We start from the raw sequence: 288,358 nt of genomic DNA, 5'->3' as shown, positions 1-288,358 counted from the left end.
GCCAACATCTCTTCTGGCGTTTTTGGAAATCTTCCATCATGTAATAAATAGTGCTGTATAATCCAAATTTGTAAATGCCATATTTCATGTAGCCCCTGTAGAGACAGCTGAAGTTAACCCAGGCTGCTAGGGATCATTGAGATCCTGGAGGTTAAGTTACTGCCTGCATCCAATGTCCTACCACTAATGAACGATGGTGGGGGGCTTTGACCAAAGCTAGGAGAGGGTGCGAGGTTAGCCTTAGTGTAAGAAGCACCCACCAACCGACACTTAGACTTGTCCTTTCTCCTTGAAAACTCTTTCAATTAAGCAAACCTTCTCAGAGGAAATTTACTCAACTCAAGGTAGAATGAGATTTATGTTGCTTTACCAGCTGAGTACCCCAGCCTGCCAAATACTCAGCCCACCCAGGTCCATTGCTATAGTGACAAAACCCACTATAGTAACTATGGTTGAAGTAGAAAGTCTATTAAAACCCATTTCTATATTGGCCAGCTCCTCTGCCCTCGTTGCAGTGCAGTCTTCTGGATACACACACACACACACACACACACACACACACACACAACATTCTTTTAATCTAATAATAGTAAACTGATTTAGACCATGTTATAGTTTCACGAGAGGCATTTGTACTTGTTTTTTTTTTTGTCTTTTATCTCAGTGATAAGTAAATAGTATGGTATTCTTCTGAAGAAACTCATAACTTGTTAACTGTAATTGATGTTTCCAACTCTGTTATTTACATGCTTGAATAATCTACGTTCCTTCATTAGGATCTGAAAAAGACCTAGATAGCATGGCATTTTGTTTTGCTTTAAAATATCTCTGCCTTGATATAGAGACACAGATGTAGAGAACAAACGTATGGACGCCAAGGGGGGAAAGCGGGGAAGGGAGGGTGGTGATGGGATGAAATGGGAGGTTGGGATTGACATAGATACACTAATATGTATAAAATAGATAACTAATTTTAAAAAAGACCTAAAAATAAATAAATAAAATATCTCTGCCAAACCATTTCAGGAACTTTTAGATTTTATGTAAGAAGACTCCTTAGTGCTCTAGTGTTGAAATACTTGTTATAATGTGTGTCAAAAGGAGACAGCATTTTAAATTCTTCCGTGACTATGTAATTAATAAGTATGTTCAGTGCTTGAAGTATGTGCATGTTACATAATTTTTAGAAAGAGATAAAGTTAGCTCTGAAGTGCATTAGAGAATCACAGATGTTTCTTGTAAGAAAATTCATATGCTTCGTAGGAATTTTGAACTCCTTTCTGATGCTTAGCTTTGTTCCTTGCAAGGATCATATGAATAATTTCATTGCGTTGCTTCAGTTCTTATTTACACAAGCCTTGGGAAGGGAGCTGAAGTGATAAATAACTTGCCCCCTCACCTAGTTCTGAAATGCTTTAGCCTTTTATGTTTTTGTGAATGTGAAGGGAGGGAATAAAATATACAGAAAAGATGTTTGTGTTTAACTAACTTAATCATATAAGTTCCCTTTGTGGGTCTTCTATAAGCTTAAACAGCTTGTCAGGCTAATAGCCAAAAACATGTCCTCAAATACTGCCAAACGTGCTAAAAGCAGACCAGGCTTTCTTCATATTGAGGTATTGGAAACATATTTTTTTTTAACCTTCTGAATTTTAGGAATAAACCAGAAAAAATCACTCTCTTCTTCTCCTTACCCACAAAAGCCAAAATTATTATTCAATGCAGTGCTGAAATGAGAAACTGATAGGAATAATGATATTTGTGTGGGAGAGTTTTAAACTGGCTTGACTTGGCAGTTTAAGCAGGAAGCAACCAGGTTACAATGGTACATGATGGGTCTTTGTTTTTTATGTGTTCATGTTGCCTGTACACACTAGCTTTTTTTTACTTTGGTTCAGTAACTTTTGGTCAAGTACTTGTCCATTTATCCTGTTTCTTCTTGAGCAGAGATTCAAGAACAGACAGTGGTGATGCAATATAATAGTACAGAAAAAGACAGTTTTTCTACCATCATTTTCTGAAAGTCAGAAAATTTGGACTGTAGTCTCATAGCTGTGTGATTTCTAGTCAGCCACTCAGCCTTTCTGGGCCTCAGTTCCTCACATATAAAGTAAGGGAATTAGGCCAGGTCAGTGCATGTTAACCAAAGGTTTGAACCATAAACACCTATGGAGCTTTTTCAAAATGCAAACACACAGAGATTGTTAAGGCAGCAGGTTTGGGGTGGGGTCTTGCACATTTAACTTGAAAAAGCTCTTCAAGTAATTTGATACACATCTGTGGTTCAGAGCCACTAAATTAGATGATCTCTAAGATTTCCTTCCAGTTCTAAAATTTTATGTTTCTAATCCTACTAGACTGAACATTTTTCTTTCCTTCCTTCCTTTCTGTTTTGTTCATTTGTTCATTCATTCTTAACAGCTACATTCATTCCTAATGTTGCTGTCGAAATATAGACATCATTTTAACTCAGTTCTGGGAAGATCTATGTTCTGCTCCTGTGAGTAGATGGTAATTGATATAAGGGAGGAACCACGTTCGTTCACCATTTCATACCCAACGCCTAACACAGTGCCTGGTACATAATGGACACTCAACAACAGAGAGCCCCAAAACTCAGGAATCTTTGAAAATGTGATGTTAGTTATTTTAAAATAAGATGGTCAACATTCTGTAGTGTACACAGAAGTATAAATATAATGCTGTACACATGAGACTTATATAATGTTATAAGCCAATATTACCTCAATAAAAGATAAATTAAAAATGAAATAAAGTAAAATAATATGCTCAATATGTTTTTTGTCAGCCTCCAGTTACCTTTCAGGTAAAGTGCCTCCAAATTTAAAGCAATGGATGTAATTGTTCATCTGAAAAATAGCATAATAAATACATTATTTCCCTTATGTTTTCAGACTTTTGGGATACTCTATAGTACACTGATTGTAGTTTTTCCCAGATTAACAATTGGTCTCATTGCTTTAAATGTGGAGTTACATCACCTGAAAAGGTATCTGGAGGTTGACAAAAAAGATACTAAGCATATTACTTGAAAGTGTAATTAATGTACTATGAAAAACAGATTATCCTATGAAAACCATAACGTGTCTTATGTTTCCTTATCTCTTGGGCTCCTGCATTTGTTGAATGAATGATTGTTCAATTTTCTGCCATGACCTATGTGTGTCAGTTTAAGAAGTATAACCCAGCCAAATCACTATAAAGGTTTCAGAGCTTATCTGACAAATTTACAACTTTATTACAATTTTAAGTCTTATTTTAAAATATTTTAAATTACAAAGGTCAAAATTTTTAAATCGATTGCTAATTATAATTGTTTTTTATAGCCAGCAATTATGTTGGATCCTTTTACAGACATGATTCCACATCATATATTTCATAACATATAAAGTGCTTTTAAAGTGTCCATATCCACAGTGCATGTGTGTATACATAGATATATGTGTATGTACACACATATATATATTGTTCTAGATACGATAAGTCAGAAAATCTCAATAAAACATGAGAAGCACACTCTGTTTTTCTCATAACTATGATGCATCTGAAAGTTTTATTATCAAGGGTAGGAAAATTCTTGGTTGCATAGTTTTGTGCAAATTGATTAAAAGAGTTTGTTGCCCATTTTGTTTCTTCGCTCTTTTCTTCAGTCTTTGAAAAATTGGGTTATTTCCTATCATTATCCATTATTACCATTACTGTAGAACATAGACTAAATAAGAAGAACTGAAACCAATCAGTGTAACTGCTGGCTGTGTCTGCATAATAGGAACAAAAGGAGACATTTGATACTTAACCTAGTTTACTTGATTTTTTTGTTGTTATTGTATGTTGCCGTTCTTGAGGGGAGGAAGGGTGCTTTGTTTTTTATTAAAAGAACTTTAAAAATTCACCTCTTTAAAACCTGGATAACTGTCCAGTTTCCTCTGAACTTTTTCACTGTGAAGGCATGGCCAGTAGCAAAAATCAGCTAGCGTGAGCTCTTTTTTCCTACACCCACTGCCAGATCAACTAATCAGGGCCTCAGAGTGGACACTGACACCTGAGTTATCTGCTTGGGTTGTTTGTACAACGTTAACAGGAAAGCTCTCTCTTAGTCATTATGTGAAGGGATACTACTGTGAGGCACTTTAGTCAGGAAAAAGATTAAGTAGTCGCTAAACAGGGTTTCAGGATCATTGGAGGTAAATTGAGGGCTGGTCCAAAGTATGGTATAAGCCTTATTATTTGTAGGTTTCACTTTCCTGAAGTTTCACAGCTCGTCTTCTTGTTTGTTCTGGACTTCAAGCTAATATAAAAGCACACGTGTTGGTTTTTCCAAGTGGGAAGATGGCTCACTCCATCCCTTCAGGTCTCGGCTCAAAAGGCATCTGATATCCGGGAAGCCGTCCCTGATCACCTTACATGAAACAGCAGCGCCCCTGCCTTCCCAGCCACCAGTTAGCACTCCAAAAACCCCTTAACCTGCTTCACTTTTCTCCATAGCACTTACCACTCCTGGACAGATACCTACTTATTGTAGCTGTTTGTTCCAGGAAGAAATCTCTATGCTGTCTTGTATATGGCTTTATGCCCATTCTTATAGTGCCTGGCACATAGGCACATAGTGCCTGCAGAATGAATGACTGCAAATATTTAGGGAGCTTCGAATTGGAACACCCCTCCCTGATCTAATAATATGTATAATAATGTGTATAAGCTAGTTAGAGGGTTTTACTCTTACATTCTCATTCTCATAATAGAACCATAAAGTTAGCAAATGGCCACCCTCATTCTACAGGGTAGGCATTTGTGGACCATTTTAATGTTATATATAAAGTAAAAACGGAAACCAGGACTTCCCTGGTGGCACAGTGGTTAAGAATCCGCCTGCCAACGCAGGGGACACGGTTGGAGCCCCGGTCCAGGAAGATCCCGCATGTTGTGGAGCAACTAAGCCTGTGCGCCACAACTACTGAGCCTGCGCTCTAGAGCCCGCGAGCCACAACTGCTGAGCCCACATGCCACAACTACTGAAGCCCGCGTGGCTAGAGCCCGTGCTCTGCAACAAGAGAAGCCACCGCAATGAGAAGCCCGCGCACCGCAATGAAGAGTAGACCCCGCTCGCCTCAACTAGAGAAAGCCCGCGCGCAGCAACAAAGACCCAACGCAGCCAAAAATAAATTAAAAAAAAAAAAAGAAAAATCTATATGTCATAAAATAACCTTTAAAAAAACCAAAAAAACAAAACAGAGACCTGACTGCTGTTTTTATCTGAGTGAAAATCTCCAAAACGGAGTCTTTTGGTGTATTTGGCTGGGGGCGGGGGTGGGGGGGGGGTTGCGGCGGTGCGGGTGGCAGCTGCAGTGGAGTTTCTGAGCTGTTTCCTCCCTCATCTGAATAAAGCCAGAGAAATGTTATGGAGTATGAGGAAAGAAACTGATCAAATACCCCTCCTCCCTTCTCTCCACCACAAAGTGCTCAATGATATGTAATCATATAGCGAATGGATGCTATATTAATAGAAGTAAGAGCAAATATTTGTGAGCTATGTGACTTCCCACTTCATAATGCACCCATGCTGCTCTGTAACCTTAAAAAAAAAAAAAGGTAGTATCTTCTGACAGACTTTTATGTTAAAATAAGGATGATGGACTATCTTTCACTCAAGAAATCCTGACTTAAATTCCAGAGGTGAAAAGCTAATCCTCTAAGTGATTTCAGCCAGCTCAGTAAGAAACCTGGTTGCTTGAAATTATTATTTTAATGTCTCAGGTTCCAGGGCTAAATTGGCGGTGAGTCAGCTTTCCTGTTAAGGAGCTGTGCCAATGTATTTGTCCAGAAATGATCATGTTTTAACTCAGGGGTTGTTTATTACTAATACAGCTAATACCTCCGAAGTACACAAAGCAATTTCAGATTCATCTCATTTACCTTCACTGCATCTTTGTGTAGAGGTCTAACCAAGGTTGTCCCCAATTTACTGATGGGGAAGCTGCCTGTTTATTCAAGATGCACCTTCCTAAGGAGCTTTGGTTTGATGATTCCTAAATAAATTAGTAGTTCAATTTTTCTAAAGAAAGAAACAAGCAAAAGAAAGAGGAAAAATAAGCACTTATAATCTATCTAAAATAGTTTGATGATGTTTTATTGTTTTGTAAACATTGCTGTGCTTATATTTGTTCTATATTAAATGCTTTTAGATAATTATAGCCTCTACTACTACTAACTTACATGTAATCTTGGACAAGTCACTTAATTTTTTGGACTCCTTACCCACTTTGTGCCTCAGTTTCCTGAATGATGTGAGAGGCCTGATGACATTTTAAGCTCAGAATTTCCTTGATTCTAAAATACTGGATTTGGAGGCTAAAACTTTAGGGGAATCGTTAATAAATGGGAGCTAATATTGTTATTATTATTAATTTTCATCATTACCTAAGTCCCTGACTAGAATTATTTCACAATCTACTCAAAATTATTCATGTTAACCAGGTGCAACTTTTAAAAATGGTCTCTTTATTCATGATTCAGTGTGGCCAATTCAAAATTCAACAGTAGCTGTGTTTTAAAGACCTAAGAGAATGTACACTTCCCCTTACCAAAAGTCTGGTTTAATAAGTTACATTATAATTTAATATGAGGAGCTAAAAAAATGTAGTAATATTCAGAGCAAATTATTAATCTGATGTAGTTACAACAATGGCATAGTTATATTCATACTAAAAGTTAACAAACGTGAGTACTGTGTTTATACATGGGAAATATGGAAAATTTATAAAGTAAGACTCAAAGTAGTATGTTCACTTACTTATGTAATCAATAGTGATTATAGGGACTTCTCTGGTGGTGTAGCGGTTAAGAATCCGCCTGCCAATGCTGGGGACACGGGTTTGAGCCCTGGTCCGGGAAGATCCCACATGCTGCGGAGCAACTAAGCCCGTGAGCCACAACTACTGAGCCCACGTGCCGCAACTAATGAAGCTTGCATGCCTAGAGCCCATGTTCCACAATAAGAGAAGCCACCACAATGAAGAGCAGCCCCCACTCGCTGCAACTAGAGAAGTCTGCGCACAGCAACGAAGACCCAATGCAGCCAAAAATACATACATACATACATACATAAATAAATTTAAAAAAAAATGGTGATTATAATTTTGTTTAAAATGTGCATGTCCATTGACCAAATTGGAATTAATTGGGGGAGGTTTAGAGAGGGTTTGCTGGAAAATAAGTGTAGCCCAGCATCCATTTTAGTTGCATTCTTAATATTTTTTTAAACCATAATAATATTCTTATCTCCACCCTCTCCCAATAAAAGCTGGTATAAATATGCAGTCAGTGGTGAAACTCTTTCTGTATTAATCTTAAATAATACATGTTGGCCTGTGTCACCATACCTACTGGTCTGGCTGTTCCATTTTTGTAGCAAAAATCATTTTTGTGATTAATTAAATCACTGACTTTTACGCAGATTCTCAGGCCCTTGGATCTTATTCACATTCTAATTAGACTGAGCCTGAAGTTACAGACGGCCCACTGGGAAGTAGGGTACTACTTATATCTCCGAAGATGGAGTTTGTGAGTTGTTCAGATGAACAACTCAATGAGCCATGGCCCCAATCCCAGCAGATGTGCAAGTGACTATAAGTGCTGTTCCAATAGGAAGTCCTATAGAAATGTGACATTAATAATCACCAGTTTGAATCTGGGTCGCTTCAGCCATGACTCAGAGATCAAACGCTATCAGATGGTAATGAGTGTGTGAAAGTGCTGCAAGAAGGCATTCCATCTCTTAATGACACCTTTGTGGGCCTTCTCAGCAGAAGGTTAGAGGGAGGAATAGAAATAAAGTCGCATCTGCTCCTTGGTCTGGAGGCCAGCCCTCCAGGTTACAGTTGGCATACTTTTGCAGAGATGTTTTAGGGACAGCTCACTGTAGTTTCTGTTGTTCTAGCTCCTTAAATGGACATACAGAACCTTTCATCTTCTGCCTCATTTCCTGACCATTTATTCACTTCAAAGTGATGGTAGCTATTTTGCATATTCTCTACCGCCTTTTCTCTCCTCTGAAAGGTAAGAAGAAATTGCACTTACAAACGCATGTTAACCATTTAATGTTAAACTTCCCATTTTTATTTCAGTTTGGGGGCATCATTTTCACTTCAGCACACCCTCATTGAGGCCTGTGGTTTGCCAGGCACTGTGCTAGGCTCTGGAAATACAAACATCAGATAAGAATGGTTCCTGTCTTTAAAAAGCTCACCATTTTGTAGGGAAGGAAGGCATTTAAGCACTTGTGAAATACTGTGGTAGAGGCAGGAATAGAAATGTACTAGATATAGTAGTGGTACAAAGCCAAAAGTGGAAATCATTTGTTCTGTGTGAATTGTTAAGGAAGGCTCCAGAGAGGGGGATATGGTTGAGATGGGTCTTGACGACTGAATAGGAGTTGACCAAGCCATTAGAATTGGACAATGACTCAGGCTGGGGAGAAGGCAAAGTGTGTGCCGAGGCAGGAAACATGAGACAAGCATGATGCTCAGTGAATTGCAGATCTTTATATCTGGCTCTAAGACTAATTATGCTCTTAGTCACGGACTTATTGTCACCTTTATAAAACTTCAGTTTCAATCAAAAGTAAGAGATGAGTTTTGACAACTTTAATTGTGACCCTGTCTTTCTTCTCTGTAATTGACTTTAAGCTTCTGAATAAGGGCTGTCTCTTCTCCTTAAATGTTGCATTAACCTGGCCAACCCACCAGGTATTTATTTACACTTGTGTCTTTTCATTGTTATGTTGGTACAATCTAAATTTATTTACTCTTCAGTTTCACTGCCAGGTTTCAATTTCAGACTCAAGTGTTTAGACAACATTATATAATGTGTTGCACTTTTATGACATCTGCTTTAGTACTGTAAGTGCTTTCCATGAAAGCTAATGGTTGGGACAAAAAAGAGCCTAAATGTCACCAAGTGGCCACCAGATGTGTTTTATTGTGTTGGTATCTCTGTTTTGTTTTCATAAAAACTTTTTTTTAGTCTAAAAAAACCTTACCAAGCAGAAATAGCAGACAGTAGACTTGTAGGAGATGAACTATTTTCTTCATTTCCTGATTGTTATTTCTTTATTTCCTTTTTCAAAAACTATGATTCAGCTGAAAAAAAATCCATAACAATATAATTTAGAATACTGTACTTTTTAAAAGCAAATTACATTATGTTTGTTTTTCAAAGGTAAGTTCACTTCTTAGGCTGGAAGGCCTGCTGTGTTTCAATATGTGGTTCTTCAGTGTGGTGAGATTAAGATTGTGATTTAACATCTTTCAGAATTTCTGCCATCTGATTGTTCACTGAGCAATCAGTACGTTTTCAGGCAGTCTGGCGTGTGATAAATATTTTGTAGCATATGTGGCTGAACATGCCAATCGCAAAGGGCTTTACAAGCTTTAATTAATTTTCACAACAACCAGATGCACTCTGCTTTATTCATGAGAAGTCCACAGACAGTGGAGTTCAGAGTGTTGCCCAGATTCGTCTAGCAGAGTGGTTTACAAACTTTTTTTGGATAGCTGAACACTTTTCTCAAACACAAGATAATCTGGAACTCCAGCACGTCAAGTAGAAACTGCTTTTGTTGGGAGGGAGAAAGGGAGTTAGTGATAGGGCTGCCAGATTTGTCAAGATAAGAAAACCACACAAGATGCCCAGTTGATTTGAATTTCAGGTAAACAATTAAGAATTTTTAGTATAAGTGTGTCTCAAATATTGCATGTCCCTAAAAAAATGATTGATGGTTTGTCTGAAATTCAGACTTAACCGTGCATCCTGTATGTTACCTGGCAACTCATAAAGTTCCTGTTTATAGCCCTGCCCTTTCAGTGCCCTTGTCTCCTCCTCAGCCAGGTGAGGGTCCTGGTTCCTTGCACACAGTTTGAAAACCACAGATAGAAGAAATCTATACAAATGCTGAGAGAGAATTAATAATACATTTTCTTTCTCAGTCCAAATTTAGGAAGTATTATCACTTCCTTGGCTGTGTTAGAGAATCTCCATGACCATGCATCCACTGCTGCACACGATAGTTGTAAAGAATTATTGCCTTTGCTTTGCCTTTCTTGTTTCTTAGGATAAAATACTTTAGTCTCCCAATCTTTGGGAACAATGTTTGTCAAGTCACCTATTCGTATGTCAGCAATTTAAGAGGAAGGAGAACTGATGGTAAGTCAGAATTGCGGGTTGGCCAAATAGAGTCCATCCATAAAGAGAAAAATGGATGGGAGCTTGTGAGCCTGATTCTAATGCAACCCAAGGGAGAGGTGCCTGCATGGGCCCATCCTTGGCTTTTGGTCTAGTTGACATGCACATGTTTTACTGGTCCTGGCTTGAAGATAATACCTGTTAAGGTAATTTGGTTATATTGCTCCAGTATTTTAAAGCAGCCCTCAGATTATTATTTTCATTTCTCAAGCTGACTCCTTTGTGGAATATTCTTATTTATTTGGCCATTACATTTCTCAGTGTAACTGAGTACAGTCTAATTAGCGATCAGAAGCCACTAAATTTCTTTAGGACGAAACAATCCTGCAATGCTCGAGGAACTCCCTGGATTAACTGATGAAAAGTCTTTTAAAAACATACAAGAAACTGAGGACCTTCTCCCGGACCTATGGATCCCCAGGTGCTTTGGGTTTGATGCCCTGTGCGGATGGCCTACTGACTCTCCGTGAAGTTTTTGTATTAGCAAAATGTTAGTAATGGTTTATTTCTTGGTGGGTAGATTAGGAATGGATATGACTTTGTGTCCCTCTTTCATTTTTTCCATAGTTTGTGCTGTAGGTGTGTTACTTTTTAAATAAGGAAATTAAGTATTCGTGATATATTTTAAATGTTTCTTGGCAGGGGGAAAACCCGTAAATATTTCCTTGTTTAAATGTTCTAAAGTATAGATGAAGATCATCTGGAATATAGATAGTTTTCATTTGCAAATGCTTATATAACTTTGAAGGTTAATTGTAATATGAAATCTACCCATATTGTTCACACTTAAAATTTATCTCTCATTCATTCATTTTATTCATTCAACAAATATTTATTGAAGAAACATAGACATATTCCTGTACAGCACAAGAAAGGGGGTGATGAGTGGAAGCAAAAGGAAAGGAAGATCCAAAGATGTGACCCACCCACTCCATCTTTCAGGACGCCACGATGTGGTGGGCTGGGCTGGGGAATGCACTCATGCAAGAGGAAGGATGCTTGGCCTCCATTAGCAAATGAGCCCTCTGATGCTCAATGAATGAAAGTGACTTTCACGAGGCTGTTGGCACATCAGGACCTGAAGACCCAGGTCACCCGAGTCCTGCTGGGGGATCATCATCTTGTACCATAAAAACAAGCGCAAGCTTCCATCCCAGGAGCTGGATTTGAAAAGCCACCAGAATCCCTGCTTGTTTCCAAACCAAAGGCTTGGGACCCCGGAGTTCTTCTGCTTCTCACAACTGGCTTTAACTACAGACTGGGTTTGTGCTGGATGGTTTCACCCTCCGCTAGGCTGGTTTCAGGGATTTTGGTTTTGATCAATATATAATATAAGCTACAGGGACATTTTCTTTTTCCTATTAGCTTCTTTTTGAATTCTCTTGGAGGAGGAAATAACTTCTTCATAAAATCCCCCTTACTGATCTTTTTTGTTGACTCTGAAACTCATACCAAGTCTATAATATGGAGAAACCCAAAATATTTGGTTTTTTTCTTTTCTAATATTAACATGTGCAAAAATTACCTATCCATGACGTTTATACTTACTTTCACAGTTCAAATAGGCTACATTTTACTCTACATTTTTCAGTGGCTAGATGAAGGTAGAATTTGACAGGTGATTTGAGGGGATTTGCATGATAAAGCCTAGGAAATTAAAGGTTTTATATTTGCTAAGCCAGCTTCTGGGGTTAAGGTTACATTCGCACAAACTATTGCATATTAAATTAAACTGGTTATTGTTGACCTTAACACATAAATGCTTGTGAAAATAATTTCCCAAATATACAAAATAGTTGCTTCAAAATAAAGTTAAATATTTTCTTATTTTGACTATATATTTTAAAGTTTATATAATAATTTTCAAGAACTCACTGAATTTGGAATTTTTAACTTGTGATATTAAACTGAAATAAATATGAAAGGACTTTCTTAAAGATTTATTTTACTTATGAGTAAACTAGGTGTTTTCTAGAAAGAGAAATATGGGTGCCATTCAGAGTTGCCTAATCATAATTCTGTGAGCTGTTGAAATCAAATCAGTGTCTTGATAAGTTGAGCTGCCAGATGGAATTTTATCTAAAACCAGTACACTTCGTTTATACTTTAGGACTCCAGTGAATTTTATCACAAAAATCACTTCATACCCCATTTGGAAGGCAGCCACTTAAGCGTGGAATATGACAATTGTTTAACAGTGCACAGTAAAACTTAAATAATCTATGACTCATGGAAGGGAACTGTATGCAATTGAAACTTCCAGGGTAATTCAGGTAGGTGGACATAACCACACAGGTGTCTTGGAACTATTCCAGTTCCAATTGGCTAATGAGCTCATAAGGCTGAAGTCTCCTTTGCTGTGTGTCCCTTACTGGTTTACTTGTCCATTAGCACAGTTCCACCTAACATCATGCTGGGACATTGATTTCACATTGATTCACAAAGGAGTGCCTTGGGTCACACAGTGACTATCTAGCCTGTAGCAGGTGTCTCTGCAGGACTCTGATTTCAGAATCTGTGCTGTTCAGCCGCTGACATAATCTCTCAGCTGTACCGGCCAGAGCAGTTTCCAGTGCCACACTGCTCATCTTAAACATGAACCTTGGTGGGGTTACATGTTTCCATCATCGATCCATCTGTTATAGGGATTACATCACCACAAAGGAGTTAATTTGTCTTGTTTTGAGGGTCATGTCTAATTGCATAGGTCAACAAAGGATAATAAATGACTGCTTTTTACTTTACTTCAAGTCTGTGCCTCACTTTTTCTCCAAGACTGCTGAGCAGGACAATTAATTTCCTTAATCGGCACAGCTGGTACCGTAAGAATGCCATCCAAGCTGAAAAAGATTACTGCTATCTATCTAAAACCTGAGTTAACCAATCCAGAAAGTTAACTATAGACTCTCCTTAAACTGACTTGCTCACAGAAAGCCTCTGCATCCAATAGGGAGAAAGGAGGCACTAGATGGCAGTCTTAAACAAACTTGAAATGACCTTTCCTCTCTTAAAACAAATGCATTACCTAAAAGCAGTCACTTCTGTTCCAAATGAACGTGGACTTGAACTATACTTTATAAAAATTGCAAATATAAGGGCATTATGAAGCTTAATATCACAATAAAAAATTTTGCTTTTGATATGGAAAAGTATTCCATATGCAAATCTTCCTCAGCCCACAGGTTAGGTGTCCCGATAAACCCATTGTAAATTGAAAATACCATAAGTCGAAAATGCATTTAGCACACCTACCTATGTATAACTGAATCACTGTGCTGTACACCTGAAACTAACAGAACATTGTAGATCAACTATACTTCAATTGAAAAAATAGGGACTTCCCTGGCGGTCCAGAGGTTAGGACTATGTGCTTCCACTGCAGGGGGCATGGGTTCAATCCATGATCGGGGAACTTGGATCCTGCATGCCGCTCGGCCAAAAAAAATAAAATTAAAATAAAATAGTAGTAAAAAAAATAATAAAATAAAATAGTAGTAATAATCTCTTTGCCCCTCATATACAGAAATTGGAATAGTAAGGAGTTTGGCTAACCCTTTGGCAAAGATGGCATGCAACCTCTGTTACAGTGCTGAACACATATTATAATTCATCTCTTTATATTTTATCTCCTGCACCCTGAAGTTTGAGGCCCTTAAGGAAAACAGTGTTACTTGTGTTTCTGTTTTTAGAATAAGTGTAAAGTAGGGGGCTCAAAGATGTTTTCCTTGATGAGTAAATAAATGTTTCTCAAGTGGAAAGCCAAGTTTGGGACACCAGATCCTGACGACTGTATCAGCCCCTGTGAGATCACCGTCCACTTCTGTACCTCTGGTTCCTGGCTGAAAATAGTACCAAACGTTTGATGAGTGTAGCGGGGTGTGGAGGCTTTCTTAGGTTCAGACTTTCAATGCTTCAGCGTTGAAAATGCTTTTACACACATTCTCATTTAGTCCTGGTAACACACTGTGGGTCAGTTGTCTCATTTGATAAATGAAGAATCAGGTTCCCCATGGTTGAGAGAATCACTGTGGGTTACACAGTTACTAAATGTTAGCACCAGACTGGAATCCAGACTTCTTACACGAGTCCAGTACGTTCTTGCCCTAGTTTGCTTGAGATCAACACGTAGGGTACCTACGCTGAGACACCACTGTCACCTCCCCGGCCAGCCACTCTGCTTGCCACCGTCCATCCTCAAACCTTTCCCACCATCTGTATATGTCCTAAGTTAGTAACGTCATAAACCACCTAGTGTCCAAGTTAGAAACCTGAATGTTGTCCTCCACTCCTCTTTTTCCCATTCCTTCAACCACAAGTCCCATCTGATTTACCTCCTGGACGTTTCTGGGACCAGCCATCCTCTTCTCTCCAAAGATTCAGTTCTTCATCTTCGTTCACTAAACCACCATCCAGACTGCTGGACTCTAGCCCTGCTGCCTTCACAGTGCAGAGTGATCTAAAGTGAAAATTTGTGCCACTTCTTCATTCAAATTGTGCTTCTCCTATGAGCCCTCCGTGGCCTGGTTCTTGAGCCCACCCCGTCAAGCATCTCACTCGAGGCTCTCCCTTGCCTTTAACCATCTAGCAGCACAGGCCAGACAGAGCGCCCCCATATCTTACTTAGATTGTCTCTTTCCAGGTCAGAACCACATTTTCCCTCCCCCTCCCCCCACCCCCAGATTCTCATTCTGGCCCACTGTAGGTGAGTATAAAAGCCACAGGATCAGGCCTTAAAGCCAGAGGCCTGGAGGAAAGCTCCTCAGAGGGCAGTTGTAGTTCTTCCATCAGTTCCTTTAGCCCAGTCCGTCTCCAGCAACCTCCCCTCAACAGCCTCTGGGATCATGAGGTCAGTGCTGATTTAAAAAGAAAAAAGGAAGCTAGGGGAACTGGCTGTGGGTGAAAAGCAATTAGCAAAAGAAAAAAGCAGATGCAAACAAATACACAGAACAAATGGATAAAACTGCAGGATTGGGGAATTCCCTGGTGGTCCAGTGGTTAGGGCTCGGTGTTCTCACTGCTGTGGCCGGGGTTCAATCCCTGCTCTGGGAATTAAGATCCCATAAGCCACGAGGCCAAAAAAAAAAAAAAAAAAATTGCAGGATTAGCCAGGCTTTACCAGTAAGGAGGAGGTGCTGCTTTGGTCCTTTGGTCATTGTGGAGAGTGAACCCATAAAAAGGGCTCCCTTTTTGTTTAACTCTTCTCTTTCCCTGTGTCCCTCAAGGATCCCATCCTGTATTCCATGCTGCTTTCTTTAATGCCAGTTCATCAGGGTCTTTATGGCCTCTGATAAAGCACCACTTTGGGAATGGGGCATGGGGGGAGGTTGAGGTGGGACAGTTGCTTCCCACACCCCTGCTCTACTCCCCCTGTCTCCAAAACACACCCTCCTAGATGGAGATTCTTCCCAGAGTCTCTGGGCTCTTAAGGCGACCCAACCCACCGTTTTCCTTCCCCACACTGCTCTCCCCTCTCTCCAACTTGCTTGGCTGATGAGAATTTGGAAGAACCCCCTGTTTTAAAACTTTCAGCGCTGATGGCCTCTCCCCTTAGGCGTCACCCACAGCAGTCCTGCTGTGCTGCTTGAATGTTCCTCAGCACAGAGAGAGCTGCTGTCCCCAGAAGGCTAGTGATATCCAGCAGCAACTCAGATGTCCCTGAATCTGGGAACCCTAATTGAGGTATTAATATTTGTATTTGACCTTGACCGTACTGACTCAGATATTTATGAATGATATTTTCAAACATGTGGTATCAGTGTGAACTCCTTTTGAGATTCTTTGTTTACTTTCAGTTTGCTAGTGCTAGTGTCTTGCCCCAGATAAAATGTATTTGTATTTATTTAATGCAAATTAAATGCAAGCTAATCCTTTTTGCAATCATTAAATTATTGTTCTTTATTACCAGTGACACTAAGCTCTACATCTGGATACATTACAGTAAATGTATCCTTTTGCTTTTGTTTACATTCCACTAGGACTTTGGAATCCAAATGATTCTGAAACTGACAAAAATTAAATTAAATCCTTTTACAACTAACCCTTCCGAGGATATTTCTTTGAATTCTTCAGTGAAGTTTGGGAAATGTTATTCCTACATTTTAAAATATGACCTCCAGAAGGATTGTGATAGCATTTTGGAAAGGGACATTTTTCATAGTGGGAGAAGGGTGGGTGGTGAGTCCAATTTTTTTTATGTTATTTCGCTTTAGAATTGTGCTATATTTAAGATGACTATACATCCTGGTTTATGTCTATTGTCCCAACATAGTTATTAATTGCACTCAAAAAATGTCCTGGTTTGCATGATAAATTATATGGTCTCCCAACTGTATTCTATTTAATTATGAAACAACTGATCAGGATTTTTGTTTGTCTGTAATTAAGTCTTGCAAAGAAATGAAAAAATATATATATATACACATATATATGTGTATATATATGTGTGTATATATATATATAGATGGCTTTAAAAAACCCCAATATGTAAGTGTAGTTTGAGAAAAAAGCAGTCAGTATTCTTACTCACCCTGCTTGAACTTGGCTCACCACAGGCAAGTTTCTGTTTGTGGCAGTAACTTAGCTCTTTATCTTCCAGAGCTGTGAAATTGTCCTGATCACAATTTTAAAATTTTAATTAAATCTGCTAAAATTTGAATGCAAGCTATGTCTTTGTTGGTGATCCAGTGTTTCTGGCCAGTGATCTCCATCATCTGTCTTAGCAGCAAAGTTCCTTCCACTGTTATATCATTTATTTTTTTCTCTTTTCCATCTGTGATTTAGGGTACTGAAGCCACTCTTCATATAAGGAAACTGTTCGTGTCTTCACCACAGTATGAAGTTGATATTTAAATTTTATCTGCAGGTCTTTGCCTTGCTTTGGTTCTTTCTCATTTATTTCCTAGTGAATCCTTACACCTTTGGCTTTTCTTACGTATATTCATTCATTTATTCATTTCTCATTTCTTTCATTGCTAGTTCTAATTTTTTTCTTTTTTAAATTTATTTTTAAGATATCTTCCAGAGGCGCTTTATTTCAGAATTCACTTCAGCTTGCAGGAACATTTCAAGTACATTAGCAACTTTTCTTAATTTCCTTTAGCTCTGTTATGTGTATAATATACTTTGAGTCTGTTATCAACATCTTTTACATCTTCAAAATGGGTTTCACTCTTTTAGACAATCTCTAGTGAGGTTTCCCTCCCCCTCCTAATCATTCCCTTTGTAATCTTACCATGTTAGCACATATATTTTAATTTTCTAATACAATAAATGAGATAAGATATCTTTGCCTTTTGATTGATTTGAAAATGGGGGGGTGAGACATTACATTTTCACCTATTTGTCTGGGAGCAACCGTAAGGTGACTTCAGTGACTGACAGATTTCCCACGGTGATTTTGAATTAGCAATGTATCTTGGCCATTCTTAGAGATGACTTTTCATAGTTACTGTACATAAGCATTGAGTCATTTTCATTAAAAATGGACATCTAAAATGGAAAATGAGACGAATTTCATTATACACCCTGATAAAATCTCTAGTGAGGATTTGTAATGTATATAGTTGCCTGCAATTGAAAAACATTTGTGGGCTTCTAAAGTATGACCTTTAAATTTAAACCAAATTAGTTCATTAGTTCTTGGACAGAACAGCATTAACTTTCTACTGTAAATAACGCATGTGAAAACACATATTCACCGAAGGTAGATGCCAGTAGTAAGCTATTCTGTGACTGAGTGTTACAAAACTGTGAGTCGAATGGAGTAGAAAAAAAATACTATTCAGGAGAAAAATTTGGGTGGAGTAACAGGAAAGTTTAGAAAAAAGAAGGTCAGAGAAGTGACTGGGAGTGGTTAGAAAGGGCTTTCATAGTGAAAAATGCCTTTGGTGCTGGAGACTTTTCTATTGTCTTATTTTCTATTGTCTTATTGTGTTATTATCTTTTTAATAGATCTTTCCCGCACAAGCACACAGAAAAGGAAAACAGAATAAAGGTTATTACTAAGTATATGGTTCCCTTCTTGCCTCAGTATCCACCATCTTGCTGTAGCAGACAACAGTATATTATTAGTAGGAGGCATTTGAAGGATGTTGGTTTGATAAAGTATAACCCCTAAGCCACTTCCCCTAACATGATCTTTCTAATATCTTCAAAAAGTGTCTGAGGCTTATCTGGTTCTAATCTTGTCTGGCAATGTGACAAATGCCTCAGGGAAGTGGGAAGGATATAACCTGTCTTCAGAGATTTATAGCATTTCAGGCATCACAAATCCTGGAAGACATTTTCGTTCTTTTGGGGGGTAGGATTCTATTAATATTTTTTATATTATTAACACAAGTTAGCAATATTATTACTGGTTTTCAGAACTGCCAATGGTACATGTGTTTCTTGCATGAAGATGGTGCTAGGGACCTGCCAAGATTAAGGGAAATTTTTTCCAGAATCAGATGCACATCCATTCTTGCCTACCGTTGCTTGTGAACAGTAGTGGCCGTGTGTGAGGTGACTGTCCAGTGTTGGGGCTACTGACTTCAGCCACGGCAAAGCACAGATGTAACTAAATAACTGCCTAGTCCAGAATTAACAAAAGCTTGCCTTTAATGGAAAATTGGATCACTTATTCTCTCTCTCCCACACTCTGTCTCTGGCATTATTTCCACCCTCTTCAACAAATAGTCTCAGACAATAGAAATGGTATAAATAAGTTTGAATACTGAGTTCGAAGACTAAGAATATCTAAATGTTGAATGATTTCCCATTTTATCTGTGATATTTAAAAATTTATATCTCCACTTTGTCTGAAGAACTTGTTACTATTTATTTCTTTTCCAGCGTATATAGAACTAATGGTTAGCACATTAATTTTGTGAAGCAATGTTTAGGGAGCATGGATACAGTTGTTTTGCTTGCCAATGATTTGTGTATCGTGTAACACCTTCAGCACAGGCTCCAGACTTTGCACCTGGAATGTACTTCCCCCGCTGTGAGAACGTGGTAAAAACCTGTTCAATTGTGGTCAATCAAATCAGGTAAAATCAATACTGTTGCCAAGGGCAGGTCGGTAGCCTATATCTAAGGGAAGAGAGATCAGGAAGTTTCCCTTCCCATGGAAAGTCTTAAGTAGGTTTTATTTTGGTACATTTTAATTAGGAAGGAGCATTTAAGCATCTTGACATCAGAATAACTCTTCTAAATAAAAGACCTCTGATGGCTAAATGGATTATATAGGTTAATATTATTTTCTAAAAACCACCAGGAAACAGAGTGGCTGTTGAAATGAGAGATGATATTAGTGACAAAGAAGAAAAAGTGATTTCTTTGAAGGAGTTTCAGTGCACGTCTAGCACTTCACATAGGCCTGAACTCATTGTCCTTTGATTTTCTTTTCTTTCAAACTACTTACTGCTCCCAATTTCTCAGTTTTCTACAGAAATTTACCCTCTACACTGCAACCTAAAAGCTAGGGCATCTCACAAATGAAAAAAGACGTGTAAAATAAATCATTCAATTCAGTACTCCTGGTTAAATTTCAGATTAAAAAAAAAAATCCTGCCTATTTGGTAGCTATTTGACTGCCTAAGAAAATTAACTAATTCAATATACTTGTGCTTCCAACAGTATCTTCTGCCTTCTCAGTTTAGCTTCCCTTGGCTGTGGCTTATACCATATCAACCGTATACATCAGCTCTGGCTCCTATATGGGAAAATGAAGTTCTTTAAAAGAATATAAGGTCGTAAAAGCCAAGAAATAGCACTTTATTACTTTCTGTAAGAAGACTTTTAAAACAGAGCGTTTCTTTGTAGCTTAGTGACCCAAAGGCAAAAGTGGTGCTTGTCCAGTGAGCCTGTGGTCCAGCGCCCACTCCCGGCTGGCATCTGCTGGTCCCGGGAGAGCCGCTGGGGACCCAGACAAGCCGCGTCCTGTCGGAGACCTTCACCGCATTTTCCACAACAGCATCGGAATTTTCCTAAGGCACTTTCACATCTGGAATTTTAAAGAAGGTTTGTCCTTCAATAAAATGGTAGTAAATCTTAGGAAACATTGTGCCGTTTTTGTTTTAATTAACCTGGTATTTCTCTCGTAAACCATTAACAAATTATTGGTTGTTCCCTCCCTTTTTCACCCTTAATGTTAATAATGGACAAAGAGAAGAATTATGAAATGCTCTTTTGTACTTTACTTTTGAATTAAGGTGGCATAAGTGTTTCTCAGAATATCTTTCCATTTCTAACACAAGAATATGTGTGCACTAAAGTGTAAATATTACATTTTATTTATGCAAAATAGTATTACTTTATTATGAAGATGTAGCATTTGTATGATTAAACAAGATTGAAACACATTTCTAATGGGCGGCTCGTGTGTGACATGCCTTTATCCAGTCTTTAGAGACACCGTCTTACTTGGAAGCCTGATTTGGAGGCTGTCATCACAGTATGCCAGTTACGAAGCATGTGAAGTATCTCTCTGAAAGCCAATTTTAATGACTTCAGCTTGCTATTAGAATAGTTTAATCAAATTCTGCAAGTGACAGTTTCTTATTTTAAAATGTCAAAGCTGTTCAGTTTTTGATTGAAAAAATTGTGATGATTTTGGAATAAGTATTTTAATGTGTGTGAGGAACCTTTTTTATACAGAGAGAAAAACTTTGCATGGTTACATAAAGCAGTCATGAAACCTAGAATTTTGATTTGCCAGTTTTATAAAAACAAAATGACTCCCACAGAAAGCTCAGAATTGTAATAACTCATGTATTCCATGTGTCACAGATGACATAAGGAGGGATCGAGCCCTTCCAATCCCTAAAGCATCTTTTAAGTAAACATGGACATCTTTGAAAAGAAAGTATTTGCAGAAAGGAAGAGAGGGTGGTGTGTGAATAGGTGATATAAAATCTGGAGTTCCATTTGCTATTTTGATTATTGATTTACCCCCCATTTTTAAGGGAAGCATATGTGGGGGGCAGGGAGTTGCTAACTGTGGCTCCTCTCCCGCTCTGATGTAATGAGAGACCTGAACTACATGAGCCTGCAAGTTTGGTTAGAACCTGAAATGCATTTTCCAAGGTCATCAAACAAGGTGACCAGTCACAGTTGGCTTGCTTCCTTCATTTGTCCCTTTCTTCATCCATTTAACAAACAGTAATTGAGTGGCTCCTCAGGCCAGGCACTGTCGCAGGCCAGCTCACAAAAGGTTAAAGCAGAATGAATATGTGTTGAATAAACTGGCTTTATTTATAGAGCATTCACTGTTGTCTTGAACCCTCCCCAAGGCTTAGCTCTTTGCAGCTCAGACGAGCTATTCTGTGGCTGAGTGGCATCCAGCAGTCACCACTCCGGTAACAATTAGTGGCCTGTTCTTGGTCTGTGTCCTACACTGGGCCATCAGCTTTTTGGAGGCAGGGCAGTGTCTCCTTCTAGCCTGGGTGCCTGGCACATTGTAGGTGCTCTGCAATATTTGCTGAGCAAATTTCTGCATTATCCATTTAAATCCTCCTTTGAAACTCATAATGGAGTTATGTGTAGAAACTGGGAAGTCAGGATTGACCGTATAGACTTCTTGACTAATTGTAGAAGTCACTTGTTCAGTCATTTAATAAAGATTTATTGAGGTCCTACTTTGTGCCAGACCCTATCTCTGTGTAAGTGTCAAGAAGGGAGAGCTCAGACCTGGAGCCACACTGTCCTTGTTTGAATCCCGGCTGCCACACTTGCTAGCTGGCAGATCGCAAGCAGGTCATTTAATCTCTTCTGTAGGGTGGGGGTAATAATAGTCCCTCCACTAAAGGGTGTTGGTGTAAGGATGAAATTAATTGCTTTATATCCAGTGCTTAGGTCCTGTGTGGGTAGTAGTTATTACTGTTGGTGGTTATTAGAGCAAAGGTGAGCATGCTGTGAGATGAAGCTGGATAGGTCGGAGGACCACATCTCCCAGTTTGGGGCCTCATCCTCTACCCTAGGAAGCCATCAAAACCTTCAAGCTGGGGCACGGTGGTGGTGAGATCTGTAGCGTTTTGCCTCTGCCAAGGCCAGAGAACCTCCTTCAGTGAATTCAACAAGCACTTGCTTAAGGCACCCTTGTAAGTGGCCACTTGAACATAATCAATAGGGCTTTATGTCTGAACCACAGAAAAGAATATGGATTGTATTCAGGCACTAAGTGGGCTGGTACATGTTTGCTTACCTTCCAAGTGGAATTAAGAGATACATAATATTACAGACCTACCTTCAGGCTATTTGTAAAGAAAATCAAATTTGGTGATTAAATGCTGAAAGGTGTAATTCTTTTTACTTTCCCTAGAAATAATGAAAGGTTTATATGCGCTAGGAATAAGAGTAAGGTTGTTGCTAATTCTGAGTAACCATGTAACATACAAAGAAAATACTGTATAGCAATAATGGTTATTCTAGAAGGATCCTAGAGGGACGATTTTAAAAAGCTCTTCTTGAATAAGTAAGCTTTATTTCTTACTGTTAAAATATTTAGACTCTATTATAACTTACAAATACTCATGTGTCACATTTCAAAATTATGTGTTAGACCATAAAAAAACATGAGAAAAAATTTAACCCTGAACTCTTGTGTCATTTGAAACTTGAAAATACATTGAAAATAATTATTTTTGTGCATTCTTATTTTAAAAATTAATTATATGTATGTAGTAATCAGTACATATGTTGTGAAAGATTTTAAATTTTGGAGGTGAGGATAAGAAAAGGAAAGCAAAGAAACATTGCTAAACTGATTTTATAGTCCCACAGAAAGATTATTGTTTTCCACATATTTAAACAAAATAATATTATTTAAACCCCCCCAAAATATTTGGGCTAAGTTTATTCTATTTTCCTTTATAATCTAACAGAATTTGTGTATTCTGAAGGAGTTTGAAAATTTTTTTTAAAGCTGCCCACTCAAAGCAATACTTTTAAGTGGACCTTCCCCTCCAAGTGTCTGTATTGCACTACCTAGTATGGTACTCTTCGTTAAAAAAAAGGTCTAGGTCCATTCTCTGTGATTCAGACTAGAGAAATTTTCATATTAATACCCATTATTGCCCAGTGCCTTAGGGAAAGAGTTGATGAAGGGAACTTGAACCTGGGTTTTAGGGAGAAAGTTCCGTATTTTAAAACCTACACCTCGAATAGGACTTGGATTTGTTGACATTAATAAATGCATTCCCTTTCTTCTCTTGGGTTTGGCTAAAAGTCTTTTTTGAACTTGGAGCTTCCCATTTTAGTAGGCATTTGCCTTGCTTCCTGTGATACTTTTGCTGTCTTACAGGTTTCTATTAATAGTTCCTCCACTAAATAATTTGTGAACTGTTAACGGGTCTAAAAGGGAAATACAGAAGTCATCTCCCACCTTTGGAACGTCTTAGTCCAGACTCCTTTTTAAAGGATTATTAGGGAAATAAATTTCCATAGTTTTCTTGGAAATAGTGTCTTTCTCCAACCACAATTCTGGTCATTTTTATACTATTTAATTCTAAAAGTTTCCATGTAAAAATTGAGTTATTTTACTTTTTTCTGGTTTGTTCATTTTATTTTCTAATTTCTTTACAGTAAGAATGATAGGTACTGTGTAACGAGCACTTAATACATGCAAGGCTTACATGCATTATCTCTTTTAATCTTTACAATGATAAGCAAAATGAATTCAGTTCTAAGACCCATTGTAGTATCAGCTTATTTAATGCTTACATAACTTGATGAGTATTTTTATTATCACCACTTTTCAAAGGAGGAAACTGAGGCAGACATTCAGTGATTTGCCCCAGGTCACCTAGGGTAAGTGGCAGCATGGGGGAGGCACCCTGGTCCCTCTGACTCTAGAACCCATATGCCTTTTGATGACATAATACAATGGACATATTTGTTTGAAACTTTTTTAAAAAAGAAACTGAGGGTGGCATACAAATATTCATATTCTAAAACACCTCTTCGCTCTTTGCCAAAAGATTTGTTGTGTTTACTCAACTTTAAAACAGGGTCTTTGTGTACATTTCTGATAGAATGGCTGCTTGTGGTACTGCACACAGCTACCTCAGCCCAACTCTTTCAACTTCCTCCCTGGATTCCTTTTCAAAAGAAGAGAGAGGGTGCCTTCTTTCTGGCAATGATGCCCTTGGCAGGGGTGATCCCTCAGGAATCTTGATGATTCCTAAGATTTTCCTGCTAGTTTCTACCGTAAGACTGGCCATAATGATAATAAGAATAAAAATGACAAAGATAACTCATATTTGTGGGCACTTTCTCTGCTCCAGGCCCTGGACTAAGCACTTTTCATACATTATCTTCTTTGATTTTCACAGCCCTCTATGGTAGATACTATTATTTTCTCCATTTTACAGAAATAGAAAATAAGGTGTTACGACATTAAGTAACTTTCTTAAATGTATACAGGTAGTGAATGGCTAATGGAGATTTCAGTCAGTGTCTGTCATACTTTGCAAAACCCATCTTCTTAACCCCTCTGCTGTTCTGTAGGTTAAGGACCAAGTAATACCTAGTTAAACATTGTAGAGCCAAAGTGGGTTTTTTTTGGTGGGCTGGAGTGGTGAGGATTAGCTGTTTCTTACCAACTGGTTTTAAAAATTCAAAATCCTTCATTACATTGGTTAAAAATGAACTGGGCTCTAACAGTGGACGCATACAAAAGCAGACAGTCTGCTGGCTTCTTTTCGGAAGGGAAGATGTCCAAATAAACATCTCCTCCGCCCTTGGGCCACACACACACAGAAGAAACTGGCTTGGAGCTCTTGGCCCAACGTGTGTGTTTCTCTTTCCTCTATTCTCCTCCTGCTTTATTTATTTGCCACCATTCAGAGATGGCACCCTTATTCTTTACAGGTGGATCAATATTTACAGCCATTCAGAGGAGACGTTGGCTCTTCCCATTTTCTAGGCTGCCGTGTAACAAAAGCTGCCTGTTTTTCTTCACATCTGCTAGCAGAACTGCAGTTAGAATGAGCAGGAGCTTTGAGAAATGGCCAGTTCAAAGGAATTTTGTTTGGAGCACTCAGCCATTTTCCTGTTTGCTAGGAGAGGGAAATATCCCTCCGCACACAGGCATGAGACCCAGAGGCGGGTATGTGGTTCAGAGTGGACATTTATTTCTCATCTTTATTTTTTTCTCATGATCACCTCAACATTCTGATGTGTGATCACAGCCATCTGTACAATTATAGCTGTTTAACCTACCATAAGTTTAAAATTGAAGGTTGCATAGGTGCATATTAACAAGGGTGGTGCTGATATATTTTAAAAACCCAGCATTTTTAAATTAATGAATGTGATTGGCTTTAATTATAAAAAAAAAATACGTATGTCTAGCAGGCTTCCTCAATAAGACTCCGACTACAGCACATGTTTCCTCAAATAATTGCAGAGCTCAGCTTTATCATTAAGCAGATGGTTTCTATTAATTCCCAAGGAAAGTAAATGATTGCAATTAACCAAATACTCAAAACTTGAGGATTTTAGAGTTCAGTCCTGCGATTTCCAGCATGAGTCTGTGTGTCACCCTTTTCTTCAAGGGATGCAAAGACAATTTCATAACATCTCCCATTTTATAGGGGGGCTTTGAATGTAATTTTGAGAGTTCTCAAAGCTAAGTTGGTGCTAAATCTCTGTTGCCTGGCTGGTTCTAAATTTTTGTGGTATTTTTGCTGTTTTAGTAGTAGAGAAGGGGTTGAAAATATTCTAGTTAAATTTGAGTACCAGCAGGGTGGAAAACAGTTCCAAAACCCTGTAAATTCAGGTAGTACCATAGAGGTCATTTCTTTTAAACAAATGCTCCTTTGCTTCCTTGCCCTGTTGTACAACATGCGTGAGTCTATTTCATTGGCTTGACAATTTCAAAGGAAAGATAAACTGTTGGAGAATATCCCCATGCAAGTCCACCCCACCTCCAATTAAATAGACTAATGTTCCCAGTGGATTTCTTCAAACTTGTTGATTTTAACCAAATAATATCGATTCCTCTCTTTTTCATTTTAAAATTAGTCATTTGCTCAACAAAGTTTTGTTTGGGTGGGCATTGTGTGCAGGATGCTAGAGCTAGAAGGAAAAAGGTTTTTGTTCCTGATTTCAAGGAGCTTACAAAGCAGGTGCAAAGACAGACATTGTAAATTGTCACAGTTCTAGGATATACTTGGATAGGGAGCATCTCAGCACATGGGCAGGTGTCAGGAAAGAATCAGAGCAGAGAAAGGACTTGAGCTAAGGCTAGAAGGATGAGTAGAAATGTTCCAAGTTGTCAGCACAGTAGAGGGAAGAGTGTTTGCAAGGCGGGGAGGCCCCAAAGTAGGGTGGGTTCCGGGACCTCTCAGGTAATTAGATGTTGCCAGGATGCAAATTTCAAGGAAAGAGTGTTGGAAGCTCAGGTCAGACTGGTCGGCTGGGGCCAGATAATGATGCCCTTTTCTGCCTTGCTAAAAAGGAGTTGAGATTTTTATCCTGCAAGTGAGACTCTTTGTGGCAGCAGTCTGGAGAATATATAGATTAGAGGAGGTGAGACCAGACTGGGGAGATAGTGACCCATCCATTAAAGAGTCTAAGGAAGAGACAGAAGTCCATGGGGACTTTCAGGTTTCTGGTTTAGGCCACTGTTGGGAGAAGGCATGCATATCCTATGAGATAGACTGTGGAAGGAGAAAGGAAAGGGTGCCTAGAGTCACCCAAGTGGAGATGGTCAGTAGCAGTGGGGTGGAGGATGGGGGCATTACACCATCCCAGGGCATAAAGGAGACTTTGAGTCACTGGAAGCCCCACTCAGAACTCTGCATGTGACCCCTGCAACTACGTCAAGATAAGCTTAACAACAACAGGTATTTTAACCCGTTTCCCTCTTGTGTTTCTTACACTCTTTATTTTGTATTCTCACAAACCCCCATTTGGTGTGGATTCTGCTGTAGCTTGTTGGATGTATGTTCTTACCTCTGACCAGCTTCAGCAAGACCCCTCGATGCCACAGGGGCTTGGGAACCCTGGCGGATGAGGAACGCTGGGATGGGTGCCAATTGTTCCTTAATGTTACTCCTCATACCTTTATTCTAGCTTCCTGTGGGGAGAGGCGACCTTATCTAGAAACTTGTAAGCTGCACAAGTTCTCTCCCTTCTTCTTACGCCAAATCAGGGAACCTTCTGAGACTTTGGTTTGCAGCTTTATGATTAGTTTAAATTGTAGATGGGGGTTGGTAGGCCAGCACATTCTTTCCATCTGAAATAATGACCTTGCTCTTCCCCACCTCCTCTCTGGAAAACTGACCTTTAGGGCCCAGCTCAAATTCCCCCTCCTCTTTGACCACACCTCCTGAAAGGGAGCCAGCCCTTGCTCCTTGGAACTTACTATTCTGGACCCTTTATTCACCACTTAGCTTATACGGTCTTGTGTGGTTAGTTATTCTGGTGTGCGTGACTGCTGTGTACTCCTGGATGGACTGTCCTCAGGGGAGGACCCTGGATTGTCCTTTTTGTCGCCTATATTACGCTTATGCTTAGAAAGCACGAATGCATGTTTTTCTGTTAATATATTAGGGAGATTTAAAGATAGAGGATATTTTTTCAACTACATATACTGTGAAATTTAACCTTGATTTTCTTCTCTCATAAATTAAAATTGTCTGTTATAAATATCACTGCCTTCATTAGGTACATAATACTGTTAATCTGAGAACCTTGAAAGTAGGTTTATCCAGTTCCCAGTTTTTAATCTGAATTGTTCTAATAATGGTAGCTCATGCTTTCTGAGCCTCACACATTTTATCCCATTTGGTTTTTAAAAATAACATTGTGAATTAGGTGTATTATTTTCTCCATTTGGCAGCTGGGGAAGCTGGGCCTCAGAGAAGAGAAGTAACCTATCCTGAGACACACAGGTGTCTACAAAGCTCCAAATCCACATCCTGGGGTTTTGTCTATTGCATTGTGCGACTGGCTCTTGTGTGTCTATTACATTACATAACTGCCCAAGTACTTCCTGGGTGTCTGTTGTTAGCCTCTGTTAGAAATGGTTAAAACCATCTGGCTCCCAATCCCTTGCTCTTCTGACCACCGTGCACCACTTCCTATTATCAGCACTTGCTAGGAAGATGCCTCAAGTGGAGGTTTGAAAGTAGCTCATTCTTTTTTTTTTTTTCATTATTTATTTATTTATTTATTTTTGGCTGTGTTGGGTCCTCGTTTCTGTGCGAGGGCTTTCTCTAGTTGCCGCGAGCGGGGGCCACTCTTCATCGCGGTGCGCGGGCCTCTCACTATCGCGGCCTCTCTTGTTGCGGAGCGCAGGCTCAGTAGTTGTGGCTCACGGGCCCAGTTGCTCTGCGGCACGTGGGATCCTCCCAGACCAGGGCTCGAACCCGTGTCCCCTGCATTGGCAGGCAGATTCTCAACCACTGCGCCACCAGGGGAGCCCCGAAAGTAGCTCATTCTAACAGCCTCCCCATTCTGAGATTCAATGTTATAAAAGCTAGACATATAAGGGAAATAATATTACAGGGGGTAGAAATTATTCCAGCTACAGAAAATAATTTCAAATCTGCTCCAGATTGCTCCTGTAAGTAATAATACATGAATACTTGGAGCCTGCAGCTAATTACAAAAAAAAAAAAAAACAAAAAACAAAACTCAGGGTCTATTTTGTCAGAACTATTAACAAGTAATCAAAATGGCTGGTTTCAATTTCTTTCTTTCTTTTCTCTTCTTGCAAAATAGTTGAAATGCAATGAAAGTGAAAGGCCCAAAGACACACAACAACAAAACACAGAGAGAGAGTTCTTGGAAAATTCACAAAGCTACATAATTCAGCCAGTAAATTTAAGAGTTTTAGTGCCTTGTTAGAAAATTTGATGCTGGTTGAAGTCAGCTTGAGAAATTCTCAAGTACTAAATGGAAGATTTGCCACTTTAAAGGGTTCCAAGTGAAGAAGAATATTTAATTCTTTCATCAGTTTGCCTCAGATAGTCCCGAAAGCTGGATAATACAAAGAGGCAGCAGCAAGTCAGGTGAAAAATTCCTTCCATTGTATGAATCTGTTTTCATTTAACTTTTATTAATGTCCACAACACCTATTTTGTCTTTGTATAACATAATTTTGTCTGTGATTGATTATCCATCCATTTCAAATTTATGTGTACTGTGATTTAATTAACTTTACCCTTAAGCAATGTGTTTTGAGACATATTAATGAGGTGGGAGTCTTTTCAGAGTACTCATAACTTATACTTTTTTTTTTTGGCTTAGCATCAAACTTTGAAATTCTGTGAGGCAAAGGGCTGAATTCTGAGCCTGCATGACTCCAGGGAAGGTCTCCCATATATTTTCAAGCCTGTTTGCTGATCATTTTTAGAAAAGACTACTTTCTCACATCTAAAGTAAGAAAGTAGAGATTTCTTTCTCTACTGCCAATTAAGAATTTACTTGAAAAAAGATCTTTGGGCTGCAGAGATGTTTTTACTGAGTCCTTTAAATTAGTTTCATGACATTCCTCTTTTAAAAATATTTTAATGTGTTGAATTTTAATGTTTTCTAAGAACATACTAAAACAAAATACAAATAACCAACTTAAATGTATGTGATTTGGGGAGATTAGGTATTTCTCCTACATTCTGCTCAATGCATACTTGCTATGAGAAACTGCAGAATGCATCCTGGCTTTATGCATTTGGATATCTATATCATTCATCCAATGACATTCAACAGTATTTTAAGGCCCACTAACCAAGTGCTAGTTGTTGTCAAAATTCAGTGTGGTCACCTTAGGAGTTCACGTTCACGTCTCCTCCAAAGCCAGTAATAGGAAAAGCAGCTAATCCTCATCTACTATAAGAGAAAGTCAGAGATAATGACTAAAATTTTTAAATTAAGTGTAATAGTTCTACATATTATTTAGAAATATGGAGGTAAGTAGTGGAAGAAATAACTACAAGAGTTAAAAGTGGTTGACTCTGTTGGCCAAGGGCGGCCAGATGACTACTGTTTCTGTTGTGAGCCTTTTAGCACTGTTTTGCTTTTAAAAAGTGTATGTGTGTCTGTGTGTGTATATAAAACTTTGATAAAATAAACATTTTCAAAAGCATAACTAATTTTACCAGATGGTTAGCATTGTTCTTAGAGTTTTGGGTAGAGATTGAATTCTGTCCATATCGTGATGGAACTCCCCTGTCCTGCAAAAGGTAAGGCCCACCATCTTTACTTGGCACGTGGAGAAAAAGGCCTGAACCTGCGGTTGGGTCTATGAATGTGACACTGGGAGGTGGGAGTAGGGCAGATTTGGCTCACCAGATTCCCAACCCAAATAATGAATGTTGCAGGAGGATTTTAATTGGTAAAACATGATAGATTTACAAACATAACATAAAAAATAGCTACAAAAATTGAGAAATTGTTGAGGAATAGCATATCTACATAGTACCAAAAAAATTACGTATACTAACGATTGACAAAAACAAAACAAAGTAAAACGAAACCCACTTTTAAAATGGAGAAATACGGTGCTCACCAACTAAACCAAGTGATCACTCTGAAATTCGGTAACAGCGGAGCAATCTTATATGTTTCTTGATATGAAACAGTAGGAAGCAACGTGAGCAATGTGAAACAATGTGAAACATACCACCACCAGTGAAATCTTCTTTCCAAGAATCCAATCAAACATGACACAGGTTACAGGAAATGGAGGGGCTAGCAGAATATGTTAAAAGACGATATAAGGAAACAACCAAATCCAGAATGTGGCCCTTCTAGAAGACAACAGTTGTGATGCTTCAAAAAGCCAGTGTGATTTAAAGAAATGATGGGGACGCTATTCTAGTCTAAAAGGTCTAAACAGACCTAGTGACCAAACGCAGTGTACCACTTTGTTCGGATCCTGGTTAGGTGAGGAAAAAGCTGCTATTAAAACATTATAGGGAATTCCCTGGTGGTCCAGTGGTTAGGACTCTGCACTGTTACTGCTGAGGGCCCAGGTTCAACCCCTGGTCTGGGAACTAAGATCCCACAAGCCAAGTGGCGCAGCCAAAAAAAAAAAGAACAAATTGAAAAACAAATTGAAAATTTTGAATAGAGATGAAATATTTGATGATATTATGAAAAATTATATAAAAACCCTAGTTTTATAACCTTACTTGCTTTGACAGTGTAGAAAATAAAACCAAAGGCCACAAGGACCACACCTTGGTGAAATCTAGTGCTGCCACAGCCGAGTTCTCAGTGCTTCCCTCCCCACAACCCTTTTCTCGCCCTCTGCCCACAGAATGACATGGATGGAGTTCCTACCTCTGCCACGTTGCTGGTTTTCTTGGGCATGCCATCTTCCCCTCAGACCTTCATTTCTTGACAAGATAAAATAACTGTACCAACCTCATGAGGACCATGGTCAAGTGAGTTCTGTTATTATGACCTTGTAGATGGGACAGTGCTATGCACATGTGCAGTGTCAAGCCTGTTTCTCTTCCTTGATCCAGGCCGCCCCACTGCCCCGTGCCCTATGACTGGAGGGGGCCTGGATTCTGTTACTGACTAGCACTGTCATAAACATCTTAAATGGGAATGTGTCTACCGCCCTCCCTTCAGAGAAAGGTCACCCTGATGCAGGCAGTGTGCACATCAGACCCCTTCTCACCTGACTGTGCTGATACACAAGCCCTTTCTTTGGCTGATGATGGGAGCTTGGCCAGCCTGAGCGATTGTTACTGGGACCACTGTCTCTTGTCCCTGATGAGGAGAATGGTTCTTGTTCTTTCTCAGTCAGTTCTGCGCTCAATAAGAAAAGAGAGGAGTTGACATGATTCTTGTATAGGCAACAACCAGACTAGATACTGAAGGACAAAAACAGTCCTCTTTGTGAACTAAGTCAAATTTTTCCCCTATGCAATATAAATTATGAATTTGTCTACTTCTACTTCGTTCTGAGCTACTTGGACCTCACTTCAGCAACCCCATGACTGAAAGTTTTCTTCTAGAGGAGTGTATCTAATGTTACTGACTCAATCTGGATATTGATACTATATTTATTGAGATTATACTTCAGTGTCTTTGAATCATTTTCTCTCTGAATAGGGGCTATAGAGCATTTCCAGGTGAGCAGATAACATACTTGTTTTGAAAAAACAAATCCCCAAATACATCTTTTATTTCTCTCATAAGTAGATATTTTTTATATCTTAAGGGAAGATTTCTAGATACAAACACAAAGTAAGAGGTCTTAAAGGAGCTTGATGAAAGTGAAGGAAAATATTTCATGGCCACTGAGCTATGATATATCCCTTTCAGACCTAGTAAAAATAATTAAGGTTCATTTAAAGCTTACTGTGTGCTACATGCTTATTTGCTGTGTCAAGTGCCATATGATCAGTATTGCATTAAATGCTCCCAGCAATCCTATTCTCATTCCCATTTTACAGATGAAGAAACTGAGTCTTAAAGACAGTTAATTTTCCTAAGGCTGACATGATGAGGAGGCTGAGTGGAGAATTTGTATGCAGCCAGTAAGTCCAGACTCAAACTGTCAACCATCATACTGCTGCCATCTTGCTGCCGGAGAGCAGTCTACTCTCCTCCTAGGGGAAAAAATGCTCATTTAGTTAACCCTCCCCAAAATGAAGCAGGAGTTTGAGGAATCTTAGCACAAACTTTTATTGGCTTAGGTTGTGTAGCATAAATAAATTTATTGATTTAACTCTTGAAACATTTCCATCTTTTAATGTGTCCAAGAAGGTCTTAAACAAAACCAGGGAGGTTCATGACCTACTCCCAGTGTAATTCCCGATGATCTTGACGAGGTGGGATGACTTTGTGTTGTACTGATCGCAGTTGATTTTCTTACACCGGCTCGAATGCCAACTGGAAGAGATATCAGATAGTCTTCTCTAGGACATTGGATTGTAATTACAGGGCTCTTCTGTTCCACTGCTTCTTTTACTTTCTCTGAAGTCCAAAATCAAAACCAGAACTCTAGCATACTTGACATTTCTTTCAGTCTTGTTCATTAATAAAACTTTTTTTTCCTGTTGCTTTATAAGGAATACATTTAGAAAGGCACAAAGGACTCATTTCTTTAGAAACTTAATGCATAAATATGTGACTTTTAGATACAAAAGTGATTGAACTCTTATACCTAATACAAAGTTGTTAATTAATAACTGACTATATATAGTAATCACTGAAATTTCTAGGAAAATGGAAATTGCTGATGGAAAACTATGATAAGAATTAGAGAAGTGCCTGCTCATACCAAGACAGCTGTCAGCTGTCCCATTAAGAAAGGGTGCTCTGTGTTTCCAGGCTAGGAAATAAGGCCACAGTAATTTAAAGACACAGATAAAATTTCTGATTGTATTATTTTTGTAAATATTTTAATCATTTTCTAATTGTAGAGACAACTTGGATATTCAATTGTACTTTCAGGAGACTATTTAGCATCCATTCAGCTATCAAATATACCTTATATATATTTTCTCAACTATTTAAAAATTATTTTAAATATGTATGCTTTAGTAAAATTCACAATTCATTTTAAAGCCATTAAATACAATTAATTCCTATGTGTTTTCTTGAGGTTGGCATAGTACAGCTACCAGTGTCTCACTTTTGGGAAATCAAAGGCAATGAATGGTTAGATCAAAGACCTGGTGTCTTTTAAAAAGAAAAGGAGGGAATTTCCTGGCTGCCCAGTAGCTAGGACTCCGTGCTCTCACTGTTGAGGGCCTGGGTTCAGTCCCTGGTCAGGGAACTAAGATCCCACAAGCCGTGCGGTGTGGCCAAAAAAACAAAAGGAAAGAAACTGTTTATGTGTATGTGTTTATGTGTAGCATTGCAGTAACTTGCACCAAATGTAATGCACTTATAGATAGGAAAACTTACTCCTGGTCTATCCCTACGCTGTGCAGTCATGATGAGGGATGGGAAGTATAAGATGTGTTGCTCTATCTTTTTTTTTTTTTTTTAATTTATTTATTTATGGCTGTGTTGGGTCTTCGTTTCTGTGCGAGGGCTTTTCTCTAGTTGTGGCAAGCGGGGGCCACTCTTCACCGCGGTGCGCGGGCCTCTCACTATCGCGGCCTCTCTTGTTGCGGAGCACAGGCTCCAGACGCGCAGGCTCAGTAATTGTGGCTCGTGGGCCCAGCTGTTCTGCGGCATGTGGGATCTTCCCAGACCAGGGCTCGAACCTGTGTCCCTTGCACTGGCAGGCAGATTCTCAACCACTGCGCCACCAGGGAAGCCCACGTTGCTCTATCTTAAGCAGCTTAAAATCTCATGGGGCAGACAAAAACATCCTACACATTAAACTGTTAGGACACTAATTCTTTCAGTATTCACTGCAGTATTGAGCCAGAACCTTGACACTCCATACTCCCAAGTGTGGTCCTCAGACCCAGGGCAGTTCTGTGGACGGAAGCTTATGAGGACTGTATAATGTCAGGCCCCATCCCGACCTATACTGTATCAGCATCAGCATTTGTACATGACCCCCACAGATTGAGTACTCTGCCTATTAAAGTTTGAGAAGTGCTGAGCTGGAATAACGCAAGCAGTGTGTTTTAGACCTTACAGCACTGTCCAATGAACTTTCTGCAGTGATGGAAATAGTCTCTTTTCTTCGCTGCCCAATACAAGAGCCACTAGCTTATGTGGCTGTTGAGCACTTGAAATGGAGGTAGTGCAGCTGAGGAACTGAATTTTTAATTCTAAATTTAAACTTAAATAGCCACATGGGGCTAGTGGCTACCGTATTGGATGGTGCAGGAGAAGAAAGCACTGGATGAAAAACCAAGAGATTTAATACTTGTTTCAGCACTAATGATATGGACCACCTTGGAGAAGTACCCTTAACTTACTTTGCCTCAGGTTTGTCATCTGTAGATGATGGGTTGAATTAGATGATCTTAAAGGTTTTTTGTGTTTGTTTTGGGGTTTCTTTTCTTTCTTTTTTTTTTAGTATTACTGTTACAAGATTGCTTTTGTTGAAAGAATGCTTCTTTGAACAACTGAGTCTTGACATGGACATGCCATTTTTAAGAGTATATCCTGGGCAGAGTCAATAAAGTAGGAAGGAAAGATGGATTTATCTCCACGAAGGAGGAGAGCATAGTTTGGTACTCAGTACATACAAGATATTCAGAAAATGTCTTGTTCCCGCTTTACCCCCAAAGCCTAGATCACTGTCTGATACACAGTAAACACTCACTGTAAATTTGTTGCATAAGTGAATCAATGTGATGGTTAAATGACTGCTCAAATCATCAGAGTTGGTATTTAAGTCCTTTTGTCTCGGTCCATTATTACTGGGTTTTGGTTTTTGTTCCTTGGTGCATTTATTCAAGAAGAGTCTCCCCTCAGGTCCCAGTTAACACAAAACAGATAATTCAGGAGGCGTATGTGTGTTGAGTGAGGCGTTTTAATTTAGCAACACCCAAATGGGATCTTTATGTTGAGATCTTGTAAATAGAAGAGTGGAGAAGAATGAAAATAACTCTTTAGGTGGACTACATGTAGTTTTTCCAAACAGTTAATTTAAGAGCATTCACCTCCACTAAATATGAATTACATCTGTGATTTGGGCATGAAACTTAATGAGTCTTCGTAGCAAATAGGGTGAAAACCCTACACATCTGCACAGCGAGTTGGGAAGAGGCCCCGTTTGAAGGCTGGACACACAGGAATGTAGGAACCCAGAAACCAGGTGTTCTTGGTAAGTTCTGGGGGCCTGGATCCTGCGTTTGGCAGAGCAGTTCATGTCCCGCCTCACTGAGGAGGGAGCCGGATGTAGAACTGCTCAGGGAAATATAGTAATTGGTCAGGAGGAGAGATGAGCTACTGAGAGCTATGGTGGTAAAGGCCAGAAAAGTCTTGCAGGGTTCATGTCCTTTTGTAGCAGCTGGAGGCATTTTTCACCTTGGCTCTTTGCGGTGTCCCCCCTGACGTTCTGTTCTCAGTTCCTAGATTGATTTCTTTCTTTAGCAACTTTATTTCTGGAAACAGACCAGAGTCCACTTAGATTCCTGCAGTTCTGGTTCTAAGCCTTTCTGCCCATAGCTGCTGCTGCTACGAGGGCTGGTCTCTCATCTTCCAGGTCTCCCTGTCTTTTGGCCTCTGCACTTTTGAGCCTTTCATTATATAGTTCAGTGGATGATGTTTATGTCTAGACCAGAGAACCAAGACTTTCTTTTTCATCAGGTGCTGTTTTTACTGCACTGTGTTCAGTTTGTAGGTAAATTATGATGTAGGTACGCTCACCTGTGCTTCCTTCCTTTTCCCTCTGGAGTAGCTATGAACTCCAAGGGCGAAAGGGACTGTGTCTTGTTCATCAACATATTCCTGCACCCAGCGCGGAGTCTGGCGCCCCTCAAGCATCCAGTAACTCTTTCCTGACTGCTGGCTGTTTGCACCTGCATCTCAAAGTTGTGCTTTCCACTTGGTTGGCTGCCTGCCGCCAAGAAGGAGGAACAGTTTTACTGCAGCCATCCGAGTGTCTGCTTTCTCAGTGGTCATATAATGGCCACTTTTCTGCCATTTTGGCTAATACTGGCCTTACTCTGGCCCTCATTTCTCTCCAGTCTGCTCTGACTCTAATCCACACTAGGTCTTTTTTGGTTGAAAACTCCAACTCAGAATGGCTTCTCAGAGAAAGAGAGCTTGTTGGTGTATTCAGCTGGAAAGTCGAGGAGTAACTCTTGCTTCTAGTTTGTTTGAACCCCTGTGCGCAGTGATTCATAAGGACTCTTACCTCTTCATCTCCAGGCACGTTTTTCTCCTCACTGGCTTCCTCCTCAGGCAGTGTCGTCCGATATGGAGGCGGTGTGCACACCAGCGTCTGTGACCTTACGTCTTTCTCAGTCATTCAGGAAAGCCCCAGATCGAGCTCATATGCCATCAGTCATGTGCCATCTCTGAGCCTGAAACTGGCCGAGGGAATGAAGTGTTCCAGTTGCCTAGGTGTGAAAAGTCATGTGCTCAGCCCTAAAGCCAGGGGTAGGGTCTGCCCTACCAAAACCACTGTAGACCGAGAGAGGGGGAGGGAGAGCTGCCCAAAGAAAATAGTTTTTACTAGAAAAAAAATGAAAATAACGCGTCAGGAAGACAAAACCTGCAGGTATCTGCTATAGCGTGCTACACATATTTTTCTTTGTCCTTCCTCTGTGGTTTAGACATGAGCGAATGTGGTCTTCCGTGTCCATAAGATAGGATTCTCCTTCTAGGAACAGAAATCTCAGTTTCTTTGTTTTTTTTCCAGTATCCTCTTTCAAAAAACTCTGCCTTTGCCCATAGCTCTGGTGGCAATGGATCAGGGTGCAAAACTTGGAAGGGGAGGCAGTTCCTCCAAGAGGATGCTGTGTCAGCAGACCCCTGCCCTGCCCTCGACGAGTCATGTCACCTCAGACAAGGTTCTAACCTCACAGGTGCTTCACCACCCCTACCTCAAAGGGCTGCTGTGTGGAATTAGTCCATGATTGTGTGCAAAGCTCTTAGCATGTGCCTTAGCTTGTCAAAAATGCTTATATTTTATCTATTGCTCTCGTCGTTAATACTAGTAATGACCATGCTTACACACTGGCCCCTCTGCTAGACTCCCACGGGCTGGAGTGGCTCCAGCCTTCTTCCGCTCCCTAACCCTAACCCAGCCAACCCTGGATTCCTGAATTTACCTGGGCTCCCATCCACCCGGGGCTGGGACATGCACATCTTCAGGAAGGCACTTCTTCCCGCTTTTTCCCTCTCATCCATCAGGCCTCAGCATCAGTGGGTTTGTCCTTTGTCATTGGAGAGGGCTTTCCTGACCACCACCCTGCTCCTGCCCCAAGCCCCAATCTATTATCTTCTTCCATAGCACTCTCTTCATTTCGGTTATTTTCCTTACCACCATTTAAAATTATTTTTGTATATTTATGTTTTTGTGTATTTCTCCTAGCTGATGTAAGCCCCACTTTAATGCAGTAAGTAGGAGCTCAGTAAATATTTATCAGTAAAATAAATTAATGTCAGACGTTTTCTGGACCTCCTTAAGGGTCACAGGAATTTTGTTGAGGATAAAATGAGGAATGCCAGAGAGCTAGACAGTGCAGAGCTAGTGATGGGGAATATTGAGACGAGATGGTTGAAGAGGAAATATAGGCTGGTTTGTCTTAAGAGCCTTTTGTGTGGGGTTTGGGAGGGTGGGCTACAGTGATGAAGAGGGTCAGCAGAGTAAGCTCTCTGATGCTTTAAGGTGGATGCCGAGCTTGCAACAGTCATTTTAGTTTAGTCTCCCTTTTTCAAAGTGGATTTTGTCTGTATTTAGCATCTTTGCCAATTTTATATATTTTCTCTCTCTTTTTTGTGTGTGGTTTGGGGGTACGAGGAGATGTTGGTCACATGGCCTATTTATTATACAATTTCCCGAGTACCTTGAATGGAAACTTTATAAATAATGGCTATTTATGATTTTTGTCTAGACTTAAAATGGTTATTTAACAGGCAATGAAATAATTTACTCACAGTTCTTATACTGTAAATACACACACTACATTTAAGGGGCAAATGTTAGGGCTCATGCTCAAAATATAAATCTTGTACATAGTGGTGAATTATTCTCTAAGGACAATGAAATTTGTACTCACTAGTATGAAATACAAAATAAATACAGTTACTTTTCAGGGATCAAATTCTTAGAAAGAGTTGAATGTCTAGGGTCATCATAAATCTAATCAGTGCTGATTGGAGCATGTTAACAGAATCATTTCTTAAATTCAAAATAATACAGGTTTATTTTCAAACATTTAGAAAATACAGAAGAGAAAAAAGAAAACAAGAAAATAACTATAATCCCGCTTCCTAGAATAATACTGTGAGCATTTCGGCTTATACCCTCCTATGCTTTTTTCTCCTGTTCATGAATTTTTAAAGCATACAATTAGAATCATACTATAGATATGTCATATAATCTGTTTTTAAATTTTCATACATTATTAACTACTTTCTAGATCTAAATATTGTCTGTAACTGCCCTGTTCAGTACTGTCACCACAGCAGCATGGGCTGTTGAGCACTAGAATTGTGGCTAGTTAGAATTAGGATGTGCTGTAACTACAAAAAACACATCAAATTCCAGAGGAAGTACAAAAAAAGGGAAAATGCCTCATTATTAATTTTTATATTGATTACCTGTTGAAATATTGGGTTAAATAGGATATAGTAATAAAATTAATTTCACTTTTTAAAAACATTTTTTCATGCACCTACTGGAAAATTTGAAGTTACAAATATCATTCACACTCTACTTCTGTTGGACAGCACTGGTTCTATAGCATCATTTTTATAGCTGCACAATTTTATACCACTTGAATATAATTATTTAATTCCTAATCAGTCCCATAATGTTGAATCTTCAAGGCACTTCTTATTTTTCAGAATTAAAAATTACTCTTGGAACACCCTGTACATAAACCTTTTTGCACATCTCTGATTACTTCCTTAGGATTTACTGCTAGAAGTAGAAATGCTGGGAGAATGGAAATCCTTTTTTTTTTTTTTTTTTTTTTTTTGGCTTCGTTGGGTCGTCGTTGCTGCGCACAGGCTTCCTCTAGTTGTGGTGAGCGGGGTCTACTCTTAGTTGTGGTGCACAGGCTTCTCATTGCGGTGGCTTCTCTTGTTGCGGAGCACAGGCTCTAGCCACGCGGGCTTCAGTAGCTGTGGCTCGAAGGCTCTAGAGCGCAGGCTCAGTAGTTGTGGCGCACGGGCTTAGTTGCTCCGCGGCATGTGGGATCTTCCTGGACCAGGGCTCGAACCTGCATCCCCCGCATTGGCAGGTGGATTCTTAACCACTGCGCTAACAGGGAAGCCCGAGAACAGAAATTTTTAAATGAGAAATATGTTATAAATAAATGAAGAAGAAAAAAATAATGCTTTTGTTTCTCATTATGTTATCATCCGCCTTGTAGAGAAAGATATGCTTCTGATTATTAACCATTGCTCATTTTACATTGAATCAGAAATATCACGTCAACTATATTCAAAAAAATCAAAATTAGCTCTAAGTTGTCTGTAAAGTTGGCTCTGAATTTTCATGTTTTATGTGAATTGCAAGGGGTTAAGAGTTGGACTCAGCGTTATTCTTCCTCCTGAATTAAAACACATACGCTTTCTCGGTTGTTGCCTGTAGACAATCATGAAATGGAAAAGGTTTTCAGTATATAGTTTTTTAAACCTTTCTGATTTATCTTTGTAAAACTACATGATGTGAAGGGGGAAGGGGTTGTGAGCCTAAAAGATCATTTATCAGAGATCCAGAGTATTTGATCTATCATTGGTGGAAAGGTACCACTGTTTTAACACTATTTATTGTACATTGAAAACAAAGCCTTAGGATGTTTAGCGATAAGGCATATGTTCGATGAACAAGGTTGTGATTTTCTTGTAATATTAACTGGACAAAATACACTTAATTTTTTGTGTCACTTGGCCAGTAGATCCTCTGTGAAACCTTCCTTGCTTATTTAGGGTTTTTGCCTTTTGTACTTTTCTCTAGTGTCTCAGGGACTCTTAGGGGAAAAGTCAGGAAGCTTCAGGAGTTGCTGAACTCTCTTTCGTTTCCCCAGGGGAGTAGTAAAGAAAATGCCGATCCAAAAAGAGAGCTTATGTTTGACTAGGGAAGTTAGCAAGTCACTAAACAGCGACTTCAATATAATTTAGGGGGAATGATTCATGGCATTTCTAAAGTATAAAATAAAGAGTTTCAGGTTCTCTGTCAGTGTTTCATTTAAAGTAATGAATTACATTGTCTACCAATGAAAGAAGCAGAAATAAAAATCCATAATTTAATCCAACTTGACAAATTCTTCCTTTTTCCTAACTTTGGATCTAATGAATTTGATCCAAACCCTACCTCCATGAACAGAAACTCCAAGCTGGATTTTTCCCTTTATGAGTGAGGGGAGAAGAGAAAACTGACTTTCAATGGAATGGTATTCAGAACTACCAAAAAAGAATTTTTACTCCCCGAGGATAATGTTATGTAAGACTCTACTATCTATACATTTTGGATTATCATTTAGTTGCTTTGTCTTCCCTCCAGAGGAGATAACCATCCAAGATAAAAATATTTACATAACTCTTTTATTCCTAACTTGCAGTGAATGTTTCCCATCTTTGCCATCTGATTGCAAAAAACAGGTTCTCCATTTATTCACTTTAGCATGAGTCTTCAGTGAAAGTCATCTTTTACAGACTTCGCCGTCTGCCTCTCAGTTAAACGTACATGAAAGTACACCATGTCGTACTAGCTTGGGATAGTTTTCAATTTTCAATCAGATATAGTAGCAGTAGATCTGAGATGACCTGACTTCTGTAAGAATCACATTTTTATCCTATGGTGGCATTTTAAATAAAAGGCTAGTATTTTATTTCATAAAAACAAGTAGCAAACTACAAGCACTTTATCCTTACTCTGTTTCTAGCTTGACTCTTGTATCTCCCAGGTAAATAGACAAGTATGAGAAACATTTTTTAGAGGTCATTCATTTAGATTTCTTTTAACTTGTATATATAATTAATAGCTTAGTTTAATTCCATATTAAATCTTTGCCATCTGCGGGATTATCATGCAGTGGCGACATGAAAGTCACATAGGAACATGTTTAATTGAGTAATTAAGGCTACAGAAAATGCTTCCAGAGAAATATTTTGATTACAAATAAAATCAAAGCAAAATATCTAGTTTTGAAGGACTAGAAATTTTTCCTAATTAAAAAAAGAACCTGCCATTTTTTAGTGCAATTTTATAAGTGTTTCCGTGTGCAGTGCCACAGAGCAGAAGGTCTAAATCCGACACATCCATTCTTTAAAAAAAAAAGTGCAGAGGAAGAGGGGCTGTTTTCAAGGGAAGCTTCCCTTCGTGGTGGTACTTCAGAGGCAAAGAGCCATCTTTTGGTTTTCACGTGAAGATTTATTTGAGAGGCTACAAGGACTGCTCTCTAACTATGATGCTGGAGGGCTGTGCAGCCCTTAAAAACTTAGCTAGCATAGCTCATTCATATGCTCATCGTACACCTACATATTAGGTATGTGATGATTATTTCTTGATTTTTTCACACTCAACAGATTAAAAGAAAATATTTTTAGTACAGTTTTAGGTTCACAGCAAAACTGAGAGGAAGGTACAGAGATTTCCCACATACCTCCTGCCCCGCCATGCGCACGGCCTCCCCCGCGATCAGCATCCCTCCCCGCAGTGGTACGTTAGTTACAATTGATGAACCTACATTGATGCATCATAATCACCTAAAGCCCATAGTTTATATTACATACAGTTCATTCATAGTGTTGTATATTGTATGGGATATGACGGCCTGTATTCATCATTGTAGTATACAGAGTATTTTCTCTGCCCTAAAGATCGTCTGTGCTCTACCTTCCCCCAACTTCTGGCAACCACTCATCTTTTTACTGTCTCCTTTCCCTGAATGTCTTATTGTTGGAATCATACAGTATGTAGCCTTTTCTGATTGGTTTCTTTCACCTAGGAATATGCATTTAAGTTTCCACCATGTCTTTTCATGGCTTCATACCTTCTTTCTTTTAGAGCTGAATATTCTATTATCTGGATGTACTACAGTTTATTTACCCATTTACCTATTGAAGGACATCTTAGTTGCTTTCAGGTCTTGGCAATTATGAGTAAAGCTGCTATAAACATCCATAGTTCTGTAAACATAAGTTTTCAGTTCCTTTGGGTAAATACCAAGGAGTGTGATTGCTGGATTGTATGGTAAGAGTATGTTTAGTTTTGTAAGAAACCACCAAATTGTCTTCCAAAGTGGCTGTACCATTTTGCATTCCTACCAGCAATGAATGAGAGTTCTTATTTTTTTTTTTTAATTTTATTTATTTATTTTTGGCTGTGTTGGGTCTTCGTTTCTGTGCGAGGGCTTTCTCTAGTTGTGGCAAGCGGGCGCCACTCTTCATCGTGGTGCGCAGGCCTCTCACTATTGTGGCCTCTATTGTTGCGGAGCACAGGCTCCAGACACGCAGGCTCAGTAGTTGTGGCTCACGGGCCTAATTGCTCCACGGCATGTGGGATCTTCCCAGACCAGGGCTCGAACCCATGTCCCCTGCATTAGCAGGCAGATTCTCAACCACTGCGCCACCAGGGAAGCCCCTGAGAGTTCTTATTGCTCCACATCTTCACCAGCATTTGGTGTTGTCAGTGTTCTGAATTTTGGCCATTCTAATGGGTATGTCAGTGGGTATTTTTTGAGCCGCTGTGAGAATATCAAATGGAGTCTCACTGTTATACTCCAAACATTTCTAACTACATCAAATTCTGCCTGATTGATAGAATACAAAAATTTCTGGCAATTTAAATTTAATACATTTAACTTTTTCCTAATACCTAAGATCTTTAAAATAATAATGTTTTATTATGAAATAATGTTTAAAGACAACTGTAAAACCAGGCCATAAGTATTATGTTCTTATCTTTATAAATATGAAGACTTCTTGCAAATATTCATTTTTTCTCAAACTTAAGAAGTTTTTCTCAAAACTTTCCTTAAATATAATTTTTTCCGCAGTAAGACTTCCATACAAATTTAGCTTTCCCATGTAAATTTGAGAAAGCTTGCACTTCATTTTATTTGTTTAATTGCTTTATGGCAAAAAGATACAAAATAAAACTTTAGATAGACATTAAAGAGTATAGAGTATATATAAAATTTTTAATAGATTGCTTATCATTAGATACAGAACTTGGGTAGTTACTCCTTTCCAACATCAATACTTCTTGATCAGGACTTGCTTATTTTAAGAATTTTCTTTCTTTAATTCCTGGCATTTTTATCCCCATTTTATAAATTTATTTATTTATTTATTTTTGGTTGCACTGGGTCTTCGTTGCTGCACGCAGGGTTTATCTAGTTGCGGCGAGCGGGGGCCCCTCTTTGTCACAGTGCACGGGCTTCTCATTGCAGTGGCTTCTCCTGTTGTGGAGCACAGGCTCTAGGCATGTGGGCTTCAGCAGTTGTGGCACGCAGGCTCAGTAGTTGTGGCTCATGGGCTCAGGAGCACAGGCTCAGTAGTTGTGACACATGAGCTTAGTTGCTCCGCAGCATGTGGGATCTTCCTGGACCAGGGCTCGAACCCACGTCGCCTGCATTGGCAGGCGGATTCTTAACCACTGCGCCACCAGGGAAGCCCTCATCTCCACTTTATAAATGAAAAAAATCAAAACACAGGAGTTCAGTAGATTCAGGTAATTTTGAGACCCAGTCCACTGTTTTATTCACTTCCTGCTTATCAAATTCATGACACGCATTTATTAAGTGCCCTCTGCATGCCATGTCTTCATGGGCTCCCAGTAAAGTCTTTTCATGACAAGGTGTCCTGGTCATGAGATGGGGCCTCCAGTAGTGCTTGTTGCCTGCTAAGTGAATCTTGAGTTGCATCTTGGGTTGGAAGGAAGAGAGGAGGAGGCAGTTTTCCTTTAGGAAAACACACCCTTAAATTCTACCCTTTCCCAGTGACCCAATCTGACTTCCTCACTTCTCCTTTCTTAACTGCTTAATCATCTGAATGTGTAGAGATAGTGCTGGTTCACAGTTTGATATTGGACACGTTGTCCTTGACAAGGCCATCATCTCACAACGGCCCCTGTAACATTCAAGCACCATAGACTATTTTGTCTTTCTGGGAACTCACCCTCAAATCTAAGCCTTCCTCTCATTTTCATTGCCACGCTTAAGGCACCGTGATTATTTAACAGCTTCCCAACTGGTCTTTCTGCCTAGGCTTCTTTCTGCATTCCTCTGAACCATTTTCCACACTGCAGCCATGGTCACTGTTCTGAAGGGCAAGCTGATCATGGCCTGGCCCTGCTACAACACGCCAGTGGATCACCCTTCACCGGAGTTCTCATGCAAGGCCCTTGCAAAGAGGTCCCAGCCCACCCTCCAGACCTCTCTGTCCACGATTTTGCACTTGCACTCTCTGTTTCTCAACCACGGAACCTCTCACTACCCTCTAGGCAGGAAAACACATGGATTTCTTGGGAAAAGGCATTCATCCCCTCCTTGCCCATTGTGATGGTCTTTGGTCCATTCGTAATAGTGACATTTAACATCTGTTGAGCACTTACTGTGTAGCAGGCATGGTGCTTTATATGAATTATCATTTTTATTGGTGCTATTGATGTAGGTGCCATTATTGTCCCTGCTTTAGAGAATAGGAAATGGAGGCCCAGGGAGGTGGCACAGCTAGTGAGTGGCAGAGCTGCCATATGAACCAAGTCTTGATGATTCTAGAACCCATGTCCTTAACCACTGTGCCTTACTGTCTTCCAAACAAACATTTCTTCTAAAAAGGATCATTACTAATGAAGAAGAATTTTCAGGTAAATGTAAAAAATTTAAACAGTAATTATTACAACAATTTTTACTCAATAATTTAACTTTGGTTTTTATTTCAGGAAAACTTTAATCTACTGTTGGGTTAGTAGGAAAAAATTAATTTAAAAAGGATTACATGACTAAAATTCAGGTGCTTGCATTTACTGGTTCTTTGTTTTTCTGTTATTTGCAGTGTTTCAGAATAGCCTTGATGTTCATAATCACACATTCTATACAAAACAACACTTTGTAAAGCTGCTGTATTATAGGTGTGCTTGCTGTTTCAAATTACCTGTGTTGCAAAGGCCATTTTAATGGAAATAAAATTAGCTTAAAGATAGGAAGTGCCTTTTATTAGCCCAATGAAGCCATAGTCAATTCAATTAAAGTGTTAAAATATATTTCACAGGAAAGAATGTTTAGGGTCATAAATTAATTCAACATTGTTGAATTGTTGTTCCTAGGCACTTACTATTTACCTGGGAATGAGTATTGTGTTTGGTACTTTGAAGATAAATTTTATTAACAAAATGCCTAGTTAATAAAAACTTGCTTCAGAATACTATGTTTGACATCCAAAATCTTTTTTTTTTTTTTTTTTAATTTTTATTTTGGCTGCGTTGGGTCTTGTTGCTGCGCGTGGGCGTTCTCTAGTTGGGGTGAGCAGGGGCTACTCTTCGTTGTGGTGCGCGGGCCACATTGTGGTGGCTTCTCTTATCGCAGAGCACTGGCTCTAGTCGTGCGGGCTTCAGTAGTTGCAGCACGCGGGCCCTAGAGTGCACGGGCTTCAGTAGTTGTGGCGCATAGGCTTACTTGCTCCGTGGCATGTGGAATCTTCCCAGACCAGGGATCGAAACCGTGTCCCCTGCATTGGCAGGCGGATTCTTAACCACTGCGCCACCAGGGAAGTCCCTGACATCCAAGGTCTTTATCCTGAACTTTGTGGCTGACAAGGTTTAATTTCATTTAAGCATGGGATAAGTTTGGTTAAGTTTGCAGATAGATAAAAGTTGCAGGTTTATACAGATCACCTGTTTTGCCTGTGTTTGTAAGATGTATTTCCACCTGTACTACATAATGTGACCCCCAGATTTTTACCCTTTAATAACACCAAGAGGGTTCGTGTTTATAATTGGGCATTCCTTGAGCCATCTGAAACCCTGAGGATGTGAAAGACATGCATATGAAAATCCATTGCTTCCACCTGTCTTCTTTCTTTCCTTTCTTGGTCGTTTTGAAGACTCAAGAAAGGTGTTTAGTATCAGCCTGTTGTTTCACACAGGTTGGGAACAGATGCACTTGTGTGAAAAAGTTTATTGAAATATTTACCAGGTGACCTTTTTGTAAAGTAGCCATTAAAAGACCTAGTTCCCTGTGTCCTGTTCACAATTCAAGAGGTGCCCCTGCGCGTCAATTGGGCTAGAGGGAAATTCAGAAACTGGGCAACTTGATTAACCTTTAAATGCCTGCTCCAAGTTTAAAAAGAACTTAAAAAAAAAAAAAAAAAAACCTCTTTTAGAATCACCTTTCAACTAACGTGAACTGCTTTGGGACATGGGCAGTCTTTATATTAAAGTGGTTAAGGATAAAACGGGTGGAGTAGCACAAAGCTTGCTTTCTTTATGAGCGGTCACTGAAAATTCCTAGATCCCTTAAGATCAAATTTATGTAACATATCCACTTTAAAAATAACTTTGCCAGTGTCTTGCTTTAAAGAAAGATTCTGTTTGCTAATGGAAAAAAAAGAAAACTTTGGGGCTTCCCTGGTGGCGCAGTGGTTGGGAATCTGCCTGCCAATGCAGGGGACACGGGTTCGAGCCCTGGTCTGGGAAGATCCCACATGCCGCGGAGCAGCTGGGCCCGTGAGCCACAACTACTGAGCCTGTGCGTCTGGAGCCTGTGCTCTGCAACAAGAGAGGCCGCGATGGTGAGAGGCCCGCGCACCGCGATGAAGAGTGGCCCCCGCTTGCCGCAACTAGAGAAAGCCCTCACACAGAAACGAAGACCCAATACAGCCATAAATTAATTAATTAATTAATTTAAAAAAAACATTATAAAAAAAAAAAAGAAAACTTTGCTCAGCCACCAAAGTAATAAAACTCACTTGGTGCAGTGGTGGGTTTCCCACGGCAAAGTGCCACAGGAGGTACAAAGGAAAGGAGCATCAATGTGGCCAAGTCCCAAACCCCGCCAGATGTACATGGCTCTCGTTTTCAAATTTTTAAGGTATTTTTTGACTGTTGGCTACATTTATTAAAACAAGATACATCGTCAGATAAATATATTTTCTCTTGTCACATTAGGTGGTAATTCTATGTACTGTGCTGTGGTATAATTTAGAAACCAGGGTTTACAATACCAAACTTGCAAATTTCAAGGCCAAGATATAGCCTGAATTATCTGAGTAAAACTCAGTAAAACTTGTCTGCTTTGATCTGGTTCTATTGCAAATGGACTGTAGTCATTTAATTCCACATAATTCTAGTTGTACAAGCAAAGTAGAAAATGGCAGTCCTAAAACACCCCTGATTTCATTTGAAGTATTTAGATAATTAAAACCAAATTGGGTTGTTCTGAGGGTAGTTGTCTCACTCTTCACTGTTGGTTTATACAGCTAGTGTCTTCATAGGAGACATTCTCAGTGCTGGGAGAAATGGGACAGATTGCCCCAGACCATTTCTTCTGAATTTTAACTGGTTGGTTAATTTCTACTGTTAATCACTTTTAACTGTATTGCCTTCATAACTATCTTGAAATTGAAATACATTGTGGTTTTAAAAGTATTTCTCTTCATCCATTAACTATGTAATTAGTAAAGAAATATAATGTTCCTCAAAATAAGGTTTTAAAGTTTCTTTGCCATCACTCTTTTGACTTTCAGTTATATAATCAACATTCGTATTAATACAATATAAATTGCCTAGATTAACTCATTTATCCTTGTATCAGTAGATGTAAGCACACACTACCACAACATGACATTACATCTGATTCAAATTGTGCATAGAGTGAAATTTCTTGGACGCTTACATTCTGGTTTGCAATACCTCACTGTATTGCTAACCAACCAAATTCAATCGACAGTTTGAGGCTCTGCCTAAATTAAAGAACTTCTTCTTAAGTTCAAAACCTTTTGAATTAAAAGTGTATCGTTAGGTTATACAGATAACACAAACTACAGTGAAGCCTTAATCAAATTAAAACAACGTAAAGGACTATTTGGCATGGATCTTGTTCACAGAATCTCCCCACTGTGCTAAGCACTTTTCATGCATCATCTCATTTAATCCCCATCACAACTTGGTGAAGGAGATTTTACATTTCCATTGCGTAGTGGAGGAAAATGCGGCTAAGGGAGAATGAAATGACATGCCCCCCATCAGGAAATTACTAAATGGGAGAGCTGGCACTCTAACTCAGGGCTGTCCTTCTAAACAGTCCACTGTCTCTTAATATCCTTCTCATGTATGTTGTCCACCAAGGCCCTGCATCTTTTTTTTTTTTTTTGGCCCTGCAGCTTTCTTTTCCACATGTTAGGTTGGTTATGTCAGAAAAACATGGTGAGAGGTTCGGTTGCCAGGGTGTATTGGGGGAATCATCTGTTCTCCTGTGCAGATTCCATATAACTCTCTTACTTCTAGGACTCCAGATCCACCATAGATCTAGGGACACATAGGTATACAGTGACCTTATCATTTTTTGTCCAAACCTGAACACTTGAGAGGTTGAAAGAGGGTGCCGTCAATAATTCTGTGTGGAAAGGAGGCACAAACTAAGATTTTCCAAATCAAAATGGGGCGTGTGGTTACAGTACATAAAGCAGTGGTTGCTGGGAGGGTGTGCCATATCAGAGCTGCAGGGGAGGGAGTGCTGTGGGTTGAAATACACCATCCTGGGGACTGCTACGGATCCTGATCGGGACAAAGATTGAGAAATTCTGGTTTAGAGCAGTATTTCTCAACTGTTTTTATTTATTTATTTTTTGTTTGTTTGTTTTAATTTTTATTTTTATTTATTTATTTATTTTTTGGCTGTGTTGGGTCTTCGTTTCTGTGAGAGGGCTTTCTCTAGTTGCAGCGAGCGGGGGCCACTCTTCATCGCGGTGCGCGGGCCTCTCACTGTCGCTGCCTCTCTTGTGGCGGAGCACAGGTTCCAGACGCGCATGCTCAGTAATTGTGGCTCACGGGCCCAGTTGCTCCGCGGCACGTGGGATCCTCCCAGACCAGGGCTCGAACCCGTGTCCCCTGCATTGGCAGGCAGATTCTCAACCACTGCGCCACCAGGGAAGCCCTCTCAACTGTTTTTAAAAGCACATGCCTATGCTGCTAAACACATAGGTCTGCCTTTAATGTTATTTGAATTGCTAAGTGAAGTAAACACTGTATTAAAACATTCAAAGCCACGGGAAAGTTCTGCTTTGTTTTCAAACTGCCCAACTTCCCCCCACTCCTTTTAGCTAACCATTTCTACAGGTGTTCCCTCACCTACCCCATCACTGGTCTAGAATTCTGTAAAGCAGTCTTGAGTCAATGTTCTTCCAGCTGTGGATTAATCAAAAGAATAGGCCTTTTTACTAAGCGTCGGAATGCTGTTTTGTTACCATCACCAGCACTGATCAGTATTCACTCACCAAGATCAGCGAAGGGGTTGGAGTTGATCAAGTACATTAAGCCACAGAAGTCTTGAAGTATCCCTTTTCTTTGGTAAAAGTCTAAACCTAGAGCTAAAAATTCAGTAAATGTCTATTAACAACACAGTGGAGGGACTTCCCTGGCAGTCCAGTGGTTAAGACTCTGTGCTTCCACCGCAGGGGTGTGGGTTCGATCCCTGGTCAGGGTACTAAGATCTGCCTGCCACGTGGTGCAGCCAAAAAAAACCAAACAAACAAACAAAAAAACACAGGGGAGGCAATAGTTTAGTTCCCTGAGTGCTATTTAAGAATTGGTCATGTTGAAGATATTTTTCAGTATTAAAGATGACACTGATTACTGTTGAGGGTTATGTACATGAGGGAGATATAAAGTAGCCATTCTTTCAACATTTCAGGTCTGACTTTCCTAAATAAAGCAGAGAATTATCCATTATGAAGCCACAGTGCCTCTCGTGGAAGACCTGCTACTTTATATGAATTATCATTTTTATTGCCCACATCAGCACCGTTATGCTGTAGGTGCTATTATTGCCCCCATTTTAGAGAATAGGAAATAGAGGCACAGGGAGGTGGCACAGCTAGCTAGTGGCAAAGCTGCTGTGTGAACCAAGGCTCCAAGATTATCTTGTCAGTAAGCGTAATTTACAGTTTATTGGAAGGCTGTAGGGATATTGTTGCTAGGTTTGTTTTTTTTTTTTTAGAAATATAAGATGTATTATTCTTGCCTCAATGAGTAGATATTGCCAAATAAATTTCAGGATCAATTTGACTAGATGCTAATATAGAATACAGTTCAGTTTTAAATAAAAATGGGATTAAAATTCATCTCATAACTTTTATATGAGTGAATTCAATAGTGTTTTCATTTTAAAATTGGAAGACAGATGCAAGGACAAATATAGAAAAATTAAGGACCCCTGAGCTATTTTTAACATTTTAAAATTAAGTTGACAGCTGTTGTTGTGTCAGAACTTAAATAACTTTGCTTCGTTAAAAAATAAATCCACAACATATGGATTTCAACATGTCGTATATTTATTGTTTGTGCTTATTAGGGAAAGGCACATCAGTTGAAAAAAATGAGAAATTCTCCAGGGTATAAAAAGTTGTCCTGGTGGCGCAGTGGTTGAGAATTTGCCTGCCAATGCAGGGGACACGGGTTCGAGCCCTGGTCTGGGAAAATCCCACATGCCGCGGAGCAACTAGGCCCGTGAGCCACAGCTACTGAGCCTGCGCTCTGCAACAAGAGGGGCCGCGATAGTGAGAGGCCCGCGCACCGCGGTGAGGAGCGGCCCCCGCTTGCCGCAACTGGAGAAAGCCCTCGCGCAGAGACGAAGACCCAACACAGCCAAGAATGGATAAATAAATAAATTAATTAAAAGGAAAAAAAAAAAGTTGTCCTTGTTAGCAGGCAAGCAGTCATAGTGCTATCAAGATATCTGTCCTTAAAAATTTCTGATGCTTTTAATTTAGCTACCTTTTACAGTAAAATCAGTTTTCTTGCTTATGAAATGAAGGCATTATATTAGGCTGGGTTTTTAATTCTCTTATTTTTAGAATTACAAACTCAAATTTAGAAGAGACATCCTGAGACCTTTTAGTTCCTCCTTCGTGCTCTAGAAATTCATGTCTATCTGATGTGCAGAAAGAAACCCATCTATTATGCAGAGAAACACCTTTCAGACTACTAAAGTCCCCACTCTTCTTGTTAAGTGTCCAGTTAAGTATTTAAGGACACATTTGCCTTTTATCAACAGAAATTCCTTTCCTTTTCCTTCAAACTCGGGACTTAAGAGCTGCAAGGTGACCTTGAGCTGGGAGGAGGCAGTGAGACTGGTATTCGAGGATGGCCTTAAAAATAAGCCCATGGAAAAAATGAAATAGGGACCTCTGGTTAAAGATGGCAGATTGAATATGCACACTTACCTCTGTCCTGTTGCAGAATTTCACTAAGATGACAGTAAATAAATTACTTTTTAAAAGGAGATAACCCACAAAGATGAGAATGGGAAAGAAGAAAATAACGCATCTTGGAGGCTGGAAGCAGGATACCGTCACCCTCTGTACCCATAGGTTCTGCGTTCTCGCATACAGAGGGTGGACTATAAAGGGACTTGAGCATTCTGTGGGGGGGGGGGTCCTGGAACCAATCCCCCATGGATGCTGAGGGATGACTGTAATTGGTAACTGACTCAGAAGACTCAAGGAAGCAGATCCTAATCTAGAACTAGAGAAAGTTGAGTTGCAACCTGAGTTATACCGTAGACGTCCCAAAAGGCTCAAGAAAGTTTACCCTTGGGAGAGTAGAACAAGCCTCTCTAGCCTGTGAGACACCAAGCACAATTGAGGGAGGGGCTGTTGGGTGCCCACAGGCCCACTAGGCCTGCACTTGCCCAGCTTCAAGAGCGAAGAAAGAGCCTGGAGTCAGCAGCAGAGACATCAGTGGTTTAATGGACAGGGGGAGCTTACATGTCTGAAGCAAGGTCCTGGAGTGACACCCACTGTGTGCAGTGGACAGAGGACAGGACGTGGCGGCAGTATTTGCTCCCAGGGGGAAGGGGAGATTACCAGTTATAAGGGGAATTGACAACAGGTTGGCTCATTGGTTACCAGGAAGCTAGCAGAGGGGCACAGCCCTCACCACCCCTTTGATAAGCATAGTGGAGAGTTCTGATCTAAAGCTAGAACAATCATTAGCTTTGGGCCTGGGGTAAGTATGTAGGAAGGTCAGTCATGTGAGTAGCGTGTAGCTAAAGCAGGCACTGGTCAAGCAGGGGCTGTACAGAGAGCAAAAGAACAGGCATCTTGGGTGGCCTGACCATACAGGGATCCCTAACCAAAACCAGAGGAGTCAGGTAACATGCCTCAACTTGCCTTCCACATCATTCAGCTGGGTATCATCCTGTACGCAGGAGATGGGAAGTGTTCTCTGGAGAATCTGGTTAGCCAAAAGTGGGCAAAAGATGAAACAAAACTATAGAGATACCGACTTTGGGGGTTCCTGTATTATCTTAGTCTAGAGTGAAGACAGAGTCAAAAAGCTCCCTTCCCCTGACCCCATTCTCCCAAAAACAGACAGCGTCCAATCAGATTTTTAGTGTCTCACTCTGAAATATGAACAGATAGCCAAGGATCATCAGACATTGGAAGAATGTCTGTAAGACATTGGAAGAAATATCTAATATGAAATGAACAGAGAGAGAGAGTGTACCGATAGAACAGATACTACCCAGGGAGAAGAACACTTAAAAAAAAAAAAGAAAAAGAAAAAAAAATATATATATATATAATTAGCATTGTCTGAGAAAGGAGAAGATAGTGTACCCAGTAAACAAGAACAGAATGCTACAAAAAAGGAACCTTCATGGGCAAACAAAGCAACTCTTGGAAATTAAAAATAAGAAATGAAAAACCATCCCCTAGAAACCTTGGAAGCTACAATAATAGAAAATCTCCTAGAAAGTAAAATTAAAGCACTAAGAAATGCAAAATATGAGATAGAAGATGAGAAAATGGGAAGTCAGGTCCAGGGAACCAAAATCTAAATAGCAGGAGAAAATGGAGGGGAGAATATCATCAAATAAATCATTCCATAAATTTTCCTGAACTGAAGGAAATTAATTTCTGGATTGAAAGGCCCACCAAATACCCTGTCCAGTGTATGAAAATAGACTCACTATGAAGGCACATCATCAGGTAATTTTAGAATGCTAGGAATATAAAAGGTCCTACAACCTTTCAGAAAGGGTAGAAAAACAGGTTTCATGTAAAGGATGAAGAATCAGAATGGCAACGCTGGCAGCTAAAAGACAGCAGAGTGGTGCCTTCAAAATTCTCTGGAGAAATCAGTTTGGGCTTAGAATTCACTAGTCCATCAAAGTATCATTTGAAGTTAAGGGTGTAGGTCATGGTAATATCAGGGATGCGAGGTTTCGACAGGTTTACCTCCCAGGAAAGGTGCGTGAGATAGAGTGTGGGTAGGAGTTAATAGATAATACATTTTAAAAAAAAGAAAAATCAAAGTATTAATATCTCTGCACTATCTAGAGAAGTAGAGATAAATAGTAAAAGGATCAATAAAAAGCAATGAACTTGGCTGCCTTTGGGAAGCAGAAAAGGGGAGAGGGAGGCACAGGAGGGGACTGCTATTTTTCAAAAAAAGCCTTTTAGAATTGTTTGATTTTTAAAGTATGTGCTTGTATAATTTCAATGAAATGAAATTTTAAAAAAGAAACTTGAAAAGTGGAATAGGCCAGGATGGGCAAAGAAACTTTGCTTTCATTTTTGATAATGTGGATCTTTCAATTTGACAACATATAATAGATGAATTGTTCAGATTTAATTTTATCTCATCAGCCAGTGAGTTTCCCAAGGCATTTTTGTTGGTCTGCATGCAGTCATTCCCTTGTAACAAAAATTAAGCCGTATTTGGATATCTATTTCTTATAAGAACACTGGCAAGAAATTCAGAAAAAAAAAAATAGATGATGATCATTCTTCTTCCACTGAATAACCATGAGATAAGAGTTCTATCTGGTGGGGGATTTAATAGTCTCCCAGCACACACAGAGGAAAATATGAAATGCAGAAAATAAAAGGATCTGTAATTCCAGAATGGAAGACATAGTTTCATTTGCTGCAACCTGAAACTAATTGCTTTTATTAGATCATTAATGTTTCATGATTTGGGGATATATTTGTATACCAAACAACTGTTGGACTATTTTATTGCAATGAAGATGCCTCAAAGGATTTTTAAAGACAACAAATATATATTGGAATGGTTATAGTCTTGGGGCTACTGTATATACTAAATTGAATAGCTCACTAATATACAGTGAGATTATATCCATGTTTTATTGTGTAATGATTTTTTAAAAGAGACACACTAAAGCTTTAAGAGAGACATAAAAATGAGGAAAGAATTGACAGTATATATTTAAATAGAGGGAGTAGTGAGTTGCTTCAGGGCAAAAAGCAGCTGTTGTTCCTCTTTATACCGCAGTGTCCAGCACGGTTGCTTATATCCATTTATGTAACGCATATTAATTGAGTACCTACTATGCACCAGGTTCTGGAGCTACATCAGTGAACAAAATTGACAGAAATCCTTGCCTGGTGGAGCTTACATACTAGTGGTGTTGGGGGCAGGGATGGAGGCAGGGGCCAAACAAAACAATAGCCTGTGAGATGGGGCTAGGAGCTATGAAGAAAAATAACTTGGGAGAAAGAGATGAGAAGTGAGGGGCAGAGAGAGGGCTGGGTGCAATTTTAACTAGGGTGGATACATAACGGGCTCACTAAAATGCCTGTTGAAATTATTTCTTGACAAAAACAAATCTGTCCATCTCCCTGAGAACCTTGTCTGAACTCTTTTTTTTCCCCCCTTTGGTTGATTAGTAGGACATGCGCTGTTAGGCATTCAAGCTCCTCATTGGGGTTGAAGCAAAGACAGGAACCTGAAAAGAACTAGGGTGAGGTTGCTTGAATAGCACGACCCCACTGGGGGTAGAGTGATGGCTTAAAGGACTGCCCAGACCTCACAGTCCTGTTGGTCTTCAGCAAGGCCACCAAGCTCTTTGCAAAGTACAAAGGGTTCCCTTTAATAATTGGAGGTTGTTTGCTTGTTTTTAAAACACCCTTGATATCCTAGAATGTACAAAGTACAGGCTTTGAAAAATAAAGAGAACCTTGTAACTTACTGTTTGATGTCGACAAAATCAAGCTGTTCCTTATTTGGCCTCCTGCTTCCAGTATCTAAGTGCCTGGGTTTCTTTGAAATAACACTATCTATACATGTCTCTAATACACATCTCCAAGAAAGGCCTGGGGAACCTCAAAGGTAAGTTTTTCAATCATTTCCATACCTGTTTTCCTGTGGAACTTGATTTGGGAAAGTTGGTATTTGTTTTTGATTTTCAGGGAAGTTAAACAAACAAGGCCAACAGATCAGAGCCCTCATCACAAGGCCAGACCCTCAGAAGGAATACAGCAAATTCTTTTCTTCTGTTATCCTCATACCTGTAGGCTTTCTCTTTGCATCCTGCGAAGCCAGTGTAAACTTTTACTATTTTTATCCACATCTGCAAATTTCATGCGGACACCTGCAGATGATTCTGGGTTATCTGCGGACATACTTCTTTCCCTCCCTCTCTCTGTCTCTTTCTCTCTCTTTCTCTCTCTTTCTCTCTCTCTCTCTCTCTCTCTCTCTCTCTCTCTCGACTTTATTGCTAAAGACAGAGTCCTTGACTGCTCTGCAGGCGTGATGCCCTTGACTGTCCCGCCTGGCCTTTATTGTGAATTGAGCTGTTGGAACGCGTGTGTAAACACCCCAGTGAGGGGCAAACTCAGGGCATCCTCTGTGCGGTGCCCGCTTCTTTTGAAGTGTCTGGTGATTGTACCATTGTCATGCCAGTTGGAGGAATCCTTTGTTTTACAAGGCAGGCCCCTGAAGAGCCAGCTGATAAGACTTGGGACCCTGGTGTGAAACTGACCCTTTGAACTAGGAAGAATCTTTTAAGATAAGCAAGCCTTGGCATTTTTATCACACACTTTTTATTAGAGCTCTGAATGCAGCAGGTTAATGTCCCTGCTAGGCAGGGAAATAAAGGTTTTTCAAGCTCTTCAGTAGTGACACAGGCTAGGACCTGAGCTCCTTTTTGACAAAGATGTAAACCTTCCAGTTGCCCATCTCAATGAAGATTTTTGGGAAATAGTATCAATTTGGGGGATTTGTTTGTTTACTCATAACAAAAAGATGAATTGTACCAGGAATAAAATACAAATGAAACTCAATTAAAGACTTTTTCAAGAAAATGTTATGTTTCTGACTAAAAAATGATCTTGATAATCTTTCAGACCAAATGGCATGACTTATTTCTTAATAAAGGTCATTGGTAGAACAGAAAGTAGAAAAACTGGGTACATGGTAATCATTTTTTAATTGACATTTTAATATCCTGAATGTTCCACATCTTGGATATTCTCATAAAATGAATGGCACTCATCATTCAGCCATTCAGTCACTCAACAAACCTTTGTCAATCCTGACGGCGTGACGGGTGTTAGGCTTGTTTTCGGGGGCAGGGCTGAGCAAGACCATCTCGCTCTCCATCTACATAAGTCCTCCAGCCCAACGGAGACCCCAGACATCACACAAATGATTAAAGGGTGAACAGAATATGGGAGGGAAGTGACACGTGCTGTGGCAACATTATTCTTAAGTCCTTTAGAACTTTATTCGGGAGTGTGCTTTAAAGGAAGAATCTCATTTTCCTTTTTCAACAGTTCTTTGAGAGTTTCTATGTTTTATGTCCGAGTTTGCTTTCCAACTGTTCCTTCCCGTTAGCCTAAATGTATCCCGAGATGGTTTCCCGAAATAGAATTTTCTATTCAGACTAAGGAGCCGCGGATGAGATGGGGAATTTAGGGTACATGCCTGGGAACTTTCATGGGAAGTTTTGTACCGTCTAAACCCCAAAGTGACAAGAAGGGTCCGTGAGGCTGCACAGACGGTCAGGCCCATCACTGTGTGTGGGCTTCTCTCCTGCTGCCCTCGCTGGGAATTCGGGCATTGGGTCCACTTCACCATGCTGGGGTGTGGCAATAAATGCTAAAACCAGCCTTTGGTTAAAGTGGCCCCTGTGCATACAGCTGACCTCCATTCCTAGGTTTTCCAGACTGAAGAATTCAGAGAATTAGAGGATTTCACAGCCAAAAGACCTCAGAGATCATCTACCATTTTGTGGATGAGAAATTGAGGCCCAGAGGGTAAGGGTCTGACAGCCAGTTACTGGCAGAGGCAGGACTACCATGCCAAGCCCTGCCCTCCCCTCCAACCCAGATCCGGAGTGGAGCAGCCCCCGCTCTGGGACCCTGAGAGTGTGCCCACCCACCTCCATCACGCTTCTTCATTCTTGCCGCTTCCGGGACCTCTCTGCCCATCTGTGTTGGAAGCCCGCAGTTGTGAGCGATTTCCCGCGTTTGACCTAATCTAAATGTCTCTCTATATTGTTTTTCCTTTAAACAAACAACTAAATAATAATGCTGTTTATAATAGCTAAGTAATAAGTAAAACTCTAAAGAATGAAGCTGTTTATGCAACAGTTCTTTATCAATGAGTTCCGTTGATGAATTTCTAATTTGGTATATGTTATATACCCATACATAAAACTGTTGAGCCCAGACCAATAAAGGTTATCCTAAAAACTGCAGTAGGGATTTACAGATTTATTACCACTTGCCTTTTTTCCCCCCCAAACAGTAGCTCATTTGTGGGAATTACATTACACATTATGTTCAGGCATACTTCAGTTTTCAGCCAAAAAACTCCGTGGTACAGGATATTCTAACAGGAAAGTATGTTGTGCTAAGATTATTGCCATATAATAAGTTCTTAGTGCCCTTAAGCAGCATGAGTGGGGAGGATCCTTTATAAAAATTCTTAGTCTAGGACAAACATTCCACCCCCTTCCCCTTTTCCTGTTCCCTCCTTCCTTCTCAGAATCACATTCTCCATACTTCTCATTTTCCACTGTAACCATTACAAAAGAAGGATTATTATCTTTTCATGATTTTTATAAATATAAAAACAGTGTTCTCAATTGTCGTTAAAGTATATTTTCACTTTTGCTTATTTATACAGTTAACTTTTGTAAAACCCCATAGTGACAAATTGATGGATTAATTCAAATAAGATTGACGTAATTGCATTTCATATCCTGATAAAAATCACACAGGAACAGGAGGTGTAATCCTATCCTACTCTGTGTCCTCAGATATGTATTTATCTTGTTCTCTGACTAATGAGGAAAAACTAAGCCTGTCAATACTGCGATTCAGCCTGGTGATAAGCTTCTATGTCATCTGTCACATGACTAACCGTAGTCATCTTCTGTTTCCCTGCATTAGATCAACACAGATGCGTTGGCTTTGGAAATGTCCATCAACCTCATTTAGGCTCTGCTTTCTGCTCAGGGCGATGCAGCCTTCATTGATGGTGTGATGGGGATTGGAGGTTAGTTCCTCCAGAAGAATTCTTTCTTATGGTAATATTAATAATATCTGGAGGAAAAAAATCTTCCATGTAGTAAAACAAATTAGAAGACTGAGCATGAAAAAAGCTGGTGCAAGAAGAAAGGGAAAATACTATAGCAGAGAAGAGCAAGAGATAGAGTTGTGGACAGTGAATCGTTTGTTGTTACTTTGGGACAGACAGCAAGTTGTGGGATAGGGGAAGCCTTTTCTATCCTCTGCCAAGACAGTGCTCTCCCAGTGAATTAGTTTGTTTAGTTCAAACACCTTCCCAGCTTATGTCTGTAAGGGTCACGTGATTTATTATTTTTCTGCTTTGTCTACACACCTTGATCTTCTTAGTTATTTTCAGTAAATATCCCGTCTCCCGAAATGACATGTGATCTGCTTGTTATGTGTCCATGTGCTGGGAGGCTAATGAACACTCAGAACTCAGGGAGACAGCAGCTTCCCAGCAGCCTTCAAGTTTCAACAGCCTTACCCAGCGGGACAGCAGTTAATTTACATCAATGGGAGCGGCACTCGCCTCAAAAGCATCCTGAGAGTGGAGCTTTTGCAGAGGAAATGTGTTGAAATGACAGCAACTGTGCATAAATCAAATTAAGCATTGTATGTCCCCCAAATTATGGGTTTAAATATTAGATATTAAATGGCTTTGAGTTCTACATTTCTCACTTCATGCTCTTTTCTAACCCATTCTAGAAACCATAGTTCTCAAATGTTTTGTGGATTAAAACCAGCACCAAAGGCCACATCAAAAGAATAGTTTCACCTAATATGATAAAAGAGAAGTTAACTTTCACTTGAGCAAGACATCTTAACTAAGGTGGGTCAGATCCCTAAAATGATATGTATCCCTTTAGAACTTTTTATGAAAGAGATCTGAGATTTCCTCATCAGCATGCCTGCTTCATAAGCAATATTGAGGACGCTGGAGGGTAGAATTTTGCTTCGACCAACTACTCAATAAGAACTTGAAGTAGCTTCTCTTTTTTCATTCCACAAATTTACCACTGTCTTAGGAGAGCTAGTAAGCAAAGTGAATGGTGTCTGTAGACCAATGCATGGTTCCTAAACCCAGTTACAAACTGCAATTACCTAGGAAGACTGTCTGAAATGCACATTTCTGGGTCCTAACTCAGACTTATTGAATCAAAATCTATAGGGATGTGGTCCAGGCATCTATATATTTTTAGGCTTTCCAGGTGATTCTTAAACTGTCAACCAGCTCAGCATCAATTGCTCTTGGCTCACCGTTATTAGGGACAATGCCCATATTGTACAAATAGAATTTTTTAATCCATTTAATAGACACTTTTGGAGTATCTGTGCCGGACAGAAACAATTCCACCTTCACTGGGAATTACTGGCCTGCAGCCCATAAAACACACATACCCAAATCCAAATCCGTGTACCCACGTGGATACATGGTCAAGGAGTGGGCCCTTGGCGGTCATGTTGGAGTCCATCCCCAGAACTGAGAGGGGGCCAGTTTTTTAACCTCATAGACTAAGGAGCCACAAAGCCCTGTCTGAAAGGAAAGAAGCACAAAATGTTAACCAGAAAGAAGCAGACGGAGGACTAGAGGAAGAAAGAATACTGTCTAGATTTCTGAATCACATTTTCTGAAGCTCAGCTACAATCCTGCTCTGTGTTGCCTGAGACACCTCTTGTATCCATCCAGTAAGTGATCACTCCCCACCCTTTTTTCCCTTAAATTAGTCTGGTTTCTGTTCCTTACAAAAAGAGTCCCCACTAATACAAACCTCATTAATTTCAACACAGCCCAGTTTGCAGCAGTATAGTTCCCTAATGTACTTACCATGCTTGGATGCCACCAAAAGGGAGAAGAAGTAACCCCGTCTGTAGAATCGGTTCCAAGTGACCCAAGTTCCATTCAGACGTTCTGCCCAAATGTGCTCATTTGGGAGGCAGGTACACTTGTTCATTATCGGAATATTCTCCTTAAAGACCCTTGGATTATAACTAAGCAATTTTCCTATACTCTGCCTACCAGGTTTCCCTGAACAAGAAGTTTCCTCCCCTGGCACCACTCCCAGGACTCTGGTCCAGGAGAGGCGCCTCTGAGCTTACTCTGGCTCTGTTTTCAGAAATCTGCATTCAACTTTTAACATCCCCTGCTTTTTAAACACCCTCATATTTTATGACGTAGACTTCTCCTAGGACTCCACTTTTCTTCGCATCTCATTTCCCTTTTTAAAGAACCATCAGCAGAATTAATACTCCAGTGTGATGATCATTTAGAACTTCTAAAATCCATGTATGATTTTTGTGAGGAAGTGGGGTTTTTGTTGTTGTTGTTGTTTTTGCCACAGACGTAAAATTTAAACTAGATGTTTGTGTCAAACCTCTTTTCCCCAAGAATCCCCTTTGTCACTTAATTAAATAACCAGGACCCCCTTTCGAATTACATGCAGATTGATGATGGGAGGACCACAGGGAGGGATTTGTGGAGGATGTGGGAATCTCAAACTTGACCTAGGCTTCATCCCTTTATTATGGTAATTGAGTTAGGGAAGGAAGAAAGTGTGGGGGATAAAGATTTCCACAGCTGAGCATTACCCCAGCTGGGAATATTCTGATGAGAATTTATTTTGGACATTCACATTTCTTACGACTGTAAGACCTAGAAGAAAAATCAGCTTTCATAATTTGTTACTTGTTTGTTTGTTTTTGGTTGGATGGTGCTTTCCTTAGAACAGACATTGAAGTCTGTGGCCCTTAATTGTTTTTTGTGTGTTACATGGAAGAGCTCTAAATAGACTGTCTCTTATGATGGTTTTGTAAAGGTCTGTGCTCTTTTCTGTGATTACTTTAGTTAAGATCTGTATTGTGATAGTCTATTTGGGAAAATTCCAGGGATTTTAGTGTGTGTCTTAATTTCTTTACTACCCAGCACTGCAAAGAATCTATCCCCTTGTGTAAAATGAGTGTGAGGAAAGTCTGGACATGCGCATCCAGGTGGGGAGTCGCTAAGCCCAGAACTGTTCCAGATAAGTAACAGGTGTGAAGTGTTGTCAAAAGGCCCTTCTCTTTGACAGGTGAATTGAGCCATAAAAATGTTGAATAATTTATGCAAGCCTGTGGAAGCCCAGATACAGATTGTGAATCCAGGGTTCAGAAAGCGCTAGTGTCAATTTCACAATGAAATCCTTACAGTTAATTTTTTGTGTGTGTCTCTTTATCTTTGGCTGAGGTGAAAATATTCAGATTGCCCCATAAGTCAAAATTAATTTTGTAAACTATTTTCCACGGTCTTAGCATCTTCTCTGTGCTTCTAAGTAAAATCAGAGCTTATCACAATCATATGTTTCCATTTATATTTTAAAATATTACAAGATGACCAAGACTGGGGTTAAGAAACCTTTAAAACATCTTTAATTTTAGCAGTGAACTGCTAAATTTGCATACTCTTCTTGTAAGCTGGATTTTTCCTCCTCAAAAAAAGGAAAGCAGAGCAACACATGGTTTGTTACATTCACTGCTTCTCTTAGCCTGTTTTGCATTAGGAGGTTATGGAAACCTAAGACTGAAAGCTCCATAAGGAAACCTTACAATGAAGGAAAGAAATAGAGAAAAGAGACATCTGAAACTTGGCCCTTTTCCCCCGTCTGCCCTAAGAATACATTCCAGTGTAAAATGTGGGTCCCTGATAGTTGGAAGTATAAAGGAGCAGAGAAGCAAATACTTTAAAAAAAAAATCATACCTATTAATACCTTGGGTAAGTAGCCCCTATATTTCCCCTTTAAGAGCTATCTAACACATAAAACCCTCTGGGAAAAAAACAGAACCATAAATGTCCATTCATTCCCAAGCCATTCTTTAAATTAACTGTCAGTTCCTCACCTACTCAAAACAAAAACTGTCACAGAGCATCTACCCGGTGAGGGTCCTAGCTGCCATACCTGTTGACAGGCTTCTAGGAGTCACATGGCAGAGGTCCCAGCCCACTTTTTCCTAATTTGTCCTAGCGCTGTTAGCGGTGAGAGTATCTTCCTCACGATGCACAGAAAATGTGCAGCCTAGCTAGCACACTAGTGGTCATCTTGAATTCTTTTTCCCCTTATAATTCCACTACAAATTAAATTTTTTATTACACAGCATCAGCGTCAAAATGCCTAGATGTTCCTACTATAGGCTTTCAAGGAACCCAAATAGTTACGTATGTGAACATCATACTTATTCTCCCTAAGAACTCTCTTAATGAGGCATGAGAAACATTTTTCTGTAGGGTGACAAGCATTTTTCTGTAGATTTTAATTTCCCTGATTGTGCAAAAAAAAAAAAAAATGCTGCACTTCATGAACGGTGTTCTTAGGAATCAGATAGTTACATGTTCAGGAAAGTCACTGTAAAGATTCTTGGAAAGACAAGAAGATGATCAGAAATGTTGCTTGTGCAGGAAGTGGCGCTCCTCTTTTATCTTTTGAATGGTGGCTCCGTTTGAAGAGGTTGTCTAACCATGTCGTTGGATTTTTTCAAAAAACATTTGACTCTTTAAATCCTGAAAGCATTATGTCATAAAACTATTTTGCTAATGATACTTTCAGTCTTCACTAAATTACTCCCCCTCCCAAACATACCTTTCCAAAAGGTGGAGAGAAGCATTTCAGAGATTCCTGGAATCTTGTTAGCATCTACTGAAAGAGAAGCTAAAAACTTCAGAAATGGTGGATAATGGAAACGTGGTTTGTTCTATTACATAAGCAACAAAGTAGTCAGCAGTCTTAAATCAGAGCTAGAGTTTGTGTTTTAAGTAAAAAATGTGTGCCCTTCAGTAAGAAGCAGATTGTCTTTACAAGCCTGTGTGGTATTATATGAGTCTTAATAGTTTCCTATTATTTGCACTCATCTGCAACAAATTTTTGTTGGGGAACATACTGGCAATAACAATTGCCAAGAAATGCTGCCAGACAGACTATTAATTCTGTTGTCTTTTGTTTCTTTCATGTGCTACAACTGAACCGAAGGACCTTAGTAAAATAATAATAATAATGTATTATGGTCCTGGGAGTTGAGCTGTAATCAATTTTGTCTGACAGGCTTATTAATGGCTGCATTATTACTTCAGTGCCTTTTTTGCCTTCAGGATGTCGTGTGAGATGCGTTCAGTAGAATGGGTCACACACGAGCTATAAAGCGAACCATTCTCATGGTTTGCCCTTTGTTCAGCATAATCTGCCTGTAAGTTGAGGAGCTTATGGTTGGGCTTCTGAACCCATCCGAGAGTGAAACCCTTACTTGAGTAGGAGCTTAGCGCACCCTGATACTGTAATGACGAATAGTTGCATCAGAGCAACTGTTACACAAATGATCTTCAAATACAGGCCAGTTTTGTTGTATTTGGACAATAAATGATTTTGTATCTGTAGAAATTAAAATGGTGCAGTGAACTGCTTCCAAAAGCTCAGAGTCGCATTTGTCTGAGGATCCCCAGGATTGGGGGCTAAGGGTGATCCAGATCCTTTGAGCTGTGCAACATATTGGTCCTAGAGGTCAGCAGAGCCAGTGTGTTGTCACTGAGCATCCCTCAGTGAGGCCGACAATCACTGCTTCATTTCTAGATGAAATAACGCAGTATGAAACTTCTAGAATTATCCGTCCTACTTTCTGGTGATATCGCTGAGTGGCAAGTTAGGGAAAACAAAGCATTTTATTTCACTATTTATAAGAAGCTCTGCTTTAAAAGCAAATAACATAGTGATCTAAGACTGTAGGCTTTGATGTCAGACCCAGTTCTGAATACAGGCTCTTGCACTAATTCACTGATGACCAGAGGACTGAGCAACTTACCTTACTTTTCTCATTTGTAAAGTGAGGAATATAAGATCTACCTTATCATGTGGTTATCAGGATTTTTTTTAATGTACAGGATTTAGCACAAGGCCTAGCGTTCAAGTGCTCCATACGTTATAGCTGCTTAATAATAATAATAATAATAATAATAGAGGTTCACTTGACATTATGTTCTTACTCAATATATCACCAGATAAAATGCAGTAACATCACATTATATGTCCAAAGTGACACGCAATTCTAATACATACTTGACTCCTCATTCTTTCCCACCCCCATCTTTAGGTCACTGCATGTTCAGTGAAAGGAAGGCCCTGTACGAGGTACTCGATGGCCTGCTAGGAGGCAGCGCTCCCTTTCCCCAAAGGGCACGAGGGATGTTTGTAGCCTCCAGATCCACCCAGACCGCAGTTTTATCCCTGACAAACAGCTTCCTCACCATGATCGTCATGGGATGCTGTTACTGCCTTTTGTTTGGGAAAGCTCTTTGAAGGAACTAGAAACATCAGGAGGTCTATTTCTCAAAATACATCTCTTCCATACACTAATATTAACCAAAATAGTGACTACAGCCTATCCTTATTGGTGTAGCTGCTGAGTGGAAAGTTTGACCCTCTGGGTTATCCCAAAGCTGTGTGCACAGAGGAGGAGAAACACATCACTTGAGTTCATAGAATTTCTAATTGAAGAAGAAAATAAGCACTAATTATGGTGTAGGGACTGGTCTGAATAAGATAGGTATCTTGGGGCTAATGGAGGGTCTTGGAGCAATGGAAGTGCAGCGTAGAAACCTTTGGTCTGATGGGGCCTCAGGGAACATTCCTGGACCCATCCCAAGTTAAGTCCTGAAGTAAGAGTTAGCCAGGCAAATAAAAGTGAGTGGCTAGACAGTTGCAAGTAGAGGAAGCAGCGGGATTAGACAAAGGGTCATGAAACAACATGATACGCTTAGAAACCACCAGTTCTGGAGCCAAAGGTGAGGTATGACAAGTGATGGAGATAGGGTTGGAGGGATCAATAGGGGCTGGAAATGGAGGACCTTCATTTATTCCATGGAGGTGTTGGGAAAGCTGAAGAAGGGAATTTTAAAGTAGGAGAATGACATAGCTTTGTGGTGGTCTAGTGAGGGAGAATGAGTGTAGGGAAGAGAAGCCCCGAGGCGATGTTAGGCTGCAGTAGCATCCCAGGGTTGGGGAGGTGGGTGGGCAGCAGTTTTAGGGGTGGGAGAGGGATATACAAATCAACAGAGAAAATTGAAAAGATGCAAAGATCTGATAAGCAACTGACTGAGGGCAGGCAAGAGGGAGGGCGCCTAACGAAGGAAGCACCTGTGATGGTCAGGTGTCTGGCTTACTGGGAGTACTGGTGATACCAAAAACAGACTGGGAATAGAGGAGAAAAGAGGCTATTGGTCTGGAGGTGGGTGGAGCACATGATTTAACAAGTTGAGCTTTCTAAAGAGATTTCAATTTAGCCGATTGGTTTGAGTTCATATCAGATCTTATATGCTAAAAAGAACGAGTAACTTAAATGATAAACTTGATGAGGTTCCTTTAAATATTAAAACTAGAGAACTGAACCCTAAATTAGTCGACTCACTTTTTTTATCCAAATAAAAATAAAAACAGAATCAGTAGATAGATAATTGAGATATAAATAGGAGTGCTCAACAAGGTCTGAGTCAGGGTTTATGGAAGGTCAAATGTGAACCAGTCATTGACCACTCAACAAACATTCACTGAGACTCCACAATGTAGCAGGCAAAGTACCTAATGGACCAGGCCTGCGTATCTAAGCACTTGGGATAGATCCATCATTAAACAAAACAGGTGAGATCCCTGCCATTAGCCCCTGTATAATTCAATGCAAATACAATGCTGAAGAGGCAAGGGCTCCAAGCATAAAGGAGAAAGGAAATATTAAAAGTAACTTTCATCAAAAGACAGTTACTGAGATTGGTTCAAGATGGCGGAGTAGAAGGACGTGTGCTCACTCCCTCTTGTGAGAGCACCGGAATCACAACTAACTGCTGAACAGTCATCGACAGGAAGACATTGGAACTCACCAAAAAAGATACCCCACATCCAAAGACAAAGGGGAAGCCACAATGAGACAGTAGGAGGGGTTCAATCACAATAAAATCAAATCACATAACCGTTGGGTGGGTGACTCACAAAACTGGAGAGAAATTATACCACAGAAGTCCACCCACTGGAGTGAAGGTTCTGAGCTCCATGTCAGGCTTCCCAACCTGGAGGTCCAGCAACGGGAGGAGGAATTCCCAGAGAATCAGACTTAGAAGGCTAGCGGGATTTGATTGCAGGACTTTGACAGGTCTGGGAGAAACAGAGATGCCACTCTTGGAGGGCACACACAAAGTAGTGTGCACATCAGGACCCAGGGGGAAGGAGCAGTGACCCCACAAGAGACTGAACCAGACCTACCTGCTAGTGTTGGAGGATCTCCTGCAGATGCGGGGTGCAGCTGTGGCTCACCGCAGGAACAAGGACATTGGCAACAGAAGTTCTGGGAAGTACCTCGTGGTGTGAGTCCACCATTAGCCCCACCAAAGAGCCCAGGTAGGCTCCAGTGTTGGGTTGCCTCAGGCCAAACAACCAACAGGGAGGGAACTCAGCCCCACCCATCAGCAGACAAGTGGATTAAACTTTTACTGAGCTCTGCCCACCAGAGCAACACCCAGCTCTAACCACCACCAGTCCCTCCCATCAGGAAGCTTGCACAAGCCTCTTAGATAGCCTCATCCATCAGAGGGCAGACAGCAGAAGCAAGAAGAACTACAATCTTGCAGCCTGTGGAATGAAAACCACATTCACAGAAAGACAGATAAAATGAAAAGGCAGAGGACTATGTACCAGATGAAGGAACAAGATAAAACCCCGGAAAAACAATGAAATGAAGTGGAGATAGGCAACCTTCCAGAAAAAGAATTCAGAATAATGATAGTGAAGATGATCCAGGACCTCAGAAGAAGAATGGAGGCAAAGATTGAGAAAATACAAGAAGTGTTTAACAAAGACCTAGAAGAATTAAAGAACAAACCCTTAGAAGAATTAAAGAACAAACAAACAGAGATGAACAACACAATAACTGAAATGAAAAATACACTAGAAGGAATCAATAGCAGAATAACTGAGGCAGAAGAACGGATAAGTGACCTGGAAGACAGAATGGTGGAATTCACTGCCGTGGAACAGAATAAAGAAAAAAGAATGAAAAGAAATGAAGACAGCCTAAGAGACCTCTGGGACAACATTAAACACAACAACATTCACATTATAGGGGTCCCAGAAGGAGAAGAGAGAGAGAAAGGATGCGAGAAAATATTTGAAGAGATGATAGTCGAAAACTTCCCTAACATGGGAAAGGAAATAGCCACCCAAGTGCAGGAAGTGCATAGAGTCCCAGGCAGGATAAACCCAAGGATAAACACGTCGAGACACATAGTAATCAAATTGACAAAAATTAAAGACGAAGAAAAATTATTAAAAGCAACAAGGGATAAATGACAACATACAAGGGAAGTCCCATAAGGTTAAAAGCTGATTTCTCAGCAGAAACTCTACAAGCCAGAAGGGAGTGACGTGATATATTTAAAGTGATGAAAGGGAAGAACCGACAACAAAGATTACTCTACCTGGCAAGGATCTCATTCAGATTCGATGGAGAAATCAAAAGCTTTACAGACAAGCAAAAGCTAAGAGAACTCAGCACCACCAAACCAGCTCTACAACAAATACTAAAGGAACTTCTCTAAGTGGGAAACACAAGAGAAGAAAAGGACCTACAAAAACAAACCCAAAACAATTAAGAAAATGGTCATAGGAACATACATATCGATAATTACCTTAAATGTGAATGGATTAAATGCTCCAACCAAAAGACACAGGCTCGCTGAATAGATACAAAAACAAGACCCATATATATGCTGTCTACAAGAGACCCACTTCAGACCTAGGGACACATACAGACTGAAAGTGAGGGGATGGAAAAAGATATTCCATGCAAATGGAAGTCAAAAGAAAGCTGGAGTAGCAATACTCATATCAGATAAAATAGACTTTAAAATAAAGAAAGTTACAAGAGACAAGGAAGGACACTACATAATGAACAAGGGATCCATCCAAGAAGAAGATATAGCAATTATAAATACATATGCACCCAACATAGGAGCACCTCAATACATAAGGCAAATGCTAACAGCTATAAAAAAGGAAATCGACAGTAACACAATAATAGTGGGGGACTTTAACACCTCACTTACACCAATGGACAGATCATCTAGACAGAAAATTAATAAGGAAACACAAGCTTTAAATGACACAATAGACCAGAGAGATTTAATTGATACTTATAGGACATTCCATCTGAAAACAGCAGATTACACTTTCTTCTCAAGTGCCCATAGAACATTTTCCAGGATACATCACATCTTGGGTCACAAATCAAGCCTCAGTAAACTTAAGAAAACTGAAATCATATCAAGCATCTTTTCCGACCAGAGCGCTATGAGATTAGATATCAATTACAGGGGAAAAAAACATAAAAAACACAAATACATGGAGGCTAAACAATACATTACTACATAACCAAGAGACCACTGAAGAAATCAAAGAGGAAATCAAAAAATACCTAGAGGTAAATTACAACGAAAACATGACAATCCAAAACCTACGGGATGCAACAAAAGCAGTTCTAAGAGGGAAGTTTATAGCAATACAATCCTACCTCAAGAAACAAGAAAAATCTCAAACAACCTAACCAGGACTTTCCTGGTGGCACAGTGGTTAAGAATCTGCCTGCCAATTCAGGGGACACAGGTTCGAGCCCTGGGCTGGGAAGATCCCACATGCCGCGGAGCAGCTAAGCCTGTGCACCACAACTACTGAGCCTGAGCTCTAGAGCCCGGGAGCCACTACTACTGAGCCCACACACCACAACTGCTGAAGCCCGCGTGCCTAGAGCCCACGCACTGCAGCAAAGAGTGCAAAGATCCAACACAGACAAAAATAAAAATAATAAATTAAAAAGAAACCAAAACACAACCTAACCTTACACCTAAAGCAATTAGAGAAAGAAGAACAAACAAAACCCAAAGTTAGTAGAAGGAAAGAAATCATAAAGATCAGAGCAGAAATAAATGAAATAGAAACCAAGAAAACAATAGCAAAGATCAGTAAAACTAAAAGCTGGTTCTTTGAGAAGATAAACAAAATTGATAAACCTTTAGCCAGACTCATCAAGAAGAAGAGGGAGAGGACTCAAATCAGTAAAATTAGAAATGAAAAAGGAGAGGTTACAATGGACACTGCAGAAATACAAAGCATCGTAAGAGACTACTACAAGCAACTCTATGCCAATAAAATGGACAACCTGGAAGAAATGGACAAATTTTTAGAAAGGTACAACCTTCCAAGACTGAACCAGGAAGAAATAGAAAATATGAACAGACCAGTCACAAGTAATGAAATTGAAACTGTGATTAAAAATCTTTCAACAAACAAAAGTCCAGGACCAGATGGCTTCACAAGTGAATTCTATCAAACATTTAGAGAAGAGGTAACAACCATCACTTCTCAAAATCTTCCCAAAAATTGCAGAGGAAGGAACACTCCCAAACTCATTCTACGAGGCCACCATCGCCATGATACCAAAACCAGACAAAGATACTACAAAAAAAGAAAATTACAGACCAATATCACTGATGAATATAGATGCAAAAATCCTCAACAAAATACTAGCAAACAGAATCCAACAACACATTAAAAGGATCATACATCATGGTCAAGTGGGATTTGATCCCAGGGATGCAAGGATTCTTCAATATATGCAAATCAATCAGTGTGATACACCACATTAACAAATTGAAGGATAAAAACCATATGATAATCTCAGTAGATTTCTCAACAGAAAAAGCTTTTGACAAAATTCAACACCTATTTATGATAAACACTCTCCAGAAAGTGGGCACAGAGGAAACCTACCTCAACATAATAAAGGCCATATATGACAAACTCACAGCAAACATCATTCTCAATGGTGAAAAACTGAGAGGATTTCTTCTAAGATCAGGAAGAAGACAAGGATGTCCACTCTCGCCACTATTATTCAACATAGTTTTGGAAGGCCTAGCCATGGCAATCAGAGAAGAAAAAGAAGTAAAAGGAATACAAATTGGAAAAGAAGAAGTAAAACTGTCACTGTTTGCAGATGACATGATACTATACATAGAAAATCCTAAAGATGCCACCAGAAAACTACTAGAGCTAATCAATGAATTTGGTAAAGTTGCAGGATACAAAATTAATGCACAGAAATCTCTTGCATTCTTATACACTAACAATGAAACATCAGAAAGAGAAATTAAGGAACCAATCCCATTCACCATTGCAACAAAAAGAATAAAATACCTCTGAGTAAATCTACCTAAGGAGGTAAAAGACCTGTTACTCAGCAAACTATAAAACACTGATGAAAGAAATCAAAGATGACACAAACAGATGGAGAGATATACCATGTTCTTGGATTGGAAGAATAAATATTGTGAAAATGACTATTCTACCCAAAGCAATCTACAGATTCAATGCAATCCCTATCAAATTACCAATGGCATTTTTTACAAAACTAGAACAAAAAATCTTAAAATTGTATGGGGACACAAAAGACCCCTAATAGCCAAAGCAATCTTGAGGGAAAAAAATGGAGCTGGAGGAATCAGACTCCCTAACTTCAGACTATACTGCAAAGCTACAGTAATCAAGACAATATGGTACTGGCACAGAAACAGAAATATAGATCAATGGAACAGGATAGAAAGCCCAGAGATAAACCCGCTCACCTACGGTCGATTAATCTATGACAAAGGAGGCAAAGATATATAGAATGGAGAAAAGATAGTCTCTTCAATAAGTGGTGCTGGGAAAAGTGTATAGCTACATGTAAAAGAATGAAATTAGAACATTCCCTAACACCATACACAAATATAAACTCAAAATGGATTAAAGACCTATATTTAAGACCAGACACTATAAAACTCTTAGAGGGAAACATAGGAAGAACATTCTTAATCTTTTTTGACCCACCTCCTAGAGTAATGGGAATAAAAACAAACATAAACAAATGGGACCTAATGAAACTTAAAAGCTTTTGCACAGCAAAGGAAACTATAAACAGGACAAAAAAGACAACCCTCAGAATGGGAGAAAATCTTTGCAAATGAGTCAACGGACAAAGGATTAATCTCCAAAATACATAAACAGCTCATGCAGCTCAATATTGTAAAAGCAAACAACCCAAGCAAAAAATGGGCAGAAGACCTAAATAGACCTTTCTCCAAAGAAGACATACAGATGGCCAACAGTCACATGAAAAGCTGCGATACATCACTAATTATGAGAGAAATGCATATCAAAATTACTGCTGTATGACCTCACACCAATTAGAATTGGCATCATCAAAAAATCTATAAACAACAAATGCTGGAGTGGGTGTGGAGAAAAGGGAACCCTCTTGCACTGTTGGTGGGAATGTAAATTGATACAGCCACTATGGAGAACAGTATGGAGTTTCCTTAAAAAACTAAAAATAGAATTACCATACGACCCAGCAGTCCCACTACTGGGCATATACCCAGAGAAAACCACAATTCAAAAAGACACATGCACCCCAGTGTTCATTGCAGCACTATTTACAATAGCCAGGTCATGGAAGCAACCTAAATGCCCATCAACAGACGAATGGATACAGAAGAAGTGGTACATATATACAATGGAATATTACTCAGCCATAAAAAGGAACGAAATTGAGTCATTTGTAGAGATGTGGATGGATCTAGAGACTGTCATACAGAGTGAAGTAAGTCAGAAAGAGAAAAAGAGATGTCGTATATTAATGCGTATATGTGGAACCGAGAAAAATGGTACAGATGAACCGGTTTGCAGGGCAGAAATAGAGACACAGATGTAGAGAACAATCGTATGGACACAAAGAAGGGAAAGCAGGGGGTGGGGGGAGGTGGTAATGGTGGTGTGATGAATTGGGAGATTGAGATTGACATATATACACTAATATGTATAAAATAGATAACTAATAAGAACCTGCTGTTTAAAAAAAAATAAAATAAATTTCAAAAAAACCCAGACAGTTACTTATCTAGAGCTATGTGAGTCAATCCAATAGAACAATTTGAATTCTAACTCCTGGCCCTGGCACAATCTAATTAAAGCTTGTAAACAAGTCCCCACTACAAAGTCACCTTGTTTAAATTCCCAGTTGCAGAAAGGGACTTGGGATCTTAGATAAGATAAAGAAATGTTATGGAAAGCTTGGCTGACCTTTTTCATTTTGGCAAGAAGCTGCTTGAAATAATTCTTTGCTGACACCTCTGTAAGAAAGCTTTTTTTTTTTTAAGCCACAGACTTTTTAAAAATTTTTTTTTAATTTTAATTTTTGGCTGCGTTGGGTCTTTGTTGCTGCGTGCGGGCTTTCTCTGGTTGCAGAGAGCGGGGGCTACTTTCGTTGCAGTGCGCGGGCTTCTCGTTGCGGTGGTTTCTCTCGTGGAGCACCAGCTCTAGGAGTGCGGGCTTCAGTAGTTGTGACTCGCGGGCTCACTAGTTGTGGCTTGCGGGCTCTAGAGTGCAGGCACAGTAGTTGTGGCACTTGGGCGTAGTTGCTCTAAGGCATGTGGGATCTTCCTGGACCAGGGCTCGAACCCATGTCCCCTGCATTGGCAGGCGGATTCTTAACCACTGCGCCACCAGGGAAGTCGCTGTAAGAACGCCTTGATTAGTTATTGTGCACGGTAACTGTTAAAAGCTGACCTGCCTTGATTGGCCCAGATTTTTCATTGTGGAGAATCAACCATCTTAGATAGCGGAGAGTTTAAATAGCATAAGGAAATACACAGGTGAGTGAAATAGCTTTGATCGTGTAGTTCATGAAGTAAAGCAGCAAATATTCTATAACTTTAAAATTAAGGACAAAGCAATATCTATTATGTAGATGTTTTGTACAAAACACTAACTGCTAGGTGAAGACCCCACATAACACAGCAAGTTTCCACTTTCGCTTCATCTCCACAGCTGCGTTGGTTGGGTAGTTCTTCTGCGTAGATTATCTTTCAACCTGAAAGTCATGGGCCTGTTTCCTTCACAGTGATGGACCCTGAGCTCTTTAACACTGGAGGATGCCAATGCTATATTTTAAGGGTGGATTCCAAGAAGATAAAGTTTGAGCTTAGAAATGTAAATACTTCAGGTTACCTTGAGTTTGTCTCCCATGGGCAGTGAAATATATCCGCAGTTTTAAGCGGGAGTTTATATCAGGGCTAAAGACTTGGTTGTCTTTCCAGTAAACTAAGGGAACACTGACTCCTTCAGAATGTCAGCCCCCATCTGCCACCCCTCAGTCCTCTCCATACACACCGGACCACCACAGTCCAGTCTGTCTGCCCTCAGAAATCACACCCTCAGAAATCACACCCTCAGACGCACTGTCTTGTGTTTTCTGCCCTTGACTCCTGGAGCGGCTTCTAGGCTCTTCCCATCTGGTTTCCCTGCACTGTTCTCTCTGCCCTCTTTCTAACGAGGGCAAAGATACAGTCATGTCACTCTTCTTTAAGCTTCTGTGGCTCCCTGTAGCCCCTGGAATAGCTGAGCGGTCCTGGCAGTCCTGGCACACGCAGCCATTTAGAGCCCGGTGCTGCTTTCTCCCCTGTGCTCCTGTTCTCCCATCACTTCACTGTGGGTTTACTAAGGGCTGCTCACGGTTTTGTCCCTCAAGCTTTGACTGGCTCAACCTGGGCCCTGGTTCCTACACCCAACTCCACTCATTACCCTGATTAACTATTCAAATCCTTACAGGCCCAGCTTAGATGTCACCTCACCTTCCTGGATTCTCACCTTCTAACCAGAATTGATTGATCAACATTTCCTCTTGTTCCTGTACTAGAATTTTAACCACACCTCAACTGTAGTATAATCGCAACATATCATGGTTTGTTATGTATTTTGGAAAATTAGACCAGTTGTTTATTTTCCCCGCTCATCTTGTGTATTTCTCTATGCCTCTATTTTATCAAGATATAAATAGAATATGAAATTTAAATACGAAGTCCTTAAGTTAAGGGGAGGGTCTAGGTCCAATAGTGCTGCCCTTCAACAGATATCTTTTGATTCAACCAAAGAATCTATCGGTGAATCAATGGATGGATTCATGAGGCATCAGCTGGGGCAGCTCCTGTTCCAATATGTCTGGCTCCATGGAAATGTGGGACTGGTGACACGCCCTTCCCAAAGTATTATAAATAACGCAGCAGAGATTTCACCCTTGAAGTTTGCGACTGAGCGGAAGATAGCACAGTGAGGAAATACGTATTCATACATCTTCCTATATCAACTAATAACTTAAATCAAGAAAGTCACTTTCTGCTTCTGAGCTTTTCTTCCTTATATTAATATTGTAGAATATTTTCTTTAATGTTTCTTAAACCATTTACAAAATTTTTATATGATCATTATAAAAAGAAAAAGGTTATAAATAACATGAAGATACAAAAGTACATTTATTTTACAAATATACGGTTGATGCTTGAACAACACAGGTTTGAAGTTGCACAGGTCCACTTACACTCGAATGTTTTTCAGTAGTGAATACCACACTGCACAGTACTGCACTGTCTGTGGTTGGCTGAATCTTTGGATGCAGAGGAACTGAGGATAGGGAATTATACATGGATTAATCCCCACGTTGTTCAAGGGTCAACTGTAAACTCAAAAGTGATAGTTTCCCATCATCTGCCCTTCCCTAGAAATCATATTAATGGTTTGGTATTTATATTCCTCTAACTAGTTTTGCTATGCACACACTAGCCCATATATTATTTGTTACAACAATGTGATCATACTATATATTGGGATTTGCATCTTAATACTATCTTGGATCTCTTTTCATGTATAGATCTCTCAGTATTTATTGGAAGATTTATTCTTTATTTCTTAACATTTTGGCAGTTTTTCAGCAATGTTTGTATACTTAACCACAGGTCTACAGGAGTAGAGAAAGTTGAAGAACTTAAGGAAAGGTGCTTGAATACTGGTTTAATTATCTGTCCACGGAAAGAAACATTTCCTGGGGTGGGGAAGGGCTATTTCAGAGCAGTTGAGAGTGAGGAGTGGGATGGGCAAAGACGGTTGCCAGTTTCTACTGGAAGTCATAACCCTGAGTGAGAGTCAAATGAAAGGACCTGACCCCATATTCTCCCACCCAGCCTAGGCTGTAGACTCAAGACACCTGCCTGGTATGAGTGTCACAACCAGCTATCAAATTTTAAGAGACTCAAAAAAGATTAGAACTGGTGGAGCCTCTGGGAGCATCTAGTCTGAGATGGAGGAGCTGAGCTCCTCATTGGAAGAGTAGGTTTGGGGAGGTAGTTGTGGGAGGGGTTTGGGAAGAAACCAACCCAGAGCTTCAACAGAGCAGTTTTACTTTCATCAGTTTCTATATTAAGATTCCTATTTTAGGGGCTTCCCTGGTGACACAGTGGTTGAGAATCCACCTGCCAATGCAGGGGACACGAGTTCGAGCCCTGGTCCAGGAAGATCCCACATGCCACGGAGTAACTAAGCCCGTGTGCCACAGCTACTGAGCCTGTGAGTCAAACTACTGAAGCCCGCGCGCCTAGAGCCCGTGCTCTGCAACAAGAGAAGCCACCGCAGTGAGAAGCCCGCTCACTGCAACGAAGAGTAGCCCCTGCTCACCGCAACTAGAGAAAGCCCGCACGCAGTAACGAAGACCCAACGCGGCCAAAAATAAGTAAATAAATAAATTTATTTTTTAAAAAAAGATTCCTATTTTAGTTGAAAAATTGGTTGTGTTCCCTCCTCAGAAGTTCTACCCACTGACCTAGCCCAAACACTAGCATTTTTAGAAATGAAAAAAACTAATACCTTAGAGAAGTGATTTATCCCAATGTCACAGAGCCTAGTAATTGACAGAGAATAGACTTTTAAGGCTCCCAACTCCAAACCCCGTGCATCTGGGTACTTTGCAGGGAGGATTTTCCTCACTCACAAAGGAGGTAGGAGTTGGGGGAGGGCACGGATGGCTGGGAGGACTGGAGTAGTAAATCTGAAGAGGGATTGGGTGTAGAAAATGTTAAAGAACCAGTGCTCTCTAATCACATTGCTTTAAATGTAATCAAAGGGGGAAAGAAAGTAATCTAAGACCTAGAGAAACTGCAACCTATTATAAAACACCATTCAGCCTGTTAACTCTGGGAAGAGCTGATATCTTCCTTTGGGCCCTTCCCTGGGGCTGCTAGGGACTCAGCTAATGCTACAATTTGCACATGTTCAGTGACCCAGCAGGATATACTGCCCCATCGGAGATACAACACAAATGTTTAAAATTAACAAGAGAGTAAAACATTTTACGTAAACTTTTAGTGGTAACAAATTTGGTAACAAACATGAAGAATTATGATTATGATTGTTTTTCTGGATCTCGGTTTCTTTTTCTGGACAAGATGTAGGGTCCTACAGGTTGTTGTCAACTCTAACATTGCCTGATTCTGTGATTTTTTTTTTTTTTGGCCGCACCGAACGGCATGTGGGATCTGAGTTCCCTGACCAGGGATGGAACCCGTGCCCCCTGCATGGGAAGCACGGAGTCTTAACCACTGGACCGCCAGGGAAGTCCTCTGTGATTCATTTTTTAAGCTGTTTTATTTTCATTAGAAATTGCATCCTACAGGTGTTGTGATTCTTTTAGTTACCTATCTCTATATAGTCAGAACTACCCAACTGCTGTCCTGAAAACTAAAACTGTCACCCTACTTAACATTACTTATGCCAACTGTCCCTTCAATTTAGTGAGTGAAATATCATTTGATGAATTTTAGAGCGCTTGATTTCTCTTTTCTATTCAGAAACTTAGACATCCAATCATTTAAATAGACTCTTCCTAGATGACTGGCTTTTAGCTACAAATCCTTCCAAATGTCCGAGACCAAGAGCAACTCTTACTCTTAAAGCTAGAAAGCAGGTCTGTTTTACAAATGAAAAAACAGAAGGAGCAGAAAAGACCTCAAGGTCACTATATACAAATCATAGGAGAACCAAGGAATAGAACCCAGGTGTGCTTTATATTTTGTATGCTTATCTCTTTCTTCCAGACCCAATAAAGCTGACTGGCATTTGACAACCAAAATGTTCCCTTCTTTATTTCTCTGCCCTTGGCATATTTCTGTCTTTCTATCTTAGTCTCCTCCATTAGGACACTGGAGTTCAGTCTGCCTTTTAGGTTAGAAACATTCCTTCTTCAGGTATGGTATGGCTGTGAGGGCCTGAGAGGAATGTCCAAAAATCATTCATTCATTTAACTTGTGTTTATTGAACTTGTCTGCTAAGTGCCAGGCATGAATCTCAGTGCTGAGAATACAATAACGAAATCCCCACAGTCCCCACCTTCTCAGGGAGAAGAAAGCAAACATGAACAAATAGACATAATGTCAAGCAGTGCTGTGAAGACAATAGCACAAATAAAAAGGGGGGGGGGGTGATATTTGGGATGGGTAGTTGGAAAAGGCCTCTCTGAGTGAGAACAGGGCAGAGACCAGGATCGCAAGAGGGAACCGAGTCCTGTGAATTTCTGGGCTTCCTTTCTCAACCTCCTCGCAAGTGTGATCTGCAAGCAGTGAATATTCCTCCTGGCTGAAACAAAAGGATGCTGGTTGGGGGCCTTGCTCCCCATCCTGAATAAGTTCACCCTTGACAATAACAGCGCCTTTCAGACCAGAGGAAGGTCTGCTGCATTCAGATTGAACTTTAGTAGGAAGCTTTTAACTGTCTCCAAACTGCTTCATCACTGAAAACACTTACAATAGGCAATAAAGCTGACAGTACTTGTTGAAAATGTAACAAACAGTATTTACAAGTAACTGCATGAGAGGAAGCATACTTACAATGGCTGACATTTAATACTCGTAAGTGTTGCTATGGCTTGTGGTTGGGAGGGTTCTGGGGCCTTGGCTAATGTGTAGTTCTCCATTAAAAGCTTTCAAAAAGGATCCATCCACCAGGCTTGAAGCATTGGCGTGCTGATACTCCCTTTATTACAATGATACGATAGTTCAGCGTTTGATTTAAATCAGTAATGGACTGTACACTGTCAGTTGATGACTTCCCCGAGAAAGCCCAAAGGGAATGAAATAGGATAAAGGAAATCTGGCCTAGGTATTCATGGTTAATTTCACAGCTCCACAGAGGAAAGTGGTCACCTGTGAAGCCCACCACCACCCTCTCACAAATCCCCACACGACCTGAAGGCTAGAGGAGTTCTATATGAGAACTGTTTGGGAACTGTCTTCAAAACTGGAGTCTAGATTTGCCAACAGAGAGTCTATTTAAATTACAAATCCTGTTGTCTAAATCAGTGTTTCCAAGCTAGTCTACCAGCCGAGCCGCAACCTTTTTTTTTTTCTGTCTCTGCCACTTTAAAAAAGTAACTTAAAAAAAAAAAAAGGCAGCTTCTCAGCTGCCTTGCTTTGCAGCGGAGATAACAGAAATTGGCCACAGAATTATTTACTTGACTGCTCTATTTATGGCAACTTATTTGTGTATTTTTAAGTCAGTTACAATGGGCTATTGTTCAGTTGTATACTGTAGAAACATATATGTTGCAAATCACTCCCAAGGAATCCTGATGGTTTAAGGATTTTTTTTTTTTTAATATAGCCTGAAAAAGAGGTAGGATACCCAAGGAACTGGTGACCATTTTAAGTTGCTTTTATTTATGTGCATTTTATAAACTGATAGAGCTCTTAAATATTGCATCTTTTTCTCTCCCTTCCTCTGGCATTTTTTCACCTTGTAATAAGGAGGCTATTGTAGAAATTAAAATTTGTAGTTCCGAAGACTCAGTCCTCTGCTGTGGGTTATTAATCTATCGTTTCTTTCTGGGCTTGCTTTGAGGTCCTGTTTTTGCTTCTCTTTGTTCTTTCTGTAGACAACTAATGCCAAGCTTCGCTTTCTCTTAGTGTACCTAGAAGTAGCTCAGAAACAAGATTAGCCTTGAGTATGAGCATAGTTCTTGTGTTTGAATAATGATATTCACTTAACCTGTTTATAAAAACCACTTTTCATGTACTTGACTGAGTGCATCCCGCGAGCTGGTTCCTTTTCTTTTGCTGTTATTTACTGATAAAAATAAATCTCCTGCGCTAAGCAGTAGGAATCTCTCCGAAATGCGAGGAAAGTCCTAAGAGGAGAATTCATATGTTAATGATCCCTTCCAAGTGAGAACTTGGTTAAACGTGCCATTTGCTGACATCATTGTTATGGGCAGAGTGGAGATGATTTCTTTAAGAGGTGGCCTTGCATATGCTCCCAGAGTTTTGTGGCCCGCGCGTGCACCTGCGGGAGGGGGAAGTTTACATAAGCGTCCTGTGGTATTTATTTGCATGTCAGCTGCTCCACTCACTAGGGCTCCCGGGAACGGAGCGGGCGGACCGAGGTAGGTGCTCGAGCTACGAGGCTGGCCAAGTGGGGGGGGGGGTAACTTTTCGAGGAGTAGCGTGTGCGCGGGACCTCGTGGAGACCTGCCGGGGGCACGGTTTGCAGTGACAGTTCCTGGAAAGCGGGTGGCAGCGAGATCAGGCCGGGCAGGCGCCTCCTGCGGGCGGGAGCCGGGTGCGGAGCAGGGCGTGGATCGCAAGCTGGGCTGCCGGCCCGCAGCGCTGCGAGGAGGGTAGGACCGGCAGGAAGCGAAATGGTTACTTTTCTTTAATGCGGGCTCTGGTTACTTCAGAAGATCGCCGGCCCAGGGCCGGCTCCCGGGGCTAGAGGGGAGACGGGTTTTTTCTTTCCGCGGTGAAGGATCTTGGAGAGGCGCGGGGCTGGGGCGTGGGGGACGCTGTGGCCTGGGGTAGGCGACTCAAACACGGGGGGAGCAGAGTCGGCGACGCCGTCGGGGACAGAGGGTCTCTGGGGAACTGGGGGACCTCTTGCCGGTTCGCCCACGGCAGGTTAGCTGGCGGCCGCGGGTGAGGATCTCCGCGTTGCACCGAAAGGGGGCTCGCGGAGGACCGGCCGGCGGTGAGCGCGTCACAGCGGGCGGTAGCGACCCCTCGCCCGCCGGGCGGGGCCAGCATTGCGCCGCGACGGGGCCCCCGCGATCGCTGCCCCCGCCCCTCGGTCCCCGCCCTGCTGGGGTCTCCTCCGGAAATGGGTGGGCGCGGGTGACCCGCAGAGCACCCAGCCCTGTTTTCCTCCGGGAGCCACCCGCGCCTGGCCGCCAGCCTCGGCCGGTCGCAGAGCGGGGGGCGGCGAGTGCGCGCCGAGGGCTCCGCGGAGGAGCTGCAGGCCGCGTTCGGTCGCACGGCCGCAGGTGGGGAGCCGCCGTCTGGGTCCCGGGGCTCGATGGCAGCCGGGCGGCAGCGGCTGAACGCTGAGACTGCGGAGAGGGCTTCGCGTCGGAAGTTGGGGATAGACGCGGGGATCCGCGGCCACTCCGTGTCGGCGTCCAGCAGCGGGGCGAGTGCGGTCCCCGGGAGATGACGCTGCGCCGAGGGCGGTGCGGGGCCCCCTATGGAGGTGGCGAGGGGGCTTCGAAGGCCCCGAGGGTCGGGAGGCTGCCCTCGCGGGCCTCGCGCCGGCGCCGAGGAGGGCTTCTCTCCCCGCCGCTGGGTCTGGAGCTCGGCTTCTGGGTGCGGGAGGCCGCGGAGGCGGAGGAGCCGGGGGCCGAGTGGGACCCGCGGCCCGGGCGCCCCCTGGCGGCCCGAGCAGCCAGCGCGGCGCGGAGGGTGGGTTTGCGGGGCGCCGGGGCGCGGGCTCCTGCTCCGAGCGGCTTCCCGAGGCGGGCGCGCAGGGCCCGGCGGAGACCGGCGGCCCCATCACCCGCGGCCCATCTCGATTTACCCGCAGGGTTTTCCCGAAGGACGGTGGCATCCTTTCCTCCGACTCCCCTCCCGCGGCCTTTTTAAAAAGCCCGGGTTTTCCCATTAATCTGTGTCAGCTAAGTCAGGCTATGTGTGGAATTTGTTTTTACAACTCGAGTCTCGTGACTTCTCAAACACTCTCTTGAAGTGTTTTCTCTGGAAGCTTGTTTCAAATGAGGGCTGTAAGTTTCACAAAGAGGAGTGTTGTTCGAGAGCCAACAGGTGACGGGGTGAAACCCGAGTCTGTGTGTACATTGGAGTCAAGTCTGGCTGCCGTTTCCTTGGGCCGCCGTTGAAAATGGAAATTCAAAAAATCAATAGGAGACTTGAACACGATTTTGAGAAAATATCTGCGTCCCCCCATTATGGAAAATAGTGAATTCATTAGAACAGTGCCTCGCGTGGCCCGTCTTACACCGTAGCCAGCGTTTCGGATTTTATCTTTACAGACCGGTTTACAGCCAAATAACCTGACCCCCAAAGCGCCGCTCTAGCAAGGGACGATGCTTTGTCATGATGTTTCCTCCTTTTGTTTAAGCAGGCTGTCTTTCTGTCGTGGAATGTATTTGTGCATGAAATTAGAATGCTTTGAAACCCTGCAGAGTTCCACATTTCCTCTTGGAAAAATGGATAGCTTCTTGGCAATGGTATGGTGCCTGACGGGCCACTCAGCTGTCGGAAAGTGTACAAGTTGGATGGAGGTTTACCTGGAAAATACAGAAAAGGCCAAAGGGCACATGGCCTAATGCCACTAATTGCTGGTATGAAGTCCTTTTAGTCAAGGAATGTTTCATAAGCAATATCTTCGGATACCTTCATTCTGTTTTTATTTTACAGTTATCATAATTCATTTCAGTATAAGTCAAATTGGGTCGGCTTCTGTTGGCCATGACTTTTTTATTGTCTTTAGCAGACAATAGGCTTGAGTGCTGTTTGTGTGAAAACTTTAAAGAGATTACAGTTTAGTGTCATTTACTAGGGAATTCAAATCTTGATTGTAATAGTTTTAAGACCTATGGCTTTTGCAGGTCTCTGACTTTTTTAAAGTTTTAAGCTAAGGACATCATAAAACTAGGAGATATATATATATATATATATATATATATATATATATATATATATACACACACACACACACACACACACACATACATGCATACATACATTCATAAATACATACATACATACATTCATAAATACATACATACATACATTGTGTGTGTGTGTGTGTGTGTGTGTGTGTTGAAAAGGATGGAAGTGTTAGGGGGTTCTGTACTACCAAATTAGTCTGTAGTTAAATTTAACTCACCTGCATATTTAGCCCGGCTGAATTAGAGTAGCTCTTGAATGGGTGTGTGTGATCTGCATCTTCTATGTACAAAGGCCTTGTTAACAAGCAGTTTAACAAAGAAGTTGTTAAGCAGCTTGTGGCCCACAGGATGGCACTTAGCAGCAGGGGACACTTAGGGAATGTTAGCCCAACTGACTTCACAAATCAGTATCTGTTCTGGTTTTTGGTGATCAAAGGACTTCTAACTTCCCTGGGCGTGTTCACATAAGAAATACATTTTCCTAGGGATCCTATAATGCTATGGTAGTCTTCTCATAGGAACTAGAGTGGAATTTCATTGGGAAAAGTATTTGTAATTAGGGGTATGACCTTAGACTTCATTATTCAATGGCAGGTGCTGAAAATTGTTGTTTTCTATTTGCATGATTTTGATTTGATTTGGTAGCTTGGTCCAAGAAAATGATGAATAATAGGAACCATACCAGAACTGATGTACAGTTATAACCTCAATCTGAATCTGATTGAACTCATTCTCCTCAGTGCTCTCAAATCCTCCCTGCCCTTCTGACTCGCCTATGTAGTATTTCCATATTGATGCATCATCTTTCAGCCACCGAGGACTCAGAACTCTGTTTGACCCAGTTTTCCCCTTTCTTATCGGCTCCTTTTACTTTCTCTCCCCAAGCCACCATGTTTAGGCTCTCTTGATGACAGTGGGCTAATAGGCCCCTCCCAGGTTCCTTTTCTCTTTTAATTTAAAGACCAGGAGTGGCACCCTCCTACTCATATGCATTTTGTCCTTTCTCATTGCCTCTAGGGTTAAGTCCAAAGTCTTCTGCTTGAGATGTGTAATTCTTGAAAATGTTACTCAGTGCTACCATGGTCATCTATTGTTGCTTCTTTGGAAGAACGTGTCTTCCAGCAAAATGTCAACTCTTTACTGCCTCTGGACCTTTATATACTGTGTTGACCTGTTAAGCTTTTTAGGGAAAATAGGAAAGGCTCATTTATGTATATGTCAAGGTCAGTCAAAATAATAATCCTTAACTGTCCTGGATGCAGCATACAGCCCAGTACAAAATAAATGATCTCCAAATGGCCAAAATAGCATAGCAAAATAATAAGGCAGTTTTTTAGTTTGAATAACACCTTCACATACTGTATGTTATCTTCCTTAACCAGTGATTACTGTGCTTATGGGAGGAATGCTTAAGCCCTTGTCCACAGCATAATTATTCTGTATACTTTTGGACAACTTTTCAGACTGTATTTGCCTAATTTATAGAATACTGAAAGCAACAAATTAAAGGCACGTGTCTGAAGCCATGTAATTCTGGACATCACCTCTGCATTGTGAGATAGCCCTCAACTCCTCCCAACTGGATGGCTGACTTAGAACTCCATTTGCTTGAATCCTGAAGCCAGTGTTCTTTATATTGTTCATTTCCTACTCAAAATGAAAACAAATGATCAGCCAAAGGCTAAATCACATATAACTTACACACATACCACCATTAAAGAAAGCAAGGAAATTCCAAATGGAATTTGGAAACATTCTTATCACAGTGGGTACTTTTTTTGTTTTTTAAGTTCTAGCTTTTAATGGAATAAATGTCAGTTTCCTTGATTTTTGATGTTTCCCAGAATGACTCAATAATGGTCTTTAAATATAAGGATGAATGAATGAGTGAAGTAAATGAATCTGGAAAGTAAATCTCACAAGGAACCCCTCCTTAAATGAATGACTTCGGGGAACAAGTGCCATCTCACAGCCAGTCATATACTGGGTGCTCCCAACTTTTGCTTTGCCAAAGACACCTGGAAAGACCCTGCCATGCTCCATAGACATGGGGTGTGTGTGTATATGTCTGTGTCAGAGATTTTATGTAGGGACTGGTTAGAAGCTCTCTCTGAGGGCCAGTAGTGGCCAATAGTTTATCAAAACTGTTTGCCCTTCAGGAGGCTAGAGTGTCCCGAACTCACAAGGAAGATGAAACTCCCCTGTCAACATTCGGTCTTTGTTACTAAAGTGTTCTTATTCTGAATGTCACTGGTCAGCTTCAAGATGTGTGTAATCAGTGGAAGTAACAGTGGCGATTGGTACATGTCAGTGGTAACTTTAATTCTTTATATTCATATAATTATTTTCTTCTTTAAAACTTTCACATCCTTAGGCCATCTTTGGAAGGAAACTAGTTGCTGTTTTAAAGAACCAGGTCCCACAATGTTTGGTGACTTGTCAAAGGTCTGAGGACTTCAGGGCTGAGCTTACCGAATGCCCGGGGCAACAGGTTGCCTTCCCTCAGCACTGCTTCTGTCCCTTGGGTCAGGTGTTCTCTTGACGAGTATATGATGATTGAGAAGTCATACATCTGCGGGCTGTTTGTCTCTGAGTCTTTTTAAATGGTGAGAAGTAGCTCTTTAACTATTTTGAAGGAAGAAGGGAAAGAAAGGACAAAGGGGGGAAATGGAACTCTTCAACTTTGTTGCATGGCTTTTGGGGAGCAACCCCGAATCCTCGTGTTTCTAGGAAAAAGTATCTCATCTCTCCTTACCCAACCTCAGGCCTCTTTGACAGTGGTTTTAGCTTTAAAGATGTTGCTTCCCCTACAGATTTCCTTCATGGTCAGACTCAAACCGTTTTACTTCTTTTCTCTGCCTTATCAGACTTATTTATATCCAGAATCATAAAGACATTGGAGCGGTGGGGTCCCTACTGGTTCATTTCCTTAACAAACCTAGCACAGAATTGGTTAATGCATGATTGTCATTCACTTGTGATTGAGTTCAGTTTATGGCAGCATTTCAAGACCAGGACAATAAACCTGCCTCAGAATAAGCACGGAATACTGGCGGCCTGAGCTATTTTGGCTTTTTTATTCTATTTATCTCTAACATCTAATATGGTACCTTGCACATAGTTTTATTTTTTTTTAAATAAACTTTTTTTTAAGAGAACATGTTTAATTTAATTGTGGTTAGGTAAGAGAATGTGAAAAATACTTCCAAATGGTTCCCACAAAAGTGTGTGGGTGTGTTTGTGAGAAAGAGGAGGAAAAGGAGGACGAGATGGGGGGTGACAAAGCAAATGAAGGAAAATGTAAACAGCTGGTGAGTCTGGGTGAAAGGCTCTGTCTAGGAGTTCCTTACTCTTCTTACAACTTCTCTGAAGTTTGAAATTACATCAAAATAAAATATTTACAAAAGTAGTGAATAACATACAAAATGACTAAAGGACGAGTCACATGACGGGGCCACTCTTGTCCACGTTAAGTGTGGTTCTGCTAAAAAGAAATCTCGAAGAGCTGCTTCCCTCCATATCAAAGCCCGCAGCAGAATAGTCCTGCTTCAGTTATCATTCAGCTTACTTGCAAACCTGATTTGTGTGGCTCCTGTTTTCACAGGATCAACCTTAAGAGACAGCACCTGGAAAGAGAATGAATGGAATTTTCCTGTTAGATCTCATTCAGCCATTGTTTCATGTTTGGCCTAAAAGGTAGTATTTTGGCAAAGCAAACACAACCATGTGTGGATGGCATTCGGAAGACCCTTCATCATCACCCAGAGAGCATAAGTAATGGCCAGGCTTCCCTCTTTCACTCGTGCTGCAAAGCAAATACCATGTAGTAATGTAAATGTCTACATAAGGTGTATTTGTGAGATCACATTTTTGTCAATTATTTTATACATTCTTACATGTGCAAGAACCATACTGCTTCCATATGATGTAGTCTGAGACGGTGATATACCTAACAGTATGCTTTCTGGGCCTGCTGACAAGACAGGTAATTTTTAAAAGAAAAATCCAACTTCAGGTTGTTATGCTATCAGGTAGAGAAAAAATACCTAGTGTTGATGCAGCATGTGTACCACTGCCTGGCATGTGGAGGTCACGCAAAGTAACTTATTATTTTTTAATATTTCTTTCTTTCTTTCTTTGGTTGTGCTGGGTCTTGGTGGCGGCATGCGAACTCTTAGTTGCGGCTTGCGTGTGGGATCTAGTTCCCGGACCAGGGATCGAACCTGGGCCCCCTGCATTGGGAGCTCAGAGTCTTGTCCACTGGACCACCACGGAAGGCCCTATATTTTTTTTTAATGTTTATTTTTTGGGCAGCTCTTAGAACTTGTTAGTAAATGTAATGTTTTGTCATTTTAAGTAATTATCCTCTGATATAAAGGAAAACAAGAGGCTTTCTCCAGATTAAGAACGCTGAAGCAACAGCTCATGAGGCCATTGAATTTTTATAATCCTTTTTGACTGTATGTCCTCCTTAAAATGCCCTCTCTGGGTGAAGTGGACTGGCCCACCCCCCCATCCGGCTGTGTCATCGTGCATGTCTGCAGTGCAGCAGCAGTGTGACTACTTCACCAAAGAAAAGGTTCCACCCAGGAGGCAGTGCAGGGCTGCAGGGGTTTAAGGTCACCCATGAGCCCGGTTCTAAGGCCACTGCCCTTGGACAGCTGACCCATGGCGGATCTCTGTGACTCGGTTTCCTCCTTGGTTTTAAGCAAGATACGCCTTCGTGGGGTTGCTTGACGTGGTGATCAGATGTCACGGCACTGATCACGCCAGGCTAGGCACAGAGGTGAGAGTTAGCTGTCAGAGTCAGTTGTCAGAGAGTTAGTTGTCAGGGTGTCAACAAAGGACACTGAAAGCTGCGCCTGTGTCACTCATGTTCCTTCAGTTCATCACGAAGTTCGTCGCTTCGCCGGTGAGCGGTGAGTGACAGTTCAGTTTGAACCGAGGCTGGGATGGCTGTGGGAGCTGCAGGCTGGAGACGCGGCCGGCGTCCAGGTGATTGGGAGGACGGGACCATGGCACTGAGTGCTAAGTGATTTCCCTTGATGAGGGTAGTCATTTTCTGTGCAGTTTCCACAGAAGGCTAACCAAGCAATATAGCTGTCAAAGTAATTCAGCTCTTTGGCAATCTGCATCTTTGTTCTAGTCTGGAAAACTTGCAGTTTGTCTTAATTTGCGGTGTTTTCTCTTGTTTTAAAATATAGTGACATTTAAGTTTTAGGTTCTAGTTAATATTTATGATCTTAGTAAGTCTGTGCAGAGCAGGTACCTTCACATTTCCCTCCTCAGCCAGATTTGGCAAAGGGTAGACATGCGTATTTCATGATTCAGGTTCATTTGCATTGAAGGCACCCATTCTCCTGGTGCGGGTATTTGAGCTACGGATTAAATTCTTTTTTTTTTTTTTCCCCCAGATAAAATAGACTTTATTTATTTATTTTTTAACATCTTTATTGGAGTATAATTGCTTTACAATGGTGTGTTAGTTTCTGCTTTATAACAAAGTGAATCAGTTATACATATACATATGTTCCCATATCTCTTCCCTCTTGCATCTCCCTCCCTCCCACCCCGGATTAAATTCTTAACCTCTAGTTCTCTTCCTTCCATATGGGGGGAGTGGGTTTTTTTCAAAACAAAAGGGAAAGACTAGATCCAAGAAATGTTCTGACTTTCATTAACACGTCCTTTTTTACTGAGGAGTACAAGGAATGTGCCAATGTTTAGAAAGCCTTTCCTCAGACATGAATGAAGTACACCTGTGTGAACTTATGTCTTGTGTAAAAGGTCAGTCCCTCCCAGTGGTGGGGCAGGAAATGAGGTCATCTTTACTTTTTGTTTGGGGTGAATGAAAGTTACATTTATTAGTTGGACTAATATCTACTGTTGGGCATTGCTCCTCCCTAATAAAGATTGTAGCCATTGGATGTTTGGCCTCCCATTTGTGAACTGTTACAATTTTAATTTTTTAGTGTCCTTTGATTCATCGGAGAAAAATCCTCAGTTCTCATACTCACAGGCTTTACTAGGTACCATGTTCTAACAATAAGTATCTCGTGTTGCACTGTGAGAGTCACTGACAGATGACTGTCAGGCTGACAATGTTTACCTTCCACTGTCTTTCCTACTTGTTGCAGCAAATGAGAGAATTTTTTAAGGCAGAAGAATTTTTGGAAGTCTGATGTGTCAGACACGCAGTGTGACTAGACTCTGGTTTTTAGTTGTGTGACCTTAGGCAAGTCACTTAACTTCCCAGAGCCTTGTTTTCTTTAAAATTGGGTTGGGCTAATTATCTGTAAATTTCTTTCTTTTTTTTGGTGGAGGGAAAGGGGCAGGTATAAAAAGCTGCATCTGATCCTGGAAGTCTTGTATCCTTTTTTTTCTTCTTAGTGCCTGGGGACAGGGGATGATTTTTCAAAATCGGAAGAAACTTAGAAGGAACATACATGGTGATAACAGAGTTCCTGGGCTGTAGGTCAGGGACTGTTGTCTTGACACCTTTATAGGCCTTCATCTGAGGAGACTTTTCAGAGGCGGACTTAGCCTGGTGGCGCAGTGGTTAAGAATCTGTGCCCCGCAGCAGGCTGAGAGCATGTCACACACGGTAGGTACTGCAGAGCTTTTCAGTGGAAGCCTTCTAGTAACACCGCTAAACACGAGTTGTCACCATGCTGGATTTTATTTTAACCTGGTGCTTGGATTCAATTACTGTCTTATGAAGGAACTCATTAATGAACGTCTGGCTGACTTTAGCCCATGGATAGTAAAGGCTTGCGGGTTTAATGTGCTGTGTAAGGATTTAACTGTGCTATTTCTACTCCATGAGTAAACGAAGTTCAGTGCCTCTCAGACTTTATTGGAAACCTGAAACCTAAGCAGTGTGGCCCAGCCGACCCCATCTGTGCAGGCAGCCGTGCTCTGCTGGGAAGATGGATGAGGAAATGCAGGGAACCAAGTGGGGCAACTGGAGCCATCTTTTCACGGCACACAGTAGTGGGCAAGGCGGGGGGCGCAAACCCAGCTTCTTCCTACAACCCCTGAGGCTTCGCAGGGATTTCATTTGTGGGCAGTCAGCAAAGCAGTTTTCTTGAGAACCTTTCTAATGAACAGTGTGTAGAGAAGCACCTTTTAAAGGCATCTGGAAGTAAGCTAGTTTGGGTGGCATTTTCTGAAATGCTGAGCTGGTAAAGGGCCTCTTTCCGAATCACGCGGCCCTAGATTCTAAGTTCCGGGGGCCTGGGGACGGTGACACTGGCGACCTGGTCCCTTTCTCTGGGCCCCGCCGTGTGTACGCGGGCATTCAGTAGACGCTCTTGGAGGGTGAGAGCAATGCCTTCGGGTTCATCTCTTCGGTTTGTCTTCTATTGCCCACAGCAGCCACTGTCTGATGTCCTGTGACTGAGAAGCTGTTTGTTTGACTTTGTTATGATGCCTTTGGAGATGGAGCCCAAAATGAGCAAACTTGCCTTCGGGTGCCAGCGGAGCTCCACGTCCGATGACGACTCGGGCTGTGCGCTGGAGGAGTACGCCTGGGTCCCCCCAGGCCTCAGACCCGAGCAGGTAGGAACTGAGTCCTCTGCTTTTCTGTTTTTCAATGTGATTTAAGGTCTTCAAGGGTTTATTTTTTAAAAATGATCGACTATCACTGTCACAGTGACATGCTACATCCTTGGGCCTCACTCTTTGGATGGTTTTAAATTTTTGCTTTTAAGGTCACACTTAGTTTCTCCATGGAAGTTTTCAATCCCTTTTGTACTCTTGGATCCAGAAGCCCTATAAGGATGCTATTTTTGCCCTACTGAGTGAAGACTAGAGTACTGCCTACGCATTTGTCATGCGGATTTCTGACTTGGGTGTCCCTTTGGAGAGAGTGGGAGGAGTTTAACTTTTTCAAAAACTTTAGTAACAACAAAAAGGTAATCAAAGGAAAGAGGAAAGTTTCCAAGTCAGTTCTCAGCAGTGCCTTTGCTTTGGAAGAGAGGAGATACAGAGCTGTGAGAGACCATCTGAAGTGTTATTGCATAGGATTTGGCCTTTGATAACCTTGTGCATGAAAGATTCTGTCACCACATGGTGTAAATTGGAAAAAAAATTAAAGAGCTCATTTTGTGCTTTGTTGTATTGTTATTTTAAGGAAGATGAGAACATTCTGTGTACCTATTTTTATCTTCCCAATATCCTTATAATGATGAACTTATTAAAAATTGCTGGTGTTAGACATAAGGGCCAAGATAGTTTGAAATTAAAAGAGCCAACTAGGTGTATGATTGCTTCTGAGTTATGGTTGTGTTTCCCATTTTGATGGGAGCTCGTTTGAGAAGAGGGGTTTCCGATTCATCCGGGGTCTAGCACAGTACCTGGCACACAGGTAGCTAGTATTCAGTAAGTGTTTACAACCGTACAAGCTCCTGCGGCTGATGCAATGGAAGAGGGTGGAGAGCTGGTCCTCCAGGTAGGAAAGCAATGTTTTGATAAACTGCTCATTAAGAGAGAACCCTTCTTGCAGCTTAGGGTGAGTAGGTTTTGTGAGACACTAAGATATTGAAGCAGACAAGCCCCAAATTCCCTAATCTCCTATTTTTTTTCCTTCAAACATTTTCATCTTTCCTCAGCACTGCAGTATCCTTCGCAGTACTCATTAAGGATTTCCTTTAGATACAACAGAAAGAAAAAAAAAAAAATCTCAAACAAAAATCGAGTTCCCCTTTCAAAGTGAACTAAGTACAGGTTAATATAGCTCCCTTCCAGTTTCCTTGGGGAAATTGACTCCAGATATTTAGAAAATAGCACCCATGCAAGCAAAGAAAGCTGAAGCTTGAGAGAACCTGATAAGGGAGAGTTTACAGAGTTTAACAAAACAGCTTTTGTCTTTGCAACGTGTAAAATTCAGAGAGCAAATCCAATGTGTTGTGTAGTGGCTCGATTGTGGACAGTGTCACACAGCCTTGTGTGGTCATTTCCAGTATTCATTCAGGACTCTCTCGGCTGACCCTAGCATTAAATGTGCATGTCTTATGGTGCATAATTTATGATGCCCCTAATTGTCACTATGAATTGCATTCCTGAAGAGCAATTTAGCAGCTGGATGCTAGCTATTTGTGGGTTTGCAGTTCTGCTGAGTTGGCTCAGCTTCTCTTCTCATTAGCTACGAGTAGCCAAATCCTGTCAGAGGCCAGAGCCAGTACCTAAAGGGCAGGGTAACGTGAAGATGGAATGAGCTGAAGTGTTCGCTTCCTGTGTGCTGATGTCCTCTTCTCTCTCTCTCAGATCCAGCTCTATTTTGCTTGCTTACCAGAGGAAAAGGTTCCTTATGTTAACAGCCCTGGAGAGAAACACCGAATTAAACAGCTTTTGTACCAGTTGCCACCACATGATAATGAGGTAAAATAACAGGAAGAAGGCTAATTAGGAAAAAAAAAAAAATCCACCCTGAGCATCGTGGTGCCTCCCATAAACCCCAGCTCCTCCCTGGCTAGGGCCCTTTTGCCCTTCTTCAGTTAAAATTGGGCCAGAGAATACAGCTTTCCATTCTTTAAGAGAGAAAAGGGTGTCAGTGCAATAAACTTAACACAAGTTGGTTTTTACAGTGTTTGCAGCCACCCACCAGTTATCAGGAGCCTACAAATTCCTGCGATCTCCCTACCCCTTCACCCAGAGTCAGTGCTTTATGGTGGCCCAGGCCTGCAGTGGACTTGAGTGCCTGTAGAATGTAGAATGAAGGTGGCAATTAGCAAGTTTAAACCTTTTGTAGAAAGGTTAATGTCTTATGATTTTTTAGTGTCTCTGCTGATAAGAGTTTAAATTAAACTTTTCATCTTTAAAAAAAAAAAAAAGGACTCTTCTTCCTTCAAATTGCATTTCCCTTTTGCTAGAGAGGCTGCAAGATTTGGTGTCATTTTAAACGTACGGGGTCATTTTTAAACTGGCGATTCACGGGGGCAGGCCAGCTAAACTTGCTGTTTTATTTCCTGAAACTTGATTCTGGAAATAAAGAATTGGTGACGGAGGCTGTTTGTTTCAGAGTGGTGCTTCTGTTTCTTTCTGTGAAGGTGCGGTATTGCCAGACTTTGAGTGAAGAGGAGGAAAAAGAGTTGCAAGTGTTCAGTGCTCAGCGGAAGAAAGAAGCACTCGGAAGAGGGACGATTAAACTTCTGTCCAGAGCAGCGATGCACGCTGTGTGCGAGCAGGTAGCCCGTTCTAGGATGAGTAGTGATGTGCGTGGATCAGCTGGGGGGGTAGGGGGCAGTGCCAGCACAGGCGTGGGCCCCCTAAAAGCCTCCAAAAACTGAGAGAAGGAAAGGCAGCGTAGCTTCTTATTACGTGGGGATTCGTGTCAGTAACTGGCTACACTGCTGTGCATTATGGGGGAGGCATGTAAACATCGGGTGAAATCTGGCCTTTCGTGGGGTCTTGGCGTGGAGCACGGTGCTGGGGGGCACCTAGTGTTCAAGAACACAGGGACGTAATGAAGACATTCGGGGCCTCCTTTCTGGCTGTCCTCGGAGTAGGAGTATATCCAACAGGAGGACGCCTCCAGAAAACCACTGCGCGTGTTCTGAGGAGCAGCCCAGTGTGGTAGTAGATCTGAGGCATGTTCATTCCAGTGGAGAATCACGAATAATCCCACATTAAAGAGCTATTTAATCACTAGCAGGAGGGGACAAAAGTAAAGTTTCGCTGACAAACTTGGGATTTAGCGTAAAGTGGAAAAGGCTGAGAATCCAGTCATTAAAAAGGGGTCATTTAAGATCTAAATTCTTTTGTTTTTAGTGTGGGTTGAAGATAAATGGAGGTGAAATTGCAGTGTTTGCCTCTCGAGCGGGCCCTGGAGTATGCTGGCACCCATCCTGTTTTGTCTGCTTCACGTGCAACGAGCTGCTGGTCGACCTCATCTATTTTTATCAGGATGGAAAAATTCACTGTGGCCGGCACCATGCTGAGCTGCTCAAACCCCGGTGTTCAGCATGTGACGAGGTAAAAAAGTTCATCCCTTAACACTGGAAAAAAATAAGCTTCTAGTAAGCCAGTATTCCACTGTTCACACCTAAGCAAAACACAGATCTCTCCTGCTTGCGCTCTGTGTGTACATTTTTAAGATAACCCTTCCCGTTGGTACAATGGAATAATATGCAGCTAATAAAGAGAAAGCAGCAGGTGTCGTTGTGTATTGATAAGTAGCACGTCCTTGATGGACTGTGAGAAGAAAGCAAGTTGCAAGAAGAGTGTGCAGCAACTGATCGTACTCTTGTTAAAGGGGTAAGAACAAGACTGTATACATATTTGCAAACACTCAGAAATGGTATGTAAAGACATACACTAAGTTAACAGTGGTGGCCCCTGGAGCATGTGTGGGGAGGGCTGGTGGTGTGAAATGAAATTTTTTTCCTTAAGCTCTTCATTTTTAAGTACTTTTAGATTTATAGAAGAGTTGCAAAGATACAGAGAGTCCCTGTGTACCCTTCTCCCAGCTTCCCCTATTGTTAAAACGTCTCACAGAACCATGGTATATGCATCAAAACTAAGAAGTTAACACTGATGTAATACCATTAACTAAACCATAGATTTTATTTAGATTTCCTTAGTTTTTCTACTGATGTCTGTTTTTTATTCCAAGACCCCATCCAGGGAACCTCATTGCATTTATTCACCGCATCCAGGGAACCTCATTGCATTTATTCATTATTATCTCCCTAGTCTACTTCAATCAGTGACAGTAAACTTTCAGTTTTTACCTTTATACGTTTAAGTTTTTTCAATGATGTGCTATTTGAAAATTTTTTGAAAGCGAAAATGTAAAAAAATTAAAAGTCCTTAATCTGGAGACGGCACCGTCAAACGAAGCGTTGTCTACACAAGTGGTGTTTACATAATCCAGCATTCAGAGAGCACTAACTATGTTGACTCCACAGCCACTTTAGTGAGTTTTCTTTATTAAAAGATGCACAGACCACTAAATTATTTCAATGTTAATGTATTCTTTGCCAGATTATGCCAACAAAGTGTGATTGGGGAGCAAAAATAGGACCAAGTGAATTATATCCAATGTAGAATTCTGTTTTGTTTTTTAAAGTATCAGCATGCACTCAGTTTCTCTTTTTCAACGTTTTCACTTTCTGTTCTTGTTCTATAGCTAAATCAAGTTAGTTAGTTAAGCTTGAGGCTGTAAGAAACAAAGTTCACTGTCTAAGCGACTTTAAGATCCAGTGCCTGTCAATTGCCCAGCAAACGTGCAGTTACTTGACCTTTAAAATCGTTCACAATACTTTTTTTTCATCCTATGGCCTCATATTTCTCTGAAGATAATTTTTGCTGATGAGTGCACAGAAGCAGAGGGTCGCCACTGGCACATGAAACACTTCTGCTGCCTTGAGTGCGAGACGGTCCTGGGGGGACAGAGGTACATCATGAAGGACGGCCGCCCGTTCTGCTGCGGCTGCTTCGAGTCCCTGTACGCCGAGTACTGTGAGACCTGCGGCGAGCATATTGGTGCGTCCACGGCCCAGCCTGCTGGCTCTGTCACTTATCCATTAGTCTGTCTCTGATGCCTATACTCTTTTTTCTTTCTTTCCTTTTTTTTTTGTTTTTTTAATTGAGGGATAGTTTACATACCATGAAATGTATAGGTTTTAAATGTTTCAGTTTGATGAGTTTTGATAAATGGGTGTATACTGGATTCTCATTACTTCTGCTAGTTGTGTTCTGTAGAGTCGCCGTGGACACTGAATTACCCCATACTGAGCCACTGCTCCTAGGGATCCAGTGGGTTAGGTTCCTGTGAGCCTCTGGTCGCAACATTGTCATCAACCAATCAATATATAATCTTGTTGGTGTGTATGTTTTGGTTTAAAGACACCTTATTTAATATATGTTGTTGATTCATTATCATTGAACTCACAGCCAACAGCCCTGTAACTCCTGCCTGAACAAAGCTTATCTAACCCATGGATTGCTTCTCCAAGGCACATCACAGCCTCCTTGCACTTAGGAACACTAGACAGCACTTCAGCTCTATGCTTGGGCCATTTTAAACAGCAAAACCACCAACAGAAAGCACAAAAAATGCGAAAAAATGGCCCTAAATCGGCCGCAAGTGTGAGTGCAGTGCCCTTTGACCCCGGCTGGGACACACACATCACTTGACTCAAATATTTTTGCCACCTTGCACATGTCCACAAATGACCTTGAAAGCTCTGCGAGTATTGATTTTTGAACTACAAAATATTTAGCACGTAGGCAAATTTGTAAATGTGGCATCTGCAAATAATGAGAATTAATTGCCCCTGTGTAACTCACAGCCCTATCAAGATCTGGAACAGTCCCGTCAGCCCCAAGTGTTCCCTCATGCCCACAGTCTGTCTTTTCTGTTTCTTCTGCCTTTGTTTCAAGATGGAACTGTGACCTGTTACTGGATCCTTTTTTGAAACAGGTGTGGACCATGCGCAGATGACCTACGACGGACAGCACTGGCACGCTACAGAGGCCTGCTTTTCCTGCGCCCAGTGCAAAGCCTCTCTGTTGGGATGCCCCTTCCTTCCCAAACAAGGTCAGATTTATTGCTCAAAGACATGCAGCCTCGGTGAAGACGTCCATGCCTCGGATTCTTCGGACTCTGCGTTCCAGTCGGCCCGATCAAGAGACTCCAGAAGAAGTGTCCGGATGGGCAAAAGCAGCCGGTCGGCAGATCAGTGTCGGCAGTCTCTCCTCTTGTCCCCTGCTCTGAACTACAAGTTTCCTGGCCTTTCAGGCAATGCTGACAACACCCTTTCTCGGAAACTGGATGATCTGAGTCTTTCCAGGCAAGGAGCAGGTTTCGTCAATGAAGAATTTTGGAAAGGCAGAGTAGAGCACGAAACCCCAGAAGACCCTGAAGAATGGGCTGAGCATGAAGATTATATGACGCAGCTGCTCCTCAAGTTTGGTGATAAAAGCCTCTTTCAGCAGCAGCCCAATGAGATGGACATTCGAGCCAGTGAGCACTGGATATCTGATAACATGGTTAAAAATAAGACCGAGTTAAAGCAAAATAACCAGAGCCTTGCAAGTAAGAAATACCAGTCTGATATGTACTGGGCACAGTCACAAGATGGACTGGGGGATTCTGCTTATGGCAGCCACCCGGGCCCTGCGAGCAGTCGAAGGCTCCAGGAGTTGGATCTGGACCATGGGGCTTCGGGATATAGTCATGATCAAACTCAGTGGTATGAAGATTCCCTGGAGTGTTTGTCAGACTTGAAACCAGAGCAGAGTGTTCGGGATTCTATGGATTCTTTGGCTTTGTCTAATATCACAGGTACATAATCTAGGGGTTATGGGGTATTTGAAAAAGGAGCCACTGAAAAGCTCATTCCACAAATATCAGGTCAGCACCAGCAGGGGGGCTATGTTATTTACAACTGTAGACCAAGGAGAGGAAGGAGTTTCAGTTGAATGCCAAACACTATAGCAAAACAAACACATGTGTACATGTGTGCATACCTATAAAATATATTTTCAATACAGTCTTTGGGGATAGGGCTTATTATCCCTGCTTTGAAGAGGAGAAATGAATTTATTGGGATCGTGGAGTCTGCATCTGTACCTGAAGAAAGATACTGGACTCTTTGGATCATGCTATGAATTTCAAGATAATAAAGTCAACATGTGTACTCTCTAAGCACAGAACATTTTTTGTATTTTCCTGAATTGCCCTGTGGCGACAGGCAGCTCAAAAATAGCTAAGTTTTTTTTTTACCCAGATGATAAAATAATTTCACTTTAATGTTTTCAAAACACATTCACGTCAGTTATCTACATTTCATCCTTAAAATGACCTGATAGAGTGGATATTATTGCATTTTACAAATAAGGAAACTTGAATTTCCAAGAGGCTAGGGGATTCCCTGGTGGTCCAGTGGTTAGGACTCGGTGCTTTCACTGCCAGGGTTCAATCCCTGGTCGGGGAACTAAGATACCGCAAGCGGTGCCGAGAGGCTAAATGCCAACTTTACATAGGTGTTTAAAGACAAGATTGAACCTGGAACCCAGCCCTCCTGAATCTTACATTTGCAGTAAGTTTTTGGATACAGAAATACTGCTGTCACTTGGCTAGTTTTATAGTCCAACGAATGACATTCAGTCCTTTCATAAAGGTTATGTTACATTGTAACATAGGCAGGAAAGGCTTGAGCAGCTGCCTGCTGCCAGGAGGGACCCTGTGCCAGGTACCGGGCAAGGAGGGATAAGACAGCTACCCTCCTGGCTTTGGTCAGGCTTGTCAATGTTAAGGCCTACAGTAAAGGGGACTTGAGGAATGGTGGGTAAGACTAAATATTAGGCACCTCCTGTTTGCTAGGCCCTATGACAGGTGTTTTAACATTTAATATCAAAAATAGACAACATTTGGTATACGTCGTGCTGGTGCTGACATTTCTTGACAATGATGGGCTGAAAAACAGGCTTTCTTTAGAAAGTAGGAAGCTGTGTAGCCTCCAGCTGACAACAGTTCACACCACTTCCTGTTGTTCCTTACAGCTATCTGGGTTACATCCATTTCTCTTAACTTGCCTGAGCCCTGTTATAACAAGGATTGCAATATTGGCTTTGAGAAAAGTTTTAAAATGAGATTAATATGGAAGTGGCATTATTAGTTTATGGGTCGAAGGGGCAGAAGATTTGACGAAGGTCTAGGTCAGGGGTTTGGCAGACTTCTTCCATAAAGGGCTAGAGAGTACTTTTGGGGCCTTACAGTCTTTGTTGCAACTACTTAACTCTGTCATTGTGGAAGGAACCATAGATAGCATGGGAGCAAATAGGTGTAGCTGTGTCCCAATGAAACTCTATCCACAAATAGGCTGTGGGCTGGACGTGGCCCTTGGGCTGCGCGACCAGGTATAAGACTAGTCTGGCTATAGGAAGAGGACCATAATGGTAGCCGTGTGAGAGCAAAGGGAAGGACTGCTTTGAGAGACGTTCAGATGAAGCAGTCTGGCTTTAATGGGTTGAGAGACAGAAGCTTCTGTGTGTCGTATTAATAAGCTAATGACAGGACTCTTAGTTTAGGAAGGTAAGCTTTTAAAGTCTGGCTGCTCATCCCATGGGCTGTAACTCACGTTTGGCTCCAAAACGGCTGGGCTCGTAGGAGATGCTGGGCCCCTTGTTTCAATAACAAAATTCATACCTCTTGTCAATTAAGTGTATATTGGAGTATGTTGGTTTTGCCTAGTGATCGTTAATCAGATACTGAGGTTTGAGAGACGTCACTTTGAAATGCTTCCTTTCAGTAGCTTGTTGGTAATAAGTGTCAGAGTATCAGGATTACCGAGAATCACATCTTGTCTTGGCTTTTCTTTTAGGGGCTTCGGTGGATGGAGAAAGCAAGCCAAGGCCATCGTTATATTCTCTGCAAAACTTCGAGGAAATAGAGGCAGAAGACTGTGAGAAAATGAGCAATATGGGGACTTTGAACTCTTCCATGCTGCACAGGAGCACAGAGTCCTTGAAGAGCCTCAGTTCAGAGCTGTGTCCAGAAAAAGTCCTGCCTGAGGAGAAGCCAGTGCACCTGCCAGTACTCCGCAGGTCCAAGTCTCAGTCCAGGCCACAGCAGGTCAAGTTTTCCGATGATGTCATTGACAACGGAAGCTATGAGAACATCGAAATCCGGCAGCCGCCCATGAGTGAGAGAACGCGGAGACGGGTGTACCATTTTGAAGAAAGGGGACCCAGGTCTCATCACCATCGCCGCAGAAGAAGTAGGAAGTCCCGCTCGGACAATGCTCTGAACCTCGTTACAGAAAGAAAATACTCTCCCAAGGACAGGCTGCGGCTTTATGCCCCTGATAACTATGAGAAGTTTATCCAGAGTAAGAGTGCCCGGGAGATCCAGGCCTACATCCAGAACGCTGACCTGTACGGGCGGTACGCCCACGCCACATCCGACTACACCCTGCAGAAGCCGGGAGGGCCTCGGTTTCTGGGACTCTACGGGGAGGACGACGACTCCTGGTGCTCCTCCTCCACCTCCTCCTCCTCCGACTCAGAAGAAGAAGGATATTTTCTCGGACAGCCAATTCCTCAGCCCCGGCCGCAGAGATACGCATACTATACAGACGACCTTTCTAGTCCAACTTCTGCACTCCCCACTCCTCAGTTTGGTCAGAGGACAACTAAATCCAAGAAGAAAAAGGGACACAAAGGCAAAAACTGTATCATTTCTTAACCTAGTAGCTGTGGAGATCGTAAACTTAGCCATTAGCCATCTTAAATCGTATCTTTTTTCTTCCATAGGAAAGTTGCTAAAATAGATTCAAGTGCTTTGCCCATGTAAATGAGACCCCGACTGCTGTTTACAGTGTCAGATTAGCCTTTGGAAGGTGTGATTTCTCCATTTACCCTCCTTGGATGGTGCCAGGTGGACGTGACCTCTTGTGCCTGTCGGGTGCATCACAGTTTGATCTCCAACCCTCAAGAGATCCTCAAGAACCTGTTGAGAGGTGATTGGATGGGGGTGTTGATTTTAGACAATAGAGAACTCGAGCCACCTTTGTAAAGCACTAGTGTTTGTCGTTTATCTGCACCAGGTTGGTCCAGGTCCTGACAGTCTGTCCTGTTGTGCGGCATGCACGTAGTCATGTGACCCAGCCAACACTGTGCATCCCGTCATGCAAGGCCACGTCGTCCCCTTCCAACCCTCATTAGCCAGGTAAACATTATATTGTATTAGCTCCAGCTAGAGATCGAAAAGAACATTGCTATTTATAATGTAGTATCTCATAGACTTAAGTGTATTCCTAATTTAACGGTGCAAATATTAATGTATATATACTGTACAGTTCAGATTTTAAAGCTGATATTTTTATATCCCTGAAATGTAAGATGTTTGTTACACTGCAGTGCTAGATTTGTTAGGGAACCAGAAACAGCATTTATGGATGAAATGATTGCTTGTATTTTAGTCAGGGTTTATAAGTTTAGATGGTCAAATTTATATTGCCTAGTGATGGAAAGTTCCTTTTTTTTTTTTTTTTCCAATATTAAAAAGGCTCTGTATGCATGGTGGGGCTATGTAAATACTCTTTAAAACTATGGCCCTATTAATCTTACAAGTGTTATTTATGGGTCAAGCAATGTAAACTGTATAAATGTAAAAACAAACAAATGAAAAAAAACCCCTACACGTACACCTGGAATATATGGTAAAAACAAGTAGAAGCTGTTTGGGTGAATACTTTTTTTCCCCTTTGGGATGGGCAGGGGTTGCCTTTCCCATATTCAGCAAGGTAGTGATTATCTCATGGAAAGAGACCAAAAAAACTACAAGGATCTGCTTTCTGTGGCAGAGTACTTTGTAGATTTATTCCTTTTCATCCCTCCTTTCCAGCTAATTTGTTGGCCTTTAACAGCAGTTTTGAAAACCGGGCCTTCTGGTTATGTTTTTCTTTTAAAGTATTTAGAGGATGCTGTGTTACTGGTTACTTCAAGTGAATATGTGGTTCTATTTCAAGGGAGAATTACATTGGATTTGAACTGATGAGCTAATATTTTGATATGGGCCATTCTTGCACATATGTTTCAGCCCTAACTAACTCAGTGTCCCAGTGGTATCGCAGAACTTTAGGAAGGTATTTAATAAATGCTTAATAAATAACAAACTACCTTTCTGAACACAGATCTCTGCAAACATATCCAGATCACTGGATCCATTTTGCTCCTTTGATTTACCGTGCCGTTCTCCTACCATTAACAGACCAACATTTGACTCCTGCGTGTCCACTTACCCTACCAGTCGGCACAAAATAGAAGTTGAGGCACAGAAGCAAAGCTGTCCGTATTTGCTGGTATGGGGGAAAGCTGTTAGGCCTTGGGAGGGCAGACCTGAATCCAACAGGAAAACCAGTGCTCGACAGCATCCACTATATCCTCCCCTGGATGGGGCAAGGTTTGGTATCTGGGCTAGACAGAGCCCCTTCAGAAACACACCAATGAGGGGAGAGCTCTTTCCTCAATAACTGTATCATCGTTTCCCTTGTCTGGTTCATTTTAAAAACATAGCAGTGAAAAGAAAATGCACACACGTGGTTAAAAAACAACAACAAAAAACAGTGAAGAATCTCCTTTCCACTCTCCACCCCTCAGTTCCCCTCCCTAGAAGGAACCACTGTTACCCATTTCTAGTGTATCCTTCAGATGTTCAAACCATATTTACATTAATGTATCTTTTAAAAATGGCAGCAAACTAGACCGGCTTAAACTTGCTTTTCTCACTTTACATGTGGACATTCCACGTTAGTGCATATAGGTCTGCCTCATTCTGTTCTTGTAATGACTGCATAATAGTCTACTTTTGGATATACCATAATTTACGTCACCAGTCCTTTAGTGATGGGCTTGAATTTCCTCATAGACACCTTATCCTGCACTGGCACATATGCACATAAATTCTGAGCAGCACAGTTCCTGGGACAAGGGTCATGCATTTAAAATTTTGATGGTTATCACCAGTTTTCCTCCAGAAGGCCATCTCCTGCTCTACATTTACAAGTATGAGAGTGCTTCTTCCCTCACAATCTCACGTGACACAGGAGCAGACTTCCTGATTTTTGAAGACCTTTTCAGATCCTATGCTGCAAACAGTGGGCATCCTTTTAGAAAAGACTGTTGCTTGGAAAGGATGGATAACAAATAGTAAACAGGTAATATTCAGCCTTACTTAACCTGGAGAAAGGCAGGTATAAGCTGAAGTCACTGTCCTCGGTAGTTTTCAAGTCATAGTTGCTTTTGCTTCTGGCAATAATCACCCTATTCATCTTTTCATTTCCTTATATAAGGGTTATACAGATTGCCAAAGGATTAAGGGAATGCAGAAATATTTATTCATAATAATAACATAACCTTTAAAGCTTTTAAATCTTGGTTAATAGCAATAACAAAGAAGACTATCTACAAAGGAAGAAAGGGAAGCAGCTACCTTGCAGTTCTGTAAAGAATTAATTAGGCTAGAAAACTAGGCCTACAGTTGCTATAAAGTGTTCATATAGATTTAGTTAACAAAGTGTCTAGTCAGTCACTAAACTCTAAAATTTGGTCCCAAGGTAAATATCAAATATTAAAACACTGCCTCTAATCTCTACATGGGTGAAGCAGAACCCTAATGATTGCATTTTCCTCACTTCAGACCAAACTGGAGAACATTTTGCTTACAGCCCATGTAGGGATGCTGATAAAATGTCAATGGGAACTCCTTTCAGCACTCAGTAAAAGAAAATGATTCACCTTGTGTATGCACTTGCTCTTCTTGGCACTCTGCTTTCCAGTTCCTGAGTTAAATAAAAAGTACCAGAAGTGCAAGGAGAGATTTGCTGTCTAACCCCTCTCACTTTAGATACAAAGCACGGGCCATCTTAAAAGGGTAGTAAAATTGGAATGGGCACTGAAGACTGCTAGATTTCCCTGTGTGGCATGTGGCCCTGCCCCACAAAGTCCTTGGGTGACAGGCTGGGCAAGTATGGGTGTGGAGGTGTTTGGGGAGTGCCCGAGGGTGCGTAGCGCACAGGATTGTCAACACTGTGTGGGCAGGCTTTGGTTGACTGACCTGCTCTCTCCTAAGGCGCACTCGACTGCCACTGTGGACAGAGAAGCAGTGTACATGCTAGACCTTCAGACTTTACAAAAGGAACCAGGAATTTGAACTTCTGTAAAACATCTGCCAGATTCTCAATGCTAGCAACTAATTCAAACATTTCTGAAACCCTCTGAACAAAATGAGCCTGCCATCAGCAAGCCACCAATACATGGGTTATAAATTAAGCACTTGAAGCTGTCTCTTAGAGCTGTCTCGAGGAGGCACGACTAATTACTGTTTACAGAAATACATGTGACCTTTTTTTGAGGCACAAGGAAGAAAAACTATTGGGATTAAAAAAAATTCCACTAAGAGCCTCATTACCAATTTAATGTTCGCAACACAATTATAAAAAACCTTTTTAATTAGGCAAATGAGAAAATTGCTAATTGCCTAGTTAGATTCTCTAGCCATTCTTCGAACTGTCTAAAAATAAGGCATGCTCCTGTACAGTCACATGGGTTTTCTGTTCACTTTCAAGCACACGAGGAAGTCTTCCAGGTAAACGGGAGAAATACACAGGAGCAACTGAAATTTGCATCTCTGAGCTCATGTTTTGCCAAAGTCACAGAAGCAATAACTCTACCAGGGGAAGAAAGTTGAAGGGTGGCTTCCACAAAATGTTTAGGAAGGAAGTGTGGAGGAAAAGTAAGACATGGGGTACGTGTATAGACTTGGTCACAGGATCAGAGGCCAGTCTATTCTTTTTCAACAGACCCAGCTAGCTGGTCAGGTAGTCCCATTTTAGAGATCCATTTTAGCCTCAACTTCTCTTTTTGCAAAAGAAATTTCACATCCCTACTGCTGTGTGTATACCAGGTGCTGTTTAGGACAACTTTAGAAGTAACTTGCAGCCCATTCTCCAGAAGCATTTGATTCCAGACAACATAAAAATACTAAAAATATGAAACTAGTTCTCTTAAATGCTAATACTTGTTGTAGTGTTCTTAGGTCAACGAACCAAGTAACTGATGCTGGAAAAGGTGATTACTGGTCTAATATAAATCTACCATAAAGCTGACCTTGGAGTGACACAAAGCACACTGGACTTCAGGATTCAGGAGATCTGGGTTAGGAGACTCACCTCTCTCATTCACTCAGGCGGGTTAAAAGCTCTGACCCAGTTTCCACTTCCGTGAAATGAGAGTACTCAACCACCCCCAAAGGTCTCCTTCCAGCTTCAGTATTCTGTGGAGACTGAATTTATTGGGTCAGCCAACAGAAAAGTCTTCCCACTCAGCATAAAGTGTTGTTTCCCTTTTCTGACTCTTTCATTTACCAACATATTAGGCAAGGATTCCTAAAAGGATGATCCTTCCAAACAAATCACCATGGCTTATGGGAGTTGGGAACTGTAAAGACGGTTGGTGCTTTTTTATATTAATGCTTGGGACTCTGAATGGGCAAGAGGTTAAACTAAACCATGAAGTTTGGAAATGGTTATCTCCCTATCAGAGCCTGTAGGCAGTCTGGAGATGGCACAGAGTATGTGGAAGACAAGATATTTTCCTCCCAAATGCTGTTTCTCCCCAATTAACAGGATGAAAAGTAAGATTTTTTTCTACAATGCTATTGGCAGCATAGTCTGGAATCTCTGAACAAGTTGTAAGCAAAGCTGAAAAAGTGTTAACTGTGTTTAATCTTGGCTCCTAGAATAGGAGAGTTGAATTACCAGGCTCATTCCACTGAAATGGCTCTTGGCAAACCACCGTGGGTCCAAGTACCGCAGCCGAAGAAAGAGCTCTGGCTGTGGGCCCTGTGACCCTACCTGCTACCTGCCCCTTAACAACCGCCTCTTAGGAGCCTCAAAGGTGTGTTCTAAACTAACTCCAAAGCACAGGTCATGGGAACCGATAGGTGAAAACCAGGAAAAATCTACTGAGCTAGGATTTGAAAGTTATCGAAACTTTTCTGTAAAGTTATTTTTATATATTGCCCATTACAGTCATATCACACTTTAACTGTACATACCAATAGCTAGTGTGTCCTGGAGTCAGGATTGGAACCTAGTTCTGAATGACCACCTAACTTCCACTTCTTCCAAGAACAAACACTTAGTGTAGAATTGAAAGATTTGGGTAAAACCTTGCCTCTGCCCCTTCCTGCTATATGACCTTAGATGACTTATACCTTCTGCCCTTAACTGTAAAGTGAGAAAAAAATCCTCATTGGCTTATAACCTGTGAAAATGTGTGTGAATCTAAAAAACACTAGCGTGGCCATTCTAACCTTGTTCAGATAATGAAACAAATGAAAATCATGGTGCTCCTCTGAATCCTACACTTAGTATCTTAAACCTGAAATGTACTGTAAGCTACATCCGATATGGTACACTAGAGTCTACACAGAAGTAGAATACAAAGTTTTTAAAACTGGGAAATTCTTACAAGGTGGGACTAGTCCCGTGCCCCTCCCCCCGCTTGCAGGGCTTATCTCCTTCACTCAACATTCCCACCTCAGGACTGGGAGGCCGTGGCCTTTGCAGCAGAGGTTGAGCTGCCCCAGAGGATGAGATGTTGAGAAAGCAGTGCCTCTCCTCTTGGCCGCTGGGGTGGACCAGGTTGCTCGTGTTGGAAAGAAAAGGTGACTTTCACACAAGACTCACCTCTCGGTTGAGTAAGGCCCACAGGGTTCAGTAGAACTCCACCCACTGGGATGGTGGAAAGCCACACTGGCCGAGCCCACATCATGGCTAAGGTTCAGTCCTGGTCAGTAAAGGAAAGGGAACGCGAACGCTTGAGCACGAAACCTCAGCCTGCTGAGCGGCAGTTCTGCTGGACTGTAGCTTCTCTCTCCCCTCCCTGAGCCCTCCACACTCTCTCTCACACACACACACACACACACACGCAGCCCCACCTGCTGGGGGCCGACCCCCTTTCTGGCCTCAGAAGCCTCAGGCGAGCGTAGGGTGTGGGCACACCCGTCGGCTGGTGCTGGGCCCGCTTGAAGGCATCGCAGACGTTTGGTCCGTGTGTCTTTCTCAGGCGTTTGGTCATGAAGGATGGCCTCTTCCCACTCAAAGGATGCAGGGACAGCGTACCGTGTCTTGTCACCGGATCCTCTCCCTTTCCCCGGGCAGCCCGCCCAGGCTTACCCTCTCAGTGAACCCTCGCTGCCCTCAAGGACAACAGCAGGGTCTCAGCCAGAAAGCCTGAGAGGGGGCACCAGCAGGAGTCCCCGGAACAGGGCCCTGAGCCAGGAGGAGCTTTCCCGGGTGGTGCAGTCCTGAAGGCCACGTGCCAGTCAGCCAGGGCTACTCTGTCCTCTCCTCTCCCCATCTCATACGTGTTCTAACCAGGAAAAACATGACCACACATGGGCAGCTTAGGCGGTGGATAGAAACCTCAGATGTCCTCTTGCAGCAAGTGTCTGTGTATGTTGTGGTTATTTTCTACCTTACATGTCCTCAAGTGTTTATATTTCAATAAACTTCAACCTTTTCTCTCTCTCACATACACACACAAATGGAAAAAAGATTTAAAACCTTACACAATTTTAAACAAGTGTTGGTGAGGACGTGGAGAAAAAGGAACTCTCATACACTGTTGGTGGGAATATAAATTGGTGCAGCCTCTACAGAAAACTGTATGGAGGTTCCTCAGAATAATTTAGAACTACCATGTGATCCAACTATCCCACTTTTTGGTATTTATCCAACAAATATGAAAACAGTAAGTTAAAAAGATACATGCACGCCTGTGTTCACAATAGCCAAGATATGAAAACAACCTAGAAGCCCATCTGATGAATTGATAAAGATGTGGTACATATATACAATGGGCTACTACTCAACCATAAAAAAGAATATCTTGCCATTTGCAGCAACATGGATAAACCTTGAGGGTATCATGCTAAGTGAGTAAGTCAAACGGAGAAAGACAAATACCATATGATTTCACTCATGTGAAATATAAAAAAACAAAACAAATGCGCAAACCAAACAAAAACAAACATGTAGATACAGAGAACGGAGCAGTGGTTACCAGAGGGGTAGGGGTGGGAGGGAGGGTGAAATGGGTAAAGGGGATCAACTGTATGGTGATGGATGGAAACTAAATTTTTGGTGGTGAGCACACTGTAGAGTATACAGAAGTAGAAATATAAGGTTGTACACATGAAACATATGTTATAAACAAATGTTACCTCAATAAAAAATAAAACACAAAACCCCCCAAAAAACCTTACACAATTTCAATAGTAATGGTCTAACATCAGAACACCATTAATCTATGGGAGCAGAGCTCAAAAAACAACATGCTATAAAAAGCAGGCTGTCTCTACTGCTATACAAATGTGCACACAGCCTTAACAATATTCGTCATCAAGTGACATCTTAAACACAACTTGAAACAGACTCTACAGTAGACTAGCAAAGCCTTTTATATAATCAGTCCCCATTACTCCAAGATCAATTATTATCGTACAATGGAAATGCAGGACTGGTGCAGCCTGCTGAAAGCCAACTTCAGTGAAGCTAACCCTCCAATATCATTTGTATTAGTTTGAGCAAAAGGTGAGCTGCTAACCAGAAACCAATAATATGGCTTAAACCATAAAGACATTGATTCCTCTTTCACATAACAGTTCAGCACTCCATATGGTCACACAGGGATCCAGGCACCTTCCATCTTGTGGCTCTGCAACAATTCAAGGCTGGGCTGCTATTCCTATTACTTTAGGGAAGGGATAAGAGAGAGCATGAAGGAGGTACATTCACTGTCCTAAGGGTCCCAGCCCAGAAGTAGCAGCACTTCCACTCAAACTCCACAGGAGAGAACTTAGTCACCTGATCACACCTGTGACGAGAGGGACACAGCAAATATAGTCCTAATTAGGCTGTCATGTGACTCAATTTCAATTCCATTACCACGGGAAAAGGGAAGAATAGATTCTGCTAACTATACCTTAGTTTTACTAGCTGCCCCCGCCCCAGCACTTTTTTCTTTTTCACTGAATTGGGTACCATCAGTGCTCTCAAGAGAACTGCCAAGAAGGAGATACTAACCCACAAACCTTGGTCTAACAAGCAGAATGTGGCCACTACTCACTGGAGGTGCCGGTGCCAGCCTGAGCAGTGTGACAGACATTATGCCGCTTGGGTGGCTGGCTGCCCAAAACACTGAATATTGTCCACCATGAATATTTCAGGGATGACCAGATCACCATCTCCAAAGTTGTTGCCAAAAAACTGTCAGCGCTCTCCTGGGGGTTTAGGATCCCTTGTAGGAAGAAGTGTGAAATGAAGCTGAAACCACTATACAATATTTCGGCATTGTAGCACAGTCCTTCCTTTCTTAAGGGGATCTGCCCTCCCTTTCCTTCGTGAGGTTCTGGGTCTGTGAATTGGCTCAGGGCTGGGAAGTAGCTGAGGGGCTGTGAGAAATCAACATTTTTGGCAAGAATAAATACAAAGGTGATTATTTTAAAATCTTATTCTTAAGCAGGAGATTTTGGATTCAAAGTCCTTCATATTCTGCTCTCAACCTACCTTTTCCTACATTCATCCCCTATTGTCTTCCCCAACCTGAACTTCTAATACTCTTCATTCTCTCCCTGAATAAGTCCTATTCCTCCCAGACCCAGGGGATCAAATGTCACTTCTTTTGTGAAGCATCAAAAAATAGGAGGACCAACAACGTTCCAAACTATGCTAGGAACTGGGGTCACAAAGACAATGTGGTTCCTGTCCTCCAGAGGTTACTATAAAGACGTAGGATTTTAATTCTGTAATTCTCTGAAACTCAGATTCCTAATTACACAATTACTGGGCACTACTGTACGCTCAATCTTATCTCGCTTAACTGCTTTCTCAGACATGGAGACTCCCCAAGTCACCAAAGTTAATAGTTTCTCAATCCTCAAATTTCCTCCATCCTGCTGCTGAGTCAGGAGCCATCTTGCAGTAGAGGGTAATAAAAATCTACATTTAAGCAAGACACTCTAAGCCTGTTAAGAAAAAAAAAAAAAAAAAAGACAATCTAATTATTTAAACCCAGTTGCTTTATTTTGCACTTTTAAAATTCACAAAAAGCTTCACAATATCTGCTCTTCCCCTGTTGATCATCAAGGCTTTATGGTAAGACAGTGAAACCTTTATCACAGGAATTGGGCACACTCAAAAACAATGGATCATTTACAAACAAATTTCTTTAATCAAGAACATTTTGCAACATACATACTCTGGCACATATCTGAATTCATCTATCTTAAAATAAGACTTTAAAAAGCTTTAAAAATAAAAGATTTAACACTGACAAGCCTACCAGAATAATGCTGATGGCAAGCTATAAACAGCTTTAAATGTTGAATGTAATTTGGGGAAAGGGGAAAAGGAATTATCTGTTGAACCTATATTTAAATGCATCTGTGAGTAAAACTTCTCTAGTTTAATGAATTTCAACAAAGTGAACAACTCCTTTGCCTCAAGGTAGTTGAGTCTCAAGTTTTATTTTTAAACTTGTGACATCTTGACTTAAGGAAATGAATCCTGGAATTAGAATATTTAACAAGAAAAACATTGGCGCAAGAGAGAAACAAGACTACTTTCTTAGTCTTTCTAATGTGGATAACAGATAAAACCACTGTTCACATTAGGGAAAAATAGCAAAGATGATAGGTAGGGTTTAGTTTTGGCTTATGTACAATATCTAAATTCAAGGTGGTCTCATATAGGAAACTTAATAATTGTTGCCTTCAGTTAGTTTTTTAATTTGTGGAATGGCATAATACATATTTTGAGGCACGCATTACAGGATCCACTACAATTATTTACACTGCTATTTTCACTTTTAATATAATTTTTATCTACTCTGGGGTAGCTCTCTGGATATAATCAATAGAGGCCACTAAAAATAATGCCAGAATTCAAGTGAGAAGAGAGTGGAAATGGAAAGAGGATGGGAGGATAATGAAATTGGGTAGCAATAACAAACATTTTTAAAGGTTTCCGAACACATGCCATGAAATTACATATTTTGGCTAAATGCCATTGGGCAGCTGGAAGTGATCAGGAAATGAGTGGAATATCCTAATTGTCCCAGTTAGATTCTTAACTAACCCGTGATTTGGATGGCTCGCTCATGAAGGACTGTTTACATAGAATAGGCTGCTTGGTGAAGGGTAGTTGTGCTAGGCTTACAGCCTACTCTGCTTTGTTTCGTTCAAGAACACTTTTAGAGGGCTATGAACCCCTAAAAAGGGCAGCAGAACAAAGAGTCTGTTAGACTACAAACAGAGATTAACAAAGGCATAATCTGTAAATGGTTTAATTATGGATATGTCATCTATCACCTTCTTTCTTGAGATGGGGAATATGGGCCTACGGAAAAAATGAAACTCCACTACTCCCCCATATTGTAAATTTTTCTATTCTGGTTAGAAAGTTTTAAAGAAATCTCAACTTTAAAATAGGCCTCATCTTTCATCTCGAATTGCCCCTTCTCTTAGTCTTATATATGATATTGTTTAAAACTCACACATCAGTGAGACCAGTCAGGAGTTTCAGCACCATTTTAACAGAAGACAGTTCATTTACTTGGAAAACAGGATTTTATTATGGGGTGACTTTTAGAGATTTAAGTGCTCTGTTTTATCACAATGAGAGTTATCCTCAAAGCAAATATTCTCTACGATAACGAAGTATTCAATTTATTTGGGTAATATACTTAAACATATTAAAAGTTACAAAGCCTAAGATAAGCAAGCAACAAGTCAATAAAAATCACCTCAGGATTCTAACATCTTCACATGGTATCACTGACTATGAAATGCAAAAAGACTATAAATATTTAAGTGGAATGATCTCTAACCTATACAGTACATTAGTGTGACCAAACAAATGATCGCATACTAAGGAAGACTACAGGACATGAGTAAGTACAGAAAGCTGCTCTCCAGGACTGCATTTTCAAGAAAGCTTAAAAAATTAACTGACCATCATTTTAGGAGGGAAAAAAAGATAAGTATGGATTAGGAAGCTCTACATGTAGATTAAAAAAATTCGAATTAAAATATCTTAGACTATTTTAGATGTTTATTTGATACTGGAAATATGGTCACTATCATAAAGTATTTCCCTTCATCACAAAAATTCCATATATTAAGGATTTACACAATCCAGGGGGAAAAAAATCTAGAAACGTTTTTTTTTTTGCCTGAGCAAGTAATCTAAAAAGGCTCTCCAAAATCTTGACTAGAGGTATCATACTCTGCAATAAAATGCTTGAGTTCTTCAACACACCGCTCACCTATTTCATGTAAATTCTGTCTCAATGCAAACTGTATAGACTTTTCTAATGAAGGATCTTTTTCAATCAGCATTTTCACAACCATCCCAAAAGTTTCACAGTCTTGTCGGTAAACCTAGAAAGATGAAATACATTGTGGTTAGCTAAGAATAATTAAATTAGCCAAACATTGAGCTGATTCAGCTGGCAGAACTATGGTGCTAAAATCTAAAAGGGAGACACAATACTGCTGAACCTCTCTTGGCTCTGAGTATACACTACTGCCAAAGGCCATTTAAACCTCTGTCTCTGAGATTTGCTGACAAGCTGAAAGAGTAGAAAAGCACTGATACACCACATCACTGACTATAGAAATCTGGCATGGCGTTTGTCAAGCATAAGGCAGTCTACTAACAGGACATCAGACTAGAAACGAGAAGAACTGAGAACAAATGCCAGCTAGGTAAGGCACGCTGATGGCTTTATTTTTTACTTGTTTGGAAGAAGTAAGTTTCCAAGCCCCTAACTTCAGATTATTTGTTTGAATCATGACCAGATGACAAATTTTAAATTCTGTTTAGTATACGAAAGACAACTATAAGAAGGCTGAAAGTATTTATTTGAAAAAAGCTTTTCAAGTTATAAATATTTAACCATAATTAAAATCACCAAGGCAGAGTTAAGATCAAAACAGTATGTTATACACATACATGTTCATGCATGCATGTGTGTACACATATATGTATATATAGATACACACATGTATACATGTGTATACATGTAAATATTTTTTCCACCTCAATGTATATATTATACTATTTTACTTCAATATGTATATATAATTTTTATCAATGGCAATTAGGTATTATTTCCTGCCCCCAAATTGCTAAATTTTCTCCAGACTAAATGTTATTTCTTCAGTTTACAGTCACAAAATGCATTTTAGATTTCTATGCTATTTTTCATACTCTGCAATCCATGTATTTAAAGAAATATTACAGTTAAGTCTCCATGAAAATTAAGTGAAATACAAATTGTCTGATTTAAAAGAACTGTCACATTAATTTTAACTTTTCCAAATTTAACAAAAACAATCAACATAACATGTTTATTCTCTGAAAAAGGATTTTATTCATTTTTTAAAACCTTAGAAAGAAGTAATTTGAGACATTGCTTCGCTTATGATAGTTTTCATTCCTCAAATGATCACTGCTAGTTGTGGTTGCTGCTAATATATTTTAAATGTCTGCAAGATTTTTTTATCCTTTAAAATAGATATTTAAAGAAGAATATTTATTTTTGACTCTCAGTACTAGGTTGCTAACTTATACTAAATTCACTTCTTTGCTCTTGAAAACTATTCACAAGCCCCAAATTAAAAAGAATAAGTTTTTCAAATGACCTAGAAATTAAAATATATAAAACCCTCAGCTGCCTTCTCCATCTCAGTACTAACACACACACACACACACACACACACCCCTTTTTCTAAATAGTGATGAAATTTACTAATAGCCATTAACTTTAATCCAACTATTTAAACCAAACATTTATTCCAGTTTATCTTAAGGTTTACATGACCCAGAATTGATATTACTAACTACTCTAATAAACCAACTTAGGAAACAGTATACCATTCACATGATATTACATAGGCTGTCAAGGCAATAGAGCACAGGAATTGGTCTAACAAACACAGAGTACCTAACCTAATGAAGCCAATGCAGTCCCCATGGGGGAAGGTAAATTCCTTACCAAACCAGTCAAGCCACATAATAACAGCATTCTAACACCAACCACAGGCCTCAGAAGACCACTTTGTGGGTGGCCTAAATTTTATAGGCTTCTTTATAGCAGATGTAACTAGATGAGGATAAGGTTACACTGTGAATTAACCTGCAAATTCTTTAATGTAAATCTGCTGTTTTACCTAAACTGTAACTCTTTGTTTAGCATATTTACAGAACATAAATGTACTACAGATTTGCATATCAAAAGTAAAACCATATTAAAATGTGTTCATACATTTAAACTGCAAACTACTGTCACTCTGGAGACAAGATAATACAAGCATTTAAAGGCTGTGTTTTATTTTTTAATTGTAAATCCTTTTTGAATTATTCACTGAAATAGACAAATTTTTGTACATTAGTTGACAACAACTAGAACTGCCCAAAGCAATGTAATTCTCTACTACAGGGTAGATTTTCTAAAAAGACTGCTTAAAATGCAATGGTTGGGCATTAGACAGGAAATAATTAGTTTTTTGTTAAAGGAAGAACCTCACCCTCCAAACTTTTATAAATAAAATTCACAACGGTCAGAAACATATTTCCGAAATCTGTTCCACAGTAAACTCAATCCCAAACAGGAAGGGTGTAGTTATCTGTGGAAGAGTTTGTTTGCTTATGGTCCCAAGCTGGAAATGCATTAATAATCTTCAGATTTGATATCTACAGGCCACACAGGAAGATTTTTTGTTGTTGCATTTTCCCTTGATTGGACCTCATCAAAATGGGAAACATGTTAAAGTTTGGGTGGGGCTCACATACATTGCATAGAAACATAGTTAAGTTTGCCAGCAAAATGAAAACACTATCCAAATGTGCTTTCACACAGTCCTTTATTATAGTAGTCTGTGTTAATAGTTGAATTCTCATAAAGTGCTTCTAGGAATAAAGGGATATGATAAAATAAACTACCAAGGCTTTTTACTATTAATTATGCTGTCTAGTGACTGAAAGAAGAATATCTGGCAAAACAAACTACATACTTATAATGACATAAAATTCCTCTAAAATGTATATCATTGTAGACCTTACCCTCTGTTCCCACAAAAAGAGAAAACAAAAATTAAGGCAAAATGAGTTGTTAGAATTTTCATTTCAGACAAACCATCTTTAGCATATATATTACAGCTCCGTAAAGAGTAGTTCGGTGGAATGATAGAGATAACACAGCCATTAGCCACAGAAAGCTACTTAAATTTAGGTAAATATGCATATACTTATCTTAATATTTAACTTATAATTTATATTAATATTAGGAGGTACATGGATAAATCGCAAAAGTCAGACATGCACACAGCCCTAAAAGACTGAGGAATCAAAAACAATGATTTTTCTCTATTGTTGATACCTCAACATTGCATATATTTTCCTTTATCTGAACTCATTTGGTTCAAATCCTGTGTGTCCTATTTCAGGAGAGTCACATCCCAATGGGAAAGGTAAACACAGACAAGTAAAACACAGCATAAAGGAGATGACTAGATGTGGAAGGTGACAGGGAAGCTAGAAAGACCGAGTTCAAGTCCTGACTCTACTACTGTGTTGGGCTGAATAACGTTCTCCACCCCCACCCCACCCCCAAGACGTCCATATCCTCATGCCTGGAGCCTAGGAATGTGTTACCTTACACGGTACAAGAGACTTTGCAGATATGTTTACATCAAGGATTTGAGAAAGGGAAATTATCCTGGATTATCCAGGTGAATAAAATATAATCACAGAAGTCCTTAAAAAGAAACACAGAAAAAGAGAGGAAATGTGATCACAGAAATAGAGGTTGAGTGATGACCTTTACAGATGGAGGAGGGAGCTACCAGCCAAAGAGTACACGCAGCCTCCAGAAACTGAAAAAGGCCAGCAAAGAGATTCTCCCCTAGAGCCTCCGGAGTAAGTACAGCCCTTGCAGACGCACTTTTGGACTTTACACATTCTTCTTAAACTCACGTGGAACATGCACCAAGATACACCACATTCCAGGCCATAAAACATGCCTTAGCAAATTTAAAAGAACAGAAATCATACAAAGTATACTCTCAGACCACAGTGGAATTAAGTTAGAAATCAAAAGAAAGATAGCTAGAAAAATCCCAAGATATTTGGAGATTAAACAACATACTTCTAAATAACACCCAGATCAAAGAAGTCTCATCAGAAATTTTAAAATATTTTGAACTAAATGAAAATACAACTTATCAAAATTTGTGAGATCCAGCAAAAGCAGTGCTTAGAGAGAATTTTATAGCATTAAATGAGTATGTTAGAAAAGAAGATATAAAATAAATGATGTAATAAGCTAGGATTCTAGAAAAAGAAGAGCAAATTAAATGCAAAGTAAGTAGAAGAAACTAATAAAAATTTGAGCAGAAATCAATGAAATTGAGAAAAGAAAACTAGAAAATCAATAAAACCAAAAGGTGGTTCTTTAAAAAGATGAATAAAATTGATAAACCTCCAGCCAGGCTAACCAAGAGAAAAAGAGAGAAGACACAAATTATTAATATCAAAATTGAAATAGGGGTCACCACTACTGACCTCCCAGGCATTTATAATAAAGGACTATTATGACAAGTCTATGCGCACTAATTTGATAAATTGATGAAATGAACCAATTCCTTGAACGATACAGTCTAGCAAAACTCAAACAAGGAAAAATAGATAATATAAATAGGCCTATATCTATGAAAGAAATTGAATTAACAATTAATAACATACCAAAACAAAGCATTAGGCCCAAGTGGTTTCACTGGTAAATTCTACCAAACATTTAAAGAAAAAATGATAACAATTCTTCACAATCACTCCTAGTAAACAGAAGCAGAGGGAACATTTCCTACTGTTCTATGAGGTCAGCATCACCTTATTACCAAAACCAGACAAAGACATTACAAGGAAGAAAAATTACAGACCTGTATCTCTCATGAACACAGATGCCAAAAAATTCTGAAATCCAAAATACAATAAAAAGAATTACACATCACAATCAAGTGGGATTTACTGCAGGTATGCAAGGTTTGTTCAACATGTGAAAATCAGTTAATGCCATCCATCACATCAATGTGCTAGAAAAGAAAAATCACATGATCATATCAATAGATGCAGGAAAGCATTTGAAAAAAATCCAACACTCATTCACAACAAAAAGTCTCTGGCAAACTAGGAATAGAGGAGAACTTCCTCAACTTGATAAAAAATATCTACAATAACCCTACTGCTAAATCATGGTGAGAAAGTAGATGTTTTCCTCCCAAGACAGGCAACAAGACAAGTACATCCCCTTTTACAACTCCTATTCAACACTGTACTGAACACAGATAATGCAGTAAGACAAGAAAAGGTATACCAATTATGAAGGGAGAAATAAAACTCTCTTTGTTTGCAGATGACATGACGGTGTAGAAGATCCCAAAACTGACCAAAAAACTAGTGGAAATAATAAGTGATTAGAGCAAGGTTGCAGGAAACAAGGTTAATATACAAAAGTCAACTGCTTTCCTAGATAATAGAAATGAACAACTGTAATTTGAAATTAAAAACAAAACACAGCACCAAAAACACTAAGTATAGTATAAATCTAACGAAACAGATACAAGATCTATATGAGAAAAACTATAAAACACTGATGAAATAAATCAAAGAAGATATAAATACCAGCATACCTCATTTTATTGCACTTTACAGTGCCTGCAGTGTTTTTTACAAATTGAAGGTTTGTGGCAACCTTGCATCAAGCAAGTCTATTGGCACCATTTTCCAACAGCATTTGTTCACTTTGTGTTTCTCTGTCACATTTTGGTAATTCATGCCATACCTCAAATGCTTCACCAGCAAAAAGATTATGGCTCACTGAAGGCTAGCATTTTTTAGCAATAAAGTATTTTTTTAATAAGGTATGTATATATTTTTTTAGACATATCGCTATTACACCCTTAACAGACTATAGTATAGTATAAACATAACTTTTATGTGCATTGGGAAACCAAAAAATTCATGTGACTTGCTTTATTGTGATATTTTCTTTATTAAGGTGGCCTGGAACTGAACCTGCAATATCTCCTAGGTATGTTTGTAAATGGAGATATAGTCCATGTCCATGGATAAGAAAACTAAGTATTGTTAAGAAATCAGTTCTTCCCAACTTGATCTATAAATTCAACACAGTCACAACAAAAATTCCAGCAAGTAATTTTTGTAGATATTGACAAACTGATTCTAAAGTTTATATGGAAAGGTAAAAGACCCCAGAAGAGTCAACATAATACTGAAGAAAAAGAACAAAGTCAGAGAACTGACACTCAACTTACTATAAAGCCACAGTAATCAAGACTGTATGGTATTTTCAAAAGAACAAAGAGATCAGTTGTACAGAATAAAGAGCCCAGAAATAGATTCATACAATTCAACAGTCAACTGATCTTCGACAAAGGAGCAAAGGCAATTCAATGAAGAAAGAATAGTCTTCAACAAATGGTGCTGGAAGAACTGATCATCCATGTGCAAAATCTAGACAGAGGTGAACTCAGAATGGATCATAGACCTAAATGTAAACTACAAAACCATAATACTTTTAGAAGATAACAGAGGAAAAAATCGAAGTGACAACACCAAAAGCATGTTCCAAGAAAAAAAAATTGGATTTCATTAAAATTAAAAACATCTCCTCTGGGAAAGACAATGTTAAGAGAACAAACAGACAAGCTACACACTAGGAGAAAAATCTTTGCAAAGCATATATCCAACAAAGTACTAGTATCCAAAATATACAAAGAATTCTTAAAACTCAAAGACGAGCTCAATTTAATAAATGGGCAAAAGATCTGAACAGACACCTCACCAACGAAGACATTTAGATAGCAAAAAAGCAAATGAAAACATGTTCCACATCATATGTCATTAAGGGTATTGAGTATTAAAACAATGATGAAATGAGATACCCCTACACACCTATTAGAATTGTTAAAATCCAAAACAATGACAACCCCAATTTCTGGTGAGAATGCAAGCAATAGGAACTCTCATTCATTGCTGGTAGGAATGCAAAATGATACAGGCCACTTTGGTAGACTACTGAGAAGAATCACACAAATGAAAAAAAGAGGGGAAACGTTAGGTACCCTCTGTGCCTTAGTTTCAGTATCTACAGACCTAACTATGCTGTTGTAAGGACGGAGATAATAAACAGCACTCAGTATAGTGCCTGCTCTGTAGGAAGCATTTAATATATGTTAAAGATAGCGATGCTGATGATGGAAAGAGGAAAAACACTCTTCTGACTTTGTCTAGAGAAGGGAGTATGAGAAAATGATATTGTAACTTCTTTTTAATGTTTAACATCTAATTATATTTCTAACATCAAAGACTACAGTTAAAATTTTATCATTAATGCTTTTATTTTGGTTTTAGTTTTATCTCAAGTCCTTTGCTTTCTGCTGACATTAATCACGTGCACATTGAAAAAAAAATCAATGTGAAGACCACATTTCCCATCTCAAGAGCTGATTCTTTAAACATGAGGAGTTCTCACTAGGAAAACATGAAGGAGGAAAAGGAAATAGCATTTTGGGAAAACTCAATTGGCTTGGCGTAGTTAAAGCATGTTAACCTCAAAATAGGTCATGAAGAGCTTTCTTTCAAGGAGTTTAGATCTCAACTTATACATTAACAATTAGCAAATGGGTAAAAAGCTACAAGCACGAAGTGGATCCTTATGATGTATCAGGGAGAAAATGGTTAGGAATCAATGCTATGGGTTCCTGAGAACCAGAACTATGAATGCCACGTGATGTGTTAAAGAAAGAGGCTTAATTCAGAGTAATTAAGAAGCAATATGGATATGATAATATCAAAAAAACAAACAACCCAATCCAAAAACGTGCAGAAGACCTAAACAGACATTTGTCCAAAGAAGATATACAGATTGCCAACAAACACATGAAAGGATGCTCAACATCACTAGAGAAATGCAAATCAAAACTACAATGAGATATCATCTCACACCAGTCAGAATGGCCATCATCAAAAAATCTACAAACAATAAATGCTGGAGAGAGTGTGGAGAAAAGGGAACACTCTTGCACTGTTGGTGGGAATGTAAATTGATACAGCCACTATGGAGAACAGTATGGACGTTCCTTAAAAAACTAAAAATAGAACTACCATATGACCCAGCAATCCCGCTACTGGGCATGTACCCTGAGAAAACCATAATTCAAAAAGAGACATGTGGGCTTCCCTGGTGGCGCAGTGGTTGAGAATCTGCCTGCCAATGCAGGGGACACGGGTTCGAGCCCTGGTCTGGGAAGATCCCACATGCCGTGGAGCAACTAGGCCCGTGAGCCACAACTACTGAGCCTGCGCGTCTGGAGCCTGTGCTCCGCAACGAGAGAGGCCGCGATAGTGAGAGGCCCGCGCACCGCGATGAAGAGTGGCCCCCGCTTGCCACAACTAGAGAAAGCCCTCGCACAGAAACGAAGACCAACACAGCCAAAAATAAAAATAAATTAATTAATTAATTAAAAGTAACATTAAAAAAAAATACATTGAATGACAATTTAAAAAAAAAAAAAAAAAAGAGACATGTACCACAATGTTCACTGCAGCTCTATTTACAGTAGCCAGGACATGGAAGCAACCTAAGTGTCCATCGACAGATGAATGGATAAAGAAGATGTGGTACATATATACAATGGAATATTACTCAGCCATAAAAAGAAACGAAATCGAGTTATTTGTAGTGAGGTGGATGGACCTAGAGTCTGTCACACAGAGTGAAGTAAGTCAGAAAGAGAAAAACAATTACCATATGCTAACACATATATATGGAATATATATTAAAAAAAAAAAAGTTCTGAAGAACCTAGGGGCTGAACAGGAATAAAGACGCAGATGTAGAGAATGGACTTGAGGACACGGGGATGGGGAAGGGTAAGCTGGGGTGAAGTGAGAGAGTGGCATGGACATATATACACTACCAAATCTAAAACAGATAGCTAGTGGGAAGCAGCCACATAGCACAGGGAGATCAGCTCGATGCTTTGTGACCACCTAGAGGGGTGGGATAGGGAGGGTGGGAGGGAGGGAGACACAAGAGGGAGGAGATATGGGGATATATGTATATGTATAGCTGATTCACTTTGTTATAAAGCAGAAACTAACACACCATTGTAAAGCAATTATACTCCAATAAAGATGTATAAAAAAAAAAAGAATAATGGGTGGAAGGTTTTAATTTATTTCAAGGGGGAGGGTATTGGGAATGGGAGATAAGGTCAGTACCTAATATGTAATTGAGGCACCTATCAAAAGGAAGTTGAGTACTGAGTCTAGACTTTAGGAGAAAGAAATAGAGGAGGGAGGGAGGGAGGGGGAGAGAGAGATCATTTTCAGCACCAATGCCAGCTGAGGCCATGGGAGTTCCTTGAAGAACGGGATAAGTTCTTTCCAGCTCCAGTATCTGATAAAGTAGATATTCAGTAAATGTTGAATGAATAGCTAAAGTCAGTTCTGAGAGAATGTATAGTATAAGAACAAAAGACAGCCCAAAGTAGACATCTAAAAACGTCAATACCAACCCTAAAAGTGACAATAAGGAAGACTAAGAACCAGGAGAGAATGAAGGAGAACGTTTGTAAAATAAGGACACAGTCAATCAAATGCCAGAGAAAGGTTTAGGAAGCTGACAAACAAAACATGTTCACCGGATGTGGAAATGAGGGAGTAGCTGGTCGACTGCAGAAGCAGTTCACTGGCTGGTGGCGCTTACGGAGCTATGCTGCCCAATCCAGCAGCCACCAGCCATATGTGACTACTTAACTTTAAACCTTAATTAATTACATCAAAAATTCAGTTCCTCAGTTGCACTTTAGTGGCTTCCATATTGGATAGTGCAAATACAAAACGTTTCCATCGTCACAGAAAATCCTATTAAGCAGTGCTGTTATAGAAAATGGAGCAGTGAAAAAAGGGTAAAGTGACAAGTGTTGACCTGGTAAATTAATTAATATATATTTGCAACTATTTCACCATTAAAGTAGAAATAGAAGTTTACCACTTTTAAAGAAGCACTGTGAAATATTAGTACCTGTGAAATATTCTATAATCTTTTGGTGAAATTCATATAAAAATGTAAGTTAAAAAAAGTAACTCCAATTGAGGCTTAATATACAAGGAAACATTCATAATGTCTAATGTGTTGATGAGGCTGGGAAAAAAGTGACAGCATACTGATGTTAAATACTGGAGCAAACTTAAACCTTTTAATTTGGGTCTGTGGTAATGCAGAAGGTGTCAAAACTACTGTCATTTACGTTGCTCCTTGTGCTATATTAATAGAAAAAGATATCTTTGAAACATCCTCCTCAAAACTGCACTGGCTCTTAAAAACACAGCTCCTAAAAAGAACACTGATGGTTGCTAAGAAATGCACTATGAATACATGGATTAGATCTCAACCGCCTACATTCAATATGTGGGTACAACTACTACAGCCACATAAAAAAGTAAGTCCAAAATTAATGACAAAGTGGTTAAACGCTAAAAACACCTTAGCAATTAATGTCTGTAGAATTCTCATCCATAAATACAGATCAGTTTATAAACTTACACAATTCAATCAAAGATTAATATTTAAATGGTTTTCATTTTATCCTTTCCAGCTTATTGGTTCTTCCAATCTTAATATACTCAACAGACAAAAATAAAATAAATAATTCCAAAGAGTCTACAAAATTTTTCGCTGATGCCAAATCCAGGTACCATGGAGATTAAATACAGGAACAAGACAAATCTCAAATTAACACTGAGCAAAAAAAAGTTGCAAAGGAAATTAGAGATACCATTTATGCATGTCTTTAAAAGTTTATTTAGTTTAGGGATACATACATATAAACTAAAAATACATAAGAATGACAACCCTGAGAAGGGAGGGAGAAAGCAGGGATCTGCGAGGGGCTTTATCTACATCTGTAATATTTTATTTATTTAAAAAGAGGGGGGGAAAGCCACAAATATTAAACTCTAGTTAATGACATACATGAAGTATTTAGGAGTGAAGTGTACTGAGATGGGCAACATATGTTGACATGCAACTAAAAGTAAGATGAATTAATGGATGAACAGAAGCATGGATAGATATGTCAAAGCAAATAAAACAAAATATTAATTAGAGAATCTAGGTGATCAGTATATGGGTTTGCACTGTATAATTCCTTATGTTTGGAATTTTTATAATAAAATACTAAAGGGAAAGAGAGATCTAAAGCAAAATAAGGCCTAATGATGGGTATATGGGTCTGGGCATCTCAGCTTACAAATGAAGATGGATCTCTGTTTTGCTTGGACTCTGGGTACTGAACTCTGCATCTTATCAAAGTGGGTTGAGAATTACAGATATTAATGAATCTGTAAATGCAGATATAAATTTGAATGACAGATAGCTGTGCCTGGCAGACAACTAGAACTCATCTACTATGTGCAAGGCACTGGATTTAGTCAGTAATAGAGCAGACCCTGCCCAAGGAAATTAGATTCTAATAAAAAACAGTAATATGTTTAAGATAACCATAAGGCAAGGCAAAATACAGAAATACCTCAGAGATATTGCGAGTTCAGTTGCAGACCATCATAATAAAGCAAATATCACATCCCATGAATCTTTTTGGCTTGCCAGTGCATATAAAAGTTATGTCAGATAACCTATGGACTAGGAGAAAATATTTGCAAACAATGCAACCGACAAGTGGTTAATTTCCAAAATACACAAACTGTTCATACAACTCAATATCAAAAACCCAAAAAACCCAATCAAAAACTGGGCAGAAGAGCTAAACAGACATTTCTCCAAAGAAAACACACAGGCCAACAGGCACATGAAAAGATGCTCAATATTGCTAATTATTAGAGAAATGCAAATCAAAACTACAATGAAGTATCACCTCACACCAGTCAGAATGGCCATCATCAAAAAGTCTGCAAATAATAAATGCTGAAGAGAATGCGGAGAAAAGGGAACCCTCTTTCACTGTTGCTGAGAATGTAAACTGGTGTAGCCACAGTGGAAAACAGTGTAGAGGTTCCTTAAAAAACTAAAATTAGAGCTACCATATGATCCAGCAATCCCATTCCTGGGCATATATCTGGAAAAGATGAAAACTCTAACTTGAAAAGATACATGCACCCAATGTTCACACCAGCACTATTTACAATAGCCAAGACATGGAAGCAACCTAAGTGTCCATCCAACAGATGAATGGATAAAGAAGATGTGGTATATATCTACAATGGAATACTACTAAGCCATAAAAAATACTGAAATATTGCCATTTGCAGCAACATGGATGCACCTAGAGATTATCATACTGAGTGAAGTAAGTCAGACAGAGAAAGACAGATATTATATCACTTACATGTGGAATCTAAAAAATAATACAAACAAATTTATTTACAAAACAGAAACAGACTCACAGACATAGAAAACAAACTTATGGTTACCAAGCGGGGGGGGGGGGGTGGTGAGGGGATTAACAGATACACACCACCATATATAAAATAGGTAAAACAATAAGGATTTACTGTATAGCATAGGGAACTACATTCAATATCTGGTAATAACCTATAATGGAAAAGAATCTGAAAAAAATATATATATATATAACTGAATCACTTTGCTGTATATCTGAAAATAATACAATATTTTAAATCAACTACACTTCAAAAAAAGAGTTATGTTGGGACTTCCCTGGTGGCTCAGTGGTTAAGAATCCGCCTGCCAATGCAGGGGTCACGGGTTCGATCCCTGGTCCGGGAAGATCCCACATGTCGCGGAACTTCTGAGCCTGCGCTCTAGAGCCTGCAAGCCACAACTACAGCAGCCCGCGTGCCACAACTACTGAAGCCCACGTGCCTAGAGCCTCTGCTCCGCAACAAGAGAAGCCACCGCAATGAGAAGCACGCGCACCACGACAAAGAGCGGCCCCTGCTCGCCACGACTAGAGAAAGCCCGCGCGCAGCAACGAAGACCCAACGCAGCCAAAAATAAATTTTAAAAAGTTATGTTTACACTATACTGTAGTCTATTAAGTGTGCAATGGCATTATGTCTAAAAAATTGTATACACCTTAATTTTAAAATGTTTTATTTCTAAAAAATGCTAACCCTCATCTGAGCTTTCAGTGAGTCATAATCTTTTTCCTATAATGACATCAAAGATCACAAATAACCATAACAAATATAATAATACTGAAAAAGTTTGAAATATTACAAGAATTACTAAAATGTGACACAGAGACACAATGCGAGCAAACACTGTTGGAAAAATGGTGCCAGCAGACTTGCTAGATGCAGGGTTGCCACAAACCTTCAATTTGTAAAAAATGCAATACCTGCAAAGCCCAGTAAAGTGAAGCACAATAAAACAAGGTATGTCTTTACAGTAAATGCCATAAGACAAACACAAAATATTGGTATTATAATAATTCCAAAGAAAAGATCATAATGAGTGGAGAGGGGGAGGACTAAAAGCACTTAGAATGCTGGCTATTTTCAGGAATCCTGGAAGATTGCTAACAAAAAAGCATAGAAAGAAGAATGAATCTTGGAAGACAGGGAAGATTTGGAAAAGATGGCTAATGGATAGACTAGAATCAAATGGAGCTAACATATGAACAGATTGGACTTGAAATAACTTATGACTGGCCTACGGTTTAACTTCTCCTTGGACTTAACTTATATTACATTGTAGACAAACATATTACATTGTAGACATTTTTTCCTTATTCAACAGACAACAAACAAACCTCTGAAGATTGCTGATTAGAGGGAAATGAATGCATTCATTACTCAATATCCCCTTCAAATCTGATTCAGTAGACCGGGAAAAGTAATTTGGTGCTCAATGCCAGTTACTGGTTTAAGAAAAGAAATTCTAAGATTCAAAACATTTTATAAAAAGGCTATATCTAGGGACTTCCCTGATGGCTCAGTGGTTAAGAATCCGCCTGCCAATGCAGGGCACACGGGTTCGAGCCCTGGTCCAGGAAGATTCCACATGCTGCGGAGCAACTAGGCCCATGAGCCACAACCACTGAGCCTGTGCTCTACAGCCCACGAGCCACAACTACTGAGCCCGTGTGCCACAACTACTGAAGCCCACACACATAGAGCCTGTGCTCCACAACAAGAGAAGCTAAAAAAAAAAAAAAAAAAAAAGGCTATATCTAAAGAAAAATAGTCATAATGAAGATAAAAGGCAATTAAATAAAATAGGTTTAAAAATTCTAATTGCTGAGAAAATGGTTAACAATAAGCATTTTGCAAAATGACAAAATTTATCTGGTGGCTTTTAATATTCTCATGTCTAAAAACAATAAAAAATTCTTTAATAAAGGCCAGGAAGGATAGGCTCAATTTAGACATTTTCCCAAGTTAATGTCTAAAACATTCATCACCATGAAAACAGATCCCAGGTTAAAATGACAAGTCAGCTCCTTAAAAGATACTTGTCACTTAGAAGTATTTCCCTTGAATAAAAAAAAATCAAATGTAAAATTTCTCATGTATATACTGAACTGATTTTTTTTAACATATAGCTACTTGTTATAAAAGAAATTATTATATTACTTGAAAATTAAATGAAGCTAATGAGTATACAACCAAAAGAAAAACCTAACATACTGTTTAAGTTAGTGTTATCCAAAGAAAATTTATTTTAATTAAGATTACTTCCAAATAAATCTTTTTAGAAATCAATAGATTTTAAATTGTTCATGAGGTTAGTCTAGTCCTCAAATGATTTAACATTATCAATCAGAAAAGTACAAAGTCCTGCCTTACAAAAGGTCACATTTTAGATTTGAGTAAGGCTAAAAGAAAGTAAATAATTAGCAACAGCCTGTTCCATAAGCGAAAAATCTTACATTGGTTTGAGAGAAATAAGAGGAGCAACCTCCATCCACCCAGTAACCCTCTGACAGGAGAAACCCTTAGGAGTGACTAAGCAGGAAGCAGCTTAGCTACTTCATGACCCGTCCACCGCACCCCCTTCCTCCTGGTTCCTCTCTCACACAAGAGGTTGGAGATAATCCAAAAGTAAGGTTGCTTTAACCTTGTGAAGATATGGAAGAACGACTCAGAACCTAAGCCCAGTCAGTGAGCCATCAGGAAGGGCTCACTACGCAGGAAGAATTTTAAGAAAATGGGGAGGAATCCTAGGCAAACGTCTCTATGATTAGAAATGGTTATGGGCTACAATTCTGAAGGCTTTGTTTGTTTGTTTAAACATAATAGTATTTAGAAATTACTGGCATATTAGAAACATTAAGTCACTAACAACATCTTCACATAGACTTTTTACATTATTTTATGTACCAGGACTATCCTCATTTCACAAAAATACTGAAGCAGAGAGATTAAAGGAATTCACAGTTGCAAGAAGTATGACTAACATTCACAGCCTAGGTTTCTAATTTACCCCTTACAATACTGCTGCTATAACCCATGAGAATTATTTAAATCCAAAATTAGAAATAAAGCCACGACTGAGACTAAATCTTTGGCAAAGATAAATTAATCTGCTTGGTTTTGAAGAGTGGTGTAAAGAAAGATGACCTGGAAGGCAGGTCATCTGATCATGATTCCTAACTATCTTAAGAAAATGAGACATTATTTCTGTGTGTGTGCTTCACGTCTAATACTTTATAAGTCATTCCCCTAGTGCAATCTGAAATTTGGGTTATTTTTCCATACAGCTTCAGGGATGCCACCAAAATAAATTTATGAAAAATAAACAAGTCAGATCAGCCATCTTCCCCATGCTGAGAAAAAGCACTACTGTTCTGTAAACTATTTATGCTATTGGTTTAAAGAGCATTTTATGGCTGAAATGGGACATTTTCAATGAATTCTACAGGGGAGGCTAGTTCTTCTCTAGCTTTTTTGCCAGGTGATTCAGTGCACCTTTTTTGCTATGTGATTCACTCTATCATCCCATTTCTTTCAACATTAAAATTCTATACTGTAAAGTTGATTTTAAGGGAAATTACTTTTCCTACTGTGAAATTTCCCCATGTCTCACACTGAAAAAATTAAGTTATGGTTCAGCACATATTTGCTGTTGTGCTACTTTTTCTTTTCCTCTGTTTTCAGTGACACTAGACAGTTTAAATATTTTATATGTAGTGCAGTCTAGAAAAACTTTCATTTTTGTTACAGTATCAAGGTACTGTGAATTTTCAGCTCAAGATAAGAAGTCCTTGCTAATAGTTTTGGGAGACTTAAAATGTATGCCATCGTCTCTTCTTAGTGAAGGTAACGGGAGTGGGGGTTATGAAGAGGTCGCTGAACCAGAAGGTGCCAGTGAAGGGGTCGGACACATCTGAGGTGGTCAGAATTAACTATAACTTCAGTATTCTGGCAGCTTCAGCAGTTTCTGCTTAGCTGTACCTTATCCACCCCCACCCCGACCCCCATCCTGAGAGAGGCCTCTGGCAGCTATATTTATATTATATTCCAATTGAAAAATATATATTTATAGAATAAAATTTAAGGGATTTTGGTGATAAAGACAAATCCCAGGGCGTGCTAGATTATGAATTAAGTTTATGATGCTGCATTGCCAAGGAACAGGAAAAGTAGACAGCTGGTGGGGAGGGAGGCATGGGGAGAAAGAAGGAAAATTAAGGAAGAAATTCAGAAACTGCCTGGTAGCCTTTCAGTTCCAGGCTCTAAACGTGGTTTTTGCCCTGTATTTCATGAGAAATCCCCATAAGCTTTCAATACTTTCCCTTTACTTGCTAAAGGTAGTCTGAGTGGGTTTTATAACTTGCAACCAAAAAGAACTTCCTCCAGATACCTAGCATGATCGCCTGCTGCATGTAGTAGATGTCATCCGCTCCTTCTGGGCTGGGGTGACGATCTGGCAGCAGCAAAGACCTGTGCAGTTACACCTGCACTGCAGCATATCTGCTCATCAGTAGTGCTTTCACACTGGCAAGAGTGCCAAGGTGATGGTAGAAATCTATTTTCTCTTCAATACAGTTGCAAACCTATCAAAAAGGTGCTTCACAAGGCTTTATCCAACATAGTTGAAGACAGGCTATACTGTTTCATGGTGAAAGCTAAACAACTGCCAATCCTTGGAGTTCCATTGAAAATACAGCTTTTGTTACTCCTACTGAAAAAAAAAAACAATGTATCTGCTTTCAACTCATCATATGCAAATGTAAGAAATAGAATATTATCAGTCTACTTAATTGTACTTCTACCAGAGAGAAGCTTTTCAATTGGATAACATATAGTACCACGCTGAATACTTCTAATATGTGTTCTTTTTTCTTTCCAGAAGAAAGGAATTATTCATAACTAACACAAATAGCACAGCTTCATTTTAAAAATAGGAACTGCAGTAACCGGTATATTAAAAGTAGGTTAAAATTAATGAATGTTTAAAATAACTTATTATTTTACTGTTATCTCTGAAGGTATTTGTATTATGTACAGTGGGAAAAGTCCATAAATCCCACTACATATGAATGGAAATACACATTTTCAAGGTCTCTCTGCAAATATTTTCTAGTCTATACATTTAATAGCAAAGTCTACAGAGTAATTGGTATATGATTTAAAATTAGTCTTAATATGTCTACTTGACATTACAAATAAAACTACTAATGACTTCTCAAATGATACTGAAGTACCTTCCAAGAATCAGAGACACACTTATAACAATACTGTGCACACAAATTAACAGACACATGCTAGAATCATGATGCTGTCATCATTACATCAACCAATTATGCCGCAACTTCCATTTTATGTTCAAGATAAGGACCATGTATTAATTGTTGTCTGATGTTATTAAATTTTTGTAAATAAGATGTAAACCTGGTCCTCAAAAAAGCCTTTTTGAAGATGGAATTTAGCTACAGCCAAGGATTTGAGATAGGAATCCAGTCAAATGAAATTTTCTAATGTTTGCAGATAATTTGGGGTAAGCTGCTATTACAGAATACGACTACATATTTCTAATTTGTGGTAAGCTGCTATTACACAATACAACTAAATATTTCTATTTATTTGAAATTATGAGGATAAAAATGAAAGTACTAAAACTGTACTTTTAAATTAATAACTTTTTTTAGCTGGCAAAAGTCACTAAAATTGGAGTGATTGGTATAGTTTAGGTAAGAATAAAGGGGAAAACCAGACATTAAACCTTTGTTTGGATTAGCAGCACTGAACACTGAATTGTTTCAGATAAAATAATGGTCAGAAGGCTGGCCACCTTACTACAAGAGCCAAAAGAAACTGTAGGCTATAGTTTCCCCTTTAACCTTACTTCATTCAAGATTATCACGTGCTCATGTTGATACAACATAGACAGAAATTTTTCATATAAACACATCCTGGAAAAATGTATTAAACCATTTCTTTCCCCATACATATTTTCAGTGTCCTATGTCAATAAAAAGCATAAATATCAAAATGTGGCTTCACTCTCTGAGGGTTCAGTGTGCTTCATGTTATAGTAATTAAAAGGCCAGAAATTAATATTGAAGGTTAGGACATACTGCCTGAGAAAACACGAAATCATCTATAAAAATTAATTGCTAAAGTATTCTACTGTTAAAAGGGACTGTTTACACACTTTTGGAAGTACCATAGTGCTGCAATCTGACTCTGTTGTATACCTCCTTATTTCTTGATTGTGCTATTTCTACAGTCACGATACTGGTGTGAACCTAACCAATACAACTCTGTTATAACACAGTAGCCTTCTTTCTAACTGTTTTGTTTCTAGTCTTTTTATTCTAAACTCTCCTGCTCACAGAAGCCATCATCCTATTGGCTTCCAAGATCTGACTCAAATTCTTCAATAAAATCTTAGCTACTAAAATAGACTTATCACCTACCAAAATATCATGCATCATACATTTTTCAGGATTTTACCTGCTCTCATATGCCATTTGCATTTCCTTGGTTGCTTTTCTACTTCAATTTATTCAAAATTTTATTCAAGATATATTTCATGAAGTTTTTCCAGATCAAATTTTTCCAGTTACTTGAAATATCTAAGAAGTATACATTTATTTCTGGCCATCCTACCTCTATTATATTGAGGGTAAATACAACTTATTTTGCTTCCTTTGTAACTGTCTCCCATTAGGTATAAGGCTCGGAACAAAATGGATCTTTAATTCTCTGATTAAGTTAAAGGTTTAACATCATATATTCTGGCCTTGGCTCAAACTTTAATTAGACATTTTGGCCATCCTTCCAATTGATCCTAAATGCAAATTCTTTGAGATTAGTAAATGAATCTGTTCAAAGGTGTTGTGAATAAATATTGTTCCTTGATCAAGTAAATATCATAATTAAATTTTTAATTGATTTAGCATTACAAGCAAGGTGTAACCAGCCCTGCCCATACCCACCAGTCTGTAGGCGTCAGGACTGGAACACATCAGGCCAAGCAACTAACTGGGCAGGGACACAGCCCCACTCACCAGCAGACAGGCTGAACCTGAGCCCACAGTCGCCCTTGGACATGGCCCTGCCTACCAGAGGGCCCAGGAACTGGTCCCACGCACCACTGTGCAAGTACTAGACCCAAGACCCCCAGGCCCTGCAGCCAGAGCACCAGGAGCCACCAGTGGGCAGACAGTAGGTCCAGAATCCCCTGGGACTTGGCCCTACCCACCAGCAAGCCACATCTAGCCTTGGGAAAAGTCACATCCACCAAGAAGTAGACTCAAGCCCCAGGACCACTACAGCCACAAAGCCTGCCATCAGGCTAGTACCAGCCCTAGGATGGGATGGGCCACAGCCTTGCCAACCAGAAGTCCAACACAAGCTTCAGGACACCACAGACCACACAGTCAACTGTGTCATGAACTGGCAGAACACACCAGCAGTCCAACACCAGCTCTGGGACCCCTGGGCCTTGCACCCAGACCCCAAGACACAGCTCTGCCCCCCAGTGGGCTAGCACTAGTCTGAGGACTTGGCTTCATCCATCCACTGGTGGGCAGGCACCAGCCACATGATTTCCTGGACCCCAACTCTGCCCAACAGTGAACCAGCACTAACTCCAGTGCCCACCGGGGTTCTGCAGCCAGGCACCTCATGATGCAGCCCTGCCAACCAGGAGCAGGCAGCCTCCACACAAGGCAGAACCTGTCAAACAACTGGACTGGGAGCCAGCCATGCCTACCAGACTGCCAAGAGTAGTCAGCCCGCCAAAAGAGAACAACCCACACAGCCGACATAGGAGGTATCCCTAGAGCAGATAACTCTGGTTACCAAAAAACAGTGCACTGCTGGGACCCATAGGATGTCTCCTACAAAAGGTCACTTCTTCAAGGTCAGGAAATGTAGTCAACCTACCAGATACATAGAAACAAAAACAGCAAGTTAGGCAAAATTAGGAAACAGAGGAACATGTTGAAAATGAAGGAACAAGATAAAACCCCAGAAGAACAACTAAGTAAAGTGGAGACAGACAATCTACCTGAGAAAGAGTACAAGGTAACAGTTGTAAAAATGATCGAAGAACTAGGGAGAATGAATGAACAGAGCGAGAAGTTAGAAGTTTCTAACAAAGAGTTAGAAAATATAAAGAATAACCAAATGGAGATGAACACCATACCTGAAATGAAAAACACACTAGAAGGAATCAACAGTAGACTAAACGATACAGAAAACAGATCAGTGAGCTGGAAGACAGAGTAGTGGAAATCACTGAAGCTGAATAGGAAAAAAAGAAAACAATAAAAAGAAATTAGGACAGTTTAAGACACCATTGAAACAACATCAAATGTGCTAATATTCACATTATAGGGGTCGCAGAAGGAGAAGAGACAGACAGAAAGGGGCAGGGAACATTTTTGTAGACATGATAGTTGAAAACTTTCCTAACCTTGGAAAGCAAACATACACCCAAGTCCAGGAAGCACAGAAGCATACAAAAACTGCAGAAAACACAAACATGTGGAGACTAAACAATATGCTACTAAACAACCAATGAATCACTGAAGAAATCAAAGAGGAAATCATAAAATACCTAGAGACAAATGAAAATGAAAACACAATGATCCAAAACCTATGGGATGCAGCAAAAACAGTTCTGAGGGGGAAGTTTATAGCAATACAAGCCTACCTCAAGAAACAAGAAAAATCTCAAATAAACAACCTAACCTTACACCTAAAAAGAAAGTAGAGAAAGAACAAACAAAATCCAAAGTTAGTACAAGGAAGGAAATCATAAAGATCAGAGCAGAAATAAATGAAATAGACACAAACACAAAAAAAGGCAAAGATCAATAAAGCTAAAAGCTGGTTCTTTCAAAAGACAAACAAAATTGATAAGCCTTTCGCCAGACTCAACAAGAAAAAAAGGAAGAGGGCCCAAGTCAATAAAATCAGAAATGAAAAAGAAGTTACAACTGACACCATAGAAATACACAGGATCATAAGAGACTGCTATGAACAACTATATGCCAACAAAATGGACAACCTAGAAGAAATGGACAAACTCCTAAGACTGAACCAGGAGGAAAGAGAAAATATGAACACACCAATTATTACAGAAATCGAATCAGTAATAAAAAAAAAAAATTCCAGCAAACTATAAAGTCTAGGAACAAGTGGCTTCACAGAATTCTACCAAACATCTAGATGGGAGTTAACAACTATCCTTCTCAAGCTATGCCAAAAAACTGCAGAGGAAGGAATGCTTCCAAACTCATTCTATGAAGCCAGCATTACCTTGATACCAAAACCAGACAAAGATATCACAAACAAAAGAAAATTACAGGCCAATGTTCCTGATGAACATAGATACAAAAATCCTCAACCAAATATTAGCAAAATGAATACAACAATACATTAAAAGGATCACACATCAAGATCAAGTGAGGTTTATCCCAGGGATGCAAGGTATGTTTCAACATCCAGAAATCAATGTGATACACCATACTAACAAACTGAAAAATGAAAACCATATGATCATCTCAGTAGATGAAGAAAAAGCTTTTGAAAAAACTCAACATCCATTTATGATAAAAACTCTCCAGGAAGTGGGTATGAGGGAATATTTCTCAACATAATAAAAGTCATATATGAAAAGCTGACAGCCAACATCACACTCAGTGGTGAAAAGTGAAATGCGTTTCTTCTAATATCAATAACAAGACAAGAATGCCCACCCTCAACACTTTTATTCAACACAGTATTGGAAGTCCTAGTGAAAGCAATTAGACAACAAAAAGAAATAAAAGAACTCCAAATTGGAAAGGAAGAAGTAAACTGACACTATCTGCGATGACATGATACTATTCATAGTAAATCCTAAAGACACCACCAAAAAACTACTAGAGCTCATGAATAAATTCAGTAAAGCTGCAGGATACAAAATTAATATACAGAAATCTGCTGCATTTCTATCCACTAACAATGAATTATCAGAAGGAGAAATTAAGGAAACCATCACATTTACAATCACATCAAAAAGAATAAAATACCTAGGAATAAACCTACCTAAGGAAGTAAAAGACATGTACTTGGAAAACTAAAAGACACTGATGAAAGAAATTGAAGATGACACAGATGGAAAGATATGCTGTGTTCACAGATTATAAGAATTAATATTGTAAAAATGACCACACTATCCAAGGCAATCTAGACTTAATGCAGTCCCTATCAAAATACCTATGGCATTTTCCACAGAACTAGAATAATTTTAAAATTTGTATGGAAACACAAGAGACCCTGAAGAGACAAAACATCTTGAGAAAGAAGAACAGAGCTAGAGGTATCCTGCTCCCTGACTTCAGACTATACTATTCAATACAAAGCTACAGTATTCAAAACAGTTTGGTGCTGACACAAAAACAGACACATAGATCAATGAAACAGAATAGAGAACTCAGAAAAAAAACAACGCACTTACAGTCAGTTAATGTACGACAGAGGCAAGAATATACAGTGGGGAGAAGACAGCACCACCTAGGTGGTACTAGGAAAATTGGATAGCTACATATAAAAGAATGAAATTAGAATTTTTCCCACACCATATACAAAAAATAAACTCAAAATGGATTAAAGACCTAAAAGCAAAATCATAAACTATAAAACTTGTAGAGGAAAACATGGGCAGAAGACACTTTGCCTGTCTCCCTAGGCAAAGGAAACAAAAGCAAAAATAAACAAGTGGGACCTAATTAAACTTAAAAGCTTTCGCACAGCAAAGAAAACCATCAACAAAACAAAAAGACAACCTAGAGAATGGGAGAAAATATTTGCAAATGATATGACCAATAAGGGGTTAATATCCAAAATATAGAAACAGCTCCTACAAGTCAATACCAAAAAACAAACAACCCAATTAAAAATTGGGCAGAAGATATGAACAGCCGTTTTTCCAAAGAGGAAATGCAGATGTCAACAGGCACATGAAAAGATGCTCTACATTGCAAATCATCAGAGAGATGCAAATCAAAACCAGAATGAGACATTACCTCATACCTCACACCTGTCACACTTTTGGCTATCATCACAGAGACTATAAATAACAAATATTGGCGAGGATGCTGAGAAAAGGGAACCCTTGTACACTGTTGGTGGGAATGTAAATTGGTACAGCCACTGTGGAAAAGAGTGGAGGTTCCTCAAAAAATGAAAAAAAAGAACTACCAAATGATCCCTTTTCCACTCCTGGGTATACATCTGAAGGAAATGAAAAAACTAATTCAAAAAGATACATGCACCTCATGGACTTCCCTGGTGGTCAGTGGTTAAGACTCCACACTTCCAATGCAGGGCGCGCCAGTTCGACCCCTGGTTGGGGAACTAAGATCCCACATGCCATGTGGCACAGCCAAAAAACAGAAAAAAAAAAAAAAAAAAGATACATGCACCCCAATGTTCACAGCAGCATTATTTACAACAGCCAAGATATGGAACCAACTTAAGTGTCCAACAACAGATTAAAGGATAAAGAAGATGTGGTACATATATACAATGGAATACTATTCAGCCATAAAGAAGAAGGAAATTTTGTAATTTGCAATAACATGGATGGACTTGGAGGGTATAATGCTAAATGAAATAAGTCTGACAGAGAAAGACAAATACTATATGATATCACTTAAATATGGAATCTAAAAACTACACCAAACTAGTAAACATATAACAAAAAAGAAACAAGACTCACAGATATAGAAAACAAACTAGTGGTTACCAGAGGGGAGAGGGGGAAAGAGAGAGGCATGATAAGAGTAGGGGATTAAGAGGTACAAACTATGTATAAAACAAATAAGCTACAGGATATATTGTACAACACAGGGAATATAGCTAATATTTTATAACTATAAATGGAATACAACCTTTAAAAATTGTGACTTACTACGTTGTACACCTGAAACTTAATAATAATAATAATATTGTAAATCAACTATAACTCAATTTAAAAAAATTGGTCTAAAGTTTTTTCCCTGTAAGACAATCATATTGTAGAAAAATAATAAAATTCAATTAGAAACACTGTGCTTCACTATACATTCATATAGTTTTCACTACTAAAACTGAACACCAAAGGAGAAAATAAGTTTTTTAAAAAAAGACTATTATACAAAGAGACAAGTTGCAAAATGTCTAAAAATATATTTATATTGCCTTGTACAGAAAACAAACAAAAGATACACACAAAACCACAAGAACAACCACAAAACCCAAAGCAAAACTCATCCAGAAATGGTCCCATTCAGATGACAGTATTTAAGATGTCAAGAGGATTGCATGTTACTAAGATGAAGCAATAATTAAAATGTAAACATATTGCATGTAAAACAAAGGAAAATTCTGCCTCTGTGTCTACTGTGTAGGTGTGACAGGAAAGCTCTAAATTTTTCCCTCAGACACTGAATCATCTCCAGTGATTCAAGCCAGTATTTATCTCATATAACTCAATTGTGTAGCAGCTGCATTCTGTATTTTTCTTTAAATGGCACTTAAGTTATTTCAGTTTTAGAGACAAAAGAAACCACATTAAATTGGAAAAACCAAATACAACTTTAAAAGTCAAATTTTGACTATAACATCCTATATCTCTGTCAAAAAAAAAAAAGAGAATAAAATACCATTCTTCTCACATACTGAACACATTCTGAATTATCCATATGAAAATTATCCATATAAAAATCAGATTATGTTTTCTTAGCCTTCTATCACATGTGGGACATAATTACACAGTAAAAGCTTCAAATTGAAATCCTTTGCACAATAAGAATCAACTTGTTATGACCTTGAGGAATGAGCCACTTATATCCACAGGTATTCCAAAAAAGAAAGGAAAAAAAATGTAAAAAATTATCATAGGTATCATTTCTTATCATTCTTTCTATGAAAGAAGTAATTTTTTCATTCATACTGAACGTAAGTGGTTTAAATATAATTCAATATTCAAAACTAAAAAAAAAAAATCTTAATTCTCCAACCCTTTAAAAAATTCCCACAGATGCCATTATAAAAGGTAGGCTCATAAGCATTTTAAACGTCCAGTTTTATTTTTTCTTACTTTTAAAAATGTGTATGAAAGAATTTAAATTATTAACAGGATGGAAGGGGAATATGGCAGAGTGATGGAGATGATGGATTTTAAGGTCATGGAGTCCCTAGGTTTGGGTTGCTGTGTGTCTCTGGGCACAATATTTAATTCTGTAAGCCCCAGCTGCCTTGTTTATAATGTGGGTATTGTAACATGACCTTATGTCACAGGGCTTTTGTGAGTATTAAGTGACAGAGCAAACATAAAGTACTTAATACTCAGAAACCATTCACTCAACAAACATTTGAGGGCCTACTAGCCAACAAATATTTGAGGACCTACTATGTACAAACCTTGTGCAAGTGGTGAACAAAAAAACATACAGTCCCTATCCTCAGAAAGCTTTCTTTTTAGTGAGAAAGATATGCAATAAAAAGTATAAAAACTTTGTATGTATAATTGTGGGAAGTGTTATAAAGGAAATAAGGTAGGTTCAGTGATGGGGGAATTACTTTGATTGGTCAGGGGGATAAGGAAATGTTTCAGTGAAAGGGTAATATTCAAGCAGGGGCCTGAAAGATGAGAAGAAGCCAGCAAGAGCATTCCAGGAAAAAGTAATAGCATCAACAAAGGCCACCCAAGAGGGGAGAAAGTGTGTCCTATAAGAGGCCAGTATGACTGCAGCACAGTGAACCACGAGGGTAATACGAAAGAAATTTGGAGGGAGAGGTAGTAGAAAGAACCAGCAGATCTCTACAGCCACGGTAAAGACTTTGGATTTTTATTCTGAAATACTATAATGGGAAGCCACTGGAGGGTTTCAAATGGGAAAACATTATATTTAACAGGTTTAGAAGTCAGGAAATAACCATAGCAACATTCCATTTGACTAAAAGATCGAGATTCAATGCATCCTGGAGCACTGCAACTCGCTTGTTTAAAATACTATTGTTTGGGACTTCCCTGGTGGTCCAGTGGCTAAGGCTCCGCGCTCGCAATGCCTGGTCAGGGAACTAGATTAGATCCCACACGCCCCAACTAAGAGTTCGCATGCCACAACTAAAAGATCCTGCATGCCGCAACAAAGATCCCGCGTGCCGCAACAAAGATCCCACGTGCCGCAACAAAGATCCTGCGTGCCTCAACGAAGATCCCATGTGCCGCAGCTAAGACCTGATGCAGCCAAATAAATAATTTTTTTAACAAAGTATATATTCCCTATTTTAAAAAATACTATTATTTGTTTCTTTCAGGTGGAAAATTCTAAAATACATTAGCCATTTCATGTCTAAGGCTAATATATATGTCTTTTTAAAAAGACACCTCAAAAACATTAAGACTAAAGTACTTGTTTCTTTTCCCCCCTTTTAAATGCATCATGATCAACCGTTATGCCAAGTTATGAATGTAAGTTTAATTTTTATCACTTGCCTCTTCGATTTTGAGTTGCACAATATGTCAGTTGTTCAAAAGCCTGGGCAACAGAACTGGTCAAACTTCCTGGCGTATAAATAACTGAATTAAAAGAGACTTTAAAAGAGACTAAGTTTGTGTCTTTTTTTTTTTTTTTTCAGTAAAATCATCACCTTCAGCATCTATCAGTGAGCCTTTTTTGACTGTTTAGTAATATTTAAGGTGTTCTTACTTGGTTAGCTATGGATAAACAATCTGGTTTGCTTTTCTACTCTTACTCAAAGGATACTGTGAATTACTGGAAAAGATCCAAAACTGCAATTATTTGATCCACCACAAACTCTTTAATCTCCCTGTTGAGTTCTATATCAACACGCACCATTTGGGATATCCTAAGCCCTTTCCTTGCCCAAATCAGGAACGCCAACTGCTGATAGGACTCTCTCCTCCGCATCCATTTCCCCATACTCTGAGCAAAACTGCCTCTCCTAAACTGATCCTCCTCTTCACCTCAAAAATGCTGCCACTTTATTCTCCTTTGCCCTAGCTGCAGAAAAAAGGGTTCTCTATATTTTCAAGGTTAAGTCCCTCTATCTGTGCTACTGATAGCTTGCTTGCTATCAATTATTGCTTCATCAATATTTCATCTGTTTTCTTATCTCACTCTCTCTCATATTACCCTTAACCTTTCACAAGTGGTCAAAAGTAAGTAAATAAATAAATAGGGCATCAAGTTTTGTTTGTTCTCCTGCCACATGTTCTCACACACTAGTTCTCCACTGCTGACTTCACCAATCTAATTCAGGCTCTCATCATCCCTCACCCGAAGAGTAGCCAAACTCATCTTCAAAACAATCCTGATCCTAATTCTCATGTATTTGAAATTCATCCATAAACCCTACTGCCTATCAACAGAATTCAAACTCTCTTTTTCTGGCACTTAAATTTTTCAGCAAACTGGCTTCAATCCACCTATCCTCAGAAAACTATCCTAGGCTTGCTATCTACTATCTTATCCCTACCAACAAATTTCTGTAAAATACAGTCTATAATCACACCCTTTCTCACACTACCTTAGTTTCTCATCTTCTACTTGGAGACTGTGCCCTTTAACTTGTGGGATCTACACTAACTGTGAGTGGTTAATGCCAGAATTGAATTGCAGTACACCAGTACACCATCTGAAACAGAATGCTTCCTTCCTGATTTGTATCCTTTATAACAAAACTGTAATCAGAAGTTTAGCACTTTCCTGAGTTCTGTCAGTTGTCCTAGCACATAATTGGACCTGATGGGATCACGGGGAACCCCAAATTTGCAGCCAACTGGTCAGGAGTTCAGGGAGCCCCAAAGTACAGCCAGCTGGTATCTAAAGTAAGGGCAGTCTTGTTGTGCCCTTTAACTTTTGGGGTCTTCACTAACTCTGGTGGTTAGCAACAGAACTGTAGTACACCAGTTGGGACTGAAACTAAATACTTCCTTCCAAAGTCTTTCTACCAAAGCAAGACAAAGATCTTAAGCCCATTACTCGAGACTATTCAAGATCCTTCTAATAATACCACAGGAAATAAAATCTTGTCAACATCTACTCTATGAAATCATAGCAATAAATGCTGTGGCTGGGGAGTGGAATAGGAGAATGAAGGGTATGGGGGAAAGATTAAAAAATATTCATGTACAGATGGGCAATAGGCACAGGAAAAGATGCTTGTCATTGCTAATTATTAGAGAACTGCAAATCAAAACTACAACGAGGATCTTCCCTGGTGGCGCAGTGGTTAAGAATCCGCCTGTCAATGCAGGGGACACGGGTTCGAGTCCTGGTCCGGGAAGATCCCACATGCTGCAGAGCAACTAAGCCTGTGAGCCACAACTACTGAGCCTGCACTCTAGAGCCCGCGAGCTACAACGACTGAACCCGCGTGCCACAACTACTGAAGCCCACGCACGTAGAGCCCGTGCTCCACAACAAGAGAAGCCACCGCAATGAGAAGCCTGCGCACCTCAATGAAGAGTAGCCCCCCGCTCGCGGCAACTAGAGAAAGCCCGCACACAGCAACGAAGACCCAGCACAGCCAAAAATAAATTAATTAATTAAATAAATTTTTAAAAAAACCAAAACCTACAATGAAGTACCACCTCAGACCGGTGACAATGGCCATCATTCAAATGTCTACAAATAATAAATGTTGGAGAGGGTATGGAGAAAAGGGAACCCTCTTGCATTGTTGGTGGGAATGTAAATTGGTGCAGGCACTATGGAGAACAGGATGGAGGTTCCTGAAAAAACTAAAAGTAGAGTTGCCATATGATCCAGCAATTCCACTCCTAGGCATATACCCAGACAAAACTGTAATTCAAAAAGATACATGCACCCCTATGTTCATAGCAGCACTATTTACAATAGCTAAGACATGGAAACAACCTAAATGTCCATCGACAGAAGAATGGATAAAGAAGATGTGGTATATACATACAATGGAATACTATTCAGCCATAAAAAAGAATGAAACAATGCCATTTGCAGCAACATGGATGGACCCAGAGATTATCATACTAAGTGAAGTAAGTCAGAAAGAGAAAGACAAATACCATATGGTATTACTTATATGTGGAATCTAAACTACAACACAAATGAACTTATCTACAAAACAGAAACAGACTCACAGACACAGAGAACAGACTTGTGGTTGCCACGGGGGAGTGCAGTGGGGGAGGGAAGGACTGCGAGTTGGGGATTAGTAGATGCAAACAATTATATATAGGATGGATAAACAACAAGGTCCTACTGTACAACACAGGGAAATGTCTTCATTATTCTGTAATAAACCATAATGGAAAAGAATATGAAAAAGAACATATATGTGTATAGGTGAGTCACTTTGCTGTATAAGCAGAAATTAACAAAACACTGTAAATCAATTATATTTCAATAAAATTTTTTTAAAAAGTAGAAACCCCCCAAAAATTCATGTGAAATATGATTTTGCCTAAACTAAACGATTTGTAATTTTTTTTTAAACATCTTTATTGGAGTATAATTGCTTTACAATGGTGTGTTAGTTTCTGCTTTATAACAAAATGAATCAGTTATACATATACATATGTTCCCATATCTCTTCCCTCTTGCAACTCCCTCCCTCCCACCCTCCCTATCCCACCCCTCTAGGTGGTCACAAATCACTGAGCTGATCTCCCTGTGCTATGCGGCTGCTTCCCACTAGCTATCTATTTTACATTTGGTAGTGTATATATGTCCATGACACTCTCTCACCCTGTCACATCTCACCCCTCCCCCTCCCCATTCCCTCAAGTCCATTCTCTAGTAGGTCTGTGTCTTTATTCCCGTCTTGCCACTAGGTTCTTCATGACCTTTTTTTTTTTTCCCTTAGATTCCATATATATGAGTTAGCATACTGTATTTGTTTTTCTCTTTCTGACTTACTTCACTCTGTATGACAGACTCTAACTCCATCCACATCACTACAAATACCTCCATTTCATTTCTTTTTATGGCTGAGTAATATTCCATTGTATATATGTGCCTCATCTTCTTTATCCATTCATCCGATGATGGACACTTAGGTTGCTTCCATGTCCTGGCTATTGTAAATAGAGCTGCAATGAACATTTTGGTACATGACTCTTTTTGAATTATGGTTTTCTCAGGGTATATGGCCAGTAGTGGGATTGCTGGGTCGTATGGTAGTTCTATTTGTAGTTTTTTAAGGAACCTCCATACTGTTCTCCATAGTGGCTGTATAAATTTACATTCCCACCAAGAGTGCAAAAGTGTTCCCTTTTCTCCACACCCTCTCCAGCATTTACTGTTTCTAGATTTTTTGATGATGGCCATTCTGACTGGTGTGAGGTGATACCTCATTGTAGCTCTGATTTGCATTTCTCTAATGATTAATGATGTTGAGCATTCTTTCATGTGTCTGTTGGCAATCTGTATATCTTCTTTGCAGAAATGTCTATTTAGGTCTTCTGCCCATTTTTGGATTGGGCTGTTTTTTTGTTATTGAGCTGCATGAGCTGCTTGTAAATCTTGGAGATTAATCTTTGTCAGCTGCTTCATTTGCAAATATTTTCTCCCATTCTGAGGGTTGTCTTTTGGTCTTGTTTATGGTTTCCTTTGCTGTGCAAAAGCTTTTAAGTTTCATTAGGTCCCATTTGTTTATCTGTGTTTTTATTTCCATTTCTCTAGGAGCTGGGTCAAAAAGGATCTTGCTGTGATTTATGTCATAGAGTGTTCTGCCTATGTTTTCCTCTAACAGTTTGATAGTGTCTGGCCTTACACTTAGGTCTTTAATCCATTTTGAGTTTATTTTTCTGTATGGTGTCAGGGAGTGTTCTAATTTCATACTTTTACATGTACCTGTCCAGTTTTCCCAGAACCACTTATTGAAGAGGCTGTCTATTCTCCACTGTATATGCTTGCCTCCTTTATCAAAGATAAGGTGACCATATGTGCGTGGGTTTATCTCCGGACTTTCTATCCTGTTCTATTGATCTATGTTTCTGTTTTTATGCCAGTCCCAAACTGTCTTGATTACTGTAGCTTAGTAATATAGTCTGAAGTCAGGGAGCCTTATTCCTCCAGCTCCATTTTTTGTTCTCAAGATTGCTTTGGCTATTCAGGGTCTTTTGTGTTTCCATACAAATTGTGGAATTTTTTGTTCTAGTTCTGAGAAAAATGCCAGTGGTAGTTTTATAGGGATTGCATTCAATCTGTAGATTGCTTTGGGCAGTGGAGTCATTTTCACAATGTTGATTCTTCCAATCCAAGAACATGGTATATCTCTCCATCTATTTGTATCATCTTTGATTTCTTTCATCAGTGTCTTATAATTTTCTGCATACAGGTCTTTTGTCTCCTTAGGTAGGTTTATTCCTAGATATTTTATTCTTTTTGTTGCAATGGTAAAAGGGAGTGTTTTCTTAATTTCATTTTCAGATTTTTCATCTTTAGTGTATAGGAATGCAAGAGATTTCTGTGCATTAATTTTGTATCCTGCTACTTTACTAAATTCATTGATTAGCTCTAGTAGTTTTCTGGTGGTATCTTTAGGATTCTCTATGTGTAGTATCATGTCATCCACAAACAGTGACAGCTTTACTTCTTCTTTTCTGATTTGGATTCCTTTTATTTCTTTTTCTTCTCTGATTGCTGTGACTAACACTTCCAAAACTATGTTGAATAATAGTGGTGAGAGTGGGTAACCTTGTCTTGTTCCTGATCTTAGTGGAAATGGTTTCAGTTTTTCACCATTGAGGACAATGTTGGCTGTGGGTTTGTCATATATGGCCTTTATTATGTTGAGGAAAGTTCCCTCTATGCCTACTTTCTGCAGGGCTTTTATCATAAATGGGTGTTGAATCTTGTCGAAAGCTTTCTCTGCATCTATTGAGATGATCATATGGTTTTTCTCCTTCAATTTGTTAATATGATGTATCACGTTGATTGATTCGCGTATATTGAAGAATCCTTGCATTCCTGGAATAAACCCCACTTGATCATGGTGTATGATCCTTTTAATGTGCTGTTGGTTTCTGTTTGCTAGTATTTTGTTGAGGACTTTTGCATCTATGTTCATCAGTGATATTGGCCTGTAGTTTTCTTTCTTTGTGACATCTTTGTCTGGTTTTGGTATCAGGGTGATGGTGGCCCTGTAGAATGAGTTGGGGAGTGTTCCTCCCTCTGCAATATTGTGGAAGAGTTTAAGAAGGATAGGTGTTAGCTCTTCTCTAAATGTTTGATAGAATTCGCCTGTGAAGCCATCTGGTCCTGGGCTTTTGTTTGTTGGAAGATTTTTAATCACAGTTTCAATTTCAGTGCTTGTGATTGGTCTGTTCATATTTTCTATTTCTTCCTGGTTCAGTCTCGGCAGGTTGTGCATTTCTAAGAATCTGTCCGTTTCTTCCAGGTTGTCCATTTTATTGGCATAGAGTTGTTTGTAGTAACCTCTCATGATCGTTTGTATTTCTGCAGTGTTAGTGGTTACTTCTCCTTTTTCATTTCTAATTCTATTGATTTGAGTCTTCTCTCTTTTTCTCTTGATGAGTCTGCTAATGGTTTACCAATTTCCTTTATCTTCTCAAAGAACCAGCTTTTAGTTCTGTTGACCTTTGCTATTGTTTCCTTCATTTCTTTTTCATTTATTTCTGATCTGATCTTTAGGATTTCTTTCCTTCTGCTAGCTTTGGGGTTTTTTTGTTCTTCTTTCTCCAATTGCTTTAGGTGCAAGGTTAGGTTGTTTATTCGAGATGTTTCCTGTTTCTTGATGCAGGCTTGTATTGCTATAAACTTCCCTCTTAGCACTGCTTTTGCTGCATCCCATAGGTTTTGGGTCATCGTGTCTCCATTGTCATTTGTTTCTAGGTATTTTTTGATTTCCCCTTTGATTTCTTCAGTGATCACTTCGTTATTAAGTAGTGTATTGTGTAGCCTCCATGCGTTTGTATTTTTTACAGATCTTTTCCAGTAATTGATATCTAGTCTCATAGCATTGTGGTCGGAAAAGATACTTGATACGATTTCAATTTTCTTAAATTTACCAAGGCTTGATTTGTGACACAAGATATGATCTATCCTGGAGAATGTTCCATGAGCACCTGAGAAAAATGTGTATTCTGTTGTTTTTGGGTGGAATGTCCTATAAATATCAATTAAGTCCATCTTGTTTAATGTATCATTTAAAGCTTGTGTTTCCTTATTTATTTTCATTTTGGATGATCTGTCCATTGGTGAAAGTGGGGTGTTAAAGTCCCCTACTATGATTGTGTTGCTGTCAATTTCCCCTTTTATGGCTGTTAGTATTTGCCTTATGTATTGAGGTGCTCCTATGTTGGGTGCATAAATATTTACAATTGTTATACCTTCTTCTTGGATTGATCCCTTGATCATTATATAGTGTCCTTCTTTGTCTCTTGTAATAGTCTTTATTTTAAAGTCTATTTTGTCTGATATGAGAATTGCTACTCCAGCTTTCTTTTGATTTCCATTTGCATGGAATATGTTTTTCCATCGCCTCACTTTCAGTCTGTATGTGTCTCTAGGTCTGAAGTGGGTCTCTTGTAGACAGCATATATATGGGTCTTGTTTTTGTATCCATTCAGCCAGTCTGTGTCTTTTGGTGGAAGCATTTAATCCATTTACATTTAAGGTAATTATCGATATGTATGTTCCTATTCCCATTTTCTTAAATGTTTTGGGTTTGTTATTGTAGGTGTTTTCCTTCTCTTGTGTTTCTTGCCTAGAGAAGTTCCTTTAGCATTTGTTGTAAAGCTGGTTTGGTGGTGCTGAACTCTCTCAGTTTTTGCTTGTCTGTAAAGGTTTTAATTTCTCCATCAAATCTGAATGAGATCCTTGCTGGGTAGAGTAACCTTGGTTGTAGGTTTTTCTCCTTCATCACTTTAAGTATATCCTGCCACTCCCTTCTGGCTTGCAGAGTTTCTGCTGAAAGATCAGCTGTTAACCTTATGGGGATTCCCTTGTGTGTTATTTGTTGTTTTTCCCTTGCTGCTTTTAATATGTTTTCTTTATATTTAATTTTGGATAGTCTGATTAATATGTGTCTTGGTGTGTTTCTCCTTGGATTTATCCTGTATGGGACTCTCTGTGCTTCCAGGACTTGATTAACTATTTCCTTTCCCATATTAGGGAAGTTTTCAACTATAATCTCTTCAAATATTTTCTCAGTCCCCTTCTTTTTCTCTTCTTCTTCTGGGACCCCTATAATTCGAATGTTGGTGTGTATAATGTTGTCCCAGAGGTCTCTGAGACTGTCCTCAGTTCTTTTCATTCTTTTTTCTTTATTCTGCTCTGCAGTAGTTATTTGCACTATTTTATCTTCCAGGTCACTTATCCGTTCTTCTACCTCAGTTATTCTGCTATTGATCCCGTCTAGAGTATTTTTAATTTCATTTATTGTGTTTTTCATCATTGCTTGGTTCCTCTTTAGTTCTTCTACGTCCTTGTTAAATGTTTCCTGCATTTTGTCTATTCTATTTCCAAGATTTTGTATCATCTTTACTATCATTATTCTGAATTCTTTTTCAGGTAGACTGCCTATTTCCTCTTCATTTGTTAGGTCTTGTGAGTTTTTACCTTACTCCTTCATCTGCTGTGTGTTTCTCTGTCTTCTCATTTTTCTTAACTTACTGTGTTTGGGGTCTCCTTTTCGCAGGCTGCAGGTTCGTAGTTTCCGTTGCTTTTGGTGTCTGTCCCCAGTGGCTAAGGTTGGTTCAGTGGGTTGTGTAGGCTTCCTGGTGGAGTGGACTAATGCCTGCGTTCTGGTGGATGAGGCTGGATCTTGTCCTTCTGGTGGGCACGTCCACGTCTGGTGGTGTGTTTTGGGGTGTCTGTGGCCTTATTATGATTTTAGGCAGCCTCTCTGCTAATGGATGGGGCTGTGTTCCTGTCTTGCTAGTTGTTTGGCATAGAGTGTCCAGCACTGTAGCTTGCTGGTCGTTGAGTGAAGCTGGGTCTTGATGTTGAGATGGAGATCTCTGAGAGATTTTTGCCATTTGGTATTACGTGGAGCTGGGAGGTCTCTTGTGGACCAGTGTCCTGAAGCTGGTTCTCCCACCTCAGAGGCACAGCCCTGATGCCTGGCTGGAGCACCAAGAGCCTTTCATCCACACGGCTCAGAATAAAAGGGAGATAAAATGAAAGAAAGAAAGAAAGAAAGGAAGGAAGGAAGGAAGGAAGGAAGGAAGGAAGGAAGGAAGGAAGGAAGGAAAGAAAGAAAGAAAGAGGATAAAATAAAATAAAGCTATTATAATAAAAAATAAAAAGAAAAAAATTAAGAAAAAATTTATTAAGAAAAATTTTTTTTTAATTTTTAAAATAAATTTATTAATTTTTTATAATAAAAAATAAGAAAAAAATTAAGTGACAAATTTATTAAGAAAAATAATTTTTTAAAATAAAAAGTATGAAAAAACTAACTACAAAAAAATTTTTTTTAATTTTTAAAAATAGAAAATAAGGAAAAATTTATTAAGAAAACATTTATTAAGAAAAGTATTTTTTCAAGTAAAAAAAAAAAAAAAGAAAAAAACGGACGGACCGAACCCTAGGACAAATGGTGAAAGCAAAGCTATACAGACAAAATCTCACACAGAAGCATATACATACACACTCACAAAAAAAGGAAAAGGGGAAAAATTAATATATCCTGCTCCCAAAGTCCACCTCCTGAATTTGGGATGATTCATTGTCTATTCAGGTATTCCACAGGTGCAGGTACATCAAGTTGTTTGTGGAGCTTTAATCCGCTGCTTCTGAGGCTGCTGGGAGAGATTTCCCTTTCTCTTCTTTGTTCATACAGCTCCTGGGGTTCAGCTTTGGATTTGGACCGGCCTCTGCCTGTAGGTCGCCTGAGGGTGTCTGTTCTTCACTGACACAGAACTGGGTTAAAGGAGCAGCTACTTCGGGGGCTCTGGCTCACTCAGGCAAGGGGAGGGAGGGGTACGGATGCGGGGCGAGCCTGCAGCGGCAGAGGCCGCCGTGACGTTGCAGCAGCCTGAGGCACGCCGTGCGTTCTCCCAGGGAAGTTGTCCCTGGATCATGGGAGCCTGGCAGCGGCGGGCTGCACAGGCTCCGGGGAGGGGCGGTGTGGAGAGTGACCTGTGCTCGCACACAGGCTTCTTGGTGGCGGCAGCAGCAGCCTTAGTGTCTCATGCCCGTCTCTGGGGTCTGCGCTGATAGCCGCGGCTCGCGCCCACCTCTGGGGTCCACGCTGATAGCCGCGGCTCGAGCCCACCTGTGGGGTCCGCGCTGATAGCTCACGCCCGCCTCTGGGGTCTGCGCTGATAGCCGCGGCTCGCGCCCGTCTCTGGAGCTCATTTACGCGGCGCTCTGAATCCCCTCTCCTCGCGCACCGCGAAACAAAGAGGGAAGAAAAAGTCTCTTGCCTCTTCGGCAGCTGCAGACTTTTTCCCGGACTCCGTCCCGGCTAGCTGTGATGCGCTAACCCCTTCAGGCTGTGTTCATGCCGTGAACCCCAGTCCTCTCCCTGCGATCCGACCGAAGCCCAAGCCTCAGCTCCCAGCCCCCGCCCACCCCAGCAGGTGAGCAGACAAGCCTCTCGGGCTGGTGAGTGCTGCTCGGCGCCGAGCCTCTGTGCGGGAATCTCTCCGCTTTGCCCTCCGCAGCCCTGTGGCTGCGCTCTCCTCCGTGGCTCCGAAGCTTCCCCCCTCTGCCACCCGCAGTCTCCGCCCGCGAAGGGGCTTCCTAGTGTGTGGAAACCTTTCCTCCTTCACAACTCCCTCCCACTGGTGCAGGTCCCATCCCTATTCTTTTGTCTCTGTTATTTCTTTTCTCTTTTGCCCTACCCAAGTACGTGGGGAGTTTCTTGCCCTTTGGGAGGTCTGACGTCTTCTGCCAGCGTTCAGTGGGTGTTCTGTAGGAGCAGTTCCACGTGTAGATGTATTTCTAATGTATCTGTGGGAAGGAAGGTGATCTCCGCATCTTACCCTTCCGCCATCTCTGTAATTGTTGATTGTTCCCTACAGTGTCCTATTTTTCAACTTATGTTCATGTCATTCACCGCTATCTAGAATCTCTTACCTCATATTCCTACCTATGAGACTCCTACCTGAATTTTAAGAGTCCAAACAATTGTCACTTCCAAAATGAAACCTTTCTGGTTCTCCTAACTGAAACTGATTCTTTAAATCTCAGTTTCAAGGCAAACAAGAATAACAGAATGCAATAAGTTAAGGAGCAGTCACATTTTTACCATTTCCAGTATAAACTTGAATAAGTCACTTCAGCTTTTTAAACTTGTAAAATAAAGATAGGGCAAAACAACACACTATTATTTCCCAGAAAACTCTCCTTCCTTAAAAAACTTAGAAACACATTCTTTTAGAAGCATAGCTAAGCTCTTAAAATAAGTGAGGGGGGGGCTTCCCTGGTGGCACAGTGGTTGAGAATCTGCCTGCTAATACAGGGGACAAGGGTTCGAGCCCTGGTCTGGGAAGATCCTACATGCCGCGGAGCAACTGGGCCTGTGAGCCACAACTGCTGAGCCTGCGCGTCTGGAGCCTGTGTTCCGCAACAAGAGAGGCCGCGACAGTGAGAGGCCCACGCACCGCGATGAAGAGTGGCCCCCGCTTGCCACAGCTAGAGGAAGCCCTCGCACAGAAACGAAGACCCAACACAGCCCAAAAAAATAAATAAATAAATAAATAAAAATTTTTAAAAAAATAAGTAAGGGGAACTGCCAACAGTCACAAATGAAGAAAGAAAAGAAGCAAGAAACCAGAGTGCTAAGCTAGTATCATGAGCCATGGCTGCCCCAAAGAGCCAGGAACTCACAGCCTGGTGGGCAATGAGAGACACGACTTCTGGCTCATTCAAGATAGAGTTGGTTTTAAGGCCTCTGTATAAAGCTAAGATTTTTGTGAAAGGTCGAACTAGAAAAAAACAAACAAAAATCACCTGTCAGTAAAAGAAAATGACAGGAAAACTTCTCTGCCTTGGTCTAGGCTCTTGAGGTGAAGATACGCAGTTTCCTCTGAGAATTCATAAGCACAGTCTACCTTCATATGCATTTGTAGTTCTAAATATAATATCACAACTCCAAAATACAAATTACATGAGGGAACATGCTACCATAGGCAAGGGTTAGCAGAAACAGCAGCTGGATTAAAGAACTGAGACTTCAGCTATTAAAATATCAGTTACAGAAAATAAGATGTTTAAAGAAATGAGAGAATGAAAACATAAGCAATAAACAATCTAATTCTAGGTAGATTTACAAAAGGAACCAAATTGAACTTCTAAAAGTGAAAAATATTAACCGAAATTAAGAACTCAATGGATAGATTAAACAACAAATTAGATACAACTGAAGACTTAGAGGGAGTCCTGAACAAAATACTCATAATTTCAAATAGAAAAAGATAGAAAAGATGAAAGAAAAAAATTTAAGAGAAATGAAAGATGGGATGAAAACATCTACCTGTGTCCAACTGGAGTACATAAAAGTAGAAATACAGGATACTCAAAATTCAGAGAGTTAACAGTTTATAATTTTCTAGCTCTAATGAAAAATGTAAATTCTCAGAAAGCATAAATTATCTTACACAGAATAAATTTTAAAACATCCTTATCTAGACATATTATAGTGAAACTGCACTTCAAAAGTAAATAAATTTTAAAATAATAATCTCTTCCTTGTCCCTTCATAGGTTGTTGTAAAGATCTAATTTTTTACATCAATAACAATTTCTTACATCAATCTTCTAACATGTATTTTAGTCATATGTAATAAATATATGAGAAATCCTCTCAACCTTGTAGACTATGAAAACCATTAAAATCTGGCTATGTTTTTGCAACAAAATGAATGAAGATGGTTTTCCTTCTTCCTTTAGTTCCCAATCCCTGGAAGGGAAAGATCCTTGAAGCTAAAATGGCAGAGCAAAAACTACGTGGGACCAAGGTTGCTTTGGGCACTGCTTCTAGTTCCATTCGTTCAACTGGTAAACACACACTGTGAGTCTACTGTAGGCAAGGAACTGGATGATACAAAGACGATTAATTGGTAATTGTCCTTTCAGCCTATTAGAAAGGTAAATAGCATTGTGGATGAACATATGCTAACTACGAGTAGGAGAAAAAGATGTTATTAACTTTTGGCTGTGTAACTTTCATGGGCAAACAACAGTTGGCCGTGCAACTGATGAATTCAGTGAATAAAAATAAAGTTTTAGCATAAATAAAACAAAATTTAGAAAAGTAAACATGCTGCAAACAAACTGTCCTCTCTTAATACCCTGTTTCAACTAGAAAGTCAATAATTTAATATTTTTTACACTTTTGCTTTACATGGGGCCCTGATCTCTTTCACAATTACAATCAAGAATGTAGTACATTAAAAAAATGGAATGGAGGGCTTCCCTGGTGGTGCAGTGGTTGAGAATCTGCCTGCCAATGCAGGGGACACAGGTTCGAGGCCTGGTCTGGGAAGATCCCACATGCCGTGGAGCAACTGGGCCCGTGAGCCACAACTACTGAGCCTGAGCGTCTGGAGCCTGTGCTCCGCAACAAGAGAGGCCACGATAGAGAGAGGCCCGCGCACCGAGATGAAGAGTGGCCCCCGCTCGCCGCAACTAGAGAAAGCCCTCGCACAGAAACGAAGACCCAACACAGCCAAAAATAAATAAATAAATTAATTAATTTAAAAAGAAAAAAATGGAATGGAAAACTATTTTTATGTAAGAACAAATTCTTTACTGAGAGAATCAGATGCATTTCTTCAAGCTTGGTTTCAATAGAACCAAGAATTTTTACTAACATACTTCGTGATTAAATACTTAAGTAGAATAAATGAGTACTATTTAAACCTCTAGATTAAAAAATCTGTGTTATTATTAAGCCCTTATTTGATCTATAACTTTTGGACAACAAATATAAAGGACAGAGAAACACATGCAGTTGTTGAAGTAGTAAGTACAAGAGGTTTTTCTTAGTTCTCCTCAAACAGTGTCAATGAAGGATGTTAATAAACAGAATAAAATTTCAGGGCAGAATAACACAAATCATAATTAGAGAGCAATACAGTATGGAACTGTCCAAGCTCTGGGCAAAATTATAATTAAGAATCCTCAAAAGAAGTGTATGTATGACTATATGTAAGAGAGAGAGAGAGAGAGAGAGAGAGTGTGTGTGTGTGTGTGTGTGTATATATATACACCCTTATAATTAAGCCAATGAAGCTAATGAAAACAGATAAATAATCTTCAAAGTCAGAAATACCGTAAAGATAGAAATAAGCACCACAATTCAATACAGTCTACATATAGTAAAAGACAATGGGGCTTCCCTGGTGGCGCAGTGGTTGGGAGTCTGCCTGCCGATGCAGGGGACGCGGGTTCGAGCCCTGGTCTGGGAGGATCCCACATGCCGCGGAGCAACTAAGCCCATGAGCCACAACTACTGAGCCTGCGCGTCTGGAGCCTGTGCTCCACAACAAGAGAGGCCGCGACAGAGAGAGGCCCGCGCACCGCGATGAAGAGTGGCCTCCGCTCGCCGCAACTGGAGAAAGCCCTCGCACAGAAACGAAGACGCAACACAGCCAAAAATAAATATAAATAAATTAATTAATTAAAGAAACGTTTAAAAAAAAAAAAAGACAATGGAGTGTATATGGTCGGGAAAATGTTCAAGAAAAACTGGATACAAAGAAGTGGTTTAATGGGAGAAAGGCATACTACTATATCTGCTGACATGGAATTTTTTTTTTTAATTTTTTTTATTTATTTATGGCTGTGTTGGGTCTTCGTTTCTGTGCGAGGGCTTTCTCCAGTTGTGACAAGCGGGGGCCACTCTTCATCGCGGTGCGCGGGCCTCTCACTATCGCGGCCTCTCTTCTTGCAGAGCACAGGCTCCAGAGGCGCAGGCTCAGTAATTGTGGCTCACGGGCCCAGCTGCTCCGCGGCATGTGGGATCTTCCCAGACCAGCGCTCGAACCCGTGTCCCCTGCATTGGCAGGCAGACTCTCAACCACTGCGCCACCAGGGAAGCCCCCGACATGGAATTTTAAAAACTTTGTAACTTGAATTCACATACCATAAATGATTATTTCAAAATCCCCAGAAATAAAATACTTCCTATCAATCTAACATGCGTATTGTATGGATAAAGCAATAAATAAAAGACAAAAGCCCTATTCAAAATATGAAATTGCTAATATATATTTTATAGACTTTTTCCAAGCAAATTAATCTTTAAAAGATATATATACAAAAATTAAGTCCTACTATAGCCTCAATATAATCACTACCATCATAGGTAAAATGGAGATGACAATATAGCATCATATTATCACCATTCTACATGTTTCAGTTATTCAATATCTATTTTGCCTTTTACCTTTCACTCCTAGTAAGAGGGACTCACTAGATGAAAGTGAGAGGAGGAGTCACTTTTGTCCTCCTTTGTTTCAATGACGTTAATTATAATTTCAACCCATTCACAAAGATTATAATTTAAAATACAAGACTACCAAAGGAACAGATCATTTTTCAGTGTGATTTACAAGTTACTTGGTCAGTTTAAGCCTTATTTTTTCTAAGCTGGGATTCCATGTGAATCCACAAAAATCTTGTAAGCACACAAGACTTAATACTTTTCATCTACCATGAAAAATAGTACAAAACAATAGCAGCAGCCATGTTGATACTGACAATATACTAGGCAACTTAAATATGTATTCCCACTTAATTCTACCTTTACTATGAAGTGGGTAATATCACCATTCCCGTTAGAGTAGTGAGGAAAAAGCGAGGCTCAGAAAAGTTAAGTGACTTTCCCAAAGAAGCACAGCAAGTGGCTGAACTGGGATTCAAGCCAAATCCCCTAACTCCACAGTTCCTACACTACTTATTCTAACTTCTAAAATACTGCAGCAGCACTGTGGTAATTCTCCATAAATCCTTCTACTGAGTATACAGAATTCCATAGTGTGGATGTGCTAGAATCTATTGAGTCATTGTTCTTCAGGTAGAAGAAAATGATCCTTGATGAAAGAGATGTAAGAAGCAATGAAAATAACAAAAAGGGTAAATATTTAAATAAACCAAATTAACATTAACTGCATAAAATACTATTAAGTATCTTGTGGGGTTTAAAATACATATGGGAGTAAAATACAAACTAAATCAAATCAATCAAGAGGAAGTTCAATGGATTTCAAACGATCTAAGGTGCCTGCATTGATCATCAAGGAGTGAAAAGTACTAGTTTATATTAGACTTCAATACGTCAAGGATGCATGGTGTAAAGAATGTATAACTACAAAGAAAATGTGGGTGTATGGGAGATGAACGATAAATTTAAAAATACCAAAGAAAGAGAAAAGGAAAGAAAAAGGACTACAGAACAGGAAGAACAACTAAACATAAATATAACAGTAACTACAGTAAATGGAAATGATTCAAAGAAAAGACGTATTTTATTCAAGATGGATTTTTTAAAAACTCAACTATATGGCTCCTTACAAGAGAAATAACTTCAATACAAGAATGAAAGTAAGGTAACAAAAACAGACATCATGCCCAAACTAACTTAGATAAATATGAGACATAAGAGATTAAGGGGACTATTTCATAAAGACATAAAATAATTCTAAACTCATATGCACTTTACATCATAGCCTCAACATATAAAAGGAATAGAAACATTTAAAAGAGATATGCAAATCCACAAACATATTTGAAGGTTTTGACACAACTCTTTCAGAAACTGTTAAGACAAGCAAAATCAATACGGATATGAAAGAGTTGACACAATAATAAACTTTACCTTATTGACATACTAATAGAACAATGCACTCAACAAATAAAAAATACACCTTCTTTTTAAGTATATAGAACACTTAGAAAAACTGACTGGACTTCCCTGGTGGCACAATGGTTAAGAATCCACCTGGCAATGCAGGGGACACAGGTTCCATCCCTGGTCCGGGAAGATCCCACATGCTGCGGAGCAACTAAGCCCGTGCGCCACAACTACTGAGCCCGCATGTTGCAACTGCTTGAGCCCGCATGCTGCAACTGCTCAAGCCCGTATGCCTAGAGCCCGTGCTTCACAACAAGAGAAGCCACTGCAATGAGAAGCCCATGCACTGCAATGAAGAGTAGCCCCTGCTCACTGCAACTAGAGAAAGCCCATGTGCAGCAATGAAGACCCAACACAGCCAAAAAAAAAAAAAAAAAGGAAATAAAAAAGAAAAGCTGATGATGTGTTGGGCCACAATGTAAGTTACAACAAATTTCATAGGACTAAAATCCTAAAGAATATGTTTTCTGACTACAGTGGTTTAGAAATAGAAATTTATTTCTTTTTAAAAAACCTACAAAATCCCCATGTTTGGAAATTAAAAAATATTCTAAATAACTCTAAATAAGAAATCCAAGGAACATTAGGAAAATATTCTAAACTGAATGACAATAAAAATAACATCAAAATTTGGAAGATGAGCTAACGCCATGTTGAGAGGGAATTTATAGGTTAAAAGAAAAACTACAAATCAGTAAGTATCTATCTCAAAAATTTTTTCAATAACAGCAATTAAACCAAAAAATGAAGAAGGAAAAAAAACAATAAAGGCAGAATTTAATGAAATATAAAATCAAAACAAGAAAGAAAAATGAACAAAACCAAAAGTTGGTTCTTTGAAAAAGACTAATAAAGCTGGTAAATTCAGGTTACAATGATCATGGAAGATGTGGCAGCCAACCCCCAGATAGCCCCCAGTGATCCCCACCCTCCTGGTATTTTCATCCTTGTGTAATCCCTTCCTGTTGAGTGTTGGCTGGGCTTAGTGACTCACTTGTAATTAACAGAACAAGGTAGAAGTGACAGACAGTATGTGACTCGGAGAACAGACCAAAAAAGGCAGCAAAGCATTGCTCTTTTTTGCTCACTCTTGGGGGAGGCAATGATTACATGCAAGGAACTGAAACTCATGCCAACAGCTACATTAAGTGAGCTTGGAATCTCAAGTGGAGATTGAGATTCCAAGCTCACTTGGAATCTCAGCTTGAATTCCAAGCTCACAGTGGATCTTCCAACTCCAGTCACATCTTGAGAAACTATAGCCCTTGTTATCAGCTTGACTGCAGCCTCGTGAGAGATCCTGAGCCTAGATCCCAACAGGCTTTGTTTGTTATACTGAGAACATGAGAAACCAATTCTAAAGTTTCTACAGAAATTCACAGTTCCAAGTACAGGCACCCTTGAAAAAAAAACAACAGGGAGGAGGATTTGCTCTACTGGATATCAAGACTTAATTGTGAAGCTACAGTAATGAGGACAGTGCAGTACTTTTACATGAATCAAAAGACCAATAGAATAGAACAGAGTCCAGAAACAGATTCACACATATATGGACACCTGACTTATTACACAGTGCAGGTGTCAATGCAGAACAGTGAGGAACACATGGTCCTTCCAAAAGATGGTTCAGTGTCAAATGGATATCCACATGGAAAAAAGTGAAACTCGATCCCAGCTACATTTAATATACACTATACATAAAATCATTTTCAGACGGATTGTAACTCAATGTAAAAGACAAAACAGAAAAGCTTCTAGAAGATAATAAAAGAGAAAGATATCTTAAATAGGAGACAAATAAAAGCAATAAAGACAAAGACTCAAAAGTCTGGGCTACATTAAAAGTAAGAATTTTTATTCCTCCATAGATATCAAAAGAATGAAAAAGCAAGACACAAAATGGGAAAAGATATCTGCAACACACGTAACTAACAAAGGGCTTGTATTCAGAATATATAAAGAACTTCTACAAATCATTTAAAAAAAAAAAAAAAAGAACTCAACAGGAAAACAAGCAAGAATCTCAACAAGTACTTTACAGAAGAGTACTTGTACTATGTGCGAATAACCATATGAAAAAATCCTCAGCATCATCTGTAATCGGGGAAATGCAAATTAAAACCAAAAGGAGCTACATTACATGTAACAATATCAATGAATCTCATAAACACAATGCTGAACAAAAAAAAGCTAGGCACAAAATAATATCTACTGTATGATTCTATTTGTGTAAAGCTCAAAAACTATACTACAATGTTAGGAATCAATTTAGTGGTTACCTTTGGGAAAGGAGGGGCAGTGATTAGGGAGGGGGTATGATGGGACTCCTGGGGTGCTGGTAATCTCTATTTCTTGCCCTGAATGGTAGTTTTCACTAGTGCTTGGCTTTGTGAGAAATCATTCAGGTTAATTATGTTTTGAACACTTCTCTCTGTACATGTGTTATACATTGTTAAGGTGACTTTCTTAAAGTAGAGCATATTAGTAATCATAGCAGAGTTTAGCATAATTGAACATCAGCTAACCAGAAAGCTGAATGACGCTGAACTGCTCATTTCCCCTCAAGTCCAGATAACTGAAGGATTAGAAATCTTAAGATTCAGTTCAGAGGCAGACAAAAAAAATCTCCAAATAATCTCCTGGCTAATTCAAGTAAACAAGTATTCTAAACAGAAATGATATATACTGCATTGTCCAATTTCCTGTACTACTTTTTTTAAAAACAAAATTTAAAAAAGAGAAAGAATAAGGGAAAAGCACACAAAATAGATAATAATATAAGTGACTCCCAACATCAACTCACTTCTAGTGTTTAATTTCAAGTTACCTTTAAGTAGAAACATAAGATTATCTAAGTGCAACTTTTAAAACACCATCTATAAATGAATTGAGAATATCAATTAACTCACACTGTAGTCAGCAAATGAGTGTATATAACAGACAAGTTTGTTATCTCCTTGCACAATACTTGAATTAAACAACAGTTGACAGAAGACAGCAGATGTTATAGGAGGGATCACATCTTAAAAATAAGGGATGACAAGTGAAGGGGGATATATGGGAACAATTTATGTCTTAGGAATGGGGAGGGAAAGCAGGGAATTCTAAGGAGAAGGAAACATTAATCTTTTATGGTACTTCTTATGTCTAGAAAAATAGATAAGGACCAGCGAGATAAAAAAGCAAGCCAAATGGAAAATGTGAAAGGAAAATTACAAAGCCCCCCAAAATAAATAAAATATTTCATAGTAAAATTATTTTCACATTTCATTTTGAATAAAGGGGAAATCCCCCAAAATAAAAACAGAAGTAAAAGGACAAGAGGTAAACAGCCCAAATCTTCACACTGATGAGAAAATGGGCTCTCAAAGTTAAACTTATACAGGAAACTTGCTATAAAATATTCCTAAGAGGTAATCTGAAAGTAGTCAATATTCCAAGGTTGCAAAGAAACAGGCAAAGTAATACTCAACACAACCATAACCACTTGTATAGTGATTTTCAATATATAAAGGGCTTTCACACACAAGAGTTTGTTAATTCTGCAGGAAAACATGCAACTAATCCCATTTAACAAATGAGGAAAAGGCTCTGAGAAGTTAAAGCACTAAATGGAAGCATCCAGCAATTTCTATGCCACACTACTTAGAAATGTTCCCAATGTGAAGTACTCAGAGACTAAATAAAATTGTTAACTTACAAAAGGGGAACTGAATAGCAAGTGACAGTAATTTGGAACCACTAGAGAAAATCCTTACCTAACACTGGTTGACAGGAAACAAAGAAGGGAGGTGAGAGAAGGAAGCTCATGCATGGGCTTATGCCATGGAGAATACCTGTACTGGGTACTTTTGTTTAAATGATGACATTCCCAGGGAAAATGTCCAGGATGGCCTTATCTCTTCTGGTATTTGCAACATTTTAAGTATGGTTTTTATAAGGCTTGGTATCTGTATTGTCCAAATTTTATATTTTATGTAAAAATAGTATCTTAACAGAGTCATCAATCTCCATATTTATGGATTTATATCAGGTATAAATAATAACTTACTTTTAATTAAACGTAAAAGCTGAGACACTTGGTTTTGACATTTCAAATATGATACAAATTACCTTCTGAGACAGCTTCCAGATGAAACTCCCTTAAAGTGAAAACTTTACACTTAGGTTTCAGCAACAAGTGTCTATAGTAAGAGCATGAACAGAATCTGACTGATAAATTGTAACTTTCAAAAACTCGAAATTTAGCCAAAATAAATTATTTATTTTCAATGTGTTTTGGGAATAAGAGATTTTTCAGAGGTAAATCTTATGTGAGTATATTTTACTAAATCTATATATGTAAGGTCCGAATAAGTGGTTGGTAATAATGGACTGTTAAATACAGTAGGGTAGACTTGATGTCTAGACAAGATAGTGGTAAGAGCTGCACTTTTAAAAAGTTCGTTACTTGCTCTGATAAAAAGAAAAAACAAAGAATGTTTCTATCATGTAGGATTAGTATAAAATGCTTAGATCATGCATATACAATGATAGAGTTGCCACTACTTTGGAAACAATTTCATTTTAACCCATCATGTGTGACTCTTTTCCATGTCCGCAACTCTAGTTAACATTTCAGGAAGATGGTTCATTTGATTAATTTTCAAGCTTTTTCTCTGTAAAAGTAAAACAAAAATATCCTATTTTATATTGAGGGAGAAAGAGCAAGACCCAGTGAGAGGACTGGGAAGCATCAGCTATATAGTTAGATGGTGACTGAAACTAGACACTCTAAGAAAAGAAGAGGGCCACAGGCAGAATGGTGACTAAGCGGAACATCTTGTGTACTGAACAAAACACTTTCTGCACAATTCATTAGCTCAACAAGCACTAATTAATTACTGACTGATGCATAGCAATGATAAATATTTGAGTTTTTAAAAAGCATTTTAATGTAAGTACACTGTGTCCTCATTAAGAGGTTTAAAAAAGAATCAACACCTAAATATTCTATAGTGAAATCTGAAATTAGCTTCTTTATGTACATATGTAATAGTGTGTACAGAAGAAGCAACATCTAGCTTTTAATTTTTAATATGATTTAGATTAGGAAGAGACCTAAGATTATTCAGCCTAACTTTTTTATTTTGAAGAAGAAAATGAAGAAAAGCCAGTGAGCAGCCCATACGGTCACAAAATGGTTAACACGTAGAATTCAAGTTAAAATAAAAACCACATATTAAGTAGATTGATCTAGACTTACAGTAAAACTGTATTAACCTATAAGACTGATGACCTAGACAGGCAACAAAATGATTTCGGAAGTAACTTGATTTTTATTAACTAGAGTAAGGAAAGTGGCCCCAACATGGCTAAGAAATAAAATTTCCTCAATATAACAAGGCTGGCATAGCTATGATTGACTATAAAAAATAATGTCTTTACCAAAACAAATGCATATTCAGTCTAAGTCTTTGGAAGTTAAAAGAAGGAAAGAAGAAAAATATACAATCCCCTCTATCAAGAGTCTCTGAGTACTCTCTCTGTTTTAGAACATTAGATTGGCACCCTCTCTGGATCTAAAATGATTCCTGTCTATATTTTAATTATAAATTATCAGATAAATATAGTAATCAACCATTCTGTTAATTGAGAGACTTACTTGCAGGTAGAAATATCAGCTTTTTCATAAAACAGCTTTATGTTATTAGGATCGTGTCCTGAAATAGCCAAAGAGGTCTTAAAAATGAATTTGCCTTCATGGTACTTGTTCTTTTTTGAATTACTCACCAAATAAGAAGAAAGAAGAGATGGACTTTCCCCCTTACAAATGATGACTTTCTGCGATTTGAGGAACATCATGAGTAATGCATTTAAAGAATATTATCAGGTACATCCCCGCAATTAGATTGGCTTAGATTTTATTAATTGCTTGCATCTACTAACATGATTTTTAAGAAAGGCTGATAAAGACTGGTACAAGCAAGAAATTCAGATTCTCTACAAACTCACATATTACAGTTATTCTCAAACTTGGCATGCCATTAGAACCATGAGAGGTAAACAGGCACTGTGGTGATCTCCTATGCAGTTACTAAAACCTGCACAGCACTTCACAAAACATAAACACAGGCATTTGACACCCACAGTATTAAAGCAACTCCACAGCCCCAAACTGTATATTTTAAATGTAATATTTTATTTTAAAAATACATATATATACATTTTTTTAATGTGGAGAAATCAGAGGACCTATATTTTGAAACACGATTCCCAAGGGATTATAAATGTCTATTAATAGGGGACTAGTTATATATACTGATATAGAATGGTCACTAAGACATTGAACAGGGTACAGAGTATTCTACTGTATTTAAAGAAAAAGCATGGAGACACACACACACCAACTTTTTTTTTTTTTAACACTCAGGAATGACTTTTTAAAAATTTTTTTAATTTTTTTTTAATTTAATTTTATATATATATTTATTTATTTATTTATGGCTGTGTTGGGTCTTCGTTTCTGTGCGAGGGCTTTCTCTAGTTGCGGCAAGTGGGGGTCACTCCTCATCGCAGTGCGCGGGCCTCTCACTATCGCGGCCTCTCTTGTTGCGGAGCACAGGCTCCAGACACGCAGGCTCAGTAATTGTGGCTCACGGGCCTAGTTGCTCCGCGGCATGTGGGATCTTCCCAGACCAGGGCTCGAACCCGTGTCCCCTGCATTGGCAGGCAGACTCTCAACCACTGCGCCACCAGGGAAGCCCCACACACCAACTTTTATCTCCACTCATCTGAATCAAACATGCTCCAGATGTGTGTGTGTGTATATGTATGTATACACACATACATACTGTATATAAACTCTGTGTATACACATATATATGTATATATACACATACAAATATATATAGTATATCTACACGTTGGGGAAAGAAACTGGGCAGCTAAGAATTACAGGTGAGAAGGAAACTTGTTTTCACTGCATAATCTCTTGTGCCTTTTGAATTTTATCCTTGTGTATTTTATCACTTAAAATACAGCTTTCAATGGATGGGCTGGAGGATATTTTAACATAAACTAAATCAAAGGACATGCTTTTGAGATATAACCATGACATTAGTTCCTAACTGAATGTTATTACTGTCAGTAAAATCAACTGCATAACTGAATAGAAAAGACTTTCATAAATATTTGTTTTGGGTGATATTTACAAAGTGCTACAACTGTTACAACTTATCCAACTGAATATTTAAGATCTATGCATTTTATTGCATGTTAATTATACCACAATTAAAAAACAGACAGTACAAAAGTCTCTTAATTTACATAAAAGGTGGTAATAGTTTTCAACCTTTCAGCACATTAGAAAGTATAGAAGAACTTAAGAAAAAACAGTCACCTCCTTCCAACTCCTTGTTACTCCAAATATGGTACATAGACTAGTAAAATCAGCGTCACCTGGGAGAATGTCAGACATTCCAATCTCAAGCCCCATCCCAGATCTACTGAATCAAAATCTGTATTTTAACAAGATCCCCCAGTGATTTACACCCACATTAAAGTTTGAGAAGCTCTGATAACTAACTTGCCAGAATATTTATGGCAGATATCCAACAAGCTCTACTTTTTAAAAGCCCCACAGATGTACAACAAAAGCAGAGAATTACAATATAAGCACAGTGCCTTGAGAGTGAAGAGATGAAAGGTTCTTTTTTTAAAGACTAGTTGGCAGAGCAAAATAACCTAATAAACTTCAGTTACTCACCAACTATCCTTACAGTTGCTTCACTAGGCACCTGCTTCTCTACAACTTCTTGTGTCATTAGGAGGATTTTAGCCACCCTGACACCCTCAGTCATATGATTTGCTAGGCCAACCATGCATATGCATATTTTTTTGTCTGTGTATGTATACATATACATATGGGTGTGTGTGTGTGTGTGTGTGTGTGTGTGTGTGTGTGTATACCCCAGATCTACTCATATTATCCGATTCCATCTGAAGAAAGAGTAAGATAGAAGAATCGAAGCCAGATCTTGCCAGTGGGGAATTACAAGAAGACTTAAATATCATTAGTTGCCAGGACCCCAAGAAAACAGAGGATCTCGCTGACAGGCTATGTCTAAGCACAATTTTATCAAAGTATGAGGGATTTTGCAAATCTTAAATAAGAGAATTCCAAAGAGTTAAAGTAAATATTGCTTTATCCCTCAAGGTACAATAGAGGAAAGAAGGGTATGTAATAATGGGGGATTTCAATTTGCGTCGTTCATTCAAAGTAACAATTCGTTAAAAGCCAAGATTCCTCACTGGTAAAATAGCAAGGAGTAGGATGCACTTTCAAATCAAATAGTTCAGTAGTAGTAGGTATGTGAGGTCTTGCAGGATATATCACGATCAAGGGGTTAATGCCAAATACCTGAACCACAATATGAATCACCTATATTTTTTTTTTGAATTTTAGAATTTTATTTATTTTTTTATACAGCAGGTTCTTATTAGTTATCCATTTTATACCTATTAGTGTATATATGTCAATCCCAATCTCCCAATTCATCACCTATATTTTTGTGGATTAAGTCTCTCTAGGAATTACCATAATGACAGAAGAAATTCTGGAGTTCGCCTCTCTAAGCTCAGAAGCCAGAAAGCCTAGGAAAATATTCCAGTATTTGAATGCAAAAGGTGGCCCAAATTGGGTAAGAGGGGATAATCTGGGGAAATGGGGAAAAGATATACCACAGGATCCAAAGCATAAGGAGGATAAATGTGCTGTAGCAAGAGAACGAATCATACCCACTAAAAGATATTTACGTAAAAGTGAGATGTTTCAAATGATCTCTAGCAACATAATATTCAGAGATGCAATCTGATGTCTTCTGGCTCAAGGATTTTAGACCAGTGGTTCTCCACTATATACGACTATAAGCTGGCAGCTTTTTCAAAAGGCACCTGTACCTCTACCCTACCAAATTCTTATATGCCCAGGAATGAGATGGCAATAATATGGCAAAGAACATGAATCTGTGCTCATTGAAGTGATTCTGATACAATCTATCTCCATATGCGTGCCCTTAAACATCAAATAAGCCACATTTGTAGGCCCTCTGAATTAAATCAAATTTTGGCCTGAAGATTTAGTTTATTACATATTGTAATACTGCCTCAAGTTAATGACTTTCTTTGGATTCAAGGGCTGAAGGACCTAATTTATATAAACCCTCAAAAAATTACATGTGGAAATTTATAAGATATCTGAACATATTGCACTTGACATACATAACAGGGAGAAAAAGCAACTTGGCTATAACACCAATATTTACATTCCTACATTATTCTAAGTTTGATTTGTTGGCCTCATCTATGCAGGCCCTTTTTTGGGGGGCTATTATTCATTTTTTAAATCATGCAATATTTCAAGTATATGGAAAAATATAAATTACTAGACAGCTGTAAAACTAACTACCATCTAGCTTTCTCAAACCTTTATAATATTCCCATCTATCTGGTATTTAATCTCTAAAAATAAAATGTGCAAATGTTGGAGAGAAATCCCCTTAAACTTAATTTTTTCATTTTCAAAAATCACTATAACATTAAGACATGATTTATAAAATAATTATATGTCATTATTTACTAGCTTTGTGACATTTTGAGGAATTTTGATTTGATTTTCTTGTCAATATATGAAAACCAAAGTACCCTAGCAAGAACACAGTAGTTACATTCCAACATTTAACATCATTAAGTTCTCTATTTTATAATGGTTTTACTTCTCTAGTACATCAGAATACAGTATTGACCTTTTAGAGTTATTTTTCTTTCTTTAGGTCATCTGTCCTTGTTCAATATACTTTAGTATCAGATTTTTCATGTGTTTGAACAATGGGCAGATGAAAACAGAAATACAGTCATACTTACAGGTCAAACATATATGGGTGTCTGTAAAGTATACAAACACTGGTTTCATATTAAATAATTTTATGTGTGTGCTGCTAAGCTAGGCTCTACCTCTGACTGGTAACCCAACTTTTCAAGATCAAATAGATCAACTACGACTAATAACAAGAGGAGACAGTACAAATATTAATAAATAACAACCCAAAATACTCCCTCCCAATAGGGGAGTCAGTCAAGTTTTTCTACCGGTTATATTCTTAAGAAAACCTCTCCTTTAAAGAACTGCAATTTAGGTGAAAAAGAAAAATAACATTAAATAATTCATTCACTTAACAATCACTTATCAAGCATTTACTATGTGCTGGGCCTAGGCACTCTGTTAAGTGGTCAGGTTAAGACGCACTCTGATTTCAAGTGACTCAGTGACTATCCGTACAACACGTATTTCTTGTGAGCCCACTACATGCCAATCACTATTCTGGGTAATGAAGATAAAGCAGTAAACAAAACAAAGTCCTTGCTCTCATGAAGCTTCCATATGGAAGGGAGACAAGCAAACATATGTCAAATGGTAGGGGAAAAAAAAAGCTACAAAGAAAAATAAGTCAGAGTAAAAAGACAATAATTTTATATAGGGCAATGATATTCATATTCGTATTGGACGATACACCTAGTGAGCAAACCATTTATTTACTCCCATTTAATTGATATCTTGAAAGGCACCAATCTGCCATTCACATCACCAAATTAAACCGGATTTTCTCAGTCACCGTTTTCCTATATAAGCTGCACAATCATATCTAGGATTTAAATAAGATCTTCTACTTAACCAAGGGAAATAGATTTTAATTGATGTGGAAATGGACAGCACCTTGAGAAAAGGTTTAATTTTGTTCTAATTTCCAATAGTTTTTAGAAGATTATATAACAATATAATGACATTTACTCAAGGCACTAGAGAGTAACAACATCAAAAACAAACAGCTGTACAACATGTCACATTTTATAAAGCCCTTTCACATTTCATTTACTTCATTTAATTCTCATAAAGTGATAATACCGTATAAAGCAGGTAATATTTCCATATTGAAACACTTTCAACTTTTCTATGCATAATGAGCATATGCGAGGAGAATTAAAGAGGAAATGATGGCTACTTTTTAAATCTTAGGTAAAACAAAGCCTCTAGGCTTATTCTATTCCAAAATTACATTTCACACTGTATTAAGATACAGATAGAAGGTTTTGTCCTATAACTATTCCTTAAGCAATCTATTCAATCTAGTAAAAACAAGATCCTGACTTTTCAGAATGACATCATTAAAATTAGATTTAAATACCTATCCTTTATTTTTTCTTTAATATTTGAAAAATACTTAAAAGTATAATGAAAACCATCAAGAAACATCTGTAATCCCAGTATTCAAAACTAACATTTGCTATCATATTGGTATATTTTTCAACCCATCTCTAAGTTTAATAGTTTTTTAATTGCTCCACACTAACTAGAATATTAATATTCTCTAAAATAGAAGCTTGCTTTTTATTAAAAAAAGAAAAAAATATTAAGCAGGGGTGGAGGACCAAACTGATCAAAATTACTGTGAAATCAAATCAAACACTTTTTAGAATTTTTTACATTGTAATTTCAGGGTCACAAATGGAAAAAGACAAAATGAAATATATTTATTCAATAAATATTTACTGTAACTACTGTGTAAAAAGTAACAGGAACAAAAGATTTTGTACTTTAAGCAGACTGGATTCTCACCTGTTCAATCTCTTTGGTTTTTGAAGCTATTGCTTTAGAGCGACTGGTTAGCTGACTGTCTTCGAATAATTCTATGCCATCTGTTGCATGTGGCTCAGGTTCTTCTGGCTGGTCAATGAACAATGGTGCCGTGGATCCCGCCTTTAAAAAGAATTAGAAATCTTTTATTACTTTCTTAAAGGACATACAGCATTTTAAATGACTGAATATAAGCACCAACTGGCAGATTATCTCAACAGAAAGTGCTAAATTTAACCTGACTTAAGAAAAGAAACACTTTCAATCTTGCTATGCATAATGAACATATGTGAGGAGGATTAAAGAGGAAATGATGGCTACTTTTTAAATCTTAGGTTAAGACAAAGCCTCTAGGTTTATTCCAGTCCAAAATTATATTTCATACTATATTAAGACAGAGCTAGAAGGTTTTGTCCTGTAACTATTCCTTAAGCAATCTATTTAAGAAACACAGAAGAAAAAAGTCCAACTGGAAGTGAGACGTGTGAACACACATAAGCAAATATATTACACAGGAACACAGAAAAGGACTCTACTTTCAGAAGTTAAAAATACCTTGCCTCCTGTAGCCTAAGAATTTATTGAAATAACTGAAAAGAAAACAACTCCAAACAGCAATAATTATTACTTCAACAATACTGCAATAGTTCATTAATGAGTAAATGATCCCATAAAAAGCCCAAGGCCGATTATTTTACTTTCTAAAAATACTTCTGAGGAAAACTAAATAAATGAGGGAAAACTATTATTTAACTACAATGCATTAGTTTACTCAAAAATTTATTCTATGATAAATGCCAAGCACTGCTCAAGGGACACTAGATATATCAACGAACAGAAGAGACAAAAGTTCTTGCCTTCACGGAGCCTGCAGTAAGCAGTAACTTGGAAAGAGTAAAGTTTGAGCTAATATATTTTACTGTTGTATATTTTAGTTGGGTGGGAGGTGAAGAAGGAAATAAGAAAACGGTACTCATCACAAGTTTATCAAAAAACTTAACGGTTTTTGTGATTGAAGTAGCAGCAAACAGCAGTAGTTTTAGAGAAGTCACAAGATATATATTAATTAGTGGTATTTTTCACCAGTAAGAGCAGTGGCATTCCAACATCTAATGTGTTGTACACTGCCACAACCTCTTTAGAGAGTAATTTGGCAATATTTATCAAAATGTACCACATATCCCTTTCACCAAGCACCTTCACCTGTAGGAACTTAATCTACAGATACACACATGAGCAACAAATGCTAAGATATGGCTGCCATTAATGGCAAATGATTGAAAACAACCTAAATGTCCATCAAATAAATTATGCACTATCTAGAACCATGGAATACTAAGAAATCATTTAAAAGAATAAGAACAGTCTAAATATATTGCATAACGTATCCTAATTTTTCTCCTGGCAAGTCCCGAAGGTCAATCCCCATAAATATAATGCCAATTGGGCTTCCCTGGTGGCGCAGTGGTTGAGAATCTGCCTGCCAATGCAGGGGACACGGGTTCGAGCCCTGGTCTGGGAAGATCCCACATGCCACGGAGCAACTAGGCCCGTGAGCCACAACTACTGAGTCTGCGCATCTGGAGCTTGTGCTCCACAATAAGAGAGGCCGCGACAGTGAGAGGCCCACGCACCACGATGAAGAGTGGCCCCCACTCACCGCAACTAGAGAAAGCCCTCGTACAGAAACGAAGACCCAACACAACCAAAAATAAATTAATTAATCTTAAAAAAATATATATATATACTGCCAGCTGTGTCAAAAACAAAAGGGAAGAGGGAAGCATGGGTGTATATACCTTTATGCATATATATGAACACACTACCTCTGGAAGGATATTACCTATGGGGGAAAAAATGATAAAAGAGGCTGTCTCAATAGGGATAACTTAGAAGACACTGTACCTATTCCAATGCCTTTTGAATTTCTGACATGTGTATGCATAATCTACTCTTTTAAAAAACCTGGCTTTTATAAGTCTGAGTTATATATCTTCAGGGATTTAAATTGAAAGTATATGAATCATTTAGGGGGAGAGGATTCTGGGAAGACAGCAGAGTAGGAAGCACTAGCAATCTGTCTCTCAACCTACACAAAAAATTACACTGGCATAATGTCTGATTTAACTATTGTGGAACCCTGGACTCTGTTGAAGCCTTGTCCCTTCCAAGGAAGACATGGGTGGTAAAACTGAGGTTAAATTCAGCTCTTAGCACAGTAGCAGCTGCCCATCTCCCACCCCTACCCACTTGGCAGGAAGCTGTGTACATGTTCCTAGAGCAGCTTACACATTGCTTATGGGAGTCAGACTGGGGAAAAAGTACCGTATCCTCCAAATATCAGAGAACTGTGCTCCAATCACTGATTGCTGCTTCTGATCAGAGGGGCAGACAAACAGGCGAACAGCCATTATTATTATACCTCCCCCGATTGTTGCAAGTCCTTCTTATTCTGGCTGAAGTGACTTCCAGGGGATATAAAGGACCAGAACCCTTCCCTCCTTCATTTTTCACGTCTTCCTCTTTTGGGAGCCAGACATTAAAGATAAGAATGTTCAAAAAAAAACTGTATACATGGGGGAAGTTAGAAAGTAAATGGGCACAACAAGGGAAAGGCTCAGAAAGAACAGAGAAGACTTTGTTTATACCTCAGACTGATCCTCAGTACAGAAACAGCCAACAATAAAAAACAAAAACAATAACAACAACAACAACAACAAACCCAGCAAGCCCAGGAGTACAGGGAGAATCTGACTTACAGAGTTACCAAATTATTAGATTCAAATGCCCAGTGTTCAACAAAAAAATCACAAATCATACAAAGAAACAGCAAAGTATTGCTCATTCAAAGAAAAAAATGAATCAACAGAAACTGCTCCTGAAAGAGACCTAATGGCAGATCTACTGGATGAAAAAACTTTAAAATAACAGTCTCTAAGATGCACAAAGAACTAAAGAAAGATGTGGGAAAAGCCAAGAAAGCAATGTGTGAACAAAATGGAAATATCAATAAAGAAATAAAAAACCTAAAAGGAAACCAAAAAGAAATTTCATAGCTAATAAGACCAATAATTACAATAAACAATTCACTAGAGGGATTCAAAGGCAGAAGAAAGAATCAGTGAACTTGAAAAATAGGACAAGGAAATAGGAAATTATTGTCTGAAGGACAGAAAGAAAAAAGATTGAAGGAAATTATTGTCTGAAGGACAGAAAGAAAAAAGATTGAAGAAAAGTGAACAGAACCTAAGGGATCTGTGGAGCACCATTAAGTGGACCAATATACACTTAATATATACATCCTTCTGGGAATCTCAGAAGGAGGAGAGAGAGAAAGGGGCAGAGAAGATACCTGAATAAATAATGGCTGAAAACTCCCAAATCTGATGAAAGACATGAATATAAACATCCAAGAAGCTCAAAAAACCCCAAGATGAACTCAAAGAAGCTCAAAAGACACATAATCAAACTTTAAAGATAGAGACAAACGGAGAATCTTGAAAGCAGTGAGAAATCATCATCATCAATACAAGGGGTCTTCAACCAAGATTTAGCAGATTTATCATCAGAAACTTTGGAGGCCAGAAGACAGTGGACTGATATGTTCAAAGTGTTAAAAGAAAAAACTGCCAACAAAGACTGCTATATCCACCAAAACTATCCTTCATAAGTGAGGGAGAAATTAAGACATTCCCAGATAAACAAAAGCTGAGGAAGTTCATGATACTAGATCTGTCATGCAAGAAATGCTTAAGGGAGCCCTGCAAGGTGAAATGAAAGGACACTAGATGGTAACTCGAAGCTGTATGGAGGAATAAAGAGCTCAATAAAGTTAAATGCATGGGCAGTTAAAACAGCTAGTATTACTGTAAATAGTTGGAAACTGCACTTTTTATTTGCAACACGATTTAGGAGACTATGACATTTAAAGAAAAAAATTATTAGTGTAAAAACTAGTATCACTGTAATGTTCATTTATAACTCCAAGTCTTATTTTCTAGATAATTTAATATGCTAATGCATTTAAAATGATTATTAGTTTATGGTTTGGGGCAGCACACAATGTATAACGATGTAATTGTGGACCATCAACAAATGAAGAGGTAGAGACAGAGCTGTAAAGGAGTACAGGCTTTGTATGTTATTGTAGGTAAGCTGGTATAAATTTAAATTAGTGTTACAATTTTAGGATGTTAAATGTCATCTCCATTGTACCCACAAAGATAACAGCTATATAATATACACAAAAGAAAACAAGATAGAAATTTAAACATTTCACTACAAAAAATCAACTAAAAACAAAAGAAGACCTGAATGCAGGAAATGAGGAACAAAAAAGCTATAGGGCATATAGAAAACAAATAGCACAATGACAGGAGTAAGTCCCCCCTCAGTAATTACTTTTAAGTGTAAATGGTTTAAATTATCCAGTCCAAAGACAGAAACTGGCAGAATGAATAAAAACATATGATCCAACAATATGTTATCTACAAGAGATTCACTTGAGACCCAAAGACACAAACAGGTGGAAAGTAAAAGGATGGAAAAAAGATATTCCATGCACATAGTAACCAAAAGAGAGCAAGAGTGGCTATAATAATAGCAGACAAATAAACTTTAAATAAAAATGGTTACAAGAGACAAGGACATTATGTATTAATAAAAGTTTCAATAAAGCAAAAAGATATAACAATTACAAACATTTACACACCTAATGACAAACTATAAAAATATATGAAACAAAAACTGACAAAATTGAAGGGAGAAATAAACAGTTTCACAATAATAAGTAAGGAAATAAGTAAGTAAGGGAATAGTGGGCTTAAGCAACACAATACACTAACTACATCTAACAGACATATACAGAACAATCCAAACTTCAACAGAGTACACATTCTTCTCAAGTGCACATGGAACATTTCCCTGTATTGGTGCACATATTAAGTCTCAATAGATTTAAAAAGAAAAATCTGGAAAATTCACAAAATTGTGGAAATTAATGCACTTTTAAACAAACAAAGAAGAAATCACAAGGGAAAGTAAGAAATACTTAGAGATGAATGAAAATGAAAACACAACATACCAATGAACAGATAAACAAAGTGCAGTACACACACACTGCTATACTTAAAATAGATAACCAACAAGGACTTACTGTAAAAAATTTTTAAAAAAAGAATGTACTCCTAGCCCATCTGAAAACCCCAATCAATTTCCCCAAATATCACTAAAGTATCTTTTAAACCTATTTAAAACACACACACACACAAAATATAGTACACACATACACAATGGAATATTACTCAGCCTTTTAAAAGAAGAAGGAAATTCTATAATATGCTACTACATGGATGAACCTTGAAGACACTATGCATAATGAAATAAGCCAGTAACGAAAGACAAATACTATATGATTCCACTTAAGTACTTAAAGTAGTCAAAATCATAATGACAGAAAGCATAATAGTGGTTGCCAGGGACTGAGGGAGGGGGAGAATGAACTGATAAAATTGCTTTGGAGAGTTGTTGTTTAATTGGTGTAGAGTTTCAGTTTTACAGGTGAAAAGAGTTAAGGGGATGGAGGGTGGTGATGTGCATAATAATGTGAATGTATTTAATACCACTGAACTATACACTTAAAATGGTTAAGATGAGCTTTAAATGACACAATAGACCAGATAGATTTAATTGATATTTATAGGACATTCCATCCAAAAACAGCAGATTACACTTTCTTCTCAAGTGTGCACGGAACATTCTCCAGGATAGATCACATCTTGGGTCACAAATCAAGCCTCAGTAAATTTAAGAAAACTGAAATCATATCAAGCATCTTTTCTGACCACAACGTTATGAGATTAGAAATCAATTACAGGGAAAAAGAACGTAAAAAATACAAACACAAGGAGGCTAAACGATACGTTACTAAATAACCAAGAGATCACTGAAGAAATCAAAGAGGAAATCAAAAATTACCTAAAGACAAATGACAATGAAAACATGACAATCCAAAACCTATAGGATGCAGTAAAAGCAGTTCTAAGAGGGAAGTTTATAGCAATACAAGCCTACCTCAAGAAACAAGAAAAATCTCAAATAAACAATCTAAACTTACACCTAAAGGAACTAGAGAAAGAAGAACAAACAAAACCCAAAGTTAGCAGAAGGAAAGAAATCATAAAGATCATAGCAGAAATAAATGAAATAGAAACAAGGAAAACAATAGCAAAGATCAATAAAACTAAAAGCTGGTTCTTTGAGAAGATAAACAAAATTGATAAACCATTAGCCAGACTCATCAAGAAAACAAGGGAGAGGATTCAAATCAATAAAATTAGAAATGAAACAGGAGAAGTTACAACAGACACTACAGAAATACAAAGCATCCTAAGAGACTACTACAAGCAACTCTATGCCAATAAAATGGACAACCTGGAAGAAATGGACAAATTCTTAGAAAGGTATAACCTTCCAAGACTGAATCAGGAAGAAATAGAAAATATGAACAGGCCAATCACAATTAATGAAATTGAAATTGTGATTAAAAATCTTCCAACAAACAAAAGTCCTGGACCAGATGGCTTCACAGGTGAATTCTATCAAACATTTAGAGAAGAGCTAACACCCATCCTTCTCAAACGCTTCCAAAAAACTGCAGAGGAAGGAACACTCCCAAACTCATTCTATGAGGCCACAATCACCCTGATGTCAAAACCAGACAAAGATACTACAAAAAAAGAAAATTACATACCAATATCACTGATGAATATAGATGCAAAAATCCTCAACAAAATACTAGCGAACAGAATCCAACAACACATTAAAAGGATCACACACCATGATCAAGTGGGATTTATCCCAGGGATGCAAGGATTCTTCAATATAGGCAAAGCAATCAATGTGATACACCATATTAACAAATTGAAGAATAAAAACCATATGATCATCTCAATAGATGCAGAAAAAGCTTCTGACAAAATTCAACACCCATTTCTGATAAAAACTCTCCAGAAAGTGGGCATAAAGGGAACCTACCTCAACATAGTAAAGGCCACATACGACAAACCCACAGCAAACATCATCCTCAATGGTGAAAAACTGAAAGCATTTCCTCTAAGATAAGGAACAAGACAAGGATGTCCACTCTCACCACTATCATTCAACATAGTTTTGGAAGTCCTAGCCACGGCATTCAGAGAAGAAAAAGAAATAAAAGGAATACAAATTGGAAAAGAAGAAGTGAAACTGTCACTGTTTGCAGATGACATGATACTATACATAGAGAATCCTAAAGATGCCACCAGAAAACTACTAAAGCTAATCAATGAATTTGGTTAAGAAGCAGGATACAAAATTAATGCACAGAAATCTCTTGCATTCCTATACACTAATGACGAAAAATCTGAAAGAGAAATTAAGGAAACACTCCCATTTACCATTGTGACAAAAAGAATGAAATACCTAGGAATAAACCTACCTAGGGAGACAAAAGACCTGTATGCAGAAAACTATAAGACACTGATGAAAGAAATTAAAGATGATACCAACAGATGGAGAGATATACCATGTTCTTGGATTAGAAGAATCAACATTGTGAAAATGACTATACTACCCAAAGCAATCTACAGATTCAGTGCAATCCCTATCAAATTACCAATGGCATTTTTTACGGAACTAGAACAAATAATCTTAAAATTTGTATGGAGACACAAAAGACCCCGAATAGCCAAAGCAGTCTTAAGGGAGAAAAACAGAGCTGGAGCAATCAGACTTCCTGACTTCAGACTATACTACAAAGCTACAGTAATCAAGACAATATGGTACTGGCACAAAAACAGAAATATAGATCAATGGAACAGGATAGAAAGCCCAGAGATAAACCCACGCACATATGGTCACCTTATCTATGACAAAGGAGGCAAGGATATACAATGGAGAAAAGACAGTCTCTTCAATAAGTGGTGCTGGGAAAACTGGACAGCTACATGTAAAAGAATGAAATTAGAACACTCCCTAACACCATACACAAAAATAAACTCAAAATGGATTCAAGACCTAAATGTAAGACCAGACACTATAAAACTCTTAGAGGAAAACACAGGAAGAACACTCTTTGACATAAATCACAGCAAGATCTTTTTTGACCCAGCTTCTAGAGAAATGGAAATAAAAACACAATTAAACAAATGGGACCTAATGAAACTTAAAAGCTTTTGCACAGCAAAGGAAACCATAAACAAGACCAAAAGACAACTCTCAGAATGGGAGAAAATATTTGCAAATGAAGAAACTGACAAAGTATTAATCTCCAAGATTTACAAGCCGCTCATGCAGCTCAATAACAAAAAAACAAACAACCCAATCCAAAAATGGGCAGAAGACCTAAATAGACATTTCTCCAAAGAAGATATACAGATGGCCAACAGACACATGAAAGTATGCTCAACATCCTTAATCATTAGAGAAATGCAAATTAAAACTACAATGAGGTATCATCTCACACTGGTCAGAATGGCCATCATCAAAAAATCTACAAACAATAAATGCTGGAGAGGGTGTGGAGAAAAGGGAACACTCTTGCACTGTTGGTGGGAATGTAAATTGATACAGCCACTATGGAGAACAGTATGGAGGTTCCTTAAAAAACTACAAATAGAACTACCATACGACCCAGCAATCCCACTACTGGCCATATACCCTGAGAAAACCATAATTCAAAAAGAGTCATGTACCAAAATGTTCATTGCAGCCCTATTTACAATAGCCAGGACATGGAAGCAACCAAAGTGTCCATCATCGGATGAATGGATAAAGAAGATGTGGCACATATATACAATGGAATATTACTCAGCCATAAAAAGAAATGAAATGGAGGTATTTGTAATGAGGTGGATGGAGTTAGAGTCTGTCATACAGAGTGAAGTAAGTCAGAAAGAGAAAAACAAATACAGTATGCTAACTCATATATATGGAATCTAAGGAAAAAAAAAAAAAAGTCATGAAGAACCTAGTGGCAAGATGGGAATAAAGACACAGACCTACTAGAGAATGGACTTGAGGATATGGGGAGGGGGAAGCATAAGCTGGGACAAAGTGAGAGAGTGGCATGGACATATATACACTACCAAATGTAAAATAGATAGCTAGTGGGAAGCAGCCGCATAGCACAGGGAGATCAGCTCGGTGCTTTGTGACCACCTAGAGGGGTGGGATGGGGAGGGTGGGAGGGAGGGAGATGCAAGAGGGAAGCGATATGGGAACATATGTGTATGTATAACTGATTCACTTTGTTTTAAAGCAGAAAATAACACACCATTGTAAAGCAATTATACTTCAATAAAAATGTTAAAAAAAAAAAAAGATGAAAAGACAACCCTCAGAATGGGAGAAAGTATTTGCAAACGAATCAACAGACAAAGGATTAATCTCCAAAATATATAAACAGCTCATGCAGCTCAATATTAAAAAAACAAACAACCCAATCCAAAAATGGGCAGAAGACTTAAATAGACATTTCTCCAAAGAAGACATACAGATGGCCAAGAAGCACATGAAAAGCTGCTCAACATCACTAATTATTAGAGAAATGCAAACCAAAACTACAATGAGGTATCACCTCACACCAGTTAAAATGGGCATCATCAGAAAATCTACAAACAACAAATGCTGGAGAGGGTGTGGAGAAAAGGGAACCCTCTTGCACTGTTGGTGGGAATGTCAATTGATACAGCCACTATGGAGAACAGTATGGAGGTTCATTAAAAAACTAAAAATAGGGGCTTCCCTGGTTGCACAGTGGTTGAGAATCTGCCTGCCAATGCAGGGGACACGGGTTCAAACCCTGGTCTGGGAAGATCCCACGTGCCGCGGAGCAACTGGGCCCGTGAGCCACAATTACTGAGCCTGTGCGTCTGGAGCCTGTGCTCCGCAACAAGAGAGGCCGCGATAGTGAGAGGCCCGCGCACCGCGATGAAGAGTGGCCCCCATTTGCTGCAGCTAGAGAAAGCCCTCGCACAGAAACGAAGACCCAACACAGCCATAAATAAATAAATTAATTAAAAAAAAAAAACAAAACTAAAAATAGAATTACCATATGACCCAGCAATCCCACTACTGGGCATATACCCAGAGAAAACCATAATTCAAAAAGACACATGCACCCCCAGTGTTCATTGCAGCACTATTTACAATAGCCAGGTCATGGAAGCAACCTAAATGCCCATCGACAGATGAATGGATAAAGAAGATGTGGTACATATAATACAATGGGATATTACTCAGCCATAAAAAGGAATGAAATTGGGTCATTTGTAGAGACGTGGATGAATCTAGAGACTGTCATACAGAGTGAAGTAAATCAGAAAGAGAAAAACAAATATCATACATTAATGCATATATGTGGAACCTCGAAAAATGGTACAGATGAACCGGTTTGCAGGGCAGAAATTGATACACAGATGTAGCGAACAAACGTATGGACACCAAAGGGGGAAAGCGGTGGGGGGGGTGGGGGGGTGTGATGGTGGGATGAATTGGGAGATTGGGATTGACATGTAGACACTAATATGTATAAAATGGATAACTAATAAGAACCTGCTGTATAAAAAAAAAAAAAGATGCCTGTGTCCCTACTGCCACCTAATGGTTCTTTGAGCATTAAGGTCTCCATTGCGTAGTTCTTTTTTTCCCAACTGCTGACACTATACCAATAAACTGGCTAAATGTGACCATATTAAACTATGTACCACTAGTCTTACTGTGGCAAAACTCTGGGGCTCATTCTGGTTTCTGGAAAAAAGTCATGTTAACTGTCTCCTTTTTCCTCTTTACATTTGGGAATGTATATCCCCCTACTCCCCATGGTTGTTTGGTATAAGTATCATTTTAAAAAAAGATTGTTTTATAATCTATCCACTGTGCAATAAAAGTGATGTGGAACGTAAAAAAAAAAAATGGTTAAGATGGAAGTTTTATGCTATATGTATTATACTACAATAAAAAATAATTTAAGAAATAAATCACAATATCAGTATAAGGTTTCTAACACTAGACAGACAACAGTTAGTTTCAGATGATGTCAAGAAAGATTATTTATACTGTGTTCTGACTACCCCATGGTCAAAATAATTCTGCCACTAGATTCCATTTTAGTTAGGTCAATGCAAAACAAACAAAACAAAAAATTATTAAAGTTTTACAACACACTCAAAATAGGAATTTCAAGCTTCATCATAATTCTAGACCTACATACAAAAATAGAAATTGATGAGCATAATAAACACATCAGTGTAGATGAGTTTTGGGAAAATAAAAGGCAAGTAATGAAGAGAAAAATAACTTGAATTGACACTAAAAGAGCTCATTAGCTACAGTAATCAAAACAGTATGATACCAGCATAAAAAGAGACACATAGGCCAAATGGAACAGAACTGAAAGCCCTGAAATAAACCCATGCATATATGGCCAACTAATATTTCACAGAGGAGGCAAGAATACTCAACGGAGAAAAGAAAGTTTCTTCAATAAATGGTGCTGAAGAAATCAGGTTATTCACATGTAAAAGAAGGAAACTAGAGCCCTATCATACACTATTCACAAAAATTAATACAAAATGCACTAAAGACTTAAATGTAAGACTGGAAACCATAAAACTCCTACAAGAAAACAGGAAAGAGAGTTCCTTGATATGGGTCTTGGCAATGATTTTTTAGATATGACATCTAAAACACAAGCAACAAAATAAAAAATAAACAAGTGATACTATATCAAACTATGAACCTTCTGCACAGCAAAAGAAATGATTAACAAAATGAAAGACAAACTACAGAATGGGAAAAAAATATTTGCAAATCATATATGTGGATAAAGAGTTAATATCCAAAATAAAGAACTCATACAACTCAATAGCAAAAAACAAAAAAAAACCCACACAAAACCAAATAACACGATTAAGAAATGGGCAAAGGACCTGAATATAAATTTTTCCAAAGAAGATATATGAATGGCCAACAGGTACATGAAAAGGTGCTCAACATCACTAATCATTAGGGAAATGCAAATCATCACCACAATGAGATATCACCTCACACCTCTTAGAATGACCAGCATCAAAAGGACAAGATGTAACAAATACTGGGAGGATGTGGAGAAAAGGGAACCTTTGTGCACTGTTGGTGGGATTGTAAATTGGTACAGCCACTACAGAAAACAGTATGAGATTCCTCAAAAAATTAAAAAGAGAACTACCATATGATCCAGCAATTCCACATCTGGGTATATATTTGAAGAAAATAAAAACACAAACTTGAAAACATACATGCATCCCAATGTTCATAGCAGCATAATTTACAATAGCCAAGATACAGAAGCAACCTAAGTATCAATCAACTGATATACAGACAAAGAAGTTACATGCACAATACAATGTTATTCAGCCATAAAAGAGAAAGAAATTCTGCCATTTGCAACAACATGGATGGACCTTGAGGGCATCATGGTAAGTGATATAAGCCAGACAGAGAGAGACAAAAACTGTATGATCTCACTTATATATGGAATTTTTTTTAAAATTCATAGAAAAAGAGATCATATCCATGGTTACCAGAGGTGGGGGTTGGGGAGTAGTGGGGTGGGAATTGGATGAAGGTGGTCAAAAGGTACAAACTTCCAGTTATAAGATAAATAAGTACTGAGGACGTAATGTACAACATGATGTTTATAGTTAACAATGCTGTCTGGTGTATTTGAAAGTTGACAAGAAAGTAAATCCTAAGAGTTCTCATCACAAGGAAAAAAATATTTTTCTTTTTTGTGGTGTTTATATGAGACAATGGATATTAACTAAACTTACTGTGATAATCATTTCGCAATATATGTAAGTCAATTCATTATGCTGTACACCTTAAACTTATACAGTGCTGTATGTCAATTATATTTCAGTAAAACTGGAAAAAAAGAGCTTATTAGTAATTAAATTTAGTTTAGTTCATTAGATATATATTATCCAAGGTACTGGAGGGAAAACAAGACATGAGATACATTCTATCTATCTATCTAAATAACTAGACAAGTAAAAGAAATTTTTAATAAAGGCAATATAAGGTCATCAGTGAAACAGTGGCAAAAAACTTTACAACAGGAAAGGAAGAAAAGTGGAATCAAGAAAGATATTGAGTCTTATTATCTTGAGCACTACTGATTTCACTGAATGGATCTGAATTTGAAAGAGGGCCATGGAAGTTGGGCATACTTCACTAGGGACAGGGTAAGCGGAAAATAACACCTGATACGTGGAAACAACATAATTCACATTTTCATATTTAAATAAGAAACATTTTAAAATTTTCTTCTGCAGCAAGAAGCAACAACCTCTCTACCACAACATTCTAATAATCTCTGAATAATTTGCTTTTCATTTTGATAGCCAAAAGCAAAACTCTCATGGCCATATGTTTACAGATAGTAAATTATATCTCTACCAAACTTGACTGCAAGCTCTTTGAAAGCTAGGATAGTGTCTCTAATGCAGTGTTTGACACAAACAGACGCAGAATGAATATTTAGTGAATTTAAATAAACTATGAGAAAGCCAGTATAGTATTATTTTCTGAAAATACATGCCTTAAAACACTAATCCTAAAATTTGCACTGTGAAGAAAAATTCAAGCCAAAAATTTGATAAATTATGCAAACTTTATTATTCATCCTCCTGTCACAGACCACTAATGAGCATATTAACATATTAAAATCTCTGAAAAGTGCTGAAATGCCAAAATCAACCTACCTCTTTGAAATCTAGCATTTCCCAAATGTAAGGGGGCTAACAGAATCTTTTTTGTTCTTCCTCAGACCACTAAGACCCTTCAAAATTATCATTCTATCAAATACTCTGGGAAATTCTCTATTAGAGTCCAAAAGGTAAATGTATGCAAACTGTTACAGAAGAATGAACTATAATATTCCTGAATATTTAAACATATCACTGAATTTACCTTCAGTTTCACTGGACTCTCTATTAACTACATGGTCTCCCAACCAAATTGCTTAAAACTATATTGATGACAGCAAGAGAAGATAAACCGGAAACTTAAATATTTAATCTCCTCTCCATTCAACAGCTAATATAAAGATTGTCACAATTAGATTTAAACACACACATACACACACACACACACACACACACACACACAGCACTATGCCAAACTCTTCCATAGCATCAAAGTTCTTTTTTCCTTCCACCCTATTCTTTCAAATCAGATAGGAGTTTATAGATAGGAGACAGGAGATAGGAGAACCTAGATAGGAGAACAGATAGGAGAACCAAGGTCAAAATTCTCAAAAAGTTTACTTCTCATAAAACACAGATCACTGAAATGAGCAACTATTTAAAAACTACCCTAGAACAAATGTGACTATCTGTGCCCAAAAGACAGAGTATCGTTAAGAATTTCTCAACTGCTTTGTCTCCAGTATGGAAAAGTATCAACGTAACTTGAAGAACATTTAGATGCTATGAGATTGATAATGCTGTTCAACGCTCATGATGTACACCAACTAACAAACATACTAAAGTAATCTCAACCCTGCTCTCACCTTGCCTTTGGTCCAACAAAAAATCATGTCTGACCTATGACCCACATATAGATTTTTAGGATTACTGACTTCTCATTAATTCAAAACCTAGCAAATTCTGGGCATATTTTAGAGAAAAAACAAGGAGCCTGAAAAAAAAGTCTTTCTAGACCCAATGTCACTGACTATTCAGAGTCAAAATCTAGTCAAGCAATGAAAAAAGACTATAAATAGAATATTTAAAATCTGGAAAAGGTGGATAGTGAGATTTTTTTTTTTTTAATGAAAAGATATCAAAGAAGACGAGGGGGGAGAATGAATATATCTTAATAAAGCTTTGCTAATTGAAGATATAGTATTTAGGAAACAAAAAGTTACGTATTTTTGGAAGTTTTTGGTTTAAGTACTCTGAGAAAAATTATCAGATGTCCAAATTAGCAATTTTAAAGCACATATTTCTATTATTAATATAAAAACCATTATTCTAAATTATTAAGGAAAATAGACAAAATGACCCTATTAAATGTATTACTGTATTGTTCGTGCTTTTAAATAGTGCTAGAAAGGTACCAAAGAAGGACAGCTTGATATTTTTATATCTTTACATGAAAATATGCATATCTATTATTATAGCTACAGTAACAAGGAAACCTTGACCTATTTAAGAACAACTGATAGCTAAATGATAGATCAGCATCTTAAAAAAGAAAGGCTCTATTTCTGAAAGTACTGATAGGGTTTGTACTGGTTTGTACTTTCTATGAGCAGTGTACATTAGTTATTTTGGAAAGGATCTTTTCATAGTGTATTAAGATGTATGTAGGTATATAATTTGTACATCGAATTCTAATGCTTCATCTGTTTTATCAAATGACCTTCCTTAAAAGGCATCCAAAAATATATTGTAAAGTCAGAAATCTCCTCCGAATATACATAATTTGTCATCATACAGAGATTTTTATATTCTCTGCCAGGTCAAAATAATTCCTCTAGTAACAAATTCTGAATCTAGAAGCTTAACTTTGCCCACAAAATATCTGTATTTCACTCTATTACAGGTTATAGAGAAATTTTTCAGTTCATTTTCAAATATTTTAATGAAAACATTCTATAAAGAGTATTCTGTGGACCCAAAAATGTTCTCATTTTTTGGTACTCAAGACTCATCAAAAAGCACAGGTAGACCAAACAATGCATAATTGCATTTCTTGGAATATTTATGAGATAATTTGCAGAGAGTATAACATGCAATATAAATATAGCCCAAGATCCAAGGTTTAATTAGATTTTTGTTCTGAATTCATTGATTTATGACTAGTGGCTTAGCATGATTTCTAGAAATACTTTTAAAAAGCTCACAAAAGAAGCATATAAATATTGCATTTTCCTTATACTCCATATTTATACTATTCTTACACTTCTAAACTACTAGAGACATTCAGACATAGTATAATTACTGAATTCAGAGTCATTCACATTCATTCTATTACTGTGTGTGGTAAAATTTAATAATCCTTGAGGACATTTTCCCCAAATATACTTTAAAACACTAGAACAAACTAAAATTTTCATCCATAATTTAAAATCCAGGCAAAACTCTCAGATGTGAAACATAAAGAAGAAATTTTGCCTTACCTCATACTCAGAAATTTCAGGTAAGTTACTTTCATCTGCCTTCTCTAGCTTTTCAGCGGCCCACTTGCTTGCAGCCTCAGCAAGTTCCTTTTCCGTTAGCCTACTGGGTTTGTCTAACACCTAATAAAAACAAAAGAATGGTTCTGTTACAGTTCTCAAGGGCTTTTAAATTTCAAATACACCAAGAAGTATACCCCACTTACACATAAAATCATATAAGCCTTCAAATTTATATAGAGAACAAGTACATTCTTCGCTTTTTCAAAAATATTCAACACAGAATTTAGTTAAGTTGCAATTTGTTTGGGACATATAGACTAGATCTGACTCCTACTTTCATTTATATAAAGCTTTAGAAATTCATCTAAGGAACGAAGCAAAAGACACTGACAACTAATATACTAAATAGTACTTAGAATATACAAGACATTATACTGATTTCAACTTTGTATCTTTAATTATATTCAATGAAATAACTAATGCCAAGATTTCATCAAGGTAAATTCCTAATTAGCGAAACAGAAAAGTCCAGATATGCTATTTTATACTTTGTAATAGTTTATATAAATCCTACTCTTTACACGAAATGTATACACTTAAATTCATTTTTTGGTACTACCACTACTTCCCTTCTCCAACCACATACAATACTAAACAAAGTATAGGATTTGGAGTTACAGACAAAGCTGGGTTTCAATAGCAGTTTCATCACTAGTGAGGGTAGATGATTTTATATACATAACTTATGACACTGTGAGCCTTCGTTTTCTCATTTACAAAACAGGGATTAATAATATTATATTCACTCTTAAAGTAGTTGTGAGAATCAAGGGAAGTAACAGACCTGAAAGCATCTAGCATAATGCTTGGTACTTTAATTTTGTCTCCATCTCTTACTTCTATAACGTCACATCATTGATTCTAAATATACCTCCTCTGGATGACAGTGTCAGTAAAAATCCCCATGTTATGGTACACTATCATTTATAAAGCGCTTACACATGCAAACCAAAAAAAGGTATTTTAATTAAATGGAATTCCATGAAAGTGGCTAGACTTTATCACCCCCAACTTATAAACCAAAAAACTGAATGTCAAAAGGTTAGTGATTTGCACACAGTTACCAATAAATGCTGAGCTGGAACTTAAAACTAGGTCTTCTAGATGAGTAAGGCCCTTGACCACCTTCAATTCAATTTACCAAAAAACTGGTTTGCCATCCATAATATTTACTGGAAGATAATCACAGTGTATCTACATGGAGTGTTTCCATGGCCACTGAGTAAGCCTAAATATCTTACTCCAAAGCCCTACCCATACATAAGGTTAAAAAGATATAAGCGGGGCTTCCCTGGTGGGGCAGTGGTTGAGAATCTGCCTGCCAATGCAGGGGACATGGGTTCGAGTCCTGGTCTGGGAAGATCCCACATACCGCGAAGCAGCTGGGCCCGTGAGCCACAACTACTGAGCCTGCGCGTCTGGAGCCTGTGCTCCGCAACAAGAGAGGCCGCAATAGTGAGAGGCCCATGCACCGCGATGAAGAGTGGCCCCCGCTTGCCGCAACTAGAGAAAGCCCTCGCAAGAAATGAAGACCCAACACAGCCAAAAATAAATAAATAAATAAAAATTTAAAAAAAAAAAAAGATATAAGCAATACCTTTATTATTACTCAGTAATAAGGTTAAAAAGTTTTTTAAAAAATAAGAAACACACACAAATATATTTTTTTAAATGTACACCTCACTTTTCTTTGGTACCTGTTTTGAAGAGAAAATTATAGAGCAAAAACAAAACATTGTAAATTATCTCTAGTAAAGAAGGAAGCAAAATCTTTTATAACTGAATCCTTCTATTCAACAATTATTAACTCTGTACACTTAAAAAACTCTCATTTGAAACTGCCTTCTAACAGCAGAAAATAAACTCTGAAAAACTATTGCTACATGACAGTAACCATAATGTTTAAAAGAAAAAGTCCTCCACCATATCAGGAAATCTAGGTAATAAAGCTAGCATGTAACCCTGGGAAGAGGACACAGGAAGCTGTACTTTCCCCATACATAAAATGATTATAGCTCTAAAATTCTGAAATTCTAATTCCATTCTAAGACAAAAATGCAAACATCTAAAATAAACTGTCAGATGAAAATATCTAAAATCCATTAGGGTTGGATTTTACGGTTAAAATATATTTTTATCATGTACCATAAAGTCCTATGCTGTAATATATTCATACCACATTATAGTTCAAGAGAAATAAATATTTCAAATATCATAATTTAAATATTCATAGTGACTTAGATGGGTAAGTATTATTTACTCTTCATTCATTTCTAGCTGGGGAAAAAAACCCAAAAAAAACAAAACCAAGCCAGTGTTTCAGATGGGTAAAGCACCCTTGATATGATAAGAAAGAACCAAAAAATCCAATCAATCTTTCCTATTCAAAATCCAGCATTCTAGCATCCTCAGACTTCTGGGAAAGCTCCAAAGACACAAGTTGTCACAAAGACACCTTTTCTTTTTTCCATTTGAGGCAGAGAAGCAGCTGCCCACTGAAGACCAGCACAGACCACCAGGTGATATCTATTCTTACAGAAAAGCCAAACATACCAAAGACAGAAAACAAAAAGAAGTGAAGAAAGACGAGAATAGAAGTAACAACAGTTATGGAAAGAGAAAGAGTGTGAGGTTGGTGAAGAGAACCTCAGCAACACCCCAAAGTTTTAAGTTTTGAGGATTAGAACCATGCACCTTTTCAACATGTTTTCGGATGCTGAGAAGGAAGGACTGAGAAGAATGATGCAGTGAAGACTGGCTATGTCCTTGAGAAAATTATTTAACATCTAAGCCTTTTCCATAAAATGGAGATATATACCCACTTTTTTTAAATTGCAAAATAATCACAACCTTAGCGTTAGCTAACACCTGCATCAGTCACATAATTACCATTTCTTTTTTGTGGTGAGAACATCAAAGATCTCTTAGCAAATTTCAATTATACAGGAGAGTATTATTAACTATAATAACTATGCTATACATTAGATACCCAGAACTTATTCATATTATAGCTTCAAGTTTATAATCTTTCACCAACATCTCCCCTTTTCTCCCATCCCCCAGACTCTGGTAACAACCCTTCTTTCTGTAAATTTAACTTTTTTAGATTCCACATGTCAGCGGGATCATAGAATACTTGTCTTTCTCTGTCTGGCTTATTTCACTTAGCATAATGCCCTCAAGGTCCATCCATGTTGTCACAAATGGTAAGATGTTCACCTTTTTCATGGTCAAATAATATTCCATTGTGTATGTATACAATATTTTCTTTATCCATTTATTCATTGAGGGCAGGTTAGGCTGTTTCCACATCTTGGCCATAGTGAATAATGCTGCAATGAACACAGAAATGCAGGGGAGTTCCCTGGTGGCCTAGTGGTTAGGATTCCAGGCTTTCACTGCCGTGGGCCAGGCTCAATACCTGGTCAGGCAACTGCAATCCCGCAAGCTGCGCAGCACAGCCAAAAAAAAAAAAAAGAATGCAGATATCTCCTTGAGATACTGTTTTCATTTCCTTTGATTTCTTCAGTGATCCATTGGTTGTTTAGTAGCATATTGTTTTGCCTCCAATGTGTTTGTGTTTTTTGCAGGTTTTTCCTCGTAGTTGATTTCTACTCTCGTAGCCTTGTGGTCAGAAAAGATGTTTGATATGATTTCAATTTTCTTAAATTTACCAAGGCTTGTTTTGTGGCCTAGCAAGTCATCTATCCTGGAGAAAGTTCCATGTGCACTTGAAAAGAATATGCATTCTGCTGCTTTCTGGGTAGAATGCTCTCTATATATTAATTAAGTCCATTTAGTCTAATGTGTTATTTAAGGCTTATGTCTCCTTACTGATTTTCTGTCTAGATGAGTTGTCCACTGATGTAAGTGGGGTGTTAAACTCCCCTCCTATTATTGTGTTACTGTCGATTTCTCCTTTTATGTCTGTTAATATTTGCCTTATATATTGAGGTGCTCCAATGTTGGGTGCATATATATTTACAACTGTTATATCTTCTTCTAGGATTGACCCTTTGATCATTATGTAGTGTCCTTCTTTGTCTCTTGTGCCAGTCTTTATTTAAAGTCTATTTTGTCTGATATAAGTACTGCTACTCCAGCTTTCTTTTGATTTCCATTTGTATGGAATATCTTTCTCCATGCCCTCCCTTTCAGTCTGTATGTATCTCTAGATCTGAAGTAAGTCTTTTGCAGACACCATATATATGAGTCTTGTTATTGTATCCATGAAGCCACTCTATGTCTTTGGTTGGAGCATTTACTCTGCTTACATTTAAGGTGATTATCAATATGTATGTTCTTATTGCCATTTTGTTAATTGTTTTGGTAGGTCTTTTCCCCCCCTTTCTTCTTTTGTTCTCTTCTCTTGTGATTTGATGACTATTCTTAGTATTATGTTTGGATTCCTTTTTCTTTTTTGTGTATATATATTACAGATTTTTGGTTTGTGGTTACCATGAGGTTTCTGTATAACAGTATATTAAGTTGCTGATCTCTTAATTTCAAATGCATTTTTAAAACCCTGCATTTGTACCATCCTCCCCTCACGATTACTGTCTTTATCTTATTTTACATCTAATTGTTTTGTGTATCCCTTCACTGCTTATTGTGGATACAGATGATTTTACTACTTTTGTCTTTTAACCTCCTTACTAGCTTTGTGTGTAGATGATTTCCTACCTTTACAGTGTGTTTGCCTTTACTGGTAAGCTTTTTCATTTCATAATTTTCTTGTATTCTTGTTGTGGCCTTTTCTTTTTCACCTAGAGAAGTTCCTTTAACATTTGTTGTAAAGCTGGTTTGGTGGTGCTGAATTCTTTTAGCTCTTGCTTGTCTGTAAACCTTTTGATTTCAAATCAAACCTGACTGAGAGCCTTGCTGGGTAAAGTATTCTTGGTCACAGGTTTTCCCCTTTCATCACTTTAAATATACCGTGCCACTACCCTCTGGCCTGCAGAGTTTCTGCTGAAAAATCAGCTGATAATTTTATAGGAGTTCCCTTGTATGTTATTTGTTGCATTCCCCTTGCTGCTTTTAATACTCACTTTATCTTCAATTTGTGTCATTTTGATTACTATGTGTCTCAGCATGTTCCTCTTTGGGTTAATCCTGAATGGGGCTCTCTGTGCTTCCTGGACTTGGGTAACTGTTTCCTTTTCCAGATTAAGGAAGTTTTCAGCTATTATGTCTTCAAATACGTTCTCTTCCCCTTTCTCTCTCTCTCTTCTCCTTCTGAGACCCTTATAATGTAAATATTAGTGTGCTTCATGTTGTCCCGGAGGTCTCTTAAACTGTCCTGATTTCTTTTCATTCTTTTTTCTTTTTTCTATTCAGTGGCAGTGATTTCCACTACTCTCTCTTCCAGCTCACTGATCCGTTCTTCTGTATCATTCAGTCTACTATTGATCCATTCTAGCGTATTTTTTTAATTTCAGTTATTGTATTCTTCATCTCTGGTTGTTCTTTGTATTTCCTAACTCTTTGTTAAAAACTTCTAACTTCTCACTCTGTGCATCCATTCTCCTCCCAAGTTCTTTGATCATCTTTACGATCATTACTCTGAACTCTTTTACAGGTAGATTACCTATCTTCACTTAGTTCTTCTTCTGGGGTTATATCTTGTTCCTTTCTAGAACATATTCCTCTGCTGCCTCATTTCGTCTAAGTTGCTCTTTGTATTTTTATGTATGTGGTAGGTAGGTTATGCTTCTCCACCTTGGAGAAGTAGCCTTCTGTAGGAGACGTCCGTTGTGTCCTAGCAGTACACTCCCTCCTCCGCCATCACCTAAGCTATATGCTCTAGGCGTTCCCCCTAAAAGGGCTGTGTGGGTCCTTCTGTTATGGTGGGCTAACTATGTGGGTAGTCTGGTAGGCTTGGTTGGCCCCTAGTCCAGTTGGCTGCCCCCAAGTCCAGGCGGTTGCCAGGCCCTGCCTTGTGGAGATGCTGCTGGCTACTGTTTAGTTGGGCCTGGTCACAAGGTGGCTGGTTGCAGAACCCTAGGGGACCCCAGAGCTAGTGCTGGCTCACTGGTGGGCAGAGTCAGGGTCTCAAAGACTCTAGAGCTGCTGCCCACACACTGGCAGGTGAAGCCAGATCTGGGGTTAGTGCTGGACTATTGGCAAGCAGAACTGCTTCCTGGAGTCTGGCTGCAGGGCCAGGGATCCCAGAGCTCATTTCAGATTGCTGGAGTAGGGGGGAGGCCAGTTCCTGAAACAGTTGGGTATGGGGTCTGGGGTGTCCCAAAGGTTGTGCTGGCCTGCTAGTGGTCAGGGCCAGGGCACAGCTGGTCCCAGGGCAGGGTCTGGCTTGCTTCTGCTGTCTGCCCCCTAGTGGGTGAGGCTGGTCTAGAGGCTAGTGCAGGCTTCCTGGCAGGAAGGGCTGGTGCCTGTCCACTGGTGGTTAGAGCTGGGTCTTGGCCCTTTGGTGGGTAGGGCTGTGTCTAGGGGTGTGTCTAGAGGTCAGGAAGTCTTTAGGCAGGCTGTCTGTTGATGGATGGGGCTGTGTCCCCGCCCAGTTAGTTGTCTAACCTGAGGCACCCGAGCACTGACCCCTACAGGGTGCTGAGTGGGGCCAGGTCTTGGTGCTAATGAGCCAAGATGACAGCAGCCAGCAACAGTGTTCATGTGTCTGAGCACTCCCTAGTATGTCTGCCACCAGTGTCCATGTCTCCAGGGTGAGCCGCAGCTGCTCCCTGCCTCTCCAGAAGACTCTCCAAGACCAGCAGGTGGGTCTTGTCCAGGCTCCTATCAAATTACTGCTTTTGCCCTGGGTCCCACTACACATGAGATTTTGTGTGTGCCCTTTAAGAGTGAAGTCCCTATTTCCCCCACTCTGTGGGGCTCCTGCAATTAAGCCCTGCTGGGCTTCAAAGCCAAATGCTCTGGGGGCTTGTCTTCCTGGTGCCAGAACTCCAGGCTGTGGAGCCTGACATGGGGCTCAGAACTCTCACTCCTGTGGAAGAACTTCTGCAATATAATTATCCTCTAATTTGGGGCTGCCCACCTGGGGGGTACGGGATATGATTATACTGTGAGTCCATCCCTCCTACCTGTCTTGTTGTGGTTCCTTCTTTACGTCTGGTTCCTTCTTTACGTCTTTAGTTGTAGATCTTTTCTGGTAGGTCCCACTCTTTTTCACTGATGGGTGTTCTGCAGGAAACTGTGATTTTGGTGTGCTCCTGAGAGGAGATGAGCTCAGGGTCTTTCTACCTTGCCATCTTGGCTGCTCTCCTTATGAGAGCAGTATGAGCAGTGGTCATACGTGCATACTGAAGCATCATGGCAGATGGACACCGAACTCCCAGTGTTGACACGTGGGCTGAGTTTTGTGGCCAATAGGAGGCAGTTTATGATAAAAGATGCTTAGGCAAGGTTAAGCGAAGGGGTGCAGAGCTTCCTTGCACTCTCAGAGCTGCCATGTGTTTACCCTGTTTTCAATTCCTTTGCATATATAACTAGAAGTGGCTTGCTGGATGATATGATAGTTCTAATTTTTTTTTTTTTTTTGAGGAATCCCCATACTGTTGTCCAATTTACATTCCCACCAAGAGCACACAAGGATTCCCTTTTCTCCATATCCTCTCCAACATTTGTTATTTGTACACTTTTTGATGACAGTCATTCTGACTGGTGTGAGGTGATATCTCATTGTGGTTTTGATTTGCATTTCTCTAATAATCAGCAATGTTGAGCATCTTTTCATATGCCTGCTAGCCATCTGTATGTCTTGTTTGGAAAAATGCCTATTCAGGTCTTCTGCCTGTTCTTTGATATTGAGTTGTATGAACTATTTATATATTTTGGATATTAATCCCTTGCTGGTCATATCATTTGCAAATATTTTCTCCCATTTTGTAGGTTGTCTTTTTATTTTATCAATGGTTTCCTTTGTTTTGCAAAAGCTTTTAAGTTTAATTAGCTCCCATTTGTTTATTTTTGCTTTTATCTCTTTTTAGGGTTTTCTACATATAAAATCATGTTATCCACAAATAGTGACAGTTTTACTTCTTCCTTTCCAGTTTGGGTGCTTTTTATTTCTTTTTCTTGCCTAATTGCTCTGGCTAGGACTTCCAATACTATGTTGAATAAAACTGGTGAGAGTGGGCATCCTTGTCTTGCTCCTGATCTTAGAGGAAATGCTTTCAGCTTTTTGTCATTGAGAATGACGTTGGCTGTCAGCTTGACATATATAGCCTTTATTTTGTTGAGGCATGTTCCCTCTATGCCCCCTTTGTTGAGTTTTTATCATAAATGGATGTTAAATTTTCTCAAATGCTTTTTCTGCATCTACTAAGATGATCATATGATTTTTATCCTTTATTTTATTAATGTGGTGTATCACACTGATTGATCTGCAGATACTGAACCATGCTAGCATGCCTGGAATAAATCCCACTTGATCATCGTATATGATCCATTTAATGTGCTGATGAATTTGGTTTGCTAACATTTGGCTGAGGATTTTTGCATCTATCTTCATCAGAGATATTGGCCTTTAGTTTTCTTTTCTTGTAATGTCCCTGTCTGGTTTTGGTATCAGGATAATTCTAGGCTCATAAAACGAGTCTGGAAGTGTTCAATCCTCTTCTATTTTTTGGAAGAGTTTGAGAAGTACAGGTATTCTTAAATGTTTGGGAGAATTCATCAGTGAAATAATTTGAGAAAATTATTTAACTTCTGAGCCTGTTATATAAAATGGAAATATATACTTACCTACATCATATAATTTTTTTTTCAAAGATTTATTTATTGATTGATTGATTGATTGATTGCTATGTTGGATCTTCGTTTCTGTGCTAGGGCTTCCTCTGGTTGCGGCAAGCAGGGGCCACTCTTCATCGCGGTGCGCGGGCCTCTCACTATCGTGGCCTCTCTTGTTGCGGGGCACAGGCTCCAGACGTGCAGGCTCAGTAGTTGTGGCTCACGGGCCTAGTTGCTCTGCAGCATGTGGGATCTTCCCAGACCAGGGCTCGAACCCGTGTCCCCTGCATTGGCAGGCGGATTCTCAACCACTGCGCCACCAGGGAAGCCCCATCATATAATTTTTATATGAATTAATAACAGAAGAAAATACATAATATAGTATATAGAATCAAGTAAATATACAATAAATATTAGGTCTCTGCCTATTACCCCACTTCCAAAATAAAAGCACAGTCTCTCAAATATGCCTCATCTGGATAGTCATTCCCACTCGGCTATGGTCAAGATGAGAAGGGGCTCAGTAAATACTAATTTTAGCATAACCTGTGGAAATAATTCTATGAGAAAACTGCTCATTTACTCTGGGGGCAACTTTTAAGTTATGGTTACTTAAAACTCAAGCTTTCAATGCAGCAAATTACCCCCATTAGGTGTGACAGTAAAGAATAAAAGCATCTGTACTATACAATCCATCTCATTTACTTTGTGTTTCCTCTTTGAATTGATTTTAGAAATACAACAAACCTTTGATGAAGGAACTGCTGAAGAACTTGAGGGTGAAGTGTCTCTTGATGTTTTCAAAGACTGAACAGGTCTTTCTTTACCTATATAAGAAAATATAAAATGCAATTTTCTACCTTATTTGCTTTCAACTAGAGTGATTTTGTAAATGAATAAATAAGGGGTGGAGGTCATACACTTATTTTAATAGTGAAATCTTTATTACATTATTAAATTAAATCTGTTAATATCTAAATCCTCCTATCTTAGAGGCTGGGCACCATCAAAAATTTCAAATAACCTAGAACCAAAGGACAGCATATATGGCAATCTAGGCCATATCAATGCCAGTTAGCAAACACGGAACCACAGAGAAGACCTCAGGAAAGGCAAAAAACATTTTAAAATCATAAATGCTTCCTCCTCCAAGTTCCGAAAAGTTAACTTTTAACACATCACACTAAAAATCCAATGGAGGTTATTATATAGATACTACCAAAGAGAATTAGCTAATTACTAGCTAATTAAGCTATAGCTCAAAGAGAAAGGTTTGTAGAAAACTTAGCAGGTATTCATGAAATGTTTTAAAAAAATTAAAACTAGAAAACTATAATAGAGCACTCACTCATCCAGTACCTGATATGAATGAGTACCTAAATATTTGTTAAATGGTGAAAAATAAATTTGTATGCGATAAAGTCACTAACCTTTATCTTTGGTCACTTCAGACACTCACATAGTGCTCTATGTGTACTATTGTTTTAATGGAAATATAAGCCAGAAAATAAATTTAAATATTATTTTAGTCGGTTCAACGAAAACAACAAAAATGGGTTTAGTTAAATATAATCTTAAAAATAACAGTGAGCTGTTGTAACAGAAAAACGTTTCATTAAATTATCTATATGTCAACTGTAACAGATATCCTCTGCTTTCAAGTGCTAGGAAAACTTTAATTACAGAGAAGAGGAAAAAGTAGCACCAAGTTTGGAGTGACACAGAAACTGGTCAAGACTGGATAGTGGGTTAAGGCCAGGAAAGCAGTCAAGAGCAAAAGCGGAGACAAAACGATCTTGAAACTGAGGCAAAGCCAGCTTCAGTCAAAAAGCCTCTTAAGCTCTTCCTGCTATGGTCAAGACAGCGAAGTAAGGGCCTGGAGGTCAAGGGCTTCCAACCACCTGGCGACGTAGTGAATAACATCTCTTTCCAATGTCCTGCAGAGCCGGAAAGGCTTTCTCAAGACGCCCCCCACAGCTCCCCGCACCCACAACACGTGGCAACGTGTGAAGATATTTCTGATTGCCACAGTGGGTGAGTGCCACTGACACATAGTAAGCAGAGGTTAGGGATGCTGCTAAACGTGCTACAAATGCACAGGGCAGCACAACAAACAAAGAATTATCCAGCCTCAAATGTCAGTAGTGCTGAGGTTGAAAACTCCTGCTCTAGGCACAGTATTCCAACTGTGAAGCTCCAATAGTCTTAAAAAAGACCTAACTCTAGAATCTTTTAACTTGTGGTACCATTAAGAGACTTTCACACTAAGCAAGTTTAAAAGTTCTTACAGACCTTAAAAATCAAAAGCAAAATGATACCAACCATCACTACATCCCCAAATGGCTAAGAACATGGTTTATTTAGTCATTCCCTACTGTATTTCCATTGCACATGGCAAATTCCATATCATAATGTGACAGTGTCAGTCTATCCCACTGCACCAAAAGCCCCTAGAGGAACAAGTATCATAGCTCATTTTTTTCCAAATACCCAAGGCCTACCTAGTTGAGTCCTTTAAGAAAAGAGTAGGCACTCACAAACTGGTGAAAAGATGAATTCTTTTTCTACCCTTAGGATTCAATGACCTCCCCAGTCTATTCTGATTAAGTATTTCCTTGAGAGATGAAGAACTGGACCAATCAGCACAGCACACTATGTTAATTAAAGACATAATTATAGGCTCAATTCTGGCACACAGCAGCTAAACACAGCAAAAAACTTTCACAAGCAGCTGTTAATCTCTTATTTAGCACCTCCTTTACAAACAAAACATCAGCACTACAGGTATGCCAAGTATGGTATCCAAGTGTAGTCTTAGGATCTTTCATGATTTTAGCTGCATAAGACTAATTTAAGCAGATTTCAACCAATCTCAGTGTGCAGAAGCAAAGGAACATTGAAGGAGAGGGCAGTGGTTTATCAAATATCAACATATATTCATATATACCGGTGGCATGAAGGGCAGGGACAGGCAAGAAGCAAAGGATAAAGAAAAAGGATGATACAGATGGCAGCAGAAAGAGCACAAAAACGGTAAATAGAAATATCCTGATCCTACTGATGTTGGCTCCTTTCTGCCAGTGACTTGTCTACTCTACAGATCTCAACCTCCTATGAGGTGGCAGTTGCTGACTGGGAGTGTCTAGCCCAGACAACAAACCCACATGTCTCCCCAAATCCTACTACCTGAGTCTGCTATTGTTCAACTCTGGTTCCAACAGCAGACTAATGGAGCAGGTATACACTTTTCCCATTTCTATAACCTCTATCAATTATAGCCCCCCACCCTTCACGATCCCAAATCACAATCTAGCTCAAAACTCACCTCTTTCTGGCTTTCCTTCATTCTGCCGTTTGTAGGAGGCACCAGCACGCACGGACTCTAGGGAAAGGTGGGCAGGGAGGAATTAACACCAGCACCTCTGTGCCCAGGAGGAACAAGAGAAGAACCCAGAAGTAGGAGTAATGAGAACAGGAACTTCTGAGCATTTGCCAGTGACCCTAACCGCCTTCCTACCCTGCTTTCAAGTTGGGCTGCCTGAGCAAACACCAATGAAGAGAAATAAATAACAGAATAGGAGAAAAACTCTGTTTAAGATTGGGTCCAACAACAATGATGTATGAAGATGAGGCTAACCAAGGACAGCATGAGCAGAAAGAAATGAGAAAAGGATCCTATGGTAAGACACCAAAAGTTGAAGACGGGGATCACACATCTTACTTATCACTATAAGCATCTAATCTAATCTCCTCCATAAAGTCAATATTCAAAGGATTAAAGAATGACACCAAAAAATCAAGAGTGAAAGATGAATCACCACTAGAAATCAAAAAGGACACCTGGGAAAGTTTTCATGGTATATCATATCAGTTCCCTGAGCATAGGACGGCTACCGGCAAGCAGTCATTCTGACGTGTTCTCAACAGGTAGCCTATTACTAAATCTTGCTAATTCTTTTTATACGAACTCTCTCATATATGGATTTTCCTTATAAACAAATCCACAGCTACTTGATCTCCTAATTATCCCATACTTAGAATCTTGTAAATATTTTGTTAGTTTCCTTACCTGCAAACTCTTAATGATGCAGATGGAATCGGCTTTCTAAATAGCCTAAATAAACTAGAAGGGGCTCTCAGCTATATTTCCAATAAGTTTTCTTATCATTTATTTCAAATTATTCTACTATAGATCCCAAATTGCCAATTTTATCTTTTTTCTGAGAAAATAATACATTTTCTGAATCACTTTGGCACTGTCAGCACCTTGCATTAAAAAAAAAATTCAAGAAACATCACACAAATATTGCCATCTTACTTTTGCAAGAATGTTGAAGACGCAGTATCCTTATCTAATTGTTCACTGATGTCATCAGAAAGTTTTGTTCCTCCTGAGCAGCTGATGTGTTTTTATCTAAGTTTCACTATGAACACTATTTATTGCTCATTTCCTCTTTGTTTTAGGCAAATCCTTAGTTCACTTATAGTAATTGTTGAAATCCTTATCATAGGCAACTATTTCATAAACTACTAACTTTATTCTTTTATTTTCACACTCTTATTTCCCTTTTATATAAAATTCTTCACCCGTTTACTTAATCTTATTTTAATAAGTGTTTATTTTTGTTAACCTGGCTCAAATTCTTTGTAGATCAAGAGATCAGGACAATGATTTTTTTTATAGGAGTGTCTGGGGATTGGGCCTGGCTCACACTAGCTGTTGAGAATGAACTGTCTGCACCTCTTCCAAACTCTTAAGTTCAGTGACTCCACACTGGTAGCCTGAAATCAGCCATGGTAAAAGTATTCACTCCACGAATATTGGCAAACGTCACAATCAGGTGTTTTTCCCCTGAAGAGTCAGTTTACTAAACACACCACTGGTGCTGTGTTGATTGATTTTGATTCCAAATTTCAGAAACACTGTAGGAATTACTGCATTTAACTACAGATTCCCATCCATGCTACCTTCAACAGACCTGGGCTATTTAATAATATCCTAACAGACAGTAAAACCACCCAGCTGAATCCAGCTCAGACTGCAAAATCATAAACAAGTGGTTGTTTTAGTCCACTAAATTTTAGAGTATTTTTTTTTTTAACACAAGAGATAATAGAAACAACCCATTGTGCTTAAACTCTTTATCCCAGAGTTTCCAATGATCTGCTTACATTAAAACTGAAGGTCTTTCTTCTTGTCCTCTACTACTGCAGCTTAATGATTCATACACAAGTTCTTCTTAATATTTTACCATTTGCTTTTCATGCCTTTGTACGTTTCTGTTTGTCATCCTACATCTTCCTACCTTTCTCTTTTTTCTTTGTTGGTTATTGTTCCTTAAATATGAATGTTCCTCCTATCCTCAATCCTTTTTGTTTTGTTATTCTTCCGTGGCTCCAACCAATATTATGAAGACAAATGTCTCTCAAATCCACTTCTTTCACTCACACTTCTGTATTTCTAATTGACAGAATGCTATTCCTTGGCTACTCAGCCATTACCTCAAATTCATCTCACATGTGATCTTAGTAAGCAGAAACTAACTCCTACTTGAGAGCAGGGCAAAAGGGCTCAACACATTCCTGCCTTTGCTGTGATTTGCTAAAGAAAATGAGTTCTAAAGTAGGATGAAGGAAAGAAACCAGGAAAGAAAAATTCTAAAGTTGGCAATATGGAAATCAAAATCCAAGTCAATGTATTGGTGAGTGAAAGAATAAATGGTGAGGAAGACAATGAACAAGAATTTCAAATACTGGTTCCATAGACTAGATATAAAGTTCTTCCCACGCAGGTGAAATGAAAGCCAGAGAAGCAGCTTAATGTTACAATAAACATTTAAAAGTTCTGTAAGAATTTAACAATATTTGCTGTCTCTTTGAATATAATAGCTGTAAATCTGATACGATCTTTCAGAAATATACTTTCTTGCTGATGTGTTCTCCTGATGAAAGCAGCGATGAACTTAACCAGACTCACCCAATCCTATCAAGTATTATTAATTATTGATAACCCATATAGGGGCAAAATACACTGCTAGGAAAAAAAATTAAAACCATCCCTAGAGGGACTTCCCTGGAGGTCCAGTGGTTAAGATTTCGCCTTCCAGTGCAGGGGGTGCAGGTTTGATCCCTGGTTGGGGAGCTAAGTTCCCACATGCCTCGTGGCCAAAAAACCAAAAAACATAAAACAGAAGCAATATTGTAACAAATTCAGTAAAGACTTTTAAAAAATGGTCCACATCAAAAAAAAAAAATCTTAAAAAAAAAAATCACTGGAGATAATAAAATTAGGGGCTACATCTTGCAAACTATTAAATTCTTGGTACAGTGCCTGATGTATAAGAGAAAACCAGATACTTCTGAACGTCTTATCAATAAACAAATAAACTTAACAGCTCAGGTAGTAGATTCATCTCTCCTTTGATAGCTGAAGCATTAAAGGGGAAATTAAGATATGAACAAATGAAGATGTGGTGGCTATAAAGATGCTGAGGAAATGATTCATTTTTCTGGATCATGGATGAAGACATGCAAATGTGGGGCTCTTGGTTAGGAAGAACATGATTTCTCAGAGATCTACTGGTTTATTCAAGAAGGTATGAAACAGGGAATTCTCTGGAGGTCCAGTGGTTAGGACTCCGCACTTCTGTAGCAGGGGGCACAGGTTCATCCAGACACAGGGGTAGAAAAAGCTCTCTCTGTATCACCTCTGCTTCCCACAAATAACAAACTTTTGGAGGTAAGAGATCCAACAAGTTGAAATAAAGGCATATTAACTATGAATACATGGAAGTGCATTTCTGAAGAGAACTTCCCTTTAATACATCAGTTACAACCACATGGGCTCACTTTTTAAAATATAAGTAAAATATTACATCATCTGTACATATTATGAACATGCACAACAGGGATGCTATAAATGCCTACACACAGGAAAATGCCACTAATTGATTACTGTTTCAGAACCTCCATCACTCAGGTGCCAGAAAAGCTAAAGCTGTACTCCTGGGATTCACCCAGAAAACTCACAGCCAAAGCTCTTTGTGATATAATAAATAGACTCTCACACACAAGAATACATTGTAGAATCTAATTCAATAGCACACTTACAGCCTGGATCAGTTAACAGCCCACGATTAAATTCCTCATGAAACAACTCATCCCAATAACCCTTCTCCACTTTCCTCCTTCCACCAACTTCTGCCCACTCCTCAGATATCCCCTAAAATGCCTACTCCCATGTAATGATTTGTCTCCTTCTCTAACCCATAAACTCAGAGGGCAAAGACTAGATCTGTCTTGCTTGGCAAACCATTTATATGAAATATATTTTTGTTGAATGATTTTATGAGTACTGAACATAAATACAATGACTTTCAAACCAAGAAACACTATAAAATTTAGCTGCTAAGAAAATAGGTTCTTACTGCGTAACAAACATGATCTGATGGTAAAGCCTTATTTCCATATTCCCATTATCATTTACACCCGCACAGAAAAGCCTTCTTTCTAAAGGCAGAATTAAATCTCTAAATTTTATTGGAATTTCAGCTATGATCCAAAAATTCATGTGGACTTCCAAATTCATTCACAGCCAACAGGTATTAAGACATGTGTCTTTTCCCATTATACTTAAGTTCAATAATAGAGTCTATCTTCCAAATACACTCTTCTCAAAATAGTATTTTTAATTCTTGTACATTTTCAGTTATTGTAGAAGATATGCTTTCGAAAAGGATTAAACACTGATGAATAAGTCTTTCTTAAAAATATCTTTCATTCTTAATAATGGCTGCTGATATTGAGAAAATAAGGGGAGGCTGGGCCCAAAGTCAGAGCTATAGAAAATCAGATACAGACCAACAAAAACAATAAACTTACAAATCTTCCATAGTAATGACATTTAAAAAATTCAACCAAAATGTCACACAACCTAATTTATATATGAGCATCACTGGTAAATGTGACTAATCTGCAGCAAATGTTTAGAATGAATTAACAAAGAGTTTGTAAATACTTAACATAATCATCCCTAGGAGCCACAACAGATTTACAAAACAAAGCAAGGCAATCTTTATGTCATTGTTTCCATAGTGGAAATGCTTTGTAATCCTCAAGTGGAAAAGAAAACAAGATGGGGAATAAGAACTGGTTGAATAACAGCAAACAATGCAGATAAATGGCTGTGGTCCACAGAGGGAGGTGCCTAGAGGTTTCTATATTGGGCCTTATGCTACTCAACATAATTTTTTTTAACATCTTTTTTTTTTTTTAACATCTTTATTGGAGTATAATTGTTTTACATTGGTGTTAGTTTCTGCTTTATAACACAACATAATTATTAATGATTAATACAAAACACATAAAGCATACTTCATTTGTAGATAAAACAAAGCTGTTTTTATCTGCTGCTAAATACATAGGATCACTGAAGAGATTTTAAGACCTTTATGGAAGAGAATTATAAGCCAAAGTTAACTACATGAAATATATCATTCCAAGATTTTTTTTTTAATGCATTAACTACAAACAAATAATTGCAGCTGAAAAAAGTACAGGCTGCAGGGCTTTTTGTTTCATAGTAATATATGTGAAAATGGCCTAGGTTTCAGTTGCCTGCAGTTTCAGTAAGGACCAGTAATACAATATGGTTGACAAAATAAAAGTTCACTTCTGGCATCATGACTTAAAAGGAATAGAAAGAAAATTAGGAAAGCAAAAGGTCTGAAAACCATGTCAAATGAAAGGAACAGCTGAAGGAACTAAATATATTTAAACCTGGAAAAAAAAAAATCGAAAAGATTATGATGGTACTTTTCAAATGCACAAACGGTTCCAACAAAAAAAGAAATATCTTTACGGCTCTAAGATAAATAACTAGTATTAAGTAGACATTATAGCAAAACATTTTAATTGTTTTTTAAAATGAGCTATACAAAAATGGAAAGACTGTACTGTGATACAGTAAACATCACAGGAAGTACTTTAACAAAAAGTCTCCCATACCCATATGGGAGACTAAACATAGTGATTATTATTAATGCTATTATCCTAAACAGAAGGTAAACAGCAAAAGTATAAGATAGGAAAACAATGAGATTCATTTGAGAGAAGGTAGGGAAAAAGGAAATAAATATCTAAGAGATAGTTGACAAATGGGGAGATGTTTTGTTAGATTAATTAGAATAAAATAAACTTCAAGTAAACATACACAAGGTATACATAACAAAACAATTTTAACTATAGCAGTATCATAATAATCTGTTAATAAACAGATTAAGAGGACAACCTACACTGTTAGCATGTAAATATGAACAACAATAAGGAATGAAAAATAGTATCGTAGTCACCATTATGACCAGGTTAGTCCACTTAAGTTATAGGCAGAAAATTCTTAAACGTGAAACACAAGGTGTAAACAGTTTGATTTAGGAAGATAATTAGTCTATGTCAGTACAAAGTTCCATAAGATTTAACCCAAAAGGCTAAGTAGAAAAAATTTAATTAAATAACATGTGTGGACATGTGTGCACACGTGTGCATGTGTGTAAGCACAAAATGGGAACTAAGCAGCTGAGATGAAAAAGTAATAATCATTCTGTGGCTTAAAATTAAGCACAGATACATTAAGTGCACAGAACAATTGTGAAGAATTAGTCCTAAAATAATTACCATGGACAAACTACTAGTGATTATTAAAATAAATAAAATTACTCTGAAAAGTATGAACAAGAAGCAAAAAATTAAACGTTAAAGAATTAACAAAATGAGGGCATAAGGAATATGAAAATTATTTTTTACCTGTTACAGAAACATTTAAAATCTTTGTCAAAATTTCAATTTACATTGGAAAACTAAATTAACCCATCACTGTTAATTAGCCCAGTTTAAGTGACTGATAACTGAAGGATGATATTTCTCAGTCCTTTTTTGAAGAAAAGCAAGGTGCCATCAACATTTGTGAGATTTAGATTTAAAGCAAAAACCATTATCACAGATATGTAAAATAACAATTACTTTTTCCTTTTATTGTTTAAAGCAAGACTTTTACTGTTAACTTTTTGGAAGATGATCTCATATAACTATTCTAAAAACTATTTAATGAAAGGAGTACAGAAAAACATTTCAACAGTTCAGCCCAAACAGCTAAGGAATCAACCAAAGTAACCCGTAAAGAGAGTTTTCCCAGAACAAACTTTTTTTTCTTGATTAAAGAACTTTACTTTCAAAGCTAAATGACTTAAGAAAATAAACATAAAGGCATTAACAAAGTCATACACTCTATTTCATTCAATTCACACCAGATTTTAGTCTCCCAACTTTCTCTGTTATCCTTCCATCACTGCAAGATATTAAAGGTATTAGACCTCAGAGGATGGGGAAAGCATATCGCAGACACTAAGACAGGAGCATCACTGTGTGACTCTACATTTCATCTTGAGATTTGAGAGTTTTGGCCACTGAGAACCAGGCCAAAGGCAGACAGAAGATGCCTCCCTAGGAATCTGTTTTAGAGGAGAAATGTAAAAAATAAGGCTAATTCAACAGTAACTTAAATAACTTAATAGCTTCACTATAAGCTGTAAAGAAGGATCTCAAGCTTCCATTTTACTCACGTTTTGTTAAAAAGGCTTCAATATCAGTTTCCAAAGACACTTTCTTCCTCTTAACCAAATTATTAATAGATTTGGATTTAAGTCACACACATCTAAAAAAATATCGTCGGTCTTAGAAGGTATATCTGGCTAATTTGGGATATTTAGGTCTGCGCATGTGAGCATAAATTAGACTTAGAGGTTATTTATCCACTTGAAGGGTGAGGGGAGAAAAAGGAAGTAAAGCATAGGAGAAAATACCAAACTTTTAACACTGAACTCCACAGTAAAACTTTCAGTTACCTGGAACTATTCCAAGAATATTTTAAGCAGTCAGGCACGTGTAAGTGACTATGTTTGTTTTAAATCCTTCAAATGGCATTCTTACACATATATCCAAAAATATGTTTTTTGGAAACCCCACTCTACCTAGCTCTGGAAACAGCAGACAAGTGATAAATGTTTGTTAAATACAGGAATCCAGCAACAGCTACAATGGAGACAATCTAATGATCTGAAGTGATCTTCCATCACTCTGAACATGCAGGAGGCAAAGATTGTGGAACTAAAAACCTTATCATTTGAAAAAAACAGTTAAAAGGAAGGAAGTTAAAAAGGAAAGAAAAATTATTTGCTTATAATTCCTTCTACCTAGAAGATACTTCTCCACCTGCAGAAGTCTGAAATAAAAGATAAGCCCAAATGTCATTTCCTCCATGGCATGTTCTTCCATCCCCAGAGTGAGAGTCTCTTACCCTGACCGGCTGTCATGTTAACTCATTTACGACATAACGAGCCTTACATCAAAGTTATACTTTACATGTTATATTTACATAATGATAAAATTGTTATTAGTTGGGGAAAAATACACATATATATTCTAGTTCCTTGGTGACAGGGACATCGTTCTAACACAGTGCCCTGGATACAGAAGGCATGAGGAAGTGTTTTGTGAATGAGCTCACCTGCAGGTAGTAGAGTCTAGAATGACAACACAGGAAAGCGTTACCTAGAAAAGTTGCTTCATTTATTTATTCCAACACATACCGAGCAACTGGGCCAGGATGACATGCACTGAATGCCATGCATGTCCAGGCACTCCAAACTTAAAAAAAACAAAAAAACAAATTGGAGGTTGGGAAAGAATGAACCTAAGGTAGGTTTTAGCTCTAAATTCTATAAGGCTATATACCTTATATTTAGGGGGATCCACTAATATTTTTCATGAAAAATATAAATAGATTTCCCCTAGTGACAGAAGATTAAAGAGGTTGGATCAGCTCAGGAATTAGCAGAAAATACAGGAGGTGTGTGAGTTGCCAACATGATTACAACCTCTTCCACGCTGAAGAACTAGAAGTGAAATGTCATATAGACTGCAATTTAAATGGTTTCAAAGTGTGTGTGTGTGTGTGTATGTGTGTGTATGACATTCATTATACTATTCTTTCAACTTTTCTGTAAGTTTGAGATTTTTCAAATAAAGAGTTAAAAATAATAACACATATAAGGCAATCTGACTCAATACGTTCTTATCAGTGGAGGTTGCCAAAAAAAAAAAAAAAAAAGGAGAACTCTTAAAAATACATACTTCTATGTTGAGACTGATGGAAAGAGTAAGTTTTGCTTCTTTCTGGGGAGTAACTTCTACTGCTGACACTGGAGCCAGATCTGCTGTGTGGAGAATCCTTTCGGCCTGCAGGTGATTCTCTGAAAAAAGGAGTGTCTCTTTTATGAGGAGACCGGTCTCTCACATAATGGGAAGAGTAGAAACTTTTTCTTCTAAAGCCGTCTCTCATGTCCCTTTGAAGAAAAAACAAAATAAGTTAATTATATCCTATACTCTCTATATACAAGCTCAAATGGCAAAAGCTCTGGTTACAAACCACTGTTTGTGTTGTAATTTATGTCCCCTTTTTCTACCACCACCTAATTTCTGAAATCAGTCAACAAAATGAAACTTTATCAGTGAATTATGTCATTTTTTCAGTTTGGGGTAGAACCAGGTGGTTAAGTGCAAAAGTTACTTTATTTTAAGCAAGCACAAAAATTTTTTAATGTGAAAAAGTCATATAGTCTCTACTTCTGCTTGCTACTAACAACATACCACACAGCTACCATACTCTCAAAGACACCTAGAGAATGCCAAAGATTTCCCCAATGAGACAGTTCATGGTCTACTATCCTCTTCTAAGTACAGTATATACCACTGGTTTTCAACTCGTGTGATTCCCCGCTGCCCTCCATGATAATTTGGCAACATCTACAGACACTTTTGTTGTTACAACTGGAGAGGAGGGAATGCCCCTACTGGTTAGGGGCAGGATGCTCCTAAAATGCTACAATGCCCAGGACAACACCCACACATATACACAGTAAAAAACTATGCAACCCAAAGTGTTGACAATGCCAAGGCTGAGAAAGCCTGGTATATACCTATTAAATCCTTGCTCTCTGAATTTACAACAGATTGTTGCCAATCTCTAAATACCAACTTTTTATATCATCTTTACTTTTATAAATTAAATTTCCTTAGTAAGCAATATCATCAACTCAAAGCAAAAAGTAAGCCCAAGTAATAAAGATTTATAAAGCAAAACTATCTTTATAACAGTAAAGCAAATTAAAATTATTAAATACAACTATGAAGACACAAGCCTCGGACTTCCCTGGTGGCACAGTGGTTAAGAATCCGCCTACCAACACAGGGGACACAGGTTCAAGCCCTGGTCCAGGAAGATCCCACATGCCGCGGAGCAACTAAGCCCTTGCACCACAACTACTGAGCCCGCATGCCACAACTACTGAAGCCCGCATGCCTAGAGCCTGTGCTCAGCAACAAGAGAAGCCACTGCAATGAGAAGCCCGCTCACCGCAACAAAGAGTAGCCCCCGCTCGCCACAACTAGAGAAAGCCCGCGCAGCAATGAAGACTCAACGCAGCCAAAAATAAACAAATAAATTAATTAATTAAAAAAGAAAGACACAAGCCTCTATTTAAAAGAACACTTGGAGTCAAACAGGTTTTAATTGAAGATTTAGTAAATGTACCTCCATATTAAAATTAGAGACCATTATCTTCAGACAGAAGAATGCTAAAAAGACGAGCCAATTGTATGAAATTTCAACTGCTCAGAAAATAATTTCAGCATATTGACTGGTAGTCCACAATATATAAGTAGGTTGTTGTCATTAACTGATTAATACCCAAACTATATCCTCTTTCCAGATATAATTTTCTCTGTGCAAAAGTAGAAAACAGTTAAAACTCATTTATGATAAATAAACTCAGACAAAATACTAATACTGAAATAAAGCATTAAAGAAATTCCAATATATTCAAGTTCAATCACTAAAGCTATAGAAATCATATCAATATCACTGAGAGCTGAAGTAAGTAGCTATATATGTATTACACAGATTTTAGGAACTGTACCAGGCGCTGGGGACCCAATGGTGAACCACATGCATGCAGTCCCTACCATTACGGAACTCTCAGGGTAGTGGGAGAGGCTGATATTAAACATACAGACAAAACATGTAGCCAATGGTGTATGCAGGGAGACTAGGAGTCTACTTAGTCTAGGCAAGAGACACTGGTGACTTAGATAAGGTGGGAGCAGGGGAAGGGTCACAAATTCAACATGCACAAGAGTGCAGTTTTGTAGACTCAACGAGACAAGGTAAATGTTTGACTAACGAGTGTGAGAGATGGTGGATGACAAGATGATACCCAGAATTCTGGCACGATGGATTACTGAAATAAGAAAAACAGACTTGAGAAATAGGGACAGGGTGGGAGATCCACATTTAGACTTGATAGTGCTATATTTGAGATGCTCATGTAATATCTTGGTAGGCAACTACAGATACTGGTGATAATATCAGAAGAGATATTTGGCTATAACTATAAATTTGTCTGTAAACAGGCAGTATTTAAAAGCCTTGGGTATAGATGAAAACAAAGGATAAAAAGTGCAGAAGGCCCAGAATCTAGGGCTAGAAAACTGCCACACTGAGAAGGAGATGGGCTGTCTGAGAAGAATGAAATAGAGTGGCTACAGAAACATGAGGCACAGGTGAGTAAGTTATCAGGGAAGGCGATGAAAGAGTGCTCCAAGAAGGAGAATAAAGGTTTCATACAGCGAAAGTAAATGAGCTCTTCCTGATAACTTACTCAGGAAATGGAGAAGAACAGGCCCACATTCAGAGGAGAGACTGCCTATCTTCTCTGGAGGGAATGGAAAGATGAAATGCTGAACTACAGTTTCCTAATCCTGACACCAGATGGCAGTAAAATCACAACAGCACAGTTGAGAGCTGTCAGAGCGGCTTGGGGTGGCTAGATACACACGGGGGAAGTGCACGTCAGATTTTAATATCTTAGAGCAGAGTAACGTCTCTCCTCTCCTTCACATCAGCATCTCCTACTGACCATCAGATTAAGCAAAAACATCACCACAGGCGTCAGCTACCGTAAGTACATGGTACTACTTTGATAAAGTGGTAATATTAGCCAAGTCATTTATTCATGTGTGTATGTATGCATATTTTTTCATATCTATATATCTCTGTCCCAATATATGAAAGGCACTATGAGGAGTTACTCTGGCTCTGAAGAAGCTTAATATCTAATGGGGGGATGGGGAATAAATGTTCCAGAAGGCTGGTACTGTAATTTAGAAGAGACATATATACATATTAATAGATGAAAAACTGACCAAGGAGTCTTTAAGCAAAGGTGAAATTTAGATCAATATTGTCTAAGAGAAATATAATCAAGGCACAGATGATGTAGTCATATTTCAAAAGTAAAGAGAAACAGGTGAAATTAATTTTAGCAATATTTTACTTAACCCAATATATCTAAAATATTAGCAACATGTAATCAATATTAAAAAATTTAGTGAGATACTTTATATTCTCTCTTTCATCTTACAGCTTGAAAATCCAGTGTGTATTTTACACTTACACAATATCTCAGTCTGAACTGGCCACATTTTTTTTTTTTTTTTTTGGCTGTGTTGGGTCTTCGTTTCTATGCGAGGTCTTTCTCTAGTTGTGGCAAGCGGGGGCCACTCTTCATCGCAGTGCGCGGGCCTTTCACTGTCACAGCCTCTCTTGTTGCAGGACACAGGCTCCAGACGCGCAGGCTCAGTAGTTGTGGCTCACGGGCCTAGCTGCTCCGCGGCATGTGGGATCTTCCCAGACCAGGGCTCGAACCCGTGTCCCCTGCATTGGCAGGCAGATTCTCAACCACTGCGCCACCAGGGAAGCCCCTGAACTGGCCACATCTTAAGTGCTCAACAGGCACATTCAGCTAGTGGCTCCCATATGAACAGCACAGATTTAGATGGTGGGAAAAGCATTCCAAGCTTCAAGAAAAAGCAGAGAAGGATTAAAGGATATTATGCAAACAAGAAGAGAAGTAGTCAGAACAGTGAAAACTTAAAAAAGCAGTAACTAAAAAACAAAGGAAGAAATTTTTGAAAAGGGAAAAGGTAGTTAATATCAAATACTGCAGAGGCTGGAAGAGATCTTCATATTTAAAACCTAAGAGTCACATGACCAGTGAGTGGGCTGTCCAGTAAAACTTTGGAAACCAAATCAGACTATAAGAAATTATGACATATCTACTAAAGGAGTTAAACTACTTTTCTTCTAAAAAAAAAAAAAAGTTTGGCAGAGGGAAGAAGGAAGAGAATTGGGACAATACTCTGAGGAAAGGGGCTTACTTGGTCATATTTGGAAGTTGGGGGGAAAAGGCTAATTTCCTATTGAAGGAGAAACTGATAATCCAAGACACAAAAATGGTAACTGACAAAGAAGGAGCCAAAAATCACCAGGAAAAAAATGGGACAAAGGAACTAAGTAGAAGAGAATAGCACTGAAGCCAAGAAGAGAAGAACACGAAAAGGATAAAGAGGAAAATTCTCATTTCAAGAAGAAAAAATATGAGAAATCTGTCTTCACAAGTCCTTTACCTCAGTAACATAATTCTAGAAGTCATTAATAGAAAGTAAAGAAAGTAAGGACATGAACAGACGCTTAAGGCAGAGTGGAAAGTATTTGTCCTTTGGGGGAAAGTATTCATTTGAGCAGTGTTCCTCAAAATGCAGGTCCCCAGACCTTCATCAGCATTACCTTGGGAAGGTGATAGAAATTCAAATTCAGGGCATCAAACCACACCTACTGAATCAGAATCTCTGGGAGTGAGACCAAGGATTCCGGGCTTTAACAAGGCTCTCCAGGTGATTCTGTTGCACAGGAAACTTTGAGAAGGACTGAACTAGACAAACTCACTAACGTCTAAGAGCTGTATACGTATAAATATGGTATCTTTAATTCAAAAACAGAAACTCAGGGCTAATGATAGAGGCAGAACATTTTCCAGTGTTGATGATTGTAGGGTTTGACCATGCCAGTGGAGAGCTAAAGAGCTGAAAACACAAGAAAGAACTGGTGTTAATTAAAAGCATCATCAAATCAGGATAGGGAGGGATGGAGGAGAAGACTATATGCCAGAAACTATAATAATCCAGGAACAAGAAATGGGGTCCTGGAAATTCATCAAAGAGTACAAAGATGAGGACAGGTGGTACAAATGGAGAAGTTCAGAGATGACACTGGAACTGTGGCTTGGAGGAGGTAATAAGGAGCAAGAAGTATGCCCAGAACTCATCTCAAGAATCAAGGAATTAGGAGGCAAGTGAGTTGGGAGGTAAGTGGTTTCAACTCTTGGAAGTTAGGTTCCTGTTGCAGAAAATGGATGGAAAGAACAATAGAAAATATATCCACTCTACTTTGATACTAAAAGACCAAGTCTTTGCCCTCATGAAGCCTATATTGTAATGGAGAAGACATAAATACAACATTTCAGACTGACAGGCAGTATAAAGAAAGGTAGATGTGAGGGAGGTTATTTTTGATGGGATGATCAGGAAGAACATCTCTGAGAAGGTAATATCTGAGCAGAGATGTAACAGAGGGGATGGAACCCAACAAAGAATGAGGCAGTAGAGAGACCAGATGTACATTTACAATGATCACTCTAACTGCTCTGTGAAGGCATCATATGTTGGTGCCAAGGACACAATGATGAGTCAGAGAGCTTTCTTGGCGTTTATAGAATTATACAGCACCAACATTTCAAATATAATACTAGCTCTATGTATAGGACTTAACAGAAGCATAACTAGTAGAGGAAGGAAAGGGACTGCTAAGGCCCTCTGTGAACTAGCCTCCTAAGTACTAAAAGCCCCTCCCAAAGTAACTACTGACTCCATGACCTTGAACAAGTTACTTAACCTCCTTATGCCTTAATTTCGTCATCTACAAGGGGGGGATAATAACAGTACCTACTTACAGCTGCAAGGAGTAAATGAGATATTATATGTAAAGCACTTAGAACAGGGCCTGGTACAGAGCACTCAACAGATGTTAGCTAATTCTATTGACAGTATTACCCCACTATGATTTCCATCAAATCGGTATAAAGGCTTATTCAAGAAATTAGCTAAGCGTGCCAATACAACCGCTTGATAGCTTTGTCATTCAGAAAAAACTATGAAATCTTACATATTTGTTAAGAGTTTAAAACCTACTCAAAATAATAAAACCTCCAGAACAAGACTTCCACTTGACTTCCCAAGCAATTTGCTTTACAGAAGATGAACTGTGGATAATTCAGTGTAAAGAATGGCAGTTATGGAGTTCTGTACACAGACAAAACACATATAAAGTGAAAAGTAGGCAGAATGGCCATTTGCTAGACTAGGGGGTCAACAAACATTTGTGTAAAGGTCCAACTACAAATATTTTAGGTTTTGTGGGCCATATGGTCTCCATCACAACTCCTCAACACTCCACTCTAACACAACAGCAGCCACAGATGATATGTAAACCAATGTGTGTGGCTGTGTTCCAATAAAACTTTATTTACAAAAATAGACAGCTGGTCAGATTTGGCCCATGGGTTATAATTTGCTGATCCCAATGTAAACAATTATGTACTTCTTGAAGGTTTCCAAACACAATTTATTAAAGAATAAAGAGTTTACCTATAGCTTCCTTTTTCTCACAGAACACAAAGAAAAGTATGGGGATTTTTTTCACCTTACCCCTTGCCAATATCTCAAGATTTTTATGCGTTAGAAGTTTAATTGTATTTTGGAGAGCAAATTAGTTACATAATGATAGAAATATGTTTTGGCTGATTCATATTTTCTTTTCTACCAGAGACCTGACTTTATATGTTTACAATGTAATTGTAAATATACAAATTTAATGTTTATTTACTTAAAATATAAAAAAGCCTTTCTCAAAATATGTTCCACAAAATACTAATCCACAACTGTGGGAAACACTGAGTTTAATAAAATTAAACACCTTTATTTACAGTGACACTTCTCAGAGCATTCTCTGCAGGAAGACACAGACTCAAAAATTAGTTCAGCTGCTCATGTATGGCCTTTGATCTTAATTTACTTCCTAACTCCTTTAAGCACAGCAACTTTGCAATGAATGGTATCTATGACTATAGTTTTAAGCTTTAGTCTTTTCATTATCCATTATCTTATTTTTAACCTTCCCCCAAACATATGGATCCTCAAGTTATAAAATATTTTACCTAACTTTGAGACAACGTGGGGAAGAGGGTGATAGATTCTCTTTCCTTTAACACATACTATGACAAATTCAGGCTGACTAAAAAGCTAAATGTTTGGAAGGAAGGGATAGGAGAAAAAGACCTGTCTCTCTGTCTGTCTGTCTGTCTCTGTCTCTCTCTCTCTCTCTATATATATATATATATATATTTAAAAGATACTAAATAATTATAAGTCAACAGGAAGAAACCACTGTGTATCAAAATACCAAGTTTAAACTACATACCAAAAAAGTGCCTAAAGTTGAAAATTTAATTAGATTTAAAGCAAATTTCCAATTAAGAGGGAAAATTCCAACATCTGATGGCAGTCTTAAATGTTAGTCTTTAATAATTTAATGAATGTTGACAAACCTTTGAACAAGATGAAAACACCAATAAAAAGTAGATGAAGGATATGAAGATAAATCAATGAAAGACAAATGTATCACCTCACTAAATATTTAATATAACTCAAGTTATTTTAATTTTTCCCTATCAAATAGGCAAATGATCCCATCCAATAGTGAAAATTAGGGTGGGATATATAAGCCTCATCATGAATAATACACAATTTGGGTTGGGCTGGAAATTGCTAGGGATTTACTGGTCCTAAAAAGAAAAATACTACTCTAGTCCGTAAAACAGAGTTAGACTTCAAGGTCCACACTGTCAGAATGCCTTTCTTATCTTTAAATAACAAGTTTCCTTTCTCTCTTCCTCTATTTATATTCTGTACAAATCTCACTTTTTCTAGGCTCAATCTAATGTTACAAAATGCTACACAATACTTTGAATTCCTTCTTTTTCTAGGCATAACACCTGGTTAATTTAGTTTGCACTTGGTTTCAAACGTCAACCATAAGGGTTTCTATCTTTGAGAGAAAAAAGTCACATAGCTATCAATCCATAAATAAGATGGGTGTCAATGTATATCACTAGTGCACGTGATATTAGTTTTATGAAACAACTGAGTCTTAATTTTCTTAAATTTTTGTCTTCCACTATAATTTATGACAGACTTAGGTAAAAATGGATATACAAGGACTTAGCTGTTTTGTTCTTTTTTTCTTTAAATTAAGATAATGTGGCAAGGACAAATTGAGCAACCTTGTATCTTTTACCTTATGCCTAAACAAAACCCTTTCATTTACTTCTATTTCTTTGGCATAAAATGTAATGTAAGAGTGCAATGAGTTTTTAAAGCATGTAATTCAACAGAAAATCAACAGTGCTTTCATCTGTAAACTTATTCCTAGTAAAATCAAGGAATTTTTTCCTTTCTTTTCAGATGATTTCTATAATGTGATTGTAGTACTTCATAATGTAAGTTTTAAATTTTTACTTTTATTTAATTAGAAATTAGTTGTTAAGTTTTTTTTTCTTTCATTTCATTGATAGTTCCTATTTATCAAGTGGAAGACCAAATATTTCACAATTATTTAGTAAATCAGTTTGACTATTATAAACAACTTATGTAACTAAATATTTTCTGATGTCAATATTCTCTTAAGTTCCCTATTTTAGATTTTAAAAATTGATCTTCCACTACTCAAAGCCACCTCCCTCCAACACCAACCTTCCAATCCAAAAAGAAATCTGGATAGCTAATATTCTCCACAGTAATTAAGTAGCTGTAATTATACTTCAAAGAGGAAAAGCAACCTCTAGAAACAGTTTCCTGATGCTTAATGTACTCAAGTGACGAGTACAGCTATTATTACTGCTCTGAGAGTCTGATACTCTAAATGCAAAAAAAACCTACTTATCCAAATTATGAATATGAAAAACAGTCAAAATACATGCAAGGATAAAAAAGGATTCTATTAGTGAGGCTCCTTAGTATACTGATGGTTCTCAAGTGACAGTGATTTTGCTCCAAGCAGGACATGTGGCAATACCTGAAGACATGACATTTTTTACTGGCACAACAGGGGGATACTACTAGCGTCTAGTGGGTAAAGGTCAGGGGTGCTGCTAAACAACCTACAATAAACAGGAAAGACCCCCTCAATAAAAAACTGCCCAGCCCAAAATGCCAATAGTGTCAAAGTTCAGAAATCCTGAGAGACAGACAGACACACGTGCATGCACGCGGGCACACACACACACACTCAAATTTAATCTATCAGTTTAAGAAATAAGAAGAAACATTCTAAAGCTTTCTTGGAACCACTTAACACTTCTAAAATGTTACTTTATAACATACCTAACATCAAGTATTAAAATTCCTTCAACTCTTCTAAACATTCAAATTATATGTTACATTTTCAAGTAAAGTATTTTCTACTCTATTTTCAATCTTTAATTGAAATAGTTAAGAGCATAGACTCTGGAACAAGTCTGCCAGGTTTCAAATCCTGGCTCCATCATTTGGTTACCATGGGAGAGGTGTGACAGTTACTTAACTTCTCTGTGCCTGTTTCGTCATCTATAAAACGGGAATGATGGATTAAGAGGAATAATGCCTACATAATTCATAATACATAATAAGTATTCATACTTATTAACTCAAATTTAAAAAAAAAAAACACTGAAAATACCAAGTGTTGACAAGGATGTGAAACAACTGAAATTCACATGTGTTGCAGATGGGAATATAAATGGGTGCAAAGCTGCTAGCTCTCAGTCCACAAATCACCACAGGACTAACAAATGCACATCATCATCAGTGACGAATCGCACTGCATTTTTCAAAGGCTTTTGGATTAGTCACGGTGCATCTGTTACTCAGTTCATACACAGACAACAAAGCATGTAGTTTTGTTGCCTTCTTGTTCCCAGTGATAAACCCACATGATATTTTATAAAAATGGATAATTGAAAGAGAATTAGTCAACAAAGACAAAAGTGCAGCCAAGAAACAAAGAAGTGACAATGATAGGAGTGGAATTCAAATTGAACATAAATGGAGTTACGGAAGAAACAGGTGACCATGGGAATGTTGACAATGTTGCCTTCAAGATATGCAGCCTGAGGAAATTGGTGAAGGCAAACTTATTGAAGGCAAACAACGAAAGGAACTGTGACAAAAAAGGATGAAGATGTCCCAGAGGAAGTGAGGCTAAGAAAAAAATTCACATTAAAGGAACTCTCAGAGATATTTCACGGCAATGAAAATGCAAAGGATAAAATGTTGGAAACTAATCCAAACTCAGAATGGAGTACGTATGACCATTCACCAAGGCATAAAAAAGATGCTTGCTTCGAGAAGAAGACAAACACTGTTCAAACTGCTCTTGATAAGTTTTTTTTACAAAGAAATAAAACTCAAACGCTCAATGTTTCTAATGTTATAAATTACAGTGTATTAAATGAATATTAGTTTTACCATTTATTTTACTTCCCTATACATTTCTATTGAAAGAGTTTAATGTTTTGACAAAAGGTTTTACAAGTCACAACGACTGTAATTATTCTCATTGACTGTTAAGATGGCTTTATGTCAGAATAATGATCACCTTTGGAGAGGAAGAAGAAAATAACTGAATAGGTGCATGAAGAAGCTTCTGGGGTGCAAGTAATGTTCTATTTCTTAACCTGGATGTGGTTACACTTACGGTTAACACTGAGCTATACACCTTGATTTGTGTACTTTATGTATGTTATATGCTCTAATAAGTGTCTATGAAAAAGAAAGGTATTGGGACTTCCCTGGTGGCACAGTGGTTAAGAATCCATCTGCCAATGCAGGGGACACAGGTTCGATCCCTGGTCCGGGAAGATCCCACATGCCACAGAGCAACTAAGCCCGTGCACCACAACTACTGAGCCTGCACTCTAGTGCCCACGAGCCACAACTACTGAAGCCCATGCACTCTAGGGCCAGTGCTCCACAGCAAGAGAAGCCACTGCTATGAGAAGCCCACGCACTGCAACGAAGAGTAGCCCCCGATCGCCGCAACTAGAGAAAGCCCCTGCGCAGCAACGAAGACCCAACTCAGGAAAAAAAAAAGAAAGGTGTTTATTTTCCTCTAAAAATGTGATATACAAAAATTTAGCTCCTTATCACTTAAAATGATGTGAAGGGATTTTTTAAAGAAAGCAAACAGAACTTTCATCTTCGAGAAAAGAATCTTCATTTTTAATATTTATTTTAAGGGAAAACAAATTGTAAGACCAACTACTGTCTAAAAATCATTATTATATTTTAAAGATTTATTTCGAACACCTGAACAGCATAGCATTACTCGCCAAACCCAAGAGAAGGCAGCCTTGTCAACTTCAACTACCAACGTGGTGTCAGGTAATCTTCCCAGAGGATCACCAAGAAATCAGGGCAACATGATTAGCTTCCTCCACCTCAGGATATTCTCTCTGCAAAGGCAAACCTTATAATATGCCTTGACCAAGAAATAATCCAACTTATATTTTGTTGCTATTTATTTTTCCATTATTCAGAAAAATGCTATACCTTAACAAAGCAATTCTTAACCTTCAACGTTATTTCCAAATATGATTCTCTTCACCTGACCTGCAGAAAAGTTAGTGCACAGATTTGAAGACAATCTTTTATAGACAAAACATTTAAAAAAATAATCCTTTCTAACAAAATATAAAATTTAAAGGTTTTTTTGCCTCCCATAGTTTTTCTTAAATCTTTGGTGCCTGCTATTGTATGTATGCAACTAAATGTTATCAAATGACTAATGAATAAGCAAACACAAAATAATTATTAACAGAAAAAATTTAAGTCTTCTGTTGCCCTTGCTGTAACAGCTTGTATTTCTGTAAACTCACTCACGGTTTTACTCTGTACCATATATTTAATAGATATTTTCTACTAATAAAATCTTTGACATATTTTTTAAATATTTCTGTTTCATAGAGTTTGACCTAAAGATACCATTACTTCAAGGCTCACCTCGATTTTTGCTACTTCAACAAAATACCACTACTACATTTAAGAAATACTTCTATGTCCAAAAATGGGGACCTAAATAAGTCTAACTTGACTGCTGAAAAAAATCTAGAAAAACTGGACAAAAGATTTGTTTTTTAGTAATCTGCTCAGAGTCATCAGAGAGCTAAAAATGTAGTAAAGAACTATGGATCCAAAGTACAAGAGAAGTAGGAAGCCCAGATTGCTGAGCCTGTCTTTTTTGGGCTGCTTTTGCTTTTATATATCTGCCAATTTCAGAAGCAGGATTTGAGAGGATGAAAAGCTGAGAAATAATTCTGATGGCTTCACAGAATGAGGATATAAAGATCTTCCTAAGGGTTACACAATGAGCAGGGTGAACCGGAAGTAGACTAGCCTGGCTTCATATGACCTAAATTCCCTTAGGTTGACCCTGAATTGCTAATGACTAACCCTCTATTTGAAATACTTCGAGATTTCTGTCTTCTTGATCACTAATTAAGATTCCTTAAAATTATTTCAGATGTAAAAATCCCGTTTTAACAAGAAAATCTAAGTATTTAAAATCACATAAGTAAAATAAATTTAAGCTAAACATTCTTAAATACAGAACTGTCTCCTGAAGAACAGTACAAATTAAAACAACCCACATATACAACTGTCATTTAGTACTTAAAATGCAAAACATAAAATCTCTATAGTTTATCATTAGTTTGTCCAAAAAAAATTAAAAGAATCGATTGAATAAGTATCACAGCTTTATTCATACTTTTTTCTTTTAAAGTGTGTTAGTCCCAACACTCATGATTAGCTATAAAATTCAATTAATATCAACTAGTATAATTTTCTTTGTGCAAGTATCATCCTGATTTTAAGAAAGAATTTTGTTTAAAGATGCCCCTGAAGCATGCTAAACACAGCAACATGATACTGGGAACTTGAGCACATTTTAATTGTCATTCCTTAATTCACAGGGTATAACTCTGCACTGCAAGTAAGACGAAGTTCCATTTACTGCACAAAGAAAACTTACATCAAAAGCCTTCAAACTATAAAGTTTCTAGCTATGTTGAAAATGAGGATATCAACATATATAATGAATCCAATCAAAAAGAGAAGAAGAAATATAAGTACAGCTAGAATGCTTACTATGAGGCCTCCCAAAAAACCCCATATATTTAACAGAACTGATCCTTTTTATTATCAAAAAAGTATATAACTTGAGAGCTAGGACAGCATCTTTGGCTGCGTCACAAACATTGCAGCCATAATGCTGGACATATATATAGGGGGCAAAGTCACCTAGAGAATGGAAGATGGGAAGAACTAACATGCTATAAGGCACTGTTTCTCAAAATGTGAACCTGGGACAATCTACACTATAATTACCTTGAATGCTGGTTTCAAAAGCAGACTTATAAAGTTCAGGATTCTCACCTGTTAATATACACCCCCAAAGTAATTCCACCCCTCACACCAAACCAGACAAATTGTGATCAACCTCTCAGTTTCAGCAGATGTATGTTTACTGGTTAAGAGTAAAAATCAGGCAAAGATATAATGGGAGGGAACAAGGGGGAGAAAGAAAGCATTTTACTTCTTATTCAGGACCTCATCTTTCTTTCCTTCCCACATTCAACTCAGAAATACTTCACACAAAATACTGGCTACTTCATTTCTTGTCAACAAGAACTTCAAAAAGGAATTAAAATTTCAGGAATCATTTAGAGAAAGCAGCTTGGTAACTAGTAGAGCAGGGTTACGAATAAGTTAAGTGCAGACCTCAAATATCTGTCTTTAAATGTGGAACAAGAGAACGAGGGGTACTGTTACTTAAGCTAAGGGATTTCCCACATTACTTTTTACTCTATACTACCCCAAAATCAAGTAACTGTCTTATACCAGAGTTGAGATGAGAAGTTTGGGGACCCAGTGCAGAAGTTCTTCCCACAAAACCACATCTTTACAGTTAAAAGTAATCTGGGAATGAGATATGGGCTGAGATCTCCCAGCTAGAATACAGATCTTTTCTGTGTTACTCACAATTTGATCACTGACACCTAAAATAGTGCCTAACGTTATTAAGGAAAAACGTTCCTAACTTGCTATAACAAAAATACCAAAAAATGTAATGTTGAGTCATTACACAAAAGAAGTCTATCTAACCACCATGAAACAGTCTAGGGCAGGCCTTCCAAGGTGAGAGACTCTTCTCCATGCATCATCCAAGGACCCTGGCTGACCACTCTGCTGTTTCAACATGTGGCTTCCAAGGTCACATGCCTGCTGCCATTGCATTCCAGGGTCCACCCTGCAACATGGGAAAAGGCAAATGTGTGTGGAAGAATATGTGTAGAAACAGAACTCCTACTCACATTATTCTGGAGATAAATAGTTACGTGGCCACACCTAGCTGGAAGGAAGGCTGGGAAAAGTAGTCTACCTATATGCCTAAGATGTGTGAAGAAGAGGTTGAAGTCTTCTCAAGAATGATGAAATAAAAAGTTTTCAATGAAAAGTCTGGGATTCCCAAGTGAAAATGTGTCTAATAGGCAGTTGGGTGTGGAAATGTAGAGCTCAGAAAAGAAGCCAAGGCCAGAGATACAGATTTGTCTGCCATCAGCAGCAGAGAGTACAGGTCAGAGATTCTCAAACTTCAGTCCTCAGACCCTCTGCATCACAATCATCCAGGGAGCTTGTGAAAAATACAGGTGATTCAGATTCTAAGGCTCGAATCTCTTGAGATGAAGACTGGCAATCTTCATTTTTAATGAGCTCCTAAGCAATTCTTATGAACACAAGTTTTAGAAACATAAGCAAAGGGAATAACTGCTGTCTAAAATAAAGATTCAAGATGAAGTTACCACCAATGAGGGAAGGTGCCAAGAAGTCACTGTTAACATGATCCTGCAGTTTCTGGACTGTTGTCGAGCCATACTACCTATTAGATCAACGGTTCTCAAGTCTAGCTTCACATTAGAACATCTGATGAGCTTTTAGAAAATACTGATGCACAGGTTCCACCCAAGACCAATTACATCAGATCACCAAGTGTGAGGACCAGGAATTATGGAGTTTTTTTTTTTTTTTTTTTATAAAAAGCTTTACACCTAATTCAGAGTACAGCCAGGACTGAGAAACACCATTATGAGACAGCTGCTGTTACATGCTCTTCATTTCAGAGTCCCAGATTATTGCCCTACTCCAGAGATCACAAACCCTTTTTTTAATTAGTTGTGAACACTGAAAAATCAAGAGATCTAACATTTTTAAAAAATCTGGATTTCTGACTTCTTTTGAAGCAGGCCACAGTGGCCTTATATTATTAAACAGCAAAGATCAGCTGGTACCAGGTAGCAGCTGCTCCAATCTGACCCTTGGCATTCGTTTACATTCCCTAACTGGCCACTGTAGGCACATGAGTTACTGCCATTGATAGACAGGGGCATTATTACCACAGATTAACAAATATGTTAACTACTCACCTGTAAGTATTACAAGTACTTTATGCTTAATAACTGTATTTGTTTCACTCACGTAACAAAAATATAGTAATCTGAGTCAATCTAGTAATGTTTTCATATCAGCTTCTTCATAAACCAATCCCTCCAACTTCCTTTAACTGAAACCTGGCAATGGAACACAAATACTATCTCCCCTCAAACTCTTGAGTAATAAGTGCACATTGATGACTTTACCTCAAGCTCCTGAGGTATATGGGGCACAGGATTATGTTCTAAATCCTCCATCCTCTAAGAAAAGGGAGAAAGAGCCCGACAACTCCTTATTTAAATTCATGCCATCCCACTGTAACCCCACATTGCCTATATTACCAACCTTCTGGGAATTTTCCCACATTTCCTAAAGCCTTTAACTCAACGACACAGTCTGCACTGTAACATATCCTACCCACATCATGAGTGACTTTCAGAATTCACGTGGATCCTCTGTGCAGCATGGTAGCAATTCCTTGACCACCTCCTACCTCTTCACAATACTTAGGCACTCCCTGAAATCCAAAACCTTGCCACTTATTACCCAGAGGTGCTCTTCATCAGAATCCAATACTGCATTCTTATCACAATGTCTTATCCTTCAGTTTTCTCACTCCTACAATAACTCCACCTACACCTCATGGATACCTGTAAGTCTCTTGTATTTCCTAGCAATTCATGAACCCCATTCTTATTGTGCTTCCAGCCTAAATTACAGTATTTGAAATACTTTATGAAAACCACTAACTTTCCCTCCCGGCAATTCTGATACATCATCTAAGGCAACCCAAAGCCTGAGTTAATTCCAAAATCTGTGATTTTTTCACTGATGTAGTTGGGTTGCCATATCCTACAGAGAAATTACACAAGCCTACAGATTGGTCCCCGTTTGGATACATGGTCTCTGACTTCCACTGTGACTTCAACTCCACTAGTTATATTTTTATTTATCATTAGTGAGCTCAATCTCCCATTCATGCCAGCAAGTATTCTATATGTTGATAATTCTCCCCAAGTCCTTTAACCTGGCACCAAACTTGTCACTCTCAATGAGTTATTTATTTATCATTAGTGAGCTCAATCTCCCATTCATGCCAGCAAGTATTCTCTATGTTGATAATTCTCCCCAAGTCCTTTAACCTAGAACCAAACTTTTCACTCTCAATGAGTTACCTCACATACTGAAAAATACAGCAATCTTTAGGCATGAACTACCTCAACTGCCAGCCCACACCCCTCTCCCCCAATTTGCCTTCGTCTGCCCACCCCTAATTCTGTCCTTCCTTTCTTGGTATATGACTCTCTCCTCCCCACCATTAAAAGTTAGACCTTCTTAGATTGGAAGACTGGGATTAACATATACACACTACTATATATAAAACAGATAACTAGTAAGAACCTACTATATAGCACAGGGAACTATACTCAAACTCTGTAATGACCTATAATGGAAAAGAAGCTGAAAGAGTGGATATATGTATATGTATAACTGATTCACTTTGCTGTACAGCAGAAGCTAACACAACACTGTAAATCAACTATACTCCAATAAAAATTAATTAAAAAAACAAAACTATCTGTCAGGATGCCATACCACAGCTACCTAAAAAAAAAAAAAGTTAGCCCTTCCATCAATGGTCTTCATCCTCGTCCTCATTCACCTGCTTCATCAGTTATCCCTTTTCTGTCTTGTATCTTCAACCTCTCTTTCCCTTCAACCTATAAATATGCTCAAATTACTGACCAGCTAAAAAAAGGTTTTAGGTGATCTCCCTTTAGCCAGTGTCCTTCTCCAGCTAACAACATTGCCTACTTTCCATCCCAGTTAAGTATTTCTTAAAAAGTTATCCACGCAGGCTGAATCTACCCCCTTCCCATGTCATTCATCCTGACACTGCCAAACCCAAGAGATATTTTAATCTTTACATCACTGAAATACTCAGTTGCATTAGACATCGGTGACCCATAATACCCTTTAAAAAGCTTTATTTTCCACCACTTCCGTAAAAGTGTTCCCTAGGGTTCTGACCTTAGTCCACTGCTCTTGTCTAACTATACCTTCTCCTTGGACAACCTCAATTTTGAATGCAGCTCCTCCCTTGAAACCATTCCTCCTATACTGCCAATCTCAGATAATGGTATTACTACACACACAGTAAACAAACAAAAAATCCAGATATTCCCCTCTTCTTCTTGTTTTTATGAATTTATTATTTTATTTATTGATTTTTGGCTGTGTTGGGTCTTCACTGCTGCGCGCGGGCTTTCTCTAGTTGCAGTGAGCGGCGACTACTCTTCGTTGCGGTGCGCGGGCTTCTCGTTGCGGTGGCTTCTCTTGTTGCGGAGCACGGGCTCTAGGCGCACGGGCTTCAGTAGTTGTGGCACGCGGGCTTCAGTAGTTGTGGCTCGCAAGCTCGCAAGCTCACTACTCAGTAGTTGTGGCACACAGGCTTAGTTGCTCCGCGTCATGTGGGATCTTCCCAGACCAGGGATCGAACCTGTGTCCCCTGATCCAGTTTCTCATCGCTGCCGCTGTCTTCCGTGTCTGAGTCAATCACAACGCGGCCTTTCTGCTTCTTTACCATCGTGGTCCCCCGGCTCCCATGCCGGAGGCCGCCTGGACTCCAGATATTCCCCTCTTCTTTATTCCCACATCCAACAACCACATCTTGCTGATTTTTCACTTCCTAAGCATTTATCAAATTTAACCCTTTTCCTCCACCCCCAACTCCCTTTCTCCAATTAAGATATTCATGGTTTCTTATTCTATCTCTAGTGCCATCTTTTTTTTTTTTTTAATTTATTTATTTTTGGCTGCGTTGGGTCTTAGTTGCTGTGTGCGGGCTTTCTCTAGTTGCGGCGAGCGGGGGCTACTCTTTGTTGCAGTGCGCGGGCTTCTCATTGCGTGGCTTCTCTTGTTGCAGAGCACGGGCTCTAGGCGCCCGGGCTTCAGGAGTTGTGGCTCGTGGGCTCTGAAGCTCAGGCTCAGTAGTTGTGGTGCACGGGCTTAGCTGCTTTGCGGCATGTGGGATCTTCCCAGACCAGGGCTCGAACCCGTGTGCCCTGCATTGGCAGGCGGATTCTTAACCACTGTACCACCAGGGAAGCCCTAGTGCCATCTTTAAAAGTCATCCCCTACACTGAAGACAAGCTACAACCTGACTGCGTTACTGTAGCCCCCCTCTTTCTACCAAGCTAAAATTTCTCAGTAGTTCCCCACAGTTAATAGAATAAAACCCAGACTTCTTAGAGATTAATCCACAGTTCCCCAGCTCTTACATAATCGCCTATTAATAGCTCTACACATCATGCTTTACACAGCTTTGCTCATGCTCTTCCCTTTGTAGGAATATGGTCCCTGTTACTCTTTTTTTTTTTTTTTTTTTAATTCTCTTTTTCCTTCTTTTTTTTTTTTTTAAACTTTGGGTTTATTTATTTATTTATTTATGGCTGTGTTGGGTCTTCGTTTCTGTGCGAGGGCTTTCTCCAGCTGCGGCAAGTGGGGGCCACTCTTCATCGCGGTGCGCGGGCCTCTCACTATCGCGGCCTCTCTTGTTGCGGGGCACAGGCTCCAGACGCGCAGGCTCAGCAATCGTGGCTCACAGGACCAGTCGCTCCGCGGCATGTGGGATCTTCCCAGACCAGGGCTCAAACCCGTGACCCCTGCATCGGCAGGCAGACTCTCAACCACTGCGCCACCAGGGAAGCCCCCCTGTTACTCTTTTTCTGATTAACTCTTACTTTTCCTTCAGGTTCTGTAAATTATCCACCCCTCCCAGAAACTTTTAATAAAACCTCAGTACAGGTCTTCCCTGGTGGCGTACTGGTTGAGAATCTGCCTGCCAATGCAGGGGACACGGGTTCGAGCCCTGGTCTGGGAAGATCCCACATGCCGCGGAGCAGCTGGGCCCGTGAGCCACAACTACTGAGCCTGCGCGTCTGGAGCCTGTGCTCCGCAACAAGAGAGGCCGCGATAGTGAGAGGCCCGCGCACCGCGATGAAGAGTGGCCCCCGCTTGCCGCAACTGGAGAAAGCCCTCGCACAGAAACGAAGACCCAGCACAGCCATAAATAAATAAATAAATAAATAAAAATTTAAAAAACAAACAAACAAACAAACAAAAAAACCTCAGTACAGGATAAGTGCTTATTTGTCTTCAGCACTTGATGAAACTTCAGCACGTATTATATTATGCTATGTACTTGTGCATCTATTTCACTACCTAGACTGTAAGTCAGTGATACAAACACAGTGGCCTAACATAGTAAACACTTAATAAATATTTGTACCCCTGAACTAAATAGAAAAAGATGTTATACAGTATTTTTCTCCATCAAACAGATTATCACCTAAGAAGATAAAACAGCTACAATAAAATTAAAAATTAAATCTACTCTTTTTAAAAAAATCAATAAGTATGAAATACTTAACAACTAAATCAAAACTTTCCATATGTGAATGCAGGAAGAAAAAAACTATTTAAAATTAAAGTATACTGACCACTTGGTGACACTCTTGTTCCATATTTTTAGATATTATTTAGTATTTTAAACAAATTCCATCCTAAGGTTTATTCTGAGACCTCATAAGTACAGGGGGAAAAGTGACTGTTAAAAATAACCTCATTCTATCTATATCAATAAAGTATGACATATTCCTTGAATACAAAATGAAAAAAATCCTAACATATTCTGAATTTCATCTACAAGTGTGTTTTGAACAAATAGATAATATAATCACTGGGTAAGTACAGAACCAAGATTAGTAGGTGATTATATACTTGAAATGTAGACAAATTACCAGGTATGTGGCTCTATTAAATAAGAAAGTGAGGGAGGGGATATGGGGACATATGTATACATATGTCTGATTCACTTTGTTGTATAGAAGAAACTAACACAACATTGTAAAGCAATTATACTCCAATAAAGATGTTAAAAAAAAAATAAGAAAGTGACAGGCGGGGGGCGGGGGTTGTTGCATGAGGATGATAGAAAACTTGATACATTCTCTTTTCCTCTGTTAGCTGTTACTTCATCCAGTTGCTTCCAGTGATTCCACAGTCCTACTAATAAAACATATTTGAATATAAACCACTAATTCACACACACGCTAGATTTATGAAGTACGTAATGTGCTACAATATGAAACACATAAAACAGAACGTTCCACTGCCAGTAACAGACCTATGGAAGATGGTGTGAAAGCAAGGCACCCCAGTAGCAGCCAGTGATGGCAATCTGCAAAAGGAAAGTGCTGGGGAGTATGAGAAGAAAGACCGACAGGGTCAGAGGATTAACTACGTACAGGAATGTAAGCAAATATATTGAAGGTGCTGGTTTCAGCTCTGAGATCAGATTTTACTCTGTTTACAAGCTAATGAGTTAGACTGTTACTATTTCATGGATGCCTGCAGGAGACACAAGACTCTTGGATCAGAGACAAAGTACTTAATACATCAGCATAGCAAACAACATAAGCGCTGGCACGTTTGTGTCAGTTTCCCCAAGTCCCAAGTGCCACAGGGATGATGTGATATGAGCCCAGATGGATGCACATATCGTGGGTTTGGTTCATAACTGAGGAACACTGAACTTGGGGAACCCAAGTAAAAAACCACTATTTTTACCCCAAGCAATAAGCAAGCCTGCTCTTTGACACAGAGGGAGATATTACCTTATCCTTCAAGAGTGCTCACTACAAACTCAGCTCTGAGAAATAATATGGATAAAAAGTGATCAGGGCCTTGCATTCCTGGTGTAACTTGGCCAGATGTGTAGGAGTGCAAGAGACCCATGGAGGACTGTCTCTACCAACAAATGGAAGCCAGGTTTCTCACTGATGAAGAAGCGAGGTAAAATATGGAAAAGATGAAAGGATACTGCCATGAACTCATATATGTAAATACTGTATAAAAATAAATACAGATGTAAAGGTGTGTGTGTGTTTGTGTGTGTGTGCGTGCATATATGCACGCACCTAGTGTCCAGATCTTGGTTATAAAAAACCACTCTCCACTAAAGAGAACCTGTGTTCCTTAGAGAAATTGCTGATTTTAGGGTCAGGGCAGGGAAAGTATAAAAAGGACCATGAACATCTTTCAGCAGAAAGTAAGGAAATAATCAAAAAATGAGGTAGATAAGTCAAAACAACACAGATGATCTTAATTTGGCAATAAATTCTTATATGACACAAAAACATTAGCAACAAGAGGAAAAACAGATACATTAGATTTTATCAAATTTAAAAATTTTGTACATCAAAAATGGACATTATCCACAAAGTGAAAAAACAAGCTAAAGAATGGGAGAAAATATTTAGAAATCACATATCTGATAAGGATTTAATATCCAGAATATATAAAGGACTCCTAAAACAACAACAAAAAGACAACTCAATTTTCAAATGGGCAAAAAAAGAAAAAAAATGAATAATTTCTCCAAAGAAGAAATACAAATGGCTGATAAGCATATGAAATGAGTTGTTCATCATTACTAGTCATTAGGGAAATGCAAATCAAAACCACAAGATACCACTTCACATTTACCAGGATGGCAGTAATAACAGTAATAATGATGGTGATGATGATGATAGGAATGTAACAAGTGTTGGTGAGGATGTAGAAAAACTGGGACTCTTGCACATTGCTGGTATGAATGTAAAACAGTACAGCTACTATGGAACAGTTTGGTGGTTCCTCAAAAAGCTAAACATAGAATTACTGTATGACCCAGCAATTCCACTCCTGTGTATGCATCAAAAAAATTGAAAACAGGGACTCAGAACAGATACTTATATGTCAGTGTTCACTGCAGCATTATTCACAATAGCCAAAAGGTGGAAATAACACAAATGTCCATTAGAGGTTGAATGGATAAACAAAATGTGGTATATACATACAATGGAATATTATTCACCAATAAAGAGGAATGAGGTTCTGACATATGCTACAATATGGATGGACCTTGAAAACACTATGCCAAGTGAAAGAAGCCAGACACAAAAAACAAATATTGTATGAATGCACTTATATGAAATATCTAGAACAGGCAAATTCCTAAAAGTAGAATGTTGGTTGCCAGGTGCTGGGGGTAAGCGGGGGATAAGGAGTTATTGCTTAACAGGTATGGAGTTTCTGTTTGGGGTAATAAAAAGTTTTGGAAATAGTGGAGATGGCTGTACAACACTGTAAATGTAATTAATGCCAGTGAACTGTATAACTGAAAATGGTTACAATGGCATATTTTATGTCATATATATTCTACCACAACAAAATATTTTTTAAAAAAAACACAGAAGTTACTTTGAACGGATTCACACTGGCCAAATTTGGGCATCAAAAAAATAATGGCAACAGATTATACCACACAGAACAAAGTTTTGTTTGTTTTTTAAAGGGGCTGGTGGAGAGAAGAGAAAGCTCTTCTCACAACAGAATGCCTGCATAATAAATATATAAAGAAGATTTTGTAACCTAATTACAAAATCACCCATTTAAAAGCATCTCATTAATAATTAATTCAGGCAAGAAACATCAATGGATGCTAAAACTAGGGGGTGAAAGTGGGATGAAGAATGGCATAATCACATAGTTTCAAAGTATCTCCCCACAAACACTAACTTTAAGGGGGGAGGCTAACTTCACAGTGAAGAAATTTCACAGGCCCCATCTTAATCAAGTGATAAAAGACAACAATACTAATAAGGGGACAAATCAATAGCATGTGCAACCTAACAGGATGCAATACAAAGAACACAGCATCACTTCAGAAACTGCATCAGAAAAAAATGTATAACCTGGATCTAATCACGAAGAAACATCAGACAAACCCAAATTGAGAAACATTCTATAAAATGTCTGTCCTGTTTTCATTTTGCCAAAAACAGCCATAAAAATCAAGGAAAGACTGAGAAACTGTTCCAGATTAAGGAAGTCTACAAAAACATGACCTATGAGATCAGATAGATCTTTTTGCTATAAAGTGCATTACTGGGGCAGTGTTGGAGACATTAATGGGGTCTCTTGTGAAGGATTACAGGAATTCTTTGAATTATTCTTGCAACTTTTTTTAAATTTTAAAAACTGTTTCAAATAAAATATTTTAAATGTTCTAATATTTCCTTCCCGTAATAAGGAATTATTATGTATACCCCACTGACAAAAACAAAAACACTGACTAGCATGGTTCTCCTAATTGCTCAGAACATTATTCTCTTACAAAAATACACAACTACTCTGTCTGGTTTACAATGCAGTAATTTTTTCCCCCTAGAACAACAGCTATTTTCCACTCACAAAGTCTTTTAGGTAGAAGCTCCAGAAAGATGCCAGCCAGTAAAAGCTATAGCTTTTGTGATAGTGTAAAATGTGAAATGTTACTGAAGACATCCAGACATCAAGTGAAGGTACAGGAAGGTGCTGAAGTAGAAGCACTTTCTACTCCACTACCCTGTTTTATTTTTCTTCATAAAACTTACGTTTTGTTTTTTATCTGTTTACTATCTATAATCTATACTAAAATGTAGGCTTCGTGAAAGGAGCTTATTGTCTCCAGAGGCTAGAAGAGTACCTGACATAGTAAACACTTACCAAATGAATGAATATACCATATAGAATTAACTCTATACCCTGAAAAGAGAATATACCTTGCTTTTTTTCCACAGTTAACATTTATTAAATGATTACTATGTGACAGGCATGGTAAAATATGCGTTGTATGTGTAAAATCACTTAATCCTTTTTTAAAATTGAAGTATAGTTGATTTACAATATTGTGTTAGTTTCAGGTGCGCAGCATAGTGATTTAGTATTTTTGCAGTTTATATTCCATTACAGGTGACTTCAAGATAATGGGTATAATTCCCTATGCTATACAGTATTGGGCTGGCCAGAAAGTGCCTTCGGTTTTTAATTAAAATTAAGACACATTTTTCATTTTCACCAAGAACTTTATTGAACAACATATTCACCTTTTTGTTTCACTACCTTCTGCCATTTTTCAGGCAACTTCATAATTCCATCTTCCCAAAACTTTTTATCTTTTTGAGCAAAGAACTGTTCCAGGTGCCTTTTACAGTCTTCCAGGGAACTGAAATTTTGTCCATTAAGAGAATTTTGTAAAGACCGAAATAAATGGAAATCTGAAGGTGCAATGTCTGGTGAACATGGCGGATGAATCAGAACTTCCCAGCCAAACTGTAAGTTTTTGCCTGGTCATCAAAGAAACATGCATTCTTATGTTATCCTGATGGAAGATTATGCGTTTTCTGTTGACTAATTCCAGATGCTTTTTTGTCAAGTGCTGCTTTCAGTTGGTCTAACTGGGAGCAGTACTTGTTGGAATTAATCGTTTGGTTTTCCAGAAGGAGCTCATAATCCCACCATATATACAACATCACCTTCTTTGATGAAGACCGGCCTTTGGCGTGGTTGGTGGTGGTTCATTTCACTTGCCCCACGATCTCTTCCGTTCCACATTTTTGTACAAGTATCCACTTTTCATTGCCCGTTACAATTTGTTTTAAAAATGGAACGTTTTCATTACGTTTAAGTAGAGAATCGCATGTGGAAACATAGTCAAGGAGGTTTTTTCCGTCTTACTTATGTGGAACCCAAATATCAAAGCGATCAACAATAGCCACGCTGGTGCAAATGATTTTCAATGCTTGATTTGGATATTTTCAGTATGTCGGCTATCTCCCATGTGGTATAATGTTGATTCTTCTCAATTAATGTCTCAATTTGATCACTATCCATTTCAAATGGTCTACCCGAGAGTGGAGCATCGTCCAGTGAGAAGCCTCAAACACGAAACTCCGCAGACCACTTTTGACATGTTCAGTCAGTCACAGCACCTTCTCCATATACTGCATAAATCTTTTTTGCGTTTCAGTTACGTTTTCACCTTTCCTGAAATAATAAAGCATAACATGCCGAAAATGTTGCTTTTTTTCTTCCATCTTCAGTATTAGAACGGCTACATAAAAATTCACCAATTCTGATGTCTTTTTTTTTTTAATGCACGCTGATATGACAGCGGTCACATACAATCTAACAAAATTGTTTCGAATGAAGTTAAAGACAACTAAGTTCTACTAAAGCCATCTTACGGAAAAAACCGAATGAACCTTTTGGCCAACCCAGTATATAGTTGTTTTTTATCTGTTTTATACTGATACACAGTAGTTTGTATCTGTTAATCCCATACCTCTAATTTGTCCCTTCTACCTTCCCTTTCCCCTTTGGTCACCAGTTTGTTTTCTATATCCGTGAATCTGTTTCTGTTTTGTATATACATTCCTTTGTATTATTTGTTAGTTTCCACATTTAAGTGATACAGCACTTGTCTTTCTGACTTATTTCACCTAGCATAATATTCTCTAGGTCCATCCACGTTGCTGCAAATGGCAGTATTTCATTCTTTTTTTATAGTTCAGTAATATTCTATTGTATATATATATATACCATGTCGTCTTAATTCATTCGCCTGTTGATGGGCACTTCGGTTGCTTCCACGTCTTGGCTATTATAAATAGTGCTTCTATGAACATTGAGGTGCATGTATATATCCAGAAAAAATTCAAAAAGAAAATATCTTATTTTAATGCTCATGGTACAGATAAGAAAACTGATCAACTAATGATCAATGAATTTCAAACAGCAGAGTAAGAATACAGGCAACATTCTCTGATCACAGAATAACTAGAATATACTATGTCAGAATCAGTATAAAATTGCTACATATCTGAATCAGTGGGATACAGTTACAACAATGCTTAAAGGAAATTTCAAAACTTTACTTATGTTAATAAATAAGAAAAACACTTCACATCGGTAAGAATGGCCATCAACAAAAAAATCTACAAACAATAAATGCGGAGAGGGTGTGGAGAAAAGGGAATCCTCCTACACTACTGGCAGGAATGTAAATTGGTATAGCCACTATGGAGAACAGTATGGAGGTTCCTTAAAAAACTAAAAATAGAACTACCATCTGACTCAGCAATCCCACTCCTGGGCATATACCCAGAGAAAACCGTAACTCGAAAAGATACATGCACTCCAATGTTCATTGCAGCGCTATTTACAATAGCCAGGACATGGAAGCAACCTAAATGTCCATCAACAGAGGAATGGATAAAGAAGATATAGTACATATATATACAATGGAATATTACTCAGCCATAAAAAAGAACAAAATAATGCCATCTGCAGCAACATGGATGAACCTAGAGACTGTCATGCTGAGTGAAGTAAGTCAGACACAGAAAGACAAATATCACATGATATTTGTGGAATCTAAATCTTACATGTGGAGTCTTAAAAAAAAGGGTACAAATGAACTAATTTACAAAACAGAAGTAAAGTCACGGATGTAGAAAACAAACTTATGGTTACCAGTGGATTGGGGGGGGGGGGGCGGTTAAATTGGGAGGTTGGGATTGACATTTACACAATACTATATATAAAATAGATAACTAATAACAACCTGCTGTATAGCACAGGGAACTCTATTCAATACTCTGTAATGGCCTATATGGGAAAAGAGCCTGAAAAAAAAAAAGAGTGGATATATGTATAACTGATTCACTTTGCTGTACATCTGAAACTAACACAACACTGTAAATCAACTATACTCCAATAAAAATTTAAAAAATAAAAAAAATAAAATAAAAACTCTGCTTCACCAATGAGAAAAAAAAAGAAAAACAAATTAAACTTGAAATTAAAATATTAGATTTTTAAAATGAAAGCATAAGTGTCTTAGGCTTTTAGAAGGCAAACTGGAAACATCTATTAAAATTTTAAATATATATGCCCTTTGACCCAGAAACTCCACTTTTGGCAATCTATCCCATAGAAACCAAAGTACTGTTTCTTAAAGATATTATGTACTCAGATTTATTGCAGCACTGTTTTGTACTGGAAACAGCATGAATATTCATCAATAGGTGAACAACTAAATTATTTGGTATAGCCACAAAATGGAACATTACTTGGCCACTAAAAAGATTCAAATTAAAGTTAAACCAAATAACTTGGAGGGATTTTCACAAGCCTCTGAAGGAGAAAAGCAACTTCGAGAAAAGTGTGTGTAACATGATCTCATCAACAAAAATCAAATACCCCAAATGTCTATGAATATGGAGAAAAGTAGAATATACACGAAGCTGTTAACATAGCTTTTAAGATTGAGGAGTCACATATATGATTTTATTTCATTTATGTAAAATTATACACAGGCACAGGAAAAAAAATGCTAAAAAAGACAAAAAGAAGAAAGATAAAAACAGAAACTCTAATTTTAAACACTGAAAAACAACAGAATTAAAATAATCCAAGAGCTGTTTCAAAAAAAAAAAGAGCTGTTTATTTAGGGAGAAATATAAACCATTAGCTAATCTAACCAAAAGCTGTGTTGTTTTTTTTTAATTTTGCTTTTCATATTCAGGTCTCTACTATATCAGATTATTTATGTTGACATGCCAGGCTTCCAGTTTCACATTTTTTTTTCCCCCAAATGGATAGCAGTTTGTCCCAGTACTATTTATTAAAAAGTTCATTCTTTCCCCATTTGACTTTTAATACTACTAATATCCTAAATTCCTAGACATATCTAGGTTTGGCTTCCAGATTCCCTATTCTATTTCACTGTTTACATTACTACAGCTTTAATAAGTTTTGATATATGGCATATTCAGTCTTCACATGTTTTTCAATATCTAGGTTTGCTTCCAGATTCCCTATTCTGTTTCACTGTTTACACTACTACAGCTTTAATAAGTTTTGATATATGGCATATTCAGTCTTCACATGTTTTTCAATACCTAGGTTTGCTTCCAGATTCCTTATTCTGTTTCACTGTTTACACTACTACAGCTTTAATAAGTTTTGATATATGGCATATTCAGTCTTCACACGTTTTTCAATACTATTTTTGCTATTTGGCCCTTCACTCTTCATATTAATTTTAGAATCAGTTTGCCACCTTCTATGCAAAAAAAAAAAATCCTGGAATTTAGACTGGAACCACATTGAATTCACACCTGAATTTGAAGAGAACTGACATATTTGTGATGCTGTCTCTTCATAGCCAAGGATGTACTCAGGACTTTAAAATGTTCTTTAGAAATGACTTGTAACTTCATCCAAATAGGTCTCACACACTTCAGTTAAATTTATTCTTATTACTCCTTATAGTAATTAATAATAGTAATAGTAATAGTAATAGTAATAGTAATTCTTATTACTCCTTATATTACTCCTTATAGTTTTCATACTATAGTATTTTTGTAATTAATTAATTTATTTATATATATATATATATTTTTTTTTTGGCTGTGTTGGGTCTTCGTTGCTGCGCATGAGCTTTCTCCAGTTGCAGCGAGCAGGGGCTACTCTTCGATGAGGTGTGCGGGCTTCTCATTACGATGGCTTCTCTTGTTGCAGAGCACAGGCTCTAGGCGCACGGGCTTCAGTAGTTGTGGCATGCAGGCTCAGTAGTTGTGGCTTGCGGGCTCTAGAGCGCAGGCTCAGTAGTTGTGGCGCATGGGCTTAGCTGCTCCGTGGCATGTGGGATCTTCCCGGACCAGGGCTTAAACCTGTATCCCCTGCACTGGCAGGCAGATTCTAAACCACTGCGCCACCAGGGAAGTCCCTGCTATAGTGTTTTTAAATTACGTTGTCTAATTTATGCTGCTGATAGTTGATTTTATTATACTGAACTTTGCTAATATCCTAGTAGTTCTATAGTTTATAGACTCCTTTGGATTTTCTGCATAGATAATTATACAATCTGTAAATAGTTTTGTTTCTTTCATTCTAACCCTTAACCTTCATTTTTCTTGTCTTACTGAAGGTGTTGAGACCACCATTACCATAATGAATAGAAGCAGTGAAAATAGGCATTATTGCTTTGTTCTGGTTTTAAGGCGAATGCTTCTAACTTTACCATTCAGTATAGCAAATGCCTATCAAATAATGGTAATTCTCTTCTATTTCTAGCTGGCTGACAGTTTTTATAATTACTGAGTGTTAAATTTTATCAAAGTATTTTTCAGCATCTATTATCTCTGTTGCTTCTTTTGAGAGAGGCAGCCTGCCATGAGTTCTGAACGCCCTTGTACATGCCTGCCATACATACCAAACTGAAAGACCTAACCATCCAGTGATACTGAAGAGCTTTTGTAACTGGTCAAGAGACAGTTCAACAGGTCAAGGTGACCACAGCATAGTTACCATGTGACTGCTTACTCCCTGGGAAAGGACTGGCTTGCTTCCTGACTGCAACAAAAGGTACCCAGCACTTAACTCTGGGTTCCTTAGGGGCAATGCATAGCCACCATCTCTGCCTATCACATCCCCCTGTGGGACTTGGGGGCAGGAAACCAATACTGCCATGCTGATGCCCCTTCTGGCTGCTGTGCTATGAGTAATTAACTGCCCTGCTCTTATCCATGGAATCCAGCTGTCTACTTCTGGCACCTATGGAGCTGTGGCAGTTACTCCTTGCCATTCTCCATGAGTTTGGGGTTCTTGTCTGACAGTCTATAAGAGATCTTTAAAAGGCTCCTTTTGCAACTTCCAACACTACCAGAGTGAAATCATTTAAAAAAACAACTACCAACCTGGTGAAGTATGTCCATCTTTTTTTTCTAACTATTCTATCAAATGCCTCTATTAAGTAACCAAAGCTAACAATGATCAAGGTCCTTCCAAAATGTGTTTTCCCAACAGAACTTAATTGATCAAAATAAAGCAAGTGGGAGATGCTTTTTAATAGGAGACAATTTGTAATGACTCAAATATTTTCAAGAAGGATATTTCTGGAAAAAATGCCTTATTTTCTAATTAAGTAAATATACACCTTATAATCCACATGACTCATTAAGAATAATTAAATAATTAGAGAAGAATATAACAAGAGTTTAAATATTTTTAAATATATATTTTTTACTGTCAATTACAAAATGCCAAGAGATACAGAACACTAGCTATTAGTGCCATTAATATATTACACAGTCACAAAAAGAATATAATGCTAGTTGCTTTCAAATTCTTAAATCCTATTAAATATCTCATTGATTTGCCTTGAGGTGAGATTTCAATAGCAGACATCTCAGTGAGGCAAATATCAAAGTAATTATGTTATTTTTATCTTTTTACCTGTATTCAGGCTGTCGGCTTGCAGAGTGATCATCTCTTGTCCACCTATAGCCAGATTCATCCTGTAACAGAAAAACGTTACTTAGATATTCATTTACATTATTTTGGTCAGGTAGGGTATATATGTATCTAACAGAACTACTAGAAACTAGTCTCTAAGACCAAAATAATATGAGGGCAAAAACACCTTTCTAAATTTCTCTGAGCTTCAAACGCATAAAAAAGTAAAAAGGATACAGCAAGTCATCCATTTCAACAACTAATTTGGTAGACTGAGAACCTGTGGTACCATTTATCTCTATTAAAATACTTAAAGTATTTCTTTGGTAGGCCCAAACAGCCTTATTACCAAAAGCACATGCCAACATTCACAACATAGAAAGTCTGTTCGAGAACAAAGGTTCAATTTAAATTTAGCCAAGCACACATTTCTCGACCTTTCATTTTATTCTTCCTCTGTCAAGTTTGCTCAGCAATTTTCATATTCAAGCCCAATGAAGAACTTGTCACTTTTCCACTTCTCTTGTTCAAGTTTCCTTTTCTCAACCTACCTCCCATTAAAAACCACAACTGGAAACAATATAATAAGAAATCAACACTTACTGATAAGCTATATTAGAACAAGATGTGGCACTAAGTTTAAAATTAATCAAAGAAAGCACACTTTGTCCTCTAAAACAAATTTGGAAAAGGTACATATAAAAGAACCACATGGTAATCCATACTCAATTACTTTAAAATTATACAAAGAACAATGTACAATCAGCCGTCCATACCCACAGGTTCTGCATCGGCTCAAAAATATTGGGGAAGGGGGAATTCTAGAAAGTTCCAAAAAGCAAAACTTAAATTTGCTGCATGCCAGCCAACTATTTACATAGCACTATGTTGTATTAGGTATTATAAATAATCTAGAGATGATTTAAAGTATACAGAAGATGTGCATAGGTTATATGCAAATACTATGCCATTTTATATGAGGGACTTGAGCAACCTCAGGTTTTGGTATCCTGGTGGGTCCTGGATCCAATCCCCTGATATCGAGGGACAACTGTAACATGTGCATTACGTACAATCAGAAACATTGATTCACCTAAAATAAATACTATCTTCATCCTCCTCTTTAGCATCACGTACTCTATTCTTACAGAAGTAACATGTATTCATCATTTTCCTTCCCAACATTAAACCATTAACAAACAAAAGAAAAAACTCAATAGCTATAATAGAATATTGGATCAAGTAAGCAGTTTGCTTTATACTAACTGAACTCTAGGTAAGAATTAGCATCATGAGAAACCTAAGGATCTCAAGTGGGCCTGCTTGTTTGTTTGAAGAAAATTTAAAGAGAAAATGTGTAAAGTATGAATAAACACAATTTGTAACAACAATAGTAAAAACTATTATCGAGGCACTATTATGCTGCAAGGTTTTAGAAAAAAATCTTGTTCATACGGCTTCAAATACAAATTGGTCCAATGAATCCGAAATTCCCTGTCTACACTAAATGGCCACAGGGTTTTCCTAAGAGGGATAACAACTGTTTATGCAAAGGCCAAACTGTTTCTCCTTGAGACTACCTGGAAGAATGGCTCTGATGGCAAAATCCAGTATTTCTAAAATAGAGATAACACATAGTATTTACTTTTCAATACCAAGCCCTTCTTCCTAAAGGAACAGCATGACATTTAAAATTGAACAAAATAAAAATCAATTCTATTGAGAAGTAAGGAAGCTATAACACCCCAAACTTAAAAACAAACACAAGAAAATATTGAATAGTCTCACTGCCACTTTAGAATTGTCAAGGGTCACGATGATGTGGTAGTAAGAGAACTAAACTCCCATACATACTCATCTTGGGTAAATCACCTTAGCTCCATTTCCTCAGGTGTAAAGTATGGAAACTAATTCCAATGGCTACTGTGAGGTCAAATTTATCATAAGCAATGTCTGAATATGTACCATTAATTACAACATTATATAGAAGGGAAGGAGAAAAAGGAGAAAGTGTAGGAAAATGGTCTAGCAAAGGAATGTTATAAACATGCAAGCTAGGTCAAAGGAAGCGCATCAAGGAATAGTTTAATCAAGTTCAATAACAGATTATTGCAACATTAAATATATACTTCTAGATTACTAAAGATGATCAAGAGAAAAAACATAATAATAATAGCAATAATGGCTAACACTTAAAAAGTGCTTATTATAGGAAAGGCAATGTTTTGAGGGCTTTCTAATCTGAGTTAGGAAGTAGACTTTAATAATAACAAAAATGAGACTCAGTCTCAACAACCTTAACCCAACCTTACCCACAGCATTTCATCATGATGAAAATAAAGTAATTGTAAGTGGGCACATCCAGTAAAAGATAACTACCTGGTTATCACTTATTGAATACAAAAGCAATAGACAAGATTACCTTTATCTGGTTCTGCAAATCCTTGCCAATTTAGGGGATAAAAAAGCAGGCTAGCTGGAATTAATGTCATTTAGATAGAGCTATCCAGAGGGCTTACCCACTTTGTCCAGCACCCCAAGATTCTTGACTACCAGTTCCCATTTGACAGCTCCAGCAGGCAAGTCAACAGAGCATCAAGCAGGAAGTGTTTATTCAACTGCCTTCATGGCCAGTCCCATAAATTCCAAAAATTACATGATTTTTTAAACTTATAAAATATAACAATTAGTACATGGGGGAAATTTACATACTCCTCTGTGAGGTGGACCACTTCTTCGATCATGAGAAAAACTGCGGCCCTCGTCATATTCTCGGTAATCAACATGACTGTAATATCTACTGTAGCTTCCTTCACCAGGTCTGTCTAGCAGTGGTGGTTTCTTTGGCACAATATTAACTACTCTATGGTAGCCATCCTAAAACAGACAAAAAGAAATATATAAAAATCACTAACTTCTCTATTTGGTCTTGGAAAGGTTTTTTAAAAAGCACAGGAGTTCTTATCCTTAATCAAATAGAGTAAATGTATAAACAAACAAAAATGCATTAATGAAATAACATGAATATAACTAATAGTAAGGTCTTCACATGAATTAAAGGAAATAAAACTGTTCAATGAAGAAAGCCAGGTGTTTAAAGTAACATGCAGCAATGCAAAAAACCAATCATAAGTAAAAGAAAAAATACAATATTATTGTTTTAATAAAAAATAAACTACAAAAGTGAGAAGTTACAGTAGCTCTAATCCCTAACTGTCTAGGAATTTTATAAGTAAAACCATTTAAGATAGCACACATCTTTGGTCTACTGTGTTTGAAGTACTGTTCAGAAGAAATATAAGATTTTTACACACAACCAACAGCAAATAGGGAGGTAATACTGAGCTAGAAAGATCTAGAGAAAACATTTTGCTATTTCTCCAGCAGCACTAGAGAGAGGAGAGCCTTTGACATCACGAGTTTTGAAGCAAAATAAAACTCGTTATAAAATTTGAACTAATTTTCAAAGTAATACATTAATGTTTTAAAGTTTTAGCAGCTGAATGGATTCTTAGTGGGAGTTGGGAAACTGGACAGAGGGAGAGAAGAACACCTGTCTTAGACAAGAAGCTGCTGTAAAATAACTAAACAAAAATGATTATCAACAAGAAGAACTGGAGAGCTACAGAACATGTATCTGTAAACAATCTGGTCTTAAGCACTCTTGCTATGTTTATCAATATCAGATTAGGTATATGTGAAAGAAACTGGCAAGCTATCTAAGTATAAGATATGATCAATATGAGTTAATTAATTTGACAAAATGAAAAACCAAAATATAATGCCCAACGTTCGGGGCTGGTTATTTTACCATCTTAAGTCTCAGTTTCATTATCTGCAAAATGAGATTAATACTAGTACCTACCTCATGGAGTTGTGAGGATTAAACAAAAACCAAATTGTAAAACATTTAGCACAGCAGGACACACTAAGTGCTCAAAAAATGTTTGCTCTTTTGATTACTATTTTTGCAAGTCTAAGTGAAACACTAAATTCCTCAAAGTGTCTATTTCCTTACATTACTTCTTAGCGTTAATAACTACAACTATTCAGATATAAATAATTACATCCAATTCAAATTTCCCAATGGGTAGGAAATTTGTCAATGTGTTAGGAAAAAATAAAATCAATAGTTCATATCTATTTGACGGTTAAAATGACCTACCTAATTTTTTTCCATGGGGATACAAGTTGGTTTCCTTCTTTAGTATGTTAGACATTAAACTGTAATATATATTCTGTATGATTACATAAAATATAGTACACAAATGAATTTATTGACTCTTTCTTCTAAACACTATCTTTCACAGAGATTTCAATTAAATCTAAACAAATACTGAGTTTCTTTTTTAAAAAAAATGGCATTAAGCCAAAATTAACATTACAATTTATAGCGTTTTCTAATTCAAAATTTATTATACATAAAATTAGAATCACTGATTTCTCCAATTCCAGGAAATCATAAAATTCCACTCCACAATATCCTTGTTTGTACATGCTTTGGTGAAGGGATGGTGGGGTGAGCATATACACCTAAACGCTTCTATTAATAGACAGCTTATTACCTTACCAAGCAGCCTGTTTCTGTGTTCAACTCCCCCAAATTACTACAAAGTTATTTCAGGATTTTAAAATGTATATGGTAAAACTTTCAAAGAAGTAAAACCCAAGTCACATTTAGTTATATATTTAACAAATTGTTTCTACAAAATAATACAAATGAAAATAATCATTCCAAACTTGTTAATCAGCAAAAGAAAAAATCTCCTAATGACAGTTCTTACATCTAGCAATGAAGATGAAATTAGCATTTCCTTTATGTTCTGAGAAAGTCTTCAAATGTAAGTATCATTATACCATCTCTGCTCTGTAGGCATCTAATCTTAAAGAAAACTCCCTCATTCTATGAAAAGATTTAAGGAAATGAAGACGACTGTAGGAGTCTGTGACAAAGCAAGACTGTGTTTTCAGAGAGTTCATAGCTTATCCAGATATACCATTCAAGAACTTTTTTCTTTCCAATAAAATCCATGATGAGAGGCAAAGATTTCAGAATCTCTCTTTCAAAAGCTTATATTATTAAGAAAGTTCAAACAGTATTTTATATTACTTACAAAGCCAGATCTGAATGGAAACACCACCACTGTTTGAAATTCTTGTACAAATCTTACATTAAGCTATAAATATGTAATTTTCCTTCCTAAATGCTAATGGAAGTACACAAGGCTTCAGATACTGATGTTTGGAACCTCCTTTAAAGAAATGTTTTGGAAAACAATGGCACCATAATACATGAACCAGAAATCAAAATTATAACTTATGAAGAATATGTTATACAGGGTTTTTAAGGACAACAGGATCATTTTCAATTAATTAAAAAATAAACTCAATGGAATGGAAACATTTCTATTATTTAAAATGCAGATGGATCCATCGGCTTTGCTTCTCCAAAGTTAGTATTAATGGTATGATCAGTCAGACCAAAAATAAATAGTATATGTAGTTCATTAAAAAAAAACGATAAATTTAAAAACCCATTTTACTTAATCATTTATCCACTCTGGCAGGATGTAGAAAGCAAAAACATGTATATAAACTTAACCACTTTTTTGAAAAGTTATAGTTCTATGATTTTTACACTTTTGTAATTGTCATTACCTTTTAGACGAGACAATTCCTACCACAAGGCTCTCTGCATTTCTGAAATATGGACTATTCACAGTTTGCTTGTGCTAACAGAAATCTGATCAGATTAAGATACATATCAAATTAGTTTTGCAATTTTGAAATCTGAAATGGTGATTGTGTTTTGTTGCAAAACAACCAATTATTTCTTCATTTTCTATAAATTCCAATTTAATATAACTACCTGTTATGAGAAACACTTTCATTTTAGTCAAGTAAAAGCACCAAGTTTGATGTTTTCTTTGATTCCATATATAAATTACATGAAATTTCCCACACTAATGTTTAGTCTCATTACTAACTGGGTACAAATTATGAGGATTACATTTCTTTAAAAACATTTATTTTCCATTGTCCTTAAAATATATTTTCCACCCATTTAAACACAAAAACATTTTTAATATATAAGCACCCCCTTAAGCATCTGTATCTTTTAGGAACACATACTGAAATATTTTCATTTGAAATAAGTTTTGGATTTACTTCAAAATAATCTAGGAGGGAGGAAAGTGGTGAAGGCATAGACAAAACAAGATTGACCATGAGTTGATAATTACCATTTGAATGATTTGTCCTTGGGAGTTCATACATCATTTTGTTTACTTTCATATACTTAATTTTTACCCTTATAAAAAGTCAAAAACAACTAAAACATTAACCTACCAACAAAGTAACTAAGTACAATGGTACATGTAACTATTCAATGCCATTATTTCCTGACACAGTCAACTTAGTATGAATGCAAGTTTCATGGGCACAGAAACTTTGGTCTTATCCACTGCTCTATTCCCAGCACCTGGAACAGTACTTGGCACACAGCAAGCACCACGTACATAATATACATTCCACTTTGCTATCTCAATTTTACGCTCCTGTTGGCATCACATGCTTTTTACTAGAAAAGTACAACACCTAACTAAAAAATTTGATTACCCACCAGGCTGGTGGACTTCTGCTTTCAAAAGCTTGAGGTTTCCTCACTCTGATCCCTCATGTTTTATGACATGTCTCTGTATAGTAGCACTTACTGGTTTAATTCACTCACTGAATTTTCAATGAAATATTGATTTTTCTGGGTCATTTCAATGGCTTTTGGGAATAATGGGTCAAATATCTGAAACTGGAACTGCCCCAGAAAATTAGGACAGGACTTCCCTGGTGGTACAGTGGTTAAGAATCCGCCTGCCGATGCAGGGGACATGGGTTCAAGCCCTGATCCAGGAAGATCCCACATGCCGCGGAGCAACTAAGCCCGTACGCCACAACTACTGAGCCTACGCTCTAGAGCCCGCGAGCCACAACTATTGAGCCCACGTGCCACAACTACTAAAGCCCGCGCGCCTAGAACCCGTGCTCCACAAGAGAAGCCACCGCAATGAGAAGGCTGTGCACCACAACGAAGAGTAGCCCCTGCTCGCCACAACTAGAGAAAGCCCACACATAGCAACGAAGACCCAATGCAGCCAAAAATAAATGAAATAAAATAATTAAAAAAAAAAAAAAAAAGAAAATTAGGACATATTACAGAATGTAGCCAAGAATTGCTCATATCTCTCTGGAAATAGTGACAACAAAAAGAAAGTTAAGTTCATGCAATTCTGTCAGCCAAAAAAATTAAACACCTCCTAGGGCAGCTCTACACAAAGGAACATTATTAAATCAAAACTCAGCAAATGAACACTTAAGATTTTGTATTTCACATACGTAATTTTCACATTTCAAGTAAACTGTAAAAAAAAAAAACATTGCACTTTAGGTAATGATATGCATGTTTAGGTAGGTAATGTAAAGTGTACTGTTGTCCACAGTTTACCTTGAAATGCATCCCCAAAATTTGATGGATTAAGTGTATGCATAAAGGACAGAAGGATGGATAAAGACATGATAAAACAAGTTCAGTAAAATGTTAACAGTTGAATCTAAATGATGAGTAAATGGATGTTCACTATAAAATTTAACTTTGCTGCAGGTTTTAAAACTTTCATAATAAAATACTGAAAAAAGTTTTATTTACATGGGTAAATTTACAGAAACACTGACTAGGTAAAACAATAAACTGCGGGGGCATAAAAAGAATTAAATTATGCATGTGCACACTTTTAATAAGTGTTTCATGAAGTAAGAGTGGGAAGAAAAGGAATATTTCCACATTAACATACTTTAAGCAATAGTATCTGGAATATGTATACAACTGAATTGCTAAATTAAGTAGACCTGATTATTTCAAGTTGGATTAAAAACAGATGTCTGATTTTATCTTGGGTACATTTAAATATGAGAATATATGGAACAAATATATGTCCTATATATTACCTATAAGGCCTTAGAAATTAACAAACTCATGTTCTGAATTCACTAAAAAATTGATTTCTGATTGGCTAGAGTCTCCAAGAGGGAAATAACCAATGACAAGAACAGTAGAAACATTCAACTAACCCAAGGAAATAAATATATTGTTACGTAATTACTTACTTATAAAACCTAATTATGTAACTCAAAACTAATTATATGTGACAGAAAAATTTTTTTTTAAAAAAATGTTTTTTTGGCCGCACAACACGGCTTGCAGGATCTTAGTTTCCCGACCAGAGTTTGAACCCGGGCCATGACAGTGAAAGCTCCGAGTCCTAACCACTGGACCACCAGGGAACTCCCAAAAAATAAAATTTTTTAAAAATGTTGCTGCTCATCACTACCCTCAGTCTTTACAATTCTCACTGCTACCAAGATTAGAAAATCTTTTACTTAATATGCATTTGTTAAAGGAACAGAAGAAGAAGGCAGGTAGAAGCAGATAGGATTGCTTCAGTCCCAGTTACATTACAGTGCCCCAAATATAAGCTGCTAGTGTTTTGATCCTAGTTTCCAAACTTTACCATCTCTAAAAATCTGAAATAAGCCAATGGAAAATGGACATTTTATGTTGCAACTTCATTAAAATGTTCCACATTACCTATCTGTTCCCTATCAGGCTAACAAGGCGGACTTCCACAACTGGAAATTTACTGGTATCTAAAAGCCATTGTCACAAAACTTGAAAAAGGCTACAAAATCACATAACCAAGCTCACAGAAATTACAGATTAAAAAGTAGAAAGCATGTTTTTAAAAATAAAGACCTTACAGGGACTTCCCTGGCGGTCCAGTGGTAAAGACTCCACGCTCCCAACACAGGGGGCCTGGGTTCAATTCCTGGTCACGGAACTAAATCCTGTGTGCTGCAATTAAAGATCCCGCATGCCGCAACTAAAGATGCCGCAACTAAAGATCCCGCATGCTGCAACTTTATTTATCCTGGCACAGCCAAATAAATAAATAAATATTTTTAAAAATAAAATAAAAAAATTAAAAGTAAAAGCCTTACAGACATCTAGAAGTTAAATGTAGATGCTCTGTGATAATCAGTGTCCTCCCAACAAAGGAATGTGTATGTTTACATGCAGATTCTGTGTAGTATACTTCTTTGGGCTTAAGTCTCCTATTTATCTACCCAAGTTTAAGACTAAATAAAAATTTATGTGAAGCACCTTAAGAGTAACTTATTATTGATACAGAAGTAATTTTTAAATGCTCTAAAGTGCTAAAATAATAATTGATATATTTGTCAAGTTGTATATTGAGGATAAGCTTTCCAATACTCAAATTAAGTGTAATTTAACATCAGCACCAAAATATATGTGTCCAATTGCCTTCCAGGTTTATCAAAAGCTAGAAGCTCACAAAATAGTTGCTTTATAACTGAGGTCATACTAGTGTAGTAGGTACCTTCTAGAGTCCCTATTTGATGTCATACTTTATGTCATAGCAATAGTTTCTCAAACACATTTCTGATGTATCAGAATTGGGAATGAATGGGACAAGGGGAACAGTAAGAAAAAAAAAGAGAAATGCAGTAAAATCGTTTGTTGTTAGAGAACAGAATCCAAACATACAAAATAAAATAGAACATTAACTTTGTCTATCCCAGACACTAATGAGAGTGGGTTCTCACTTTATAAAGGATTGGCTAAAGTTTTACATTTAGGAAAAAATATATATTCTGTCCTTTCAAAATTTTAAGTAAAGTTTTATTTAGGTATGACAGCCACATAAAAAAGTGTACAAACCGTGAATGTATTTCTGGATGAATTTTCACAAGGTAATCATACTGTGTAACTACCACCCAGATCAAGAAACTGAACATTCCTAGCATGGCAAAAGCCTTCCTGTGCTCTCTCCCAGTCACTACCTCTGTCTCCCAAAAGTTAACTTCTTTCCTGGCTAGTTCTGCCTGTTTTGAAACTTTGTATAAAAGGAATCATACAGGACACACTCTTCTTTCTTCCAGTATTGTTTGTGAGGGTCACACATGTTGTTACATATGGCAGCAGTCCATTCTTTCTCATTGCTGTATAACTGCACAATTAATTTATCCATGCTGTTGGACACTTGGATTGTTGCCAGTTTGGAGTTCTTATGAATAATACTGCTTGGGAACATTCTTGTACATATCAATATCATACACCAATATACTTTTTAAAATAACATTAGATGATCTCTGCTTTGTAAGCAAATATTTTAAAACTTTTAATTATGTTTTTATTAGATCCAAAGTCAGAATTACAACTTCAGTGATTTACATTTCTAGTTCCAGTGTCACTTAAACACTTTAACCCAAGAATTCTGTTGGTCCATGAAATCAGATGTGAATAAAAAATTACTTTTTCACCTAAAAGTAGGCAACAAACAACACAACAGCAAAAGCAGTATCTGTGGCTTCACCACTAACAGAAATCACAGATATTTTTATGTTCATGTTATAGCTGTTGCTATAACAACAAAGTATCATTTACACTCATCACTCCTTTGAAAACACAGCAATGAAATCCCCACCACTAGTTCTTGCTTGATTTCTAATGACCTACTAAAAGAAGTATATATTACTATATCACAAATTTGGTTTCTAATAGTTTTATAATTATATTCAAATATAAGTGGTCTCCTTTAATTCTGTGTATTTTGTTTTATAGTTTTAAAAATGCTATTCTAGGAAGAGATCCATAGGCTTCACAACACTGCTAAAGGGATCATGGCACAGAAAAGGTTAAGAACCTATGCTTTTTTAACTAAAATGTAGGTGTAACATAAAAAGCAAAGGGATAATTTTCCAAGAGCCATCAAAGGGGTATAACATATCGAGAGGAAAGGAAGGCTTTAAATTACTAACCATAATAAGACCAAGTTCACCAGAAAAAATGTCGTGTCTTGAGTCTTGTGGAGGGGGGGATGTGGGAAGACAGAAGGATTTATAAAGTAATAGAAGTTGACTGTGGGGGATGGAGAGACCAATCTAATGGAATTAAAAGAAGAAAGACCAGAGGAATGAACTTGGACAAGTTCTGGGCACATTCCATGCTCCAGAAGGAGAAAAGCAGTCTGGGCTCTTCCCCATCTAGGAGAAACCTAGTAGCCAGAGAACTTAAGGAAGTGAGATTTACCTTTAGGCACTTACAGTTGAGTATATCCAGTCTGATTTTAAGGGCACTTGTGGTAAAAACATATCTCCCTATCTGCTTACCGCTGATGAAATTATTTTACAAAGGAAAAATGCCTCTGTTTCACTTTTACACACACAAAAAAGATATAAAATGAAAACGTTTGGGTTTGTTTAAATTTTACTACAATATCCTCATTCATTGAGGACTTCCCTCACCTGTCATCTTTACCTCAACCGTCATCATCAGCAACTTCAGTGTTCAGCTACAATCTGACTTTCTTAACTCTGCATACAGGAATCACCTGATGAACTTTTAAACAACACTATTGTCCAGATCCTATCCATAAAGATTATGACTTAATTATCTAGGGCCCATTCATTGGTATTTAAGAGCCCTCTAGGTAATGTACAGTGAGGACTGAGAGCCCCTAATCTAGATTACTGATCCAAAATCTAACCTCAAAGTTTTGTTGACCTCAACTCCCAATAACCTTCACCCACCCTCATTCCCACCACCATATACTGAACTTCAGTCACCCAGAACTGTTCCATCTTGGAAACTCTACATTCCAAAATACTGATTGCTTATCTTTCCACCATACCCTGGTCTTCAACCTCATTAAGCCTTTCCTGTCCCTCAACCCCTTACTTCTTTCAATCCATTGTCCCTCTCATAGCCTTATTCCCTTTCCTAATCAGCCCATTCCACATATCACCTCAATAATTCTTCAATATCCTTATCTCCCTGGGTCCACCATTCATCTTGGAATCTTAAATCAATACAACTTGCTTTCTCTACTCCCAACCTGGGCTACTTAGATAATAAAGCACACAATCCTGCAGATTGGTGCCCCTATAAAATTTAAGGTACATAAGCTTACAGCCCCTCAGCAACAGTCTTTTTAAACATATCTAGTCAGGAGATACCTACAATGGCTACGCCAAACTTCAATGGCCTCAAGTCTCCCTCTACCTCCTCCACTTTCAATAGATGATCTTGCCACCTCTTACTTGAGAGAAAAAGGCTGTTAGATATGAGCTTTCTCAAATCCATTCTCACACAGACAATGACCTTACTAGAGATAGAGAGGGCCCTACTTATTGGTCTTTATGACACTGATAAACTGATTATTCCCATCTTAAAACTCACTCCTCCCCAGCATATTTAAGCCAGCTTCCTTGATAAGCAATAGCCTCTGGGCAGGTCCCTCAGCTTCCAGTTTTAACAGCTCTTTAAGCCAACTCCCACTGCAGTGTGTTCTATCATATAACAGAGCATGCACACATAATGCAGAATGGTGTCTTAAAAGTTTTACATCATAACTTTCCCCATGATTTTATCGTGAGTATTTCCCACTGTTCTCTGAAATTATATTTCTGTATATAAATCTCTGTCTACGTTATAAGGCTTCTAAAACACTCTACTACATTCTAGAAATGTACCATTCAACACTCAGAATTGTTTTGAAGATTAGGAAGTTGATATATACCTCACTTACAGTAGGTAGGTACTAGTTAAATAGATAGTTACAATAAATTTCCATTTAAAGTAAGTCATCCCCTCTCTAAATTACCTTATTTTATAATTTGGAGCCATGTAAAAGTGTTACATTAAAAAAAAAAAAAAACTAATTAGAAAAGAAAAAAAAAAGGCAAACCCCCAAAATCAAAAACAAAGCACGGCTTCCCTGGTGGGGCAGTGGTTAAGAATCCGTCTGCCAATGCAGGGGACACGGGTTCGATCCCTGGCCCAGGAAGATCGCACATGTCGCAGAGCAACTAAGCCCGTGCACCACAACTACTGAGCCTGCACTCTAGAGCCCGTGAGCCACTTGAGCCCAGGTGCCACAACTACTGAAGCCTGCGTGCCTAGAGCCCATGCTCTGCAACAAGAGAAGCCACGACAATGAGAAGCCCACGTACCTCAACAAAGAGTAGCCCCCGCTTGCTGCAACTAGAGAAAGCCCGCACACAGCAATGAAGACCCAATACAGCCAAAAATAAAAACAAAAAAATTAATTAATTAAAAAAAAAGGTAGGGGCTTCCCTGGTGGCGCAGTGGTTGAGAGTCTGCCTGCCAATGCAGGGGACACGGGTTCGAGCCCTGGTCTGGGAAGATCCCACGTGCCGCGGAGCAGCTGGGCCCATGAGCCACAATTACTGAGCCTGCGCGTCTGGAGCCTGTGCTCCGCAACAAGAGAGGCCACGATAGTGAGAGGCCCGCGCACCGCGATGACGAGTGGTCCCTGCTTGCCACAACTAGGGAAAACCTTCGCACAGAAACGAAGACCCAACACAGCCATAAATAAATAAATAAACAAATACTTAAAAAAAAAAAAAAAAAAGAAAGTCTAAAAAAAAAACAGTTGTGGGGAGGTGGATGATATCTTTAAAAAAAAAAACAAAGGTAAAACAAACCCAACTATATATTCAGTTAATGGCATAACCACACAGAAAATTCTTTTAAGTATCCCAAATTTCTAATAGGATATATCCATGGGAGGGTAAGGGACCTAAAAAAATAATTTTAAAAAAATTCATCCCTTTTCCCATCCCTGTGTTAGTCCTACATCTTGTTTATCTATCACTTTTTTGTTCTAGGTAAACTATAAAATAATTCTATCAAGCTGAAAAAATTTTTAAATTGAGATTTTGATTAGAAACATCAAGACTATTAATTAACCTGGAAAGAAATGACATTTTGTAATAATTAAGTCCGCCCCTTCTGAAATATGGGAGGCCTCTTCATTTTTTCCATCTTAATTCATTTTAGATCAACCCCAAGCTAAGCTGTAACCTAGGCCAAATGACAACCATGAAGATGATATCACCCATCTAAGTGGGTTGTAGGATTTACTTACAACATATACAAAAAATAACTAACATATAAACTAATATTTGTGCCCTTTGATAGTGTATAGTGAATCCATAATATACCCATATACCATCACAATGAGCCCAATCCCTTGGTGCTTAGAATGGGCCTAAGCAAAAGTTTAAGATTGACAGCTTCTTGACCTTACCCAAACCCTCCCTTGGGTCTCTATAGAGGATTTTGAGGAGAGAAAGAGAGCATACACCCATTCAATAAACAGTAAGCTCCTACTATGTGCCAGGTACTAAACACAGTGCTGGGAATACAATAATAAGCAAAACAGCAAGCTCCTTTAGAAAAGAAAAGGACTGGTTCAAAATTATCAATTCCCAGAGCAACAAAGAGACAAGCAGTAGAACAGCATACCAGAAACTGCCTACCTCCCCCTACTTTAGAATTTCACATATCCAATTTGCCAACATTTTTAGGAATATAGAAAAACAGGTGACAGCCAATAGTAGTAGCAGGTGCTCAAATATTTCTTTGTTAACTGATGGTCTGAGCTTTATCAATCCTTAAATTTTCTTCACAAGTTAAGTATAAATCCTCCCTTTTAGACATTTAAGCAAGAAATATAAAATACAGATTTTCTACATAAATAAAATGTTGCCTTTCATTTTCAAACTTTTGACTTTTAAAAGATAAGCTTGATCTATCTACATTTCAACTAGCTTTTGGTAGACAAAATTCACTTGGACACTTGGTTCTGAATTATTCTACAGGTAAGAACAACTTACACTGGGGTGACTTCGAGGAGGTACTCTTTCTCTTGGAGGTCTTTCATAGTCATATCGTCCCTCAGACCACATTTCATCTCTTCTGTAAGCCACTAAAGAATAAAAAAAAAGAAATCAAAGAATAATGGGTTTTATGTTACTATGAAATAGTAAAGAAGAAAATGAAAAAGTAAATATTACATTCTAATACAGATATTTTCCAGAGATACTTAAGGGAAAAAAAAAAATGTAAGTGACCGAAAGGAAAAAACAATGATTATGGCAATTCTTCAAAACAATTTTGAAATTTTCTTAAAAAAAAAAAAAGTAATAGAAAGCCCCACCTTCCTTCTATTTCCAAGGCTGTTTAAAAGCTTCAAAGACCTTATTCTCATCAACTGTGGGAAGATCCATAAGACCACAGATTTTTCATTCTCATAGAGTAAAAATTAGAAAAGATTCATTTTAATGAACAGTGTAAAAGGCTAATAAGCAAAGCTGGATGGTGTGTACAACAGTAGTTTCAGCTTTTCTACATCCTTGGAGCTTACTGTCTATGTCCAATGAAGTGGTTTTAACTGAAAAAAATACTAAATAAACAACCCTGTAAAAACACACTCAACAGGACTTCCCTGGTGGCGGAGTGGTTGAGAATCCACCTGCCAATGCAGGGGACACGAGTTCAAGCTCTGGTCCGGGAAGATCCCACGCGCCACAGAGCAACTAAGCCCATGCGCCACAACTACTAAGCCTGCGCTCTAGAGCTCGCGAGCCACAACTACTGAAGCCCACGTGCCCCAGAGCCCAAGCTCCGCAACTACTGAACCTGCGCTCTAGGGACCGTGTGCCGCAACTACTGAGCCCACATGCCGCAACTACTGAAGCCCACGCACCTAGAGCCTCTGCTCCGCAACAAGAGAAGCCACCGCAATGAGGCCGTGCACCACAACGAAGAGTAGCCCCACTCAACACAACTAGAGAAAGCCTGCGCGCAGCAACAAAGACCCAATGCAGCCAAAATAAATAAATAAATAGGAAAAAAAAACCCACAAAACACACTCAACAAACCCTGAGACAAACCACTCTTGATTTTGTTTTTAATATTATAATCTTATTTTAATGCAGAGGCACCTTCATAAATTTGAAATTAAAAGTTCTGTCAGCATTTTTCCCATTTGGGATGCAGAGAGAGGCTTCCTACTTTGATGGAGAGCTGACATTTTCTGGGCAGAGGGCTAATGCAGTGCGTTACAGAGTCCAGATGAAAGAGCATCTGTGAACAGGTAAACAAGGCAAATAAGACAGAAGATGAGAATAGGGTACAGGAAAACAGCCCAAAGGTCATTTACAGGAAATGGTGATACAGTAATTGAGGGGTTGGCAAATGTTTTTTTAACGGACCAGGCAAATATTTTGGCCCTGCAGATCACAGGTCTCTGTCACAACTACTCAATTCTGGTAGTATAAATGACAACAGTCATAGGCAATATATATAAATGTATGGGTGTGGCCGTGTTCCAAAAACATTTTATTTACAAAACCAGGCAGGTGGCCCACAGGGAACAGCTTGACAAGCCCTGGAGTAGATTACAAATGGTTAACAGGGCAGAACTGGGGGAGGGTGAAGTAATCATGGAGCAGGTTAGAACTGTGAACCATCCTGATGCGTAGAAGGATGATCATGAGCGAGAAGTGAAAATGGAACAGGTACCAAGTTATGGCCTTTTAGTACATAGAAAATAAGGCAACAAGTCCACATACACAGTCCACAGGTCAGTGAAGATGAAAAATATTTCAGAGAAGCCATATATCAAGAGATTTTTGGTGGTTCTTTCTGATGTACTACTAAGGGGGAAGAAAAAGAAATAGACACTCCATTTTGGCAGCACAGAACTGTAATAGTTTAGGTTAGTTTAGGCTAAGGAAAAAACAAAGACTGGAAGATGAGAGCAATACTTTTTTAACACTATCATAGTAAAATCAATCTTAATTTTCTCTGTACAAACAAACCTATAATACTTTCTAATACAATCAGACCAAATAAAATGAACTAACTAACCAAAGATGCCTAGCGAAATGTTAATTTAAGTTACAAATTAGCTTTTAACATTATGCATAAATCAACCTGAATTCTAACTCTACAATCAGACATCATTAACAGTGTTATTTCAAAGTAACCAGTCTTTTAGGTAGAAGAACTGATGGAAGCTTAAAAGGAAAAGAAATAGTCAACATGGAAAAGAAATAGTCAACATTGCTTCTCCTCACCTACCTTTACTGAATCCAGGTTTCAGTAAAAGGGTTTCAGTCTAAAGAATGAGTTACGTTTTATACTACTTAAGATACAATACACAGAAATAGTAACAGCAACAAACTGAAATCAAATCACAGGAAAAAATCAACAACCCAAAAGAAAAATAGACATATGATATGAAGACTGTTTACAAAAAAGGAAACACAATGGCTCAATCTTTTGAAAACATGCCCACCTTTCTTCAAAATAAAGAAGATGAAAACTAAAACTATAATGGAGTACCCAAAGCTCTGAAGAAAGCAAACTGTTTTGATGAGAGTAAGGAAAGCAACACTCATAATTAATGGAGGAAGTATAATTTGGAACAGACTGGGAACAATTTGACAATATCTATTGAAAATGTTAAATGCACATATGCTTTAACCTGGCAATTCCACTTCTACATATACTTGTACATGTGCATGGCAAAGACTGAAAGCAACCTAAAATGTCCTTCAGGAGGGTACAGGTTAAATACAGTGTTGTACATTCATATAAAGGAATTCTATGCAAACCATTTCAAAGAAAGTAATCCCATATATAACAATATAGAAAGATTGCCAAGATACACTGCTAAGTAAAAAAGAGCAAAGGGCAGTCTAACATGTAGAGTATGCTGACGCTTTGGAAGTAAAAAGGCAAGATATGAATACATATATGCTTTTGCACAGACCACTTCTGGGAGTATAAGCAAGAGAACATAACCATGCCTGCCTCTGGGAAAAAGGGGGTGGCTGGAGTATAGGAAGGTAAATATTTTCACCGCATGTTTTATACATCTTATTATCTATTATAAAAATAAGAAACTGTTTTTAAAGGTCCTGAAAATCATTCAATAAGTATAACGTGTCAGTTGATGGCAAAAATTATGACTATAAATTAATGAACTAAAGGAGAACATAAGGAAAAGTAAGATTTTGTAATTAATGTGAAACAAAAATAAACTACAAGAGTTCTAAAGAAATCCTATATAGTTTCTTAACTAGATACAGCAATAAAATACTGAAATCTACTGGCTGCCCACAAAGAATGTATGAATAATTACTATACCACTTACTTGAGTCTTTTCAGGAATCAAATTTAAAGTTTTCAACAATCTCCTGCAGGTGGGGGGGAAAATACAGACATAAGGATTTGTGTCTGTATGTATGAATGGAGAAAAATAACTAAACCTTCATTATTTGTATAAATAAAACTCTCAAAATAAAAAATTATGCGCCTTAATAAGCAAGACTCCCTTCAAACACACCTTTGAAAATAGAAGATATTATTTTGACCACCAGAGGCCACTCAAGTTTCGTAAGAACAACAAAATTACATCAAGAAGACTTCTAGTCCTAACTTTGCCAGTTGAGAGCTGGACAGGGCATAACTCTTATCCTTTCTCTGAAAGGATTGCACTAGATGTTTAAGTCATTTTTACCTAGAATATTAAAAACACTAGCTTTAAAATACCTCACATATTGAAAGAAAATCTGGCATCCTCAGCCTGGAAAACCCTACAGTTTTATTTTGGCAATAAATGGTCCCATGTTCAAAAGTAATCCCAATATCAAGCCAGTGATCATTGACTCATCAAAGAACACCAAACTTATTAGGTATAAGTTTGATGGAGAACTTTTAATGACTTTCTCTGAAAATATACAAAGTACACTGAGCAGGCTTAGGTAAAATTAAAAAAACAAAAAGGGCATGTACGATTAACGATGGAAATTCCAAATATTTCAAATATTCTTACGTTTAAAAAAAAAAAGTGACTCTAAATCTACTCAAGCCTGTAGCCCTACCTACCACTTTACATGAAATTCAAAGGATAGAGGAGTGGGTCTACTAGAAAGACTAGGCTCACCTAATTGCTTTACAGAAATTTTGAGAAGTGCCTCACCTGCTGAGTGCAGAAATAAGACTGTATTTATAGTCTTAAATTTATAGGTCACTCCTGATCTAGTTGCCTTTTTCTGCTTGGCAGTTTGGAAGACAAATAACAAAAATTTTATTGCAATTACCTCACAGTATTTCTACTTTAATTAATAAATCCACAGCTTACAGAAGCTAAAAAAAAAAAAAGCAGCTAAGTAAAAGTATTTAATTTTGATGAAAACCTAGCAATTGGAAACAAAGCAGCTAGAACAAGGCAAAAAACAGAAACATAATCATACAGAAAGTCAAAATAGCACTGTCTAGAATATACATCATCAAGAGACAAGAGACCAATTAAATTCATTTGTGGAAGAGCTAAATGTAAGCAAATGAATCAGAGTTAAAATCCAGAGACAGAGAAAAAACCTAAATAAAAGCAAATTTATCTGATGGGGAGTCATTGTTTAATAGGTATGTTGTTTCAGTTTGGGAAGATGAAAAGCATTGGGTGGTGGTGATGGTTGCACAACAATGTGAATGTAAATACTTAACACCACTGAATTGTATGCTTAAATGGTTAAAAAGGAAAATTTTATGTATATTTTACAATTAAAAAAATTTTTTTTAACGTGAATTTATCTGGCACCAAACTCCCAGCTGACTTTGCTGAATGTAACAATCACTTCTGTAAGGCATCAATCTGTATTTTGAACTTAATTTCTACTAGAAACAGAGAGCATCCACAGAACAGCAAGATATTACACTACTGTTACCAAAATTTCAATTCCTATAGTTAATCCTATGACAACTTTGCATATTTGACTTCATACCTGATGATGCCCCAATGGAGTATTCACCTTACCCGGAGCTACAGAAATCACAGTTTCAAGCAAAAATGTTTAGTAAATAAGGTAAATTTTCTTTACCTTAAAAAGTTGACAATTTTTAAAGATCTTAATTTAAAATTTCAATTACTGTAAGTATAGGAATAATTTTATAAAAGGAAGTTAGTTTCCTTTACAAATAACAAATAAATTGCTTACATGTCTATATTACAATGATTAAATAGAAACATTAGGCTATAAAGTAATCTCATAATCAATTATTTCATTTTTTAAGTTATCTCTTACTAGTGAGTATACTGAAATATTAATATCTTTACAGAACCTGCAGGTATTCAGTTTTTAAATGTACTCTTACCATACCTATTGCTTTTACAAAACAGCAATATCAGAATATAATGCTTTATTGTTATCTAAATTACTGCGTATTTTCAGAATAAGAACATAAAAATAGTAGAACACAATGTAATGGTGAAATTAAATAGAGCTTAGTGTAGCAAAATAATTAGCACCTACTAGTAGAGAACGCCGCAAAAAATCAAACATCACTGGTGAGGCCCATGCCAAATTATTAAACTTCTTTTATCTTTAAGAAACCTACACTACCAAGGGGGAAGGGGGGTGTGGGATGAATTGGGAGATTGGGATTGACATATATACACTACTGATACTATGTATTAAATAGATAACTAATGGGAACCTACTGTATAGCACAGGGAACTCTATTCAATGCTCTGTGGTGCTTCCTTCCGAAATGGGAAGGAAATCCAAAAAAGAGGGGATGTATGTATACGTATAGCTGATTCACTTTTGCTGTATAGTAGAAACTAACACAGCATTGTAAAGCAAGTATACTCCAATAAAAATTAATTTTAAAAAAAGAAGCCTATATAATTGGGGAAGGCAGTAGTATAAATAGACGATTCCATATGCAACCCTGTACTGTTAGTAGAACAAAACAGAAGACACAGTTTGATGATTACATACAAAAGAAAGAACATTGGGCTGTAAAGAAGATTGGCTTTAAGCCAGATCTTTAATTAAAACAACAGAAAAGGGAAAAGGTATTAGAGCAGGAGGATATAACGAAGGTACTATAGGATAATAAGGGAAGAATATGCTAATATCACCTTGAATTCAAAGAATCATTTTTGTAACTTTCAAAGGATTTTAAAATAACTTATGAGTACAGCAACCTTCTGATTAGCGGCACATGTTTATGACATTATCCAGATTTAGGCTATTGACCCGTTCTGCAACTGAAGCCAGTCAGCTAAATTTAAACCAAGGTGGGGCTTCCCTGGTGACGCAGTGGTTGAGAATCTGCCTGCCAATGCAGGGGACACGGCTTCGAGCCCTGGTCTGGGAAGATCCCACGTGCCGCGGAGCAACTAGGCCCGTGAGTCACAACTACTGAGCCTGCGCGTCTGGAGCCTGTGCTCCGCAACAAGAGAGGCCGCGATAGTGAGAGGCCCGCGCACCGCGATGAAGAGCGGCCCCCGCTTGCCGCAACTAGAGAAAGCCCTCGCACAGAAACAAAGACCCAACACAACAATAAATAAATAAACAAACAAACAAACAAAGGTGCTCTGACTCCCAGTGAAGTGATCATGTTACTTACCCTGTCATCACTTCACTAATCTCCCATTAGGGGAGTATCAGAAGTACTCCAGTAAAGTTCTCTGATCCAACACCGTATGAAAACTGAATACAACTGAAAAACGGAAGGACCCTCTACATGACAATTAAGCAGAGAACAGAATTAGAATTCAGTGTGGGGAATGTAGGCTTCATTTAGAAGTTTGCTAATAACTGGTCATAGATTATAAAAATCTCATTCTCTTATGCCATATTCAATAGAGTACGTTTAATATACCATCATGGTATATTTACGTGCAGGAAGAAATAAGCTTTCTTAGAGCATTCCATTGAGCTACCCAACCACTGTCATGTTAGCTTCAACTGAGGGCGAAGATGACAGGGAGGACTTGAAGTCTCGGTAAGAGTAGCCTGGAAATTGAGAAACCAGAAAGTCACAGGCAATATCCTTCTGTAAAACTATTCACGCTTTGAATCCACAGGCAAGGCAGCAGAGAAAGATCTGCTTTTCATTTTATCTATAAGGTTATAGTAGCAGCTTAGACTACAGAGAAACTCTGCACATTGCTCTAGCCAGCTTCCAGTATTAAATACACTCAGGATAAATAGCTTTCCCTCCTTCCCAAATGCATTCCTTTCACTCTTTATATTCATTCAGTAACTATTTTGATAGCTAACCATGGTTAGGAATTAGGTCACATTTGACCTCATGCTTTAGATGAGCCATAGGCCTTCGCACTGGCAATTCCCCACCCAGGATGCTTGTCTCCAAGTATCTGCATGGTTAACATTTCAATGTCACCTCCAATGTCTTCTTAAAGTCATTTTTCTACCAGATCCCCCTAATCTTGCTGTTTTTTCCACAGCACTAATCATCTAAGATACTATATAACTTTGATGTATATTATTGGTCCCTTGCTACTAGGAATGTGAACTGGATCTCTACATTGTTCACTGATTAATATTAAGCACCTAGAATAGTTTGCACAATGTATGTGCTCAGTATTCATGGAGTAAATCTATTAAAGCTGGTAACATGCCCCCTCTGGATAAATGATTCCCACGTCTCCACTTCCTTTCAAGAGGGTATCTCACAGCACCTCCAACTTCATATGCCAGAACAACTCTTCACACTTCTCAGAAAACTGCTTTATCTCCTGTCTTCCTCATTTTGGTCAATGGCACTATATCAGATACCCAAAGGCCCAAATCAGAAACCTGAGTCACACAAGACCCAAAACTTTTCATATCTAAATAACTAAATCCAGTTTTATCTACCACCTCAATATATAAGGCACATGTATCTCCACTTCCCTAACCCAGCTACCACTGTCTTTGTTCATATGCTCTTAATCTAGCCATTGGACTCCCTAACAGTAAAACACTGGTCTCCTTGCTTCTGATGTCACCTCTTCCACTCAGCAAACTGTAGCCAGAGTGTTCATTCTGATAAGACACCTTATTTTAAAATCTCTCAGTTATTCCCCATATCCTAAAGAATGAAGTCTCAGCCTAAACTTGAAAAAGCTTATTTATGACCTTGCTCCTACCATTCCAGCTTCACCTCCTACCAATTCCCCAACAGCCTCCAGAACCTCCAGACATAATAAACTACATCTTGTTCTGCAAGTGTGCCACTATTTCTCACCACCATATCATGGCATGCTTTTCTCCTGCCTAGAATATCTTTCTTCTACTTATTTGCCTTCACCCTCTACTCTTCCTTCAGGGTTCAGCTCAAATGTAAACTTTTCTTATATTCTCCAGAAAGAATAAATTGTTCCTCCTTTGGGCCCCTTAAAGCGCCCTGCTATACTAGTGCTATGTAACATTATATTCAATTTACTTTCCTTCCTCTCCTCCCTCCCAAACTAAACACCACTGCAAAGGCAATGAATGTGTACCTTTCTCACTCCTGTTGCTTAGCACAGTAAAGGTACTTATTAAATATTGATCAAATAAATATATTATTCATATGACCACTACGTGAGCCATTCTGAAGAACCTAAATATTAGTTTGTACCTTTTGGTTACTCAGAAAACTTCCAATGAGCACTATTAGATTATGGCTCCTATCACACTTCTCATGACACTAATGCCACTTCATTTCTGAGCAAAAGGTACCAATGAGAATCCTTTAGCTCTAGCACCTAAAGCAGTGATTCTCAACCCTGTCTGCATATTAGAATCATCTAAAGAGCTTTAAAAAAAATACTAATGCCTAGGTCTTGTTCTCTGAAATCCCTATACAGTTGCCTGGGACATTTTTTTTAAATCTTAAACTTATCTTAGGATGAGATCCATTGATGTTAAAGCAAGGTAAACGTATTCCTGATATCCTAAATTAAAACAAGAAGTTTTTAAGTGTTGACTTGAACCTAAAAATTACATAATACTACTTCTACTTGAAAATGTTTAAAATTCCAGACATCTAAAACAAAAATGAATTTTAGAATATAAAGTCTGTGAAGAAAAAAAAATAACATTGGATGTCAATTAAAATGGTCAAAATAAAGAATCCACAGGAATTAATCATTGTTCAGTGCCCAGGGAGAGATAAATGCAGGCAATGATACTTAAAAAAAAGCCAAGAAAATTTAATCTTGAGAGAGTGCTTAAATGTGGATGAACAACAGTCAATGGTAGAATCCAAGAAAACAGAAAGGAATTGGGGAAGATAAAACGTCCATGAGAAAGATACAAACGACCAGGGCAGAAGACTGGCATTGCAAAGGAGTGGGAAATGAGCCTGCATAGGTATTCAACAAGCTTTCATTTCCTCCCCTGAAGGAGATATTATCCCTCCCATTCCAGAAAAAAAAACACAGAGGCTCTGAAAATCTCAAACCTCAGAGGCATACGGAGCCTGGAATCAGACTCAGGCCTGTATGACTTTAAAAACCAAGCCCTTTCCACCATATCACCTTGCTTCACAAAGCAAACAGGCAAGGACAGAGAAAACAAAATTCAAGGGCATTAAATGGCACAACAAAGCAAAAAAAACAGGGACTTGCCTGGTGGCGCAGTGGTTAAGAATCCGCCTGCCAACGCAGGGGACACGGGTTTGAGCCCTGGTCCGGGAAGATCCCACATGCCGCGGAGCAACTAAGCCCGTGTGCCACAACTACTGAGCTTGCGTGCTACAACTACTGAAACCCGTGTGCCTAAAGCCCGTGCTCTACAACAAGAGAAGCCACCACAATGAGAAGCCCGCGCACCACAATGAAGAGTAGCCCCCGCTCACTGCAACTAGAGAAAGCCCGCGCAACAGACCCAACGCAGCCAAAAATAAATAAAACAAATAAATTTTAAAAAAATAAAGATACGTGCCAACTAAATACTTAAAAAAGAAAAATGTGAAAAACTAGAGGAGGAGCTCCCTATAGGCTTTTAAACCTAGAAATAAGGTGAGGGGGGAAAATGTCATTCCAAATGACATTAACCTGGCAGTATACACGAAGGACTGAAGGTGAAGAGGCTAGAGGAAAGGAGATCGCTGATTGCTTCATAACGAACAACAGAACTTAGTACTGTTAAAGTACTGCATTCTTTAGTAGTTTCACGAGTTACTTGACTTTTCACTGCTTTAAGGAAACTTCTTTTATGTAAGTATTAAATACTTAGTAGTAGATTCTTGATTGTTCATCACAAGTGATCAAGTAATGGAAATTACTCAAATAGGCAAAGTTTGTGTGTAATATTTTCAAATCTAAATCTTATTTCACATCTGGATGGAGTTTACAGTCTTTAGTGGTCAGCCTCCTTCCAGTCTTTTACCCTCCATTTCACCCTTAAAAAAGGATATTCAATTAACTTTGCTAATATGTCATTCATATCTGAAGTTTCCCTGATCAAGAACCCAAATAGTTTATTAATTAACTGTAACAAATCCAAACATCTCTGCCCTTTACATGCCCCCTTCTACCATCTCACCTAAACTTCTGTTCTCTCGGAAAGGATCATTCATGCCTTCCTCCTCACTGTGTCACAAAGTAACAAACACTACCCTGGAGCTGTCTTATTTCCCAAACCGGAATACCTCTTTCCGTTCTCTCACTCAACTTCCAAACATCCATAGAGGCCCAGTTCAAAATCTATTATTCTCCAGAAAGCCCATTTCTGAACCCTACAACACTTAGAAAAGATTCCATAACAATGACTGCGAAGCCACGTGTGACTTATCTTTGGCCCAGGTTTCTTTTTTTTTAATAAAACTTTAGTCCATTGACCACACTTAAAAACTGGAAGATAACCCTTTAAGAAACTATATTTCCAACTTTCCTTGAAAAAACTGGACACTCTGGCAACGCTGGGATCACACAGTCACACAGCCACAATCAGCTGCAGCTGAGTAGCAGCTGACGTCTTTTGAAAGATTTTTACATTTTAAAGTCAGGAGATGACATCAACCGCCTGACTTCTGAGGCTGTATCTGCAGCAACTGCAATGATTCAAGAAATACTTGACTGCCTATTAGGCACTGGAGTTACAAAAGTAAACAAGACAAATACAGTCCCTCCCCAAAAGCCTACCTTAGTAGCAAAGACAAAGAGATAAGCAATCAGGATACATCCTATAAGTGCTACTAAAAGGGAAGTAGAGGGCACTTAGCACACAGCAAGGGTACCTAATTCTGGGACGTCAGGGAACACCCCTCAGAGAAACTGACTAAACTGAGATCTTTAGCAGGTATAGGAATTATCCAGAAAAAGGTAGGGTAGGGATCAGGAAAATCAAAGAACTTTTGCAAAGACGCTGACTGAAGAAAAAAGCATTAAGAAAGTGAAATCAGTTCCATATGGCTAGAGCCATGACTCACCCACAAACGCAGGTGTCAAGAGAAAGGGCTCAATTGAAAGGGCTGGAGGGAAAAAACAAGTGTTAGTTAGGGTCAGGAGACGTAAGAAAATTTCCATAAAGAGGCTGAGTAAGTAAAAGTTTGTTAAGCAAGGAAGAAAGGTTTCAGAGAGCACAGTTGTTGTGTTGAGGGGTGAAATGTGGAAGAAAAGTAGGGAGAAGCCGTGAAAGCCTAAATCAAGGCAGAGGGAGCGAGCACAAAGCAGCACGGGGATGGGGGTGTAGCATAGAAGACCAAAGGGGCTTACATCTTGGACGGTAACCAAGGATAACAGGGATGTGAAGCATGGCAGTTTTGGCTGGCCACAAGTTTGCCAAGAGAATTAGTCCCAGCGGTCCCCTGGTGGACGCGGAGGCATTCGGGCCTCTCAAAATTCTGCTGCGCCCTGGCTGGATTGCACTTCCGTCTCTCTAGAAGACATCGGCTTCAGTCTGGATGGATTGTGCAGGCTCCAGGAGAGGCTCTGAGTTCCAGGCTGCTGGCACGCAGGCTCCCAGGGAGTGGTTAGAGGCCTGGTCTGTGTGTGCTGGTGGGTAGAAGTTAAGTATAAACTACCTTGCATTATTTTCTGGTTTTTCTGTCGGAATGACGGGCCTGTTTACAGCCACTTGGGGAAAAAGCAGTGTGTGCCCATTACAGATTTACAGGAAGAAAAAAGGTGCCAAGAAAGTTAACATTTGTCCATACCAATATTCAGGATGAGTCATTCTGTGAATCCGAGTCTCCCCAGGTTGACCTTGTCTCCCCAACAAGACTGAGATATCCTCTAGAAAAAGGCCGCTTTACACTTTTTTGTAGCTCCCGAAGTGCCTATAACCGAACTGGGTACGTCGAACACATTCAGTAAATTTACCGACTTACTAACTGACCTCGGCTCATTGAAGTCACCTAGTTCAGTCCTCTTTTTGCATATTACGATGCTAAAGAAAAGCGAACCTGTATCACACACTCAACACTTTCCTTTATTCCAAACTCCGCTGCGTCTCTCCACCCTCAACCGCAGGAGCAGAATCGTTGCACGATTCAAATGCAGCGGGAGACTCCAGGTTCCGCCGCGGAAAGGCCCGCCCGCCCGCGCCCTCCCCTCTCCCCGGTGTAGCAGCCCATGCCCATCCCCATCCACCTCTCGGAAAGGTAAAATGCGCTCACCGACTCTGGGCCGCCGGGAGACCCCGTAAACGTAGTCGTCCACTCGCCGCCGCGCTCCCAGGGAGGCACTTCCGGCGCGCGCAAAGACGTCAGCAGAAGCGCCCGCCCCTAGACCCGCCTCCGGGGCTTGGGTCAAAGGAGATCCTGGAAGAGGCACTGCTAATAACTTCTTGTCGCCGGCTCCTGACCCCTCCCAGGACCCGTGATGCCAAGGCAGCTGCAAGGGGCGACGAACAGTCGGGGTTGAACCCCGAGTGAGCTGAGGGCTCGCGCTCTTCTAGTCTCCCGGGCCTGCCCCACCTGAAGGTAAACGCCTACCCAGCTGCGGCCTTTCTCCCTGCGGGCTCCTCCCCAGACCCAGGTGCCGGAAACATTTGCCCCTCTCTCCCGCCACCCTTTTTATTCCAGGACCTTTACTTTTGCCTGCCCTCACCATTCTCACCAGAACGGCTAACGTGTGAAGAGTTTCAGTTGGAAGCTTTTAAAAAGCGACCTGTCGATAAAGTTGTCCCCCAAAAGATCCCAAGCATCAAGCGGTTTTCCCATTACATCGCCAACTGGCAAGCCTTAGAATCAGTATTTTGATATTTGTGATCGTAAATACACACCACACACACTTTTTAAATCGAAAATTTGAACTTGGTTGAGTCTGATATAATTTTCAGAAATAATTTGCTGACTTTGCTATATACGGTATGAAAATGAATTACAGATTATATTTGTAAACTGAAAAATACATATACAGGTCAATACCCTTCAGGGTACTGAAAACTATTCCAATAATGAAATGTATCATTTCATAATTTAGCAATAATATGCAAAATTAGAGATTTGAAAGAACTTTTTTTACATCGTCAAAATGTGAGGCTGAAATTTCCTCTTAGCACCGCTCCAGAGAAAAATATTAAGACAACCAAAAAGTTACCCAGCCAAATTAGTGAAAATCAACAGCTAAGGTTCTTTCTGAGCTCCCAGGCTCTTTCTCTCGTGGGTAGGCAAGGTATTAGGCATATCTGAAAGCACTTTCTTGCTCTCAGCCTGAGGGGAGGTTAAGAGTAGCTTCAGAGTTTTTCCTTCATCTGTTTGAAACTCACCTCTCCACTCACGCCATATTCCATCACTGAAAAGGGTTAGTGTAAAGAAAATACTTGAAAGGAGGAGCAGAAAACTCCTTTAAGTGGTGTCTGGAGAAAAGGAATTCCTTAATTCACCCAGCTGGAGTCAATGTTTCCTGAGTATTACTAAGAAAGAAAGTATATAAATTTGTCACTTGTCTATAGTATTGGTTTTACTTGGAATGAAGAATACCTGGTTTAGATTGCTTCTGGGTTGGTTTGTTTGTTTTTTAGAAATGAGTGGTGGATTGGCCCCAAGTAAAAGCACAGTGTATGTATCCAACCTGCCCTTTTCCCTGACCAACAATGACTTATACCGGGTAAGTTTTTGTATTAGTATTGTTATCTACTGAATTCTCTATTTGAGATACAAATGTAGCTTCAGCAAACAGTTCTCTTAGGCAAAATTCATAATAAATACATTACAATGCACTTAAATCATTAATATCAAAGACCTCTATGGCAAACATAAGTGAAAAAAATTAGACACTTGTAATTTCCAAAGAGAATTCCCAGTGCTTTATAGAGGATAACAAGTTTTTTATAAACACAGAAGACACTACTAGCATAATGATGCTGATTTTTCCTGCTTGCTTACTTGGCTTTTGAAACTGGTAGTGGGGTAGAGGTTTTGGAGGAAGGGCTGATGGAAGCAAAACAGATCCCTTTCCTAATCCTCCAATTCTGAAAGTATATCTTAATTTATATATGTGGCAAAAACTTAACAGTTTAATAAAGTTTGTTTTCAATTCAGGATGGGGGTGATTGGAGGAGAAAAAAATCCCTGCCAACATCTTCTTTCACCTTGTTGCCTTACAGAGAACAAAATTTCCTTCTGTGCCTGTCCTGCAGATGGGTGGTTGAGAGGGACTGGTAGGAATGACATGAGTCCTATCTACAAGTGTGCCTTCTTTTCTCTGCTACTTTGGGTAGATGTTAAGTACAGTAGAGAGATGCTGCATAGGTGATACATAGTACTCGATTAATTAATTAAGATAGCTTGAGTCTCCAAGAACAGAGAAGAAAACAAACTTTAGTGTCCTTCCTTGTATCAAAATAGAGACATCTCTTTTTATTGAACACTTAACTATATGCCAAGGAACACTTACAAGTACTAGGTACACATCAGTGAACAAAAAGATGAAACTCCCTTTTGGCACTCACAACGTAGCGAGATAGAGAAACAATTTGAAATATAAAAAATTCAGATGATGTTATTTGTTAGATACTAAGTTAATGCTAAGGTGTTAGGTGCTAAGGAGAAAAAATAAAGCAGGAAAGGAGGGTTATTAAATGTTAGGTTGGGGGTGAAATTTTACTTTAGGAAGGTGACTTTCGATTAAGACATGAAGGAAGTAAGAGGCAGCGATGCAGATGTCTAGGGGGGACAAGCATTTCAGGCAGACAGAGTAAATAAAGTGGAGAGAAGAGGAGGGGCAGTCAGAGGTAAGCCCATTCAGGGGTACCTTATAGGGCTTGCACAGATAACGGTAAGGACTCTGTGTGAAATGAGAAGCCATTAGAAATGTTATGTAGAAAACTGTCTTTCATACAGATGGCCAATAGGCACATGAAAAGTTGCTAAACATAGCTAATTATTAGAGAAATGCAAATCAGAACTACAATGAGGTACCACCTCACACTGGTCAGAATGACCATCGTTAAAAAGTCCACAAACAATAAATGCTGGAGAGGGTGTGGAGAAACGGGAACCCTCCTACGTTGTTGGTGGGAATGTAAATTGGTGCAGCCACTACGGAAAACAATATGGAGGTTCCTCAAAAAACTAAAAATAGAGTTGCCATATGATCCTGCAATCCCACTGCTGGGCATATGTCCAGAAAAAACTATAATTTGAAACGATACGTGCACCTCTATGTTCATAGCAGCACTATTCACAATAGCCAAGACATGGGAACAACCCATATGTCTGTCAACAGAGGAATGGATAAAGAAGATGTGAGATAGATAGATATACATACACACACACACACAATGGAATACTACTCAGCCATAGAAAAGAATGAAATAATGCCATCTGCAGCAACATGGATGGACCCAGAGATTATCATACTAAGTGAAGTAAGTGAGAAAGAGAGACAAATACCGTATGATATCACTTATATGTGGAATCTAAAATATGACACAAATGAACTTATCTACACAAATGAACTTATCTACAAAATAGAAACAAATCTAAAATATGACACAAATGAACTTATCTACAAAATAGAAACAGACTCACAGCCATAGAAAACAGACTTGTGGTTGCCAAGGGGGAGGAGTGGTAGGGAAGGGATGGATTGGGAGTTTGGGATTAGCAGATGCAAACTATTATATACAGAATGGATAAACAACAAGGTCCTACTGTATAGCACAGGGAACTGTATTCATTATTCTGTAATAAACCATAATGAAAAAAATATGAAAAAGAGTATGTGTATATATATATATACATGTATATGTGTGTATATATACATATACACTTTGCTGTACACCAGAAACTAACACAACATTGTAAATCAACTATACTTCAATAAAGTAAATTTTTTTAAAATAAGAAAATGAAAGGCAAACCACAAAAAAAAAAAAGAGAAAACTGTCTTTTTGGTCTTCAGAATTCAGTATTACTAACACTGCAATCCAGTTATACTATGTTCCATGGTTACACAACTTATAGAACTCAAGCATTTATTATTACTGATTACATACATTAATGTATTCTGAAGGACTTTTGTACGAAGCATTATATAATAAATAGGACCAGCTGAAACACTAGAAGTAGATGAGATTGCTTAGAGTGAAGATGTAGATGTAAAAGGGAAGAAAGGGCCAACTGTAAAGTACCACCAACATGTTAGGGTGGGCAGAAGGAGACTGATGGGAATGGATTTTTCGTTATAGAAGCTTTTTTGTTTTATAAACAGTCTACGTAAGGATTTGTCTTCTGACATAGTGATTGCTTGATAGGGTTGGGGGTAGGCCAGGAACAGTGATATTCCACAACATTGATAGTTGAAGCACAAGATTTCTCTGGTGCTATGGTGGGGTTGATAGTTGTCATGGATATACCACAGGAACACTCAGCTGTGCAATGTGTGTGGCTTCAATCTACCACATGTGAAGTGTTTTTTTTTTTCTCTGTATGCACTCTTCTGTCAGAAATTTAGTAACTAAGGCAAATACCTGTGACACCAGTAGCCAAAAAAAGAGTATTATGCTAGTCACTAAAAAAATATATCTTCTAGGGCTTGCCTTATAGACCAGAGGCTAAAAATTTTCATAAACTACAACAAACAATGTGGTCAGTATATACAGCCTGAAAGTTTAATGTTTTCTTATGATTTTAAATTAAATTGCAAATTATTATGTGGAAATAATTATTGCAAATAATTATTATTACTTGTTTCAGATATTTTCCAAGTATGGCAAAGTTGTAAAGTAAGTATATCAGATTTTGAAACTTCATTTAAAAGTCTATCGGAATTTACTTCTCCATTATTTTCTTAATGGAAGTAGATTTACTATTTTTTATAAAACAGATACTTGATATAAAAGAGAAATAAAAATACTACTGTTAACATTTTATGTATATTTCAGTAATTTTTTAAATATACATAAATATCTATAGACAAGTTTTAAAAGACAATTCTATACATGCAATTTTGCTGTCTTTTTTTTAAGTTGACATATCGTAAATATCTTTCCATGTACTATATAGATACATCCTTGTATGTAATGATTTCATGGTATTCCTTTATACGGCCTAATTTATTTAAATAATATAATTTTGTACCATATTACTAAGAACTAAAACTGATCCTGTTATCCAATATAAGACATAAGTTAAAGGCTCTGATTAAATATATATTTTAGGTACTAGGAGGTGTGTTATCAAGTATACTATAAATGGATTATTATTTGTCAAACAAATAGAATATAAAAACAAACACAGTTGACTCTTGAACAATGCAGGGTTAATGAGAGTGTAAAGTAAAAGCAAGATAGTGTTATTCTATCTTACAACTAATAATATGTTCTGGTATAAATTTAAAGTCGTATTTAAAATCCCAAGAATTTAGAGCATATTTATCTTGCCTAGTTGTTTTTCTTTTAGCTTTGACAAATGGATGTTAAACAGTTGAAGTTCATCTGCATCCTGAGGTTAACTTCTTTTAAACTTACTTCTCTATTAAAAAATCATCAAAAATGCTACTAGGTCTTCAGAATTTCAAACAGTGATCATTATCAATCAGAACACTAATAATGATGATATGTAACAATGAACACATAAATACACTATGCATTGTTCTAATATCTTTACATAAATTATCTCATTAAAGTCTCACAACTACCTTTTAAGGTAGCTACTGTTATTATCCTGATATTATAAATGACAAAACTGAAGCACACAGTAAACCTAAAATCATATTGCTGGTTAGCAGTGGAGCCAAGGTTTGAATCCAATAGTTTGATTCCAGCCTATTCCTTTAACCTTTACCTTTTCTTGATTTTTCCCTGTCAGAATCGCTGAATGAATTTCCGTACAAATACATAATTATAAGCCATGAGAATGCTATGAAGTTAGACACAGAGTTATAAGCACGTATAAACAGGGAAGACCTGATCTAGGCTAGAGAGTCAGGGTAGATTTACCTAAGTCATTATCCTTTGAGTTGAAACCTAGAGGCTGAGTAAGAGTTAAGTAGGTTAAAAGAATGGGAGGAACATTTCAGGTAGAGGGACTTGCTTGTGCAAAGGCCCTGTGGCAAGAGAAAATAAAGCAAGATCAAGAAACAGAAAGAAGGCCAGTGTGGCTTGAGATGAGTGAGCAAGAGGGAGAAAGCACAAGACAGGTCCAGAGATGGAAGCAGGTTCCTCTAAGGACACCAAGAATCCATTAAATAATTTTAAATGAGGGAGTGACATGATCTGAATTTTTAGAAGCTTATTCCATCCAGCTTCAGTGTAGAGATTGGATTGGAGGGGAACAAGAGCAGATGCAGGGAGACCAGTCAAAAGATATAACAATAGCCCAGGGGAGAAATTTGGACTAAGATGATACAGGTGGAGAGGTAAAGACTGGTCAGATTTGAGAGATCATTAGGCAGGAAAATGGGTAATACTTAGTGATATACTTACTTTGTATGTAAGGGTTGGGTGAGCGAGAAGGAGGTGTTATGGATGACACCCAGGTTTCCCAGAATAGTGTCTGCTTCGCTTCATGTGCTTAAATGAGTACATCATCTACCTTATATCAGGAAATGGTACCACCATCTAGCTTTTTTCCCATGCTAGAGACATGGGAATCATCCTAGGTTTGTCCTTTTAAATCCTTGATGTAATTATTTTTCTGTTACCGTAGAAGGTACCTCTATCAAAGTAACGTATTTTAATTGGTTTATAGGTCTTTCTCCACCTCTAGACTGTAAGCCTTTTCCTGGGGATAAAAACCTGTCCTATTGCCAGTGCTTAGTACCTGTGCTTGAGGCTAATGGAAAGACTGAATGGCCACATGAACAAACAAATGGATGCACGCTTTTGAGAAACTGCTTTCCCATTTGTATCTGTCTTTTTGTTTTAACATATTGAGGTAGGATTAATAGGGGTTACAGAAACAATCTTAAAGAAGATTTTTATATCAAAATAGGTGAGATGAAAGGAACATTTTATAGATAAAGCTTAGAGAGGTGCCTGGCAAATAATAGAGTAAAAATTCCATCACATGTATCCAAACATAAAGATTTGTTATTACTGCAAAAATAAATTTTTTGAATAGGGGAGGTGAGGCCTTGTTTATACAGAGATTTCAGTAGAGACAAGCAGAAAAGAAAGGAGAAGAAATTATTTCCAGTTAAGAACTGATACATTCTGAACCCTGAAGAAGGAGTGAAATTTTAATGGGCAAAACATTGAGATTTGAAAGCGGATAGAAGCCATATGGACAGAGGCACCAGTTTAGGGGAAGTTCAGGCCATGCTCCATGAACGCTGAGTGCCTTCTTGTGGCTAGACCTCATAGTTTGCAAGTGAGGAGCAGTGAAAGATGAGGGAAATGGGAGCCATAATCATGAAGGATATTGATTGCTGGACCAAAGAATAGGCAACTTGAAGAACAAAGATTTTTGAGCAAAGGAATAAGTGATTTTATTTACTCCTCAAGTAGAAGACTTTTCCACTAGCAGATGAGCGTAAATTAGCATCAAGGGAACCAGTAAGAATAGATTATGGAAACAGTAATGCCACCGTGGACAAGAAAAAAAGCAGTGGGAATGGAAAAGAGAGGACAGATGAAAGAGATCATTAGCTGAGTATGACTTAGAAAGCTAACACTTCCAAATAGTACTTCCAAAAAAATGATTTATGACTTTAAGTGACCATCACAAACATTATGAAATTTTTAAGAAGTTAAAGTAACTATCTTACTTTATACTCCTTTCAAAATTGGTTAAAAACTTTCCTGTTTATGCTAACTGGTGTGGCTTTGAAGAAAACCAGCCAAAACTTGAGCTGCATCAAGTGCTTGACTTCTCTTCCTTCCTTCTAAGCCCAATGAATAAACAGATGCAGCCTTTTGAGAAAGTAAACCATTTTTGTTGCCCATTTTTCCCTAAATTATTGTAACATATATTTTTTTAATGAAATAAGACATCACTTTTCTTAATATAGTGGCATCTTTTTACCAATTTCATTCCAATGACTCTATAGGTACCTAATCCCAAATCCAAATAAAATAAATTTTAATATGTGAAATGTAATACTAAATCAAATTTCTGTTTATTTATTCATTCATGTTCTCTTGTCTGTTTTCCTGTTAATTCAGTTTTTAGAAAATTATTAAGCTTTGTCTTAGAGCTTTGTCTCTTTTTTTGCTATTTGGAAATAATTTCAAATTTATAAGTTACAAAAATAGTACAAAGAACATCAAAATATCCCTTGCCCAGATTTCACTTATTAACATTTTATCCCCATTTACTTTATCATTTGCACTCTCTCCCCAATGTGTGTGCATGTATGGGGGGCTGTGTGTGTGTGTGTGTGTGTGTGTGTATATATATATATATATATACACACACACACACACACACACACACCCCTATATGAGTATGTCTCTATATATCTATGTGTATACATACACACACACAATTTGTTTTTGTGAGTCATTTGAGGCTGTTATAAACATCATCACCCTTTACTCCTAAATACTTCAGTGTGTATTTCCTAAAAATACAATAAGGTTATATGTTATATAACCACAGTACAGTTACCAAACTCATAAATTTATCCTGATACAGTACTTTTGTTGAATCAGTCATCCATGTTCCAGTTTTGTCAGTTGACCCAATAATGTCCCACATAGAATTTTTTGCCTCTAGTACAGAATCCAGCCTAGAGTTAGGTGTTATTTTAACTGTCCTATCTTTTCAGCCTCCTTTAATCTGGAACATTTATAAATAATATAGCTCTAACCCATCTTTTTTCCCCCTCATTTTGTGTTTTCCTGATGTTGCCTCATGATTATATGGTGGTTATGTATTCTTGGCTGGTATACTCTCTAGGTGATGTGTTCTGAGGGTGTCACATCTGGATTCATACAGCATGCATCTGTCCCTCATTAGTGATATTAATTTTGATCACCCAGTCAAGATGTTAACCAACTTCTCCACTGTATAATTACTTTTTTTCCCTTTGCAACTAAGAAGCAGTCAGTGGGAGACACTCTTAAGACAATGCAAACATCCTATTCCACATAAAAATTTCATTTTAGACATAGCATTTGTTGATAATTCTTGCCTGATGCAGTACCATGATTGTTGCAAATGGTGATTTTCCAACTCTAGCACTCCCTATACATTCACCAGTCATCCCTTGGCATTCAGCAGCTCTCCTTTCTCCCCCTTTTATTTATTATCAGTATGGACTTATGAATTCCTTTTTTATGTGGTTTATAATTCATTACTGTATTTAATTATTTTGGTACTCAAGACTGTCCTAGATTTGGCCAATGGGTGCTCCCTCCAACTGGCTTCTGTGTTCTTGTGCCATGCCCCATCATTACTTTTTTTTTCAAGTACTCCCTTTCTTTCTTTTTTTTTAAATTTATTTATTTATTTATTTATTTTTGGCTGAGTTGGGTCTTTGTTGTTGCACGTGGGCTTTCTCTAGTTGCGGCGAGCGTGGGCTACTCTTCTTTGCAGTACGCAGGCTTCTCACTGCGGTGGCTTCTCTTGTTGTGGAGCACGGGCTGTAGGCGTGCGGGCCTCAGTAGTTGAGGCTCATGGGCTGTAGAGCGCAGGCTCAGTAGTTGTGGTGCACAGGCTTAGCTGCTCTGCAGCATGTAGGATCCTCCCGGACCAGGGCTCGAACCCGTGTTCCCTGAATCGGCAGGCAGATTCCCAACCACTGCACCACCAGGGAAGCCCCAGTACTTCCTTTCTGGCATAACAAGATGTTCCAAGTTCATCTTGTACATACCCTATCCCAGCCTTGGAGTCAGCCATTTCTCCAAAGAGCCCTGTTGAATATTTTCTTAAACTGTATTTAATGACATATGATGAGCGAGGACCACAGGACTAGGCATGGGTAAAGCATCAGGAGAAAGAACAGGCTCTGTGCTCTTATGACCATCCCTACCACTTACGTACCTTGGGTAGTATGGCTAAGAAGCACAGAAATGGAGATTCTTTAAAAGAATATTAAGATTATAGTTATGTTCTAACACCTAGAAAAAAATAATTTGAGTAGATCACTTTACTTTTTGGGTAGAAGAGAACATCTCAGTTTTGTTTTGTTTTGTTTTTTCCTGCAGGGTGAGGGAGTCAGTAGAGAAGAGAAATTATGCTTACTCCTCAAGATTCCATTGTCTCTAATATCTTCATCCTTCAGCCTCTGATTAATGTTAGATTTATCAGATACTCCTAATCATAGCTGTGTTCACTTGTGTGAAATCAGTATCACACTTTCCCATTTCCATTCTTCTTGATATCCCATGACTTTGAAGAGTTAGCTATTTGTCAAATATATTAATTTCCTTGCTTACTCTATAAATGTTTTATTAACACTTTTTGACCACTTGAGTTTTTCAAGTATTTATTCATATGTTTTGTTTATTGCTGCCTCATTATTTTTAACTGGCTATTTGTTTATGCTTTAAGGGTTACTATAATGAAAGATAAAGATACCAGGAAGAGTAAAGGGGTTGCATTTATTTTATTTTTGGATAAAGACTCTGCACAAAACTGTACCAGGGCAATAAACAATAAACAGGTAAGCCATTCATTCCCAACAAGGTTTTTAACCAAAAGCCTTTGTGCTTATCCAGGCTAAAAATGTGGGGATGAGGGGATGGTCACGTCTGATGGATATCAGTAGGTCCTGAGGGTATTTAACTTACAGAAAAGAGGTCAAAACTGTACTGGGTTCCCAAAACACTGGTATAATATAAGGAATAAAAGTCTATTCTACAGGAAAGAATTTGTCATACCTAAGTGGGCAATTGCTAAAATAATCTAAAAAATAAAATGGAATTGAAGGTTTGAGGAAATGGGATCCAATAACTGTAGTTTTAGGTTTCAGTGAAATACATCCTTCTGCGTTTGCGTTTTTCTCTGTTCTAGTTATTCGGTAGAGTGATAAAAGCAAGCATTGCTATTGACAATGGAAGAGCAGCTGAGTTCATCCGAAGACGAAACTACTTTGATAAATCTAAGTGTTATGAATGTGGGGTGAGTATACCTAAAACAGTATAATTTTCCATAGTTTACTTGAAGTATTTTTCACATCAGTGTTTAATTTGTGTTCTCCAAGACTTCTGGATGGCTAAAATCGGGTTATGAAAGTTTTACTTTGGGACTCTAGACTCATGTAAGTAAACTCAATTGAAATGTTGTATGTAAAGTTAACCTGAGTTGGGTAATATAGGGTGGTATTTTCTCCAGTTTCCAAACCTTTGAAAGTTGTTAGATTAAAAAGTTTAAGACTAATTACTTACATTATTGTCTGAAAGATTTTAGTGACCCATAAATTTTTGTGTTTCTATAACATTTTGCCAATGATTAAGTATCACAGGTCAGTAAAAACATTATGATACGACCCATCCTCTATGGGATATTGTTTTGAAAAGTCTTCCCTCCTGTTAGTACTGCTGATAGTTCAGGAGCTGAACTATACCCAGATTTTCTTATCTAGTTCTCATCATCTGTTGTTATCCATTTAAACTTTGGGTGATTAGGAGAGATGTATAGCCACAACACAACTTTGCCCAAGGCCCATAGTTGTATCAAGAGAATTTCAGTCTGGGTTTGTTGCTGCCTATTTCTAAAATGTCTTTATATATACTAAAAAGCAGGATCCAGAGGTTAATGGGGAGCTTTCTACTGAAGAGAAGATTACTGAGAGACATTGTCCTGGCTACATGATCATATGGAAAAATAGAAGGAAATGTGTTGGGGTCCTTTCCCCAGTGCCACTCACTCCCCCTCAAAAATATATACATATACAGACAGATGGGTGGGTGAATAGATAGATGGATGGATGGATGGAAAGAGAGAGCAAGCAAGGCACTGGGTACATTCTGTCAATTTTTATGATTCTGACACCTAAGTTAATGTTTCAAAACCTGTGTTCCAGAGTCCATCATAAAAAAGAAAAAAAAGAAAGGAGGGTGGAGTTGTTACGGTCAGATAGATAAGTATATATCCACATATTCACAGTAAATATTAAATTATCCGAGAACTCCTGGATGAATCTGTTAATCTGTCTTTTTGGTTTATGGATCCATAGATTTGTCATATTATACTTAGTACATTATAATATTTCTTAAAACTCCCCCCGCAAAAATCTGTTTATGTTTATTTTAGCCTGATTTTTCCCAAAGCTATTTCACTATTAAACCCCTGCCCCCGTTTTTTTTTTTTTTTTGTATGGGATATGTTAACTGTTTTTAGTATACCATTATTCCAGAAACAGTTTGAAAAATGGTTCTCTGAGTACATCCTCTCAGCAGTTCATTAACAATAACACCTCTTGGGTTCAGCCATGTCCCCAGGTATACAAAGTACACAGTCTATTTGATGCTTTGTAAAATATACCTGAAAAGCATGATTATTTTTCTCTTCTGTTGTTCTAATCCTGGCTCAGCCTCTCAGCACACCCTCATTCTCACATATTACTTCTAAAGGTATTTTGGTAAGCCAATACACAGATTCATTGTCTCGTTTTACAACTCAAACCATGTTATGGCTCATTATAATGTTATGGCTAGTCCAGCACTGTCAAATACAAACATATGCAAGCCACAGATTTAATTATAAATGTTCTAATAGCCACATTAAAAAAAATAAAGAGGGTCAAAACTTAATATATTTTAATTCAAAATATTTTCATTTGAATTATGTAATTAAAATTTTTTTAAATTATAATATTTTACATTCTTTTTTCATACTGTCTTCACAGTCCAGTATGTATCAATTCAGACACATTCTCAGTAACCACAAGAGAATTATAGCTAGTGGCTACCATAAGTGGACAGTGCAGGTATAATCTAGATATGAAAGAAGCAAAATGAAATTAATTGATAGGAAATGTGAGGAAGACTTTAAATTTTCCATTTGTTTTTAAAAGAAAATGTTCAGCAACATCTTGGAAGTTAGGAATAGTTTTGTCCCCATTTTATCATAATAACTTAAAATTTTTACAACTAAGGTAGATGGTCCATTTACATTTTGAATTATTTTATATCCTGAATCTTCAGATTTAAAATGTTTGAAGGAAGAAAACTTCTTTTACTCTTAGTGAAACGACTAAAATACTTCCTTATTGGGAGTTATGATATCATAATCTCTTCTAAATACTAAAGTAATGGGTTTTAATTTCTTTGTGTATATTCCCTGTGTGACAATATTCTTTTTTTTTAAATTAATTTACTTATTTATTTATTTATTTTTGGCTGTGTTGGGTCTTTGTTGCTGTGCGCGGGCTTTCTCTAGTTGCGGCAAGCGGGGGCTACTCTTCGTTGTGGTGCGCGGGCTTCTCATTGCGGTGGCTTCTCTTGTTGCGGAGCATGGGCTCTAGGCACACGGGCTTCAGTAGTTGTACCTCCCAGGCTCAGTAGTTGTGGCACACGGGCTTAGTTGCTCTGCAGCATGTGGGATCTTCCCAGACCAGGGCTCAAACCCGTGTCCCCTGCGTTGGCAGGCGGATTCTTAACCACTGTGTCACCAGGGAAGCCCCTGTGTGACAGTATTCTTTCTTAAGTTCTAAAACATTTTAGTCTTAAGGAACCACCAAGTTTTCTGTTAATAACACAACAAATGTAATATTTCTCCTTTCCTTTCTAATGGGAAACAAAAGGAAAGTGGACACTTAAGTTATGCCTGTCCTAAAAATATGCTTGGAGAACGTGAACCACCAAAGAAGAAAGAGAAAAAGAAAAAAAAGAAAATTCCTGAACCAGAAGAAGAAATGTATGTATATCCACTCTTAGCAAATACATCATTGTGTAGCTTCTGTCTTTTTCCTGTTGATTAAGTGCATGCTGATTTTTTTTTTTTAATAATTTAGTGAAGAAGTAGAAGAAAGTGATGATGAAGGGGAAGATCCTGCTCTTGACAGCCTCAGTCAGGCCATAGCTTTCCAGGTACTGAACAGTTCTCTTCTAAGGCACCACGCCATAGCTGCCTGGAGTTCATAGTTTTATATTCCTTGCTTACTTTACTACTCATCTCCTGATGGCAACCTCTGTCTTCCCCTTTGCCCCTAAACTTTAGGAGATAGGCTCTTTCTTTAAGGTCTTTAGAACAGTGTGGTGGAAAATTGCCTATCGGTTCTTTCTAGATTTTAAGGGCCCCACAACACTGTTACTGTCTTAATCTGTTTTCATTATAGAATTGAACAGAACTATTTGATTCAAGTGAATTTAGCCCAATGGAAAAGATTTTATTAAATCGAAGATACTGTTTTAAAAGAAGCTTCATTTTAAAACAAAACCAAAAACATATTTTTGACCGTTAAGGGTCCTAATACAAGTATACGGAACATTTTTTGAAGAAGGGTGTATAACTTCCTGATTTTATATAACCACTTGTTTTAATGTAGTTGATAAATTGTAAATGCATACATCAATTTATTTTTTCCTTTTAGTTAACTAATGTCGTATTTTATGTAACATTCCCACATCCAACAGGGATGACAAGTAGGCTTCATTTCATATGCCTGTTAATTAGTAGAACTTGTCTAAAATAATTTTGCTTAACACGGTAAGACTGGGAGAAAACTTGGGGGTAGGGGAAATGGCATCTTAATGGAGTAGAACTCTCTGCACGGCTAGGAGGGTAGAGAGTGCTGGCACTTGTGATGTATGTTTTGCCATGTTTTGAATCACTGGACTATAAGTAATATTAAACAGATTCCTGATTTTGTTTTGTTTGTTTTCCGAACCACATTACAGCAAGCCAAAATTGAAGAAGAACAAAAAAAATGGAAACCCAGTTCAGGGGGTCCCTCAACATCAGATGATTCAAGACGCCCAAGGATAAAGAAAAGCACATATTTCAGTGATGAGGAGGAACTTAGTGATTAAAATTATATATATTATGTCAATATCATTAAAAAATTTTTTAAATCTTGGAGTACCAAGTTCCATTGGGACTAAAGATTACTTTTAGAATTTGAACATAAGAACACTTAGTACCAAATAGTTTTTTTACTTTAAAATAGTTCATAGGAAATTGAAAAGTAATTTTAAAGTATCATGTTTATCTTGCATCAAGATTTGCTAATAATCATTAATCTTGAAAACAGTTCATCTGAATAAAAAAGAGAACTTAATACTATCATAATAATGCTATTGTCATCCCAAGAAAAAAGGTAGATAAGTAAAAAGATTTGTTTGAGAAGTTCATTATAAAAGTTTATTCATGATTGGCTTATTTGAGGACTTTTGAAATAAATTTCATCTTTAAAACAAAAACCTCTTAAAGACTGAAAAGGTTGAATGATTTATTGTTATTAATGTTAATAAAATTTTCTCAAGAGAATTTTATTTTTAAATGTAGGTATTTTTGTCGTCTTATTTCTTTTAGCTTTATCCCAATCTGGATACATTGTAATTACCCATAAAATTTAAAGTAAAGTAGCTCTCAAAGGCTTGTAACCAAAGAGCAGTAATTTGTCCTTTGGCACAAAGTTCCATTCCTCAAAAACAGCCAGCTTCTATATTTGTGTCTTTTCACATGTACATACATCTTGCTAAATAAAATACATATATTTCTGCCACTTAATCCATAAAAGGATGAAGGAAGACTTTTCAATCTCCTGTACTCCCCTCTGCCCTCCTTCACCTTCCCAACATGGCTATGTTAAAATTTTTGGTTAAATCCATATTTTATTGTTTTTATTTTAGGACCATTGAAATACTGTACGCTTCAGAGCTAATGAGTGTGATATGATTACATTTTTCCTAGAGTTAATAATTGCCTTATTTTTTTCATGTATTATATTTCTTTGTATTTAAGACTGAAGCTTCCTATACCTTTTGCGGTTGGTTATATGGGAATGGGATTATGGAGCCTTTAATTTTCTACTTTCTCTATTTCTGTACTATTGAATGCTTTTTAAAAGAACATCTATTTATTAGTTTCTTAATTACTAAAAGCAATAAAAATATTTCCACTTTGAAAACTATAAAGGCAATGAAAGTGTTAACCCCTCACCAGCAGAATATCTTCTAGATCTCAGGAGACCAGACAAAAAGATTGAATGCTGGACTCTATTTTCTGTTTCACCCATTAATTCATCAAATTTAAAGCAAAGACAAAAATTGGGAAAAAACATGCCACAAAATATAGAAAAGTTTATATGAATACCTTAAAACAGAATAGAAAATGAGCTAGTGACATAAACAATATATAGAAAATTTAAAATAGTAAATGAAAATATTTTATCAAAGATCCTATTCAACTGGTAGGACATTAGGTTTTTTTCACCTAATTAAAAAAAATTAGTGGTGATGAAGATGTCATAAGAATACTTGTATTATACACTGGCTAATTTCTGAAGAGTAATTTAACAAGTATCAACTATTAAGTATATTCTATTGTTTGAACCAGAAATAACATTCTCTTTTATCCTAGGGTTCTAGTCAGAAATACAAATATTTATGTACAAAGGTACATATTGTTATTTAAAATTCAAAACACAAATAGTTAAATATCAACAAAAGATAAAGCATGATACATACAAAATGATTATTAGAAAGCATTAAAATGTTTCAGAGAATTCCTAATGGGATGGAAAAACATTCTGGATTTAATGGCAAGTGCAAAATACCTGCTGTGTATGGATACATATATGCATATGGATGGGAAAAGTCAACAACTAAGGTAGTAATGGCATAGTAGTTAAGACTATAGTCTCTTGACAGACATACCTAGGTTTCTGTGGCCATGTTTCCACTTAGAGTTGATGGCCTTGGTCCATTTACTTAACCTGAGTTCTTTGAAAAATAAAAAGGTACAAACAACGCCAAAGGACAAATATTGTATAATTCTACTTATACGAGGTACCTACAATAGGTAAATTGATAGAGACAGAGTAGAATCGAGGTTACCAGGGACTGGGAGGAAGGGGGAAGGGAATGTTATTGTTTAATGGGTACAGAATTTTGTTGGGGATGATGAAAATGTTTTAGGTGTAGACAGTGGTGGTGGTTACACAGCGTTGTGAATGTACTTAATGCCACTGAATTGTATACTTAAAAAGGGTTAAAATGGTAAATTTTATGTATATTTTACCACACAAACAAATGTACAAACATAGCTGGTTAAAATTTTTGTGTAAAGAGCAGTGAAGCCACCAAGACCCTCCCTGCTGCCCCCCAGTCATGCTGAGCCATGACACCTGCAGTCTCCTTCCCCTGCCAATGTCCAAAACACTCTCAGATAAGTTCAATTCACCTCGAGCGGGGGACTGGGGGGGCAGGGGAAGTCATTCCTTCCCAGGAGAAAAGACATAGACACTGGAAATTTGGGCCCTAAAAAGAGGTCAGTTCAACAATAAAGTCCCTCAAGTTGATATACCCAAGGTGGTGGTGGTGGTATATGCTTCTGATCAGCTTTTAAGTGCTCCACGTTCAAATAATGAACAGACGTATCAGCATCAACAAGTGTTTGAGGAAGTCCTCAAACAGTAGAAATCCAAATGACTAGACCAAAGAAAGGAGCTTAGAGGAGCTGAGGAATTCTGGCTTTAAAAATCTATCTGAATTATGGTTTGCTCAGGGTATATGCCCAGTAGTGGGACTGCTGGGTCGTATGGTAGTTCTATTTGTAGTTTTTTAAGGAACCTCCATACTGTTCTCCATAATTCAAAAAGAGTCATGTACCAATATGTTCATTGCAGCTCTGTTTACAATAGCCAGGACATGGAAGCAGCCTAAGTGTCCATCAACAGATGAATGGATAAAAAAGATGTGGCACATATATACAATGGAATATTACTCAGCCATAAAAACAAACGAAATTGAGTTATTTGTAGTGAGGTGGATGGACCTAGAGTCTGTCATACAGAGTGAAGTAAGTCAGAAAGAGAAAAATACCGTATGCTAACACATATATATGGAATCTAAGAAAAAAAAAATAAAGGTCATGAAGAACCTAGGGGCAAGAGGGGAATAAAGACACAGACCTACTAGAGAATGGACTTGAGTGTATGGGGAGGGGAAAGGGTAAGCTGTGACAAAGTGAGAGAGTGGCATGGACATATATACGCTACCAAACGTAAAATAGATAGCTAGTGGGAAGCAGCCGCATAGCACAGGGAGATCAGCTCGGTGCTTTGTGACTACCTAGAGGGGTGGAATAGGGAGGGTGGGAGGGAGGGAGACGCAAGAGGGAAGAGATATGGGAACATATGTATATATATAACTGATTCACTTTGTTATAAAGCAGAAACTAACACACCATTGTAAAGCAATTATACTCTATTAAAGATGTTAAAAAACAAAAATCTATCTGACTCCCCGGGTTTCCGGGAAAAGGACTGTGGACCTGTAATAAACTGGATGATTTCTAACGTAAAAGCATCTGTCAATCAGAGAATGCCCATCCTACCAGATATAAGATATGTTTTCTTTCCCTCTTCAATCATTTATTTACTCATTTGTTATTTTGGGTTTTTTTTGACTAGGTGCCTATTCTGGAACTGCTGGTTATAATTTTCAGATTATCACAAAAAACAGATGGCCACATATAATAGGACATTTATATTATAAGTATTAACTTAATTCATTTCTTTTATATTCCATAAGTGTGTGTAATTTGTGGTACACAACAGTGATCACGAAATATTTAGGCATTAATACGTGTAGATAGTAAAAGAGAAGTACTTGAAAGCTTTACATAGAATATACCAGAGCTAGATCAGTAATTTAGACACAATTGTTTATAGAGGAGTGAAGCATGATTTTAAAAGGGGAGGTAAAGGATCACTGGATCATGTAACTGAGACATCTAGCTTCAGAAATGGATGAAGGGGTTAAAAATGTAATTAGAAATCTGTTTTTCTTTGTCTCTTAACCACTGCTTTCCTCTGTACTACCTTTGTTTTCCCACAAACTTTCTTTATGAGATAGCAGAGATGACCACCAGTATCTCTAAAGCTAGGAATCCTAAGAATGAGAACTCGTCTCCCCCAACTGTTCCAGCAAAAGTCCCAAGAAAAGCCCTGATGTGCCAGGCCTGTGTCCCAGTCCCCATTCCGGAAGATGAGGAGTATGTCAGTCCCACCCAACTCACAGGGATGTTCCCATGCAATGTGGTATTTATTTTCAGTTTGGAATCAATATGGAAGTTCCTTATCTTGTCAAGCCTATTAGGCTCTCCCTTCATCACTGTCAAAGACAGAATACTGAGGCAGCTGAGCAGGATGCAGAGAGAAAACAGAGATGCAGCACCAAACAAAAAGAAGCTATTTCCCATAATTAGCAATGTTCACAGATAACTTGCAAAACATGGAAGGAGGGTAAAGGCTCTTTGGAAAGCATTTTGATAAGCACTGTTACTTAAAGTAACAACGTAAGCAACTGCAGTCAGAGAGCAAACCCAAGACAACAGGATGGGTTTAGCCATTGTCAATTATTTTAAAAATTGCTTTTATAAGATCCAAATTTTCAGAATCCTTAGGTACTGTTACAGATAGAACCAATTAATAATTTTAGTTAAGCTCTGGTACCTAGAATAAGCAGATCAGAAATGCAACACCTTTTATAGAATGTGGTCTTAAGCAGATTCCTTTCTGGGATTGTTGCATTTTTTATCACTACATCTTTCCAAATACATGGGTTTTTTTTTTTTTTTCCTCCGATTGTATTTTTCTTTTCCATTATGGTTTATTACAGGATGTTGAATATAGTTCCCTGTGCTATACAATAGGACCTTGTTGTTTATCCATTCTATATATAATAGTTTGTTTGCATGTGCTAGTCCCAAACTACCGATCCAACCCTCTCCCACCCCCCTCCCCCTTGGCAATCACAAGTCTGTTCTCTATGTCTGTGAGTCTGTTTCTGTTTCATAGATAAGTTCATTTGTGTCATATTTTAGATTCCACATGTAAGTGATATCTTTCTCTTTCTGACTTACTTCACTTAGTATAATAATCTCTAGGTCTATCCATCCATGTTACTGTAAATGGCATTATTTCATTCTTTCTTATGGCTGAGTAACATTCCATTGTATATATGTACCACATCTTCTTTATCCCTTCTTCTGTCAGTGGACATTTAGGTTGTTTCTACGTCTTGGTTATTGTAAATATTGCTGCTATGAACATTGAGGTGCATGTATCTTTTCGAATTATAGTTTTGCCTGGATATATGCCCAACAGTGGGATTGCAGGATCATATGGCAACTCTACTTTTAGTTTTTTCAGGAACCTCCATACTGTTCTCCATAGTGGCTGCACCAATTTACATTCCAACAGTGTAGGAGGGTTCCCTTTTCTCCACACCCTCTCCAGCACCAGATGCATGGCTCTGTGTGAAACACATAACCTTTTATAAGGAGATGGTATTATTTGGTGAGATTTATTCCAGGATGGAAGGATGATTCAACAGCCACAAATCAAAACACCACGTAAAGAAAACAAAGGATGAAAATCATATGATCATCTCAATAGATGCAGAAAAAGCACCTGACAAAATTTGGTATCCAGTTACGATAAAAACTCTCAACAAAGTTGGTATAAAGAGAATATACCTCAACATAATAAAGGCTACATGTGACAAACACACAACTAACATAACTCAATGGTAAAAAGCTGAAAACTTTACCTCTAAGATCAGGAACAAAACAGGGATGCCCATTATCACCACTTTTATTCAACATCATATTGGAATTCCTAGCCATGGCAGACAAGAGAAAGAAATAAAAGAAACCCAAATTGGAAAGGAAGAAGTAAAACTCACTGTAGGCTGATGACATGATAGTATATATAGACATCCCTAAGCACTTGACCAAAAAATTATTAGAATAAATGAATTCAGTAAAGGTGCAGGATACAAAATCAATATACAGAAATCTGTTGTATTTCTTTTTTTTTTTTTCTTTTTTTTTTCACACACACACACTGTATTTTATTTTTACAAGAGATAAATAGACTGACACCAAGCATTGTACATGGATGACCACAACAAAAGCAACAATGATTGCAATTACCAAACATGAAACACACTCATACTATGTCATAATATTGACATTCAGTCCAGTAATCCTCCACTGTAACAGCTCCTTTACTTTGCAGTGAAAATTGATTTGTATATTCTTTGCCTCTGAGTCCTTGTGGGATTTTTTTTTTATTTAATTCAGACAGAAAGTCACAAAAATTATACTCATCCTCATCAGTTCACTCAGTCCCATGTAATTAATTTTTTTTTTCATCTTGATCTTTTGTTAGCACTTTTATGAGTTCATCAGTTTTTCATTAGAGTTCTGAAAATGCTTATTCATTCAGTTCAGCAGTACAGTCAGTTACCAGAAACCTGTACTTGTCAGAGTCTTTTCCATGAATTTCTTAAAGATGAAACCCTTTTATAGGAACATATTTGCAAAATCATCAGAGTACACCCAGAACTGTCTGTAAATGACAAAAGACTTAAAAATGACCACGGTTAAAGATTTGATGAAAGTTCATAATAATGCAGTTGACAAGAAAATTAGTTATTTCTGAGATATACATTTTAAAGTAATAACTAGGATTATTACTTATAACATTATACCAGAACATATAAGATATTTAGAAATTTCATGTAATGTCTGAAACATTTATATTAACATATTTCCATACATATTTCCATACAAATACAAATATAAGATTTTTAGAAATTTCATGTAATGTCTGAAACATTTATATTAACATATTTCCATACAAATAACCCAATGAAAGTTTAGTATTAGTTGTTTTGTTTGTTTTTTTATACTGCAGGTTCTTATTAGGCATCAATTTTATACACATCAGTGTATACATGTCAATCCCAATCGCCCAATTCAGCACACCACCATCCCCACCTCACCGCAGTTTTCCCCCCTTGGTGTCCATATGTCCATTCTCTACATCTGCGTCTCAACTTCTGCCCTGCAAACTGGCTCATCGGTACCATTTTTCTAGGTTCCACATACATGCATTAATATACGATATTTGTTTTTCTCTTTCTGACTTACTTCACTCTGTATGACAGTCTCTAGATCCATCCACGTCTCAACAAATGACTCAATTTCGTTCCTTTTTATGGCTGAGTAATATTCCCTTGTATATATGTACCACAACTTCTTTATCCATTCATCTGTTGATGGGCATTTAGGTTGCTTCCATGACCTGGCTATTGTAAATAGTGCTGCAATGAACATTCGGGTGCATATGTCTTTTTGAATTACGGTTTTCTCTGGGTATATGCTCAGTAGTGGGATTGCTGGGTCATATGGTAATTCTATTTTTAGTTTTTTAAGGCACCTCCATATTGTTCTCCATAGTGGCTGTATCAATTTACATTCCCACCAACAGTGCCAGAGGTTTCCCTTTTCTCCACACCCTCTCCAGCATTTGTTGTTTGTAGATTTTCTGATGATGCCCATTCTAACAGGAGTGAGGTGATACCTCATTGTAGTTTTGATTTGCATTTCTCTAATAATTAGTGATGTTGAGCATCTTTTCATGTGCTTCGTGGCCGTCTGTATGTCTTCTTTGGAGAAATGTCTATTTAGGTCTTCTGCCCATTTTTGGATTGGGGTGTTTGTTTCTTTAATATTGAGCTGAATGAGCTGTTTATATATTTTGGAGATTAATCCTTTGTCCGTTGATTCGTTTGCAAATATTTTCTCCCATTCTGAGGGTTGTCTTTTCGTCTTGTTTATGGTTTCCTTTGCTGTGCAAAAGCTTTGAAGTTTCATTAGGTCCCACTTTTTTATTTTTGTTTTTATTTCCATTACTCTAGGAGGTGGATCAAAAAAGATCTTGCTGTGATTTATGTCAAAGAGTGTTCTTCCTATGTTTTCCTCTAAGAGTTTTATAGTGTCCAGTCTTATATTTAGGTCTCTAATCCATTTTGAGTTTATTTTTGTGTATGGTGTTAGGGAGTATTCTAATTTCATTCTTTTACATGTAGCTGTCCAGTTTTCCCAGCACCACTTATTGAAGAGACTGTCTTTTCTCCATTGTATATCTTTGCCTCCTTTGTCATAGATTAGTTGACCATAGGTGCGTGGGTTAATCTCTGGGCTTTCTATCTTGTTCCATTGATCTATGTTTCTGTTTTTGTGCCAGTACCATATTGTCTTGATTACTGTAGCTTTGTAGTATAGTCTGAAGTCAGGGAGTCTGATTCCTCCAGCTCCATTTTTTTCCCTCAAGACTGCTTTGGCTATTCGGGGTCTTTTGTGTCTCCATACAAATTTTAAGATGATTTGTTCTAGCTCTGTAAAAAATGCCATTGGTAATTTGATAGGGATTGCATTGAATCTGTAGATTGCTTTGGGTAGTATACTCATTTTCACAATGTTGATTCTTCCAATCCAAGAACATGGTATATCTCTCCATCTGTTGGTATCATCTTTAATTTCTTTCATCAGTGTCTTATAGTTTTCTGCATACAGGTCTTTTGTCTCCCTAGGTAGGTTTATTCCTAGGTATTTTATTCTTTTTGTTGCAATGGTAAATGGGAGTGTTTCTATAATTTCTCTTTCAGATTTTTCATCATTAGTGTATAGGAATGCAACAGATTCCTGTGCATTAATTTTGTATCCTGCAACTTTACCATATTCATTAATTAGCTCTAGCAGTTTTCTGGTGGCAGTTTTAGGATTCTCTATGTATAGTATCATGTCATCCGCAAACAGTGACAGTTTTACTTCTTCTTTTCCAATTTGTATTCCTTTTATTTCTTTTTCTTCTCTGATTGCCATGGCTAGGACTTCCAAAACTATGTTGAATAATAGTGGTGAGAGTGGACATCCTTGTCTCGTTCCTGATCTTAGAGGAAATGCTTTCAGTTTTTCACCATTGAGAATGATGTTTGCTGTGGGTTTGTCATATATGGCCTTTATTATGTTGAGGTAGGTTCCCTCCATGCCCACTTTCTGGAGAGTTTTTATCATAAATGGCTGTTGAATTTTGTCAAAAGCTTTTTCTGCATCTATTGAGATGATCATATGGTTTTTATTCTTCAATTTGTTAATATGGTGTATCACATTGACTGATTTGCATATATTGAAGAATCCTTGCATCCCTGGGATAAATCCCACTTGATCGTGGTGTATGATCCTTTTAATGTGTTGTTGGATTCTGTTTGCTAGTATTTTGTTGAGGATTTTTGCATCTATATTCATCAGTGATATTGGTCTGTAATTTTCTTTTTTTGTAGTGTCTTTGTCTGGTTTTGGTATCAGGGTGATGGTGGCCTCATAGAATGAGTTTGGGAGTGTTCCTTCCTCTGCAATTTTTTGGAAGAGTTTGAGAAGGATGGGTGTGAGCTCTTCTCTAAATGTTTGATAGAATTCACCTGTGAAGCCATCTGGTCCTGGACTTTTGTTTGTTGGAAGATTTTTAATCACAGTTTCAATTTCATTACTTGTGATTGGTCTGTTCATATTTTCTGTTTCTTCCTGGTTCAGTCTTGGAAGGTTATACCTTTCTAAGAATTTGTCCATTTCTTCCAGGTTGTCCATTTTATTGGCATAAAGTTGCTTGTAGTAGTCTCTTAGGATGCTTTGTATTTCTGCGGTGTCTGTTGTAACTTCTCCTTTTTCATTTCTGATTTTATTGGAAATCTGTTGTATTTCTATACACTAATAATGAACTATGAGAAAGAGAAATTAAGAAAGCAATCCATTTACAATTGCATCAAAAAGAATAAAATACATAGGAATAAAATAACCAAGGAGGTGAAAGACCTGTACTTTGAAAACTATACAACACTGAAGAAAGAAATTGAAGACAACACAAATAAATGGAAAGATATAACATGCTCATGGACTGGAAGAATTAATACTGTTTAAATGTCCACTCTTCCCAAAGCATCTACAGATTCAATGCAAACCCCATCAAAATATCACAGGCATTTTTCACAGAACTTGAACAAATGGCCCTAAAATTTGTATGGAACCCAAAAGACCCAAATAACCAGAGCAATTTTAAGAAAAAAGAACAAGACTGAGGTATCATGCTCCCTGATTTCAAACGATACCACAAAGCTACAGTAGTCAAAAGTGTATGGTACTGGCATAAAAACATATACATAGACAAATGGAACAGAATAGAGAGCCCAGAAATAAACCCATGCTTATGTGGTCAATTAATTTAGAACAAACGAGCCAAGAATACACAATGGGGAAAAGACAGACTCTTCAATAACTGGTGTTGGGAAAACTGGACCACTTTCTTACACCACATATAAAAATAAATTCAAGGACTTCCCTGGTGGTGTAGTGGTTAAGAATCCGCCTGCCAATGCAGGGGACACAGGTTGGATCCCTGGTCCTGGAAGATCCCACATGCCACAGAGCAACTAAGCCCGTGCACCACAACTACTGAAGCCCGTGCACCTACAGCCCATGCTCTGCAACAAGAGAAGCCACCGCAATGAGAAGCCCGTGCACTGCAACAAACAGTAGCCCCCGCTTGCTGCAACTAGAGGAAGCCCGCACGCAGCAACGAAGACCCAACACAACCAAAAAAAAAAAAAAAAAAAATTCAAAATGGATTAAAGACTTAAATGTAGATCTGAAACCATAAAACTCCTAGAAGAAAACACAGGCAGTATGCTCTTTGACATCAGTCTTAGCAATATTTCTTTGGATATGTCTCCTCAGGCAAGGGAAACAAAAGCAAAAATTAAAAAATGGGACTACATCAAACTAAAAAGCTTTTTGCACAGCAGATAAAACAATCAACAAAGCAAAAGGCAACCTACTCAATGAAAGAAGATATTTGCAAATGATATATCCAATAAGGGGTTAATATCCAAAATATATGCCTTCATATATTTTAATGTTTAAATATGTTTTCAATTTAAATAAAAATTTGAATTTCAAGCATCACAGGACAGTGCCTTCATTTGGACCACGATGGTTGCAAGTATCCTAGAGAATTCACAATTCAAGCAACTCTTTCATGTAAATGTGCTTATTTTTTCAGTCTAGAGCAGGTTGATATGACATTAGATAAATGCGATAGCGATAAAAAGTATTCCAAATACAGCAGGTGACACAGTATTTTGGGGGATTCATTTGCCAAACTTATTTTGGTATTCTGACTTGAACTCAAGAAATGGAAAGGGGAGAGTAGAACAAATATATACTATTTTGTCATTTTTGTTAGCAGAAACTAACACTTTACAGAAGCTTAATGTACCCAAAGTTCTGTGGGCTTTGTAAGACTAGCATTGTTATAAGGCAGTGTTTCTTTAGCCTAGGGAGCCTTGTACAGGAGTCTTGGAAATTTTCGTAGATCTGTGATATGTCCCAAGGAGTAGGTTTCTGCAAAAATAATTTCCCTAGTGTAAGTAGCCTTTTTGGGGGGACTCATTCCCTTAAAGGATGAAGATGGCTTACATTCCATGGATGCTGAATTCAACCAAGTGAAAAGGTCCAGCAGTAATTGTGCTACAAGGTCACAAATTGGCATGCTGAATATTGAGAATTCCTTTATTGTAGTCATTTTTCCTGGTGTATTTTGTGTTTGGTGGATTAAATGACAGGTTTCTGTGTTGTACCTGCAGTGATATATATATATCCCATGTGTCAAAAAAAGAAATCAAGAGAATTAAAAAACATTTTGACCTGAATGATAATTTAATAAATCATCTCAAAATTTATGGGATATAACTAAACAGTGCTTTAGATGCAAATTTACTGATTTAAATGCCTACATTGGA

At 38.3% G+C, this 288,358-nt stretch overlaps 3 protein-coding genes and 1 non-coding gene across 20 annotated transcripts in view; 3 read left to right on the top strand and 1 right to left on the bottom strand.

Moving 5' to 3' along the window:
* Window positions 1–101,798, top strand: part of PRICKLE1 (prickle planar cell polarity protein 1) — a 107,562-nt gene extending 5,764 nt beyond the window's left edge. For 2 of the 11 annotated variants that reach the window (XM_068562146.1, XM_068562139.1), the window contains 7 exons: window positions 90,530–90,715; window positions 92,423–92,536; window positions 93,205–93,342; window positions 93,926–94,129; window positions 95,455–95,641; window positions 96,582–97,445; window positions 99,487–101,798. In XM_068562146.1, coding sequence (XP_068418247.1) covers window positions 90,581–90,715; window positions 92,423–92,536; window positions 93,205–93,342; window positions 93,926–94,129; window positions 95,455–95,641; window positions 96,582–97,445; window positions 99,487–100,349 — 2,505 coding nt within the window. In that variant the 5' untranslated portion in view covers window positions 90,530–90,580 and the 3' untranslated portion in view covers window positions 100,350–101,798. Of the gene's footprint in view, window positions 1–31,547; window positions 31,638–59,172; window positions 59,279–59,997; window positions 60,122–76,650; window positions 76,943–80,604; window positions 80,642–81,154; window positions 81,515–86,331; window positions 88,075–89,485; window positions 89,760–90,529; window positions 90,716–92,422; window positions 92,537–93,204; window positions 93,343–93,925; window positions 94,130–95,454; window positions 95,642–96,581; window positions 97,446–99,486 lie in introns of those variants that run through there. The other 9 variants (XM_068562141.1, XM_068562140.1, XM_068562142.1 and 6 more) reach the window with 9 other exon arrangements.
* Window positions 31,172–31,244, top strand: TRNAN-GUU (transfer RNA asparagine (anticodon GUU)). The gene has a single exon. It is a non-coding gene; the product is annotated as a tRNA-Asn (tRNA).
* Window positions 101,799–109,730: 7,932 nt separating the features above from the next.
* Window positions 109,731–261,904, bottom strand: PPHLN1 (periphilin 1). 6 transcript variants are annotated; one of them, XM_068560062.1, is made up of 10 exons: window positions 261,825–261,904; window positions 249,245–249,336; window positions 237,185–237,349; window positions 234,473–234,534; window positions 203,900–204,111; window positions 195,039–195,095; window positions 192,461–192,540; window positions 182,951–183,070; window positions 166,726–166,866; window positions 109,731–112,112 (listed from the first exon to the last, which is right to left on the bottom strand). In XM_068560062.1, the coding sequence occupies exons 2-10, from the start codon at window positions 249,314–249,316 to the stop codon at window positions 111,918–111,920; spliced, it is 1,104 nt and encodes a 367-aa protein (XP_068416163.1). In that variant the 5' UTR covers window positions 249,317–249,336; window positions 261,825–261,904; the 3' UTR covers window positions 109,731–111,917. The 6 variants fall into 6 exon arrangements, with proteins under 6 accessions (XP_068416163.1, XP_068416160.1, XP_068416166.1 ...); XM_068560059.1 differs by lacking the exon at window positions 261,825–261,904 and adding an exon at window positions 260,923–261,075; XM_068560065.1 differs by lacking the exon at window positions 237,185–237,349.
* A 32-nt stretch (window positions 261,905–261,936) lies between these two features.
* Window positions 261,937–276,890, top strand: ZCRB1 (zinc finger CCHC-type and RNA binding motif containing 1). 2 transcript variants are annotated; one of them, XM_068560057.1, is made up of 8 exons: window positions 261,937–262,130; window positions 263,174–263,259; window positions 266,352–266,380; window positions 272,094–272,205; window positions 272,556–272,663; window positions 275,290–275,402; window positions 275,500–275,575; window positions 276,386–276,718. In XM_068560057.1, exons 2-8 carry the CDS (start codon window positions 263,176–263,178, stop codon window positions 276,515–276,517), a joined length of 654 nt encoding a protein of 217 aa, XP_068416158.1. In that variant the 5' UTR covers window positions 261,937–262,130; window positions 263,174–263,175; the 3' UTR covers window positions 276,518–276,718. The 2 variants fall into 2 exon arrangements, with proteins under 2 accessions (XP_068416158.1, XP_068416159.1); XM_068560058.1 differs by lacking the exon at window positions 266,352–266,380 and having other exon boundaries at window positions 276,386–276,890.
* Window positions 276,891–288,358: the final 11,468 nt, after the last annotated feature.

The sequence above is a fragment of the Eschrichtius robustus genome, chromosome 13 (assembly GCF_028021215.1).
Source record: "Eschrichtius robustus isolate mEscRob2 chromosome 13, mEscRob2.pri, whole genome shotgun sequence".
Classification (NCBI taxonomy): domain Eukaryota; kingdom Metazoa; phylum Chordata; class Mammalia; order Artiodactyla; family Eschrichtiidae; genus Eschrichtius; species Eschrichtius robustus.
This window is presented reverse-complemented; position numbering and strand designations above follow the sequence as displayed.

Bases quoted from the DNA above. Each gene is read 5' to 3' on its own strand.
- ZCRB1 (XM_068560057.1), top strand. From the start codon at position 263,176: ATGAGTGGTGGATTGGCCCCAAGTAAAAGCACAGTGTATGTATCCAAC. The intron at 272,206-272,555 runs GTAAGCCATTCA...TCTCTGTTCTAG, and splicing joins GGGCAATAAACAATAAACAG to TTATTCGGTAGAGTGATAAA. The intron at 272,664-275,289 runs GTGAGTATACCT...GGGAAACAAAAG, and splicing joins CTAAGTGTTATGAATGTGGG to GAAAGTGGACACTTAAGTTA.
- PPHLN1 (XM_068560059.1), bottom strand. From the start codon at position 260,962: ATGCTTCACATCCCTGTTATCCTTGGTTACCGTCCAAGAT. The intron at 237,350-249,244 runs GTAAGTTGTTCT...TGTCTGTTTTAG, and splicing joins CTCCTCGAAGTCACCCCAGT to GATGGCTACCATAGAGTAGT. The intron at 166,867-182,950 runs GTAAGGCAAAAT...TTCTTTTTAAAG, and splicing joins CTGAAATTTCTGAGTATGAG to GCGGGATCCACGGCACCATT.